This window comes from Geotrypetes seraphini, chromosome 9 (assembly GCF_902459505.1).
Source record: "Geotrypetes seraphini chromosome 9, aGeoSer1.1, whole genome shotgun sequence".
Lineage (NCBI taxonomy): Eukaryota > Metazoa > Chordata > Amphibia > Gymnophiona > Dermophiidae > Geotrypetes > Geotrypetes seraphini.
This window is the reverse complement of record NC_047092.1, coordinates 179,909,288-180,197,645: the sequence shown is the minus strand read 5'-3', so window position 1 is coordinate 180,197,645 and position 288,358 is coordinate 179,909,288. Positions and strand designations below refer to the sequence as shown.

General features: G+C 42.9%; 2 protein-coding genes and 1 long non-coding RNA gene across 6 annotated transcripts; 1 reads left to right on the top strand and 2 right to left on the bottom strand.

Moving 5' to 3' along the window:
- Positions 1-47,003: 47,003 nt before the first annotated feature.
- On the bottom strand, positions 47,004-211,201 carry ATP13A3 (ATPase 13A3). Of its 3 annotated transcripts, none has more exons than XM_033958170.1 (33): positions 210,886-211,200; positions 197,104-197,201; positions 194,293-194,466; positions 191,215-191,400; positions 188,002-188,072; positions 180,358-180,438; positions 179,746-179,815; positions 178,082-178,216; positions 173,654-173,726; positions 168,418-168,549; positions 165,364-165,540; positions 158,513-158,670; positions 154,845-155,033; positions 153,727-153,788; positions 147,369-147,519; positions 144,519-144,635; positions 141,945-141,962; positions 138,117-138,270; positions 136,512-136,632; positions 131,511-131,635; positions 124,622-124,797; positions 118,174-118,293; positions 117,993-118,072; positions 112,561-112,603; positions 106,534-106,643; positions 105,125-105,221; positions 97,815-97,887; positions 81,719-81,896; positions 70,458-70,645; positions 66,971-67,059; positions 60,319-60,399; positions 55,671-55,760; positions 47,004-47,833 (listed from the first exon to the last, which is right to left on the bottom strand). In XM_033958170.1, the coding sequence occupies exons 2-33, from the start codon at positions 197,149-197,151 to the stop codon at positions 47,636-47,638; spliced, it is 3,765 nt and encodes a 1,254-aa protein (XP_033814061.1). In that variant the 5' UTR covers positions 197,152-197,201; positions 210,886-211,200; the 3' UTR covers positions 47,004-47,635. The 3 variants fall into 3 exon arrangements, with proteins under 3 accessions (XP_033814061.1, XP_033814060.1, XP_033814062.1); XM_033958169.1 differs by lacking the exon at positions 210,886-211,200 and adding an exon at positions 210,678-210,802 and having other exon boundaries at positions 47,636-47,833; XM_033958171.1 differs by lacking the exon at positions 55,671-55,760 and having other exon boundaries at positions 47,636-47,833; positions 210,886-211,201.
- A 3-nt stretch (positions 211,202-211,204) lies between these two features.
- On the top strand, positions 211,205-226,470 carry LOC117366609. The gene is made up of 3 exons (XR_004540618.1): positions 211,205-211,316; positions 211,898-211,987; positions 226,002-226,470. It is a non-coding gene; the product is annotated as an uncharacterized LOC117366609 (long non-coding RNA).
- A 20,110-nt stretch (positions 226,471-246,580) lies between these two features.
- TMEM44 (transmembrane protein 44) lies at positions 246,581-287,987 on the bottom strand. Of its 2 annotated transcripts, XR_004540566.1 has the most exons (11): positions 286,398-287,987; positions 285,786-285,912; positions 279,001-279,094; positions 275,927-276,093; positions 270,211-270,297; positions 268,195-268,365; positions 264,733-264,888; positions 262,894-262,992; positions 259,261-259,425; positions 250,644-250,803; positions 248,162-248,291 (listed from the first exon to the last, which is right to left on the bottom strand). XR_004540566.1 is itself a non-coding variant. In XM_033957637.1 (10 exons), the coding sequence occupies exons 1-10, from the start codon at positions 286,520-286,522 to the stop codon at positions 248,148-248,150; spliced, it is 1,335 nt and encodes a 444-aa protein (XP_033813528.1). In that variant the 5' UTR covers positions 286,523-287,987; the 3' UTR covers positions 246,581-248,147. The 2 variants fall into 2 exon arrangements, 1 of the variants encoding a protein (XP_033813528.1); XM_033957637.1 differs by lacking the exon at positions 250,644-250,803 and having other exon boundaries at positions 246,581-248,291.
- Between the last annotated feature and the right edge of the window lie 371 nt (positions 287,988-288,358).

Here is a 288,358-nt window from a genome sequence, read left to right as displayed (position 1 = left end):
ACGAGCAGCAGACATAGAAACTGCTCGTGCTGGTAAAGATTTAGAGGGATGGGTGTGGGAAGTATGGTGTGGGGGCGGAGAGGAAGGTGTAGGTGGTGCCATCACCCCAGGCACCTCCCACCCATGCTATGCCACTGTTTGGAGTCTCTCTCTCAGTGCATGTTCAAGAAGAACCAAGGCCTAGTCAATGTGGACATATGCTGAATGCACCGGGACATTAACCTTTGTATGCCAACCTGGTTTCTGGAGGTCAAAGGCTCAGAATGACATATGTTGATAACATATGGGAAGGGCCTGATGTCCTGTGCTGAGCTGGACCAATGAGATACCAAGAATTAGGGGGGTGCAGGGACAGAACCAGGCCTAAGCCAATGGAAAGGGCCAAGTGTGAAGATTCTTTTCCCACACACACCCAGAAGACTACGACATCAGATGACTTAGGACACCAGAAAATGACATTTTGGAGACTTTCCATTCAAATTGGCCTGTGATTGGGATACAAAAGCCCCTATGTTATGGGATACAAGGAGGCGGTTTTTCCCCTCCGTCTTGTGAGCAGGTTCTGTGGAGCTTGTAAGCCAATGAGAGCAAGAGACTTCTTTTGAATTCATTTAAAAGCTTTGCTGTTAAAGTACAGTGAATAAAATCCGAGGAACTGGTGCACTTTTTAAAGTAAGGTAGAGGAGCTGGTGGGCTTAGAAACGTTTGATTAGGTTTAATGAGAATGAGGTGGATCTGTTTGCCTCCAGTTATATATTAACCAGCTGTACCAAATTCTTTACTTTGTAATTATATTGAATTGATTTTCTCTAATAAACCAGTTTAATTATTTCAAGCTATCCTTCAGGTTTGGTTTCCACTGTCACCTTTAAGGGAACATGGCTTGCAAAGGGTGATGAAAGGGATTCTGGGGACAGTTTTCCTGGTAATATAAACAGACCTCTGGGCAAAAAAAGCATAGCTTGGGAGATTAAAGTTGGCTAAAAGCCTTATAACAAATGGAAAGGAAATGTTAGCTACAAATAAACTTCTGGAATACTGATAATGGCACAAACTGTCCAGTCCGTTTCAAAGGAGCTGAATCAGCACATTCCATTTCCTGAGCTTCATCACGCTCCACGCAGTGTTGGGACTGTTAAAAGTTCAAGTGCAGAGGCTGACTGCAGAAATTTAATTTAATTTAAATTTATTTAATTTAATTTAATTCTTATATACCGCTAATAACCGTGAGGTTTCTAAGCGGTTTACAAAAATGATGCATTACAAAGATACAATAGATAAAAATAAATAAGAAAGGTACTTGGAAAAATGCTCCTCTGTCTTCCAGATTAGAAAATAACATGGGGACATCCCCGCAGGAACTCAATTTCCCCCGTCCCCACGAGTTTTATCGCTGTCCCTGCCCCACCCCTGCAAGCTCTGCCTTTATCGCACAAATTTCAAACACTTATGATTTTTAAAATGTTTGAGGCTTGTGCAGATGAGGACGGAGCTTAGGCATTGGTGGAATGAGGCATTATGACATCACAATCGGAGCTCTAGAATGTTGCTACTTAGGATTTTCAAGCGTTTGAGGCTTGTGCAGATGAGGACGGAGCTCAGGCATTGGTGGAATGAGGCATTATGACATCACAATCTGAGCTCTAGAATGTTGCTACTTAGGATTTTAAAGCGTTTGAGGCTTGTGCGGATGAGGACAGAGCTTAGGCATTGGTGGAATGAGGCATTATGACATCACAATCTGAGCTCTAGAATATTGCTACTTAGGATTTGAAAGCGTTTGAGACTTGTGCAGAAGAGGACGGAGCTTAGGCATTGGTGGAATGAGGCATTATGACATCACAATCTGAGCTCTAGAATGTTCCTACTTAGGATTTTAAAGCGTTTGAAGCTTGTGCGGATGAGGACGGAGCTTAGGCATTGGTGGAATGAGGCATTATGACATCACAATCTGAGTTCTAGAATGTTGCTACTTAGGATTTGAAAGTGTTTGAGGCTTGTGCAAATGAGGACGGAGCTTACAGGGATGGGGCAGAGGCAGGAAAAGAACTCATGAGGACGGGAAAATGAGTTCCCCGCAGGGACAGGTAAAAATTTGGCCCTCTGTCATTCTCTATTCCAGATGTACCTGCAATCAGAAGGCCTCAGTCTTCTTCACTTTTGCCAATAGTAGGGTTACCAGACATCTGGATTCCCCCAGATATGTCCTCCTTTTGAGGACATGTCTGGGGGTCCTGACGCCTTTTCAACACCCAGCACTTTATCCGGGTTTTGAAAAGCTGTGTCGGGCAAGGAGGAAGTCCGCACATGCGTGGACTTCCTCCTGCCCGATAAGAGCAGCCAGTGGGGGTGGGGCAAGGGCAGGCTTGGGGCCGGGGGTGGGCATAACTAGGCAGGCCTGGGGGCGGGGCTAAGGGTCTGGATTTTCCAAAAGGAAAATCTGGTGACCTTAGCCAATAGAGGGTTAAAATTAGATGAAATCAGGTGGTCAGGTTTCCCGTTCCCTGTTTCTTCTTTGGTACTTAGCGGTTGATTCATGTTTTACTGTGTTTTAAGGCAGTGTTCATCAATCACTGGTCCATGGACCAGTGCTGGTCCACAGAAATTTCCTGTTGGTCCACAGGGCCAGCATGTGCATCAGGCCCAAAACAGTGTTCTCCACCACCAGTCCACGGTGTGATCGATACCTTCGAGCCAGCTCCCTCTTCCTAACTGATTCAGTGCACAAAACCACGGGCAATGGCTCCTACGGGCATCCTGCGCCTGAACCGGAAGCCTTCTCTCTGACGTTGCAACGTCAGAAGGAAGGCTTCCAGATGAGGCACGGGACGTGCAAGGTGGAATTAGTACTATTATGGGGGCGGGGTCTGGGGTGGAGATTGGGTAGAGATGGGCGGGGTCTGGCCCACGACTTATCCCAGTGTTCTTCAACTGCCGGTCCACAGAATAATTCTTTTATTTCTGCCGGTCCATAGGTGTAAAAAGGTTGAAAAACACTTTTTTAAGGTATCATTTTTATTTTGCTTTTCTGTACATCACTTTCAGACTGTTTAGCATCTGTGGATCAAAAACTGAAATAAACCCCACTTAACTCCAAATTCTGTTGTCTGGCAAATTTCTAATCCAGTTCACTCCCCACATTCTCCCTCCCCCAAATCCACATTCATGTTGTTCCATTAATTAATGAACCTCCTCTCTGGGACACTATCACAAGCTTTGCTGATGTCCAAATACATCACAATTAGTGCATGGGCCTCTTAATTTTCTGGATGCTCCCTCTGGTAAAACAATGCTGCCTTCCCGCCTCTGAATCTTCAACTTATTGAATCAGATGCCCCTGTAAAGTTACTATTCTCACAACCAATGGAGCAGAATTTAACATTTCTAATAAAATTTGTTGTCACATAGGCATATACGAGGGGGGGTCGCTGAAACGTTCTCAGCCCAAGGAAGAAGAGAATGATGCGGAGCCACGGTTTTCTTGACACTTAGTTTCAATGAGGCAAACGCATCCTGTAAATGGGCACAAGTAGAGGGAAACCAAGCCACTGTGACATCACCGATGAGGTCGGCTCTTAGGCACTGGTGGAATGAGGCATTATGACATCACAATACGAGGGGCCGCTGAAAAGTTCTCAGCCCAACCAAGAAAAGAATGATGTGAAGCCATGAGACTTAGGAGTTTATTCCACATTTTTTCTTTCATTTCATATCACTGAAACAAAAAAAGTGTCGACCTCTAATATGGCATCCTGGCCTTGCCCAGTGCATTCTAGAATGCACTTTGTAGGTAGGACACCACCATTTTGAAGATGACGGCGCCAAGCCAGGAGTAAGTGAGCATCGTTCCTTCCTCATTAATATGGATATGGAGAGGAACGTGAGCAAGGGGTCGGGGGGGTCTCCATTAGACACCAGGGACTTCAAAAAACAAAAGAAATCAGGTCAGGTGGTGAGCGGGAAGGATGCCGCTAGACAATGGCAAATTTGTTTTTCTGGGTGGTTTTTTTTTTAATTCAGGGGAAGGAGGGTAATGGGTGGGGGCAATTTTAAAGTCAGGAGGAGGGGGGGTGTTCCTGTTGTGAGGGTCCAGTTAGGTCTTGTCAGAAATGGGGAATAGGGTCAGGTCAACTCAACTGGGAGGGGAAGAGGAATTGGACCAATGCCAACGACCAGCAACTTATCTAAAAAACGTCACCCTTGTTGTACAACGTTGCATATGCCTATCGGCACTATAGAAATGTTAAGGAAGAGGAGGCAAAGTCTGAGCCCCACAACAATGATACGGTTCATAGACAACTCGGCGAAAGACAAAGGCGCGCGCCGACAACTGAGCGCAAGACGGAGGCGCGCACCGAAGAAAATTACAGTTTTTAGGGGCTCCGACGGGGGGTTTTGTTGGGGATCCCCCCCAGTTTACTTAATAGAGATCGCGCCGGCGATGTGGGAGGTTTGGGGGGTTGTAACCCTCCACATTTTACTGTAAACTTAACTTTTTCCCTAAAAACAGGGGAAAAGTGAAGTTTTCAGTAAAATGTGGGGGGTTACAACCCTCCACACCTCCCACAACGCCCCCACAACGCGGCGCGATCTCTATTAAGTAAAGTGGGGAGTGTTCCCCCCCTCACGCCCCCCCCCCCGTCGGAGCCGTAAAAACTGTCATTTTGTGCGGCGCGCGCCTCCGCGCTGCGCTCAATTGTCTGCGTGCGCCTTTGTCCCGGCGCGCTTTTGACCTGACACCCAATGATACCGTACTCCAGTTGTACAACCAAATGCTCCCCAGATCACTGCACTTCAATGCGGTTGAGAATATTTGGTAACACAACGCGGTTTCACCCAAGGCTGAATCTTTCGTGTCTTATTGCCTACGTCAAAACATTCAGGCTCATCTTAGCAAGCCAATTTTGTTCAGATGGCCTGTATATATATATATATGGCTTAACCTCATAGCGTACATAAAAATTCCTCTGATCTCAGGAAGCAAGTCTGCATTTCTGCAACTTAGCACACCCCACAGCAAAGAGTCAAGAGTTGTCTGCTCCAGATGGAGATCCAATTTCTGAGGTGGCTTTTATTTATTCAACAGCTGACTCTGTCTCTGCTTTCTATATCTTTCCCAGAAAGTACACATTCCATGCGTGTTCTCAGCTGACCAGCTGCCATATGGGAAAGTCAGATTTCAAACAGTTTAAAACCAATGTATTCACTGTGGGCTCCGATGTCAGCCGATGATATGTATCATGCTAGCTTTGTGTTTCTACATAGAGACCCCCCCCCCTATTTTGGGAACGGATAGCACAGGTTTGCGCGCCGGCAGCGGCGGTAACTGATCCGGCGCTTGTAGAATTCCTATGAGCGTCGGCGCAGTGACTGCCGTTGCCGGCGCTAAAACCCACGCTCTGTGTTCATAAAAGAGGGGGGGGGGGGAGTTAGCAGGAAAACTGTGGCTTTGGAGCTCATGTTTAGATCCTCCAGGATGCATTGCTTTGTCTTTTTTTAAACGCACAAAATTTTGTCAAGTAGAAAGAGGTTACTAATATCCACCGGCCTGCTACTATCTCACTGCGGTGGCATTCTCAGACGAGGCCGCCGACAGACTGACTAGTGAAATGTAATGCCGGTGTTCCCGCTACAGAGGAATTGCAAGGTTATATCAGCCTTTGAGGTTTGTCTGGATCGTCTGTAGCACGAGGAGATGTGGGGGCAGTGGGGGAGGCAGGAATGAAGCACTGCTGAGCTTGCCAACATATGAGATCAAAGGAACAGCACCTTTTATCCGTCCCATCTTTGAAAGTGATTAATACTTGACGGAATAGTATTTTTTCAGTTACAGACCCCAGAGGCTCCCCCCCCCAAAAACAACAACAACAAAAAAACTTTGGAACACCTTTCCAGATCATCTAAGGGAGGATACAGTTCTGGAGAGATTTAAAGTAGAGAATGACACGGTGACAAAATTCATCACCGTTCCCGTCCCTGCGGATAACCGCGGGAAACCATCTTCATGTCATTCTTTAAGGAGAGAGGGAAGAATCAGAGTATGAATGGCCACAACCACTGACCCGCAAGCTTTGCTTTGAAGAATGCTGGTGTAGAAGGACTGAGGTTGAAACAGACACTACAGAATGACAGTCTCTGGTATCCAGAGCAGATATTGTGATGTCATAATGCCTCATTCCACCAGTGCCTAAGAGCCAATCACATCAGTGATGTCACAATGGCTTCATTATCCTTGGCTCACATAAGAATCAGAGTATGAATGGCCACAACCACTGACCCACAAGCTTTGCTTTGAAGAATGCTGGTGTAGAAGGACTGAGGTTGAAATAAACACTAGAAAATGACATGGGATTATTTCCCGCGGTTATCCGCGGGGACGGGAATGGTGATGAATTTTGTCACCGTGTCATTCTCTAATTTAAAAGGTTGCTAAAAAAGCTCTCTCTTGAAAGACGCTTTTGAAATTTAAGAAATTAAGCATGAATTCTGTAGGAAACTTTTCTCCTCATATCTAGGAATATCTTTTATTCTCGTCGCACAGTTCTGCTTTCAATCAATCCCCCCTCCCTGTTTGTTCTTCCCTTACAGGTCTGATTGTATTTGTTCATGGTTCTTAATTCCCCCTTTTAAATATTCTATATCGCTTAGATCAGTGTTCTTCAAACTTTTTACACCTATGGACCGGCGGAAATAAAAGAATTATTTTGTGGACCAGCGGTTGAAGAACACTGGGCCAAGTCGTAGGCCAGACCCCACCCCATAATAATACTAATTATAACACAATTTTTCCATTCATTTTTCACATATACACACACACACAATATAATCTTATTAACACATAATGGTTAACCACAAAATTAAACTACACAAAGCTATATTCCTAAATTTGCCATTGGTAATTATGGTGATGGGATAATCGCGCGCCAGCGCGCCGACAATTTGGCGGAAGACAGAAGCGCGCGGGGGAAAATTTTTTTTTAAAGAGCTCTGACTGGGGGTTTGGGGTGATAACCCCCCCGCACTTTATTGGTTAGTGTTCGCGCTGCCCTTGCAGGGGGGAGTGTGGGGGGGTGAAACCCCCCACATTATAGAGAAAACTGAACTTTTCCTGAAAAAATCAGAAAAAGTTCTGTGTTCGCTATAATGGAGGTTTCCAACCCCCCGAACCCCCGTCCAACAGCAGCGCGAACACTAACCAATAAAGTGGGTGGATTGCCACCCCAAACCTCCCGTTGGAGCTCTTTAAAAATTACTTTTTCTCCCGCTGCTTCTGTCTTGCGCCGAATTGTCGGCGCACAAAGCCACGGGCAGCGGCTCCTTACACGTACCGCGCCTCATCTGGAAGCCTTCCTTCCGACGTTGCGACATCAGAGAGAAGGCTTCCAGTTCAGGCCTAGGAGCCGCTGCCCAAGGCTTTGTGCAATGCGGCAGTGAGGAAGAGGGAGCCGGCCTGAAGATAAGGTCCCATCGATCGCACCGCGGACCAGCAGTTGAAGAACACTGTTTCGGGCCCAATGCACGTGCAGGCCCTGTGGACCGGCACCAGTCCACAGACCAGTGGTTGAAGACCACTGGCTTATTTAACTGATAAGCGTTTATATCAAATTTTAAATAAAACTTGAAACTTGAAATAATTATAATTCAGGTCCTGGGATCCCAAAATGTTTTCACAATGTATTTATTGTATCACTAGTATTTTAGCCCGTTACATTAATGGGTGCTAGCTGTCTGTCTTTCTTCCCCCCCCCCCCCCACTTCGCTGTGCACCAGCCACAGCAGCATTCCCTCCCCCTCCATGGCCCTGTGCAGCAGCATTTCCCCCCACCCTACTTCCCTGTACAGCAGCATTTCGATCTCCCCCCCACTTCCCTGTGCAGCAGCCACAGCAGCAGCATTCCCTCCCCCCACACCACTTCCCTGTGCAGCAGTAGCATTTCCCTTACCCCCCTTCCCTTCTTGCGGTCCCGACAAAGCTACTGATTCCAGCAGCATGTGCAGCACTCTACACACGCTGCTTCGGGCCTTCTACTGCCCTGATTTACTCTGGCACATCCCTGATGACATCATCAGAGATGCAGCAGAGCAAATCAGGGCAGTAGAAGGCCCCGAAGCAGCGTGTGTAGAGTGCTGCACACGCTGCTGGAGTCGGGACCGCGAAGAACGTAGCGGTTGGAGTGGTTTTTCGGCGCTTCCCTTCCCGCCCTGCGAGGTGTCGCCGCGGCTCCTCTCGATCCCCGCCAGCGTCGGAAGTCTTCCAGCAACTCTCAAAGTCTTGCATCTGTGTCAAACTGGATTCTGCCCAGACCACAACACAAAGACTATTTTAAGCACATTATTACAGGAACTTCTTCAATATCCCTTGGCCCACCAGGACATCCAACCTAGTTGTTCACAGTTTGTTACTCGGGGCTGTTGTCCTGCGATGGTTCCAGTCTTTCCTTGCTAACCGTCAGATGTCAATACTGTTATCAGGATCTGCATTCCCTTCTCTCCTGCAGGGTCCCCTAGGGGTCTGTCTCCCTCCATTACTGTTTAAGGTTTTCTGCTCTTTTGAACGCTCACTTGTTTGTTGGGTTAAGATATCCAGATATCTTAACCCAACCCTTCCCCCTCCTCCTAGATAAATTCTCCCCCAAAACCTCCACTGAAATAATCTCTTCCTCCCCAAAACACCAACCAAGTATTCAGATCCCTGAAATGTAACGTCATCTTATTTGTACTCTAACTGTAATCTATTTGTTATATCACACAGTAACGGACAGTCAATTTAATATCCAATTTGCAAGTTCTTCCGGAATTAATCCAGGTACCTCTCCTCCCTTGTAACCAAAAAAAAAACAAACAAAACCCAAAACTGTTGCAACTTCACTGGAAATGTCCAGTTAGCTCTTTTGTAATCCGCCTTGAACTGCGAGGTATAGGCGGAATAGAAGTCCCTAATGTCATGTAATTTTCCTTGGATGTCTAGGCTCCTTGGGTCATTCCAATAGCTACAGCGCACATGGGGGGGGGGAGGGAGTTTCCTCTCACTTTACTACCCTATTTGAATGGAGTTATTTTCTGCTTCCTAATAAGTGTGAACCTCTTTACTGGTTTGTTCTGAATGGCGGTATATGAACATATTTCTCAGTCCTTTGGCTTTAATCTTACAGGATTATAGCAGGAACACTTATTAAGAACTTAAGAATAGCCTTACTGGGTCAGACCAATGGTCATTCAAGCCCAGTAGCCCGTTCTCAAGGTGGCAAATCCAGGCCACTAGTACCTGGCCAAAACCCAAAGAGTAGCAACATTCCATACAGAATCTCAAAGGATAGCAAGATTCCGGAATCCCAGAGAGTAACAAGATTCCGGAATCTCAAAGAATAGCAAGATTCCGGAATCCCAAAGAGTAGCAACATTCCATACAGAATCTCAAAGAATAGCAAGATTCCGGAATCCCAAAGAGTAGCAACATTCCATACAGAATCTCAAAGGATAGCAAGATTCCGGAATCCCAGAGAGTAACAAGATTCCGGAATCTCAAAGAATAGCAAGATTCCGGAATCCCAAAGAGTAGCAACATTCCATACAGAATCTCAAAGAATAGCAAGATTCCGGAATCCCAGAGAGTAACAAGATTCCGGAATCTCAAAGAATAGCAAGATTCCAGAATCCCAAAGAGTAGCAACATTCCATACAGAATCTCAAAGAATAGCAAGATTCCAGAATCCCAAAGAGTAGCAACATTCCATACAGAATCTCAAAGGATAGCAAGATTCCGGAATCCCAGAGAGTAACAAGATTCTAGAATCCCAAAGAGTAGCAACATTCCAAGCTACCGATCCAGGGCAAGCAGTGGCTTCCCATGTCTTTCTCAATAACAGACTAAGGACTTTTCCTCCAGGAACTTGTCCAAAGCTTCTTAAAACCAGCTACGCTATCTGCTCTTACCACATCCTCTGGCAACACGTTCCAGAGCTTAACTATTTTCTGAGTGAAAAAAAATTTCCTCCTATGTAGAGATATTTCATAGAAAATGACCCGGGGGGGGGGGCAAATTTGTCCCTTTCCCTATCCCAGCCCCTTCCCTGCAAGCTCTGTCTTCATCTGCACAAGCCTTGAATACTTATAAGGACAGAACTTATGGGGCTGGAGATGGATCCCGCGGGATGGGGGTCAAATTTGTCACCGGGTTATTCTCTAAATTTCACTTCTTTACTATGCCGATTCACTTAGCCCCGGCAACTTGCCTCCAACTTTGGATGCTACCGCTAAATGATTATTTGATCAGCGCCTTGTCTCAACCCATCAAAATCTGTGGCTTCCTGGCTCAATGGCTGACACTCATGTCCCTTTTGTAAGGGTCTCCTATTCACTTGGTTGATCATTTCAAAGATTTGAGTGTGATCCTGAATCAGCAACTTGCTTTTTGCATGTCACGTTTCCTCTTTCTTAAAGGCAAGGTTTGGGGCCCTGTAGCAATTTTAAGCTATGCATAGATGAACACACTCGGGTCACTTTGCTCCATGCGTTGGTGCTTTCAGGACTTGATTACTGAACTAGTGTGTATTTAGGTATCATCCACACTCTTCTAAATCATTGCCAGATATTCCAGAACACAACTGTTAGGATTCTTAATCAGGCAAAAAAAACCCTGAGCATTCTCCATTCTTTCATTTACACATGTGGAAACAGCTTACGCCTTTGATTCCAGCCAAGTATTTTAGATCTGTTATTCATAGCCTTGTCATGATGAGGATAACATTAGACTATTGTAATGCTTTATCTTTATTTAATTCAGTTTATATCCTGTTCAACGAGCTCAGAATGGGTTACCATAATTACAGTACAATAGAGTGTATTCATTCTAACTTGACATACAGTGGATCTAATTTGATTTATATTTATAGTGTACATTTCCCATTTTTTTATATTTATTTAGATGTGCATTTAGGCTTTACAACCCGTTCAAAATGCTGCCACTTGATTGGCTGCCAGAATACTCTGTTGTTGTATATTACACTTTAGGTAAAATCTTTACATTAGCTACTTATATAAATTTATTTAATATTTTATATTTCTGGGCTACGTCTAGGACAGGTCTAACGTAGAGATTGAATAATAGGGAGGGATAGCAGAGCCCCCTGTGGAACACCATATTTGATAGGTTTCGGTTTTGATAGCAGGTCGATCAGAACACTTTGGGATCTGTTATTCAGAAAAGAGGAGAACCATTGTAGTGCAATGCCTTGGATTCCAATTTCAGAGAGCCGATCAATGAGGAGAGGATGGTCAATAGTGTCGAACGCCATGCTGAGATCTAGCAGCACCAAAAAGACATCATTACCCTTGTCCATGAGTTTCCAGTAGTCATCAATGATGTCGAGAAGGACAGTTTCAGTCCTGTGGAATTTCCTGAATCCAGATTGGAAGGCGGATAGGGCTCCTTGGTCATCGATGAAGGAGAGTAATTGGTTTAACACTGGTTTTTCCAGGATCTTGAAGACAAAGGTAGGTTGGAGACAGGTCTAAAGTTCCTGGGCACATTAAGGTCAAGTGTGGTTTTTTTCAAGATCGGCCTGATGACCACTGACTTCCTGTTTGCAGGTACTATGTCTGTTTGAAGAGGGGTGTCGATGAGAGGAAGGATGGAAACTACAAAGGCGTCTTTCACCGCCATTAGGAGGTGTGGCGGACAGGGGTCCAGGTTGGGTCCTAGCCATAGCCTGCACATATCGAATACAGATTCACTCCTTCGTAGATGACATCCAACTGTACCTACTGCTAGGAGAAGCCCATGACGCCCAGATTGTGAAACTCCTGAACTGCATTTCGGAAATCAAAAACTGGAACTAAACTACAACTAAACGATGGAACTGCTTTGGATCTGCAAAGAATGCTGTGACCTTCCCTTACTGCGCTGGGATTCGACTATTATAACTGCGAAAGACTGAGTGTGCAGCCTAGGAATACTCCTGTTGCTTTCCACCATATCTTTCAGGTAGTATCTTCCTCATTTTACTACCTGCGACAACTCTGAAAAATAAGGAACTACTTTTCAGAGCCTGATTTTGCCCAACTACTCTATGCCTTAGTACTCTCCCACATGGATTACTGCAATGCGTTATTCATTGGTCTCATGGCGAAGAATGTATGATGGCTCCAGTGTGTTCAGAACGTGACGATCAGACTTTGAAATAAACCTTAGTGGCCCTGACCCTGTCTCCCAGGCTCTAGCGTCGGCTCATTGGCTGCCTGTAGCCAAACATTGTGTCTTCAAGGGCCTGATGCTAGCGTTCAAATCCTTCCACAACATGTCGCTGGGCTATGTGACAGCTAAACTTCCTCCATATGTGCCTAACTAGTTGCTCCCAGGATGAAATACGCCTCAAAACGCCCACTGGTCGTGCCCGTCAACTGCAAACCACTAAATGACGTTCCTACTCCCACTTCATACTGAGCCACTGGAATCGACTGCCCCCGCAGATCAGACCCCTTGAAGGACTCCTCAATTTTAGGAAAGCAATAAAAATAGACTTCTTTACCTAAACTCCTGCCCTTGACCCATTGACTACAAAGAAATGTATATTGGTACCAGAACCAGTATGTGTCATGTAAGGAAAACTTTACATTGTAAAATCTTGCACTGTACGTATGGCAAATCTAACCGGTAACCTGTATATTAGTATTAGACCCTAATATGTGCCAAGTTAGGATAAAAACTTGTATTGTAATCTTGTACTGAAATTATGTATGTTTAACCTTTAACATTAGCTCTGAAAATGAATTAAATAAATAAATTTCTATAAATTTAAGCTCTTAACACTGATTCATGGCACACTTCATTATGGTGCTCCACCCTATGCGAATACAGTGCTAAAGATTTACCAACCAACCCATTCTTTGAGATCAGATGGGGCACGCCAGCTCTTAAGTCTATCTTTAACCAAGATCTTTAACCAAGTCCTCAAAATTTTCTTCACACTTCTACCTCTAACCCTCTGTTGTAGTTCCTTCCTATTTCTCCTACTGTAAACCGCGTCGAGCTCTACGAACGTGGAGATAATGCGGTATGCAAACCTAAGGATTAGATTAGATTAGATAGCGGATGCTGCGGATGGGCAGACTGGATAGGCCATTTGTCCTTTATCTGCCATCATGTTTCTCTTTTTCTATAACCATAAAGCTCTATGACATCACAATGCAGGTGGAAAGAGCCTTAGCCTATGGGAAGAGGAGATGCAAATGTTAAGAGCCTTAGCCAATAGGGAGAGGAGGAGATAGCACTTCTACCTCTAACCCTCTGTTGTAGTTCCTTCCTATTTCTCCTACTGTAAACCGCGTCGAGCTCTACGAACGTGGAGATGATGCGGTATACAAACCTAAGGATTAGATTAGATTAGATTAGATCTACTTTGCAGAGACCATAGAGTATTGCAATTGAACGACCATTCGAACAGACCCTCATGACTGGTTGACAACAAACATGACAAATTGTTTGTCACAGTTGCATTTCAGAACATGCGAACAGGACCGAAAAAAAACCTCTGAATCATATATGCAACCAGTCCTATGGTGGACCATGATAATCAGCGGTAGCTTTCTCAAACGAGCAAAGCGTAATACTCTGAGCAAGTGATTATGACAGGGTAGTCTACAAGTTTGGGAGAAGGTCAGGTAAGGTGAGGTCTGTAAGATGTTTTCAACTTGTAGTAGAAATAGGAAGCCTTGAATAAATCATAGATCAAAGTGGGAGGCTGCTCTGTGAAGTTCAATTTGATAGCATCCAACAGTAAGAGCTGTAAATATTGTCAGCAAATGTCGGCTCTGCGGAACTCATTACCTTCCTCTCAAGATCAGCCTCGGGTTTCTGTGCTACTGACCCTTTGGTAACTATTTATAAAAAGAAAGTGACTAAGCTCTTGGCTGTCTATAGCTCACTGGGAATTGCACTGTTATGAAAAGCTTTAAATCTTCTGGTTTCCTTTGAAGAAACCCTCGAACAGAATTATGAAATGGAACTTTTAACTACCCAGCAGCAGGCCAGGGCCCTTCGCCGGTCAGACTGTTCAAATATTCTCACTGGAAGGAATGAAGAGATCCTTGGCAAGCCCTATCATACAGATAAGCAGAAAGACCACATCTGGAATACTGTGTTCAATTCTGGAGGCCGCATTACCGTAAGGATGTGCTCAGAGTTGAATCGGTTCAGCGGATGGCTACCAGGATGGTCTCGGGGCTAAAGGGTCTCCCGTACGAAGAAAGACTGAGTAAATTGCAGCTCTACACTCTCGAGGAGCGTAGGGAGAGGGGAGACATGATTGAGACATTTAAGTACATCACGGGACGGGTCGAGGTGGAAGATGATATCTTTCTTCTCAAGGGACCCTCGACCACAAGAGGACATCCGCTCAAGCTCAGGGGAGGGAAGTTCCGTGGAGACACCAGGAAGTACTTCTTCACGGAGAGAGTGATTGAGCATTGGAACGAGCTTCCAGTGCAGGTGGTCGAGGCACGCAGCATCTCAGACTTCAAGAACAAATGGGATACCTATGTGGGATCCCTACGAGGTCATGCCAAGGGATAGGGTCACTAGGACTGAATGAGCGGGTAAGTAGAGTGACAGTATAATTACAATTATTCTTTAGGGGGTCAGTAGATTTAAGAGGGTGGGTAAATAGTGTGGGCAGACTTGATGGGCTATGGCCCTTATCTGCCGTCATCTTTCTATGTTTCTATGTTTCTATGTAACCAAATCTCTTTCTCTCCCCACTCCACCCCCTTCCTGCTTGTCACATCAGTGAGGGGGTATGCTGCAGGACTCAACCGATTCACAGGGCTGGTACAACTGAGTGTGGAAGCTATGTATAGTAGCAGGACCACAGTGGCTGGATGGGAGACAGTCCTGCCACTTCTCCTGCCTCTTCCTCACACGGCAGAAGGAGCACAGGACAATTTTTCTCCAGGGACAAGCATCTGATGCTCCCAATTTGGATTCGCTCTCCCAGACCTCAGAGGAAGGCTTTAGGCTCTGGTTTCTTTCTCTCTGGTCTCATCTGGTCATCACCGGTCACTTCCGATCATTCAGGTCTCTTCCACTCACCACCAGTCATGGGTTCCTAAGCACCTATCAGAAGGGGTTACACTAGATGGACCCTAGGGTAGGGTGGAGTCCCTGCTGCTGTAGGCCCTCAGGCACTACCCTATTATCTCAATGGTCAGTCTGCCCCTGGGTAGACTACTCAAGCAGGGATGCAGAATCTACTTCCTGTTACTGCAGGAAAAGGCACTTCTACATGGCGGCTGGAGAAACAGAACCCTTTAGTTAGGTTCAAATACTTTGTAATTGTTTCAACACTGATTATGTGTGTGGGAGGGGGGATGTTTCGTAGTTAATTCATAATTTGTGTTCAATGTATCCTACTTTATGGTGATACTCGAGAGGGTTCAGAGGAGAGCGACACGTTTGATAAAGGTATGGAAAACCCTTTCATACACTGAGAGACTGAAGAAACTGGGGCTATTTTCCCTGGAGAAGAGGAGAATTAGAGGGGATATGATAGAGACTTACAAGGTCATGAATGGCATAGAGGAAGTGGAGAGGGACAGATTCTTCAAACTTTTGTAAACTACAAGAACGAGAGGGCATTCGGAAAAGCTGAAAGGGGACAGATTCAAAACCAATGCTAGGAAGTTTTTCTTCACCCAGCGGGTGGTGGACACCTGGAATGAGCTTCTGGAGGACATGTTAGGACAGAGTACGATATTAGGGTTTAAGAAGGAATTTGATAATTTTCTGAAGGAAAAGGTGATAGAAGGGTATAGATAGAGGACTACTACACAGGTCCTGGATCTGTTGGGCCACCGCGTGAACAGACTGCTGGGCACGATGGACCTCTGGTCTGACCCAGCAGAGGCACTTCTTATGTTCAACCTTAACGCGTTCATGAAGGCTTCAATGTCATTGAGCTGTTAACTCATTGAATTCTGGGGTTTTGTTAACTAAGAGCTCAACTGTCTTGCTAGCTCCATCGTGTTGAAAAATAAAGAGCTTAGAAACGTCTTGTAACCGGCACTAGAGCCTAGCAACGGAACTCCTCAGTGCCCCTAGTGGTTACAATGAAAACTGCACCAGCGTGTGACCCAGTGTGGAGTCACCCTGCATACACTAAATTATATGAGTAAAATAAAGAAAACCAGAACCAATACACACAGTTCCAGGATTGGTTCTACAAAAGAAAATTTAATTATCGGAATGGCAAAATTCACAAATCAATATAACTTTCAAAACTGAAAGAAAACCCCCCAAAAGGAAACCTCTGGGAAAGTTTGTATTGGAAAACTCTGTTCCAATACAAACAATCTTCTCTGTGGCTTTATTCTCCACAAAGCTTCTTGCAACAACGCTTCCAAAGCCTGATCCTTAGCAGGTTTTCAAAAGAGTTCAGTTCCCTGCCATGTTTCACCAATATGCAACCAGTCTTAAATAATAAAGCCTCCAGTCTTAAATAATAAAGCCTCCAGCCTCCAGCAGTCCCCTAGACTCCTGCTGAGTCTAGGGGAGTGCCTCAAGTTTGCCTTCAAAAGCACAAAAACAGCTTTCAATATCCCTCCCTGGTGGTGGCAAACTTCTCCCTACAAAAAGTATTCCCAGCTTCTTAACAAAAGATGCAGAGAATCAAAACAGAAAAACAAACAATCTCACAGTTCAGGTAGTCCATGAAACTGGCTGGAAAACAAAACCACCTCAGCCAAATATAGCAATCAGAAAAAAAACCTCACAGTTTGCAGCTCAGGCTTTGAAAATGGCTGCCAAGCTTACTTCCATCGGCTCAGGCGCCCCCTCCAAGCCCTCAGGAATCAGCTCTCCTTGCAGCTCCATTGGCATTTCCTGATCTGCTTCTAGCAACTCTGAAGTGGGTCCAGCCTCTTCCACTTCCATGGGGTCACAAGTGTTACCCGTGCTTGAGCTGGGAAGCTCTTCTTTAGAGAGGGACCTGAGCTTCCTCCCTAACCTGCTTAGTAGCTTGCTAACATCTATTGGCTTTTCAAGAGGGGAGCCACGCCCTGCTCTAGCTGAACTTGCTCTCACCTGGGCTTTTCTCTGGCTCCCCCGGTGGACACTAGAGCAATAGGCTTCCTCTCTATTCCTAAGACTAGGTTTAAAATCTATGTTCCTAGCCCTGCTGCGTGGATGGTAATGATTATGCAGAGTTTCCTGTTCCCCCCATTCTGGGTCAGTGGCATCCTCAAGCGGGGCAGAATTGTACTGGGAGCTGGCCTTGGCAATCCCTTTTTGGGCTTGGCAAACCCCGGAGCCTGACTGGTCACAGTCTCAATTTTCAGGCAGAACTTTCGGCTGAAGTATGACAGTTTGGGGTGTTGGGGGGTGTCCCTTTTTTCCCAGATACCATGTACAAATTATTTTATATAAGATTTTCATCAATTAAGCACGCAAGATGATTGCATACAGTCCCAAATGCAGCAGCTTGGGTAGTTGCGGGTCTAGGATGAAGCAAGAGCGTTCTGCGACTGCTCATGAGAGCTGCTCTGGTTTCCAGTGGGAAGCGGGTGCAGATCGAGCTGATGTCATTGTTCTTTAAAGTCCTTTATACGGGAAAACGTTTGCTTCCTAGGGGAAGAATACAATGGCACAAAGTCTGCTAGACTGCTGAGATCAAGTCAGGGCAGTCTGCTGGATATTTTGTACTCGATAGTACTCCATGGACAGCAGGATGGCCAATGGGAGCTTTGGGGACATCACCCCTAGGTGGTTGTCTGAGCAGGTTTGTTTGGAACGCTGGAGGTCCCCTGTGTTCAGCATAACAGAGGAGGCGTGAGGATACGATGTCAATGATTCAGCCACGGGTGTAAAATTCAAGATGCACTTTATTGATTGTAGCGCTGCGGAGACTCGAAGGCTCGACAGTGTTTCGGCATCTATGCCTTTGTCAAGGGTCTCAAAGGCTTATTACTCTATCACATGAACAGAGCACTCGACGCAGGTCAATGTTAGGAGTGAACAGTGCAGTAACTGATGTCCAAAACAAAGCTGAGAGTCACAAGTAAGAAGAAGCCAGTCGCAGGGTGAAAGCGAAGTTCTGTAACGTCGTCGTTCAAATAGGAAAACTTTATTTGTCTTGAACAACGTCACCGAACTTCTATTTTAAGTGCTTTCACCCTGTGACTGGCTTCTTCAAGTTTCAAGTTTATTTAAAATTTATTATACCGCCCACTCGAGCCTTCTAGGCGGTGTACAAAAATGCCATAACAATATACCAATTAAAATGCAATTTAATCAATAACAAACCAAGGGAAAAGACAATTTAAGGACAAAGACGAACGGGAACAATTAATAGAAAGAAAAATAAAAGAAAACACTTAAGGGGAAGAAGAAAAGGTTGGGGAACTGAAAGTAGAAATATTTCTTAAATCTAAGTCGTCCTTAAAAGGACAGTTTAGGTTACAAAGGCATCGCGGAAAAGGAATGTCTTTAACTTCACCTTAAAATTGATAAGTGTTGTATTTTCCTGCAAGTAGTATGATTCTTAATACTTTACATTGAAGCTATGTAAATGTTCTATGCATTTTTATACTTGATATTTGATGTCACCTTTCATTCTAGGGTAGGGGGAAATAGGAGGGATGATATTAATATGTGTGAAATTAATTGAACTGTATTTTTGTTTAATTCATTTATTATAATGTAATAAAATTAAAACAATAGGGGGAAAAGAGGGGGTTGAAAACTAAGGGAATGTATTGAGAGATGTAACAGGTAATTTGAAAATTGTATTTTGAAGGAATGATAGACATTTGTTGGAAGTTGATATGATAAATTTAAATGTAATGATTTTTTTATTTTATTATATATTTATTGCATTTCTTCAATAAAAAGTTATATATAAAATAATGGGGGGAAGGGGGAATGTATTTATAGTTGTAATAAGTAATTTGAAAATTTATTTTGAAGAAATGAATGACGTGATGAAATGTTAATATGGTAAATTTATTATGTAATGATTATTTTATTGTATTATATTATTATATATTTATTGGATTTCTTCAATAAAATGTTATAACATAAAAGGAGCATTAATGGAAAAAATTGTGGTCCTCATTGTACTGATATGTTTCAATGAGGGAACAGTAAGGAGATTATGAGCAGTAGATCGTGACCCTCAGCTTTGCTTTGGACATTAATTACTGCGCTGTTCGCTCCTAACACTGACCTGCGTCGAATGCTCTATTCATGTGATAGAGTAATAATCCTTTGAGACCCTTGACAAAGGCATAGATGCCGAAACACTGTCGGTGTCGAGCCTTCGAGTCTCCGCAGCGCTACAATCAATAAAGTGCATCTTGAATTTTACACCCGTGGCTGAATCATTGACATCTTATCCTCACGACTCTTCTGCTGTGCTGTGTTCTTCTCGTCGGTGAGCAGGGCTGCCATCAGGGCAGTACTACCAGTCCTGCATTCAGGGGCCCGGAGCTGACAGAGGGCCCGGGCCAGTAGCGTACCTAGGGGGGGCGGTGCGCCCAGGGTGCACACCCCAAGGGGGTGCACAGGAGAGAGAGCTGAATGGGGACGATGGGAGACCCACGGGGATAAATATAACTCGAGCCACGAGGCTCGTCTTGTACTCCGACTGCCCTGCTGCTCACACAGCCGATCGGAAGCCTTCCCCGACATCAGCGCTGACGTCGGAGGGAGGGCTTAAGCAAAGCCCGCCCTCCGACATCAGCGCTGAAGTCAGAGAAGACTTCTGGTCGGCTATGTGTGCGCGGCGGGACAGGCAGGAAATAGAAGACAAGCCTACGCGGCTCGAGCTACATTTTGTTGAGAAAGTTGCTAAGATGGGCTGGGAGACAAACGGGAAACACAAAAGGGGGAGGGAGTGCGTTTTGGACACAAGGCATCAACTTGGGAGAGAGGAAGGGAGGGAAAGAGATGCTGAGGTGGGGGAGGGAATGCATTTTTGGACTCAGAAGGCATGGATTTGGGAGAGAGGAAGGGAGGGAAAGAGATGCTGAGGTGGGGGAGGGAATGCATTTTTGGACTCAGAAGGCAAGGACTTGGGAGAGAGGAAGGGAGGGAAAGAGATGGTTGTGTACACGGGGAATAGAAGAAAGGAGAATTTTTGGTCATAGGGAGGGAGTGAGGTACAGACAGTGGCATACCAAGGTGGGGGTGGAGGCGGTCTGCCCCGGGTTTACGCTCCAGGGGGGTCAACAGCTGGCCACCCTCCAGTGTTCTCCCTAGGCTGGCAAACTGTGTCTCTTTAGCCACTTGAGTGCCACCGCCGCCATTGTGAACAGGCCGGTGCCAAGTTCTCCCTGCTTTTTCCTGTGGGGTCGACCAAATCGCCCCGCGGGGAAGAGAAGCAGGGCGAACTCGGCGCCGGCCTGTTCCCGATAGCGGCAGTGGCAGCCTATTCCCCAGTGGCGGTGGCAGCATTTTACCAATGGTGGTGGCATAGGGGAGGGCAAGGAGAAAGAAAGAAAGGGGGGGGGACAGGGAGCCAGAAAAAAAAAAAAAAAAGGGGGCTGGGTGAAACAAAGAAAAATGGGGCACGGAGAGAGAGAGAAAGACAGACATACAGAATGAAAGGGGGTATGGAGAGAGAGAAAAAGAAAGAAGGGGGCAGGGTGAAACAAAGAAAAAGTTTGGGGAGGGAATGAGGTCTGGAGGAGAGGAAGCATACAGGAGGCTGAAAAAAGGGAAGAAATATTGGATGCACAGTCAGAAGAATAAAATGCAACCAGAGACTGATGAAATTACCAAAGGTAGGAAAATGATTTTATTTTCAATTTAGTGATCAAAATGTGTCCGTTTTGAGAATTTATATATGCTGTCTATATTTTGCACTATGGCCCCCTTTTACTAAACCGCAATAGCGTTTTTTAGCGCAGGGAGCCTATGAGCTTCAAAAGCAGCGTGGGGCATTCAGCGCAGGTCCCTGCGCTAAAAACCGCTATCGCGGTTTAGTAAAAAGGGAGGGGGAATATTTGTCTATTTGTGTATAGTTGTTACTGAGGTGACATTGCATAAAGTCATCTGCCTTGACCTCTTTGAAAACCCGCGGAATATAAATGATAATTAACATTTTCTCTGCGTACAGCGTGCTTTGTGTTTTTAAAATTTTATTGTTGGTAGATCATTTTGACTTGGCCACAAAGGTAAGGGGGAGGGAGGGGAGCTGCTGAAAGAGTCTACCTTGACGTGGTTGCAGGCTTACCAATCTTTTGGTCAAAGAGTGCGGCGACAGAGAAAAGTATGTGTGTATTCGCCCATGGAAGAGGGGGGGTCAGGGGGTGGAAGGGGTGCGTGGGGGGCCCAATAGGATTGCTCAGTAAGGGGGCCCAGAAATTTCTGATGGCGGCCCTGTCGGTGAGGCCTCCTTGGGCTTTTTTACTTCAGGGTCCCCTGTGTTCTCCATGATCTTAGCAACTTCTGCTCACTGTTAGGGCACGAATAATCCCCAGCATTCCGTAAAAAACAAAAAGCTTTCCTGCTTCTCAGGAAAAGCAGGGTAGGTCTTTCCTCTCTGTGTTGACAGCGCAAAAGGGACAGACGCTTGTTTGTATTATGATGTTTTTGTGTATGGCATTGTGTATTTTTACAGACATGCAGTCTAAAAGTTTTGTTTAAAAAAACAAGCTGGAGGTGGTGTTTGGACAGAGAGAGAGAGGCTGTGTGAGACAGTGCCAGATGTACTAATGGTAAGGTTATCTTTTGACTCCAGGAAAAGGAGGACAGATCGAGACATCCGGGTTTTACTTCCATTATGAAAGTAAAACCCGGATGTCTCAATCCATCCTCCTTTTACTGGAGCCATATGAACAGAGTTTAGGCCAGGTGCTAGTGACCAATCTATCTAATGTACCTGGGGCAATGAGGGCATTAAGTGACTTGTCCGGGATCATAAGGAGCAGTGTGGGATTGAACCCACAACCTCAGGGTGCTGAGGCTGTAGCTTTAACCATTGCGCCACTCTAGAAATCAAAATCTATTAGAAGAGACCCAAGTAAAGGACAATCAAGCCATTGTGACATCACTGATGAGGGTTGGCTCTTATTGGTGGAATGAGGCATTATGACATCACAGGATCAGCTCTGGTTACCAGAAACTTTTCATTTTCTATACTGTTCTCCCAGGGGAGCTCAGTATGGTTTACATGAATTTATTCAGGTACTCAAGTAGTTTTCCCTGTCTGTCTCGGTGGGTTCACAATCTATCTAATGGACCTGGGGCAGTGGTGGGGATTAAGTGACTTGGCCAGGGTCACAAGGAGTAGCGTGGGTTTGAACCCACAACCTCAGGCTGCTGAGGCTGTAGCTTTAATCACTGTGCTTGCCATTGGTGAGGAATATCCTTCAAAGAATGCAATCTTGCATCAGACTTCACTGTGGAATGACTTTGTTGTGTTTTGGCAGCCACAGTTCTTGTATCTTTTTTTTTTTAATTACAGCACTCTGAATGCAGCTAGCTTTCTTTCCAGTTTGGATAATGGCCTTCCTCATCATCCCAAGCAAACGAATTTGCTGCTCCCTGGTTAAACTTCAGATTTTCCCTCTCTTTGGACATCAGAACTGCCACAACCAAAACACAGCACAAACGATCATGCCATTTATATAGCTCCTATGGTAGAATATTAACAGGCTGTGATTGGCTGTCAACTCCGCATTTTCATGGGTCAGAATTATGTAACTGATTGAATTTGGAGCCACTTTTGCTGCAGGATCCAAATTCTGCTTAAATTTTATGATTTGCTAAAGTGGCAGAAAACTTGACGGCAGAACCAAAATTAGCTGCATATGAAAGAGGAGTGGACACTGAAACAGAAAATATAGGATTCTCCACCATAACATCTACAATTATGTGGAAAAATTGCATACTGAAGCTTCAAAACAACAGGAAGAACCACAGCACTGTACAAAGGTGGAACATTTGCTTGGATTCAGTCTCTCTCTCCCTCTTTGTTTCCAAGCTCTCCTCACTTACCCAAATGAGGTCAGGCTCAGTCCAGATTTTGGCTTTGTATGAAAAAAAAAAAAAAATTACTGGATGATTAAAGGCAGAACTACACATGGTTTTCTTCACAAACAAAACAAAAGGATAAAAATATAAAGGTCTGGAACTACCCTGTTTCCCCGATGGTAAGACACTGTCTTATTTTTTTTGGAAGGCCAAAATATGCTCTAGGGCTTATTTTTGGGGGGATGCCTTATTTACATTTTTTTCTAAAAAGGGGGGGCTGTCTTATTTGACGGCTGAAAAATCGGTCGGCCGAAAAATCGTACCGTGTATGGCCAGCTTTATCCATCATACCATATATTGTACCATTTAATGTCCCCAATGTTCTCCATCAGGGAAACACAGTAAAGAGATTATTCTGTAGTGCAGCATCAGAGGGGACTTGACAATGTGAAACCATTGTTTATATACCGTATACAGTAAGTGGTATTGCTCACAGCAAAAGAAACCTGTCTGCGTGTCTCACTTTTGGATGTTCTGGCCGTGAACAAACTCCTGCAGTCTCCGTTAGGGAGGGATGAGGGAAGCTGCCTGTGTTTCCTTGTGCGGAGTCACGTGCGCGCGCTGCAGTCCTGTCACTTCCTCCTCTTCACTTCATGACAAGGCGCGGCACGCAGCCATGGAGGCAAATACGGTAGACGGAGGGACCACACGGAGTCACCCACCGTACCACCCGATTCGGGTAAGCGCAGGTATCGGTGGGTGGCTTATTTGCGGGGGGGTGCCTTATTTTACATTTTTTTCTAAAAAGTGGGGGCTGTTTTATTTGATGGCCCTGCCTTATCATCGGGGAAACAGGGTACATTCTTTTTCTTCATTACCAGTTTCTGGCGATGTTTCTGATCAACTTTCAGTCAGAACTCGCTCTTCTTTGACAGCAACACACCTAGAGCATCCACTTGCTCCAAATGTCTCACACAACCAGTTCTTAGAACCTACGAAAACATCTTCTATTTGTCTTCTCTGTTCTGTCTCGGGCACAATAGGGTCTCATCCAGTATCTTCAGCCTTACCAGGTGATCCCTAACGACAAGACCCTGCTAAGTAGTCTAATCAGTCTGACACCTGAGAACTGGTTCACAGAAGGGTTATTCCTTGCTAGAGAACTCAATTTTCCCGCCCCATTCCCGTGAGTTTTGTCACTGTCCTTGTCTATGCCCCATTCCTATAAGCTCTGCCTTAACCGCAGAAGCCTCGAACACTTATGATTTTAAATTGTTTGAGGCTTGGGCGGATGTGGAAGGAGCTCAGGCATTGGTGGAATGAGGCATTATGACATCACAATCTGAGCTCCAGAATGTTGCTATTTACGATTTCAAAGTGTTTGAGGCTTGTGCAGATGAGGACGGAGCTCAGGCATTGGTGGAATGAGGCATTATGACATCACAATCTGAGCTCTAGAATGTTGCTACTTAGGATTTCAAAGCGTTTGAGACTTGTGCAGATGAGGACAGAGCTTGCAGGAATGGGACAGGAAAAGAACTCGCCGGGACAGGAAAATGAGTTCCCGCAGAGATCGGGAAAAATTTTGTTCCCGTGCAGTGTTCCCTCTAAGCGGGCGGGTGTTGTGAGCAAACTTTTTTCACTGTGAGCTAAAAATATCGGGCGCCAGCAAGTTATGAGCCAAATAAATATGTTGCTTTCTACCACAGAACTTCCTTACGTTTGTATGGAATCTATCCCCTTTCAACTTTAGAGAGTGCCCTCTCGTTCTCCCTGCCTTAGCTACTAAGTCTATTCCCTTCAGTACCTTGAATGTTTCTATCATGTCCCCTCTCAATCTCCTCTGCTCAAGGGAGAAGAGGCCCAGTTTCTCTAATCTTTCGCTGTACGGCAACTCCTCCAGCCCCTTAACCATTTTAGTTGCTCTTCTCTGGATCCTTTCGAGTAGTACCGTGTCCTTCTTAAAGTACCAGTGCTGGACGCAGTACTCCAGGTGAGGGCGTACCATGGCCCGGTACAGCAGCATGATAACCTTCTCTGTCTCTTCAGTCCAGCATCTGCCCCTTCCATTCACTGTCTGTCTTTCCCTGCCATCTCTCCTCCTGCCCCCCCCCACCCCCCAATTTGGTCTAGCATCCATCATCTTCCTTCTGTTCCCCTCATGGTCTGGCATCTCTATCCTTCCCTCCCCCCTGTGGTTTTTAGCATATCTCTCTTCTCATTTCCTCCACTCAGATCTGATCATTCTCTGCTCTCTCTTCCCTTTTCTTCTCTGGTCTTCCTTCTCTATTTTCTGCCTCCATCTAAATTAAATTCTTTCTTACTATTTAGTCCCGTTTCCCTCTTTTCACTGTGTCTACACACAGCTTGTCACCCCTTTCCCTCACCCCTCCATTATCTTACTATTTTCTTCCCCCTTTATTTATCTCCTCCTTCCATCCAGTATGTGTTCTTTCCCCACTTCCATTCAGCATCTGCTCTCCCTTCTCAACTGACATCCATCTGCCTTCTGCTCTCTCTCCCTTCTTCTCACTTCCATCATCTGTCCCCTTCTCTCTCTCTCTCATCTCCTCCATTCCATCATCTGCCCCTTCTCTCTCTCTCTCTCTCTCTCCCCCCCCCCAACTTCCATCATCTGCCCCCCTTCCCCTCACCTTTGTGGGTCACTTTCTTTCCCCTGAGGGTGGCTCATGTCACAGGGGAAGCTTTGGCCGAGCAGAACCGCTTGATTGACAGTGGAACTTACTTGATTGATGTCGATGCTGGGGCCCGTTGCCGTTTGAAGGAAAAAAAAAAAGGTGGAAAAAAGGAACCTGTAAAGGCGAGAGGAAGGGAAACCTCCAGGACAGTTGCTTTTTGCCCTCCTTCAGCGGCCCAAGAGTTCAGACCAGCAGCGGCAGCTCTGTATGCTTTTAACTTCGGCACAGAGCTGCCCCTAATCAATAGTTTAGCGCGGTTTCATGAGGCAGCCTCGGGGCCTTTGATAGCCGGCCCGCTTCGATGATGCGATGTGGGCCGGCCTAGCAAAGGCCCCGAGGCTGCCTTATGAAACCGCGCTAAACTATTGATTAGGGGCAGCTCTGTGCCGAAGTTAAAAGCATACAGAGCTGCCGCTGCTGGTCTGGAGGTGCGGAGACAAGGCAGGAGGCAAACGCGGTGGAAGGCAGGAGTCCCGGCGAAGGCAGGAGTCCCGGCACAGCGACTGCAACAGGAAGTTGCAAGTCAGCTGACGCCGGCCTTTCGTTGCGGCGGGGACCGAATCCTTCGCGGACCGGCAAGATTTTGTTTGCGGACCGGCGGTTAAAGAACTGTGCTCTACACTGTGTGCGCTGTGACGAGAAACTTGTGCGCTGCGAGGTAATATTTTGTGCGTCAGCGCACCCCAGCGCAGCTTAGCGGGAACAATCCCGTGTCATTCTCTACTCCCAAATTCCAAGGACTTCTTCCCTCTAGGCCCGTCCCAGTCATGAATGATAAAACACAGTCTGCTTCCTCTTCCTCAAATGTACTTTTCCCAATAGAGGTCTCAGGAATTTGGACATCACCTCAGGTTTCTTCTGGGAAAAAAAAAGATAAAATATGCAACTCCTCAACTCTTTCCTTTTTGAAGGAACTAGGACCCCATCTCTCAGGAGTTCTTTACTCTCTCTTGAGCATGTGGCAGAAAAGAAGGCAAACGACTGATGAATCCTCCCTTTTTCCTTCAGCTAACCAGCTTGGAAGTTCTGGGCCTAATCCTCTCAAGACTGTAGACTGCTGAGCTTTCAGCTTGCTTCTGGATGGAAGAAAGAATGGATAAGACCTTCCCAAACAAGGTTTTGACCACCTTTATCACATTTCCATGTTCACTTCTCACATGTTACCTTTCCTCAATGAAGAACACTGGCTTCCAGTCTCTGCGCAGATTACCTTTAAAATCTTAATTATGGTTTCTCAATCACAGCTTAGTTTTGCTCCATCCTATTTTAGTAGTATTTTAGTATTATTCCTTATGTTCCTCCTCTTCCTCTTCATTCTGCAGATAACAAGTGACTGTCCCTTCCACCGCTCTCTGAAATTAGGCTTTCACATTCTAGACTAGGAGGGGCCTTAAGCATCTGGGCCAATCAGCGCCTTAGGACCCTCCCCAGTGCATCCCAGGATTTACCGGGAAGGGAAAGGTCCACCATTTTGAAGAGTAAGCATCCCTCCGGCCGGATGTTGACTGAAAGGTATGGGGGTGTCAGGGGTGGAGTGGGCATCCCTCCTGCTGTCCTTCAATTTGGGGATTTGTTTTCATTGGGTTGGGGGGGGGGGGGTGTCTGAGGCCCTGGGTGTCAGGCCCTGACCGGAAAGTAAGGCTACAACAGCTCAGACCCTGACACAAAATTTTGCCCGCAAATGTAGGACAATGAGGTCAGGGAATTACTTGATGGTGATAGAGAATCGCCTGGAGTACTTGTTTAAATATTAATGGTCTCATCATAATGCATTTGCAGGGCGGAGTCGGAGTCTACCAGGAAACTCAGAAAAGACCACGGTAGGCCCTTTTGATAATTGGCTGGTAGAATACTTCTATGCTGGAACCGGTTTAGCGACCATCAGTAAATGCACGAACAAGGCATTGATACAGGTGCGGTAGGTTTTGAGAATCTTCCCCTGTGTTTTTTGCACACAATGTTCCCACTAAGCAGTTTTGATGTAGATGGGAGGAGTCCACCAGTGTTCCTACCAGTAGGGGGCAAAGCTTGTGGCCCCACCTTTCAGTCCTACTTATGCCAATGAGCCTCTACAGAGTCTGCACATTCTCCCACATGCCTCTGCATCTCCCTTGGGCTGCTCCAGGAAGAAAGCCATATACTCTTTTCTTTTAAAACTCCTCTCGCTGAAGCAGAGGCCGCAAAATTATTTCTCACTAGCAAATAGTTGATTACTCTCTACCCTACCCTTCTGCTCCATATCACAATTACTCATAAATTCCATGGCAAAAAAAGAATGTAAAGTATCACCATTAGGAATAAATTATCTAAGTTCAAGTTATGCTTTCTTTCCTCAGACTCACACTAGTCTTAAGGCTGATTAATAAGCTTGTAAAGAGAAGCTAAGTGGACAATCCATGCATTTTTTAGCACAGATAATGTGTTTTTGCTATAGTGGGCCAAGGTCCCAAGGGATGCAGAAACTATTTGAAGAGCTTGAGAAAGTTGGTATTAAGGAAGAAGCGAGTTGCTTATTTCCCAAACAGCCTTGAGTGATTTATCAGTCACATCCCTGGCCTCTCTTTAATTATGCAGTGGGACATAGCAGCAGAGCTTCTGTTCTCAAGAAAATGGTTTGTGATCCATCCAGCTTGATAGCTTGAGTACAAGTCTGAGGCCCAGAACTGGGATGAGGGTTATTCACCCAGGTCTAAGGCATCGACAATCAATATTCTGTCCAGAAGAGATAACCCCCCTATTGCCTTCTAAAATGTATGTTTTCATATCCCTAAATGATTTTTTTACAAAATATTTAAACAGAAAAATAGAATGCATGAATTTTGTGTTGAGTTAAATTTGTGAAACAATAGATATAACCTAATCAATTTGGTGAGCACTCTTCATTCTTTCATTTACACATGTGATCACATTGATTTATGGTCTAGTATGAGTTATCTAAAAAACAAACAAAAACCCAATAATTCGTAATGAGCTACATTATGCAACCATTTTACAATATTGTTGCAACCAACATATTCCCAGGGATCTTTGGATTATGAAAGAACCAAGTTCTTTTTGGATTGTTGGTGTGCAATCTTAATTAAGTGTTCATTAGACCTCATGATTTTGATAGTGGAGACTTCCAAAGAGAGAAACGAGGCATTAAAAATATATTTAGAAAATTACATTAAGGAAGAAGATGACAACTTTGAACAGTGTTTGCAGATGTAGAAAAGAAGCGTCAGATGAATGTTAATATCATCTTGGTTGCTAATAAAATCCATTTGGTTTGAAGTCCTGGACGTTTCTGCTCTTTCGATTGCATTGCTTACGTGTGTGCAGAGATTGATACCCTCCGTTCACTGGTGGCCATAATATGACCTACCTAAGAACCTGACCTCCTGGACTCAAGAATCTTATTCAAGAAATCAGAGACTAGTTTTATTATGGATGGTTTTATTGCAAATTACTAAGAGAAAGGTTTACCTGGATGAACAAGTTTTCATGAAATATATACCAGTGTTTCAAGGATTTCAAAAATAAATGGACAACAATGTGTAATGTCCGAGGATTCTAATGAGGATTTTCAGTCAAGTTCAAGTTTATTAAAAATGTGTTATCCCGCCTTTTTAAATTACAAAGTGGCTTTACAATAAATCAAAACAAAAAGCAGGGTAGTTCAGACACATTTAAAATTAGTAACTAATTTTTATCCAATAAAGACATCTACAAAGTCTCACAAATCAAACTCACAATAGAGGAAAAAGGGTAGGTCTACAATAAACAGGAAGAAAAGAACGGTTAAGGAAAAAACGGAAGGGAAGGGGTAAAAGTTTAACCTGTATTGCCATAATTACCACAGAAGCTGAGCTAAAAATCAATTTAGATGTCCTTAAAAGGACAGTCATACTGCAAACGCAGCAAACTATGGTCTGTTTGCAACAGCTAGAGAAACAGCCAGATACTAAACCGGATGTCATCATTGCCAATGTAATTAGATACAGGCCCAGAGCTGGATTCTTAATCCATTCAGCTGGCAGTGCATCAGTTGACGAAATGGTCGACTTCAGGGAAGTGGTGATTTTTTCCAAGTCCATGAAGGTTGAATAAATCCCATGAATTTCTAAGATTTCTACTATATAAAGGCTCAGGCATGGGCCTAATCCCCATAGTATTAAAGAAAGGAATCAGTTTCTGCATCTGCATTATGGGTAATGTTGGCAGGTGATCAGGTCACCTGGCCGCATAGGTGATATCTTCAGTGGAGCTAATGTTACAGGTTCCATCCATATAAAAAATTGAGTCTGCAGAATTATCAGGAGAATGAGAGCAATATGCCTCTAACCTTGTGTTGGTCAAGGGGACCAGAATATATAGAAACATTACATTATTAATAACAACTTTATTTTTCTATACCGCCATAGTCAAACTGACTTCTAGGCGGTTCACATAGAAAGAAGGCTGGACAATCAGCGAATTACAAAATGCAAGAAGAAGGAGGTTACATCATGAATTGGAGAAGCATGGGCAAAGAATACATAGAGAAGAAAGATGTTACATAATACAATGGGGTTGAAAGGGGAAAAAATACCTGAGAGAGGTCATCTGATTAAGCAAGGAATTTGTCAAATAGAGCAGTTTCAATTGATTTTCGGAATGTGTTGTAGGTCTATCTGGCTTTATTTATGTGGTTTCCCAGCCAGGATTGCTGTCTGTTTGCTTGGAACATGAAGGTTCTGTCTAGGAAGGATTTGTATTTTCAGCCTGTGATCTTTGGGTATGCAAAGATGTTTTTGTTTCTGGTTGTACGTGTGGGGTTGTGTAGAGTGAAGCGTGTTTGCAGGTAGGAAGGTGCTAGGCCCCAGACTTGTTTGTAACAGATACATGCAAATTTGAACAGTATTCGCGCCTCCACAGGTAGCCAGTGTAACTTCTTGTAATAGGGGCTAATGTGGTCTTTTTTTCTCAGTCCGAAGATCAAGCGAACTGCAGTGTTTTGCACTAATCTTAATTTTTGTACTGTTTTTTTTGGGATACCCAGGTAGGCGATGTTGCAGTAATCTAGGGTAGATAGGATCAGCGACTGCACCAGTAATCTGAAGGATGTTGTGTCAAAGTATTTTTTAATAGTCCTTAGCTTCCATGACATGTAAAAGCATTTCTTCACCAGTAGGTTTGTGTGGTCAGCCATGGTTAAGTGAGTATCTAGAGTGATGCCCAGTATTTTTATGGTTTTGGCGATTGGATATTCATGGCCGTTTATTTTTAACGATGTTTTCGTTATTTTGTCGTTGGGGCATGCCAAAAAGACTTTTGTTTTTTCTGTGTTTAGTTTTAGTTTGAAGCTGGTGGTCCATTTTTCGATTTCTATCATTGTGTGTGAGAGGTTATCTATAGTTTCATTTGTGATGTCATTTAAGGGGATTAGGATGGATATATCGTCTGCATATATAGTGTTTTAAGTTTAATTTTTGTAGTAGGTGACCTAAGGATGCAAGGTAGACGTTGAATAATGTGGGTGATAGAGGAGAGCCTTGGGGCACCCCTGATGGATTTTTCCATGGGTTGGAGTAATTTCCGTTGCTGGTTACTCGGTAGGATCTGTTTGTTAGGAATTCTTGGAACCATTTCATTACCTTTCCTGAGATTCCTATTGCGTCAATGCATAGTAGCATGATTTCGTGGTCTATTAGGTTGAACGCACTGCTGAGGTCAAGTTGCAGAATCAATGCGCTTTTGTCTTTGCTGAAAAGATCATAGAGGTGGTTTAGTATGGAAGCTATGACTGTTTCTGTGCTGTATCCTTTCCTGAAGCCTGATTGGTGTTCACTGAGGGTGTTAAATTTGTCTAGGTAGTCTGTTAGTTGTAGGTTGACCAATCCTTCCTGTAGCTTTGTGAAAAGGGGAATGCTTGCTATGGGTCTGTAATTGGATGTTAGTGCTGTTGAGGTTTTTTGATCTTTGCGTATCGGAGTAATTAGTATGTGTCCCATATCCTTGTTTAATGTTCCGTTTGTAAGGGCAGTTGTTAACCACGTGAATAGTTCCATTTTGAAGTTAGGGGGGGCAACTATCATGATTTTAGGGGAGCATTCGTCGAGAAGGCAGTTAGATTTGGAGTAGTTGTTGAATAAACTTAGGAACTAGTGCCAGTTTGGGAATTTGAAGTGATCCCAATTCATGTCTGCTCTGGGAATCTGATCATGGGGTTCAAGGTATTGAAGTGTATGTTAGTTCTTTGGTCAGTGATTTTATTTTTTTAAAAAATTAGCTAGGGTTTGAGCGGATGGAGTGCTCTCATTGTCCTTTTTCAGGATTCGTGTTGTGTCTGTTAATGTTTTTACTAGTTTGAATAATTCTTTACTGTTTATTTTTGTTGAACCAATTTTTTGTGCGTAGTGCTTTGTGCATTTTTCTTTGATCAGATTTTTGTATATTTTCATTTTTTGTTTCCAGTTTGTCTTGTCTATTTCTTTGTTTTTTGCCAGATTCTTTCCAAATTTCTTAGTTCCTGTTTGTTGGTTAGTAGTTCTGAGTCGAACCATTCATTTGGTAGTCTATCTTTCTTTTTGTATGTTTGGTATGGGGCTATTTGCTCTAAGAGGTCTTTACTGAACTTTTCCCATCTTGTTGGGAACTCCTGTATTTCGTTGGTTGTGGGACGTAGCTCATAGTGAGCCCAGGATTCTGTTGGGTTTATGGTACCACAACTGGTTATTTTTTTGTGTTTTTACTTTTGTATTTCGGTTGAGAGCTCTTTTTTTGCCAATGTAGGTTGAAATTGCCAATATAGTGGTCTGACCAGAAGCATTTTTTCCAGGTCCCTGTGTAGTATTGTATTCTTGGATCAAAGGTTTCTTTCTGAGAGAAAGTAACTATGTCTAGTTTGGATCCTTTTTCATGGGTTATCTCTGTGTCTGGAATTGGAAAATTGAGGGACATTAGGAAGTTGGCAATTTCGGTTACTTCTGGCTTTCCCTTTTGTTCTAGGTGTATGTTTATGTCCCCCAGAAGTAGATTGTATGATCCTTTTAGTGTATTTACGGTTAGGAATTCAAAGAATTCATCTCTGGCGTTTGACCATTTTTTGGGTGGGATATAAAATAGAGTAGTAGTCAGTGATTCTTCTAATTTGGCGTTACTGATTTTGCAAGTTAGTATTTCTAGGTTTTCTGATGTTTTGGAGTCTGTCTTAGAGTAGTTAAAGGGTTCTTTTAGTATAATCACTAGGCCGGCTCCTTTTTTCCAGCTTCTTGATAGTGGGAGTATTTTGTATCCCTGTGGATACAAAATAGAGATTTCTATTCCGCCATTACCTTGCGGTTCAAGGCGGATTACAAAAAGAGTTATAGATGGAGGGTTACAAAGTAAGATCACATGTCATTTCCAAGACTGGGTCAGGGAGAAGATGGGAAGAAAGAAGGTACTCGTGGTATTAAGCCTTTTTCCAAATTTAGGGTCCTTGGCAGGGCATACACTCTTTCCTTATAAGCATGACTCAAGGAATTCTTTCCAGGCCCTCTGTGCGTACGTATATGACTGTGTCTATATCTGTGTAGTCTCTGGGTTGGTCTTTGACCTGAGAGGGATCTTTGCATGTGTGGATGCAATGCGATGACATCATCTGGGGCGGGGCTGGGGGCATGGCCATGGGTCCGGATTTTCCTTCAGGAAAATCTGGTAACCCTAATATAGTCTGAACCTCCGATTGATTGGCGTTCACCCTATAGTCAGCAAAATTCACTTAAAAGCATAACTAGTATTGCGATCTTAAGGGACCAAGGTAAAAACATTACTCCATTTGGAGGGGTTACAGCATTCGGTTTCCTGTTCATTTGGACTTCCAGCTCAATCACTAATTGTACTAATACTCTAACACCATGAGCCTTCATTTGCATCTAGCTAAGGATTCACTACCCCCCTCCCTTTAGCCCAATCATTGTAACCAAGGCAGAATGAATTGAAATCATCTAATCTAATCCTTAGGTTTGTATACTGCATCATCACGTTCGTAGAGCTCGACGCGGTTTACAGTAGGAGAAATAGGAAGGAACTACAACAGAGGGTTAGAGGTAGAAGTGTGAAGAAAATTTAGAGGACTTGGGATGCCAAGATATAAGAGTTTCCTTGATTCCTAAGTTGGAGGGAGACTTACATTTTTTGAGAAAAGCCAGGTTTTCAGATGTTTGCGGAAAACTTGGAGAGAGCTCAAGTTCCGAAGAGGGGAGGTAAGGTTGTTCCAGAGCTCAGTGATTTTGAAATGGAGGGAGGTCCCTAGCTTTCCTGTGTGGGAAATGCCTTTTAGCGAGGGGAAGGATAGTTTTAATTTGTAGGAGGATCTGGTGGTATTAGGGTTTGAGGAATTCCAAGAAAGAGGGATAAAGGGAGGGAAGATACCGTGTAGGATTTTTAACAGGCGCATTTATAGTGGACCCTGGCGATTATCGGAAGCCAGTGGAGCTTGGCCAGGAGCGGGGAGACATGGTCAAATTTACTTTTAGCGAAGATGAGCTTGGCCGCGGCATTCTGAATCCGTTGGAGTCTGTGGAGCATCTTCAAAGACTTTATTTTATTCTACGCTCTCCTTGCCTTTTTATTTAATTTATATGGAATTGCATCTAGTACAGTGGTCTCAAACTCAAACCCTTTGCAGGGCCACCTTTTGGATTTGTAGGTACTTGGAGGGCCTCAGAAAAAAAAAATAGTTAATGTCTTAATGAAATGACAAATCTGCATGAGGTAAAACTCTTTATAGTTTATAAATCTTTCCTTTTGGCTATCCTATATAATAAAACCCTAGCCGCGCATGCGCACTTACCTGTGTGCTTCTGTGATCTCTGATCTGTGATCAGTAGGTCCGTGGCAAGCAGGAGTGCGGATGCGGCGGCCAGACAACTCGGAGAAACAGCACAGCCGCCGACTCTCCCCTCCCGCCCTCACTCACTGCCCAAACCACCACCGCCAAAGCCTCCTCCTTCTGGCCGGCTCACCCGCCTTTAAATTAAGAGAAAAGCGCTGCACCGCACTAACGCTGGCCTCGCTGTCTTCTGTCCACTGTGGCCCGCCCTCTCTGACTATTTCCTGTTTCCGCTAGGGTTGGCCGCTGTGGATAGAAGATGCCGAAGCCAGCGGTAGCGCGGGTCAGCACTTTTCTATTAATTTCAACGCGGCGGCTGGGAAGGGGGCAGCGGAAAATGCTGATGCTGCACAGGAAAGGCCGGGAAATACTGCTGCTTCACAGGCAAGTGTGAGACACCCATTAATGTAACGGGCTAAAATACTAGTGTCTTAATAATAATATTGTCATTTATAGCTAAAGAGACGCATGATCAAGAAACTGTTTTATTTTACTTTTGGGATTATGATAAACATACTGAGGGCCTCAAAATAGGACCTGGCGGGCCGCAAGTTTGAGACCACTGATCTAGTACATAGTTACAGCTAATGGGTCTGGCCTGAGCCACTTATGATATACAGTGCTCCCCCGCGAATTTGCGGTCCACGATTTGCGGTCCCGGTCATTCGTGGTATTTTCTGACACGCAGCTCCCGATTGGTGAGGCCCGACTTTAGTACAGGAAGAGGCAGTCGGAGCATACCGCAAATGATTTCCTTCACTCACCAGTGCTCCAGCTGCCCTCTCCTGTCTCCCCTGCTAAAAAACATATTCACGGTTTTTCAACATTCGTGGGGGTTCCTGGAACGCAACCCCCATAAATATCGGGGGAGCACTGTATACATATCCTATCTCTAGCTTTCCTCACTAATGGAGTTCCTTTCCTAACTTATCTGTGTTGTATTGTAAACCCTTAGATCGGTAGTATGCTTGAGCGATATAACAAATGTTAATAAAAAACATAACAAGGCCTGTTTTGGAAGCTTGAACGCAGGGGCCCACAGCTTCCCAGCCTTGGCCAACCTATGCAAAGGATCAAATGTGACTTGAGTCTCTCTTTGCTGACCACAAAGGAAGTGCTTGGTTGGGACCCGACCTAAAATATTTTCAATTGCCTGTAAAGAAACATTCCTGAAGGGCAATGGAATGTCAACTAGAAGTTGGAATTTTTCACTTCTCTTGGGTTATCTTTAAGCCATTATTTAAAGCTCTTTATCTCACAGCTTGTATGGAGGACATTTTGCAGGCTTAGTAAAGAATTGAAGAGATCTCCAGGAAAGTTCCCTGGTATAGCATTTAGGTAACTCATTTTATAACTTATAAGATTAAGAGAAAGATTTGCTAAGAGAACCTTGAAATGTTAGAGAAGGAAATGAACCACAAAGGTGCAGCTCCTGAAAAAACTTACGATAGAGCAGTGTTTCTCAACTTTTTCATGCCAAGTACCCCCTAAGTCTAGCAAATACCAACAGAGTACCCCCGCCCAAGACCTCACCTCCATATTAATAGTACTAATTGTAATGCAATTTCTTCCATTTATTTTTCATAAACACACAATATAATCTTAATACATAATGGTAACCACAAAATTTAAAAACACAAAGCATACTTTCTCCCAAGTTAGTGCCCCCTTCGTCCCTTGTGTCTCAAGTTCATGCTCCTCTCCATTCCTTTTGTATCTCGAATTCGTACCCCCCTCCCTGACTTCCAGCCTTTGTCCCAAAATTGTGCCCCTCCCATGTCCCAATATGCTTCTTTCTCCCAGATCATGTCGTCTCTCTCCCTATTTGCTCACTCCAGGGCCACACTCACTTCCTTCAGGGCCATCCAGCTGGGCTGCGCCTTTCTACCTTCAGCAGCACTTGTTGCAGGGATGCGGGCAGACACTGCATGTGGCTGATCCACAAGCCTTTCTCTGATATCAGTTCTGACATCGTAGGGAAGCCTGGGTCAGTTTCAGTAGAGGGGAGCAGGCAGGAAGACAGGCATGGGATCCCCAGTGGTGGCTTTGGCAGAGGCCAGTGGGCAGGAAAGAGGACATGGGATCCATGGCGGCCATTACACAGAAAGGGGAGGGGGGGTGGGAGACCCATACAGTGTATACCCCCAACAAGCAGCTCACATACCCCCAGGAGAATTTCTAAAGTATAATTTACATAATGTATGAAACATATTGATTTGATAGCACTGCTGAATAAGAAATGAAGTACAGCATATCATTTTTAAAAACCATTAAAAAAGTATACTGAAAAGCATGATGCTAGAATCACTGTTAAAAAAAAAAAAAAAAAAAAGGCAGATTCCACAAGATAATCTTATTAGATGTCCTCATGGGGAAGCCAGTCTCTCATTCCCATGTACAGCTGTCTATTTCTCCACAGTGAAGCTTCCTATTCAACCACTGCTGTCCAGCATGACTTCCAAACTACAGTCAGCCTGATCTCTGACCTAGCCCAGTAATTAAACCTCCGCACTGCACAGATTCTCATGACCTTGAGTAGGAATGCTGTAACATCTCATCCTTGCTATAGAATTTACTTCCTTTGAAGTCATGCTTTCTTTTACAACTTTTTCCCTGAATTAGTTTGAATGCTTCTTGGGACTTCCAAGTTCAATCCTTGTTGCGACTTTTCCTTTATTCTATATCTTGTTTCCAACTCAGGGTAATCATTGAAGCAGCAGGCCTCTTGTCCAGGGCCAAGCACAATTACTGCAACTGGGAGTTCAAATTCCAGACACTAGGTGGTGCCATTGCAAAATAGCTGGGATTCTCCACCTCTCACCCAGAGCCAACATAACCATCAGGCAGTCTACAGTATTATTTATTCAATTTTCTAGCCCATCCTCCCGAAAGAGCCCAGAACAGGTTACAATTGTACATACATCGTATTGGACAAACAAGGTACAGACAGACAGATTCTCATGCACAAGTTATTCAATAACAGGATACATAGATAGACGATGGTCTTGCACAGGTTGAAGTAAGTTTTATGGTTTCAGTAACTCGGCAAGGTGAACACTAAAGTAAGGTGTTGAGGGTTAGAAGTCATACACTGAGGGTGTTTTAGATAAAATTTTTATAGCTTTTCAGAATGTCAGTAGCCCCTCTAGAGAACTAATAGATGATGGGGTAGATTCCATAGTGTACGCAATAAATGTGTTTAGCTTAGTTTGCAGGTAGTTTCAAGGTGAAGGAATCATCCTGGGGATGAGTGTATAGCAGTCTCTTATTTGGGGAATGTAGGATTTGACCAGGAACATAGGGTGGTAATTTCATTAACATGTAAGTTGGAACCATCAGGTTTCAGGTTTATTTAAAAATTTGATATACCGCCTTATCAAATTTCAAAGCGGTTTTACATAATATAAAACTAAAGTATAAAAAGAGCGTACGTTAAAAACAAATTACAAATAATGCTACAATCAAACACACTGACAAACATTGACTTACCGAAACAGGATGGAAAAGGGCAGAAATACAATTTGTAAAAAGAGAAAGTGGGGGAGAAGGACCAGAACAAAAGGAAGGGGAACAATAAAATAGTCTAGTTTTTGTAAAATAGGCTAAAATGATTAAAAAATGGCATGGAACAGGTTTCCATTACCGTCCTTAGAAGGACTATTATACACCAAAAGCATCTTTAAAAAGAAAGGCCTTCAAGTTACTTTTAAAGAACATAAGAAGTGCCTTCACCGAATCAGACCTTAGGTCCATCAAGTCCGGCGACCCGCACACGCGGAGGCTAAGCTAGGTGTTCCCTGATGAAGACCCTGTTTTCCCGTATCCCTCAATGTGATTTGCAAGAAGGTGTGCATCCAACTTGCCCTTGAATCCCAGAATGGTGGTCTCCATCACAACCTCCTCCGGGATGTAATTTCTCTTATATAATTTGGTGCTGAATTCCAGATAGTAGGGGCCGTAACAGAAAAAATGCTAGTACGCATAGTGTTAATGTATCTTAAAGAAGGGATGGATAGCAAGTTTTGATTAGATGAGCGTAATGTACGATGGGGGGTATGGGGGATAAGTAGCCTGTTAATAAAATCAGGTTGGCCAGAGGTTATGGTCTTCTATGTCAGTAACATTATTTTATAGGAAATTAGATGATCTATAGGCAGCCAGTGAGCATTGATCAAAAGAGATGTGACATATTGTGAAAGGTTTTGTCAGTCAGAACCAGGGTCTTAAATGTACATTTCCTAACAAGGCAGCCAATGCTGATGAGACATTGTCACGAAATCTAAGGTTTTATAGCAGGTGGACTACATAGTTCTGGATTTGTTGTAACTGCAGCAATTTTTTTGTAGACAATCCTACAAATAGTGCATTGAGCTAGTCCATTTGAGATAGTATGAAGGCATAAAGGTGTTGGGCAAAGTCAGCTTCAGAGTAGTAGTTCCAGATTTTTCAGTTGGCATAGGTAGGAGTAAAAAGCAGCTACCACTTGGGATATATGGTTTGTGAGCATTAGTCCGACGTCAAGTAATACTCAATTGTGAACTTGGTCTTTAGTGGCCAAGGTAGTGTCTCAGGAGGTCTAGGGTACGGGCAGGTGTCCCTGTGTATCTAGAGATGTTTGGTTTTAGATTAATTTAGTTGGAAGCTTGTTGATGATCATCCAATTTTTGATTTTGGACAGATTTGTAGTGCTTGTATTCGTGTCATGATCTAAGCCCACTGGGAGGTATAACTGTATGTCATCTGTGAATGAATGGATCCAGATCTGATGTTTTGAGTCAATATCTATCACTGGTCTAATGTAGAGACTAACAAGTAGGGGAGAGAATAAGGCACCCTGAGGTAAACTCTACTTGAGTTTTGTATGTTGAGACAGTTCAAGCCCTAGTAGCACTTTGTATTCTGTGGTCCAGGAATGAAGACACACTTTAGGGCCACATCACTAATACTAATCCCAGTCCTTGGGAGTCACATAAGGTCAGGTTTTTTAAATGATCCTAATAAATATGCATGAGACACAATGGAGGTGAAAGGCAAACAGAGCACATTTTTGCAACATTATTACATTGAGATAAATTAGTCCAGACAAAAAATAATCTTTGTATTTAAAATGTGCCAGGTTTTTCTGGTGAAAGGGGTATACAAACATCACATTATAACTGTACACCTCATTCTCATGGGCCACTTTTACAAAGCCGCAGGAGCAAGTCCCAGCACGGAAAATGCAACACAGCCCATAGGAATTGAATGGCCTGCGCTATTGCTGCATAAGACTCACTACTGCAGCTTTGAAAAGGGGGCCCTATGAGACCCAATGGATGGAGAAACTGGATGCAAAACACATCCAAAAATGATGAAAACAAGGACTGTTGTTCATGTTTTATTTCAAATAGCATCAATCACAAAAAATGATTTTTGCAAGACTTTACTAAGTTAAACTTACCATAATATATTTTATGCTTTTCATCAGGGCTCCTTCCTTCCTACAGCTGCAGCACTTTATTCAATGGAATAAGCAGTTTAACCAGATTAAAATGGAAAGTGTAATACCAAGGAATTTAAAAAAAAAAAAAAAAATTCTGACATATTGATTCTTATTTACAAATATTCTGAACTGTAGAAAGCACAAAATAACATGCATGCACAATCATAACAAGATTTTAAAATGACCGATTCTGACTAAAATTCAGAGGGGGAAAATTATAACTTTGAACTTGCAACTTCCACTTCAAATTCATCAAAATAGAAAAATGAGTCATGTTGCTCAAAACTGTTTCTGCATCTGTTCGATTACCTGTCTGCCCTCTATTAAGCCACACAAGGGGATTTTTACTGCACCATATTAAGCATTAATGTGCATTTAATATGAGCAAAATGGTCTAATACAGGTTGTATTAAAAGCATTTGAGTTAGCTTTGCTATTTGGGCATGCCAATCATATAGTACAGTAAAATCTTGGATTGTGAGTAACTTGGTGTGCAAATGTTGTGCAAAACATTTTATTACATTTTAACCTAATTGAGTGAGGTCTTATGAGTACGTACAGTATATGTGCATGACAACTGAGCTAATGGTTCTCTCTCTGATGCTACGGGAGTGCAGTGACTGTACATGGGGGAAGCCTCTGCTTGTCCTGGATCGGTAGCATGGAATATTGCTACTCCTTGGGTTTTGGTCTTATACTAGTGACCTGGCATGGCCACCATGAGAAGGGGCTACTGGGCTTGATGGACCATTGGTCTGACCCAGTAAGGCTATTCTTATGTTCTTATATTTATTCTATATCTGATATGTTGAGTAGCAGAATTTTCACAGCAAAAAGGAAATGTAATAAATAGAATAAATCAAATAAGTAGAATTTGAAAATATCCCGACTTCTATAAAAAGAATTAAAAATTGCACATGTAAATTTGGGCGGATTAGGAGTGTTTCTGCAATTTACACTTGAAGTTACAGAATAAGAGGGATCTGTGCCTAATTTTAAACATGAGGATTTACACGACATTTCACTTGACGTAAGTGGCCATGGTTTGTTCTATAAATAGCATCTAACTTTGGTCTCCTTTTACAAAGCCGCTATAAATGCACTCAAGTCCACAGCCTTTTAAAAGGGGCCCTTTGAATGCTATTTATAGAATAACACTCGGTGTTATTTTTTTTAGGTGCATTTATAGAAACTAGTCCTATATGTGCAAAATTAACATCTCCAATTTAAAGTTGCCCCAAAATAGCAAATCCATTTTGGCATTGTCTTGAACGGTACTCTTCAAGCAATTTGGCAAGACTATCAAGTTAAGTTAATGATTTTCTCTAATATGTTGAGGGATCTGCATATATCATCTCCATGTGTTATCTGGCTAATCCAGCCTGTCCATTTCTGTACTAATATTTAATAAGTAATATTTAAGAACTTTAACATACCACAATAACACAAATGGCAGAAGCAAAGGTTTAAGTTTGGATTAGAGAATGACACGGTGACAAAATTCATCACCGTTCCCGTCCCCGCGGATAACCACGGGAAATAATCCCTGTCTATTTCAACCTCAGTCCTTCTACACCAGCATTCTTCAAAGCAAAGCTTGCGGGTCAGTGGTTCTGGCCATTCGTACTCTGATTCTTATGTGAGCCAAGGATAATGAAGCCATTGTGACATCACTGATGTGATTGGTTCTTAGGCACTGGTGGAATGAGGCATTATGACATCACAATATCTGCTCTGGATACCAGAGACTGTCTTTCTGTAGTGTCTGTTTCAACCTCAGTCCTTCTACACCAGCATTCTTCAGAGCAAAGCTTGCGGGTCAGTGGTTGTGGCCATTCATACTCTGATTCTTATGTGAGCCAAGGATAATGAAGCCATTGTGACATCACTGATGTGATTGTCTCTTAGGCACTGGTGGAATGAGGCATTATGACATCACAATATCTGCTCTGGATACCAGAGACTGTCTTTCTGTAGTGTCTATTTCAACCTCAGTCCTTCTACACCAGCATTCTTCAAAGCAAAGCTTGCGGGTCAGTGGTTGTGGCCATTCATACTCTGATTCTTATGTGAGCCAAGGATAATGAAGCCATTGTGACATCACTGATGTGATTGGTTCTTAGGCACTGGTGGAATGAGGCATTATGACATCACAATATCTGCTCTGGATACCAGAGACTGTCATTCTGTAGTGTCTGTTTCAACCTCGGTCCTTCTACACCAGCATTCTTCAAAGCAAAGCTTGCGTGTCAGTGGTTGTGGCCATTCATACTCTGATTCTTATGTGAGCCAAGGATAATGAAGCCATTGTGATATCACTGATGTGATTGGCTCTTAGGCTCTGGTGGAATGAGGCATTATGACATCACAATATCTGCTCTGGAATGTTGCTGCTCAATCTTAGCATTCTTCAAAGCAAAGCTTGCGGGTCAGTGGTTGTGGCCATTCATACTCTGATTCTTATGTGAGCCAAGGATAATGAAGCCATTGTGATATCACTGATGTGATTGGCTCTTAGGCTCTGGTGGAATGAGGCATTATGACATCACAATATCTGCTCTGGAATGTTGCTGCTCAATCTTAGCATTCTTCAAAGCAAAGCTTGCGGGTCAGTGGTTGTGGCCATTCATATTCTGATTCTTCCCTCTCTCCTTAAAGAATGACATGAAGATGGTTTCACGGGAACAGTGATGAATTTTGTCACCGTGTCATTCTCTAGTTTGGATAACAAGCAGTTTACTTTAGAACTGGAGCTGGTGTTACTGATATTTATAGCAGAAATAAGAAATACTATTTAATAGGGACACACAGTCAATTTGCATTCGGTCTTATGACTAGCTTGAAGATACTTGTAAAATGGTTGAAAGCTCAGCTCAGCACAGCAGAGGGTGCTTGAGACTATTAAGAGTATTTATATTATGAGGTGCTCACTGTTAAAAGGCCAGAAAAAATGGCTACTTCGAGCATGATGTCAAACAATTTAATGGATGCTGACCACAAACCACACTAGGGGAAATGGAGTGATTTTGGCAGTAGCAAAAGACATAGGCTCTCTTGTGCTGGTGAACCTCACAGTTTCCCCTCTAAAACTGCCTACACAGTTTGCATTTGTTTGGTTTTTTTTGGGGGGGTATTTTAATTTTTCTCCCCAACACCACCTTGCAACATGTCAAAGCATGATTTGGAGAGGGGTGGGGGTGAAATTTCAGCCAGGGTAATGGATCCAGCTAGTCTAACTAAAGACTCATTTACCTGGCTAGATGCCTTTGAAAACAGCTACTTTTGTAACTGTATAATTTAATTTCTTTCATGGAAAAACAAAGGGCTGTTTTGGAAGGTAATGTGAATATAAATTCTGTCTGTACAACTTTCTCCGATACACTCACACGGTTAGAAAAAAAGGCAAATTCCAAACAGATTTTAAAACTACTTCTGTTACAATTGTATACTCAATCAGAATTTTTTTTTCTTTTCAAGTGTGTATTTCTGAAGTTTAGTAAAGTCAGCTGTGCAATATCTAGCATGTGCTAATATCCATTAGTGCATGCTAAGCTTCAGCAAACACAACCCAAAATGTAATGTTAAGCCGTTAACAACATATGGGAAAACCCATCTCTAAATCATTTACACAAAAAGTAATTTTGAATGCAACAGCTACAATATTAGGAAACCATATCAAATACTTCCAAAATGTATACATATTTGAGTATATGTATACCTGCAGATTTGCACTTGTTAACACAAAACAATTAGGAAAATAATTTAACATACCCCCCCCTAAAATAACAGATATTCTTACCAAAGGAAACAAGTTTGATTACATGTATAAAGCTACATGTGGATCAGCAAAGTATTTTCCTCATCCACACAGGTGAGACAAACCAAATACGTACATTTCTATGCTCATCAGTAGTACCATCTTGGCAGGGGTACCACTCAGCAGCAATATGGCTGCTGAGAAACCCAAATCCCCACCAGCTGGACTCCAGGCATCTCTCCTCTCTCCCCCTACCCCCCATCACAACAGAGGGGTCTCTTAATTGCCTCCCTTCCACCAGTACCTCTTAAATCCTTCTATTCTTTCTTTGCTGGCAGCAAGCAGGGATTCCTAATTGCTGCTCATGCCAGCCCCCAGCCATCTCTCTGACATAACTTCCTGTTTACAGGACCAGGAAGTTACATCAGAGAAGGCTCAAGCAGGCATGAGCAGCAGGTAGAAGTCCCTGCTCATTGCTGGAATAGGATAAGAGGTACTGGGGGGGAGGAGGTACAGTTGAGATCCCCCAATCATTAGGGGGAGAAAGGGGGAAGCACCCTCCACTCCGGGCACTGTCCTACTTTACACTGCTCCAGCACCATTCCAAAAAGGCACAAGAAAATGGAGATGATGTATGGTAGAGGCTAGAGGGTAGTTTTCTCCCAAGTTGAATTTTCCATTAGTGTTTTTTTTTACAAAAAAAAAGAAATAAACCAAAGAACCTCATAGGTCACATAAAACCCAAAAAACAATGGGAATAATCTGGCCTGTATTATTTGGTGGGTCAGTTTGTGTTTGCTTCATTTGGGCATTCAACTCAAAATGTTAATCGTTTGCTTTTCCTTCTCTAAGAGGTAGGCATATTCTTTTCATTCCAAGCAGTGTGACTATGGGGGTGAATTTTCTGGGTGGGTTTTGGGGGGGTTGCATTCTATTTTATATGTGAATTTTAGGCAACACATGAAAACTAATTTATTTTCTAAATCTGTAGTACAAACTGCTCAGTGATTGCTTTGATTCTGCTAATTGATATATTTTCATTGTATATTTCTAGTTATTATCAGCCTCTTTGAATGTTTTCCAAACTGAACTGGAAGGCTGTTACAGAATATAATTATCATGGTGATCAAACAAGACAAAGTGGGTAATCCAGCATTAAAGTACGCTAATGTAATAAAGTATATCAATCTTAAATAGACAAAACCAGATCCTACATGGATTTGCACTTTGTAATCAGTTTTTATGGGAGCCTGAAGCAGCCTGTGTTGAGTCCAGATATAGTTAACCATTGATGATTGCTGGGCTGTACTGAAGACTTGTCGTTTAAAACGGTGGTTCCCAACCCTGTCCTGGAGGACAACCAGCCAGTCAGGTTTTCAGGACAGCCCTAATGAAGATGCATGAAAGAGATTTGTATGTAATGAAGGTGATAGCAGTGCAGATCTGCCCCATGTATATGCATTGGGGCTATCCCAAAAGCCCGACTGGCTAGTGGTGCTCCAGGACAGGGTTGGGGACCACTGGTTAAAAATACTTCAATTTTACCTTACAAGATCAAATAAATTATGTTTGGGGGGGGGAGGGGTAGTAATATAGATATATTTATTTAAGTATTTATATATCACTCATAACCTAACTGGTTTACATTCAGGTACTCAAGCATTTTTCCCTATCTATCCCGGTGGGCTCACACTCTAATGTACCTCGGGCAAGGGGGATTAAGTGACTTGCCTAGGGTCACAAGGAGCAGCCTGGGATTTGAACTTGTCCTAGACAAAATTTAGAATAATTTTATGAAAGTTTTTTCTGCCTGTGACTTCTTTGGAGCACTTGCACTACTGGTGTGTGGGAGAAGCTTATTTGCTTTGAATTTACCAAAATGCTTTCACAGCATGATGCCAGCAACCCCATTTGGGCTCAACATAGGCTTTTGGACAGGATTTGGATCTTCAGGCTCTGAGAGTCTAGAAGGTAGAATCAAGGTCCCTCAGTGGTCCTGTTTTTCTTCAGGGAATTAGTCCCCCTTTGAGACCTTAGTTTTCTAATAGAATGGACCGATGGCCTTCTTTTTGGACTTATCACAAAGGGTGTCTTTGGAGGGCCTCGTCTGTTCAGCCTAGTGCAATTTGGAGTTAAACCAGAAAGTTGGGGCAATTACAGATTCCATTTTATTTTCCTTTTGCCCGGCATCATTCTGACTTAGGGGGTGGTCTCACTATTCCATTTAAATTGGATTCTCTCCTAACCTTTTCTAAGGAAAAAGGTTGTGGGCTTAGGGTAAGTAACTCATCAACAGGTACTAAACTGCTAAAGATGCTCCGTATACTGGAATATTTCTAAAAGCTGTACAGGCATATTGTTCATCTCATTCTTTCTGGTCTGAACGCGAGTCCTATTTGTTCATACCTTCCTCAAAATTCACTGTTTGCTGGAGACATCCTCCAGAGCATTTTCAAATCATTAGTCTGGCGCTCTGGAATGAACTATTATATCTTCTGTGTCTTGAGCCCTACTATCTAACCCAGTGGTTCCCAACCCTGTCCTGGAGGACCCCCAAGCCAGTTGGGTTTTCAGGACAGCCTTAATGAATATGCAAAGAGCAGATTTGCATGCCTGGCACCTCCATTATATGCAGATCTCTCTCATGCATATTCATTAGGGCTATCCTGAAAACCCAAATGGCATGGGGGGGTCCTCCAGGACAGGGTTGGGAACTACTGATCTAACCCTTTATTTTTTATGGAAGGTCTACTTTTTTGAAGGAAAAAACCCATTTGGATTTGTTTAAATCTGTGAGAATTCATGAAGTTTTTTAGTTTCTTTGTGCATTTTGTATGTTATTTTGTTTTAGAGGTTATTATGATTATATTATTGATAATATTCTATACTTTGCAACAAGCTGAGAACCTATCTAGCTTAGAATTAATTTTAAGTGCTGATATACTCTAAAAATTAGCTCTGCAAAGCTAAAAATAAAAAATAAAAATTAAGATCATGAAATAGCTCCTTTTACTGCAAACATGACAAAGCCCAGCCTAATAGTTCCACAGAAAATGTATTATATAAACATTTTGTTAAGACATATTACCGCCATGTCCTACTCTCCTTCTTGAATAAAAAAAACAAAAAACTTCAATCCCCTTTTTCCTTCCAGGAACAGCAGTCACTTTAATGAACAGGTGAACGTCAAAGGAATTTTGATACGTGATGTCACAGTTATAAACAAGATAAGAACACGCAGCACAAGCAAGCCAACATTAAGATCCTGTTCTAAAAATGTATTTTTGCTGATGTTTATAACAAATGGTAGGGGAAATTAAAAATTCAATATTACAAAGATAAAATGTATTCCTGAGTCAGTGGCTGTTAAAAATAATCACAACCAATAGCACAAAATAAATACAGATAAATAGAAAAATCTTTTCAAGGGATTAATTTTTTTTTCTATTTTTACAAAAACATAAAATGCATAACAGTGACGAGCAATGTCCTTGGCTTTGTTCGTGAGCTTCCAATACTGTGTCTTCTGTAGCCTGTGCCACTCAGAATACCACACTGCTGGAAACAAACACTATTCCTAAAAACATGGGCACATGTATTCACCCTGTACTGGTTCGATCTGACCATTGTACCCAGGTTGAAAATGTTTAGATAAATTAAATGTTTCTGTTTCAAATACTGTACAACATGTGTGTTCTATATGCTTCTTTCAAAACTTGGCATTCAAAAGGTTAAAGTCAGATATTACATTTACAAACATTGTACAGTTCAATGTGTCTGTACTGGAATTCCAAATGTAAAATGTTTATGTTGAAGTAGTATCAAATAAGGACAAGATTCACTTTTCCCCTGAATACCTAAGTTAAAAAAACCCCCACTTGGTTTGGATTAATTGCTACGTAACAGTGATGATCTGATACAAGCCATTTTGCTGGGATATCATCTTGGCTTCTGTAGTAGTTCTGGGTTTAGGTGGCCACTCAGGATCAAATAGCAGCTCTTGGGCCAGGTGCATATACCTGGCTTTTGGTGTCTTCTTTGTACAAGTGAAAAGGCAGGACAAGAGCGAGCCTCCCCATCGGTCAACAGTCTCCTATAAGAAATGTGAAAAATAAATGCATAGTTATAACATTCAACAGTTAAGAGCAGCAAATCTATTTACAGAAATGCCGATACCACTCCTGAAATAACTTTTTTGGGGGGTGAGGAGATAAAATGGGCAATTATGCAGCAAACTGTCAAAACAAAAATAAAACAGATAATTCTGTCCTATCCCAATGAGATTGCAGATTGGGAGACAAATAATCAATCTTCACTGGGCAAAGCACCTTTTCCGAAGGTGCGCTAAGGGTTTTAGTGCATGCACCAGATTAGCTCAAAAGGAGGTGGTAGCGGCTAGCACGCGCTATTCTGCGCTTTAAGGCCCTTCATAAAAGGAGCCCACAGTGTACCAAAAAACAAAGATGTACAGTGGTACCTTGGATTACGAGCATAATCCGTTCCAGGAGCATGCTCGTAATCCAAAATGCTCGTATATCAAGGCAAGTTTCCCCATAGGAAGTAAGGGAAACTTGCTTTGATATGTTTCCACCCCCCACCTTCCCCCCCCTCGAGGCCAGCAGCGCTGCTCCCTCCCCCCCCCCACGAGAACCGCCATTGCTCCGCCCGAAGGCCCCCCCGCGAACCGGCACCCCCCCCTGCCATCCGGCACCCCCCCGCTGGGGTTCGGGTGGGTTGGGGGGACCTCAGGTTGCGGCGGGGGGGGGGGGGTTGCCCGATGGCAGCGGGGGGCCCAATGGCGGCGGGGGGGGAGGGTGCCGGTTTGCAGGAGGGGCACTCGCAAATCGAAGCACGCTCGGTTTCCGAGGCGCCGATTTTGCGAATGTTTTGCTCGTCTTGCAAAACACTCGTAAACCGAGGTACCACTGTATTGATAGAAACAACTTAAATCCTACTTTTAATCACTGCAACCTCATTCTGTATATGTACAAGCTAAATCCAATATGCAGTTATATTGTCTGGAGCATAAAGCACTCATAAACTAGAAAGGACTTACTTCACTTGTAATATTCAGAATGTTGAGTTACTTACCTGTAACAGCAGTTCTCTGTAGACAGGAGAATGCAGCCACACTTGCAGGTGAAGTCTCTGAATGATCCTATATACTGGTGTTTTCCTCTTGGTAAGCCTCTTGTCTTACTGGGCATGTATGCGAGTTCCCCCTTCTCATCAGTTTTTGTCTTCAAGCTGTTTGAGTAGGTTTTGTAAATGATTGTGGGAATGGGGGGCAGGTAACTGTGGCTGCATCCTCCTGCTGTCTACAGAGAACTATTACAGGTAACAATTCCACTTTCTTTGGAGACAAGCAGGTGAGATGCAGGCACACTTTCTGGTGAGTTTGAAGCTGCAGTGGATGGTTGGTAGCTGGACATTATCTCAGCAGGAACCTTTCAATCTTCATACCTTGTGCTGATGTGGCAAGCGAGGTCACTGCTTGTCTGGATCCTTTTCTCTAAATTAGATTCCTAAAATAAGGGCTTTATTTTGTTGTTTTCAAATGCAAAGAGCTACAAAATTTTGAATTAAGAGTGATGAGACTAGGGGCAGCAGAGAAAAAAAAATGACGAGACAGGGGAAGCTGCAGAAAGTGCAGGAACTCCTATATATGCCCAGTAAACAAAGGGCTTATTTAACTAGAGGATGGCACTGGCATGCATCAGTTAGAGCTTGCATCTCCCCTGCTGGCATCCAGAGAACATTCAAGACAACAGCTTATTTTGCAAATGATACCATGAAAAACACTACACATAACAGAAAACACTCCACATTATTATATATAGGGGACTATTTGTTAAATTATGTTAGGTGTATAAAATGGATTTTAACAGACACTTACGGCTAACATGCCACATAACGCATGTCTGAAACAGAAAGCATGCTAGTATATATCTGACAGGGCAGGTTGTTAAGACTACCACTTCTGTTTACAAGAAAGAAGATTAACAAAATAAGAACCTAACCTTTTCTTCTTGTGCAATAGACTGGTAGTCTTGACCAGCGAGACATATCAAAGCAGTACTACCAGCCTGCTACCAGTACTGAGGACCCAAAAGTGGCATCCCTACCCTGTAAAACTTAGTGAATGTGTGGAGACTGAACAAAGTGGCAAATGTCCGCACAAGAGACTGCTCTAGACTCTGCCCGAGTTGATGCGGTGCTGTGAGTGGAGTGCCACTGGAGATTGCTTTCCATTTCCAATATAGCCAGAAGATATAGCCATTCTAATCTATCTGGATATGGTCGCTTTAGATGCCAGTCTATTCTGATGTGCTCTAATCGTAAGCATGAACAGGTGATCAGACAGGCGGAACTTGTTATTTACCTCCAAGTAATGAACCAAAATTCTTCACACATCCAGAACTTTCATCACTATAGGCCTTCTTTACTCCCTTAGGTGTGAAGGCTGGGAGTCGCACCTCTTGGTTTACGTGAAAACTTGACATGACCTTTGGTAGGAAGGAACCATTCAAATCGAGACACTAGCCTCCGAGATTCGAAAAAAGGGTTCCCTGCAGGACAGAGCCTGCAGCTCAAGACACTTTTTTACCAACATCACAGCCACTAAGAAAACTTTAACCGTCAGATCTTTCAGGGATACCTCCCCAAAGGCTCATTCGGGACCTTCACAAGGGCCCACAGGACCAAATTAAGATTCCAAGATGGAAAAGGCTGGCACACTGGAGGGCAAAGACATAAGGCTCCTTTCAAACATCTGGAAACATCCAGATGGGATGTCTGTGTGTACTTGCTGAACTATGCTCTGAAGCAGGAAAGTCCAACTATCTGTACCTTGGGAGAGCCAACTGCTAGAAGTCCAGCTCCACCAAAAACAGTACGGTCACCAGGTCTGATCATTTTTGGTCACATCAATTCCAGAAACACTTCCAGGCTTTCATGTAGGCCACTAATGTGGACTGCTTCTTAGACCTCATGAGCATAGCAATAACATCAGGTGAATAGCCTTTGCATCCTAAGGCTGAAGAGCCATGCAATATAAGATGTCGCCACTGTCACTTTCAATCCCAGTGCAGCAGCCTCGAATTGTCTTTTGATTACAAAGTCTATTCTGTGGTCCTGTGTGTTATTTGAGGACTACTCCCCCTGTACTAGGCAGTGAAGTTCATTTCATAACCTGCGCCACAAGTGAATCCACTTTAGCCGTGGATGTAGCTACCCCAAAGGGCCCCCTTGGGAACATCCTAGTGATCTGTTTAACATTGTAGTGATCTCTGGATGCGAGGGAAAACGGGTATTCTGTTCCTTAGTGCTGTTCATGAGTGAGCACTGAGCCATGGAAGCTTAAGGCAGCTCCAACTTTAATTCCTGGACAGTCTCCACAATTAAAACTTGTAAGCCAGAGCATAAGCATTGGAACGGGGTGGGGGGAGTGGGAGCCACAGAGGCCGTGGCCTCTCCAAAAATTGCCTGGGATTAGGGGGGAGCAAACAGGGCAGCTGCCCTATCTCCCGCAGTAGCCTATAAGTGACTTCGCCCATGCTCCGGGGCTCTAACGCTGTGCTTGCCAGCTTCCCAATTCTTCTCCGACAAAACCGGAAGTTATGTCATGAGGAGAGAGGGAGGAGAAACAAAGCCAGCAAGCACAGTGTTAGAGCCCTGGAGCATGGGCGAAGTTGCTTGCTGGCTAGGGCGTCGTCGGTGGGAGATAGGGCAGGGAGGGAGGCTTCAACTCGCTGCTCCTGCTTGTTTTGGGCTTGGGTGGCGGCGGCAGGAGATAGGACAGGGAGGGAGGTATTTAACTTGCTGCTCCTGCTTGCTTCGGCCCTTCATCGCTGCTGGGTCCTGACATCATGGAAACAGAAAATAGGTAGGACCCAGTAGTGAGGAAGGCCTGAAGCAAGCAGGAGCAGCGAGTTGTGAATGCTGCGCTGCAATAGGGACGGAGGAAGGAGGGAGGAGGGATGGAAGAGAAATGCTGCTGCTGCTGCATCCAATTGGGGAGAGAGGGAAAGAGGGAGAAAGAAGACCAGGGAAGGGAGAGGTGAGGAACGAGAAAAGCCAAGTCCATAGGAGGGAGGGAAAGGAAAGTAGATACCAGACCATGGAGGAGAAGGGAGGGATGGGAAGGAGACAGATACCAGACCAGGGGAAAGGAAGGAAGGAGGGAGAGAGAGAAAGGAAGGAGAGGAGATGCCAGATAATGGAGGGGGAGATGGAAGGAGAAAGATGCCAGGGCATGGGGGGAGGGAAGGGAAACTAAGGAGACAAATGCCAGACCAGAGGAAAAGGAAGGAGAGGATGTGCCATAGCATGGAGGGAGAGATAGGAGAGAAGAGAGAAGCCAGGGCATGGGAGGAGGGAAGAAGATAGAGATGACAGACCATGGGGTGGCGTGGGAAGGAAAGAAGGAAAGGAGAAGAGAGAGATGCCAGAGGATAGGGGAGGGGGTGGAAACAGAAAAATGGAGAGGGGGTGAGCTGAAATGAATCATGTACAAAGGAGAGAAGGAGCACAGGATATACAGTTTATTGAAGGGACATAGAAAGAGGGAAATGCCGTATGGAAGAGAGAGGGCGGACACTAGATGGGGTAGAGAGGGCAGAGGCTGAGTGGAATGGGCAAAGACAGAGGGGAGATGTTGCATGGAAGGGAGAGAGGACAAACGCTGCATAGAAAGAAGAGCGAAGAGAAGATGATTAAAGAAGAAACAACAAAAGGTAGAAAGAAATTTTTTTGTTGCTTTTTGTAGAATCAAGAAGTCTTGTAACTGTATTGATAAAAATTTATAAATAGGAAATGGAAATAAAGCAATTGGGCGGGGGGACTAAACCCTTTTGTTCAGGTCAGAGCAAGATACCATAACAGCAGTATACTGTACTGTCCTGAAGAAAGATTTGGCCTCTGAAAGCTAATTGAAAAATGGATTAGTCCAATAAAATGGTATTTTCTTATTTCTCATTATTTGTTTTATTTCTATTTGTTAATTTGTAAAGTGGTGATTGTTATGTATCAGTTTTTTCAAATTTACATCTACTGTCTTCATATTTTGCACAGTATTAGGAGATGTGTCACTGTTTCTGTGGTGTTGCATTGTATGCAGAGTTTTGCATCTTAGGGTTTCATTTTTATATATTAGTACTTTTAGTTTGTGGTCCAATATTTGCTTAGGAGTTATCTGTGTTCTGGTAGGAATGAATGTTTAGAAACATACAGTGTGCTTTGTGTAGTTTAATTTTGTGGTTAACCATTATGTGTTGTTAATAAGATTATAGTGTATGAAAAATGAATGGAAAAAATTGTATTATGATTAGTACTATTATAGGAGCAGAGTCTGGGGTGGAGATTGGGCGGGCGGAGATGGAGATAGAGCAGGGTCAGGGGCGGAGCTCAGGAATCATGCAGCATCAAAAGCCTCTGACCAGATAATAAACCCCCACCAAAAATATTAAAAAATTAAACTCAAGCAGAACAGCCAGGCCCCCTATTTCTTGCTTGTGATGAAGCTCATACCAGAGTTATAGGAAGTGCAGCTTGAAAACAAAATAGTGGGCTCTACAACCCTGATGTCTAATCAGGGTTTAACCCATTAGTCAAGACTACCAGTACTGTTGCACAAGAATTCTGGGAAAGCCTTAACAATTACTGAGATGGTTTTGAAGTCACTGCAGGTTATTGTTTGAAGTTAACAGGCAGTAGGTGCAAAACGTTAACCAGTTTAGCAAATAAGCTCCATAAAGCCTTAAGCTGTACAAAACTGCAATGTTACCTAGAGCAGTACAGCACAGGAAGATTCATCTAATGATTTTGGCCAACAAAAAAAAAAACCTGAGGAGAGCCATTGCAATATGAAATATACTATGATTGAGCAGAGAAAGGATTTAGCCCTTTCTAGAAACTTTAGAGACTGTATTTGGCATCTTGTGTGTGACTATTGCACATCTTCAGAACAGGAGGTGGAAGGCTGGGAATGCCTGTAGCTAGTAAATCTTCATTGGGAACCCAGTGAAAATCTCTGCGACATGGCGTTGCATACGGTTGAACTGTTTTTGCATACAGTCGAATGCCATAAGCCATGAAAATTAGAGCAACTAGAACCCCTGGAGGGTCTGGATCTACTATCAGGTAGTGTCTTAGGGTGACGGTCCCATCACAGAATCCCTAAGGTCGTCCAGACTTTTGCCAAACAATAACTGCCCTTTAAAAGGCAGCCTAGCCAAAGTAGCCTTGGAAGTGGAATCATCAGCCCTGAGCATTCGGTAGGCAGAGAGAGTACACTGCCACCTTCACCAACACTCTCATGAGGTCACACATTCTGTCCCGGCCATCAGAAGCTGAGGAGGGGGATCCACTGCCTCAATCTCCAGGGTATGCAGTAGAGAGGGAGAGAGAGAGAGAGAAAGAGGAGAAAGAGAGGGCAGAGGAGAGAGAGAGAGGAAAGAGAGAGAGAAAGAGGAGAGAGAGGAGAGAGAGAGATGGGAGAGGAGAAAGAGAAAGGAGAGAGAGAGATGAGAGAGGGGAGAGGAGAAAGGAGAGAGGAGAGAGAGAGACAGGTGTGTGCCACAAAGGATGTCGCCGAAGCAGCCTTGATACCAAAAAAGTTTCCCGAGAACCACATCCACCCGGCAGTCCTGCTTGGCTTTTAACACAACCACCACCCTCACTGGATAGAGGTGCATTTAATCATCTGCACTATCAAAGAATCTACCCTGGGCTGACCCAAAAGCTGCCGACACTCCTGTGCCACAGGATACAAGCGGGGTATAGCTCTAGTAATTTTGAGAAAGCCCTCTAGAGAGTCAAACTGCTCCAAGACCAGAACACTCATATCAGGGTGCCAGGGAAATGTAGCTGACTGAGAGCGCATACCACATAGCCAGGAGGAAGAAGTGGAAGGAGCCAGCTGAAGGACTAAATTCAATTCCTGCAACCACTCAGCAATAAGGTCCGGCACATCCACAAACTTAAATAACCATAGGTATCATCCATAGAATACAAGATCCCAGAGGGATCCGCAGATCTAGCACACAGCTCCTGATTTCCTGCTCTGAGACGCACTGTACCTGCTAACAAGGGATCAGTAAGGGAAACATCAGCATCCGGGTCCTTCAGATCAGGATCAGGTAATGCAAACGCCGCAGCGGGTTGAGGCAAGGATGTGCTAAAAGGCATCATGACACTAAGAGGCTGCAGAGGCGGATTGAGACTGCTCAGCTCTTGGGGAGAACACTTGTTCTGAAACTCTGACCACAAAAATGACATAAATTTAGAAAAAGTATCCAGCCCCTGGGGCGGAAAGTCACCCTTAGATGACTTGCATTTGCGTTTCTTAGGCTGTGAAAGGTCCACAGCCTGGCTGACAGAAATACCAGCCATGCCGAGCCCTGAAAGCAATAACGGCCACCCCACCGGGCTAGCTGAGCGGTTTTGCCACCTGGTTCAGCTGGGGAGAAGCTAAGTTGGATGCTGTAGTGTCCCCCCCCCCCAAGTTGCGTCACAAGAACGTGCTAAAGGCGTTAAATTTGCACAATCCTGGCAAGAATCCACATGAGAAGGCCCACGTAAGTTAACTTAATATAAATATAGGCATATATTAAATCTTAAATGTGGTAGTGGAGCCTACATATTTAAACCTGTTGTCCAACAACAAACAAGCAAGCATGTAAACCATCCAACTATCAACTAAAGCTAAAGATTCAAAGTGCCTCCAGAAAATTCAACTTCTCTCTCAATATATGCCTCAAAGGCATTATTACTCATTTTAGTAGATGCTGAAGTTAGGAGTATTGTTAAAGAAATACAAGTAGGCTATTAAGAATTTGGTTTATAACGTAAGTTTTTTCTTAATAGGAAAACCACTGTGTTTATTTTTCCTTCATGCAACAATAATTTACAGTAAATCTGTCAATTCCAACCTGTTGCGGCTGTGAGATGGGATGGCGATACTCTCCTTGCTTGTCTCGGTTGAACACAAGCTTCCAAATGACCATATCAAGGAACCAGTTCTGTGAGGCATTGCAGTGGGTGGAAGGAATTAAGAGAAGTACTAATAATTCATCTTTAACAAGCAAATCAATTTTTAAGCAGTGATTACGCTACTGAAAAAAAAATGAGACAACTGGGTTCCACATGCAGCTGCCATATTGATTTAAGGCAATCATCTAATTAGAAATTAACTGATCTCTCTAGTTATTACATTAGATAACTAGCTGCTCATAGTCAGATTACCTTAGAGAGGAGAATAAATATCTGAATTTCTTCATCTATTTTCATATTAAATATACAGTATAAGTGGAACCCACACATCTCATTTTTACAAAGTGACCTAAAGCAGAATGCAATCACTCTAAATCTGAAGTTATACAGCAAAAATTGAGAACACAAAGTTGATGTCCATTCATTAGGAAAGGCTCTATTATAGTGATAATGTGAATATTCATCTTATTCAGAAAGCTTAAATAAAGGATTGTTTAGTGTACATGAACACATTGAACATCTGTACTTCAAGGTCTTATAACATGCCCAAAAGGATAATCATCCAGGTCTTATGGACAAACTATTTCTTTGTAACAAAAAAATCCTTTGTAAGCATGATATTTTTTAAGATTCAGGAGATTTTTAATCATCATTTCAAAAAGTGCTTTTTGAATTATTTTGACTAGGTAGGATAATTTGATGTGTTCATTAACAGTGCTGATAAAAGCAATTTAAAATGAGGGTGGGGGATCTAAAGGATTATTGCAGATTTTCAACAATCACATCAAGAGATTACTTGAAAACAGGATGAAGGTTTCTCATGTATTTTATTAATTCATGTTTCATTTCTTTTATGACAACCAAAGATGAGCCATTGCTTTATTTCATTTGACATTGCTGCATAAAAGATAAACGATCTAAAGTATAAAGACCATAGTAAACATAAGTATAGACCTGCACAAGAGCAGTTTTACATTTGTACTGCTAATGTATACTTGGTTGAACTTATTGACTTTTCTTCTTTACAGTGCAGCAAAATCTCTGCATTTTTTTGTTTAAAAGAAGCCTACAGTAAAAATGGGAACTTTATAAGAACTGATCGGAGGGTGAAGGGGCTTTTTCTCTCACTTGCTTTGAATGGGGCAGAAAAGGAATTTGAAATATGAACAGCTAACAGCCTTCTGTTCAGAATAGCTTGCCTAAAATCCCTTCCTCACCCTCCCCACCCATTTCAGTATTTTTCAAGCACAGTCCTGACATCTTGTGGTTTTACCCCATTAGATTATGTGGTCCTTTTCTCAAAAGCAGGCATCTTGATCCATTAGCTAAATACCTTATTTGTAATTTTATCTCTCTTGACTAGATTTTAAGTTCCAACCAGTGGTGTAGCAAGGAGGGCGACAGAGGGTGTGGACCGCCTCAGGAGCCATCTTGGCGGGGGTGCTGTTATCTCTCCTCTTCTTCACCCACCCACCTCTTCCAAAATCTTCAGCAACAGCGACTCCTACATGCTGCTCGCGCCAGCCTCATCTCTCCCCTTCTGACATTATTTCCTGGTTGAAGGACCAGGAAGTGACATCAGAGGGAGAGCTGAGGCTGACACAAGCAACATGTAGGAGATTATGATGAGGTATACGGGAGGGGAGATGGGGTGGGTAACCAGTATGTACGCAAGATGGTGGAGAGGTTTTTTTTTTTGGGGGGGGGTGCATGGCATGGTGATAATGGATGCCACCGCCCCAGGTGCCTCCTTCCCTCTCTATGCCACTGGCTCCAAGTGATACAACTGTCCATTTTATTCTCTGTTCAGCTATTTATACATCTGCCGTACATGACAGGAATCTTAATTGGGGGGCCAATGTACTGAAGTACATTAAACCTTAGTCATGAACATTCATTAAATTAGCATGTTAATGGCCCAGGTTAAGACATGAAAACGAGTTGTGTGTTAATTTACAAGCATTAAACTTAGGACATTAATGCCAACGTTAAATTTAAATCACACCCCACCCCCAGGTTGATACCTATGCTGACATACTCTGAGCCTTAGAGTTTGCCATGTCTCTTCTTACATGTGCAAGATGACTTCTAAAGAAGCTCACTGAGACCAGCAGCAGTATCGGGAGCCCCTCTCCAGCAGGGCACCTGATCACAGTTACACCCCTCCCCCGATCCAGCAGGGGAGAATACTTTAAATATATATTTTTTTATTTCTCTTGATACTTATTTTTTATCTCTATTTTTTATTTATTTATTTTTAATTCTAGCTTTAAATTTATTTATTTATTACTTGGTGAAATATTCATTCCTATCTCTACATCTATCTCTGTCTTTATATTTTAGCTTTATTTTTCATAAATTGTCTCTTCAGGCACTTTAGTTAGATTGTGAGCCTTTGGGTCAGTTAGGGAATTTCCAAGTACCTATCTTATTTATTTTTATTTATTGTATCTTTTAATGCATTCATTTTTGTAAACCGCTTAGAAACCTCACGGTTATTAGCGGTATATAAGAATTAAATTAAATTAAAATTAAATTCTACTTCTGGTCCGTTTAAAATTATGCTACTGTACTACATTCATTCTTCCTCAAAAATCTTACGCAAAGTTAGAGCTACAACAAGCTCAGGACTAGGTTCACTAAAATGTGCTGCATAGTTAGTACACACAACTATATATTGTAGTGACAGGAAAATCCCTAAAATTTCAAGGAAGGGGGTAGGAATCCTATGTCAACAATATACTATTGACAATGTCCCAAATCAGGGGGAAAAAAAGAAAGCCAATAAATAACACAGGAAACAAAATGAATATTTTTGGCTTAAACACCTCTAGTAATTAGGTATCCACAGTAAATTATGTGAGGTAGTGCTTTTCAGAAAGCCTACCAATTTAGTGTAAAATATTTAGCTATTTGACTCAAGTGGTAATACTTGTTCTTTCTCAATGCTGTACTAATGTCACACATTGCAACATGAAGAGAGTGGAAAAGCAGATTAATTACACCATTCTGAATCATGTTTGTACATTATTAAGTACCATGGGGGGGAGGGTACCTCTACATAACAGCATAAGAACTGTCATACTGGGACAGACCGATAGTCCATCAAGCCCAGTATCCTGTTCCAACAGTAGCCAACCCAGATCCTAAGTACCTAGCTAGATCCCAAGTACTAAAACAGATTTCGGGAAATCTACTGCTTATCCTAGGAATAAGCAGTGGATTACCCCAAGCCATCTCAATAATGGCCTATGGAGTTCTCTTTTAGGAAATTACCCAAACATTTTTTAAACCCTGCTAAGCTAACTGATTTCACCACATTCTCCAGCAACAAATTCCAGAGTTTAATTACAAGCTGTGTGAAGAAATATTTTCTCTGGTTTGTTTTAAATCTACTACTTAGTAGCTTCATTGCATGCCCCCTAGTCCTAGTATTTTTGGAAAGAATGAACAAGTAATTCACATCCACCCTTTATACTCCATTCAATATTTTATAGACCTCTGTCATATCACCCCTGAGCCATCTCTTCTCCAAGCAGAAGATCCCTAAATGCTGTAACCGAGGTAACCTTCCCTCCCCCCCCCAAAAGGAAGAAAAAAGACGACTAAAAATTAACCAGGGGGGGAGGAGAGTTTATATTAAAGTCCCCTTCCAGACTCTGTACCCAGCCCCCCTCCCTCCCTGCCCAACTCTGTACCCTGTCTCCCTCCTTCCAGATGCACTGCAGTCCTCCACCAGGCCTGCTGTTAAGACCAGGTGGTCCAGCAGTGGGCTGGGACAGGAGGGATCCCTCTCGCCTCTTGTCCCAGCCGACTAACAATTTTCATCTCTCTCCTGCCTCCCCAATTAGGATAAATACAACCTTTAAAATCCCTGAATTCTCGCAACAACCTTGCGAGTTCCCGCGGTCTCATGGTAGCCTCAAGAACTCATGGCAGCCATTCAGATAGCGGCTCTGCAAAGGGCAGGAGTGCAGGAAGATTGCTCCTGCCCTGGTTCACTGCTGGACCACCAGGGATTTTAAAGGTACTATTTATCCTAATTGGGGGGCTGGAGGGATGTGAAAATGGTTGAGTCAGTCAGGACAGGAAGCAGGAGGGATCCGTCTTGTCCCAGCTCACCACTGGAGCACCAGGTCTTATGGCAGGCCCAGTGGAGGCCTATAACAGGTCCAAGATGGGGGTGGGCACTGACTTGAACATAAACTGAGACCCCATTTTTTGGTCCAAAAATCTCGGTTTATATTCGAGTATATAAAGTTGATATTCGAGCATATAAAGCCATCCATCGATAAAGCAAAACAGTAAAAATGTAAACATGAAAACCTGATTAAATCCAATTTTATACCGACATGAAGTCTAAAGGCAAAGACCTGAGACATGACAGTCACCTTTGTTGGCAGACTACACAAATCTCAACCTTCCCGACAGACTGAGCTCACTCTAGATATTTTTGTATTTGGAGATAATCTGTTATTGCAAAACTATTACACCAGAATCTGAATTTAAAAATGAGATGCATTCCATTCAGTCCAAGAAAATGAAATGTTGAACATGGAAGATCAAAGGTTAATTTGAATTACTTACCTCCACTAATAAGGAAACCACCGAATTAACAATGATAAGGATCAACATTCTGATACGCCACTCATAAGGTACACAAACCAGCTTTAAAGAAAAGTTGTTAAACGGTGTGAATTTATAGGAATGAAAATGATACACATTTCACTACACAAATTGCTTAATACAACAGGGTGAATCTAAAGACAACACACTAAAAATAAATTTGTTGCTTCGATGTTAACATAGAATTAGATTTTCAATAGGCTGAATGCAAGAAAGGTGCTAGAAATTTGGTTTAACTTGGCTATTTTATTCTGTTATGTTGCCATGTAAAAAAAGCACCTATATTACTAAATTCCTCATTTTTGCTGTTTTTCTCCCTCTGGCTTGTATAAGTAGCATAGAACCACTCAGTTGTCTGTTGAATAAGAATTACTTTGGCCTTTAGATCACTCAGCTCCAGTTGGTTTGTGCAGAAGTCTTTTGCTGATGACCAGTTACATTGAGTACGATACACTCAGATAAGCTCCCCAGTTCTTGTTGCAGTATGTGAATCAAACCCAAATCTGGCTCCGAGGATGAAAAAAGGGACGGCCTTTGGTCAAAGAAGCAGAAAAATATTGTGGCAGATAAAGACAGCATCCCACTTGCCTGTCCCACGCTTTCTCTACTGGGAGATTATTCCACACATCTACCAACCTTTCTGTAAAAAAGAAGTTCCTTAGATCAGTGATTCCCAACCCTGTCCTGGAGGAACACCAGGCCAATCGGGTTTTCAGGCTAGCCCTAATGAATATGCATGAGAGAGATTTGCATATGATGGAAGTGATAGGCATGCAAATTTGCTTCATGCATATTCATTAGGGCTAGCCTGAAAACCCGATTGGCCTGGTGTTCCTCCAGGACAGGGTTGGGAACCACTGCCTTAGATTACTTCTGAGCCTATCACCTCTTAACTTCATTCCATGCCCTCTCATTCAGGAGTTTCCTTTCACATGAAAGAGACTCACCTCATGTGTATTTATGCTATGTAGATATTTAAACATCTCTCATATCTCACCTCTCCTGCATTTTCGCCAAATTATACATATTCAGATCTTTGAGTCTGTTCCCATACACCCTATGAAATAGACAACTTAACATTTTAGTAGCCTTCCTCTGCTTGGGACTACTGTTGTGTACCTTGATTCAACAGAAATTTTTATTCCCACCAGGGTTTGCATGTGTAGATGAGGAAATAGCATTGCATGAGTTTGACTCACAGCACCAAGACAACACAAGCAGAGGCGTCTACTCTTCTACTGCTGAAGATATGTATTGGACAGTACCTATTAAACTGACCTGCCCTATCTAGTCAGAAAAACCTGACTCTTAATTGTATTTGATAAGGCTTTTGAGAAAAAAAAATGTCTGGGATGGTGGAAGACGGCTTTTGGTAACTGGTGAGAAATCTCACAATTCTAAAAAGCTAATTGTTACCTGAATAGACTGCAATGACCTTGAGACACAAGGTCCTTGTTATTGGCCAGTCATTCAAGTAAGGAAAAACAATCTTACTGCTGCAAATCAAGTCAAACTACCATTATGCACTCAGCAAACACTCCTGAAGCTGCAAACAGTAGTATACTATATTGGAAATAGCCAATATGAAAGCATACGTTCATGGAATCTTTTGAATTTACAACCCTTCACTGATAAACAAAAATTAAATCAGGGGAACCCCCCCCCCCCAGAGGTCCCATGGGACTCCCTGCCACAGCAGGGGAAAGGTCACCCAAGGTTGCAGACAAGATGGAGGAGCCTGCCGTCAAAAATGGCGAAGATACCACCAAAAATAACCCCTTCCAGGGCCTGTAGCGGCTGGGAAGCCTGAACTGCCCCAGCTGCTAAAAAAAAAACAGCTGAGAGGGAGTCCCTGGCCAAACCAGCAGTAAGGGAATCCTTTCTACCCTCACAGTCGGCGGCTGAGGAAATCCCTCCGTGGGCGGTGGGGGGGAAGACCGGGCTTCCCCAATGCTCCCTACCGACTCGCGAGGCACTAGTGGCGGGGAGCCCTGGACAACGGCACCTGCTGTTGACGAGGCTCCTCCACCGAACTAGCCTGTACACCGCTTGTACAGGCCGGCCGCGAGTGCCTCGTTTCTGGAGCACAATGAGCACTTTTTCCCTTGTAAAGTGCTCATTGCTCCATACGTGACCTAGCAAAGAAAAAAGTGCCGGTTAATTGATAAATACAGTAAAATACAGCAAATTTAAAGGGAAACCAACCCTTCAGACCGGCACTACCTGAGGATTTTTTTTTCTTCACAGAACAGCCTCCATTTGGCTCTCAAAGCAGTATGCCTTACCTGAACTAGGGACAAGGCTTACTGCTAAGGCACCTCTACAAAAATGTTGGGGAGGTGAAGGAAAAGGGGGGAGGGATCCAGCACGAGACCCATCGAGTATGACACCCCCAAGGTCAGATGGACCCCAAAACAGGGCCCACCCAAGCTCAATCCTGCACAAAAACAGGGACTAGGATTCCTAAACAAATTCCAACAGCCCTACCAAGGGAGAAGGGTATAGCTCACTTACACCTACTAGAGATTGAAAGAAGACTGATAGGAATAGGGAGAGACACCTATTATGTACTATTCCAAAGTTCTGTTTCAGTCTCCACCTGCTGGTCATGATGAGATATAATCCGCTTGTACGATAACTTATGCCAGTCTGGAGAGTTGCTAAAGAAGGCACTGCTTGACATTTCTTTGGCTGAAGAGATTTACAAAGCTTTGCAGCCCCTAAAAAAGCAGAGGCTATAGGAGTAGATAAAGATGAGAAGTCATGCTCTAAAGATGATTTCAAGGAAGCCAGAACCTCTGCTATACTATTCCAGCTTTTTCCAACTCTTAAGGAAATTGTCAGTTGTTGCAGCATCATGTGAGGTTTCAAAACAGAGTATTCGTACCTCCTACGAATCCAAAAGGCCCATTTTGGTGTCATAGGTTAGACACTTCATGAACCCTGGTGTAATCACTAGTCATGGAGTTAAGAAAAATAGAGATTTTTGAAGTGTAGGAAATAAAAGCTTAAACTTTTTTTTTTTAATTCTTTATTCATTTTAAATCTTATAACAAGTGCACAACATTATATCATTCAAAACTTTTACAGAACACTTGAAATTCTTTCTATTATCATCATAAATACATAAAATTTATTCCCTTCCCACCCACCCTTCCTCAATTATTTCAATCAAACATAAACTATAAATATAATAATCTTAATTATTTAATAAAATTTCATACCAACCCCCTCCCCCTATGTATAAATATACTATCAATGGAAAATGATGTCTACTCATTAAAATAATTTGCCAATGGCCCCCAGATCTTTATAAAATTATTATAATTCCCTTTCTGCAAAGCAATTACTCTTTCCATCTTATAAATGTGACACAACAAATTCCACCAGAATGAATAACTAAGATTAGTATAATTTTTCCAATTATTGGTAATATGTTGCATGGTGACTCCTGTCATAATCAATAAAAGTTTGTTATTGCTTGATGAAATTTGACTTTTTGTTCTCATTGACATACTGAACAGAATAGTATCATATGATAGTGCTACATGGTTTTCTAATAGACAATTTATTAGAGATCAAATTGATTTCCAAAAGGTCATAATACAGGGACAATAAAATATTAAATGATCCAATGTCCCCACTTCCAGATTACAGTGCCAGCATCTATTAGACTTAGAGCTATCTAACTTCTGTAAACGAACTGGGGTCCAAAAAGCTCTATGTAACAAAAAGAACCAAGTTTGCCTCATAGATGCGGGTAACCGCGGGAACGGAGCTTTTCCCCAAAAATCGTAGCTTGAGTCTTGTAACGGTTTCCCGTAGAACAGTTTTTTTGACTCTGCCATAGACAGATGAGTCTCTTGTATATAGTAGATATCAGCATTCTGTTTTTTCAAGTAAGCTAGTGTTTTTTTTCTTTTGATCTGGTGATTGAGGCCATTAACATTCAGTGAGAAAATTTTGAACGCCATCATAAACTTTATAATCAAGACAATTAATCAAAATCAAGTAACTAAAATTATTCCGAATCTCATTAACAGACACCATTTTCCTTAATTTAAATTTTTGAGCCTGAACCTTACCCCTTTTTAACTCACCCGAACCCCCCCTTCCACCCACTCTATCCCCCCATAATAATGGTAAAAGTGAAAACTTGAAAACACACATATTAGATCAGGTAAAGAGAATTCCCCCAATAGACAAATCATTAACTTTGTTCCACAATAATAAGTTACATTAATAATATGTATATAAATAAATTAATCCCTTAGAAATATATCCCCAGTAAACAAATCAATTCCTCCTATAAATAAATATGATAGTTACTTATGCCTCATACTTATTTATATAAATAACATCAAAAACTTTTCATCATTATATTATATCAGTATGAACGCTCATACTGAATAAATATTAAACAAATAATGAATGAGTGAAGAAATTAATATCTTGCTCGAATATTACCTTGTAAGACAGTAATAAACTGATCAGTAATATTACCAATAAAATAAACTTCTAAACTAAAAAAGATTCTAATATTAATTGTTAAATCACTTTTATACAATGTTATACCAATATCTATTATAATAATTATCCATCTTGAAAAGTTGTAATTAATACAAAATAAAATGTAAGTTAATGTGGGAAGATATATAATTGACCATATCATTCAGAAGTGATAAAAATAGGGCAATCGATTCAAAGCAGAAAATGTCATGAACTTTGATTGTACCTCCACTTTTCATGCCTTGAAGCCCATGAATCATATCTATTATCAGATACATTAGTAATAAATACATTTTCATATATTTATTTCCACATTAATATTAACAAAATAAAATAATCAATCATGTGGTTACATTTATAACAACTTTTCATTGCTTTTGTTTTGAAATCTGTTGTCATGGTAACAATTCCTTACACCCACAGATGTCAACGTTCTAACTTCAACGTTTTCTTCTATGAGCCGTTAAACTTTAAAATTAACTGTGCTAAATTACATATCAAGTTTATATTATTGACACCTTACTATTGACACCTTAAATAAGTTATATGATTTAACTCATTTCCTGGAAAAAATATAACAAAATAAGGGTATTTATAAATTCATAGGTTCTTCCAGTTGTTGTAAAAATTCTTGCAGATCTCCCGGTTCCTTGAAATTAGATGTTTTATTTCTGTAGGTCACCCTCATAATCGCCGGGTAGATCAAACCATATTTTGTACCGATGCTTCTCAGCTGTGGTCTTAAGTCAAGAAAACTCTTCCTCTTAGCTGCAGTGGCCGGCACAAAGTCAGGCACAACGTGGATATGAGAGTCCTGAAATTTTAGATTTTTATTCTCTTTGGCAAGGCGACATAACTCCAATACTTGCTGGTGCCTTAAGAAGTCAGGCACAACGTGGATATGAGAGTCCTGAAATTTTAGATTTTTATTCTCTTTGGCAAGGCGACATAACTCCAATACTTGCTGGTGCCTTAAGAGTTTAAAGATTACTGGACGTGGCCCCTTTTGATTGTCAATCCTCTTTGAAGGTATCATATGGGCTCTTTCAATTTCTAGAGGATACTTCATTTTAATTGGCAGGATTTTAGGGAGGAGGTTCTCTAAGAAGGAAGTCATATTGTTTTTCTCTGCCCCTTCTGGAAGCCCTAATAACCTCAAGTTACTCCTTCTCTCCCTATTACAGCAATCCTCCAGCATCTGAGTAAGTACCTCAATCTTCTTATGATCAGGCTTCATTTGAATTACCTCTGTTTCAACCGTCACCATTCTATGTTCCAGGTTCACCATTTTGTTTTCAGCTATCTTCATTTTTTTGTTAAGGATAGCGATCTCTTCTTTCACTTCCTGTATCTTCTTAGAATTATCCGATACAATTTCTCTGATTGCATGCAGCTCAAGAAGTATTTCATTATTGTCCAGGTTGTCTTTCGATGTTAGGTTTTTCGAGGGGGTCGCTGGCTCGGGTTTCACTCTTTTAGCGCTTCCCGTTGCAATAAAAGTTGAATCAGCCTTAATTTGCTTACCGGACGCCATAGGTTAACAAATCCTCCTTTTTTAGTTGGATAAAATCAAATTTTTGTAACCTATTAATCTTTAAAAAATCTATCAGGACGGAGCTCACTGTTTACCCGACCGTGCTCATGTGCTTCCAAGCTATGCCCCCAATAAAAGCTTAAACGTAAGAAAAAAGATTTGAGAAAAAAAAAAAAACATGTTAGAGACTGAGACCAGGCTACTTATGTCCAAACAGTATGAGAAAAAAAATACTGAGAAGCTCCTGCAGAAACGCCTGTGAATGCTCAGAAAACTTTGACAGTTTGTTTAGAGATCCAAAGAGAGTTACTTTATTTTGTAAATAGCAGACAACATCACCCATTTGTGTGGCTGATTTAACTGCTTATAATAACTTTTAAAAATACAAAACAAAACAAAAATAAATTACCAACAAAAAACACTTTAAGTTGAGCTTTTAAGCAAATATTTGTAAGCACAATTCCAACCAAACTATTTCCAAAAGCCACTACTGATGATTAAGTCTAGCAAGCAGAAATTACATACAGTTGCCCTCTCTAAATTTGTGGATAGAAAATGAATATTTCTTACCTCCAGAAAGCTGTCAATTGATGCAACTGGATGCAACATAATGGACAGGATCAAGGTATAAAGAGCAATCACAGATATTACAAAGAAAACTGTTAAAACAAACAAAAAAGGTATATTACAAATATCAGGCCACATACCTGAAAGACTTATGAATAACAAATCTCCCAAAATATATCACTCTCTGCATTAGAATTAACAAAATAAAAAAAGATTAAATGATATGTTGCGTAATGCTGCAGCCCAGTTGATCAAGTTCACAAGCGTTCATGTCTATATTTACCCAGTACTTTTATATGTTATGTTGACCTCCCATTATTCAGATATCTGTGTTCAAAGTTTGCCTTTTAATCTTTCAAACTCTTCATGGAATGGTGCCTTATGTTCCTAATTAAAATTCTTGCTATCAAAATGCTAGTCTACCTGGCAACAATGAGGACTGCTTTGGTAAAGTGTTGTAAAACTCAAGGCTTCAAGGTTTATTAAAGATTTCTTATACCACTTAATCCAAAATTCAAAGCGGTGTACAATAAAATCCATTATCAGCATACAATGGAACAAAAACAGAAGATTAAAAACAAAACATATCACTACTGGGGATTGGTTAGTAAAAACAAAAACACATACACCAGACAAACAGAAGTAAAACAAGAGGGAAAAGGGAGGAACTACAATAAGTAAAGAAAAGAACAAATAAGGAAAAAACAATAAGGAGAGGGTTAACCTGAAAACCAACAAGTAGCATTGAGGAAGGAGAAAGGGATTTAATACTGTAGCTTTTGAGAAACAAGTTAGGATTAGATGCACTAAAGTCCACAAACATTGCTATAAACCTGTTTTCATAGCTTTAGCAATGATAGCTTTTACAGACTCGATGCACAAAATGGCTCACTGCGTGTTTTTCCCCTCGATCGTCCATTTGCTGATCCAGCTATGCAAATTAGCTAAAACCCCCACGCAAAGTAGCCAAGTGATTGATGCACTAACATCGCTTGGCTATGCAAAAAAATTAAAATTGGGGGGGGAGGGGGGGTTTAACTATCGGAAAAGAACAACTGATTAGATCTGTCAGTAACTGTGTTACCAAATTGTGAAACACTGGCCATCGTTGGTGCACCAATCCTCTGCACAAGACAAGATAAGTAGTTTTTGCACTATTATCCAATTTTCATTCATTGCATTGCACAGAAACATTTTGAATTTGGCAAAAAGGAGTTTTTTTTATTTCCATGAGGTTTGTTGGGGCAGGCCTTAAGCTTCTGTAGTGGCTGATTTGTGCTATATTTCCGGAGGCTTTTTCCCCTTTTTTTGCATTTAAATTAACTTGTACAAGCTAAATTGGGTTGGTTTGTGTTTGCTGGTTTTTGGTAAAGTCTCCATTTATTGCACCATATTTGGTGAAAGTGTTGGGTTGTGATTACTAACCATACTGTGGTTTATTGGGTAAAGTTTGCCTGGGTTTTTTTTTCTTTTTTTTTGAATGGCAGAGATATTTTGTGTGTGTTACACTGGCAAAATATCTGTCCCATAAAAAACAAATGAAAAAAATAAGTTCCACACCGCCGATAAAGACTCTCCCCAAACCGCCGATGACGACCCCCAACAAACGTGGCACCGGGTCCTCCTCCCTCCCTCCCGAGAGAAAATTGGCAGAAGGGTTACCTACTTCCTTCTGCCATGCCATCCCCATCACCCAACCCGAGAGAAAATTGGCAGGAGGGATTGTACTGGAAAAAAAGGCAGGAGGGATGCCCCCTCAAACGCTCCCCCATCTTTGGTAGACATTGGGAACTGGAGGGCCTTCCCCTCCCCAGTGCACCATGTTATGCATGGGGATTAGCCTAAGACTCTGATTGGCTCAGACGCCTAATACCCCTTCCCTTGGGAGGTACCTCCTTTTAGGCATCTGAGCCAATCAGGGCTTTAGGCTTCTTCCTCTGAATCACATGTGATGCACAAGGAGGGGCCTAAGGTCTGATGTTTGAGCTAGAGAATAGCATGGGGACAATTTTTTTCCTGTCCCCACAGGAACTCAATTTCCCCGTCCCGTCCCTGCAAGTTTTGCCACTGTCCCTGTTCCATTCCTGTAAGCTCTGCCTTAACTGCACAAGCCTCAACCACTTATGATTTGAAAATGTTTGCAGCTTGTGCAGATGAGGACAGAAATTGCAGGAATAGGTCAGAGACAGGAAAAAAACTCACCGGGATGGGACAATTCCTGTGGGGATAGGGAAAAATTTGTCCCCGTGTCATTATCTAGTCTGAGCAAGAGAGAACCTTAGGCCTCTCCCCATGCATCACAAGGGATAGAGGGATGAGCCTAAGCCCAAGGGGAGAGGTCTTAGACTCCTCCCTGTGCATCACATGGTGCACCAGGGAAGGGAAGGCCCATTATATTCGACGGGCTGGCCTTAGAGCTGGAGGGACCATGTTTTCCTCTAGCTTCCAACTTCTACCAAAGGTACCAGGGGTGGGGGGGCTCAGGGAGTGGAGGTGGGGTTCGGGGGAGTATCTGATGGCAGGAGGGAGTGGGCATCCTTCCTGCCTTTTTTTTAGGAGAAAGGTGAGAGAGGGAGGTCAGTGGTGCGGGGGGTGGGCAGGACTGGGGGGGGGGGGCATGGCGCAGGGTTATTCGGCCAGACAGGAGGGAATAGGCATGTCATATTTGCTGCCTTGGGGGGGGGGGTCATTGGAGAGGACCATCAGCATGGGTTGTTTTGTTTTTTTAATGGGGCAGATTGTGAGTGTGTAACACACAAACGACATCTGTGCTATTAAAGAAGCCCAAACCGCAGTGACAGGAGGCTGCTTCTCCTGTCACTGCTGTTAGGGCTCTACGCATGTGTCATTCGTTCACTGAGCAATTGATCTGTTGGGTTTGCGTGCAAATCATTTGCATGCAAACTTGGTAGCACATCGATCACTGGTCCACAATCGGCCAACAGTGATCCAGTTGGAATCTTTAGTGCATCAAGGCCTTAGTTGGAAGGATGGGCAAGCAAGGCTTATAAATTCACACTTTGGGGGGGTTGCAAATGAAGGAAGCATCAGCAGAAACAGCTTGCCCATGTTCTTAACCATTGAAGAAGTGGAGGCAACTACCATGGCTTAAAGCAGATTGTGGCATTTCACACAATTCACACATAGTTAACATGCTGTTTTTGTATTCAAAACAGTTCATTAATTTGCTACAAGCTGTGCTTGATTTTTTGTAGTAGATACAGAATTTCAAACAGGACACTGTTAGGGGAGGTCTTTTGAGAAGCCAAATCTTTTAAAACAATTTGGGCAACATGGATTACTCAAGTTCACATTATACAACCAGACTGAGAATTTCTAGTCAACAGAGCTCTAGGCAGTACACGGCAATTAAAACCAGTGCTGAATGCATGTACTAATCCAGGTTTGTTAGGCATTTGTATTTCTGACTAAATATGCACTGAAAAGTGAAATGATAAAGAGTAAATGGTATAGCCAGATACAAACTTACAGTTTTTGTAACAGGGCTGTCTAAAGGGTTTCCCTTTGGAAAATACAACTGCCACTATGAGGTACTGAAAACAGGAGATAAAAAAGAGAGTTGTATTTTCATAATTCTGGATGTTGTGCTCATCGATGTGCGTATTATTCATATCATGTGAAGAATTGGTGAGGGAGCTGCTTGATAGATTACAGGCACTGGAAAAGAAAAGCAAATAGTACATCAGTTAATATATTGGTGTTCTTATTTTATCCTGTTCAATATTACAAACCAATTTCATACCCAAACACAAGAAAAGAACTACTACACAATCTGTAAAAGCACTTGGGGGGGAGATAAATCTGCAAGTTTAATGGGGAAACATTTGATTTCTAGCTTGTGCTATGGATTTGAAAACCTCCCCCTTCTGATGAACTTAGATCCAGGATTATTTGCATGAGGGAAGGATTTTTGGAAAGGAAAAGTAGCCCAATGATTATAGTGGGCTGAGCCAGGAAAGGAGAAACTAGACCTTATCTGCTAATTTGTTTTCCTTTAATCCCTCCAGATGACACAAGATGGGCCTGCTAAAACCAGAGCTGTTGATGCCACCTCCTGCTTGCCCAAGCTGCTGGCCTCAGACACGACCCCATGCATCTCCAACTCCTTTCTGTGCCAGATCATTTGCAGGACTAATTGAACTCCCCATATGAGAAAAAAAATTTGCAGACTCCTGCTGAGTCCACCCTATAGTAGGAACAGGCAAAGCACATTCTGTGTTCATCATGCCTACTGTCCAGGGGGGAAAAAGGAAAACCATCTATGCTGGTCTGGAGAGATGCTAAGGAAGTCAGAATTCAAACCCCACTGCTGCCCCTTGTGACTTTGGGTAAGTCATTTAACCTTCTGCTGCCTCAAATACAAACTAGTGTACCTGACTGTAACTTGCCTTGAACTACAAGATAAAAAGACCTGAGCCAAGTCCAACTAAATAGGAACATCTATCCTGAAAATAAAATTGCCTTAGGTTGAATGCTTCCACTTCAACTGACGACACCAAATTATTTAGTGGAGTTAGGACTAAAGAGGACTGTGAAGATTTACAAAGGGACCTGAACAAACTAGGAGAGTGGGCAAAAACATGGCAGATGAAGTTTAATGTAGAGAAATGTAAAGTCTTGCATGGAGGAAACAGGAACCCAAAGTATAGCTATACGATGGGAGGGCTGGTAATGGGTGAAAGTAGCCTAAAAAAGGACTTGGGGGTACTAGTGGACAAGACAATGAAGCTGTCAGCACAGTGCGCAGCGGCCTCTAAGAAGGTGAACAGAATGCTAGGTATTATCAAGAAAGGTATTACAACCAGAACGAAAGAAGTTATCCTGCAGTTGTATCAGGCAATGGTGTGCCCGCATCTGGAGTACTGCATCCAATATTGGTCTCCGTACCTTAGGAAGGATATGGAGATACTCAAGAGGGTTCAGAGGAGATCGACGCGACTGATAAAAGGTATAGAAAGCCTTTCATATTCTGAAAGATTAAAGAAACTGGGGCTTTTTTCCCTGGAAAAGCGGAGACTTAGAGGGGACTTGACAGAGACCTATAAGATCATGAAGGGCATAGAGAAAGTGGAGAGGGACAGATTCTTCACACTTTCAAAAACTACAACAACGAGAAGGCATTTGGAAAAATTAAAAGGGGGCAGATTCAGAACCAATGCTGGGAAGTTCTTCTTCACCCAAAGGGTGGTGGACACCTGGAATGCGCTTCCAGAGGGTGTGATAGGACAGAGTACAGTATTGGGGTTCAAGAAAAGATTAGATAATTTCCTGAAGGAAAAGGGGATAGAAGGGTATAGATAGAGGATTACTATACAGGTCTGGACCTGATGAGCCGCCCCGTGAGCGGACAGCTGAGCATGATGGACCTCTGGTCTGACCCAGCAGAGGCACTGCTTATGTTCTTATGAACATTGGAAAGAAATTATACATAAGGATTCAAAAAAGAATCTAGGGGCAAGATAATCCTTCAAAACTTTAAGGGAACAGGATCAATTTTAGCATGGAGGTAAAACCAGTGAAAAGACAGCAAGTTTGAAAACGAATCAAGTTAAAACTGGAGGTTCCAGAAAAATTAAAACCTCAAAAAATAGTCCACTGCTAATTATGGGAGAAGCAGTTCTGAAAGACGCAGTATAAACTCAGCTGCACTAGCTAGAGAACTGTGCTATTCAAAGTGTCTATACCTTATACTCTCTGCCAGAGACACAGAGGGCCAATACAATATCTATACTTATTCGTTTACTAAAATGGACAAAAGGGTCAGAAATAGTTCCCGAGGCATGCTCTGCATTCTTTCTGCTGCAATACCCCTATCGCTGCTGGGCTGACCCAAAGTGATCCAGATGTGTATTTAATTATCTCTCTTGTAAATTCTACTATGAAGCCTAGTGAATGAACTTGATAGCTTTCTTAACGATTGCTATGTACTGTGACACCTGGTAATTATACCCTGTACACTTTACCACTAGCTGCTGTGTGCCATTATGAAGCACAATGATATTTATTGCCTTAGGACAGTGGTGCCCTATAATGAAAATGTAAAAACCATCCTTTGAATCTGTTTGGTCTGTTTTGTTTCATTTTATTTTTCTTTCCAAAACAGAATCGTGTGAACCACTTCATTTAAAATCACTCCTCCCCTCTCTTTTCCAGGTAAGAGGGACGGACAACAAAGACAAGCATATGTTAATTTTATGTATGTTCTAATGTTACCAACTCAAAACAGTGATTGATGGAGGATATAAATATTTTTAAAGGAAAAACATGCTAATATAGCACATCACCCTAATGAAACAGCTATACTGCCATTCTACTTTTGGCAAAAAAAAATACAAAAACTGCAGGCAATGTACAAGATGCAGGCACTGTTTATTGCAACATCAATGATACATAGCCTTATTACCAACCAGAGGACTCGACACGGTGTTTCGGACAATACACCTTCCTCAGGGGTCTGTGGTAAATAAGGTATTGAGACTAACAACAGTAAACAGGAGAAACAAGTGCCGATATGTCTACGGTACTGAGTCCAGAAGTACGTCTTGGAAATTTTACATAAGTACACTTCTCCCTCCGTATTCGCGGAGGATGCGGGCGGACCCTAGGTGCGAATACGGAAAAACCGCAAATAACTTTTTAAATGTTATTCTCATTTTTTAGAAAAAGCCTTCCATTTTTATTATTGGAACCACAAATAACTTTTCTACAGCGATTTCTGGGCAGGCAAGCAGCGATTTCTGGGCAGGCATGCTGGGAAGAAGCCTTTCTCTCTATGGATGCTGGGAAGCAGCATTTTTCTCAGTCACACTGGGAAGCACGGAAGCAGCAAATTTGTGGGAGAAAGCATAGTAGCAGCAATTTTCAGAGTGAATGGTAAGCGATACACTTTATCGGTACAGTAAAAGGAAAAAAAAACTCTAATGATGATGTAATTTGGGGGGGTGGAGTCAGCTTCCGAAAAATCACGAATAAGCGAATCCACATATACGGAAACCGCGGATACGGAGGGAGAAGGGTACCTTGTTATTGTTTTTAATATATTGCAAAAGCCTTTCGATTCTAGGCCATTTACAAAAGAGGTGAACTGATCATTCTCAGTCAGTGAGCTACAACAGACAGAACATATGCATCAAAAATTGAGCAGTAGTTTTGCATCAATATGCTACTTTGGAGGGGTTATATGAATTTTGAGAACAGGTGGGTTTTTAATAGCTTTCAAAAATGCATATATGGCGGTTGATATTCTAACCATTTGGTCCAGTTTGGGATCTCTGATAGCGGCTTGGTATGATAAGAGTTGGTTAATAAATCTTTTCTGAGTGCAGCCTTTGACTGAAGGGAAGGTAAAAAATGATGGATAATGTGTGGAACAACTTGGAGACAGAACTGAGCAGTTAGGTAATTAGGCAGTAGGCCATGTAGTGCTTTGTAGAAGAGGCATCAAAACTTGAAAAGAAGCCAATGTGGTTTTTGGTAGAATGGAGTAGATGTCAGTGTGTCTTCTCTTGCAGTTTACAGCACCACAGTATTGGGAGGAAGAAGGAAAGCACAGTTACTTACCGTAACAGGTGTTATCCAGGGACAGCAGGCAGATATTCTTGACTGATGGGTGACGGCACCGACGGAGCCCCGGTACGGACAATTTTAGAGTGATTGCACTCTAAGAACTTTTTAGAAAGTTCTAGCTCGGCCGCACCGCGCACGCGCGAGTGCCTTCCCGCCCGACAGAGGCGCGCGGTCCCTCAGTTAGTATAAGCCAGCTAAGAAGCCAACCCGGGGAGGTGGGTGGGACGCAAGAATATCTGCCTGCTGTCCCTGGATAACACCTGTTACGGTAAGTAACTGTGCTTTATCCCAGGACAAGCAGGCAGCATATTCTTGACTGATGGGTGACCTCTAAGCTAACAAAAAGAGGGATGGAGGGAAGGTTGGCCATTAAGAAAACAAATTTTGTAAAACAGATTGGCCGAAGTGACCATCCCTTCTGGAGAATGCATCCAGACAATAATGAGATGTAAAAGTGTGAACTGAGGACCAAGTAGCAGCTTTGCAGATTTCCTCAATAGGAGTGGAACGGAGGAAAGCTACAGATGCTGCCATTGCTCTGACTCTATGGGCCGTGACAGAACCTTCCAGTGTCAGTCCGGTCTGAGCATAACAGAATGAAATGCACGCTGCTAGCCAATTAGACAACGTACGTTTAGAAACAGGACGTCCCAATTTATTCGGATCAAAGGACAGAAAAAGCTGGGGAACTGATCTGTGGGGTTTCGTACGCTCCAGATAGTAAGCAAGAGCCCTTTTACAATCCAAAGTATGCAGAGCTTGTTCCCCAGAGTGAGAATGAGGTTTTGGAAAGAAAACCGGTAGAACAATGGATTGGTTGAGATGAAATTCAGAAACAACCTTGGGAAGAAACTTTGGATGTGTACGCAGAACCACCTTGTCATGATGAAAGACCGTAAAAGGTGGATCCGCAACCAGTGCATGAAGCTCACTGACTCTCCTGGCAGAGGTAAGTGCAATAAGGAAAAGTACCTTCCAAGTGAGAAATTTGAAAGGAGAAGTAGCTAAAGGTTCAAATGGAGGCTTCATTAAAGCTGAAAGAACCACATTGAGATCCCAGATAACAGGAGGGGCTTTAAGAGGTGGTTTCACATTGAAAAGCCCACGCATGAACCTGGACACCAGGGGATGAGCTGAAAGAAGTTTACCATGGACTGGCTCATGAAAAGCTGCAATGGCACTGAGGTGGACCCTGATGGAAGAGGACTTCAGGCCAGAGTCAGACAAAGAAAGAAGATAATCCAACAACGTCTCCACCGCTAGGGAAGTGGGATCAAGATGATGAAGAAGACACCAGGAAGAAAATCTCGTCCACTTTTGATGGTAACATTGTAGAGTGGCTGGTTTCCTGGAGGCCTCCAGAATGGAACGAACAGGCTGAGATAAAAGTGTATCATGAGAAGTCAGCCCGAGAGATACCAAGCCATCAGGTGCAGAGACTGGAGGTTGGGATGCAGAAGGGTTCCCTGCTGTTGCGTAAGCAGAGAAGGAAATAGAGGAAGAAGAAAAGGTTCCCTGGAACTGAGTTGAAGTAGAAGGGAGAACCAATGTTGCCTGGGCCACCTCGGAGCAATCAGAATCATGGTGGCTCGTTCCCTCTTGAGCTTGAACAAGGTTCTCAACATGAGAGGCAGAGGAGGGAAGGCATACAGGAACTGATTCGACCAGTTGAGGAGAAAAGCATCTGCTGCTAGACGGTGTGGAGAGTAAAGTCTGGAGCAGAACAGGGGCAGCTGATGATTGTGAGGAGCTGCAAAGAGGTCTATCTGAGGAGTGCCCCACTGATCGAAGATAGACTGCAGAGTCCCGGAATCGAGTGTCCACTCGTGAGGTTGGAGAATTCTGCTGAGTTTGTCCGCTAAGGAATTCTGTTTCCCCTGAATGTATATAGCTTTCAGGAAGAGATGGTGATCTATGGCCCAAGTCCAGATCTTCTGGGCTTCCTGGCATAAAAGGCGAGAACCTGTCCCACCCTGTTTGTTGATGTAGTACATCGCAACCTGATTGTCTGTGCACAACAGAAGGACCTGAGGAAAGAGAAGGTGTTGGAAGGCCTTGAGGGCGTAAAACATCGCTCTGAGTTCCAGGAAATTGATTTGATGCTTCCTTTCCTGGGCTGACCAAAGACCTTGAGTCTGGAACTCGTTCAAGTGAGCTCCCCATGCGTACAGAGAGGCGTCGGTGGTGATGACTAGTTGATGAGGAGGCTGATGGAACAGAAGACCTCTGGATAGATTTGAGGATACCAACCACCATTGAAGAGACTGACGAAGAGATGATGTCACAGATATGTGTCGTGAGCAAGGATCCGATGCTTGGGACCACTGGGTAGCAAGGGTCCATTGAGGAGTGCGCAGGTGAAGACGGGCATGAGGTGTGACGTGAACTGTGGATGCCATGTGACCCAAGAGTACCATCATTTGTCTTGCTGAGATGGACGGCAGAGGAAGTACCTGGTGACATAGAAACTGAAGAGTCTGGAGACGATTGGATGGTAGGAAAGCTCTCATGAGGAGTGTATCCAGGATCGCTCCAATGAATTGAAGTCTCTGAGTGGGAATGATATGAGATTTGGGTAGATTGATCTCGAATCCCAGAAGTTGCAGAAACTGGATGGTTTGGTTGGTTGCCAGAAGGACTGTTTGAGCGGAAGTGTCGTTGATCAACCAATCGTCCAGGTAAGGAAATACCTGCAGGTGGTGAGAGCGTAGGAATGCCGCTACCACAATGAGACATTTGGTGAATACCCTTGGAGATGAGGCAAGACCGAAGGGCAGCACCTTGTACTGGTAATGACAATGATTGATCATGAATCGGAGATATGGTCTTGAGGTTACATTGATCGGTATGTGAGTGTAAGCCTCTTTGAGATCGAGGGAGCATAGCCAGTCGTTTTGATTTAGAAGGGGATAAAGGATGGCTAAAGAAAGCATCTTGAATTTTTCTTTTACTAGATGAATGTTGAGATCGCGAAGATCCAGAATGGGTCTGAGATCTCCTGTCTTCTTGGGAACTAGAAAGTAACGGGAGTAGAATCCCTGCCCCTTTTGATCTAGAGGAACTTCCTCTATAGCGTTCAGAAGGAGGAGGGATTGGACCTCCTGAATAAGGAGGGCCGATTGAGGACTGTTCAAAGCAGACTCTTTTGGTAGGCTTTGAGGTGGAAGAGTCTGAAAGTTGAGAGAGTAGCCGTGGCGGATGATGTTGAGGACCCATTGGTCCGATGTGATTGCTTCCCACCGGCTGAGGAACAGAGAAAGTCGACCTCCTATAGGCTGAGGCAGGAGAGTAGGAATAGGGATACTGGCTATACTGCGGAGAATGAAGTCAAAAGGGTTGTGACTTCTGCTGAGGAGGTTGTTTTACAGCTTGTTGCTGCTGTTGCTGTCTGGGAGGCTGACGTTGTTGTTGCCTCTGACGCCTAGGTTGCTGAGCAGTGGTAGTCAATGGACGAGCTGTGAAGCGGCGTTGATAGGCCGATTGCTGCCTGTATGGTCGTGGCGGAGGAGGCTTCTTTTTATTCTTGAGCAGGGTATCCCAGCGCGTCTCATGAGCAGAGAGCTTTTGCGTGGTTGAGTCCATGGAATCCCCAAAGAGCTCATCCCCTAGGCATGGGGCGTTGGCTAACCGATCTTGATGGTTAACATCAAGCTCGGATACTCGAAGCCAGGCCAAACGGCGCATAGCCACCGACATAGCTGTCGCTCTGGATGTAAGTTCAAAGGTGTCATATATGGACCTAACCATAAACTTACGAAGTTGGAATAGAGACGACAAGCAGGAGTGAAAAGATTGTTGTTTTCTGGAAGGAAGATACTTTTCGAAGGAAGCCATGGTGGTAAGGAGATGCTTTAAATAAAAAGAAAAATGAAAAGCATAATTACTAGCTCTATTTGCTAACATAGCGTTTTGGTAGAGCCTCTTACCGAATTTATCCATGGCCCTTCCTTCTCTGCCAGGAGGGACAGAGGCATATACACTGGCTCCTGAAGTCTTTTTAAGGGTGGATTCGACAAATAAGGATTCGTGTGGAAGTTGAGGTTTGTCGAACCCAGGAATGGGAATTACTTTGTATAGAGAATCCAGTTTACGTGGGGCCCCTGGGACAGTTAAAGGAGTCTCTAAATTTTTATAGAAAGTTTCCCTCAAGATGTCATGAAGGGGAAGCTTCAAAAATTCCTTTGGAGGCTGATCAAAATCAAGGGCATCCAAAAAAGCTTTAGACTTTTTGGATTCAGCCTCCAAAGGAATGGACAAAGACTCACACATCTCTTTCAAGAAATTGGAGAAAGAGGAAGTGGCCTGTTTGGAGGATGGGTCAGGGACAGCCGAATCCTCCTCCTCTGAGGAACATTCTCCTTCAGAAAGAAAGGGTTCCTCTGAGTCTCCCCACAGATCAGGGTCTCTGACATGGGAAGAATGGTCCCGAGACTCAGGTGTCGATGTTTGCATGTGTCGGGTTTTGCGTACCGACTTACCCGACCTCATCGATACCGAGTCAGGCGAAGTTATCGGTCGCACCGGTGCCGAAGTCTGTACCGATTGATGGTGAGCTGTCGGCTCCGGTGCAAGTACTGGCATCGATACCGATGAGGTTAGGTGAAGCGGTACCGAGACAGTGGAAGCAGGTAAGACAGGTTCCACAACCGGTACCGATACGGGTTGATGTACAACCGGTACCGATGGTTCGGTGCGGACTGGCACCGGAAGGTTCGGTGTCATTATAGCAGGAAGGAGTCGTTCTAATTGCTCCTTAAGCTGCACCTGAAGGATGGCCGTAATGCGGTCATCGAGGGATGGCACCGGTACCGCTTTTTTCTTCTGCGGTACCTGCGGTGCCGCTCTACGCCCCGGAGATGAGGAGCCCGATGTCGAGGGACTCACCTCTATAGGGGCGGAGCGCTTCCGCTGGCGTCTAACCGGCGGCAGGATTGGGCTCACTGCACTCGAGGCCGGAAGACGTTCCAGCGGGGAAGGCTTCTTAGCCGGCTTACCTGACTGTTGGGATGCCGGTGTGGAATCACGCGGCGTCGAAGACGAGGGTGCCGACTGAAGCGGTGCCGAAGCCGGAGTCGAAGGAACGGGGTCGGACATCTCGGCACCGAATAACAAACGCTGTTGAATTAAGCGATTTTTTAATGTTCTTTTCTTTAAAGTAGCACAGCGGGTGCAAGAAGAGGCCTGATGCTCAGGACCCAAACACTGCAAGCACCAGTTGTGTGGGTCCGTGAGAGATATAGGCCTAGCACACCGCTGGCACTTTTTAAAACCCGGTTGAGGGGGCATGAAAGGGAAAACGGCTTCCGCCAAATCGAAGGCCGAGGCTTCGATGGTGGCAGAAGGCCCCGCCGGGGAAAAACCGAAATTGAAGAAAAAATGAAATTTTTTATTTTTATTTTTTAACAAAATAAAAGAAAGGTAAAGAAATCAAACGTTTACGCGAGCGGGAAGGCAAGTTATGAAAAAATTTCAACAGCCGTTGAAAACGCGTCTTCTTAGCTCCGCGGAAACTAAGAAACTGAGGGACCGCGCGCCTCTGTCGGGCGGGAAGGCACTCGCGCGTGCGCGGTGCGGCCGAGCTAGAACTTTCTAAAAAGTTCTTAGAGTGCAATCACTCTAAAATTGTCCGTACCGGGGCTCCGTCGGTGCCGTCACCCATCAGTCAAGAATATGCTGCCTGCTTGTCCTGGGATAAAAGAGTTTTTATACTATGTACAGATGCAAAATTCATAAGTAAATATTAGGCATAAAGGAAGACAATATGATCCTGTCACCCCTCTCTTAAAAAAGGCACACTGGCTGCCCATCACCCACCGGTTTACATTTAAAATTGTGTTCATTACCTTTAAAGTAAAAACAGTGCATTCACCAGCTTTTCTAGATAGACTTCTGATCCCTTATACAACCTCCAGATTGCTCTGATAAACACAGTAACAGCTATTACCAGATATTTTATGATTCAACTCGCAAGACAATTTTTTCAGTCATGGCTCCTACACTGTGGAACTCTCTCTCCTTGAATATAAAGCAAAAATTGTGTGCCTCCAAATTTAAATCTGGCCTAAAAACCTTCTTCTTTTTTTTAAGATACCTTTGACTTATATATTCAGATTTTGATATCAGCTTACTATAAGGAGCCTACCTGTAGTCCCTTATGCTTTTTCCTTCCCCCGCCCATTTTTTTATTTTATGAAATTATATAACCCGTCACTGTTTTCCTTTTGTCTCCTGTGAAGGTTCTTTTATGATTTTAAAGAGTCTGTTAACTTCCCTTTATAGGTATAGTTTTTAGCTATGATTTTATGCAGACCACTTAGGCTGTACAATAAGCGGTATTTCAAGACGTAATAAACTTGAAACTTGTACATCACCTTGATATCTGTTGAAAGGCCCGGTAACAAAATGTGTTTGTTGAGGAGCCTGACTTTTTCAAAACACCTCAACTCATTCCTAGTTTTTAAATACAGTGGTGCCTCACACAACGAACTTAATTCGTTCCAGGAGCAAGTTTGTTATGCGAAAAGTTCGTTATGTGAAACGCGTTTTCCCATAACAATACATGTTAAAAAAAATAATTCGTTCTGCAGCATAAAATATGCTAAGATGACATAAAAAAAGATAAATTTGTCAAAATGGTGAAAATGGTGGTCTTGCTGAGGCCAAACTCTTTGACGAGGTCACACTGTTTTACCCCACATTCACTCCTTCTAATTATTTCCCGTTTCATTTCAACAGAAATCACCTTCCTGCTTTTTTTAGAAGCCATGATATATAAAAAATATTGAGTTTATCTTAAAAGGACGACTGTATACAGTGAGAGAGGGCAGTTAAGCGCAGTGACTAACGACTGCCTGCAGTGCCTGCGCGGAAGGATGCAATACATCGGCAGCTCGGGCGACTTCGTTGTGTGAAACGAAGTTCGTTGTGTGAAACGAAGTTCGTTGTGTGAAGTTCGTTGTGTGAAACGAAGTTCGTTGTGTGAATCAAGACATGAAGTTCGTTGTGTGCAGCGTTCGTTGTGCGAGGCGTTCGTTATGCGAGGCACCACTGTATATAATATCCTCTATCAGAAAAGGCTGCATGGAAATAATAGCTTCTCTCCTATAAAAACATTAGAATTGAAGATTAACAGTGTTTCTGTTTCTCTTTGTGAAAGTTACTTACTCCGAGTCTGGTGTCCATGTTTCATACCAAGGTTGCTCTTTCACCCACAGGAAAGCTATTGTCTGGAAGCCAATGCAGCTGATAATTTGACAGAGAACTGAAAGGAGCAGTGGACCTGAGATGAGACCTGATGGAGGCCTTTGTGCAACCAGCTCCTGCCAGGCTGAATTTAAACTCACTGCAATGAGATTCAAATTCATAAATAAAAGATAGAATTGCACTGGGATTCTAACATTTGATTTCTGTTCAAATATACTTACTCCTGAATGTTTTCCTAAACTACAAAAATGTCAAAGTGCAATATAGCAACATAACTCAGTTAAAATTTACATCTGTGTTTATATACTGTATTTAGTGGACCAGATGTATGAAGCATTCTTCCAGCAGGCAACGTAAGGGAAACGCCTTAGTACATCTGGCCTTGAATGATCCCCAACATGGTATGAATCCAGAAAGTATATAACGCATAACCAGAAATATGTAAGTATTAGTAATCTAATTGTTATTTGAAACCCAGCCTCACAACAATTTCCAGAATAAAAGGAAATATTCCAGTTTATAAACCACTGCAACATCAGATAAATACATTTTTTGAAGAGGAACCTGGCATTAAACAGTATAAGAGTAATTATTTCATAGAAATACTGTTTACTGTGCTGGAAATGCAAAGTTATCAATTTCATTCTTTTTAGGGGGAGGGTCAGTTTCATTATACTTCTTTAGACTTTAAGTTCAGTTGGAACCAGGGCCGGGTTTCAGAACCAATTGCAATTCCCATGAGTTTTCTCCTATATTTTACATTTACCCCCCAGCTCCTGTAGCCCAGTCATTACCAATGCCTATGAACTAAAACACTTTTCAGAATCCATTTTTTAATACATGGAATATATCTGGGCTTCCAGGATGGTATTTTTGAATAACATCCCTGCCTGATGTAAATTTTTGACCTTTGCAGCTGCTCCTCTTAAGTTGGTTGTATGTTTTTTTTAAACATTCTCCATATAGGTCTTATTTTTCTGTTTCCCAAGCAGGGTGTTATTGTCCCTGTAACATCCCCTCTCCCAGCCTGCTTGGGAAACAGAAAAATAAGACCTATATGGAGAATGTTTAAAAAAAACATACAACCAACTTAAGAGGAGCAGCTGCAAAGGTCAAAAATTTACATCAGGCAGGGATGTTATTCAAAAATACCATCCTGGAAGCCCAGATATATTCCATGTATTAAAAAAGGAGGAAGACCAAATGGCGTAAGAACATAAGAATTGCGATACTAAGACAGACCGAAGGTCCATCAAGACCAGTATCCTGTTTCCAACAGTAGCCAGTTCCAAAAGTAGCCAACCCAGGTATAAAGTACCTAAGTAGATCCCAAATAGTAAAACATATTTTATGTTGCTTATGTTAGGAATAAGCGGTGGATTTCCATAAGCCATCTCAATAATAGCCTATGGACTTCTCTTTTAGGAAATTAGCCAAGCGGTTTTTAAACCCTGCTAAGCTGATTTCACCAAATTCTCCAGCAATGAATTCCAGAGTTTAATTATACGTTGTGTGAAGAAATATTTTCTCCAGCAGCTGGCGTGGTTAACATGTGAGGTAAAGGAAGCTATTAGAGCTAAAAGAGAATTCTTCAGAAAGTGGAAGAAGGATCCGACTGAAAATAATTGAAACAGCACAAGGAATGTCAATTCAAATGCATGGTGCTAATAAGGAAGACAAAGAGAGACAATGAAAAGAAGATTGCGCTGGAAGCAAAAAAAAAAACAACACACAGTATACTAAAAGCAAGAAACCTGGAAGGGAATCAGTTGGACCGCTAGACAACTGAGGGATAAAAAAGGGCTCTCAGGGAAGAAAAGGCCATAGCGGAGAGATTAAATGAATTCTTTGCTTCTGTCTTTACCAAGGAAAATGTGGGGGAGCTACCAGTACAATAATTCTGATGAATCAAAGAAACAAACAAATCTCTGTTAACACGGGAAGATGATAATGGGTCAATTTGGCAAATTGAACTGTAGTAAATTGCCTGGACTGGATGGTATACATCCCAGTGTGTGACAGAATTGAAAAATGACCTTGAAAAGCTATTTTAGACATCTGTAATTTTTCTTTAAAATTCAATATAGTACCAGAAGACTGGAGGGTGGCCAATGTGACGGTGATTTTTAAAGCTTCCAGGAAATTATAGACCAGAGAATCTGACATTGGTGCCAGGCAAAATAGTAGAGACTATTATAAAGAACAAAATGACAGAACATATAGATAAACATAGATTAATGAAAGAAAGCCAACATGGATTTAGTCAAAGGAAATCTTGCGTCACCAATCTACTGCATTTCTCTGAAGGTGAGCCGGCTGATATTATTTGGATTTTCAAAAGGTATTTGACAAAATGTCATTTTCGCTCATTCAGAGGAAACTGTACACACACTTGTGGCAATCTTCTTTGTCAGTATAGCTGTGAAGATTCTCTGAGCCTTTTTTCTTGTTTTTTTACACAAACAAAGTGACTGTATAACTATTTGACTACAGTCTCCTGAGGCATGCCCTCTTGGGCTGAAACACGATTGTGTCGAGTCTTGTGATATAATAAAAGGGATTGAACACCAAGAGTCTACTTCACTATTTTTCCGCTTTTCAAGTTTTGGGAAGTTGGCTTCTCCTGTTTTCCTGGGACCATTTGACAAAGTACCTCAGGAAAGACTGCTGAGGAAATGAGAAAGCCACCTATTTTACATATAATAATAATAACTTTATTCTTGTATACCGCCCATCTATAAGGTTCCGGGCGGTTCACAAAGAAGGACTGTACAATCAGTGAAGTATACACGAAATTCTGTAAAACATAATTATGAAATAAAAAGTAAAATTATCAAACAGATATGTTTTTTAAAACTTCTAAAAACATTAATAGGAATACATTTGGGAAATCAAAGGGCTTAACCAAAAGTTCATTTTTCCTAATTGGAGGGCAAATGTCCTGTAACGACAAGCCTTAACAGAAGGGTACATAAACATAAAATCATTACGGGTATTTTTTGATGATCTGTAAAAGTTAAATTGGGAGGATAAGTACCAAAAAGAGCTTTAAAGCAAAAACAGCCAAATTTAACACAGACTGGGATAAAAAATTGACTCAGCACCCGGGGCCAATTGGGCATTCACTTCCTGCCTACTGTCCTAACCTTGAATGTAAGGAGAAATTAGGTTCTTACCTGCTAATTTACTTTCTTTTAGCTTCTCCAGACCAGTAGAGGTTAATCTTTACGAATGGGTATATATCCAATCATGACCAGCAGGTGGAGACTGAAAACAAAACTTTGGGACAGTATATACTATCCTCCCTTCTCTATTTCCCTCAGTCTGCCGAATAGCCAAGCAGAACCAAGAACTGGAAAACAGAAAGAAAACAATACTCCGAACAGGAGTAACAAATAACATACCCAAATGCTGTTGGAAAATGCAGAGGAGAAATACCCGAAGGAAAATGTCCCCACAGCTCGTCAGCTAAGCCAGCCGAGCCACAGCCGCTGTTCTTTAATTCTCCCCGGCCCTAGAAAAATACTAGAACCTGCAGCAAAAAACAAAAACTGCCCGCGAAACAGCCCCAACAACAATAACAACAGACAGGGTGGGGACCTCTACTGGTCTGGAGAAGCTAAAAGAAAGTAAATTAGCAGGTAAGAACCTAATTTCTCCTTCTTTAGCACTCTCCAGACCAGTAGAGGTTAATCTTTACGAATGGGACGTACCAAAGCAGTCCCTCTCACGGGCGGGACCCCCGAAGGGCCGATACCAGAACACGCTCACCGAACACCGCGTCCCGACGCGCCTGAACATCTACCCGATAATGCCTAACAAATGAATGCAAGGAGGACCAAACCGCAGCCTTACAAATATCCACCGGAGGCACGAGCGACGACTCAGCCCAAGAAGCCGCCTGACCCCGAGTGGGATGAGCCTTGAGAAACTCCGGAACCGACTTCTGACTCAGAAGATAAGCGGAAGCAATCGTCTCCTTGATCCAGCGCGCAATAGTAGCCTTAGAAGCTCCAGCCCCCCGACGAGGACCCGCCAGAAGGACAAAGAGATGATCGGAGCTCCGAAAATCCCGGGTCCGCTGCACATAAGCGCGGAGGACCCGACCGACATCCAACTTTCGCAGCTGCAGTTGCTCAGAAGAACCCTCCCGACCACCCAAGACCGGGAGGACCACCGATTGATTGACATGAAAAGGAGAAACTACCTTCGGCAGAAAGGAAGGAACAGGCCGCAAAACAACCCGCTCCCTCGAAAATTCCAGGAAGGGAGCCCTACAAGAGAAAGCCTGTAGCTCAGAAACCCTCCTAGCAGAAGTAATGGCCACCAAAAAGACCGACTTCAGCGTAAGGTCCTTCAAAGAACAGCCATCCAACGGCTCGAAAGGCGGGCGCACCAGAACCGAGAGAACCAGATTGAGATCCCAAGAGGGAAACGAGGGCCTTATGGGAGGCCTGAGCAACTTGGCCGCCCGAAGAAAGCGAATCACATCAGGAATGGCCGACAAACGCTGACCTGTCACCAGCCCCCGAAAAGCCGACAGGGCCGCCAGTTGAACCCGGAGAGAAGACCAAGCCAGGCCTCTATCCAGGCCATCCTGCAAGAACTCTAGAATGTTAGGCAGGGAAGCGCGAAAAGAGACCACTCCCCGCGCCCGGCACCATTCCTCAAAAAGACGCCAAACCCGCACATAAGCCCGAGAGGTAGAAAGCCTCCGGGATCCCAAAAGTGTAGAGACCACCTTATCTGAATATCCCTTCTTACTCAGGCGGCCCCTTTCAAGAGCCAAGCCGTAAGACAAAAGGGAGACGGGTCGAACATGGGAATGGGACCCTGCGTCAGCAGATCGCACACGAGAGGCAGAGGAAGAGGATCCGCCACCAGATGCCTCACCAGATCCGCATACCACGGACGACGAGGCCAATCCGGAGCCACCAAAACCACCAGCCCCGGGTGGCGAACAATGCGAAGCAGTACTCTGCCCACTAATGGCCAAGGAGGGAACACATACAACAGCCCCTCCGTTGGCCACGGTTGGACCAGAGCATCCAGACCCTCGGCCAGACCGTCCCTGCGACGACTGAAGAAGCGGTGTACTTTGGCGCTGCCACTTGTGGCCATCAGATCCATCAGGGGCTGCCCCCAAGCCCGCACTATCAACTGAAACGCCACGGCGCCGAGACACCACTCTCCCGGATCCAAGAAGTGACGACTGAGGAAGTCCGCCTGAACGTTCTCTACCCCGGCAATGTGAGAGGCCGAGAGGTCCAGAAGATGCGACTCCGCCCAAACCATGAGCCGAGCCGCCTCCTGCGCCACCTGAGTGCTCTTGGTGCCCCCCTGACGATAGACATAAGCCACCGCCGTGGCATTGTCCGACAGGACTCTGACAGACTTGCCCAACAAAAGGGAGTGGAAAGCCAACAGCGCCAGCCGGACCGCTCTGGTCTCCAACACGTTGATCGACCAGGAGGCCTCCTCCACGGACCAGGTACCCTGAGCTGAGTGACCCAGACACTGAGCCCCCCAACCCAGGAGACTCGCATCCGTAAGGAGCACCGTCCACTGCGGAAGATCCAGACCCACCCCCTGAACTAGGTGAGGGGTCTGGAGCCACCAACGCAGACTGCAGCGCGCCAAGCCTCGCAGGGGAACCGGAACATCCATCCCGTGCCTCTGGGGAGACCACCTCCGGAGCAGAGCATACTGGAGAGGACGCATGTGGGCCCGCGCCCACCTCACCACGTCCAGGGACGCCGCCATCGACCCCAAGACCTGGAGGAAATCTCGCGCCCGAGGACACCGGGACGCCAAAAGTAGGCGAATCTGAGATTGCAATTTGCTCACCCGGGCCTCTGGGAGGAAGACCTTCCCCAAGGAGGTGTCGAACAGCACCCCTAGGTACTCCAGATGCTGAGCCGGGACCAACCGGCTCTTGGAAAGGTTGACCACCCAGCCCAGCGACCGGAGAAAACTCCACCACCCGAGCCGTAACCCGGGAGCTTTCCTGCAACGACTTTGCCCGAATTAACCAGTCGTCCAGGTAGGGGTGTACCAGGATGCCCTCCGACCGCAAGGCTGCCGCGACGACCACCATCACCTTGGTGAACGTCCGGGGAGCCGTGGCCAGCCCAAAGGGAAGCGCACAGAACTGATAGTGCCGACCCAAGATCGCAAAGCGCAGGAAACGCTGATGAGAGGCCCGAATGGGAACATGCAAGTAGGCCTCCGTCAGATCGAGAGAAGTGAGAAACTCCCCCGGCTGAACCGCCAGAATGACCGACCGCAGAGTTTCCATACGGAAAGAGGGAATCTTGAGAGCCCTGTTTACCCCTTTCAAATCGAGGATGGGCCGAAAAGTCCCCTCCTTCTTGGGCACCACAAAGTAAATGGAGTACCTGCCCGTGCCCCACTCCGGAGGGGGCACTGGAACAACTGCCCTGAGATCTAGCAAGCGCTGAAGGGTCTGGCAAAAAGCCTGCGTCTTCCCAGGAGTCTGACAAGGAGAAGCGAGGAAAAAGTCCGGCAGAGAGCGGGCGAACTCCAGGGCATAACCGTCCCACACCACCTCCAGGACCCACTGATCGGACGTGATCTCGGCCCATTTGGGGAAAAAATCGCGCAGCCGGGCCCCCACCGGAACCAAAGGGGGCGCCGGCAAGGCGTCATTGTGCAGGACGGGAAGCGGGGGAACCGGCGGAGGGATTCCCTGCCCCCCGACGGGCCCCCCCGAAAGGGCTGCATGCGCTGGAAGAACCGACCCCGGGAAAACCCCGGAGACTGGAAAGAAGCAGCCCCACGCCCAGGGAGATACTTGCGAAATTCCAGCAAACGCCCCCGGGCCGCACCACCCCGAGACGCAGGGCGGGCACGGTCCTCCGGCAAACGGGGAACTTTCGAGTCCGACAGAGTCTGAATCAACTTATCCAAGTCCTCTCCAAATAAAAACGACCCCCGAAAGGGAAATTTAGTAAGCTTAGCTTTGGACGCAGCATCTGCCGCCCAAGCGCGCAGCCACAACACACGCCTTGCGGCCACGCCAAAAGCCATAGACTTAGCCGAGATCCGCACCAAGTCATATAGAGCATCTGAGAGGAAGGAGGCAGCCATCTCAATCTTCGCTACCTCCTGATCCACCAGAGACCAGTCATCAGACTCTCGATCCAAGACACGCTCCGCCCACCGAAACACGGCGCGAGCGACCAGTCCCCCACAAATAGCCGCCTGGACCCCAAAGGCAGAGACCTGAAAATTTTGCTTAAGGATGTTCTCCAACTTGCGCTCCTCAGAGTCCCGCAAGGCAGAACCGCCCTCAACAGGCACGGTATGCCGCTTGGAAATTGCCGAGACCACCGCATCCACGACTGGCGAAGCTAACGTAGCCCGATCCCCTTCAGGAATGGGATACAGGCGAGCCATGCTGCGCGCCAGCCGAAACGGCGTCTCTGGCGTTTTCCACTGCTCCAGAATAATATCCCGAATATCCTGATGCATAGGAAAAGAGCGGGAAACGGAACGGATCCCCCGTAAAAGAGGGTCCCCCACAAGCGGAGTCTCCGGCGGCGCGTCCTCAAAACGCAAAACCGAAGAAACCTGTTGAATAAGGTCAGGCCGCTCATCTCTCTGAAAAAGGCGCACCACGGACGCCTCGTCACTGGAGAACGGGAAACCCGACAACCCGCCGCCAGCTTCCGTCCCCTCCAGAGGGTCCTGGAATTCCTCAGAAGGGTCCAGGTCCTCCTCCAGACCGACACGTTCCTCCGACCACAAATCCTCGTCCCACGACACCCGCGGACGCTTGGACAAGGGAGGCGGCAGAGGGGACGTCACGCCAGACGAGAGAGGCAAAGCCGCAGGGAGCGCGGAGGAAACCCCACCCCCCGAAACCCCCTGGGCGCAACTGGGACCCCCAGCCGCCTGAAAATAGGCTCTGCATAAAGAAAAAAAGAAATCAGGAGAAAAAACCCCCGAGGGTCCCAAGGGACTCCCTGCCACAGCAGGGGACCCAGCAGAAACCTGCCCCTGCATAGCCAAAACAGGGGGAAGGTCACCTGAGGTGGAAGACAAAATGGAGGGGCCAGACAGAGAAGATGGCGGTTTTCCCGCCAAAAAAGCTCCCTCCATAGCCTGTAGCGGCTGAGAAACCTGAACGGTCTCAGCCGCTAAAGCAGGCAAGCCGGCATCAGCTGTCAAAAAATCAGCTGAGAGGGAATCCTTCGGGGAATCCCTCCGTGGGCGGTTGTGGAAGACCGGGCTTCCCCACTGCTCCAAGCCGACTCGCGAGGCACCATCGGCGGGGAGCTCTGGGCGCCTGCAGCCGCTGCCGACGGAGCTCCACCACCTCACCGACCCAAACCGCCGAGTTCAGGCCGGCCGCAAGTGCCTCGCGGCTGGACTTAATTGTGTCCCACTCCCCCGGAGAAGGGCACAATTGCTCCATACGCGACCTAGCTAGAAACAAAGTGCCGGTTAGAAGAAAAAATACAGTAAAAAACAGTAACCTGACAGGGAAGCAACCCTGCAGACCGGCACTACCTCAGGATTTTTTTTTTTTTTTTACAGAACAGACTCCACAGGCTCTCGAAGCAATATGCCTTGCTTGATTTAGGGGGCAAGGCTTACTGCTGAGGCTCCTCTAAAAAAATATGGGGAGGTGGAGGAAGTGGGGGGAGGGACCCCGCTCGTGACCCGCCGGGTTTGACACCCCCGAGGTCGGACGAACCCCCAAACAGGGCCCGCCCAAGCTCCGTCCGGCTAAAAACAGGGACAACAAACCCCTTAAACAAATTCCAACAGCCCTACCAAGGGAGATGGGCACAGATCCTTCACACCTGCTGGAGACTGAAAGAAGACTGAGGGAAATAGAGAAGGGAGGATAGTATATACTGTCCCAAAGTTTTGTTTTCAGTCTCCACCTGCTGGTCATGATTGGATATATACCCATTCTTAAAGATTAACCTCTACTGGTCTGGAGAGTGCTAAAGAATACTTATTTTTGGGCTCCTTTTACTAAGGTGCACTACCATTTTTAGCGTGCGCTAAACACGTGCTAAATGAAAAATACTAATGCAAGCTCTATGGAGGCGTTAGCGTTTAGCGTGTGCGGTATTGTAGGGCCCGTTAAAACTGCTAGCACACCTTAGTAAAAGGAGCCCTTAGTTTCAAACGGTTCCCTTCCTGCTCCCCATCTTCCTCGATATATTCTGGGTCTCTCTCCGTCTGCCTTTACTTCTCTTGTTTTTATAATTCTAAACTGCTTTGGTTTTTGGGGGAGGGGGGTTAAGACATGAGGTATATCAAGTTAATAAAACAAACATAAGAAAATCATTTCACTAGTTACCACTGACAACATGCGTCTGTGGCTACAAATACATACAGTACATAATATAACTAAGACAATACCTGATTAGTCACAGTAATGAATCATATGACCTGCCATATGCGACTAATCAGGATGATTCTTTGAAGAAAGAGTATTTTGTTCCCTAAAAAAAAGGCAAAGAAAGTAGGAAGTGGAGGGGTTAAAGCTACTGACTTGCTTCCCCAGCCATAGGAAACAAAGCGGTATTCCCTCAAGACTCAGTGGAGTCAAAAATGTATTTATCCAGTTGCAAAGATCCTTCACTTGGTTAGAAAATAAAAGTTTGCTTTCATAAACCCACAGACGTTCTCCTTTACACAAAAGAGTTGTCTGCCTTATTTCTGCAATGCAGTACATGTCACTATTTCTACTTATTGCCAAAACAACCTTCTGCATTGCCTCTTTTCAAGGAGGGAAGATAACCACAACAGATGCTCAAGTCCCTCTCAAGTGAGGCTTTTTATTACCTGAAGTTAAACCTTTGTCAATTCACAACATAATGGACTACATTATCAGTTATTTTCAGTAGCTACTGTATATTTTGAATATGTGCTGTGCTGGGAGGAATTCATGATTTTTTTTAACCTGCAATCAAATAACAATGTGTGGATACACATGTCATAGCATTAAGGAGAAATTAGGTTCTTACCTGCTAATTTACTTTCTTTTAGCTTCTCCAGACCAGTAGAGGTTAATCTTTACAAATGGGTATATATCCAATCATGACCAGCAGGTGGAGACTGAAAACAAAACTGTGGGACAGTATATAATATACTCCCTTCTCTATTTACATCAGTCTGCCGAATAGCCAAGCAGAACTAAGAACTGGAAAACAGAAAGAAAACAATTCTCCGAACAGGAGTAACAAATAACATACCCAAATGCTGTTGGAAAATGCAGAGGAGAAATACCAGAAGGCAAATGTCCCCACAGCTCGCCAGCTAAGCCAGCCGAGCCACAGCCGCTGTTCTTCAATTCTCCCCGGCCCTAGAAAAATACTAGAACCCGCAGCAAAAAAACAAAAACTGCCCGCGAAACAGCCCCAACAACAACAACAGACAGGGTGGGGACCTCTACTGGTCTGGAGAAGCTAAAAGAAAGTAAATTAGCAGGTAAGAACTTAATTTCTCCTTCTTTAGCACTCTCCAGACCAGTAGAGGTTAATCTTTACAAATGGGACGTACCAAAGCAGTCCCTCTCACGGGCGGGACCCCCGAAGGGCCAATACCAAAACACGCTCACCGAACACCGCGTCCCGACGCGCCTGAACATCTACCCGATAATGTCTAACAAAGGAATGCAAGGAAGACCAAACCGCAGCCTTACAAATATCCACTGGAGGCACGAGCGACGACTCAGCCCAAGAAGCTGCCTGACCCCGAGTGGAATGAGCCTTGAGAAACTCCGGAACAGGCTTCTGTCTCAGAAGATAAGCGGAAGCAATCGTCTCCTTGATCCAGCGCGCAATAGTAGCGTTAGAAGCGCCAGCCTCCCGACGAGGACCCGCCAGAAGGACAAAGAGATGATCGGATTTCCGGACTTCCCGGGTCCGCTGCACATAAGAGCGAAGGACCCGACCGACATCCAACTTGCGCAGCTGCCGTTGCTCAGAAGAGCCCTCCCGACTACCCAAGACTGGGAGGACCACCGATTGATTGACATGAAAAGGAGAAACTACTTTCGGCAGAAAGGAAGGAACAGGCCGCAACACAACCCGCTCCCTAGAAAACTCCAAGAAGGGAGCCCTACACGAGAAAGCCTGTAGCTCAGAAACACGCCTAGCAGAAGTAATGGCCACCAAAAAGACCGCCTTCAGAGTAAGGTCCTTCAAAGAACAGCCATCCAACGGCTCGAAAGGCGGGCGCACCAAAACAGAGAGAATCAGATTGAGATCCCAAGAGGGAACAGAGGGCCGTAGGGGAGGCCTGAGCAACTTGGCCGCCCGCAAAAAGCGAATCACATCAGGAATAGCCGACAAACGCTGACCAGTCACCAACCCTCGAAAAGCCGACAGGGCCGCAAGTTGAACCCGGAGAGAAGACCAAGCCAGGCCTCTATCCAGGCCATCCTGCAAGAACTCTAGAATGTTAGGCAGGGAAGCGCGAAAAGAGACCACTCCCCGCACCACCCCTCAAAGAGACGCCAAACCCGCACATAAGCCCGAGAGGTAGAAAGCCTCCGGGACCCCAAGAGTGTAGAGATCACCTTATCTGAATATCCCTTCTTACTAAGGCGACCCCTTTCAAGAGCCAAGCCGTAAGACAGAAGGGAGACGGATCGAACATGGGAATGGGACCCTGCGTCAGAAGATCGTCCAAGAGAGGCAGAGGAAGAGGATCCGCCACCAGATGCCTCACCAGATCCGCATATCACGGCCGACGAGGCCAATCCGGAGCCACCAGAACCACCAGACCCGGATGGTGAACAATGCGAAGAAGTACTCTGCCCACTAGGAACACTTACAACAGCCCCTCCGTTGGCCACGGTTGGACCAGAGCATCCAAACCCTCGGCCAGACAGTCCCTGCGACGACTGAAGAAGCGGGGCACTTTGGCGTTGCCACTCGTGGCCATCAGGTCCATCAGGGGCTGCCCCCAAGCCTGCACTATCAACTGAAACGCCACGGAGCCGAGACACCACTCTCCTGGATCCAAGAAGTGACGACTGAGGAAGTCCGCCTGAACATTTTCTACCCCGGCTATGTGAGAGGCCGAGAGGTGCAGAAGATGGGACTCCGCCCAAACCATGAGCTGAGCCACCTCCTGCGCCACCTGAGTGCTCTTGGTGCCCCCCTGACGATTGACATAAGCCACCGCCATGGCATTGTCCGACAGGACTCTGACTGACTTGCCCAACAAAAGGGAGCGGAAAGCTACCAGCGCCAGACGGACCGCTCTGGTCTCCAACACGTTGATCGACCAGGAGGCCTCCTCCGTGGACCAGGTGCCCTGAGCTGAGTGACCCAAACACTGAGCCCCCCAACCGAGGAGACTTGCATCCGTAAGGAGCACCGTCCACTGCGGGAGATCCAGACCTACCTCCTGAACCAGGTGAGGGGTCCGGAGCCACAAACGCAGACTGCAGCGCACCATGCCTCGCAGGGGGACAGGAACATCCAAACCGTGCCATGTGGTGACCACCTCCGGAGCAGAGCATACTGAAGAGGACGCATGTGGGCCCGCGCCCACCTCACCACGTCCAGGGACGCCGCCATCGACCCCAAGACTTGGAGGAAATCTCGCGCCCGAGGACACCGGGACGCCAAAAGCAGGCGAATTTGAGATTGCAATTTGCTCACCCGGGCCTCCAGAAGGAAGACCTTCCCCAAGGAGGTGTCGAACAGAACCCCAAGGTACTCCAGACGCTGAGCCGGGACCAACCGACTCTTGGAAAGGTTGACCACCCAGCCCAGCGACCGGAAAAACTCCACCACCCGAGCCGTAACCCGGGAGCTCTCCTGCAACGACTTTGCCCGAATCAACCAGTCGTCCAGGTAGGGGTGCACCAGAATGCCCTCCGACCGCAAGGCCGCCGCGACGACCACCATCACCTTGGTGAACGTCCGGGGAGCCGTGGCCGGACCAAAGGGAAGCGCACAGAACTGATAGTGCCGACCCAAGATCGCAAAGCGAAGGAAGCGCTGATGAGAGGCCTCCGTCAGATCGAGAGAAGTGAGAAACTCCTCCGGCTGAACCGCCAGAATGACCGACCGCAGCGTTTCCATGCGAAAAGAGGTAATCTTGAGAGCCCTGTTGACCCCCTTCAAATCCAGGATGGGCCGAAAGGTCCCCTCCTTCTTGGGCACCACAAAGTAAATGGAGTACCTGCCGGTGCCCCACTCCGGCGGGGGCACTGGAACAACTGCCTTGAGATCTAGCAAGCGCTGAAGGGTCTGGCGAAAAGCCTGCGTCTTCCAAGGAGTCTGATATGGAGAGGCTAGGAAAAAGTCCGGCAGAGAGCGGGCGAACTCCAGGGCATAACCGTCCCGCACCACCTCCAGGACCCACTGATCGGACGTGATCTCGGCCCATTTGGGGAAAAATTCGCGCAGCCGGGCCCCCACCGGAACCAAAGGGGGCGCCGGCAAGGAGTCATTGTGCAGGACGGGAAGCGGGGGAACCGGCGGAGGGATTCCTTGCCCCCCGACAGGCCCCCCGAAAGGGCTGCATGCGCTGGAAGAACCAACCCCGGGAAAACCCCGGAGCCGGGAAAGAAGCAGCCCCACGCCCAGGGCGATACTTGCGAAACTCCCGCAACGCCCCCGGGCAGCGCCACCCCGAGACGCAGGGCGGGCACGGTCCTCAGGCAAACGGGGCACCTTTGAGTCCGTCAGAGTCTGAAGCAACTTATCTAATTCCTCCCCAAACAAAAAAGACCCCCGGAAGGGAAATTTAATCAGCTTAGCTTTGGACGCAGCATCCGCCGACCAAGCGCGCGGCCATGCCAAAGGCCATAGACTTAGCCGAGCTCCGCACCAAGTCATAAAGAGCATCTGAGAGGAACGAGTCAGCCATCTCAATCTTCGCCACCTCCTGATCCACCAAAGACCAGTCATCAGACTCCCGATCCAGGACACACTCAGCCCACCGAAACACGGCGCGAGCCACCAGTCCCCCACAAATAGCCGCCTGGACCCCCAAGGCCGAGACCTGAAAATTTTGCTTAAGAATGTTCTCCAACTTGCGCTCCTCAGAGTCCCGCAAGGCAGAACCGCCCTCAACAGGCACGGTATGCCGCTTAGAAATCGCCGAGACCACCGCGTCTACAACTGGCGATGTTAAAGTAGCCCGATCCCCCTCTGGGATGGGATACAAACGAGCCATGACGCGCGCCAAACGAAACGGCGCCTCCGGCGTTTTCCACTGTTCCAGTACAATATCCCGAATATCCTGATACATGGGAAAAGAGCGGGAAACGGAACGGATCCCCCGAAGCAGAGGGTCCCCCACACGCGGAGTCTCCGGCGGCGCATCCTCAAAACGCAACATCGAAGAAACCTGTTGAATCAGGTCCGGCAGCTCATCTCTCTGAAAAAGGCGCACCACGGACGCCTCTTCGCCGGAGGACGGAAAACCCGACAACCCGCCGCCAGCGGCCGTCCCCTCGAGAGGGTCCTGGAAATCCTCAAAAGGGTCCAGGTCCTCATCCAGACCAACACGCTCCTCAGACCATAAATCCTCGTCCCACAACAACCGCGGACACTTGGACGAGGGAGGAGGAGGAGGGGACGCCACAATAGACGAGAGAGACAAAGCCGCAGGGAGCGCGGAGGAAACCCCACTCCCCGAAACCCCCTGAGCGCATCCGGGACCCCCAGCCGCCTGAAAATAGGCTCGGCACAAAGAAAAAAAAGAAATCAGGGGAAAAACCCCCCGAGGGTCCCAAGGGACTCCCTACCACAGCAGGGGACCCAGCAGAAACCTGCCCCTGTTTTTCCAATACAGGGGGAAGGTCACCTGAGGTGGAAGACAAAATGGAGGGGCCAGACTGAGAAGATGGCGACTTTCCCGCCAAAAATGCTCCCTCCATAGCCTGTAGCGGCTGAGAAGCCTGAACAGTCCCAGCCGCTAAAACAGGCAAGTCGGCATCAGCTGTCAAAATATCAGCTGAGAGGGAATCCCCAACAACCCGACCGTCGGCGGCTTGGGGAATCCCTCCGTGGGCGGTTGGGGAAGACCGGGCTTCCCCACTGCTCCCAGCCGACTTGCGAGGCACCATCGGCACCGCACCGGCCTGAACATCGCTTGCACAGGCTGGCTGCGAGTGCCTCGCGCCTGGAGCACAATGAGCACTTTTTCCCTTTAGAAGTGCTCATTGCTCCATACGCGACCTAGCTATAAAAAAGTGCCGGTTAGATGAAAAAATACAGTTTACAGTTTTCTTAAAGGGAAACAACCCTCCAGACCAGCACTACCTCAGGATTTTTTTTTTTTTTTTTACAGAACAGACTCCACAGGCTCTCGAAGCAATATGCCTTTCTTGATTTAGGGGGCAAGGCTTACTGCTGAGGCTCCTCTAGAAAAATGTGGGGAGGTGGAGGAAGTGGGGGGAGGGACCCCGCTCGAGAACCGCCGGGTTTGACACCCCCGAGGTCGGACGGACCCCCAAACAGGGCCCGCCCAAGCTCCGTCCGGCCAAAAACAGGGACTATAAACCCCCTAAACAAATTCCAACAGCCCTACCAAGGGAGATGGGTACAGATCACTCAACACCTGCTGGAGACTGAAAGAAGACTGAGGTAAATAGAGAAGGGAGTATATTATATACTGTCCCACAGTTTTGTTTTCAGTCTCCACCTGCTGGTCATGATTGGATATATACCCATTTGTAAAGATTAACCTCTACTGGTCTGGAGAGTGCTAAAGAATATCTATTTTCTTGCCATGTATAGGTAATAGCAAATAAGGGAGCCTGATCTTTTGCTTCCATCTGCTGCCTGTGGAATACTGCTTCTTCCCTAAGAACATAAGAATTGCCGCTGCTGGGTCAGACCAGTGGTCATCTTCCCTTCTTGGTACTCAACCATCTTTGGCAATATCCAGGCCTCCTCCCACAACCATGCATCTTACCTAACCTCTCTATATGGTTTTCCCTACTGTTTTTTCCATGTGGTCCAAGCATGCTTAAATTTTCCTGGTAGGCTATTCCAAGTATTCACTATCATAGCTTACAACAGGTTACTTTAGCAATACTCACTAGTAAAGACGATCACAAGGATAATTGCCAGGTCAATGAAGAGGAACTGGAAGTCTCCTAAATTGCTGAGAATCTATAAGACGACAAACAAAAGCTCAAATTTATAAAAGATACAAGGTAGCTGATGTGCTTACAGTTAACAAAAAGAGTATCTATCACATGTGACAAAAATTCATTTTAAACCAAGATGTATATCATCTTTTTCTAACCCAGCAGTTCTGTCTTATCCCCTTGTACTTAACAGCTCAGTCATGCTAGGATCTAGCGTCATGAGCTTTCACATGCAACTATCTGGGATTTTTCAGTTTCCGTTTTTATTTTATATAAAGTACTCCCCCGATATTCACGGGGGGTTCCATTCCAGGACCCCCCCTCCCCCCCGCAAATCTTGAAAAACTGCGAATACGGTTTTTCGTGGGGGAGTCTCAGGAGAGATGCAGGAGAGCAGTCGGAGCGCCGGTGAGTGAAGGAAATCACTCGCTGTATGCTCTGACCGCCTCTTCCTGTACTAAAGTCACCAATCAGGAGCTGCATGTCAAAGCAGCTCCTGATTGGTGAAGCCTGACTTTAGTACAGGAAGAGGCGGTCGGAGCATACAGCGAATGATTTCCTTCACTCGCCGGCACTCCAGTTAGTGTCGGCAGCACAGCAGGAGAGTGGGCATCTCTCCTACTGAACTTCAATTTGGAATTTTGTATTATTATTTTAATTTGCATTGGGGAGGGGTCTGAGCTGTCAAGGCTTACTTTCCTGTCAGTGCCTGAGCCAATCAGCGCTCAGGCACTGATCAGAATGGAAGGCAACGAAAAAACTCAGACCTGTTGGTAAATTTTATATGCAAATGTCATACAACCAGGCTAGAGAATCACTTGGTGATTATAGAGAGAATCACTCTGAGTGATTATTTCAATATTAATGACCTGATTGTACGACATTTGCATAGCAGTATCGGAGACTGCTAGAAAACTCGACCTCCTTAAGCAGTTTTGATAATCCACTGCTAAAATATGTGTTCGCTAAATCAGCTGGAGCCTATTTAGTGAGCATGTTAAAGGCAGATTTTTGTTTTGAGAATCAGGCCCTTAGTCATGGCTAAACAAGAATAGGCTTGTTGTAAATATCAATAAAAGCTATTCTTGTTGGTTAACTGGACATAACTTTAGATCTGATAAAGGGGTATCTTTGAATGATTCAACTATTCCCCTGGTTCAAGTTCAAATATCTTGGAATCATTGTTGACTCAACTTTCTCAGATCAAGTTTGAGAAGCTGTAAAGAAAGTCTTCTACATCCTTACAGTAGATCTTTTAAAGAGCTATAAGACATCTATTCGACAATAAAGCACAGGTGTTATCCAGGGACAGCAGGCAGATATTCTCTACGTTTTCGCAAGCAGACTTGCTTGAAGACCTTCAGGCTTGCGATTGGCCCGCGCATGCGCGCGTGCCCCTCCCGCCCTGCCTAGGGCATGCGTATCCGCAGCATGTTCTCAATTCAGATAGCAAGCAAAGAAGCCAACCACGGGGAGGTGGGTGGGTTGCGAGAATATCTGCCTGTTGTCCCTGGATAACACCTGTTACGGTAAGTAACTGTGCTTTATCCCAGGACAAGCAGGCAGCATATTCTCTACATGTGGGAGACCTCCAAGCTAACTAAAAAGGGGATGGAGGGAGAGTTGGCAATTCAGGAGAATAGATGTTGCAAAACAGATTGGCCAAAACGGCTATCACGCCTGGAGAAAGCATCCAGATAGTAATGCGAGGTGAACGTATGAACCGAGGACCAAGTGGCAGCCTTACAGATTTCCTCAATGGGAGTGGAGCCACCCTTCGACGAAGAGCCCGCAGTTGCAAAGTCGCACAACAGGGACACGACTCAGCGCGGTGCTCTGCACCTAGGCACTCCGCACACGATGAGGATCGGTGATGGAGATAACCCGGTTGCACTTAGTACAGTTTTTAAAGCCGGAACGAGGCCGGGACATAAGAAAAAGAAAGCCGGCCCCATGCGGCCTGAGGAAGACCGGGAACCCGGTCAAAATTATACGAACGGAAAAAAATGAAAATAAAGAAAATAAAAGACGCAAGCACAGCAACTCAAAGGAAACAAACAAAATAAGCCGCGGTGCAAGAGGGACAAAGAACGCGCGAAATAAGGGAGCAGTGCTTCTGGCTCCGCGGAAAACACTGAACTGAGAACATGCTGAGGAGACGCATGCCCTAGGCAGGGCAGGAGGGGCACACGCACATGCGCGGGCCAATCGCAAGCCTGAAGGTCTTCGAGCAAGTCTGCTTGCGAAAACGTCCACTAGGGGGCTCTGTCGGTGACGTCACCCACATGTAGAGAATATGCTGCCTGCTTGTCCTGGGATAAGAATGTTCATACTCTGATTCATGCATTCCTCACAACAAAAACTGATGTAACATTGATTATGCTGGAATCTTAACCTTTTAACAACAGACAATTTCAAACCTTGCAAAATACAGCTATCAAATTACTAGGACATAAAGTAAATTTGATCATGTTATGCCACTTTTTCTACAGTATCACTGGTTACCAGTTTCATATTGCATTCAGTTTAAAAATTTGATGTTAACTCACAAGTCATTGCATACTTTAGAACCCAGTTATCTGAATTCGCTAACTATTCCTTACATTCTTACGTGTTCTTAGGTCCCTTCAAGACAACAGATAGTACTGCCAGCAGCCAACAGAATCAATCGAGAATCCACTTGACGCACAGCTTTCTATTATTTGGCACCCAGTTTTTGGAACAAACTTCCAAGTTATACGTGTCTTGAATTTTAAAGCTTTAAAGACTTTTTTTCATAGTCTTTGGTATGGATATTCCCCAAAATGATCATATCTATTAAATATGGTATACAGGCAACCTTCGTGCAATGGGTTGGGTTTTTTTTTTGTAATTTTGCTTACAGATTGCTCATCCTCTCCAAGGTAGGGAGAACGAGAAGGCACTCTAAAGTTAAAAGGGGACAGATTCCGTACAAATGGAAGGAAGTTCTTCTTCACCCAGAGAGTAGTAGAAAACTGGAATGCTCTTCCGGAGGCTGTTATAGGGGAAAACACCCTCCAGGGATTCAAGACAAAGTTGGACAAGTTCCTGCTAAACTGGAACGTACGCAGGTGAGACTGGACTCATTTAGAGCACTGGTCTTTGACCTGGGGGCCACCGTATGTGTGGACTGCTGCAGCGGCAGTTATGTTCACTGTTGTGTGGTTGATTAGTTCTTCCCTGTTCATTGAGGTGTTCCTTTCTTTTTCTATTTATATTTCCTTTTAATGTTAGCCGTTGAGACCTGTCGTAAGCTTCAGCAAAATATCAAATTTTAACAAACAGAGGGAATAGGACAGAGAAATAGGAACAATATGAGCTCTGGAAAAGGGGTGAGAGATGGAAAGCTAGGAGAGTGTAGGGTGGAAATGAGAATGAAAACAAAAATAAATAAATAAAGAGAAAGTAGATATGAGTGAGTAGAAAGACAAAAGAGAAAAAAAGGAATCATCAATGTCAGATGCAAGGGGTGCTGAAAAGTTCTTGGCCCAATCAAGAAGCAAATGATGTGGAGCCATACAACTTACAAGTTATTACACATATTCACCACTAAATTAAACACACTTGGCACATCTTGTCTGAAGTTTCTGTAATCCTTCCCAAAAATACTCTATAGTCACTGAAATGCTTCAATCACCTCTGAATCACTCGGAAATTGTCAACCTTTCAAAACACTTTTTAAGGTTTGGAAACAGAAAATAGTCAGATGGAGCAAGATCTGGTGAATAGGGTAGATGATCTATGCACTGAAACTCCAACTGCATCAAAACAGCCATCGTTTGCCCAGCTTTGAGCATTGTCTTGCAAAAAGAGAATTGCTTTCTGTAGCTTCCCTTCTCCTTTTTTCTTTCAATGCCTCTTTTAGTTGACACAGAAATTTATAGAAGTATTCTGCATTAACCGTTTGGTCCCTTGGAAGATTGTCATTACAGCACCTTCCTGATCCTAAAACACTGTGACCATGACCTTTCCTGCTGATTTTTTGGTCTTGAATTTCTTTGGCCTTGGAGAACCTGAGTGCTGCCATTACATGGACTGTTGTTTTGTCTCAGGATCATAGTGGTGTAATCATGTTTCATCAACAGTAACTAGTCGTTCCAAAAGGTTGGCACCAACTTGCTGAAAATGCACCAAAATCAACTTGGAAGTGTCTATTCAATATTGTTTCTCATCAGCATTCAAACATTTTAGTATCCACTTGGCTGATAGCCTCTGCATACCCAGTTGCTTGTGAATTATACACTCAACATGTTCCCTAGATATCTGTGGTGTCTCAGCAATTGTTTTAGTCAATATTCGCCGATCTGCCAAAATCAGGTCATGGATGTGGTCAACAACACTGTTTGAGGCCTCCTAGACCTCGCTGCAACTTTGGTCTCAAAATCTCCACACGGAAAGTTTGCACACCACTTCTTCACTGTAGAGTATGATAAGCATTTGTCACTCAATGTTTGCATCATACATTCATGGATTTCCTTTAAAGTTTTCTTCTGCCGGAATAGGAGCTTCATGATAGCTCGAAGTTTCATATTTGAAAATTCCACATTTTTCATTGATATAGTTCAATCAATGATCTGAAACAATGTCATAACATAGCATTATAGACTTTGCAAAATAAATGACACTTAACGCTCAGAATTTAGGAAGTTGGTTGGGCTAAGGACTTTTCAGCACCCCTTTGTATATGTAGAAAAGGAATGGAAGAGAGAATAAAAGGACATCCTGACAAAGAAATTAGAAGGCTGAAAAGAAAAATGGAGAGCACAAGGATAAAATGAAACAACAAAGATAGAAAAGAAAACATTTTCCATTTTTAGGGACTGTCAACTTGGGATTTGTGCACATCTGTTTTTTTATGCATTTGCAAGATACAGGATTAAATGCATTTCAATTTTTCTTTTTCCAGTACTAAACTTCTCAGTCTAGCTTTTGGGGGAATTTCTATTTCAGGTTTTGTCTGCAATTTCTGTTTCTAAGTTGTGATCTCTTATTCTGTATTAGATGAGGGTAGATCCATATTCTACACATGTGCCTGAGATGAAGGTATTTGAGCTCACACTCGTAGTTTTTGTGTAGGAATCTCTAGCAGTTTGATTTGTTGAGTTTCTCCTGTAGGGCAGTGGTTCCCAACCCTGTCCAGGAGGACCACCAGGCCAATCGGGTTTTCAGGCTAGACCTAATAAATATGCATGAGAGAGATTTGCATATAATGGAAGTGACAGGCATGCAAATCTTCATGCATATTCATTAGGACTATCCTGAAAACCCGATTGGCCTGGTAGTCCTCCAGGACAAGGTTGGGAACCACTGCTGTAGGTGTAGTATTGTTTTTTCTAGGGCCTAGTGCAGGGGTAGGCAATGCCGGTCCTCGAGAGCCAGAGCCAGAGCCAGGTCAGGTTTTCAGGATATCCACAATAAATATGCATGAGATAGATTTGCGTCTCAAGGAGGCAGTGCAGGCAAATCCATCTCATACCTATTCATTGTGGATATCCTGAAAACCTGACCTGGCTCCTGCTCTCGAGGACCGGAATTGCCTACCCCTGGCCTAGTGCAATATTCGCAGTGCTGTCTTTTCACAGGTAGAGTTGTTGCAGTTTGAATCATGACATTTGCTCGGTTCCGAGTGTTTTTCTTTGTGGGATTTTGTGCCACTTCACAAAGGGCTCTTTTTACTAAGGTGCGCTAGCGTTTTTAGTGCACGCAAGAAATTACCACACGTTATGCTTCTAGACCTAACGCCAGCTCAATGCTGGCGTTAAGTTCTAGCGCGCTAATCTGTGTGTTAAAGCTCTAGCGCATCTTAGTAAAAGGAGCCCAAAGTGTTTCGAGTGGAAGATGAAGTGTTCCTAGGATGCTACAGTTTTAATATTTATATATTTTTGTATGCTAAATTATGTTCTAGCTTCATTAGTGGGGAATCTAATGAAAGTGATGGGTTTATACTGAGTTTCCATTCCACCCTCTAGTAGTGCTTCTCATCCTAATCCTCAAGGCGCATCCACCTAGCAGATTTTCAGTATATCCTTAATTAATATGCATGAGATTATTAGCATAACAAGGGGGTAGTGCATGCAAATCTGTCCCATGTATATTCAACTGTGAATATCCTGAAGACCAGATTGGGTTGAGAACCACTGCTCTAAAATCTCCAGACTTCGTTCCCATATTCATTGAATGGTGCTATGAAACAATACTTGTTCTCTGTGTCGCTGAAACTGGATAAAAGGCTTTCTAAGGCCTTTGGGACACATAGCATCTTTTATAGCTGACTTAGGGCTAGATTTACTAAGCAAACCAATCGTGCGACCCGATTTTACTCCGGCCCAATTCACTTACCTCTCCTCTGATCCGATTCCAATCCTTGCATGCAAATGAGGAAAATGGCAGGGACACGATTCACTACAGAAATCTTGCAAACCGACTGGGCTGGCTGATCAACACAAGAAGAGACTGCTGAGGACCAGTCGCTGAGGTCCTTTCTGACTGCCCTGCCTTCTGTCGCCCTGCTCTCTACCCCAATCTGATGCCCTGTCTCAGCCCCGATCTGCTTTCTGCCCCGATCTCCTGTCCTGTCTCAGCCCCAATCTCCTGCTGTCTCCTGCCTGCCCCGACCTCGTGCTCTGCTCCAAATCTCTCCTGCCTGCTGCCCTGACTCGCCGCCTTGCTCTTGCCCCGAATCTCTCCTACCACCTTGATTTTCCTGCCCTTCCCCGCACTGCGAGCCCATGGTTTTAACCCATGGGTTTAAAGCAGGTTAAAAACACGGGCTCGCTGGGCTATTAAGTTTTGTTGTTTTTTTTAAAGTCACGGCTCTAAATGGCTCTTAGACGTATGTTCAGACCATCTATAGATGGTCTGCGCATGCATCAGGATCACACACTAGTGATCTGTGCGGTAGGAGGGGGGTGTTCCTCCAATCGCCCTCATTTAAATTTTTTTGTTTTGTAAATTCGTCAGGTCTGCACGGATCAGCCACAGATCGGGAACGCAATGGAGGTTAGTGAATCTAGCGCTTAAATAGGGTAAGGGGGATAAGAGGGATGTGATGTACACAAATGTCACTTTGACTTGCCATCCCCAAATATATGGGCTGCCTCTTCTGTGCCCCCCCCCCCAAAAAAAAATGCTTTTTGTCTAGTAACGCCACTGATGAAAAAATTGAAATGATCACAAGACTCAGGACATATATGATAAACATGTTAACAAGTTCAATGTCTGCAGATAGATATACTCACAGAATACAGAAGAGTAACACTGAAATACTGGATAATGCTGTAGAGAGCCATGTATTTAAACACACAGAAGGAAGTTATTAAAGCAGCACGTCCTTCCCTGTGAAAACAAATACTTACAGATCACTCTAAATATTCAGACCCATAATTATATCCAGCTTAGCCAACAAAATTATACAGCACAATGAAATATTTTCTTAAAAGAGTCTAGTCTCATTTAGGAACAGAAAGGGCATACCAAATTATTCATAACTGTCATAAAATGTGTTTTTCTATCGTTCCATTTTCTAAGCTGGACCCCTGCATACATTGGCACAAAGGACTTCAAACTATTTTGTCATTTCAGAATAGGGGTACAATTTTCAATAGGTTTAGATGCCCAAATTAGGCATCTAAGTTATTCCCTTTAAAAATGGACTACGGCTAATTCCCAAAATTTCAGAAGCTATAAAGTCGTTAACTACCTAGCACCGATTTTCAGTACTAGGCACCTAACCTAAGGTTCTATTTACTACTGGGTACTAACTGGTTAACATACATTAATGCAATTTAATCCATGTTAACACCAGCCCCACTGTTCTCAATAAGATACTAACTATGCCCTTAACTTGCATTAATACATATTTAAACGGTTAGTTCACATTAGAGCTCTTATGTTCCTAATAAAGCAAATCAATTAACAGGCCTAAATTTAGGTGAATTCTCTACCCAAAACCTAGGCTCCTAAATTATAGAGGATAGTTTCAGATGCCATTGTTTCCCATGTCATTCTCCTTCCAAATTATTATTATTTTTTTAAATACAGCTGCTGCTGGAAGGTACAGCAGACATATAAATCCAAAAAAAACCCACCTGATTTTGATTAGTACCTTTAAGTGGGAAAATGGATGTTTCTGTGCATCATACAGCTTGATGCATTGTGTTCCCCCACCCCTACCTTACATGTGGGTAAAAGCATGTGTGTTGTTTCTCAGAGAATGTACATTTGCTCACAGGGAATAAAGGGTGGGGTTAGGCCATGGCAGTGATTTCATTTTCAAGTCGTATGCATTTTGCACCTACTCTTAGGTATAAAGGATGCAGGTACAAGAGTACCCAGAATATGCAAACCACCCAAATTTTCAAAGGAACTCCGTAGCAAGCTCCCTTTGAAAATTTGTATGCCCAGACTTGCAAGCAATATATTTGCAGTCCTGCAAGCTGCCATCAGGGTTTTATTATTGTACTCTATATATGTATTGCTATAAATGAAAGCAAACAAAACAAAATAACAAGGAGAGAGGGATGCTTTGAACTTAAAGGTTTATTTTCAGATTTCTAACTTACAAATCCATTCATTATAAAGCCTGTGGGAATAGTATAAGCAGTGGGAAATATGTAGAAGAAAAAAAAGATTCTTATTGACACATTACCTAATAAGGTTTGGCACACATGATATACTGGGAGTCCTGGAGGTGAAAGGTGATGCCACAGAAGCTTCAAGTTCAGACAGTGATATGCCACTGTGTGCCCTCTTCAGTGCCTACCAGTTCAAAAATGGTAAAAGAAGAATGTCTGCTGAGTAGACACCCCATTTTTGATGTTTCAAAAGAGGATTTGCAAAGTAGGAATCAAAATTCACGTGAAATACTACCAAAAGATGTACTTTTAAATATAAAGTTATTTTTCCCACGTATTCTGGGGCTTGCTTTTAGGTTGCCTAATACTGAACTGGCCCTCCAGGAGCACACTGCTCCCTTATACAGGGGCTCTGAATGCTTTAGAGAAGAAGTACACGCTGTCATGGCATGCGACCAGCAGAATTATTCAAACGTCATTTTCTCCTCTCGTAATGTACAGTACAGGATTATAGTTAACATGATACACCTTCCAGGTCATCTAATCATAAGATCACTATTCAGCAGTTTGTTGTCTGGAAGTTTTATTTGGTTATCTGAACAGATTTTTAGTAGACCGGCATGTGGTCTAACCATCCCACCAAATGTGATCCTAAACTAACTGGATAAGCTAACTATTTAAAGACAGCTTTAAATATAAGGTCCAACCTGACTGCTGAAAGTTAACCCCAACCCCAAAATGCCCCATAGCTTTCCTCCTCCTAACCTGGCAACATTTGGCTAGACATCTTGATGTCCAACTAAAAGTTAAGAGGAAAGCAGCTTCAAATTTTCAACCCAAGCCATTTTTTTTGCTCTTAACTCTAAAGTTAACTAGCTATATAAATGATTTTGAATATCAGCCCCGATATATAAAAGTTTTGTACAGAAAGTGCCTGGGGAATAAACAATCTCATCATACTAGAAAACTGGGGAGTGCAGATATAAATCATTTTTTTTATTCAATTTTCTATACCGTTCTCTCAGGGGAGCTCAGAGCAGGATATATAAATTTATTCAGATACTCAAGCATTTCCCCTGTCTGTCCTGGAGGGTTCACAATCTATCTAATGTGCCTGGGGCAATGGTGGGATTAAGTGACTTGCCCAGGGTCACAAGGAGCAGCGTGGGTTTGAACCCACAACCTCAGTCCTAGGTAGAACCAAATATGAAAATGAATACACTATTCACTGAAGCATTACCACATATCTAATATTTTAGAATCACAGTTCTCAAAGAGATTAAAGAATTTCATAAAGTCACAAATTACAGCAATAACACTTAATAAAATGCTGGCATTGAAAATACATCACTAAGCAAAAACCTTAGTACACTGGCAAAATACGCCAACCATTTTACCATCATTTTCGTTCAAGCTAGCAGTAGCTAAATACTCTGATTTCCAGATTAAAAATAGAAAATGCAGTTTAATTTTAACCGGGTGTTTCATGAGGTGTCAAACAGTGCCACCTACTGGCTGCAGTAAGTAGACCGAGGGCCATGTAATATTTAAAAATATTTCTCCCAATACATTTGTTGTAAAGAGGCTTTACTAGTACAGCACCCTCCTCTTGCCCCCACCCCCTTGATCCAGCACCTGTATCAGGTTAATTCTGCTGTCTTGTCTACAGAAAACATCAGGCACACAAATGGATTCATTAGTAATAGTGATGCCACTGCACAGCTGTTCTCCCAGAACTCGGAACTAGTATAGAGCTGAGCATGCTTGGCCTTTTCAAGTTCCCTCTTTCCCCTCATATAATTCCATAGCTCGAGAAGTTAATACAGCTCTCAGGATCATCTGAAGGACTGTGTGCCTGATTCATCTCGCTGAAACTGTCCACTACAGGTAAGCAACTTTGCTTATTCTGCTAACATGATGCAATCAGGTTTACACTGTGGCAACTTACACGCTCAGTCTTGCTCAGCTATTTAAATAATTTTGTTCATTATTCATGTGTGGCTCAGATGAAGCAAGAATTGTACAGATCACTAAATGCATCGTCTCTAATGAATGATTGGTCCGAGTTGTAGCATAAAGTGTGAAGCAAAGACCAAGTAGGTGCTTTGCTTATGCAAAGAAGCTACCATCAAGATGCCTTAAATCTGACACAACAAATACATACAGCAGTATAACCCTCAATGTTAACAACCTAAAACAAAGTCTAAATGTAGCAACTTGATTTTCTGTCTAGATTCGAACTTATTGATCCTGGAAGATATAGGCAAACACAGAGGGAGTAAAAGATCACTAGCAATTTCAGATAATTGATTTGGAAGAGTCTTTGGACTTTCAACCAGGCTCACTCAAGATGAACTCCTCAGCTGAGAGAAGCAACTCTTAGGACTCAATGTTCCAGTGGTGCAAAAGAGATACCTTCCATCTGACCAATTTCAGACATGAAGCAATGCAACACATAAATGGGCTTTTGCTGTAGTATTTCCATTGTTATGGAACTCTTTTCCCTAGGAGATTAGCTTGATTATAGATAGCTTTACTTTTCATAAGCAGGTGTTTTTTTCATTAAGGTTTTTAATGAAGATTTATAAAAGGGAAGGATCTCTATACAGGAATGGTGGAAGACTGTTTTATTTCAGTTAAGAACAGATGATTTAATGTGGATGTGGGATTGTGGGTGTGCTGAGGGGAGGTGATAGGAGAAATTTTGTACCGATATAATATATATAATATTCAATAAAAATTTAAGTCACTGTGACCTTATAAGAAGCATCTGCAAAATTTGATAAATGAAATGAAAATAAAATGCACTTGATACCTGCAATCTTGAATGAATGGTGTTCAGACAATACAGTCCAAAAGGAAGGTGCCTACTTGGGTTAAACAGTAACAATTTACTTTGGTTGCCATCTCGCTCTTTTGACCAGACCTGGCATAAGGTTGACACTGAGCTTGAATCTAGCGTGCGTGGGAGTGCCAGCGTCGGCAGCTAAAGCATTCTGTTGACTTTCTTGGTGCTCAGGCAGCATGGAGCTGGGGATTCAGGAAGACCGCTTCAGCTGGCAGGGCTTAGGCATCCCCTCCAGCCATTCCATGCGTATCACAATTTTGTAGGGAGCAGGCCACTCCTCCCCTCACATCCTGCTTGTCCACAGAAAACTAAGCTACTATTGAAAATGGGTAAGATACCAGATGGAGGCTACCTCAGAAGCATAGAAACATAGAAAGATGACGGCAGAAAAGGGCCACTGCCCATCAAGTCTGCCCACTCCATTTACCCACCCTATTAAGTCTGAGTGCTAATGACTAGATAAAGCACTAGATTTAGGATGCCTTGGGCAGATCAGTCCTCTTACTTTCATTAGCCTTGACCTTAATCCCAACCTGTATGTTCTCTCATTTAGTCTTGTGCCCCAGTTAATTGCCCCATCCATAGCAGTACCATGCCACAACTTAATGTAATGTAATGTAATGTAATTTATTTCTTATATACCGCTACATCCGTTAGGTTCTAAGCGGTTTACAGAAAATATACATTAAGATTAGAAATAAAAATAAAAACTTAATCTGCCCCTTTATGCAAGCTAAATTCCTATTAATTGTAACAATTCTTTAATTACAATAATTCTATTCAGTTTATCTTTAAGAATTATACTGTACTGTTACTATTTGTATTTTGTACTTCAATGACTGTCCAGTCTCTCTTTGATGTAAATCGACGAGAAGTTGTCAGATTGCAGCGGTATATAAGAATTATTGTTCTTGTTACAAGTGCTCTAAGAGAAGATGGACATAAAATCATAAAAATAACAACAAAAAAAAACCAACCCCCACAAAGGGCCTCAATGAACAAGGACTTGTCTTTATTGACCCAACATGAGTTGTGTTTCGGCGTCAGGGGTCAGCCAAAGAGCAAAATGCAATTAACTCAGGAATCAGAATCAGTCCTTAAGCCAGAGCACAGAAAGAAATCAAAACGTCCTGAAGCAAGAACAGGACATTGAGACTGCTTTCTTTGCTCTGGCTTAAGGACAGATTCTGATTCGTGTTGTGTCAATCAAGACAAATCCTTGTTCACTTAGGCTCTTTGTGCTTTTTTTTTTGTTGTTGTTATATTGTGTTTGCTGTGCTCTGTCCCTCTCTGTGCTGCCCATAAAATCATAAATAGTCAGGTCTAGACAAATCAAGGTCCATCAAGCATCTCATCTCTAACAGTGGCCAGTCTAGGTCTCAAGTACCCAGCAGATCCCAAAAAGTACATCTATTTAATGTACAGCATTGTGTACATCTAGCAGTGCTATAGAAATGATTAGTAGTAGTATTTCTGAGAGCTCCGGTCCATGTATGAGCAGCAACTCTCCTAAGTCTACCTGGCTAATAATTTTTTATGGCATTTCTCTCTAAGGAATTTGTTCCAAACTCTTAAATCTTGCAATGTTAGCTGCCTTGAAGACATCCTCTAACAGAGGCCACAGCTTAAAAACATTGTATGACAATACATTTTTCTTCAATTTGTTTTCTATCTGCCAGTCATTAGTTTCATGGCATGTCCTATTTTCTATGTTATTTTAAAGATTAAATAATTTTTCCCTATTTAAATGATCCACCCCCAAGCATGAGTCTATGAATTTTTTAAACTATTTATTCTCCAAAGAACCCTAATCTTTTTAGCCTTTCGTCACATATCCTTGTTGAAACGGGATGGCCAGAACCAGGATCAGAACTTCACAAAGTACTCAAGGTGCAGCTGCATGAGGTATAACAATACGCTCATTTTTGCTCTCCATTCTTGTTTGGAAAATCTCTAACTTTCTGTTTATTTAGCACTCGTGGCAAATGGGCTGAAAATTTCAAAATGACTCAAAGTCTTTATCTTGGGTAATGTAGTTGGAATTATTTTTCCCCGTGTTATTTTGCATACAGCCATATTAAATTTCATCTACCATTGAGATGCCCAGTCTCACCAGAACCCTCTGCAAATACTCACAATCCTATGCCATTTTAAAGACTGAAGAGCAGCAAATTTGATCTCACTCATCACTTATGGTAAACAGCAAAGGGCCCAGTGTAGAGACCCTTGGGGCATCCAGACCCATTTCCCATGTTGATAACTGACCATCCTAATCCTACTCTATTTCCTGTACTAAAGCCAATTTGCCATTCGCAAAAGGAACAGCTTCCTATCCCATGATTAATATTCTACAGAAACTCTCATAATCTAAATATATCATACTATATCAACTAGCTTACCATTATTCAGAAAAATCTAACAAATTTGCAAGGGAAAATTTGCCTTTGCTGAATCCATACTATTTCACTCCTATTAAGCTGTGTCTTTCTCCATGGTCAGTATTTTTTTAAATTCATAAGCTCAAATTTTTTTAGACATTCTTTGGCACCCAGCCAATGAGGTTTTCAAGATATCTCTAATGAATATGCATGAGGCAGATTTGCATGCCTGTCATCTCTATTATATGCAAATCTGCCTTATGCTTATTCATTAGGGATATCTTGAAAACCTGACTAGCTGGGGGTCCCCCAGGACAGGTTTAAGAACCACTGGGCTAGATGACTTGCAGATGCGAATTAGGACATTAGGGCAATTTTCAAAAGCCGTTTACCCAGGCAAGTTGGCTGTCTGAAAATTGCCCACTTTTTCCTGGATGCATGCACGCAGGTTTTGAGGTATGGTTAGGCTGAGGTAGGCAACAATGTTCTTATTTTGAATTTTCAAATCTGTGCTTTTTAAGGGAAAAAAAATGTACGAATATGTACAGGTACCTTGCAGGCAATTTTCAATGGGAAAGTATGCTGGATCCTTTCCCTCTGAAAACTGGTAAAAAGCCTACAAGAAATACCAGAGCACTGTATAACGCAGACTAAAAATTGCCCTAAATATGTAAAATTACACTAATAGCAGGGACCTATCAGGAAGTGGGAGAAGAGATGCAGAAGCACAGATTGCACTTGTGAAAGTGGCATAGGCTGGGAAGCAGTGGTAATAGGTGAACGGGAGGGAGGAGAGATGTGCTGCTTCAGTACAGGGTGCCAAACTCTCCCTGTATAGTGATAACAGATTCTCAGAAAAGAAATGAAAAACTTACCCCACAATCATTTGCACCATCTCCACACATGCCAACATAATAACTATAAAACATAAAAAGATGATTCAACAATTTTCATTGCTCAAATGTTTTGTCATACATTCCATGGATTCTGTTCCATTCATAACTATCTTTGTATAAAACTCAATATGCAACCGATCTATAGCAGTTTGACAATGCAATTTTATAGCTGTCTTGAAATAAATTAATCCCAAGATGATAAAATTAGAAAATTAGAAAAAGCATAAGACATACAAATAACTTATCTTACATAATTAAGTATTTAAAACTTGTTAGCAGAAAATTACAATGGCTAAACAAAAGTCACAGACTTCTAAAATCCCATCAACACTAACAAAAAGTTAATAGGTAGAGTATAAATTGATAAAACTGTAAAAACTATACTTAAACCACTGGTGATTACAATAAATCTCTCCTTGCGGAGGAGGGGGGAGGAGGAAGAGGTTAGACCCTGTGTTTTTGAAAAAGGCAATAGAGGAGAACTGGACTCAAACACTAGCGCATCTTATCATCCAGTCTCCAACCTTTTACTGTCAAATGTATATTGAAAAAGCATGCTATTTCTAGATGTCCTTATTTTTGGAGCAATATCAGATCCTTCATACCAATTTATCAGGTTTCAGGGCAAGATACAGTGCCAAGACATTATTAAGTATCATGGTCAGTTCTAGACTTCTTTTTGGTCTTACTGGATAAATAAGTGGAGAAAGCAAGCTGATCTCAAGTGGGCTATCAAAGCAGCCATGGCTTTGTACACCACATAGAAACACTTTAGTGCAGTGGTCTCAAACTCGCGGCCTGCCAGGTACTATTTTGTAGCCCACAGTCTGTACTAGTGCTTCCCGCTCTTTGCAGCATCCTCTGGCTTCCCCCCTGGCCTCCCGGTTCTTACCTTCAGATAATTACCACAGCCTGCAGAGAGGATTGTCGGTGCTGTAGCGATTCTTAAAGGCTGCTGTCGTCCTCAGCAGCACATTCCTTCTGCCGCGATCCCGCCCCTGATGACAAGAGGAGGGATGGGACTGCAGCAGAGGGAATGTGCTGCGGAGGCCAATGGCAGCCTGCAAGGAACGCTACAGCACCAGTGATCCCCTCTGCATGCTGCGGTAATTAGCTGAAACTAAGACTGGGAGGCCAGGGGGGGAAGCTGGAGGACGCTGCAAAGAAGGGGGGGGGGGGAACATGCAGGCCTTTATAAACTATAAAGAGTTATACCTCATGCAAAATTGTCATTTCTTTAATAAGACATTAACTATTTTTTTCTGCAGCCCTCCAAGTACCTACAAATCCAAAATGTGGTCCTGCAAAGGGTTTGCGTTTGAGACCACTGCTTTAGTGATATCTTGCAGTATATCAAACTAATAAGTGATGATGATGTTGATGAGCTCTTTCATGACCCTTAAGTGTCAGCCTGCTATCCAATCTGAAAGTGTGTGTTTGCCATTAGCCGCCCTCATCCTTTATGGGTATGTAGTTTTGGGACAAAGGTTAGTACAATAATTGACTGGTTAACATGGAACTCTGACACTATCTTTGGATGTGTGCTTAAGACCACACTATTCTTGAAAATCTCTGTTAGGTGAATGGACTACTAAGACCTGGAGCTCACTGACTCTTTAGGCTGAAGTGACCACCACCAAAAACAAGACCATCCAGGTTAGATACTACAGGTTACAGGTATCCAGTGGCACAGAAGGAGCTTTCATCATTTGGATTAATAGCATCCCATAACACTGCAGAAGCTTTAATGATGGAAGGCTTCAACAGAAGCAAGTCCCACGTGAACAGAGATGGGTTTGACCATAATTTTACACAGCTCCAACTGCACTAATGAAACCCTAACAGAGTTGGTCTTGAAACCCAACTCTAAAACGTACAGATATTGTTTAGAGTATGAAAGTAGATCTAAGACACTGCCCTCAAATCAAATAGTAAACCTCTTCATCTTAAAACCATAAGATATTCTAGTGGAGTATTTTCTGGAAGCCAGCAAGACCTGTAAGATACTCTCCAGTAAGTTCAGTGAATTACTACCCTCTCAACATCCAAGCTGTGAGGACAGGGACTAATGAGAGTTGGGAACACTCCAGTTTTCAATAATTTTTTGGAGGTGAACGCCAGAAGTAGGAACCAGATCTGTCTTAGCCAATATGGCACAATTAATGGAATCACGATACTTCAATCCTACTCGAAGTTTCAGTAGAGTTTTTATTATGAACATGTAGGAGGCTATGCATAAAGAAGGAGGAGACAGGCATCCAATATTAGTCTGCTGTGTGAACCTACCTAGTCTAGAGAACTGAAAAACTTTCTTGTTGGAGTGAGTGGCGAAATAGTCTATTGAGGGGGTGCCCCACAAAATATCTTCTGGACTATGCCCATGTCCAGAGACAACTTATGTAGTTGCAGGACCCCAAGTCAGCCTGTCTGCCAGACAGTTATTCTTCCCTGTCAGGTAAGAGGCCCTAGGCCACATCACACGGATATGGCCCACTTCCACATCCCGACTACTTCCTGACACAAGAGACTTAATTTTGCGCCTCCCTGTAGTATACTCCAACCTGATTTCCCAATGGATCACTGAAACCCTTTAGAATATTCCAGACTACTCTTGGGTCCAGGAGGTTTATCAGATATAGGTTCTCTTGACCAGACCACATATCCTAAGCATGGAACCCATCTACAAATGCTCTCCAACTCAGATTGGATGCATCTGGCATCTGTCACCAAAGTCTTTTGACCTGGAGGAATTTGGAAGCAATTCCTTTTGCCATATTTGGCATGAATCATCCAACATGACAGAAACTCTGAGAGGAGGTTGTTTTTAAAATGTCTAGCCATCTGATTGCAGCTCATCCTCTTCACCTAGTTCCTTTGATCTTCCCAAATATAATGTCCTTTTCCAAAGATCTTTCTCTACTGACAGTGAGACCAAAATAAGACAGTCATAACTTCATCATTTGGGCTTTGAGTGACAGCTTGATCTCTTTCAGAATCAATTTGTTAGTTCTTCTGAGAAAGTAAGTGTGTGGACAAGTCTGATCTTCATTTGGAGTGTTATTTCCTTGCCTTTGAATACTTTGTCAAGAGTCTTCATTGAAGAGCGACCCAATGCTATTCTGTGCAGTATTTCTTTCCTGCTATTGCTTCTTTTTTAAGAAAAAAGCCCAGGAAATATAGAAGTTGTAAAGGATTTCAAATCGTCTTCAAGCTCAAAATCTTCATCATTTTCTGTATTCATGATCTTTGCCTTGTTTACACTCAGTTCTAATTCCATGTTATGACTTTCAATTTTGACTTTTCTCAGTACATATAGCATGTCTTCTTTTCTGCTGGTGATGAACATTGGGGGGAATACTTTTGCTTACTGTCAAGTCAAACATTATATTCTCTCTCTCTCTCACACAAGATCAGATTGGCTGACATTTGGGGAAAAGTCTCCGGGATTTTTTTGAGGGGATAGAGAGCTTTTAGCACCTTAGTATCGGCATTGCATAAGGTCTTCTCTCAATTTGAAAGCACTAAGGATACTCAATTGATACAATGGGGCTGGGAACAGGAGCTACATAAGGACTTGGGTTCATGGGATACTCTGAGTGCCATAAAGGGGATACCTAAGCTGGTTACTGGAGAAATATTAAGGGAGTGCTATGGTTGTGTGCTCTATTGAGCCTATTATACGCAAGTGCAGTTGCATAAAATCGGGGGCATTGATTATCTTCTCTGTCCCAAGTGTGGTAGAGAACCTAATATTTTTGCTCATTCCTTCTGGGATTGCTGGTCTGTTCAATCCTTTTGGACCTCTACAGTACAATATCTGCAGGGATTACTGTGATGCACGATTACAGGTACTGTAGAACAATTAGTACTCGATATGCCTAAGACTTTTCAAGGGGGCCTAGTGTGTGTCTTAAGGTGTGCCTCCTGGCTCGCAGATGTATTGTGCTCTCTTGGACTTCTTCAGACTCTCTATCATTCTGGAGGTGCCGAATGAAGGTCCACACCTTAGCTGCTTGGGAGACCCGGGAAGCAGCGGGACATGCAAATAGGCTTTTTTTGCTTGTTTTGGGGGGACCTATTTGGCTTCCTTGTCTCCAAGAGGGTGTAGTTTGATTCTGAATACCATCTCATAGTGTGCTGCTTCAGCAACGGGTTGTTTGTAGTAACCAAATACTACTACATTACATTAGCTTGGAGAGTGGGTTGATATTGCCCGAGGGCCAGCTACATCCTTTAGGCTGCTTTACTCACATTCTCTCATCCCCTGATCCTAATTTTTTTTTTTTTTTGGGGGGGGGGTAGGTGAGAAGGGATAGCATTAGGGTGAGAACTGTATGAGAAGAGTGCTTTTGCTAAGCCTGAATTTATTGCTTCTATAATTTGTATAAGATACACTAAATTGTGGTACCAACACCTACTTTCTGGTTGGGTTTCCATACTTGATTGAATTATCCTGGAAGAATAGCTCCAATCAGACTGATGCACTTTTTTCTCACCGGGGGGTCGGGTGGGAATTGGGCAGCAGGCAGAGGGATTTTAGGGGGGAACGGTAAACAACTGTTTTTGTTGAACCATTATTTGGATGGAATCTGTTCCATAATGTACTATTTCTTTGTTCAACAATAAAACAGATTTGAACATAAACATCTGCTGAGTTAATGTCTGCTGATTCTGTCACACTTACTGTGTTGACCCACTACTGAGGGATAAATGCGCAAACCTGAGCTTTGCGTAGCATGGCTCCTACGACCTCCAATCATTGTGAAGGGCTTAGTTGGGACTTGAAATAATTTATGACAAACTAATAGCTCCCGCACTCAAATGGTCATGCATATTCTTTTACCCCTTCTTCTAATGTGCTCTTGACTAGCCACCATCTAAACAGGGGAACATATGCACCCCCAGTCTACTTAGAGATGTTGCAATGACAGCTAAGCACTTTGTGAAAACTCTAAATGCTGATACAAGGCCAAACGGCAGTACACAATACTGGAAGTGGTGTTTCTCCACAAGAGACAAGCAGGGGAAATGTAGCCACACTTGCTGGTGAAGTGCTTGACTGAGCCTGTGTGCCGGTGCTCTCCCCTAGAATCAGAAGATTTTTTTTCCCCTCCTGAACATATGCGGACAATCTTGCCTCTGGGACTTCGTCTCTCAGCTGTCAGTTATGTCACAAGCTTATAGAATCATCTGGTAAGAGGGGATGGTGGGCGGGCAAGTGTGGCCGCATTCCCCTGCTGTCTACGGAGAACCCCTGTTACAGGTAAGCAATTTCACTTTCTTTCCACTAATGGAAAAAAAATTTAAAAAAGAGAGTTCTGCAACATTTTTAGACAATGCACATCAGTAAGTTTATTTGCCCTATACACTTTGAAAGGATGACTGAAAATTTCAAGTAATAAAATACTTACTCCACAGTTTGCAAAGCTTCAACAAGTTGAGTTTTCTGATCAGGTGCCATGCGGGCAAAAACAGTGCCATGCAACATCAGCTAGAAAGACAGCACATTTCTTAGCAACAGCATTCACAATGTCAAATACTTAAGAATCAGCAACTTAATTATCAATATGCGTATTGGACAAGATTACAAACCTTGGGCACCAGGTCTGGAAAATGTTCCAAGATCACAGCAAAGGACTTGCCATTCATTGCAAAATGATACTCCATCTGATGATTTTCTAAACTTTCATTCACTAATTTGGATGGAATATCCTATATAATTAAATATTTTCAAAAACATTAGGGAATTATGTGCCAAAATTATGCAAAAGCAATCAGTTTTTTTAAACATAAAATATTAAATAACAATATTTCAACATCTATAGAAATATAACTAAATACTTTAACATATTACAACAATGCAAGATGACTTACATCATTTCAAATGAAAAAGAACTATTTCTGGAAGCAAATACCTACCACATACCCTAACACTTCTCTATATGCGCTCTCAATACAAACATACACACGTGGTTGAAATGAAAATTCTGCATTCAACATGGTGTCTCATCACAACAGCATAACAATAAATCTTGTGCTGGAGTGAGTAGCAAACCAATTTTAAATAGCATAAAATAAAGACTCGTAGAATAAAGTCTCTCTTTAATACAGTATAATTTTTAAGTGGGGGAGGGTTTCAGCAGTTGCCCCTTTCTCTTTCCCCATCAGTTTGCTGCCTCTCTCTGGTTTGTATATGTAGCTGTTTCCCTCTCTTCAACAGCTCATTCCCCTCACAGACTGTCTCAGCTCATCTCCCCAGCAAATGCATCCTTTGCAACTGAACTACAAGAAACCTAAACTTGAAGCTGGAATCAAAGCACAGCCAAGAACAAAAATGCAAATGAATCACAATCTATGTATGCATACCATGTTCATGGATTACGAATGGCAGTATATTCAATTTTGAAATAAGTAGTTATAAACTTGCCCACACAGAGTAGTCACCCAGTCCAAGTTCATTTTACATAGGCAGCTCTGTGAACACTCAAAATTTAAGCTTATAGCATGTCATCAGAATTTTAAAAAAATAGTAATAATGCTAATAAATACTGCAGAGTCTGCAGGGCAGAGCTAGCTCTTAATGGGACATAAATCGGTCACCATCTTCCTGCTATCCACTACTACTACTTAGTTCTATAGCGCTACCATGCATACGAAGTGCTATACACCAAACATGGAAGAGAGAGTCCCAGTCCAAAAGAGTTTACAATCTAGTTATGACAGAGGGAATGATAAGACAGATATGGATGCTTAGCAGCTGGGTTGGGGTTAGGGATTGAAAGCAGCTTCAAAAGAGTGGGCTTTGAGCATGGATTTGAATTCTTCCAGAGATGGAGCTCGATATACAAGCACCCTTTTCTCCAGCCACGGTTGAACTAACTCATCCAATGCCACACTTCCAGGCTCGTATTTTCAGATGTAAAAGTGATCCGTCTCTGGTTTTGTGTCATTATAAAATTGGCAAAAAAAATATAGGTGCCTTCCTGCCAATTAACCTAAATTACCCTCCACACGCCTTTGTGGAGGGTAATTGCTGGGATTTCTGAACCCTAACTAGAATAAAACTGCCACAACCCATGATTGGATTTTAAGAAATTATTGAAAACTCGTTTGTTTGTTGACGCATTTATGTAATGGAGTGCAAATGTGATCAAGATATGAAGCTGTGTGCATACTTAAGGAAAGGATTTGATTTATGCCTTTTGATGTTATTTTATGATAGTAGGATTTGTTTTAATAATAATGTTGTTGTATTGTCAAATTTTTATGTATGTTACTTTATAGGTTATATGCAGTGTTCCCTCTAAGCGGGCGGGTGTTGTGAGCAAACTTTTTTCACCGTGAGCCAAAAATATCGGGCGCCAGCAAGTTATGAGCCAACTCGCCCGATTCTCCTCTCGCCGCCCTGCCATCTGCCGTACGCCTCTTCCGATCGTGCGCTGTGACGAGAAACGTGTGCGCTGCGATGTAATATTTTGTGCGCCAGCGCACGCCAGCGCAGCTTAGCGGGAACACTGGTTCAAATGGTTTTATTTATTTCCCCAAATTTATTTTTGTTATACGCATTGAAAATATTTGATATTGCGTTTAAATCAAAATCTCAATAAACTTGAAACGAGTGCCCGTGAGATTGTGGGAGGGTTAAATACTCAAAACTTAGAAGTTTTTGCTACGCCAGCTTTCTGGTATCTTTACATACAGTGGCGTACCTAGCATATGTAACATCCGGGGCCCATCATTTTTTGGCACCCCCCCCCATCTGTAAGAAAAACATGATTTTTAGTAACAAACCACACGTCACACATGAGTACCTAGGAAAAGGCAGCATCTTACATATTGCAGTGAGCAGTACATCAATACACCCATTGTAAAACTAAACAAGCCAGACCAGCACAGATCAATCCTACACCGTCAATCCTAACAGAAAACCATGTCTTTCGAACACACAGAACACAGAAAACACCTTCGCCTAGTAAGGAATATGTAATCAAGTTTCAAGTTCAAGTTTCAAGTTTACCTTTATTTGATGAATCGCTTATCAAGATATCTAAGCGATGTACAGTTAAAAAACCATCAGAGTGTGGTAATACAATTTAGGTTACAAGGTCACTTAAAAGACAGACATACATTTAATTTACTAAATTCATTTTTAAGACAAACGAAGATTGACGAACAAGAAAGGGTGGGAAGGGAGGGGAGAAATTACAATCTTATTATTTGTTAGAGTTTGACATCAAAGGATAAAAACAAATTAGGTAATAATGGGTTAAGAGAAAAAGGAAGAAGAATACAGAAATCTAGAAGGACAGTGTTTTATAGGTCAAAAGCGTCCTGGAATAAGTATGTTTTCAAGTTTTTCTTAAATACTACAAGGTCGGTTTCATTTTTAATAAAATTTGGGAGGGCATTCCATAGTGTGGGAGCTTTTACTGAAAAAATGTCATTGCGTCTAGTACCTATGATTCTTAGCGATGGGACTGAAAGCAAATTAGATGAAGAAGATCTTAGCGAACGAGCAGAATTATGTGGGACAATCATTTTTGAGATAAATTGAGGTTCATTGGTGCTTAATGTTTTATAGACTAAAAATAATATTTTAAAGGTAATTCGATGGGTTATGGGCAGCCAGTGTAATTTAATTAGTAAAGGTGAAACGTGGTCAAATTTCTTTGCATTAAATATTAATTTAACTGCTGTATTTTGGATAATTTGGAGACGTCTATTTTCTTTTTGGGTTATGTTAATAAGAAGCGCGTTACAATAGTCCAGTTTAGAAATGATGAGAGAGTGAATTAAGATATTGAGAGATTTAGTTTCCAAGAAAGTAGAGATCGAGCGTAGAAGCCGTAATCTGTAAAAACAGGTTTTAACTATTGTGCTGATATGGTCATGAAAGGATAAATCAACATCGATTATTACACCGAGGATTTTCAATTTGGATACTGATTCTAATGGAATATTGTCAAGTTTGAATGGTATTTTTTGGAGTATGTCTCCCTTCCAAGTAAAAAGCATGGTTTTTGTTTTTTGAGTGTTTAAAGCTAATTTGTTATTGTTTAACCATGTTTTCATTTTTTCTAATTTGTTAGTAATCGTATTTATTTCTTCAATGTTTTCTGGGTTAAGAGGATGCAGTAGTTGAATATCGTCTGCATATGAAAAGGTTGTAAATCCTAATGACTGAGACATGGTGATAAATGGGGATAAGAAGATATTAAATAGCAGAGGGGATAATATAGATCCTTGTGGAACACCAGAAGATAAGGAAAAATTATCGGAGTAGGACTCATTAAATTTAACTCTCATGGTTCGGTTTGAAAGGAAGGATGTTAGCCATTGTAAGATTTGGCCGTCAATCCCTAATGATTGCAGACGGTAGAGAAGAATTTCGTGGTCTATGGTGTCGAATGCTGCAGATAAGTCCAAGGAAAAGAGTGCTACGGATTTGTGATGGTCCAGAAAGTAGTGAATATTTGTAACAAGGCCAATCATGGAATATTCGGTGTTATGATATTTTCGAAAACCTGTTTGGTTGGGGTGTAATGCGTTAGTGGATTCGATGAATTCTGAAAGCTGTTCGAAAACTAGTTTTTCCGTCAATTTCATTAGAAATGGTAGATTTGATATGGGACGGTAGTTCGATGGGTCATCTAGACTAGATTTAAAGTCCTTAACAATTGGAGAAACAGTAGAGGATTTCCAAGTACTGGGTACAGTTGCAGTAGAAAAACTTTTTAGTATAAGTGATAGGATAAATGGACCAAAATTAGAAAAAAATTTTTTTAAGTAAAATGGTGGGATTAATTCCATAGGAGAACCTTTTAGGTTAATTGACTTAAGATGTCTTTCTATATCGTTTATGGTTGGAGTTCTGAAATTTAAGCATTTGGATGTTGGAATAAGATTTTCTGTAGATAAGTTTTCACAATTAGCAAAGGGTGATATGTTAGTCGAGAATGTTTGTCTTATTTTCAATATCTTTTGGCAGAAATGGTCTGCAAGTTCTTGTGATGTTAATATTGATTTTTGCATTGATGTTTTTTTATTTCTTTGTTCCGGATTAACAGATTTTAGAATGTTAAAGAGGACAGAAGAATTTTTGGCCTTTTGAATTTTATTATTATAGTAAGACTTTTTTTCTTGATTGATTTCGCTTTTATAATACAGAGAGGTGTCCCTAAATTTTTGAAGATTGAAAGAAGTTTTGGCAGAACGCCATTTCCTTTCTGCAGCCCGAAGTTGTTTTTTTATTAAAGATAGCTTTTTAGAGTACCATGGATTTTTTATTTTTCTATTGACTATTGTTTTCGTTATTATTGGTGTTTTAATATTTAATATAGATTCTAGGTTAGAGTTCCAATAATGGAGTTGATCTTCAATAGTTTCAAATGATGGAATAGTGATAGAGGGACTGAATATAGAAGATATGTCAGAGCTTTCTAATTGGGAAAAATCCCTCCCTCCCTCTTTTACAAAACTGTAGTGTGGATTTTAGCTACGGAGGTAACAGCTCTGATGCTCATAAAATTCTGAGCATCAGAGCTGCTACCACCAAGGCTGGTGCTAAAAACGCTTCACAGTTTTGTAAAAGGGGGGATAAAATAAAAATACATAGACAAAGGTTAAATTGAACCAGCAAGAAGCTGGACTCTGCATACAATGCTTCACAGAAACAGTGACACATGTCTCCTAAAGCAATAAATAAATAGAAATTTTTTTCTACCTTTGTCTTCTGTGGTTTCTCCTTTCCTCATCTTCTTGTAACTCTCTTCCTTCCATCCACTGTCTGCCGTCTCTCTTCCCCTATATGGCATCTTCTCTCCTTCTATGCCCCTTCCAGAAACTGTATGCCTCCCCCTTCCATCTCTCCTTTCACCCCATTGGTCTGGCATCTCTCTCCTCGCCTTCCCTCTCCCACACCTCTCCTCATAGTCTGGTATCTCCCCTTCCCTGATTCTCTGGCATCTCTCTCCTTTCCTTTTCTTCCATCTTTCGCTCCCCCTCCATGCTCTCACATCTCCCCCTTCCTTTTCCCTTAGACTGGCATACCTTCCTCCTACGCTCCAAGCCCTGGCATCTCCTTTAATTCCCTCCCTCATCTTCCTTCTCCCTCCAGCTGGGTACCGCAACACTCTTCCCTGCAGCTCTGCACTTCCCCACAATTGCCATGCTTCGGTTCCTCTTCTTCCTTCCTTCCTCCCCCCCCCCCCGCGGGACCCTGCGGCACCATCAACTCTTACTCCCTCTAATGTCGGCCCTGCAGCTCCAGACTTCCTCGCACCTTCTCCCCTCCCCCTTTGGATCGCTATTATTTTAAATGTTATAGCCGCGGAGCTGTATCCATCAGTGGAGATGTCTAACCTCGGCCTGCCCCGGAACTCTTACTGCAGCAGACGCCCGTCTAGGCAGGAACAGGAAGTCACTGTTGCAGTAAGAGTTCCGGGGCAGGCCGAGGTTAGACATCTCCACTGATGGATACAGCTCCGCGGCTATAACATTTAAAATAATAGCGATCCAAAGGGGGAGGGGAGAAGGTGCGAGGAAGTCTGGAGCTGCAGGGCCGACATTAGAGGGAGTAAGAGTTGATGGTGCCGCAGGGTCCTGCGGGGGGGGGGGGGGAGGAAGGAAGGAAGAAGAGGAACCGAAGCATGGCAATTGTGGGGAAGTGCAATCCCCCCAATGCGTCCCCTTACCTTACCGACGCGTGTGTGCGCTGTGAAGAGAAACTTTGCGCTGCGATGTAATATTTTGTGCGCGAGCGCAGGCCAACGCAGCTTAGCGGGAACACTGGTTATATGTGGTATATAAATTTCTTAAATAAATAAATAACCACAAAAATGTAAGGAGGACGCATTCATTGGTCAGCACACACACATCCTCCATGAATCCTCTAATCCATTTTCATTACTCTTACAATACATAAAAGTCTGAAAGGACTTTTTGCCCCTAAGTCAAGGCAGTTTCTGCTGCCTGCCATGAGGAAAGAAATTTTTAGGAGGATTTCCAATAATAAAAACTTCCCGAACAGGTAAAGAAATACCTCTGAATGGATGGAAGGTAAATTGTTGTGTCTGGTAAGTGGATCAGCATAATGCCAGTTTATTTTGGCAGCATGCCCGTCCTTAGGAGGTAGAGCTTCTGCAATGATGACCTTGTGCTGAGGTAGAATCATTCCACAGTCTCGAGCCACAGAGATAGCAGTTAACATATTATCACCTATTAAAACAGAAGAAAAAGTGAGTTAAACAAATTAAAGCAAAAAAAAAAAAATAATTATACAGTATTAGCATGAATGAAGTGACAATTGAGAAAGTATGTGTGCTTTGGGGTTTTTTTTAATACAAGAGGCTGCTGAAAAATTATCTGCCCAACCAAGAAGAAAATGATGTGGAGCCATGAAACCTGCAAGTTTCTCTTCATACATGCATAATTGAAAGCACCATTCTTGGGTTAAAAAAAAAAAAAAAAATAGAAACATGGGACAGTGTTTTCTTTGAATTAAATCTATTCTGTAAAATGTGACATTGATGGACTCTGAAGAGTGAAAAGAAAGGAGATGGGGCTTAACATACCTTCTTTCTATGGTTATAATTAAAGCAGTTAATATATATTTATTTGTTTAAGCTTATATAATAAGAAAGCATTTAAATTTGAGACAGAAAAATAGAACTTGCTTGCAAGGCAAACCACTCAAACATACGAATAAATGCAATCTTCATTAAACCCCAATCTAAAAGGAGAAGAAAGGCAAAAAAAAAAACCAGAAAAAACAGGGGCAGTTTATATATTATATACAGGTACTAATTTTGTACTAGTGCAATGGAGGGTCAAGTGATGCACAGAGTCACAAGCTGCTGCAGTGGGAATCCAACCTGGGTCCCCTGGTTCTCAGTCCACTGCACTAACCATTATATTTCTCCACAGAGGATATAAAAATAAGAACATAAGAATAGCCTTCCTGGGTCAAACCAATGGTCAAGCCCAGTAGCCCGTTCTCATGGTGGCCAATCCAGGTCACTAGTACCTGGCCAAAACCCAAGGTGTAGCAATATTCCATGCTACCGATCCAGGGCAAGCAGTGGCTTCCCCCATATCTTTCTCAATAACAGACTATGGACTTTTCCTCCAGGAAATTGCCAACCTTTCTTAAAACCAGCTACGCTATCCGCTCTTACCACATCCTCTGGCAACGCGTTCCAGAGCTTAACTATTCTCTTGAGTGAAAAAAAATTTCCTCTTATTGGGTTTAAAAGTATTTCCCTGTAACAAAATTACTCTGGCTCGGCCCAAAATTAGCCCACCTGCCCGCCCTCTTCACCCTACCCACAGGCCCTGCTCTACACCTTGAATTCTCAAGCAAGGTCCTTGGCATCACTATCGACTCCTCCCTTTCCCTCAACGATCACCTGAATTCCCTGGCAAAATCTTGTTTTTTCAGCCTCCACATGCTGAGGAAAGTTAGATCCTATTTTCACCAAAAGCATTTCACCGTCCTTGTACAATCCATCATCCTATCCAAACTCGATTATTGTAACGCCATCTACATAGGCCTAACGAAAAAAAGTCTTTGCAGACTCCAGCTTATCCAGAACACTGCGGCTAAGCTGATTTTTGCTAAACGCAAATATGACGACGTCTCCCCTCTACTTACCAATCTTCACTGGCTCCCAGTACTTTCCAGAATTCATTTCAAATGCTCCTGCCTGGCTTTCAAGATCATTCAAGGCATCCTTCCGCCCCTAATCCCTCTATCCTTCCTCGCCCCGACACCAACTACCACCAGATCTGCCCACAGACATAAACTATCCTTCCCCTCTCTACACGGCATCCTCCACGCAGGTAAACTGGGTAGATCCGTCCTCTCCAAAATCACCAGCCTCTGGAACGACCTCACTGTCCCGCTGCGGAACCTTGACTCCCTCCAACTATTCCGAAAAGAACTGAAAACCTGGCTTTTCTCTAGCATATAATAATCTCTTCTCCTGATTACATCCCCTCTTTTTATGCTTTGTAAACTCTTTCTCTTCTTTCTTCCCATATTTTTTAAACTCTGTAAACCGTGTCGAGCTCCACTTCAGTGGAGAAGATGCGGTATATAAACCTAAGGCTTAGTTTAGTTTAGTTTAGTAACTACATCGAGTGTCCTCTAGTCTTTGTCAATGCCTACAGATGGGTTGTGCGAGTGAATTGCTGGGGATTCTAGGCTGGTGGCACACCACTGGAATATTGAGGCAGATGTGCAAGAAAAGTATTTCCCCCTAAGAGTGAAAAATCGATCCACTTGTACCTGTTCTACTCCACTCAGGATTTTGTAGACTTCAATCCTATTTCCCCTCAGCCGTCTCTTTTCCAAGCTGAAGAGCCCTAACCGTTTTAGTCTTTCCTCAGCCGAGAGGAGTCCCATCCCCTTTTCCATCTTGGTCACTCTTCTTTGAACCTTTTCTAGCGCCAACGCAGCATTTTGGGCAAGTAATTTTCAGGCAAGAGGAGGCACAGTTATGGGATAACTGTTAATTGTTAAAATTATTTTAAACATTCAGATAAAGGGAGTTGGCCCTTGGAATAAATACAATTTTTTTTTTTTAATATAAATTTTCAAATATTACAGTCAAGTATAAACTTGTACAGAAAGCAAGATTCAAGAAATACAGAAACAACGCGAAACATAATATATAAACATTCAAGAAATAAATTCTATCTTAAGTCTCGCTCAAGTCCTCATATATGATCCAAGATTAAATTAAAATGGAATTTAAGCAATTCATTAAAGAAGAAAAGAACAGTTATAGGTTAAACTGTGCTAAGGCAGTCATCTATCCATCATGAGCTTTCTCTAGCCTTGACAGCGATAGGAATGTTGTCAGTTGTGAGGGTTCAAAGAAAACAAATTTATGCAATTTGTAGCATTTACAAGGATACCGAAGAAAAAAGGTAGCACCCAGGGCAGTAATTGCTGGTCTTAATAACAGAAATTCTTTTCTCCGCCTCTGTGTGTCCCTGGCCAAATCAGGAAACATTTGAACTTTTAGTCCCAGAAATTCTTTATGTTTATTTTTAAAGTATAATTTCAGTAGCCATGTTTTATCCAATGTAAGAGCAACTGAAAGAAGCAAAATAGCCGGAGTGGCTACTTCCCTATCTGAGGACTCTAATAAAGCTGATATGTCCAATGGTTCTTGAATTGCTTCTTGTGAGTTCTTTTGATCTTTAGTGTCTTTAACAGGAAGATAATAAACCTGAGTAAAAGGTGGAATAGAAGATTCAGGAATTTCCAGTATTTCCATTAAATAACGATTAACCATTTCTCTAGGAGTTATTGTTGTAATCTTAGGAAAATTAATTAATCTAAGATTGTTACTTCTTGAAAAGTTCTCAAGTGATTCAAGTTTTCTTCTTAGATTTGTATTATCCTTAATTAGTGCCTCCTGTACTACTTTAGAAGAATTAATATTTTGTTGTTGATTTTCTAATTGTAATTTAATGTCAGTAGTAATTTTCTGTAGTCCTGAAATATCCTTATCATGCTCTTTAAACCGTTCTTCTACTTGACTTAATTGAGAAGCTATAGTTTTGGGAATAGTAGCAACCAAGTCCCACAGTGCATCCAATGTTACTTCCTGGGGTTTATTTAGTTGAGGAAACTGAAAATGTATGTTTTTGTGCTCACCCACTGGCAAGTCTTCCGATTGCTGTTCAGATTGGACCAATCCCAACTCCCGCAGCTGTTGAAGCCTCCAACTCCATGTTCAGGCTCCCCGAAGAAAACTGGGAGCCCGAATCTCCGTCCCCCGAACTGATCTCCACTGCCTCCGGGGAAGGAAGCATTCCGACTCCCGGAAGCTCCCCCTCCCTCGGGGAACTGGCCGTTCGAGGATGCGGGGGCGGTGCTCGCATGTCAGGGCTGAAGGTAGTCTCAAGCCCCATAGAAGACTGCGTGCCGTTCCCCTGCAGCGTCTCCAGCGGGGGTAGCCCTGACTGTCGACGTGCCCTGCATGCGCCGAATAAGCTTCTCTATGTTGCCGACTACGGAAGTCCCAGAGCACCGCGAGGCCCCAGCGACGCTTCTCCCTCTTCGCTTTGGCATCTCCGAAGTAGGTAATTGTGCTCAGATTCGAAATTGATAACCACTCCGAGGAGGTTGTCGGGAGCAAACGCACAGCCAATCTATGCCGTCGCCATCTTGGATCCCAGCTTGTTCCGAATAAATACAATTTTTCAGGTCAAATAGAGTAAATAGTGGAGTGAAGGGGTGGCCTAGTGGTTACAGTAACTGCCTCATCATCCTGAGGTTGTGAGTTCCATCCCAGTCTGCCCCTTGTGACTCTGGGCAAACCACTTAACACTCAATTACCCCAAATACCACAGTTACATTGTAAGGACAGATTGTGGGGTTGTGTAAATCAGGTCTTTCTTCTCCTTCCTTCCTTCCTTATTTTTGCTCCTTGCCTTTCTTATCCTCACTCTCCTTTCATGCTGTCCTTTTCTCCCCCCACCCACTGCCTGGTCTTCAAGTCAGGTCAGGGTCATTTTGGTTCAGCTTATGCTCGTGGGGCTGCGTCTCTGCTGAAACTAAATTCTGTCTACTTTAAGTGGGGCAACAGGGTTATTTTATTTATTTACTAGTCTTTAAGCCTGTTACATTAACAGGTGCTAGAATAGATGTGTGTCTGTCTTTCTTTCTTTCTGTCTCTCTCTTTCCTCTGCTGTCCACCACCACCCCTTGCCTGCTCCCCCTGTCTAGCAGCAGCCCTTCTCCCTTCCTTTTACCTCCCCCCCTGTCCAGCAGCACCTCTTCCCTGCTCCCCCTGTCCAGCAGTAGGCCTTCTCCCTTCCTATTACCTCCCCCCCCCGTCCAGCAGCACCTCTTACCTGATCCCCCTGTCCAGTAGTACCCCTTCTTCTTTACCTGCTCCCCCTGTCCAGCATCCGCTAGCCCAGGTAGCCTCGGGGCTTTTGCTAGGCTGGCCCACCTCGCATTATTGAAGTGGACCGGCCTAGCAAATGCTCTGCAGCTGCTGCGTTTGCTGGTCCGGGGGTGAGAAGAGGCGTCCCGGCAGTGCAGGAGTTAAACCGACACTGCCGCTCGAGCCACCCCACAAGTCGTCGCAAGCCACCCCACGCACCTCCAATTGAATTCGGCATGGAGGCACACAGCACGGTGGCAGGGCTTAGGGTTTTATTATAGAGGATTAACTGCCTTTTTCATGGAGAGATTTACCCAAAATGGTTTACAATGCATTGAATAGTGATCAGTTACTCTTAGGGGGAAATACTTTTCTTGCACATCTGCCTCAATATTCCAGTGGTGTGCCACCAGCCTAGAATCCCCAGCAATTCACTCGCACAACCCATCTGTAGGCTTGCCAAATATCTATGCAATCACACACTCAGCAAGATCCTCTCACTCATTTCAAACATGCCTCTTTGCAATGCTTACAGCATACAGTTTTCAACCTGTTTGATTTTAAAATTTCCTTCAGTCCACTCAGCGATATCAGGGCCAGCAACCACAGACAAATAAGCTACTGTGTTTCCCCGAAAATCAGACAGTTGTCTTATATTAATTTTGGGCCCAAAAAATGCACTAGGGCATATTTTCAGGGTAAGTCATTTTTTTCATGTACATGATCATCTCTCCTTTCCTCTCCTTCACCCCAATTCTTCCTCTTTCCTTTCTTTCCCCCACATGCGCAGCATCTTTCCTCCCCTCTCACCCATCCCCTTGTGCCTTCTCTCTGCAGTATCTTTCTATCCCTCTCTCCCTCTCATTCCTCGTGCAGAACCCTTGCATAGCTTCTATCCCTCCCTTCCGTTCAGCACCTTTCTATCCTTCCCTCCCATCCCCATCCCTCGTGCAGCAGAAACCTTGCACAGCTTCTATCCCTCCCTTCCATGGAGAACCCTTGAGGGCAGGGGTCTCCAAAGTCCCTTCTCGAGTGCCAAATCCAGTCAGGTTTTTGGGATTTCCCCAAATAATATGTATTGAAAGCAGTACATGCACATAGATCTCATGCATATTCATTGGGGAAATCCTGAAAACCTAACTGGATTCGGCCCTTGAGGAGGGACTTTGGAGACCCCTGCTTGAGTAGCTCCCCCACCACGCAGCCGAACCCCCACTGATCCTCCCATCCTTCCATCTCTCCCTCCCATCCGAACCCTGCTGACAGCGAGACCTACATACCTCCCTCCAAAAAGCAGTGTCGGCAGCACTCTAAACAGGCTGCTTCACGGCCTTCTCCGGCCAGGGCCTTCTGTGCGCCACGTTACTGATGACATCATCAGTGATGCGTCAGAGAGAATGCCCCGGCGGGAGAAGGCCACGAAGCAGCCTATTTAGAGTGCTGCTGACGCTGCTCTTTGTAGGTCTCGCAGTCGGAGGGCCGGCAGGATTCGTATGGGAAGGAGAGATGGAAAGATGTGGGTCAGGGGAGTGGGGGGGGAAGTGTTGCTGCAGGCGAATCCAGGAACATTCGGGTTAGGCTACCGGGGACTAGGGCTTACTTCTGGGGTAGGGCTTATATTAAGACCTACCCCTAAAATCATGCTAGAGCTTATTTTCAGAGTAGGTCTTATTTTCAGGGAAACATGGTAGTAGTAGCCACTATAAGCAGAGACTTAGACCCCCAAAGACTCCCTCACAGCATGAACAGCAGCGGTGCTGCACTTTAAAAGAAAACCATATTTGATCTATAACAATGAACCTGTGAAACATTCAGAGAAAAAAATTCCAAGTTCTTCTTACCTAGAAAATGAAAACTGAGGGATGGAAGTGGAAGTATGTGTTTTAGCATGATAAAATAGGAAATGCATTTATAAGTCATTTTTGGAGTGGTTTGAATAAACTGAGGAAAGAAAGGAGAGGTAAAAGTCAAGGTAGCAAAAGAAAGAACATATGCATTTATAATTTGGAAGATACACATTCTAACCTGTAACCATCACAGTGCGAATATTAGCTCTACTTAAATCTTCAAGGACAGCAGGAGTTTCTTGCTTCAATTTATTTTGCATTACGATTAAGCCCAAAAAGTCCATATTATTTTCAACAACATCTCTGTAGCAAAAAAAAAAAGAAAAGAAAAGGAGGTTATTTCTAGGTTAATAGCTTTAAAGAAAAAGTTACTTTGCTTTGAAAAGGTGTCAGCTAAGGCACTGTTGGGAACACAAAATAGCTGACTGACACTGTAATCTGTGAGAGTGACTCTGAGAAATGTGTTAGAAGGAATTTCCCTCAAAATAGAGCAAAACAGTTCAATTACCCTCTATTCTGAGGGAGTTCTAAGACCACCGTTCCACCTCTCATCTTATCCACTATGTTTTCCAAGTAGGTCAATGAGGCCATCTCTTCCTAAAGGGCGAAAAGGGCAAACAGAATGCTAGGAATGATTAAGAAGGAGATCACAAACAGATCTGAAAAGGTTATCATGCCGGTGTACTGGGCCATGGTAAGCCCCCACCTGGAATACTGCGTCCAACACTGGTCGCCGTACATGAAGAAGGACACGGTACTACTCGAAAGGGTCCAGAGAAGAGCATCAAAAATGATTAAGGGACTGGAGGAGTTGCCGTACAATGAGACATTGGAGAAACTGGGCCTCTTCTCCCTTGAGAAGAGGAGACTGAGAGGGGACATGATTGAAACATTCAAGATATTGAAGGGAATTGATTTAGTAGGGAATTGATTTAGTAGAGAGAGAGAGAGATTGTTCACCCTCTCCGAGGTGAAAAGAACCAGAGGACACTCGCTAAAGTTAAAAGGGGATAGATTCCGTACAAACGTAAGGAAGTTCTTCTTCACCCAGAGTGGTGGAGGTCTGGAATGTTCTTTCAGAGGCTGTTATAGGGGAAAGCACCCTTCAGGGATTCAAGAAAAGGTTGGATAAGTTGCTGCTGGAACAGAACATACGCATGTAATGCTAGACTCAAATAGAGCACTGGTCTTTGAACTAAGGGCCGCCACGTGAGCGGAAAGGACTACTGGGCACGATGGACCACTGGTCTGACCCAGCAGTGGCAAATCTTATGTTCTTAAAATACTACTCTTCCCTTTCACATCCAAGCTACTTGAATGTGCCGTCTTGACTTTTTCATCTCAAGCTATTCTTGATCCATTACAACCTGGCAATCGCCCTCTCCATTTTACAGAAAACAGCCCATGCAAAGTCTCTAGTGAATTGTTCCTAGCCAGATCCAGGGACATTTACTCAATTTGCATTCTTCTTAACCTATCTGCTGCTTCCAACACTACTGACCTCTACCTATTACTTCTTTTTTAAGTTTATTGGGTTTTTATATACCGCCTATCAAGATTATCTAAGCAGTTTTACAATCAGGTACTCAAGCATTTTCCCTTGATCTACTGTCCTCAACTGGATTTTAAAGCTCTATTGTGTTTTCGTTTTCTTCTCTCTCCCATCAAACTTTTCGTGTATGCTCTGGTAGATCCTCCTTTACTTCTAGCCCACCTCTTCTTTTCTTTCTCTATACGTCTTCTCTTTGTGTTCAATCTCCTCCCATGAGTTTCGTTACCATCTCCCAAACCTGCTTCTCTACATCAGAAATTTCACCAGGAATCCAAGCACATCCTTCAAAGATAAAGGAAGCCCAACCAACTGAAGATGCATCAAAAAAATAAAACTGATTAAAGAATAAAAAGTTTTAGTTGGTTTCCCGCAAAATTTATAATAGAATCCAGAATATTTTACTCATAATCTAATTTTGGAAGATGGGATGGAATTTGATATATCACCTTTCTATGGTTACAGTCAAAGGGTTTACAGAGTCACAAGTGGGATTTGAATTCTGTTCCTCAGGCCATTGCACAAACCATTAGGCTACTGTTGTCTTTGAAGCTAAAGAAGGGTCTTTTTGATCTATTATTGCTAAGGCATGTCTTGAGAAATTTCCAATAAAGTTCCTTGAGGACTAGATGTGGCAGGAATACAGCGATTTGGACCTCCTGATTCTTGAATGAGTAAAAATTGGAGGAGATGGTATCAATTCAATAATATTAAATGTTGTCACACTTATGATGTGCTGAATTCTTACTCTGCAATAGCCGATTATATGCTTTCCCTGCTATGTTTGGAGCTAACTGCCGTTGATCCTGCCAGGGCCACTTCATAGGGGTGTAGAGAGGATCACTGGCATCAGACTCTGCCTCCTCAGAGCTATACTGAATCCAATTTGGCGACGGATCTCTGCACAGTGCTTTAATGCGAGGAAATCCCATTCCTTATAAGGGTACCATGCAGGGTTTAATTTGCACAGAAGGGGTGGAACTGCATGCAGGACACTCCCCCACAAATTAAGCCCTGGTACCAAGACATTTTCAGGGCAGAGTCTGTAGCTCCAGAGGCAGGCCTCTGCCACTTAAACACTGCAAGCACTCCTGTGTGCTCCAAATGCTTCAAAGCTTTGTGCATCTATACCGAGTTATGTTTAGAGGATTTAGGAAGCTACTTTTTTTTTTTTTTTTTTTGCAGAACTGCTAGAAAATTAATCTTCAGCTTTTGGGGAGCTGTGTTGTTTGCTCAAATATTCCTTTAATTATAATCCATGGATTTTCCTGGCTCTAGGAGATATCTAGGTACAGCTTGAACAACCCTGTACTTGACTCTCCGATACAGCAGACACACTGCTCATGGATGTCCATGACTCGCATCTTAAGATCACATAAAAAGGACATCTTTTAAAACCAGGCATCCTGTCTGACATGTCATCAGCCACAAACTGAAAAAGAAACTAAAATAGACTGGAGAGGAAAATGACATTTTTGCTGACAAGTCAAACCCATCTGATCACTATCACAGAAGAGAGGAAACGACTACCATTAACAGACAATGACATCAGTGTGGAACACTCATGCAGGCTCAGAAAACTTTTTAAGAGCACTCTGGGCTTTGGAAGCTTAACCCACTCTTGTGCACTCATTCAGTGACGTCACCAACTATGTGGCTGTGGAAATCCTTGCTGTTCACCAAAAATAAACATTACAAAAACATGACCTGGTCTGGTTAGAGATACGATATGAAGCACTTTTTGAATATACAGAACAAACAAACAAACAAAAAAAAGGATTGTGAGCTGCCTAGGATGCATGATTTATACTCGAACCATGATTAAGTCCTACCAAAATTTGGTAAGAGAAATATAAACTCTAATGAATAAAAAACTCAGATAAAAGGCTATTTATTCATTCATTCAACTTAGATTCAACAGTAAGAAACACTTTGTGAAAAGGTATGTAAAATCTTCATTCAGTAGCTGGTGGCACCTCCTTGAGCAACAATAACTTAACATTTCCTGTTTTGGTGGATCAGTGTCTTACATTTTTCCTAAAACATTCATTCATTCAATTTTCTATACCATTCTCCCAGGGGAGCTCAAAATGATTTACATGAATTTATTCAGGTACTTAAACATTTTTCTCTGTCTGTCCCAGTGGGCTCACAATCTGTCTAATGTACCTGGGGTAATGGGGGGGATTAAGTGACTTGCCCAGGGTCACAAGGAGCAGTGTGGGTTTGGACCCACAACCTCAGGATGCTGAGGCTGTAGCTTTAACCACTGCGCCACAACATTTTGGCCAGTTCCTCCACATAGACCTACGTGAGCTCTGTGACACGTAAGGGTTTGTATGGATGAATGAATTAATTAATTAAATTAATATAAATCCTTTTGTCCTAGTTATTTAGCCAATGGAATTATCCTTCTCTTATCAGCTTTTAGATTAAGATTTAATCATAATACAAGCATAAAGCAGTGCTAAAATACAAACCATTTTAGGGCATTCAGGTGCATTAGATAGATTGTGAGCCCACCGGGACAAAGGGAAAAATGCTTGAGTACCTAAATAAACAGTATTTTTTTAAATAGCTTTTTAACTGTTCCCTTCAGGAAGTCTGATCTGGAAAAGATAACACAACTGGTTTTTATGTATAACTGACTACCGTATTTTCACGCATATAACGCGCGCGTTATACACAATTTTACAAACCGTGCATAACCATGCGCGTTATACATGTGAGCGCATTGTACAAATTTTTTTCTTCATTCTGATCCGGCATTCCCCCTGTGAACCGGCATCCTTCCCCCCCCCCCACTCGCGTCACCCCCCCTCCCCTGCGATCCTACATCCCCCCCAGCACCGCAAAGACAACTCTTACCCAATTGGGCACCGGCACCAGCACCAATGCACAGGATGTGCCAGTGCCAGTGCCTGAAGATCCTCCCTCATTGGGTTGGGCTGGGCTGGGCGGTGCGAGAGAGATCCTCCTTCTTTCTGTGCCGAGCTGGACTAGGCTTTGAGCATTTGCGCATGCTCAAAGCCTTCTGGTCTCGCTCTCTCCGAGATAATCTCGGAGAAAGCGAGACCAGAAGGCTTTGAGCATGCGCAAATGCTCAAAGCCCAGTCCAGCCCGGCACAGGAAGAAGGAGGATCTCTCTTGCACCGCCCAGCACAGCCCAGCCCAACGAGGGAGGATCTTCGGGCACTGGCAATCCTGTGCATTGGTGCCGGTGCCCAATCGGGTAAGAGTTGTCTTTGCGGTGCTGGGGGGGATGTAGGATCGCAGGGGAGGGGGGGTGACGCGAGCGGGGAGGAGGTTTTAGCATGGGCGGTATACGCGTGTGCGCACTATATTAAAATTTTATTACATAAATTTCTGTTCCCCGCGCGCTATACCTGTGTGCGCGTTTTACACGGGTGCGCAGTATATGAGTGAAAATACGTTATTTGTATTTGTGTATGATTGGTCACCTGTATGAAAGTAGACCTTACTATAATTTTATGGCGTTCCTTTCCTCTTTTCTTTGTTTTTGAATTGTAAGCCGCCTAGACTTTTGCATTGGTGGGATATCAAATGAACAATAAACAAAGGTCAATGCTACTAAACAGAAGGGAAAAAAAATCAAAACTATACTCTTACCTATTAATATTTTGAACTTTGTGCCAAGAAATCTTTGATTCCAGTCGTCTGTGTGCAAGCGCAATCACTCGAAAACCTTGTTTAGTGTATTCCTCCAAGACTTCCACAAAATCAATAGGAACTAAAATAAAGGACAATTGGTATTACACTTTTTTTATTATTGAAAAATAATGCAATTAAAAACAATCTAAGTTATACAGTTGTGTACAAAACAATACATTGACTCTTTTTATATCTTATTTCATAACAAATGCTAAAAATTTTAAATAATCTATGATACCTAATAAATCTGATCCCTCCCATCCCTACCCCTACCCCCTCCCATCCCTACCCCTACCCCCCCCTATTCCCCCCCCCCACGTGAGAAGAAGTGTGCAGATTTATTCAAAAGGTCTTAGGGATCGGAATGCCTAATACTTCCTCAATGAAGGAAATTACTTTATCCCAATAAATCTGTGCTTTAGTACAATGCCACCAAATATGTTCAAAAGTGCCTACTTCCATGCATCCTCTCCAACATTTATCCGATCCATTCCCAATCGTGCTGGTGTATAGTACCAACAGAAAAACATCTTGTATCCATTCTCTATCATATTGCTGGTTATCTAATATAATAAAATGGTAAGCCGCGCATGCGCACTTCCTAAGTGTGTGCCGGTTTTCCGTGAGCTGTAGCGACACATAGGAAGTGCGCATGTGCGGCTTACGATTCTATGAAAGACGCGGCGGTGGCTACTCTCACGATCCCCGCCTGCGTCGGACTTCCGACGCAGGCGGGGATCATGAGAAGAGCCACCGCCGCGTCTTTCTACTAAAAAACAAAACAAAACAAGGCGGATGTTGGCCCAATGGCTGGAGTTCACCGCTGAGTCCGGTGAGGAGTGCTTCCCTCAACAGGAACCGTCGGGTCTAATTCAAATACTCCTGGCAGGTCGGGAGGGGGCGGAGCAGGCTCGCACGCCTGGCGGGGACCGGACAGGAACTAGACTCCCTGCAGGAGCCAGCCTGATGGCTGGAGATCACTGGACTGGACAGGGGGAGCAGGTAAGGGGGTGCTGCAGTACAGGAGGAGCAGGGAAGAGGTGATTCTGGACAGGGGGGAGGTAACAGGAAGGGAGGCCTACTGCTGGATAGGGGAAGCAGGGAAGAGGTGCTGCTAGACGGGGGGGGGGGGGGTAAAAGGAAGGGAGAAGGGCTCCTCCAAAGGAGAAGAGCTACTGCTGGATATGGGGAGCTGGAAATGGGGTGATGCTGAACAGGGGGAGATAAAAGGAGAAGGGCTACTGCTATATAGGGAGAGCAGGGAATGGGTGGGGGTGCTGCTGGACAGGGAGGAGGTAAAAGTAAGGGAGAAGGGCTGCTTGCACCCGTTAATGTAACGGGCTAAACAACTAGTATTACCATATAAAAGAGAATGCAAAATTTTAAACCATTCCTTATCAGAACAAGTTTTACCTATAATCTTTTCCCAGCGACGTCTATATGTCAAAGGGGGGTGGAGATGCTCCAATTGTGCATTATATAATCTAGTGAAACTTCCTCGCCCTGTTTTACACTATTTCTTAAGTATTTTATTGCTTCTAAATGCGTACTAATTTTCTTTACCTGTTGCTGGCTTGCACAAGCTGGCAACTACCTCAGGTGCTCCTTTCACATACGCATCCATCTTTTTCTCCCCTAGAACTTTTGCTACAACACCCATCCGTTGTAATGCTGAAGAGAAGGGAAACTGACGCACGATTCCAATTTCATATGTGGCCTGTTAAAAAGTAGAAAGAATGAAAGCAATAATCTCCTAGTTTCATTTGACAAACCCCCTTATCACATTGTCTCCCAAAAAGCAGCAAATGTGAAGAATGTAAAATAATATTTTAATCATGGATTTTTAGAACATTGTCAATGTGCAAGTAAAATACTTATATAGCCTGTGTAGGCAAGTAACAAAAAGCAAGGCGAGGTGGCTTTCCTGAGGGAGTGGGGGGTTTGGCAGAGGGTTTTTCAACTATACATAGTTCTGAATTTTCAGTATGAGGATATTTTATCTCCTAAAAACTTATGAGTTGTAAAGTTTCAAGTTTCAAGTTTATTATATTATTTGATTAAACGCTTTTCAGGATACAAAGCGTTTTACAAAAAAATAAAATTGGATTTCTTAAATCACAAATACATCGTAAATAAAAATAATTACTTTAAAATTAAAAAAACGAACTGGGGTAACAAACACATGAAACAGTAGGAAAGGAGGAAAAAAGAAAAAATACAATAAAAAAAAAAAAAAATGTGTTAATCAGATTAGGTTAGAACATAAGGATGGTGTGAGGAAAAGAATTTGAAAACAGGAAAATCTAAAGAGAGGGGGTAGATAATCTGAATTTAATACAAGACGATGAAATTAGGAATCAACCGGAAAATAAACTTTTAGTTAAAGGCTTCTTTAAAAAGAAAACACTTTAAGCTATTTTTGAATTTTTTCAAATCTTGTTCAAGTCGTAAATATAGAGGGAGTGAGTTCCAAATAGTTGGGGCTGTAACCGAGAAGATCAGGTCACGGCGAGTACCAATGATTTTTAAAGAGGGGACATATAGGGAAGCTTGTGAGCAAGTTTAAATGTACAAGTAGAGCTTTCCTGGGGCCATTATCAAAAGAACCATCAAATGTAGTTGAATACCTATAACGGGTATTCAGTGGACAGCAGGATCCTATAACCACACTAATATCATCAATCATGACGAAGCTGAGATGGATTAGCTCAAAAAACCTCAGAATGTTTTCAGAGTTACGTGGATATTCCTGAACTCTAGTGTGCAACAGTTTCAACTCTGGCCAGAGCAGACTAGATGGATCCTGCAGGTCTTTATCTGCGCTACTATGTATGTTTGGTATGTAAAAGGCAGCAAATGTGAGGACCAAAAGACATTGAGCCCACATATTGTGGCAGGGAGTAGGGAGCTGGCCCTAATCCTCAGCACTACACCCAGCCGGTGTGGTTTACCGGAGGTAGCCAAGGGGATTGCAAACTCAAAAAGGAAAAACCAAAGCACACATGTGCAAAAATTAAAGACTTATTTTCCCCATACGCTGGGGTGTTGGAGCAAGTGCAACCAAGTTTAGTCCAGTGCTTCCACCATGCACTGATTTATTCAAATAACGGTCTCAAAAGAAAACAAACGTTCTTGTCACAAATGAAAAGCAAGTTGCTACAAACACAGTCTATAATGCAGACACAGGATTTCTTTCCTACTGACTTGACCACAACTCCCATGAGGTCTGTCAAATATGGTGGCTTTCTGCCAAACTTTATGCACTGGTGCTGTTCAGACAGTTCATTATAAGCTTTGCTAATTATGCTTGAATCCTGCTTACAGCATTTTGCCTTTGTACTAAAGCTTTCCTAATATAGGAAAATAATTGCCTGGGCTTAGAGGGCAAACCTGCCTGACTGTATCCCTCACGCTTGACAAAATCCCTTGGTGAGCTTCAGTTAAGATTAATGCTTTATGTTTAGGCTTTAGTACTGCTGCAGCCGTGCTTGTCAAATAGAGAGGGACAGAGTTAAGAATGCCCTTCCCCTACAGTAAATCTTATGGGAACTGAAATGCGTCAGTTTTACTCTCCAGTGTTTCTCACTGTAGTACACATTCAAATTAATACCACACTCATTCCTTATGTTTTACTCCCCTGGCTCCCACTGCATTTCTTCATCTCCCAAACAGGCTTATTGTATCATATTCCCCTTCACTCATGCACACGTCATACTCTGGCTGAATATCACTTTCCCCAGATAAAGAAACTAGGTCTATATCTTGTCCACCTGCTGCTTGGGTTAAATCCTAACCAGACCTTTCTATAGAGCTGGGTTTGGAAAGTTCCCTTGCCAGATTAGCTTTGGTTTCACCAGTAGCTTGACATCCTGAGGATAATAGACTTCTGCCCTGTGACTTCTGTGCTGTATCCAGAATGAAGCTTTGGTTGGGAATGGAGCCGTTCTTCCTTAGCTTTAGCTCTCTCGTCTATTTACACCTGCAGGGACAGCTAGGGCTCTCCCTGGCTGTTCCTTAACTAGCCTGACTATTTTAAGTAAAGCTTTTGCCAGTGTGTTCTTAGGTATAATTGTTTCCAACCCACCCCCTTTCTGGACTTTCCCTTTACCAGGAGAAATGGGCTTTGGAATAAACTGCTGACTCAGACTTTTGACCTGAAGGCAAATAAGCTTTTGTTACAGGGACGTCTCTGACTTTTGAAGCCTCATGTTCAACCTGAGTGACACACCTGCTGGGCTTCTCCTTAGTGACAGAGCTTGGCACAGCCTACACATTGGACACTTTGCAGGCTGCATGCTTTTCCCTGTCACTATATGATTATTCCCAAACAAGCTCCATTGATAATTACTAATAATGTATTTATTGACCTTTCCATCACCTTAATACCCTCAAATTCATGTAAGTCCTTGTCATTGTCTTTTAATGTTCACTCCTCCCCATATATATACAATTATTATTTTACTTTTTATCTTTTCTTTTTAGCATTGTAAACTGGCCAGGTACATGTTGATGGTCGGTATATTAACACAATAAAACTTGAAACTTGAACTTGAAACTAGGAATGGGCACCCTGGAAAACTGTGTTTTTATTTTGAATCTTTTTATTTCCAAAGAATGTCATTATAGTGCACATGTGCTATGTTTTGCACATGCACCCCCAGGAGAAAACAGTGCACACTAACTATATGTAAAGAAGGCACACCATTACTAGATGGCAATTCATTTAAAACAACAGCTTATCTCTAATAATCATTCCATAGAGCACTTAGGTTAGCTCTGATATTCAACCCACACAATATGACACTTGGTTTCCTTTTTTTCTTCTAGCTCAGGTGGAACCATAGCTGAGACCCTAGCACCTTGAACCTTCATTTGTTAACTACTGGGGAGAGACCCTATTTTTAATAGATCTTCCTTCTCACTGTTGAACTAATGGCTACGTGGTCTATAAATACAATGTAATGTGATCATTGTAGAAACAGCCCTAAAGTCAGTGGTTGTGCACCAGAGCTCCTTCCAGAACTTAGTATTATGGGTTCTAAATTCAGACACCAGTTATTCTTGTTTCATTCCTGAAGGTCCATGAACACCTTTTGCAGAATCCCTAGCAAACATGGGCTGACCAGCATATGGATTAAAATAAAATTTCAAACACATTCTTGTCAAGAAAGAACAGTAGCACCTAGTAAGGGAGAAGGGATCTAACAAAACTAGCAAAGTGACAAGACACAGGTAAATGTAAACCAGGATACCCTTATAAAAACCCAATTCCAAAATACTACCAAGTTAAAAAAATATATATAATAATAATAAACATATGAAACAAAGCACAAATGTTATGCAGGATACCAGACAGGTCATTAACTAAGGCAGGCATAATTTTTAACTTACCGAGAGTTCAAACAATTCCTGAAAAAGAAACATTGAGAAAATGTCTTCAAAATTTCACAAAACATTGAGCGTATTAGCAAGAATCAAATACATATTTCTCTGAACATACATAAAATATGGAGGACAATTCTACTTAGCTTCTGAAAATGTCTAGCCCTTACCCAGGATAAATTACATGCTAAGATCAATAATGTGCTTATTTTTACTTTTAGTATAATGGGGAGGGAGATATTTTGAAGAAAAAAAAAAAAAGCCTAAATTACTTTTTCAAAACTATGCAGATTTTCAAAGAAAAAAAAAGTACCCACAAAATAGTAAGTAGGTGCAAATCTTGTGTACTTTTTCTTAGGACATTTTTCAAAGGGGAAAGTATGGCGAAATTAGATCTTACCTGCTAAATTTCTTTCCATTAGTCCCACTAGATCAATCCAGAAACTAGTGGGTTATGTCCATCAACTGGTTGGCTTTTTGGCTGGCACTGTGGAGCAAGAACCAGAAACTCGGTTCCTCCAGTTCCCAGAGAATTTTTGTCTGGAACCTTGATAAGTTCTCTGGTTAGAGGATCCTGTGGAGTACTGGAGAGAGCGTCAAGAGCCACGAAAGGACCTACGGCTATAGCCTCTGGCTGCTCGGGGTCTGCTGTCTGGTAAAGATCTTAGTCGGCAAAACAGAGGGATTCTCTCCTTGGTCCAAAGCCGATATCGCCACCTGGTCCTTCATATGGAGATATTGCCTCTCCCACAAAGGAAGCCTCACTTTGGCAAAAATAAAGGAATTAAATCTGATCCCTCATCCTTCGAGTCCCTGTCCATCGGGGAAGAAGTGCTCCGAGCATCCAGAGGAGCCTGTGCACTGGTTCGCTTACCAGAGAACCTAACAGATGGAGTTCTGCCTTATGCATAAGCTTGCCAAAGGAGATTAATGAACTCTGGGGTAAAAACCTGAGTAAGCAACTCTCCTTCCCCCTTAGGATGGAGCAAATATCTTTTCTTAGACTGCGAAGAATCTATGCCCTTACAGTGCACACAGGGAGGCTATCTTGGGGCTCCAGAAGGTATTTTGTTCCTACAGATCGGACCATCTGCTTTCTCCAGGTCTAGAGGACTATGGAGGGGCTAACCCGAAGCTCCTGCCTCTCCATCCTGTGTCACATGGCATATGGCGCAAAGGCTCTCTTCAGTCACTCATCTGCACAAATGAGGCAAGAAATAGGGGTATTAAGGTTTGAGGACGCCATCCTTGGTAGCTGGAGAAATCCAAAATGGTCACCGTGACTTAAAAAAAAAAAAAAATAATCAAATAATTTTAAAGGAGGGGGGCCAAAGATCTAACTGCAGAAACAGTCAAAACACACTTTAAGATTTCCCTAATTTTCCCCATAGGCTGTCACAGCCTATACTCACAGACCATGTGCTGGTGAAATGGTGTTGCAGTTTTCAAAGTGTAACTGGATCAGGAGAGGCTTTCTCCCTCAAACTGTCAGTCAACTTTCATGCTGAGATCTTTGGGCTGCCAGTTGGACCTTAGCCGGACTGATCCTCTACCCCCGAGGACCACAATACACAACGAGGAAAGGAGGGTAGGCAAAGTTGCAGCCGGCACACTGATTGCCTTTGAAAGACCACTATTGATGCCTAACAGCCTGGGCTCAAGCTCCTGACTAAGTCAGGAAGTGAGCAAGTGTTGAGGGCTCGGAACCTTGAGCTCCACAAATCTTCAAGCAAGCTGGCTGTACAGGTTCCCAAAGGATATACTTGCCAGCTATAAGCTAAAATGTCTGCTCCTCTCCAAACAGGCAGAGCAGTCCCTGTGGAACTGGGAGCTTTGACAGCACAGGAAAAAAAAAATTTGCGAAGCTGCTGAAAAACCAGTAAACAAACAGAGCAGATCAGAAAGACACCTTCATGCTCACTTGCAAAAGAAAAAACTTGAAGGGGTCAGTAGAGATCATGAAGGAGGAGGAGTTGAAAAGCTGCGATTGACATTTTTTGCAATATTTTGTGAGCACAGATGGATAACCCCTTTGGTTCAGCATACCATCTCTAATGCACTGGAAAAAGGAATTTAGGCCTATATATCAGATGTGGTGAAGGGATGTGATCACCAGCACTGTAGTGGGTTTGCAGGGGGGTAGGTTATCCCTTTAAAATTGTTTTTGAATGTATGTTATTTATGGCTAATTTCATCATCTTTGAAGTATATTGTTGTCTTTTTGCTAACTAATGTCTTCAATAAAATATTAAACTATAAAGATAACACAAAGATGAAAAATTTAGTTTTTGAACTTTAAAACAATCTGAATACTTGTTTGTTAAATGCTAAAATATATATCCTTAAACCAATGGTGTGCCTTACAATTTTTGTGCCTTGTCAGTGTGCCGAGATGAAAAAGTTTGAAAATCAATGCACTATAGCCCCTGAGAGCAGCCAAGTTTTGATGCCCTTACTCAAACTTAGGTGATCTGCAAATAAACATCTGACATTTAATTTGCTTGAATTTTGTTGATAACATGCATACTTAAAAAGTGGCAACTCAGTTTGCTATGAAAGAAATCATCATTTTTTAAAGCTCACCATTTCTTCGGTTTCAGTAAGTTTGGGCTCAGAAAATAGCTGCTTTGGTGGTTTTACAACAGTAGGCATGATTTGATTATGAAGAGCCGTTTCTTCCTCTGTTGCCTCCTCAAGAATCTAGAAGGAACACAGCACATTAATGGGGCAATTTTCAAGAAGATTTGCAAATGTAACTGGGTATTTACCCCAAAAAAAGGCCTTTTGAAGAAGTCATCCAGGACCCTAAGTGGAGGGAAATCTGTGCATTACTGATAGCATGCTTGAAAGAAAAGTAGTGCTGAGGGTGGGGCCAAACCAAACTTGCAGTACACACAGATTTCATTTTGAAATGTGCCTTTCCTTCATACTTTACATTCAATAGTGAATTTCCCTTGCAGGCTCCCCTGCAAGCCTAGGAGAGCTGAAATTAAAGAAAATCATTAATGGAAGACTAAGTTGAGCCTATGCAAGAATCCCACTAAGTTTCTTTATTGACCAGAATACTACAGAATGGTTTCCAACCTTCAGAAAACCATATATATTCGAATATAAGTCGATCCAAATATAAGTCAAGACCCTCTTTTCCCCCCATAAAGGAGGAAAAATGGTTGACTCTAACATAAGTCGGGCGGCTTAATATTCGACTGTCTTGCCCGGCTCTGCACCCAGCCCCCTCCTTGGCAAGCTCTGCACCCAGCCCCCTTCCTTCCTTCTCTCCCTCCCTCCCCTGTCAGGCTCTGCACCCTTCCTTCCCTCCCTCGTCAGGTTCTGCACCCTCCCTCTCTCCCAGGCTCTGTGCTGCCACGAGTTTCTTCGGCCGTTGAACAGGAGCGCAATTTGGCGGCTTACTTACTGGCTCCCGCTATGTTTACACAAGATTACAGTTAACCATTCTAAGTATGCTATATTTACACCCTCCTAAATAGGTTAACCATTACAACTAACTAATCTATATTTACATGCATCCTAAATAGCTCTAGCAATGTGTACTATATTCGTTCTATTTACTCTCATCCACGATAATTCTAGTTACACGCATCCTAATTTATTTTAGTTCCGTTTACTATATTAGAAACATTGAAACATGAAGGCAGATAAAGGCCAAATGGCCCTTCCAGTCTGCCCATCCACAGCATCCACTATGTCCTCCTCTCCCTAAGAGATCCCGTATGCTTGTCCCACGCTTTCTTGAACTCAGTCAGTCTTTGTCTCCACCACCTCTACCAGAAGATTATCCCACGCATCTACAGCCCTTGCTGTAAAATTCATTACCTTAGATTACTCCTCAGCCTATGACCTCTTAACTTCATCCTATGGCCTCTAATTTTGGAGCTTCCTTGCAAATGATATATCTTAAACATTTCTGGAAAGATCTACTATGTGCATACATGTCACGTCATGTCTTCCTATTGTGTTCCTAGTAGTGGGGGAAAGGTTATCTCCTTTGCTATCTTCTGCATGATCCTCAAATGAAAGATGCCTTCATGTGAGGATTTGTTTCTGATGGTGTTCTTATAGGATCCTTTACACCAAATGATGGAGGAGAAGCTTCTGAGAGATCTAACAGTCCTAAGTGAAAAGCAATAGAGTCTGGAGAGGACGGTGGTAGCAAACATGTGGCTCGTGTTCTGAATCATACACAGATTTTTTTTTCCTTTTTTAATACAATAGGCTTCTTGAGAAGAAAACAGAATACAGCACAAAACCTTTTTAAAAACAGCAGTTTTGACTTGTCTATTCACTAGAGCAGAAGAAATGAAATTAAAAACGGAGGAAACAACTGCAAACAGGAAGGACCATGCAAGCTCAGGAACTGTCGAAAAGAATTTCTGTCCCTGTGCCATAGGACGCCACCGCTCACGAGTGCCTGACTCAATCCTGTTTGCTTACTGGGACTTCAAATTGAATCAACTAGCTATGTTAAAACCACACACAGAAGATTAACAATGGCATTTTCATGTCTACAAATTACTACTTTCAACTTCTGGTATGAACTTTGCAGTAGACATTCTGATTAGCTACAACCCATGCCAACTTATTTTTATAGCATCTCAAAAGTGAGACTTTCAGCTAAAAGTCTTGATTTCTTAGACATACACAGAAAAATCTTCAACTGACTGGGATGAGCTGATGGATTTACGCTGGATAGTTCTTTGTCTACAAAGAAATAAGTCTCTGCCATGGTTAGAAGCTATTTCATGAGCCTTCATGAAGTGTAGAGCCTCAGCTTTTTAGGACAGGTTCATCAGTTACTTCATGCTGCAGTAACTAGTCAATTGGACTACTATAATTCTCCTGAACAAGGCTTCTGCTATAGGGCCCAAAAAGACTACAGATAAGAACTGGAAGATGTATTTTGGACTATTATGAATAATATAATCTGTCTATTCCACCCCTGTGTTGTGTATATGAGGGTTGTATAATTCTTAATCCAGCAGCAACCAGATATTACAAATTTTTAACAGGTTTTAACATATGATGCCAACATATATTAGTCTTGGGTCTTCACAGAAAGCTGTGTTGTCTACGAATTTTCAGGGATAGTCAAAGTTAAATTATATACAGAAGGCATTCAGGATGGTTAGCCCAGCAATGTGGAATGCCCTGCTACCAGATATCCACTAAGACATGACTTGCATACACTTTACAAAACTGGCCCAAGACATGGCTGTTTACACAAGGCTTTGGCTGAATTGTTATTGCTTAATTAGTCGTTATTTGTATTGGTACATATTTTTTATTGTGCATTGCTATGAGTTTTTCTCTGAAAGATGGTAATCAAATTCAAGGAAATAACTCTTGCTCTGTGAAAGCTTCGGTAACTTCAGGAACCATAATTCAAATCAAAAGCAAAACTAAAAAGTACCTTACCCATCCTATGGCTTCAAACATTTTTAAATCAAGTGGATCTCCTGAAAGCACCCCTTCAATTTTTGTAAGTGAATGACAAGTTGCCATGCAGGCAACAAACTGAGACCTCATCAGGCTCTCGCTGCAAGCCTTCTCTTCAGGCACAAGGAAACTAAAAGAATAAGAATATGTTAATTAGTTCTGATCTCATTACATCTTAAAAAATAAACTTAAGTGCTCGACAGATAAATGAAAAGTAGTAATATCAATATACTCAAAAGAATACACTAGACAGACCTGATGAAAAACCTTCAATAAGGCTCACAAAAACTAGCAAATAGTGTATTCATTTTAATCTTGGGAAAATATGATGGTAAATCCCAAAAAACACTGGTGGTGGTTTTCTTTACTGACCTCCTTCCTGCAGGGGACTTTAAATATTTTGTTATGGGTAAGTGTTATTGCAGTAACTCAGTGGTTAGAGCAGCAGGTGATCCTGAATTACTTAACTACTGCCTCAGGCATAACCTTCAATTGTTAGGCCTGTGGGGATAGGAAATAGCTAGTGTACCTGAACATAAATTCACCTTGAGCCACTTCTGAGCCAGCTGTCAGAGATCAGAATTGGCTTATCGGATTGGTTTCAGCTGGTTTCAACTCCAATACCAAAGAGAACAGTCAGCTGATCTTAGAGAGTGTGCTTGTCTTGAACCAGGTATAGGTAAATGAAGAAGTGTTGTAGAAAGAATCCTCAATTAAATTTAAGAACATCCGATAAGCTACTTTAAAACTGGAATACATGACTATCTTCTAGCCTAATCAATACCTTTTCTTTTTTTTTTTTACTTCCTTTCAAATGCAGGTTCAAATTTCAGAGGACCAATTTAAATCTTTAGGACCTGAGGAGGTAGATATTTCTCTCTCCAAAATGTGAACAGGATGAAACAATAAAAGTGAATGAAAATTTTTTTTATTACACAGGTAACAAATATGTGAGCAATGGAATCCTTTACATCTTTTTTGGTGGGGGAAGAGTCCAAACTATTAAAATGATGATATTGCCTGTGGTTTGTTATCAAATGGGAATGTTACCAGTTTTTTTTCAGGGATCCTTCTATAAAAAGTTAAATAGTATCCATCGGGCGGGAAGGCACTGGCGCATGCGCGGTGCGTGCATCTCGAAACTTCTGAGTTTCTTCAAGCAAGACATGCTTGTGAGACGTCCGTATCGGGGCTCTGTCGGATGACATCACCCACTAGTGAGAATACCTGCCTGCTTGTCCTGGGATAACATTACATTACATTACATTAATGACTTCTATTCCGCCTGTACCTTGCAGTTCTAAGCGGATTACAACAAAAAGATAACTGGACATTTCCAGGAAGAGGAATACAATTAAAGACGTTGGGCCTAATACATCAAAACGATAGCTGGACGTTTTCAGGAAGAGGAATACAGTTAAAGGCGTTAGGTCTAAATCACATTTTGAAGGGAGGATCCTAAGAGGGGGAGAGAGGGGAGAAGAGTGGGGTTAGGAAATTAGGATGATTTCTTGAATAGTATGGTTTTGATTTCTTTTCGAAAAGCTTTGAGGTCAGTTGAAGCTGTCAGTAGGTTGGTGATGGAGGGGTCCAATTTAGCTGCATGTGTTGCTAGTAGGTTGTCGTACATCTTTTTGCGCTTAGTTCCTTTATAAGGGGGGTAGGAGAAAGGGGACTGGGTTCTCCTTTGTCTGGAAGAGAGGTTCCTATTTAGGCGGTTGTTTAAGTGGGAGGGTACCGTTCCGTTTAATGTTTTGAATAATATGCAATATAGCTTGAATTGGATGCGGGCTTGTATTGGAAGCCAGTGTGAATCTAGGAAGGCGTTGGTGATGTAGTCAAATTTTCGAAGGGAATAGATCATTCTGAGGGCAGTGTTCTGGACGGTCTGTAGTTGTTTTATTAAGTAGGTGGGACAGGAAGGTAGAGGATATTGCAATAGTCCAGTAGACTTAGGACTAGGGATTGAACTATGAGTCTGTATTATTCTTTGCCGAAGAATTTTCTAATTTTGCGAAGGTTGCGCATGGTAAAGAACCAATTACAGAGGAAGGGGTAAATTTTCCTAATTTTTATAGGTATCATCAAGCCTATATTTTGCGCCAAGGTATGCATTGGGTCCTCCCAGAGCCCACTGAAAATATCCCAGATTGGTTATGGTTGGAATGGGGACTCATTTTTCCTCTGCGATTATGCCATGTTCTCAGTATCAAAATGCCTAGATTATTTAAAGAAAACAGAATACTAGTAGATACGTGGAAAACATTACAATATGTCAATAATTTAATACCTATTCCAATTCACAAATCAACAAATTAAACTATATGGCTAAACTCCAAGATTCAAATTGGCGGATTTAAGATCATCTGGAAGCATTGGATGATAGCAGGAAAGTTATATCTAATGGTAAGCTGCTTGACTTTTCACAGTTGCAACATAAATTTGGACTTAATAAATCACAAAGTTTTAGATGGTTGCAACTGAAGCAGGCTATTCAGGTGGGGTTCCCTGAATGGAAAAATTTATTACATAAGAATATATTCAGTGGGGGGGGGATGGGGATGTATGCTATATGTTTTAATTAGTTTATTCCTAATGGATGGGATGGGGAGGGGGGGTTTATATGCTTTTGGCAATAATAATTGAGAATGTCAAGTGATTTGTACGAATTATTTGATTGAATATTGTACACTTGTTGAAAGATATGAAAATGAATAAAGATTAAAATATATATATATATATATATATATATATATATATATATATATATATATGTATATATATAGTTTGGTATTCTTGTGCTTTCAGATGGACTTCCTGGGACACCAGGCCGCACAGTGATATAAATTGTTATTTGGATTGATAAATAAGAAACCAAAAACTGGTCTTAGGGACATTTGGAGTATTGAGATTAAGCACCAAATTTCTGCATCTCAATGGCCACGAATCTGGACTTGGAGGTTGAGATGTACAATGACAGCATCTATGAGACAAACTTGGTTTTTTCTGTTACATAGAGCATTATGGACCCCTGTTCGGTTACAAAAGTTAGATAGCTCTAAGTCAAATAAATGTTGGCATTGTCATCTCGAAGTAGGGACCTTTAGATCATTTATTGTTCTATTGTCCACTTATTTTGGCGTTTTGGAATTCAGTATGGAGCCAAATAAATTCTTTATTGGAAAATCCAGGGCATTGTCTTATGATACTGTGTTATTTGGCATGTCAATGAAAGCTAAAAGTCAAATATCATCTAAGAACAACAGACTTTTATTAATAATGACAGGAGTCGCCATACAACAAATTACAAGCAATTGGAAGGGGCTTAACTATAGTTTTTGGTGGAATTCATTGTGTCATATGTATGAAATGGAAAGAACATTAGCCATTCAGAAAGGGAATTTTAAGAAATTTCAGATTTGGGAGCCATTAGCAAAATATTGTAACATCTAATAATCGTTTTCCCCTATAAACATGCACATTCAGGAGGGGGGAGGTTTGATAGGCTAATAAATTTAGATATATTGAATTGAGGGTCATTATAGAACTTATATATGTTAGTCATTGTGATTGTTTAGGAGGGAGGGGGGAAATAATTTTGAAATAGATATTAATAAGAATATTAAGCGTGATATTGAAGTAAAAAATGTTGTATTTATTGTTACACTTATTGTAAGATTTGAAAAATAATAAAGAATTGGAAAAAAAAACAACAAAATGTGAACAGGGCTACAACTAAAGATTATATAGTAATGTAGTAAATGACAGCAGATAAAGACCCAAACGGTCCATCCAGTCTGCCCTATAATTACATGCTTTACAATTTCTTTTTTTTTTTTTTTTTTTTTTAAGATTCTTTATTCATTTTTAAAACTTGAATTGTGCACAAAAGATGATGCATTTACATAAAATATTATCATTACAAGCTTTACAATTTCATGATTAAATTAAAATGTCATAGACTTTAGAAGTCCACCCAGGTCTGTCCTTAGATTCCAATTATTGGAGTTGCTGTTGAAGCTCACTCCAGCCTATCCAAGCCATCTTATTTGCAGGATTCAGACTGTGAAAGTCTGCCCATTCATATTCTAATTAACAATCCTCTGTGTTCATCCCACGTTTTTTTGAATTCTGTCACCACTTTCCTCTCCACCACCTTCCTCAGAAAGGCATTCCAGGCATCCATCACCCTCTCCATGAAAAATAATTTCCTAACATTACTCTTAAGTCTACCACCCTTAATCTCAATTTATGTCTTCTAGTTTTACCAAATTTCCCTTCTCTGGAAAAAAAAATTGATTCTATATTAAATACTTTTCAAATATTTAAATTTCTGAATCATATGTAATGTAATGTAATGTAATTTATTTCTTATATACCGCTACATTCGTTAGGTTCTAAGCGGTTTACAGAAAATATACATTAAGATTAGAAATAAGAAAGGTACTTGAAAAATTCCCTTACTGTCCCGAAGGCTCACAATCTAACTAAAGTACCTGGAGGGTAATAGAGAAGTGAAAAGTAGAGTTAGAGGAAAAATAAAATAAACATTTTAACAAGACAGCATTGATCTAAATACTTTGGAAGGTAGAAGAGAGGAGAGAAAGGAATAGAAGCATGATGAAGCATATCACCTCTGTCCCTCCTCTCCTCCAAAGTATACTTGTTGAGGTCTTCTAGTCTCTTCTCATACTTCTTTTGGCGCAAACCCCCTACCATTTTCATCACTTCCTCTGGACTGCTTCAAGTCGACTTATATCCTTGGCCAGATATGGCATCCAAAACTGAACACAATATTCCAAGTGAGGCCTCACAAACACCTCCTTTCTTCTGCTGGTTATACTTCTCTCTATACAGCTTAGCATCTTTCTGGCTACAGCCACCACCTTGTTGCACTGTTTTGTTGCCTTCAAATCCTCAGACACTATCATCCCAAGGTCCCTCTTCCCATTCGCACATATCAGCCTCTCGTCTCCCAGCAAATATATCTCCTTCAGATGTCTACTCCCCAAATTCATATCTCTGCAACTTAGCCAGACATAACACCAGTCTTCCAAATTTACAGATCCTTTTTCATGTTTTGCACTCCCTACGAGGTGTCCACTGTTACAAATCTTGGTATCATCTTCAAAAAGGCAAACCTTACCTTCTAATCCATTGGCAATATGACTCAAACATATTAAACAGAATCGGTCCATGTAACAATTCTTGAGGCACTCCATTACTTGCTTTTCCTTCCCTCCAACAAATTTCATTAACCACCACTCTGACGTCTGTCCATTAACCAGTTTCTAATCCAATTCACCACTCTGGGTCCTAACTTCAGCCCGTCAAGTTTGTTCAAGAGCCTCCTATAAGAACTGTGTCAAAGGCTTTACTGAAATCTAAGTAAATCTAATTCTCTGGTTACCCAGTCAAAGAATTCAATCAGATTCATTTGACATGATTTACCTTTAGTGTTGTCTTGGATCTGGTAATCCATTAGATTCTAGGAATTTCACTATTATTTCCATCAGCAATGCTTCCATTATTTTTCCAATAATCGAAGTCAGGCTTATCGGTCTGTAGTTTCCTGCTTCATCTCTATGACCACTTGTGTGACGAGGAACCACATCTGCTCTTCTCCAATCCCACAAATCACTCCAGTCTCCAGGGATTTATTGATCAAATCTTTAAGTGGATGCACCAGAATCTCTCTGAGCTCCCTCAATATCCTCAGACGGATCCTGTCTAGTCCCATGGCTTTGTCCACTTTCAATTTTTCAAGTTATTCATAAACACTTTCTTCTGTGAATGGTATGGCATCCACTCCATTCTCTTGTGTAACATTGCCAGCCAATCATGGCCCTTCTCCAGGATTTTCTTCCAAGAACACAGAAGTATTTGTTTAGCACTCAATAAGAAATTTCCTAATCCCTTATTGGTCCCATTTGTCTTGAATAGATTGTAAGCTGTCATACAGACTGTCTCATATATGTTTGATGGACAGAGCTACGTGTGTCTCGTAGCACTATAGAAATAAGTAGCAGTAGATTTATGACTCGATACAAATCCTTTAAGTTTTCAACTTGGTAACTCGAGGAGTTTGTTAACTTACTCCAATGGCTTACTCTGTATGTTAGAATGTAATTTATATTATTTAATACTTGTGATTTCAGGATCATGTAAGTGATCTTCTGCCTTATAGTTAAGACTGTTCATGTAAGCAAGCTCAATTGATTTCAGAAAGATGGCATATGAATCCCTTTAAATAAAGTGCTCAGTTTTGTTTGAAAGAAGAGTAGTAAACATTACTTTTCTTCATCAAAGTCCTGCATATTAAAAACAGTTTCCTTACCAGGCATGTTCTACTCTTTGGATGCCCCAGAGGTCCAAACCATCTTCTGTTAGAGTTCCAGTCTAGGAATAAATTAAATCAGAGGATGAGAGTCTGTGCTACTTATTCTCCAAAACCAACATTAAGGGAAGTATATGCAATCTGTTAGCCACATGGATAGTTAGTGCATGCTTGGCAGTTCCTGGCACACTGTGGACAAACCTTGTTCAAAGGCCTAATAAATCAATTTTACCATGTAGCTTTAAGAATATTCACTTATATAGTAAACACTGTCTCATATGTGTTTGGTGGACTGAGCTCAGAACTTTTCTCCTTATTAGCATATTAGACATTCAAATAATAACAAGCTTTTATTAATTATGACAGGAGTCGCCATACAACATATTACCAACAATTGGAAAAATTACAATAGGCTTAGCTATACATTTTGGTGGAATTCATTATGCCATATTTATAAAATGGAAAGATCAATTGCCATTCAAAAAGGGAATTATAATAATTTTAAAAAGATTTGGGGGCCATTAACAAATTATTGCAATGAATAGACATCATTTTCCTAATGAAAGTACATTTACATGTAGGGGGAGGGGGGAGGGTAAATAGTTCTTTTAAAGGTCTGATTAATAGATTGAAATATAATATATAAATGATATTTTGAATTAAATTACTTGTGGGAAGTGTGGATGGGGGGAATAAATTCATGTATGTAAAATCATAATTGTATGAATATCAAGTGATATGTAAAAGTTAATATGATGTAGTATTGTGCACTTGTTGTAAGATGGAAAAATGAATAAAGAATTAAAAAAAAAAAAAAAGACATTCTAAAAAGCCCTTTCACTGAAGCTTGGCTCCCACTGTCAGGCTTTAGGCTCCATGGCACTTAACGTTCATGCTAAGCTTTAGTAAAAGGGCCACTTCATTTTTTGGGACATGAGAATACAATGCAGGTTTATATACCACTGCAGAGAAAACCATATACATACAATATAAAAATTTACAACTACAGTACTTACATATTGCTACATTATTTCTTACTCTTAAAATTCTTCCCAATTTTTTTTAAATGTATGTTACCACCTATTCATAAGCTGAAAAAAAATTTAAAAACTGATCACCTTATCAAAACAAACAAGATTTAGTTGCCCACAAATATTGATCCTCTGAGGACTGATGCAGAAGATGCCAATTTTCTTTAGACGTCTCTGTGCATATACAATCCCAGCAGTCATCGCAGCAGGGAGTGCCGGAGGTACAGTAATGGTAATGATGTCGAGAGATTCAATAATGATTATGCTAGCCGAAACCTAAATTTACAAAGGTTAAAAAAAAAAAATTTACTTAGTCATGAAACAAGACTGTTCTAATTTTAATTGATAACGCAAAGGATTATTACGTGATTGCTAAGAACATTAAACAAGCAGTAGTCCAGGCTAAAGAATCTGGCAAAAAAATAAACTGTTACAAGACAGACAATCCATTCAAACAAATGAAGCCGTCAACTTTTGGGCAACTGAAGTTAGGGGATACAGATACAAGATTTTGTTTTAAGTAAGGCAACCTGGACACAAGAAAAGAAATGGGCCCTGTGGGACAGGTCTGTATTCTAAACTGCACCTCAAGAATCCCTTTACCATCAATAATGAGATGTGAAAGTATGGATCAAATTTCCAAAAAAGGCCAATCAAGTCAGTTGCTGATGCAGCCATGGGTTGGCCATTATAATATCTGACTGGACATTAAGGGAAGTATATGCAATCTGTTAGCCAAATGGATAGTTAGTGCATGCTTGGCAGTTCCTGGCACATTGGAAAGAAAAAAAAAAAAAAAAGCTAAGTAGACTTTTGTTCCACGTAGAAGGTTAAAATCCAAAGTGTGTAAGATACATTTACAGGCCCCACTCGCACCCCGACAGGCCCCACAAAAGGACAGCATGCTCTGGAAGAACCTGTCTCTTGAGAGCCCAGGAGACTGAAAAGCAGCCGCCCTTCAACCGGAGCAGAAATGGCGGAAATCACGCCCATGCCCACAAGCAGCGCCGCCTCAAGCCAGCGGCCTAGGCCTATCCTCAGGCAAACAAGGCACTTTAGAATCAGTGAGAGTCTGAACCAACTTGTCCAGGTCCTCACCAAACAAGAAAGATCCTTTAAAAGGAAACTTCGTCAACTTAGCTTTGGACACCAAATCCACCAACCAGGCGCGAAGCCGCGAGGTATGGCGTGCTGCCACTCCTAAGGCCAGAGACATGGCAGAAGCTGGCAAGGTCATACATGGCATCCGAGACATAAGAAGCACCCAATTCAATTTTGGCTACTGCTTGCCTTAGCAAATCCCAATTCTCAGATTTATCATCAAGTACATGCTGGGCCCAACGAAAACACGCCTGAGCCACCAGCCTGCCACACATAGCTGCCTGGACTGACAGAGCTGTTTAAGAAGGGACTCCAACTTACGCTCCTCCGGGTCCTTCAAGGCTGCACCGCCCTCAACATGCACGGTATATGCCTTTTAGAGATGGCCGAGACCACCGCATCCACTATAGACAACTTCAGAGTATCCCTATCCCCTTCTGGAATGGGATACCGGCGGGCCATGGAGCGTGCAAAGCGAAAAGGGGCTTCCGGCACCTGCCACTGTGCGAGCATGATGTCCCGAATATCCTGATGCATAGGAAAAGAGCGGGAAGCAGAGCGAATCCCCTTAAGCAAGGGGTCCACCTTACGTGGGGGCTCCGACATGGGGTCCTCATTAACTCATGGAGCTCTTCCCACTGAAAAATGCGCACAATAGACCCATCTTCACCGGCTGGGGGGTGCTCAAACCCCTCACTGGCGGAATCCAGCCCCCCAAGAGGATCCTGGAATTCTCCCCAAGGGTCCAGGTCCTCATTAACCACCTTGTACTCCTTTGGGAAAAAATCCTCATCCCAAGAGACCATCGGGCGTTTTGATGAGAGAGGAGTAGAAGGGGGCAAAACCACCGCTGTGTGGGGCCGCACTGGGGAAGACGTCGAGGGTACCCCCCCCCCCTCGGGGTGGACACTGAACCTCCTGCTGCTAGCACATAAGCTTTACAAAGTGCTAACATAAATTCAGGGGGAAAGACCCCCAGCAGCCCCAAGGGACTCCCTGCCCCAGCATACCTGACATACCTTGCCCCTGTATTTCCAGATCAGGGGGAAGGTCACCTGAGGTAACTGAAATGAATGAGGAGGATCCCGCTGAAACTGGACCTGAAACCGCCAAAATCAGAGCTCCTGCGGCCTGTCGTGTCTGAAAAGCCTGGGACTTTCCTGATGCTGAGGCCAAGGAACCGACTGACGCAAAAAGGGAATCCCCAGCCGAACCGGCAGTAAGGGAGTCCTGTGCTCCCTGTCGGCGGTTGGGGAACCCACCACATGGCTTCGAGGAAAGCCCGGGCTTCCCCATGATCCGAAGCCGAATCGCTCTGCTTGCACAGGCCGACCACGAGTACCTCACGCCTGGAGCACAAAGAGCACTTTTTCCCTTTAAAAGAGTTCATTGTGCTGAAAACCGCCCTAGCTGTAAAGAAAGTGCTGATTTGTTGAGAAAAAAAAAACCCACAGAAAAAAGGCAGTTATAAAGGGAAATGAGCCCTTTAGACTGGCCAACCCCAGGATTTTTTTATTTCTTTTTACTTAGTCAGAACAGACTCCACGGCTCTCAAAGCTGGTGGTCTGACCAACCAAGGGGCCAGGCCGCCTGCTGAGGCCCACTACAAAAATATGGGGCGGTGGAGGTAGGTGGGGGGAGGGACCCAGCACAAGACCCGCCAGGTTTAACACCCCAGAGGTCGGACAGATCCCCAAACAGAACCCGCCCAAGCTCTATCCTGCACAAAAAGGGGAACCAGGAGTCTACAAAGTTCCAAAAGTACTAAGAGGGGAGATGAAAAGCCTTACCACCTGCTACTGGAGACTGAGGAAAACTGGAGTAGCAAGAGCGGCATGCTATACTAATATACAAGTTTGATCTCAGTCTCCACCTGCTGGTAGCAGAGAGGCATATTACCCATTCGTAAGGACTATACCAGTCTACCAAGTTATACAGAAATGTGTGTCGCAGCCTTTCAAAAGCTTCCAGAATTTTTCTAAGCTATAAAGGCTTTTTCTCAAGTGAGCTCTGAAATCTACGTTAAAGGCTCTACATCCTCTGTCATTACAAAAATAAATTGCATAGTTCTCTGCATTGCAAGCATTTTTTTTTTTTTTTTTTGGCAATAGAGACAAGTAAAGGTGTGTCATTGCCACACCATTTTGGTGCATGGTCACATTTTGGTTTTAATGTGAAAGTAATCCCAAATAGAAACATCTAGGTTACAATAAATATAAAACATACTCTTGAAACTCATAATAGGGCCTCTTTCTTTTAAAGGAAACACTGGAAAACATTCAAAGCTGTGCCATTCGCTATGAGCTGACAAGTGGCATGGAGTCAGATTTCTGCATGCTATTGCACCCTAGTAAAAGAGGCCTTTTGTTTGTAAAACTTAGTGGGCATTAATAGATATTCTCACACACTAAATGCTGCGCATTCCATTTTATACCTATGGGCCCACGTGGCACACGGTGCATGCTGACGTCCATTAGCACATGCAAAGCTTTAGTACCAGTTGCTAGGTCTGAAGCTGCCAAATAAACTGAACAGACCAATTTAGGGCCAAACAATGACGGAAGAATTCAGAGTGACCTAATAGTGCTCTATGGACAACTTTAAAAAAACAAAACACAAACAACCCACTTGCCATAGACTCTGAAAACACTTACCTTATTTATTATGCTGTTGACAACTGTGTAAAGAAATCCGATGCCTGCCACTACTACAAGACAAAGCAGAAAAAGGTAGGCATCTCTGTAGAGCTTAAAGTCAGTTGGTTTTGGATACAGTATGGAACGGACAAGCTGCCCTTTCGAAGTACTGAATCCTATAAAACATTATAAAATAGATTAATGTTCTATGTCAGGAACAATAACAGTGAAATCTCCAGTGATCTCCTTCTAAACATCTGAAAATGGGAGGTACCAAGTCATGTTATTAGCAAAAGACTAATAATGTCAGTGAAAACGTGTGATCTTTGTTCACCACTAAGGGCCCGATCACTAACCTGCCTGATCGTGACCAATCCGTGTCCGATCCGGGCAGGGCCGATCGATTCTGCAAATAAGAATATTCTAATGGGAGCGATCAGAGGCACGCCCCGCACCAACCGCACAGATCCTTGAGCATGCGCCGACTATCTTCCTTGACTGCAGATGGTCTGCGCATGCGCTGGTCCTTCGTGCCCATCAGAATTTTTTTCTTTTTTACTTTTAACTTTACGTTGGTTTTTTTTTTTACTTGGCGAGCCCGTGGTTTTAACCCGTGGGTTAAAACCATGGTCTCGCACTGCAGGGAAGGGCAGGTGAGTCAGGGTTGAGCAAGGAGCAAGGTAACCAGAGAATTGAGGCAGAGAGCAGGGCAGCCAGAGCAGGAGAATCAGGGCAGAGAAGAGAGCAGAGCGACCAGAGCAGGAGAATCAGAGCAGAGAGCAGGATGGCCAGAGCAGGAGAATCAGGGCAGAGAAGAGAGCAGAGCGACCAGAGCAGGAGAATCAGAGCAGAGAGCAGGATGGCCAGAGCAGGAGAAGCAGGGCAGAGAAGAGAGCAGGGTGGCCAGAGCAGGAGAAGCAGGGCAAAGAAGAGAGCAGGGCGGCCAGAGCAGGAGAAGCAGGGCAGAGAGCAGGGGGGTCAGAGCAGGAGAAGCAGGGCAGAGAAGAGAGCAGAGCGACCAGAGCAGGAGAATCAGAGCAGAGAGCAGGATGGCCAGAGCAGGAGAAGCAGGGCAGAGAAGAGAGCAGGACGGCCAGAGCAGGAGAAGCAGGGCAAAGAAGAGAGCAGGGAGCAGGGCAGCCAGAGCAGGAGAATTGGAGCAGAGAGCAGGGTTTTAGCACAAGTGACTGGTCCTCACCAGTTTTTTTGATCGGCCAGCCAGTCGGTATGCCAGAAGTTTTGTGAATCGCGTCCTTCCTGCTTTGCATGCTGAATCCCCTCATTTGCATGCACAGATTGGGATCGGATCGGTACACAGGTTAGTGAATCGGGTCGGAGGGAAATCGGGTCACAAAGGGCTCGCAAACACAATTAGTTTGCTTAGTGAATCTAGCCCTAAAAGTATTAAAGCAGGCTGATTTTTTACATAAAACTTCATTAAGGCAGTTTCTAAACTGATAAAAATATTTCCTTTGTCTCAATCACTGAAAGCCTTTTGATTTTAATGGTTAAGTAGACTCTGTTAACCGGAACTCAAGCAACCAGAAGAAAAAAAAAAATCAAGAAATACTGTAATACTTTAAATAAAAATGAACAAAAAATCAATTTCTGGCAGAAATTTAAGTGTAAACTTAGCACGCCACACCTGAGTACGCCCACGCTTTGCCTACCACATGTCCAGTAGTTTGTCTGGAACAGTTTATGATATGGGGGATAGTATTAGTTAGGCCTACTTTTAATAGTAACTCTCAAGCAAGCAGAAACTACATTTATCTGGCATCTACCAATCCACATGGATGCCGGTTAACAGAGAGTCCACTAAATTTTATTTCTTTCCCACCCACCCCCACCCGACACAAGCAAGCAAATTAAGGAGTAGACAAGAACCCTACAAAGGTGATATATCAAGTTTAATAAACAATAAATGATAAACCCTGTCTTGACTCAACTACTTTTTAACATTAGACTTTCAGAAAGTCCAACAAAATTGTGCTTGTGGAATTCTGAGAACCGTACCAAATAGTATATTTTACAGTTTACATGAATTTATTGAGGTACTCAAGCAATTTTCCCTGTCAATTCCGGTGGGCTCACAATCTATCTAATGTACAAGGGGCAATGGGGGGGTTAAGTGAGTACCTGATTGTAAAACTGCTTAGATAATCTCAGTAGGCAGTATATAAAAATCTAATAAACTTGATCACAAGGAGCAAGCAGTAAGGGTTTGAACCCACAACCTCAGGGTGCTAAGGTTGGACATGACAATGAAGCCGACGGCACAGTGCACAGCAGCCGCTAAGAAAGCGAATAGAATGCTAGGTATAATCAAGAAAGGTATTACAACCAGGACAAAAGAAGTTATCCTGCCGTTGTATCGGGCAATGGTGCGCCCGCATCTGGAAAACTGCGTCCAATATTGGTCGCCGTACCTTAAGAAGGATATGGTGTTACTCGAGAGGGTTCAGAGGAGAGCGACACGTCTGATAAAAGGGATGGAAAACCTTTCATACGCTGAGAGATTGGAGAAATTGGGACTGTTTTCCCTGGAGAAGAGGAGACTTAGAGGGGATATGATAGAGACTTACGAGATCATGAAGGGCATAGAGAGAGTAGAGAGGGACAGAAAGAGAGAGAAAGGGAGAGAGAGAAAGAGAGAGAGAGAGAGAGATAGAGAACGATTGGAGAAACTGGGTCTCTTTTCCCTGGAGAAGAGGAGACTTAGAGAGGATATGATAGAGACTTATAAGATCATGAAGGGCATAGAAAGAGTAGAAAAGGAAAGATTCTTCAAACTTTCAAATAATAAAAGAACAAGAGGGCATTCGGAAAAGTTGAAAGGGGACAGATTCAAAACAAATGCTAGGAAGTTCTTCTTTACCCAACGTGTGGTGGACATCTGGAATGAGCTTCCAGAGGACGTAAAAGGGCAGAGTACGGTACTGGGGTTTAAGAAAGGATTGGGCAGTTTCCTCCTGGAAAAGGGGATAGAAGGGTATAAATAGAGGATTACTGCACAGGTCCTGGACCTTTTGGGCCGCCACGTGAGCGGACTGCTGGGCACGATGGACCTCGGGTCTGACCCAGCGGAGGCATTGCTTATGTTCTTATGTTTAACCACTGCGCCACACTATTCGGGGCCAAATCAAACTAAATATTCAGTAAAGCTCTAATTTTGAACAAATTGTACAGAGAAAGCTCCGAAAACCCAGTGGATTCACCAGAACATGTGTGATAATAGTGCTATGGGCCTGAAGTGATCTGGAGTTGTTATGCAAGGTACTCAATAGGTAATATGTGAGATCATGAGGACAATTCAGTCATGTGAAGAGAAAAAGTCCTGGAAAAATTACTGAGAGCTTGACCATTCAGATGGTCAAAAATTAAACATTAGAAACATACTTATTAATGTGGCAGTAGTATTAGGCAATGGCAAACGACTCCTGTAGTCTGCCTTGAAACATCATAGGGAGGATTCCTCACTGTGCATGCTGCCATGGGTCAGTAGTCGACTCAAAGGCATACACACACACACACACACACACACACACACACACACATACTATTGGGATAGGATTCTTCTGGAACTAATAAGATCATGAACTACACTGTGTATGACCCCTTTGCTGAATGTGCATCTCACTGCTCACTTGTAAAAGAAAAACATTATAAGACACTTGTATCTTGGTTTGTGATGAGAGTATCATGGAAGACTAAACTAACTGAGGCACCTACAATAATGAAATTTATTTATATGCATTCCTGTGATCCCTATATAAGAGGCTGGCTTCTGACCAGAATTTAGAACATATTTTGACTGCATTTTAAGACTTGTATGTTCCCATATTTTGATATATTAACAAACAATTGTTTGATCTGCTGCCTATATAAACTATTCATGAATACTTAAATAAAAAGAAAAAAATACATTAAATTTTGAGTTTTTCTAAATTTTTGAGGGGGAGAAGCATGATCAAATGGAGGATGGATCCCTACCTATAGCAAACACACGTTCCTTGCTATACTAAAGGTGAACTTGCAATGCCAAGGTATCAAACACGGTAACTGTTAAGTTAGTTTGAGATCTTGATGTACCACCTTTCAACATCCATCAGAGCGCATCAAAGTGGTTTAGAATTCAAAAGTGGTTGAAAAGGGAAAAAAGTTACAATGCATTAAAAGTGTAAAAGGAAAGAGTGCAGCGTTGCTGATGTAACTCTGGATCCCACCACTTCGCTCACCAAAATCAATCTCCAATGCTTCCCCAAACACTAGGATGAACAGATGGGTTCTGGGTTTTTTAAAGGCTGCTTTAAAGTGTCCATGGTTTAATCTCCCCCTTGAGTGGGCAGCAAGATCCAATCTAGAGAATGACACGGTGGCGGTTTACCCGCGGCCACCGCATTTTAGCCGCGGGTCATCCGCCGAAAACGGGGAAGAAAACTAGCAGTCGCTGCGGCGACGGGGACAAGGCCATTCACCGCCCGCGGGGCGGTGAATGGTCTTGTCTCCGCAGTGAGGTATCAAGGATCGCGCGGTCCCCGCAGCCACCGCCCGCCCGCCCGTAGCATTTAGCCAGCTCCCTCCCTCCACCTCACCTTAAATTTCGAGTTTTCCGGCTTCCTTTTTTCCGAGCCGCACGTGTTCAAAAATCCGTGCACGCGTGGCTGCGCGAGTCAATCAATCTTCTCCTCTGACGCAACCGGAAACAGGAAGTTGCAGGAGAGGAGAAGTTTGATTGATTCGCGCAGCCGCGCGTGCACGGATTTTTGAACGCGTGCGGCTAGGGAAAAAGGAAGCCAGCAAACTCGGAACGAATATAAGGTGAGGTGGAGGGAGGGTGGGGGCTGCTGGACCATTCTTCATTACTTTGCCATACTAATTCCATTCTATGTTAGGTGCCACGGACTCAGATTCGAGTCCTAGCGATGATGAGTTAAAGATCCCAAAAGAAGCCAACTTCTAAATCCAGTGGTTAGAGCTACACTACACTCCTTGTGACCCTGGGCAAGTCACTTAATCCCTATTGCTTCTGACACAATGGGCAGTTCCAAAGACCAAGACTGGCCAGTGTCAAAGACAGGATGCTGAGCTTGATAGACCCTTAGTCTCCACTGTTTTTAGTGATCAACAAAGTTCTATGTTTCTATAATCACCCTAATTCTGTTATCATTGGACTAGATATTCAAAATGATTTAAATGGCCAGGACAGGCTCCTGGCTGTTCAAATCATCTGTCCAGGGCTAACCAGGCATTTTCAATCTTCATGTTCAGCCCAAATGGTGTCACACAATTCAGCAAAAATACCCAATGTTGTTCCTCATAATTTAAATATTGCTCATAGAAGGAACAACATTGGGTATTTTTGCAAATGGAAATTGGAGGGTTAATTCCCTTGAAACAGCCAATTGAGTGAAACATGAATTCATGCTGGGACACAAGATAGGTTGAATTTGTTTTGAATTTAAAAAGAAAAATGATCAATGAAGAATACTATAATGGCAAGAAAATATAATGATAAAACAGCAACTAATTTTGCCTATTTTTATATATTAAAAAAGTACTACATAAGGTGAATGTCCATATTGCTGTCTGTTGTTCTGCTGAGCACTGGCATTGAAACAGCAAAATGCATTTATTGCATACTTGTCCTCTGTCGGAAACATTATGGTGGTATATTAGTTGTGTTAATAAAAATTTATAAACAAAGCCCTGCCAGCTGAACATCTCTTTCTCTAGTTCAGCAGCAGGAACTTTGATTTATAAGAATGGAATACGCTAAATATTAGAGTACTAAGGCTTATATGGATGCTGCGGGGACGGTGACGGGGCGGTGAATGGGATGGCAGTGGCGGTGACGGGGCGGTGAAAGGGATGGCAGTGACGGTGACGGGGCGGTGAATGGAATGGCGGTGACGGGGCGGTGCAGAGGATGGTGGGCCGGGGACGGGGCGGTGACGGGGACAGATTTTTTCCCCGTGTCATTCTCTAATCCAATCTAAGAGGGCAGAGTGTCTCGTCATATCTAAGCCATTAAAACAGTAGTAAGCAAATTTCCTTCTTCAGGGAGTATCTGTCCAGGAACACTAAGGCAATAGATTTAGCCAGTTACACGTTTTCTCCAGAAGCCAAAGAGATGTAGTGAAACCTGACAAATACTTATACTTACTTAACAATAAAGTTATCCCTTTAATTGGCAGATGGTGAAACAGATGCTTTATGCAACCTGATGTTGAACAAGGGTAACAGTGCCAAATAACAAGCATTTGGAGATGCAGATCTCCCATAAGAGCCATAAAAACACGTTGCTTCTGAGCAACAATGCCAAATAAAGGGGTAATTGTATTGTTTCCACTGGCTTATTAGCTGCAAGCATTCTGATGATGAGGACCTGCTGATGATTCAGAAAACTTTTCAGAGAGAGAGAAAAACACAATTTCGTTCTGGTATTTCATTCTGAGATTATCTTTAAGGTGCATTCACTCTTGAGTTTTATAAGCCAAACTATAACTTTAGGCAACCAATTTCTGCTCAAGTCCCTCACAGTATCAAGCTTTGCAAAGCAACTTCAAAGATCTGTGTTTTTCATTCTAAACCACCTCATTTCATCAAAATCCCAAGCTTCACCTACAATACTATCTACTCCTTAGCAAACCTAAAATGTTCAAACTAACCCTTATGTATTTCCTAATATCACGACAATTCTTATGTAATCCGCCTTGAACCACCAAGGTAAAGGTGGAATAGAAATCACTAATGTAATGTAAAATACAGATGTATTGAAATCTAAAGGTGAGACAACAGTGGTCTTTAAAAACATGAAACTAACACAAATGCCAAAATAGATTTGCAAATCATTGAAAACTCTCTACCTGTTCTTACTACTATGGCTTTGACAAATTCTCCAGTATAAAAGCGAGTCTGGATGACATTGGTTCCACAGAACAAAGTATGCCGCTTGTGTGTTTCTGGGCAGTATATTTCTTCTGTCCCCATTGAGTCCAGCATAGGGTTTGGTAAATTGGTCTTTGTTACTGGAACACTCTCACCTGAGGGGGAGGGAAAAAGAAAATTATTACTAATTAAGACCCTTAGGTAACTCTCCAGCATCAAGAATTAAACTATACACTGACAAGTGGATTTGGCTGCTAATTGGCAACTTCATGAAGATCAATAATTGACAGCAATCCCACGCGTCAGAAAATATTTAAGTATGATTTTTCATACTGGGAGGACAAACACTATAAATTATTTCTTCTACAGATACAAAAGTAGCTAAGTAATACATCTGAGCTTTTAATACATAAATTTCTTTTGTTTAAGGAATATACAAGGTATATACAGTGCGATTAAAAAACATTTTTTCAAGTTATAAATGTTGAGTAGATTGAAAATTTGCATTCCATCCAATGACTTTAGATATGTTGAACACAAGTATAGACCAATGTTCCCCTCTAAAGATTGGCCAGGTGTGTGCAAATTTTCTCTCATGTGAGCGACAAGTTCTAAAAAAACATTTTGTGTGAGCAATAAATTATAAAAACAATTTTCCGTATTTGAAAGTATTTTTGTGAGTGACCATGTAAAATCAGTGAGCGACGCTCCTATAATGTATAAACGATTGCTCATGTGCTCAGCTTTAGAGGAAACAGATCTAGACCAGTGGTTCCCAACCCTGTCCTGGAGGAACACCAGGCCAATTGGGTTTTCAGGCTAGCCCTAATGAATATGCATGAAGCAAATTTGCATGCCTATCACTTCCATCATATGCAAATCTCTCTCATGCATATTCATTAGGGCTAGCCTGAAAACCCGATTGGCCTGGTGTTCCTCCAGGACAGGGTTGGGAATCACTGATCTAGACCACTATAAAGCACAGTTACTTAACCCAATGGTTCCCAACCGTGTCCTGGAGGACCACCAGGCCAATCGGGTTTTCAGGCTAGCCCTAATGAATATGCATGAGAGAAATTTGCATATGCTGGAAGTGGCAGGCATGCAAATCTGCTCCATGCATATTCATTAGGGCTAGCCTGAAAACCCGATTGGCCTGGTGGTCCTCCAGGATAGGGTTGGGAACCACTGACTTAACCTATAACAGGTGTTATCCAGGGACAGCAGGCAGATATTCTCATAACCTGCCCACCTCCTCTAGTTGGTTTCTTAGCTTTTTTACTGAACTGATGGTCCTATGAGCTGACGGATGGGAAGGCACTGCTACATGTGCAGTACGGGCAGTCTCAAGACTTTAAAAATGTTTAAAGTGACCGTACACTTTTAACACTGCCTGTATTGGGCTCCTTGGATGACATCACCCACATGTGAGAATATCTGCCTGCTGCCCCTGGATAACACCTGTTTCAGGTAAGTGTGTTATTCTGGTCAGTCCCCATTCTTTTCTAATCTAATCCCTTGCTTACTTTCCAGAGCTCTTCTTACAGTAAACCCTGAGAGGGCCTAAGGGAGATTGGGTGGGATGTGTGTTTGGGGAGGGGAAAGCAGGTAGTTTTGCTGTCTAACAAAACCAAGTAGCCAATTTCAGTCACCGATCTGGTTTCAGTTGGGCTCTAAAATAAAGATGATACACTGGTACCTTGGTTTACGAGCATAATTCGTTCCAGAAGCATGCTCGTAATCCAAAGCACTCGTATATCAAAGCAACTTTTCCCATAAGAGTTAAGGTAAACTTGAACAATTCGTTCCACATCCCCAAAAACTTAATTACCATTAGCGATGCCTCCACCGCTGCCTCTGCCACAGACCTATCCACGTGGCTCCTCCAGTTCTCCTCCTCTGCTGCTGTTCGCTGCCTCTCACTGCGAGTTGTGCGGGTGGTGATAGTGCACCCCGGCTTCAGGGTGCTAGCTTTAATCAAACCGCCGCAGCCACCGAGCCCGGATAGGCACCGTTGGCCCCGCCACTCCCGGACGCTGCCCTCCCGCCGGATGCCACTACCCCTCCCCCGGGACTCTCAGGTGCTGGCCCACTCCTGCTGGACTCCCCCCGACTCCCCCCGAGGCCACGGGAACTGCTATCGCCTCCTTTCCCCCCCCACCCACCCCCGACCGGCCCTGTCCTTACCCATGCGCCGCCAATGTTATAAAGTGCCTGCTGCCAGTCTGCTGCTGAGCCTTAAGCATCTGCGCATGCTCAAGGCCTTCTGGATCTCACCTCACCGAGATTCTCATGATATCTCGAGTCTCAGTGGGGGTGGGGTGGGGGAGGCGATCACAAAGGGAGGGAGCAGTGGCTTGGGGGAAGCAATATTGCCGGTTCCCGGGGTCGGGTCGGGTGGAGGCTCGCAAATCGAGTCAATGCTCGATTTGCGAGTCACAGTTTGCTCGAGTATTTTGCTCGTCTTGCAAAACACTCGCAAACCACTCGCAAACTGAGGTTTGACTGTACTTCAGTTCATTACTCTGTCTAAGTATGTGCTACATTGATTTAATACGTTAAAATGTTGACTAGAGCATATTACAATTTTAATGAAACTGAGAACAGATCAAAGGGCTCAGGCCACCAGTATTCTTTGAGGTGACGTGCTGCACTTCACTTCAGATGACTCCTTTGTTCCTATGCTGTATCTTTACATTGCTCCCAAGCTAGCATAATACTGTATGCAGTGTTAAGTGAACAGTAAAAAACTATGCTGAAGTTTAAGCAGTTTTCTCTGCATTATAGGCAATTACTAATTCACCCACTTTGCATGCCCACTGTGCTATCCGTTGACACAATGCAAAAACTTTTCCCATGCTAGAAAACATTCTGCATTTGGGAGTAAGACTAGCATGAGAAAAAATTTGAGTAAAGCACTGTGAAGCATGCTGGGATTTATTGCATCAGCACCATAGATATCAAATTGAAAATCATTCAAAGTTAAATGTGAACGATGTCATCAATATGCAGTCTTGTAGACAACTGAATACCTGTTAACATGCTTTCATTTACAATGCAAGTACCACTGACAAGAACTGCATCGCAAGGCATGACCATTCCATTAGAAGGGATCACAATGACGTCTCCAGGCACTAGGTCTGTGGAAAGTATCTCTTCAATTTCTACAAGACAAAGAAAAATGTGGCTACATTAGTGAATCTGATTAGACTATTATTAGAGAGCAGGACTCCAAAGAAGCATGTAGCAGGTTGCAAATGGTGACAATAAAACCCTCTTAACACAATGCACAGCAAACAGCATGCACCATAAGGACACAACGAACACTTATTCCTGCAGTGATCCTATTCAGGGCCAGTTCTGGAGCGGATGGTGCCGCAGGCAGGTAGGGGGCTTCTCCCCAAGCCCTGCCACCACCCAGCTACAATCTCCTAAGACTGAAAGAGCAGGCTTGTGACTGCTGGAAAAGCTGTATTCAAAGCAGTCATAAGCCTCACCAAATTCCGCAGCTCACAGACCAGGCAAAGTTGTTGTGTATATATTCTCTGCCACCATTATATGGATCTATGATGAAGACGTGTTGATCGAAACACGGACCATGTTGGGTCCATTTATCTGCCTTAGGTGGTCTATTTGTGCGCAACAAATTGTTTATTGCAATAAACATTGCTTGTATCTTGTACAGTGCTCTGCAGTCTTTTCTTATTCACAGGCTCCATGCCAGCTTTTGGAACCATAACCAAAAGGAAAGGAGGCAACAGGACTGCTACATAAAACAGCATATTCTCTTAGCTCTGCATTCTATAACTCATGGCCAACTAGTTCAATGGAGGAAGTCAGAGAGATGCAGAAAAAGGGATGAATAAAACGATGAAGAGCGGCTTAAAGAGGAAGGTACAAGGCGTAACATACAGTTGAGTGCCAGAAAAAGGGAAAATGAAAGAATTTCTTGAAGTAAAACAGGGAGAATTGGGAAGGCCAATACATTACAAAACAGAAACTGAAGGAGGAAGATAGTCAAAAAAGGACAATACAGCACAGTTACTTACCGTAACAGGTGTTATCCAGGGACAGCAGGCAGATATTCTTAACGTATGGGTGACGTCACCAACGGAGCCCCGGTACAGACACTTTTAACTAGAAAGTTCTAGTTGACCGCACCGCGCATGCGCGGGTGCCTTCCCGCTCGACGGAGGAGAGCGTGGTCCCCAGTTAAGAACCACCTCTGAAGCCTCCTCCAGTCGTCTGGGACCTGAATGTGGTTTTATCCACCCTCATGAAACCTCCTTTTGAGCCTCTTGCCACAACTTCGCTCAAATTTCTCACATGGAAGGTGCTTTTCCTCATTGCCATCACCTCTGCCAGGAGGGTTAGTGAGCTGCATGCACTGGTTGCCGACCCACCTTTCACTGTTTTTCACCATGACAAGGTGGTTCTGCGCACCCATCCTAAGTTCCTTCCCAAGGTGGTCTCGGACTTTCACCTCAACCAGTCCATTGTTTTGCCTGTCTTTTTTCCCAAACCCCACTCTCATCCTGGGGAACAGGCGCTGCATACGCTGGACTGTAAGCGTGCCCTTGCTTACTATCTTGATCGCACCAGGGCTCACCGCTCATCCCCTCAGCTCTTTCTCTCTTTCGACCCTAACCGTTTAGGTCGTCCTGTCTCTAAACGGACGCTTTCCAACTGGCTTGCTGCCTGCATTGCCTTCTGTTATGCTCGGGCCGGTCTCTCACTGGAAGGTGCCGTCACGGCCCACAGGGTCAGAGCTATGGCTGCTTCTGTGGCTTTCCTCCGTTCCACGCCCATCGAGGAAATCTGCAAGGCTGCCACTTGGTCCTCAGTTCACATGTTCACTACTCACTACTATCTGGATGCCTTCTCCAGACGGGATGGACTCTTCGGCCGATCTGTGTTACAAAATTTATTTTCCTAATGGCCAACCATCCCTCCTCCCCCTCTGTTAGCTTGGAGGTCACCCATACGTTAAGAATATGCTGACTGCTTGTCCTGGGATAAAACCAGATATGCAAGATAGGGATACACACAGATGTGTTGGAGAGCAGCAAAATGAGAAGGCAGTGAAATAATGGTAAATGTATGGAAGGAGAAGGAGAGAGAGAGAGAGAAAAAAAAAAAGAGAAAACATGGAAAAGTAAAGAAAAGGATTCATAAAACAGACAAGAAAAGTTACAAGCCTTATAAAAAAAGCAGCCAGCAACTTCACCCTTCAAATCAAAATGATATTTCTTTTATTAATCAAAAGCTATCCACTATTCACGATTGGCTAAATATTAATATGCTCTCATTAAGCATTACTAAAACTAATATCATGTTATTTTCATGGAAGGAAGGGTTACATTTAACTGCTCCAATCTCAATTGATAACATTCCACTTAAACCAACTACTTTATCTGACCATTTGATTCAAGTCCAGCAACTTTTAACCTTTCCTCATCCTAATGTACTTCCCTTTTATGTACCTTTTCTCGATAAATATTGTAGTTCTCCCCCTTTCCTATTGTACCTCCATGGTTTTTATAATTAAGTACGTTAAAAAATTGTCTGTCTTTTGTACCCCTGTAAATGTTTTAATTATTATTGTACAACACTTAGTATCTTAGGATAAGCGTTTAATCAAATACATGAAAACATGAAAAAAAAACACCTTATTTTTTAGTCTTGTAATATTTATTTATGCTTTATTTATACATATTTCCTTGTCCTAAGCCCTGTAATTTTTTTTCTTTTTATCATATAGGCACTGTATTTTGTATTTTAATTTGCAATTCATCAAGAGCAAGTAAATTCAGACTGATGGTCTATAAAAGAATGACAATGGAATAAAATAATGGAAACTTTCTGTACAATATTTACAATTATCAGCATAATAATTGACAAGTACTCTTCTTTACAGCTGAAGTAAGACATTTTTGATAAGGCATTTTAGCCATCTACTAAATTTATTTTTAATTTCTTAATTTTTGCATTCTTACTCTTTGTGACTCTCTACAGCGCTGCATGTGTCTGGTAGCGCTATAGAAATAATTAGTAGTAGTAGTCATTTTTGGAGCCCTGCTTAAGATCTACCACAGTTCCTATTATCAATACCACCCTTAAAGAGCAGAGCGTTGGCAGTACATTAGGTTTGACAAAAGAACCCAGAGGAAAAATATTCAGACTGAGAACCTGGTGCTTTTGTGGTTATTTGTCTTAGAAACTGAAAACAAATAAGACAAGTTTTATGGTTTCATAATCAGTTATCATTGGTTCCTTCATCTATTACTTTACAAACTGGTATTTATCTTAAAACAGAAAAAGCAACCAAACTTTTAGGTGTTTTATTGGATCCCAGGAAAGAGACTTGGGAGTTCCGATCGACAAGTCGATGAAGCCGTCCACGCAATGTGCGGCGGACGCGAAAAGGGCAAACAGAATGATAGGAATGATAAAGAAGAGGATCACGAACAGATCGGAGAAGGTTATCATGCCGCTGTTCCAGGCTATGGTACGCTCTCACCTGGATACTGCATCCAGCACTGGTCGCCATACATGAAGGAGGACAAGGTACTACTCGAAAGGGTCCAGAGAAGAACAACTAAGATGGTTAAAGGGCTGGAGGAGTTACCGTACAGCAAAAGATTAGAGAAACTGGGCCTCTTCTACCTTGAACAGAAGAGATTGAGAGGAGACATGATCAAAACATTCAAGGTACTGAAGGGGATAGACTTAGTATATAAGGACAGGTTGTTCACCCTCTCCAAGGTAGGGAGAACAAGAGGGCACTCTCTAAAGTTGAAAGGGGATAGATTCTGTACAAACGTAAGGAAGTTCTTCTTCACCCCAGAGAGTGGTGGAAAACTGGAACGCTCTTCTGGAGACTGTTATAGGGGAAAACACCCTCCAAGGATTCAAGACAAAGTTAGACAAGTTCCTGTTGAAACCAGAACGTACGCAGGTAAGCCTAGTCTCCGTTAGGGCGCTGGTCTTTGACCAGAGTGCCGCCGCGTGAGCTGACTGCTGGGCACGATGGACCACTGGTCTGACCCAGCAGCGGCAATTCTTATGGAGATCAAATTGCTAATCTCTGGAGGAAGACTTTGTAAATTATGAGACAGCTGAGATGACTGAAATCCTACTTTTTTAAATCATTTTGCACTGCTAGTGCTAACAACTTGATTATTGTAACTCTTTGTATTTGAACTTAAATTTGAAGTTGGTTAAAAAGCCAGAGTTGATTCAAAATACTGCTGTGAAGTTGATAGATGGATTGAAGAGATACGACAGCATTTCTGCAGCATACAAGACTTGATTGTTACCTACTAAGAAACGTATTGAGTTCAAAACTGCTTGTTCGATTCATCATATTTTACAGGCTATGGCTTCTGATTATTTTGTTTTGGTTTTCTCTCATTTACATTATTCATCTAATAGGTTAAGTTGTACACTCTTATTGCATTTTACACTTTCCACAATCTAGAGGAATACGATTTAAAATGTCAGTTTAACTCCTCTTTTGCAAATGCTGATATTGTTATCTGGGATAATTTAACAGTGCAAATAAGAACGGAAGTTAGTTATTTAAAGTTCCATAAAATGCTGAAAACTTTTTTTTATATGATACTGTTTAATTTTTATTTTAAATTTAAGGTTTTTAGATTGAGTTTTGGATCTTCCTTATGGCTTCTTTTGATGTAAATCACCTTCAACTATCTGGTATTAGTGCAATTCATAAATCTTGTGTTAGATTAGATTAGTTCTTAATTCCTTTGTTCAATTCAGAGGCATTAACACCACCACTAAAGGACATTTGTTTATCCCAACTGCCTAGAGGAAAAATCCACAGTGGTCAAAAAGAGAACAGAAAGAAAAGACCAATACATAATGGGCACAAGGGCAAAGTGTCCAAAAATAGTAGTAGAAAGGAACACAAGACTCAAGAATTTGGTACTTTCAAGAGCACTTGTTAAATCCAATACTGGAAAATGCTTTTCATATCATAATAGAGTTCCAGAAGTTACTTTGATCCAGTTGTGCAAAACTTTCAAATATGATTACGCCAAGTCTTTAAAATGTGAGCAGAATTTTGCTTAAATAAGTAAATAGCAAACCAGTGTTTATGCATTTTCTGGCTCAGGTAAAATAATGAGCTAAAACAAAGGAAGAACAGAAACCCAGAAGATGAGGAAAAAAGCTAGAGAATAGAGTCTCTTTAAAATTAGTTTAGACGTTTAGAACTCTGAAGAAATAACACTTTCTGCATCTTACCTTCATTGGCTCGGCAAACAGAAACTCTGACAATGCTGTGAGCTGCTACCATATCATGTAACATAACATATTGCTTGAAGAGAAAAAAATGTATATATTAACAATACTACCAATAAGCTATATAAGTCATACACACAACACATTTTCCACCTTAATATGGCTGTTATCCTAATGATGTATGTGGAATATATCATCATACAAAATCTATAAAAATGCATTAATGTACATTGTTAGTAAGTAGGCCCCATTAATCTCAGCACGTTAGTGTACATAGCACATTTTTATAATGTTCCTCACTGAAAAGATACACATTTCCATTTCAATATGGATTTTTCCCATTTTGCTTAATGTACCTGTAGTAACTCATTTGACTAATTTGAAATTACCAGTTTTGTCTTTAAAAGGATGAAATTTAAAAGCATCTAGTTAAAACTTTATCATAGCAGTTTAAAAGGCATGATATGTCTACCCAGATGGTAGTTCTAATACTAGCAGGGATAATCCTCTCTCTAAGAGTTCCCACCTGCCTATCCTCAGTAAAGCAAGGAACTGCTAAAAATAAGGAATGAAAAACGGTTAGAAACTCTGTAGGACCCAAGTATTGGGAACTGTCATAGTTAGACCCAGTGTTATGAATCTACTGCCACCTCTGTGTGGATGGAGAAAACCTGAAAAAAATTGTGTCAGAAAAATTAGTTCAATGACTTGCATCTTCCTTTCTGAAAGAATTTTTCTAGTAGTATCAAAATTTAGGTCACTTTGTACTTGCACAGCAAAAAATCTCAGTGGCAGCAGGAGGAAAAGACAACAATTCCGACATATAGAATTTTTCAATACAAAATTGGTATCATCCATTTCATCTTATAAAACAATGGGTCAGACTGAATCCAGAAAAAGCTTCATTATACAAATATTTCTTCCAGATCTCTTTTTTTGTTGTTGTTTTCAATGGAAGTAAATTTGGTCACTTATTTAAAATATTACCCATGAAGATCTTACGAATGAGAAGCAAATGCATTAATTTATAAATCTACAAAGGGTACCCACAGATAAAACTTGTGCTCCAAATGACGCATCTTGTCAAGCTTAGACAAAGGATCAGAAAGTTGCCCTACAAATTTCCAGAGGAAGAACCAGCTAGCTCTCTGCCCACAAGGCCACCTGATCTATGGGACTGGCCAAGCCTTCAAAATAAAGGCTGAAATAATAGTGGCCTTGGACAGCACCTCACTTTTCTTGCACCCTCCAATTAAAACAAAAAGATAATCTGAACACCCGAGTTCTATACAAATACACCTTCAACGCTCACCTAACATCCAGCCAATGGAATAGTTTTTGTTCCTCTGATCCTCTGGCCTCTCCTGACACAGGCAAACCTATAGATTGGTTGAGATGAAAGAACCTTAGGGATGAAACTACCTTAGGGATGAAAGAACTAGCTGAAGAACCACTGTGTTTGAAAAACATCATGAAGGACCCCCTGCATGATAACACCTGTGATTCCAAAATCCTACAAGCCTACAAGATAGTGACTAGAAATACTATACTGTCTTCAAGATAACATCCTTAAGTGTACTCCCCACCAAGGGTTCAAAGGGTGCCTTAACCAAGATCTGCAACACAAGATTGAGATCCCACAGAGGAACTACCAGATGAGTTTGATTTTTTTTTTTATTATTATCTCCTGCCTATACCAAGACAAATATAATTCAGACACACAGATGGTCTAATGAGCTTTACTCCTCTCATGAATTTGACCATGACTGGATGAGAAGCTAAAGGCATCAAACTCAGAAAATGATTGGTTGGATGAAATTTCAACTTGCCAATCTGTCAGACACATCTAGAATCAAATAGACACGCAACCTATTATTTCTTAGCGCCTTATCTTTGGAATTCCCTCTCTGACTACATAAGATCCAAGCAATCATTTTCCCACTTCTAGGTTTTGCTTAAGATGCATATCTTATCTCTCTCTTTACCTGGTGCTGGCGAGTGAGGCAGGCAGTTGGATCAGCTGGAACAAAGACGGACCAAAATTTTCTGTTAGATTAAGTATGTATGATCTTGGATATATGGTGTTTCTTTCCTGTTATTAATTGTGCTCTTTTCCTTGTAATAATTTATTTTTATTTATACCACTTCAATCCTTGAATGGTATAAGCAGTATATCAAGTCAATAAATAACAATACTCTGTACCACAGCTTCTTGGCTAATCCAAAGAGTTACCAGTCCTCTGTGGAAGCAGCCACTATGGGAAGATAGGAGTCTGGAGATCAGCCATAACTGAACCAGAGCATCGATAACCTCCCATCTTGTGATGACTTTTTGCAACTGAGAAACTTTCCACCTTGCCATTGAGGATCGTCGCCATCAAATCACAGAAAAATCTCACTCAATGACTAAGGCATCCCAACTCAGACACCATTTCCCAAGATCCAGAACATTTCTGCTCAAAGAGTCCACTTGAACATTGTCTCCTTCAGCCACTTGAGCCATCCACTTATCTGACAGACTGCTTTCTGCCCAGGCCAACAGAAGAGCTGCTTTTTCTAACACCTGTCAATTCATGCACAAGAAGCCCATGGAATTGTCAGCGAGCACTCTTACCAATTTGCCCTGGAGAAGATGAAGAAATGACTACAATGCTAAATGTGTCACCCTGGTCTCTAACCGGTTGATCAACCACCAAGACCCCTTGCATGGACCAATGTCCCTGAGCCACCTTAACCTGGCAATGGGCACCCAAACCTATGAGACTGACATCCATAATGACGCTGTCTTTTCTGGAGATTCCAAGCTTATTCCTTTTGTTCAAGCTGGGAGTTTGAAGCTGCCACTTCAAACTGGACAGTACTGTACCTCGGAGGTATCAAGGTTTCTCTATCCTGTTCAGGGATCAGATACAGTCTAATCATGGAGCATTTTACGCTAAAAAGCGCATCCAAGGAATTACACTGCATCTGAATCATGTCCCTGATACACTAAAGTATTGGAAAGGATCTGGAGGGCTTGCAAATGACTTAAAGTATATATTTGTGGGGTTTGACCATGGTGAAATCGTCCTCAAAATTCCAAAACTGAACACACCTGTGTTATAAGTTCATCTCTGTCAAAAATACAGACTACCACTGAGCCCTCGCCTGGAGGAGGTCCTCCATCCAAGCCTTCTTCCTCAGAAAAAGAAAAATAACCCAACTCTAAGATCTTGAGAATTCTAATCCAGAGCTTGTTCCCTTCTCCAACTGAAAAAAAAAAGTCAAAATCTAGAAACTCTTCCTCTCACTATTCCAAACGCTGCTATATGGTTGCAAGTGTATTTGTATATCCCATGCTTGTTGATGGAGAACTTTTTCAAGCAGTAAATTTGGTAAAAGAGTCAATAACCATAATCTGCAGTCCTCAAATATTTTCTTTTTTCTCTAGCTTGTGCTTTTATGCTAATAGTTTAAGGCAGTGGTCTCAAACTCGCAGCCTGCTAGGTACTATTTTGAGGCCCTCGGTATGTTTATCATAATCACAAAAGTTGAATAAAACAGTTTCTTGATCATATGTCTCTTTAGCTATAAATTACAATATTATGATTAAGACTTAGCCAAAAGGAAAGATTTATAAACTATAAAGAGTTTTATCTCATGCAAAATTGTCATTTCTTTAATGACATTAACTTTTTTTTTTTTTTCCGAGGCCCTCCAAGTACCTACAAATCCAAAATGTGACCCTGCAAAGGGTTTGAGTTGGAGACCACTGGTTTAAGGCAAGTTACACTTAAGTAGTATAAGTATTTCCTTATCCCTGAAGGGCTTCAATCTATAAATTAAGCTTCCACTGTCTCAGGTACAACTAATTTGCCTAAGGTCACAAAGAGCATCAGTGGGATTTGAACCCTAGCTTTTCTGGGTTTCAGCTTGCTATTCTAACCAGGCTACTCTTCCACTCCAACTTTTGGGCATTACTAAGAGCCAACAGTTCATGCAGAACCTTGACAACCCTTCCTTTTGCTTTATGGGTAAGGATTCCAGAACACACAAAGGCAGACTAGCAATCTGGTAGGGAAAAAAACTGTAAGTTTTAGTTGGGGAGCAAATTTGACTTAGAGATTCTCTTCTCATGCTGGCAATGTCTGAAGCAATTCTGCTGATTGCCAAGGTGAAGCCAAGCGTAAGTGTCATTTTTGCTACAAAAAGCTTCTCTTGAGCTTGGTATTACTTGAATGAAGCAGCAACAGAAAAAAGGCCCTGAAGCCTGATAACATGGTCTTCAAAGGGTCCTTGGTCTTCCAGACTGCAGCTATACAAGCAGTATGAAAACTATCCCCTTTAAACCTTATAGCAATTTAACAACTAAATTTATTTAAGCAGTTTGGCACAAGTCAAAGGCATTTTATCAAGAGTTCTAACAAATATATACAAACAAATAACACTTACCTTTTTGATGGTGTACAATGAGCTACCAATGGAGATCAGAGACATGATCACAATGGCTAATGCATAGTAATAATATTCATCTGTGGTCCACAAAATAACACTGAACAGTTGAAAAATATAGAAAGGATTGAGAACCTGAAGACAAATGAACAAAGGTCAACTTAAAATGGAACTTACCAATTTCTGCAGCAAAGCATTCACTATCTGTAACCGATCATCAACATGAATAAAAGTACCGTATTTGCCGGCGTATAAGACGACCCCCCAACTTTTACAGTTAAAATATAGAGTTTGTTATATACTCGCCATATAAGACTACCCCTTCTTCCGCACACCTTCTGCACAACAAATAAAACTTAAAAGAACATCAGAATTTATTTCAACAATTTTAATTAATTCACTAAAGCTGAATAGAACAATAAACCCATGGGAGCTGCCATGCTATTTGTTTTCTAAACTGTTAACCAAACTGAAACTGTCAATGATAGAAGGAAGATAACACATAGAGGGAGAGAGCAAGTGCCGGGCAAGTCCCTAGCAAGTTTGCTGGCATGACAGTTTCCCTTTAAAAGCCTTCAAAAGCCTCCTGTTCGCCCCCGCAACTTCCTTAAGGGCTAGACTCCACACACGGCCGCATGTGCGAGAGACGTAGTAAAGAGAAAAGGGGTGGGGCCAGAGCGCCGCTGCTTCCCGCTGCGCAGGATGAAGGAGATGGCACCCTTGTCACACTGATGTCCCGCCATGGCCCCGCTGATGTCCCGGCAGGTTTACTAGTTCCGTAAGCACCGTAAGGAGGTAAGGAAGGAGATGTTAGGGCATGTAAAGTAAGGACATGTAAACAGTACCCGGCGTATAAGACGACCCCCGACTTTGGGGAGGATTTTAAGGTACTGAAAAGTCGTCTTATACGCCGGCAAATACGGTACATAGTGAATTAATTCCAGCTTATTTTAGAGAATAGGAGATGAGGATATAGATGACTCAACAGAAAAGTTACAAGGAAATAGACCTTTGCCCTGTTTAAATGCAGCAATACCTGACTGATTTAGGTCAGACCTGAAGTCACTGATCAATTCATATAAAACCTGTTATGTGGTCACTGTGTAATTCAAAGAACTATCATGCTAATACCAAAAATATCGTCGTAGCACAACCAGGCACAGAGTAAGGCTCTCCAAAAAAAAATCTTAAACGTTGTACTGCTGATTTTGGTTCTTTTGACTAATGAGTTTGCCTATCACTGTCCTAGGATAACTAAAGATTCCAATTACATTTAGGGCCCCTTTAACAAAGCCCTAGTAGCAATTCCCACACGACAAATGCGACAAAGCTCATTCAGTTCCTATGGGCTGTGTTGCATTTGCCACACCAGGACTTACTTAATCTAGAAGATGGATTGCTCTAATGAAAGCATGGATCTCAGTATTTCACACTACAAATGATATTTATTATATTAATGTTTTGGTTTATTTTTGTCTTATGAATCTGAAAAGTTATTTTTTGGCCTGGTTATTATATTTACAGACTTTAAATGTTCAATAAGCTGGTTAAGAGCCACAAGACAGTTTAATTCCATACTTCTCTTCTACAAACATGAAAATACTATGAATTTGCATGCAGTCATATGAATAAAACTATTAAAGCTTTAATTATGTAAAGTTTACCTCCTTGACAAGAAGCTTAAAAATTGAAGGCACTTTCACATCAATTTCATTTATGCCAAAGAATAATTTTCTGCATTGAGGATGACAAAAACAATAAGGTTAATTCTTGATCTCAAATTAGATATACTGCTTAGCACTACAAGGTTTTAAAACAGTTTACACAAAATTATTCTACAAAGAAATCACTTATTTTCAAGCCAGATATTGCTACTGTAAATAGTAAAATTTTATTTTAAAACAGTAAAACTACCAGCTTGATAAAAACAGCAGAACCTGAAGATCTGACTTGAAACAGACAATTTATAGCCAAACATCAAGATGTGCTTTTTTCCCCCCGACATCACAGAGCAACTTAAGCAACATGCATTTAAAAGTATAAGGTAGTCAAAATGTCCTATACAAGTTAGAAATTCTAATCATACTTTTTCACTTGGTGTACAGGAGTCAGCAAAACTTCTTTGTGAAACTCTTCTTGGAATATCAACATGATGAAATTACTGACCTTTGAATCTGTGATGTCACCAGAATGCCTAGATAGATTTAAAGTTTTAATTCTATTTACATACTTAAAGATCAATACTTTGTGAAATGCCAGTAGAACATACACATTACCTGTAGTCATGTACCTCTCTGCTTAGTCCTCTACTGAGCTCATCATGTACTGAACAGCAAGGGAGTCCTTCATCCAGTCCCCTAAAAGAAAACAGATTAACTACTTGTAGTCTCAAAATATTTCTCCTATGTTTTACATCCTGCCACAAGAATCCAAGGAACCAGCACTATGAGTAATGGGATTAAGAAAAATACAGGCTTCATATTAAATGTATTGTTCGCCATAGCTAGGTACTTGCTATGGACTCAGACTGCTGGTTACCATCCCAAATCATCTATGGTATTCAACAAACTAGAAATCTGCCTCAACTACAAACTCTCCATCCCACATGAAAGCCAAGTGTTACTAAATTTCAAGTGGAACACACCAGAAAGCATAGTTACTTACCGTAACAGGTGTTATCCAGGGACAGCAGGCAGATATTCTCACGAATGGGTGACATCACTGACGGACCACTTTAAAAATGCATCACCACTTTAAGTGTTTAAAAAGTTTGCGATAGTCCGAACCGCGCATGCGTGAGTGCCTTCCTGCTCGACATAGGGCACGCGGTCCCTCAGTTAAGATAAGCCAGCTAAGAAGCCAACCCGGGGAGGTGGGTGGGATGTGAGAATATCTGCCTGCTGTCCCTGGATAACACCTGTTATGGTAAGTAACTGCGCTTTATCCCAGGACAAGCAGGCAGCATATTCTCACGAATGGGTGACCTCCAAGCTAACAGAGATGGGATGGTGGGAGTGTTGGCCTAAGAAAATAAATGTTGCAATACAGAGTGGCCGAAGTGCCCATCCTGTCTGAAGAAGAACTCCAGACAGTAGTGAGATGTGAATGTATGAACTGAGGACCAGGTGGCAGCTTTACAGATTTCTTCAATGGGCGTAGATCTAAGGAAAGCAACAAAAGCTGCAATAGCTCTAACCTTGTGTGCTATGACACGACTCTCCAGTGCCAGACCAGTCTGAGCATAGCAGAATGAGATGCAGCAGCCAACCTGTTGGAAATCATTCTCTTGGATACAGGATGCCCCAACTTGTTTGGATCAAAAGAGATGAAAAGTTGGGGAGATGTTCGTTGTGGCTTTATCCAGTCATTGTGGTAGGCCAAAGCCCGCTTACAGTCCAAAGTATATAGGGCAGTTTCTCCAGCATGAGAATGAGGTTTAGGAAAAAACACTGGTAGAACAATGGACTGATTGAGATGAAATTCAGTGACAACTTTCGGAAGACACTTTGGATGTGTACGCAGAACCACCTTGTCATGATAAAAAACTGTGAAGGGTGGATCTGCTATTAATGCTTATAATTCACTGACCCTCCTGGCAGAAGTGAGAGCAAGGAAGACCACTTTCCAGGTGAGAAACTTGAAATGAATTGTGGCCATTGGTTCAAATGGTGGCTTCATCAAACTGGAAAGAACTACATTAAGGTCCCAGACTACAGGTGGAGGCTTGAAAGGTGGTTTCACTTTGAAAAGTCCTTTCGTAAACCTGGAGACCAAAGGATGAGCAGTCAGAGGTTTTCCCTCGACTGGCATGTGAAAAGCTGTAATAGCACTGAGATGGACTCTGATAGATGTAGACTTGAGACCAGAGTCAGACAGATGAAGTAGATAATTCAACACCAATTCCACTGCCAAGGATGTTGGATCGTGGTGATGAAGAAGACACCAGGAAGAAAACCTGTTGGTAACATTGCTGAGTGGCTGGTTTCCTGGATGGATCCAGAATTTGATGAACAGTCTGAGAAAGATGTAAAAGAGATGGATTTAGCCTGAGAGAAACCAAGCTGTCAGGTGTAGATATTGCAGGTTGGGATGTAGAAGCGATTCCTGATTCTGAGTGAGCAGAGTAGGAAATACTGGAAGAGGTATGAGTTCCCTGGAGCTGAGTTAAAGTAGAAGGGAGAACCAATGTTGCCTGGGCCACCGTGGAGCAATGAAAATCATGTTGGCTGCTTCTCTCTTGAGTTTGAACAAAGTTCTCAACATGAGAGGAAGTGGAGGGAATGCATATAGAAATAGACCCGTCCAATCCAGAAAGGAAAGCATCCGCTGCCAGACAGAGAGGAGAGTAAAGTATGGAGCAAAACTGGGGCAACTTGTGATTGTGAGGAGCTGCAAACAAGTCCACTTGAGGAGTGCCCCATTGAGCAAAGATGGAATGCAGAGTTGAGAGTCCATTCGTTTGGCTGAAGAATTCTGCTGAGGTTGTCTGCCAGGGAATTCTGCTCTCCCTGAATGTAGACAGCCTTCAAGAAGAGGTTGTGAGCAATCGCCCAAGTCCAGATTCTTTGGGCCTCTTGACACAACAGGAGAGAGCCCGTGCCTCCTTGCTTGTTTATATAGTACATTGCTACTTGATTGTCCATGCAAAAGAGGAGGATTTGAGGGCAAAGAAGATGATGAAAAGTCTTGAGGGCATAAAACATCGCTCTGAGTTCTAGGAAATTGATGTGAAATTTCCATTCCCTGGCGGTCCAAAGACCCTGAATCTGCAGATCATCCATATGAGCCCCCCAGGTATAAGGGGATGCATCTGTCGTGATGACCTTGTGATGAGGGGGTAAATGGAAAAGAAGACCTCTGGATAGATTGGAGGAGGTCATCCACCTTTGAAGCGACTGCATAAGAGATAATATTTTGTGAGAGATGATCCGTTGCCTGAGACCACTGTGAAGCAAGGGTCCACTGAGGGGTGTGAAGATGTAATCTTGCCAGTGGTGTGAAATGAACAGTTGAAGCCATGTGACCTAGAAGAACCATCATGTGTCTGGCAGAGATGGTTTCAAGAGGAAGCAATTGTTGACACAAACGGATGAGAGCCTGAAGGTGATCTGGCAGAACAAATGCTTTCATGAGAATGGTGTCTAGGATTGCCCCAATGAATTGCAGCCGTTGAGTCGGAATGAGATGTGATTTGGGGAAGTTGACTTCAAATCCTAGAACCTGAAGAAAAGAGATGGTCTGAGATGTGGCTTGGACCACTTCCTGAGATGAGACAGCCTTGATCAACCAGTCGTCCAGATAAGGAAAGACTTGAAGGCCGTGTGATCAGAGAGATGCGGCCACCACAATCAGGCACTTCGTGAAGACTCTGGGATAAGATGCAAGGACGAAGGGAAGAACCTTGTAATGACAGCAATTGATTTGAAAACGGAGATACTTCCTGGAAGCCGGATGAATTGGAATGTGTGTGTAGGCTTCCTTGAGATCCAGGGAGCTTAGCCAGTCGTTCTGATTTAGGAGAGGATAAAGCAGGGCGAGGGATAGCATCCTGAATTTGTCCTTGCCTAGAAATTTGTTGAGAGCTCCAAAATCCAGGATGGGTCTCAGTCCTCCGGTCTTCTTGGGAACTAAGAAGTAACTTGAGTAAAATCCCTGCTTCTGCTGATTGAGAGGAACTTCCTTGATGGCATCCAGCAGAAGAAACTGAACCTCCTGCAGAAGAAGGGAGGGCTGTGCAGGGTGCAAAGAAGACTCTCTTGGAGGATTGTCCGGTGGAAGAGTCTGAAAATTGAGAGAGTAACCCTGACGAATGATGTTGAGGACCCAGAGGTCCGATGTTATGAGTTCCCAACAACTGATGAAAAACTGAAGATGACCTCTGATGGGCTGAGGCAAAGTTTGGGAAATGGTGAAATTGACTATGCTCCTGAAAAACAGGTCAAAAAGATTTAGGAGGCACAGCTTGTTGTTTTTGCTGTTGTTGGCGAGGCTGCTGTTGTTGTTGTCTCTGCCTCCTAGGTCGAGACTGAGGTGGAGGCATGGGTTTTGCGGTGCAATAACATTGGTATGAAGATTGCTGCCGGAAAGGGAAAGCTGGTGGAGGTTTCTTCATGGTCTTCACTAGAGTATCCCACCTGGTCTCATGGACTAATAACTTTTGGGTGGTTGTATCTAAAGAAGCCCCAAAAAGTTCATCGCCCAAACAAGGAGCATTAGCAAGCCGAGCCTGATGGTTTACATCAAGCTCCAATACCCTAAGCCAGGCTAGGCGTCACATAGCTACAGACATAGTCACAGCACGTGAGGTTAGCTCAAAAGTATTATATATAGAGCAAACCATATATTTGCGCAGCTGGAGCAAGTCAGAGATGTAACTTGATTAACTAAGTGCTTTAAGTAGAATGAAAAATGAAAAGCATAGTTGACAAACCGGTTGGCAAGCATGGCATTTTGATACAGTCGTTTGCCAAAGCGGTCCATTGCCTTACCCTCTCTGCCAGGAGGCACGGAAGCATATACACTGGCTCATGTAGATTTTTTAAGGGTTGACTCCACCAAAAGAGACTAATGGGGTAAAGACTTGTCAAAGCCTGGTATGGAAACTACCCTGTAGAGCGAATCAAGTTTGTAAAGAGCCACAGGGATGGTCAAAGGAGTTTCTAAATTTTTGTAAAAAGGTCTCCCTCAATATGTCATGGATGGGGAGTTTGAGAAACTCCTTAGGTGGCTGCTCATAATCTAATGCAGTGGTTCCCAACCATGTCCTGGAGGACTACCAGGCCAATTGGGTTTTCAGGCTAGCCCTAATGAATATGCATGAGAGAAATTTGCATATAATGGAAGTGATAGGCATTAATTAGGGCTAGCCTGAAAACCCGATTGGCCTGGTGGTCCTCCAGGGAACCACTGATCTAAAAATTGTTTAGATTTTTTGGAGTCAGCTTCCAGGGGTATAGAAAGAGTTTCAGCCATGTCTTTCAAAAACTTAGAAAAATAAGACGTCTGTTTTTTGAATGGGGTCTTGAGAAGATGGTAATTGAGACTCTTCATCTGAAGAGATGTCATCATCAGAAAGAAGAGGCTCCTCAGAATCACACCAGAGATCAGAATCTCATGTTGGTGGAAGGCGATGTCGAGCACTGGGTGTCGATGGTTCAAGATGTTTCATCTTCTTCAAGGCCTTACCCGATTTGACTGACACCATCTCTGGAGATGTTTGCGAAGAATGATGCCGTGCTGTCTCCGACATCAAGCCTCTAACCAACCCAGGTGGCACCAATGAAAATTTTTGTAATGTCGGTGCCGAGTCTGGAAATGTCAGTGCCGATATCGAAGACGCAGACCTGACTGTGACTGGCACCGGAGGAGCCGGCGTCGCCATAACAGGGAGTAAGGGCTGTAACTGCTCCTTTAACTCTTCCCTCAGCAGTTCTTGGATTTGCTGCTTGAGAGAGTGCAGCGGTACCACTGGCCTTTTTGCCGGTACCGTCATTGCGGTTCTGCGCTCCGGCGATGAGGAGGCTGATGTCGAGGCACTCACCGAAATAGGAGCAGAGCGCTTCTTGGGTCTCCTCGAGATCTGCAGAACTTGGCTCACTGCTGAAGTGACCTGAGGACCCGAAGGGGTGGGGGAATGCTTCTTAGCCAGCTTACCCACTGCATGCGACACCGAAGGTGATTCCATTGACGTCAGATGTTGCTGTGTCAATTTCGGTGCGGACCCCGATGCAAGTGTTGGTGTCGAATCACCCTCCATAACGGGACCGAAAAGGCGACGCTGCTGAATCTGATGATTTTTAAGGTTCCTCTTCTGGAGGGAGGAACAGCGAGTGCATGATTAAGCCCTGTGCTCTGGCCCCAGACACTGGAGACACCAGCGATGCGGATCTGTGATGGAAATAGGGCGAGCACACCGTCTGCACTTCTTAAAACTCTTTTGAGCATGGGACATTGAGGGAAAAATGGCCTCGGCAAAATCAAAGGTCAAGGCTTGAGGAGTGGAATAGGCCCCGCTGGACTGAACCCGCAAAAACGAGAAAGTAAAAAAATTTTTTTTACTATAAAAAGGAAAGAAAGAAAATAAACACTGACAAAAAAGTCAGAAAATAAGCTGCGTGAGCGGGAAAGCAATGAAAAATTATCAACGGCTGTTGATGAGCGACTTCTTAGCTCCGCAGAACCTAAGGAACCGCGCGCCCTACGTCGGGCAGGAAGGCACTCGCGCATGCGCGGTTCAGGCTATCGCAAACTTTCTAAACACTTAAAGTGATGATGCACTTTTAAAGTGGTCCGTACCAGGGCTCCGTCGGTGACGTCACCCATTTGTGAGAATATGCTGCCTGTTTGTCCTGGGATAAAACCAAGAACTGACAAAAGTGAACATGCTGAACCATTAACTGAGTCTCTTCTATTTTGTGGGCAACTATAAAGCAGGAATTTTAGTTAAAACTTCAATTTAGATTAGATGCATCATTTATGGTCTCTAGCTCCTGAGCAATGAATCAACACCAGCATCATCTACACAAAAGGAACCTGCCAGCATACAAGTTTCCTATAGGGATTTAACTATTGTCCTTCTTACTTTTGGGGAGTAAGAAGAATTTTGCCTCAGAAATAGCATAAACGTACAATGGAAAGAGGCAAATGAGATGTCAGATATTCAACCAGTTACATGCCGAAACTGGGATCCTAGTTGGAACACCCTAGGCATTCATAGACCTGACCCACTTGTACATCATAGACCTCGGATCTCTTCACGAGATCTTATACTCAAGATGGACATTAAATATAGACTTTGTTTATAGTATATGATCTGCAAAATAAAGTAACTGTTTGGTTGAATATCTGACATCTCATTTGCCTCTTTCCATTGTACGTCCTTCCTACTTTTTAAAATCTTCTGCTGCTACTGGGTGAAGCTGGTGAAAGGTTTAATCCAGCTGATATCCATGTTGGTGTGGGCCCCAAAGCGTAATCAAACTGGGGCCCCTCTTCAGCAACTAGGTTTCAGTAGTTTATAAATAGCTTATAAACTATAGTACAGTTTAACTATGGAAACAGGATAGGTTCCATATAGCACCAGTCCACAAGATGGAGACAAAGAAATGGAAACTACAGAACTTTTAATCTGACTTCAGCATTAGACAAAACCAAGGAAAAGTACTGAAAAAGAGAAGCGTGCAATTCTGAGGCCAAAGGATAATAAGATCTTAGGCAATATGGATTCCAAAAGGGAAAACCCTGCCAAAAAGCCTTAATTGAGCTCTAATAAGGCAACTGGCTACTGCAGCAGATTAGGGTAGTGGTTTCCAAATCTGTTAATTCAATCAGGTTTTCATAATATCCACAATACATATGCACAAAATATGTAGGCAATGGAGGCAACACATGAAAGTCTCTCTCATGTATATTCATAATGGATATCACAGAAATGTCACTGAAGCTTGCAGTAGGTGTGGCTTCCCTGGTTCTCTGGACAACCTTAAGACACTGCTCCACACTTCCAGAATAAATAGAGATCAAAACTGACAGAATTTAAGCAGGTTTTAGATAAACACAAACTGACCTCAGGGGCAGTGAGGGGACAGGGGGTAGGGAGGGATGGAATCTGAGGAAGCATAGTGGGCATAAACAAATGGAAAGAATTGAGTGGAGAAACTGAACATTATCCTCTGGCATCTCCTAAGTTTCTGCATCATGTTAGCGCCTTGTGGCTTCCATTTGAGTTTAAAAAAAAGTTTTGATAAGGGAAAAAAAATGAAAGCCCAAGCCACAGAACTATAACCAACTACAGTTAAATTCAACTTGAGAACTTCAACAATACACTGGAGCTGAACTGACAATTAGGAAAAGTAATGCCAAAATAATTTACTTTGCCAACAAAATACTCAGATGGAAAGCAACAACAACAAAAAACTTACTTTAAAAAGGCAAATGTTTGGCTCAAGTCATTCCAGAAGTATTTCAAACTGTGATGTGTGAAATAGCGAATCTGTAAAGCAAGGATTGACAAGATTTAACTGAATGACACCAGGGATTCCAAAGAATTCCTAATTATAAAGGAGGAGAAGTTCAACATGTGCTCAATTTTCAACCCTCTTCCTGGCTGCACTGCAACTTGCAACAGTATCAATGGAGAACAGATTGAGCTGAAACAGAGAACTTTCCAAAAGAGATGTATAGGGAAGAATAAAGTAATAACTGGAAATGTAAATGTGCCTGTTAATTTCCTTTCATTGACTCTTGCTGAGAAATTGATCTTTGGGAAATGTAAATGTGATCACGTGACTGTTGCTCCAGAGTCTCCATTGGCTCCCGGTTTATTTTAGAGTTCAATTTAAATGTGCTTGTGTTGTTTTTAAAATCCTATATGGTATCTTTACTCCTCTCCTTCCTTTATCTTGGAATGCTTACAGACTTTCTTTTGCAAGAGGTAACCAGCAATTTAAATGATCTCTTCCTTCCAAAAAAGGGATTTTTAGTCAATCTCTGATCTTTAAGTTTTCTCAACTTTGGAATGATCTTCCATTCCTTTTAAGGAGTTCCGGCTCACTTCAATTTTTTTTGCAAATCTTTAAAAACTACTTTATTTGCTAAACACTTTGAAAATTAATTTCCTGAAATTTAGTCTTATTTTTTATGGTTTTTATTTGTTAAGTTTAATTATTGTAAACCGAGTCGAGCTTTCTTAGAATGATGACTCGGTATATAAAGCCAAGCCTTAGATTAGATTAGACTAATCCAAATGATCTGATGCTGCTTTCAGCTCTTCAGTAGTCTAAGTTAAGACTACTGATGGTAATTAGCTACATTTTAGATTTCCAATTCACTCCCAAAGCCAAGTCATTCATGCAGTCATCAGTTTATAGTCACTAAACCAGGAATGAGAATTTCATAACCCAAGAAAACAAACTACGTCCACAGTAGGGTGTAACATACTTACTGTTAGCTTTCTGAATTTACCTCCCCAAGAACCTCCCAACTGCCATGGGCAGGCTCTAGACTGCTCTAGGAGGACTCAAGGAAGGAACCTTTTAACAGGTAAGCCTAAAATTTCACTTTCCTTATTATCCCTGTTAGATCAGCCCAGAATATCGGTGAGAGGGAGAATTAGAAGGCCTTGAGCATGCACAGATGCATGCTCAAGGCCCGGCAGAGGCAGGGAGTTCTTCAAGCGGCACCGGCATGTCCTGTGGGCTGCATGCCGGTGCCAGATGGGGGGGGTTTCAAGTTGTTCGCACGGGGGGAAGGGGGGCCTTTTTGGGTGGGGGAGGAACAGCGCCGCTGGCCTCGGGGGGGGGGGGGCTTGGGGGAGTGGGAATGTATCAAGCGAGTTTCCATTATTTCCTATGGGGAAATTCGCTTTGATATACGAGTATTTTGGTTTACGAGCATGCTTCTGGAACGAATTATGCTCGTAAACCAAGGTTCCACTGTACTTGCTTTTCAGAAGACTGTCACATGCAGAAGTTCCAATAAACACTTGCCTCATTTCACTCTCCAAAGTCACCTCAGGAATGGGCTGGAAGGGGGAGTGGCCCAAGCTGAGGGATGAAGGACCCAGAACTAGAGAATGACACAGTGAAAAATTAGTGGCCGCTGCGGGGACGGGGACAAGGCCATTCACCGCCCCGTGGAGCGGTGAATGGTCTTGTCTCCGCAGTGAAGCCAGCACAGATCGCGCGGTCCAGCATCCCCACCCTATCACCACATTCCACGTCCTGCCATCTCACGCCCTCCACCTCACCTTAGGTGCCGACTTTAATTCTTCTTTTCCCAGCCGCACACTTTCAATAAGCCGCGCATGGGCGGCTGCTTGAATTGTTGAATCTCCTCCTCTGATGCAACCGGAAACAGAAAGCTGGGTCAGAGGAGAAGATTCAACAGCTCAAACAGCCATGCGCGTGGCTTATGGAAAGCGTGCGGCTGGGAGAAGAAGAATTAAAGTCGATCTCGGCACCTAAGGTGAGGTGGAGGGAGGGAGATGGCAGGACACGGCGATCGGTCGGGATGGGGCTTCTGGACCACGCGATCCATGATCGTGCATGTTCCCTTACACTAGGAAGGAGGGAGTGGACAGTAGTCGCGGGGACGGGACAGGGACAGGGATAGTGGTTGCAGGGACAGGACAGGGACAGTGGCCGCGGGGACAGGGATAGTGGTCGCATGGACGAGGCAGTGATGGGGACAAATTTTTTCCCCATGTCATTCTCTACCCAGAACCTCTGGGTGTCATCCAAGCTCAATGAGAAAGTAAAGATTATAAACCGAGCAAAGATCACCAGCAAAAACCCCTTACTCAATTGTCACCTGGAATTAACCAGACCAGGAGCTACCAGACAAGCACCAAGGAGCTGCATGATCGATCCATCCATCCATCTATCTGCTTGGAGATAGGGAAAATTACTGAACACTCCAGGTTGCTTAAAAGGCAAAGCTCCTGGATTATTTTTCTCTCTGTCTCCATTTGCTGGTTAGATGAACATAACTAATTCATTCTGGACTGGTCTGGCATAGATGTAATAGACCACAAAATCAAAAGGAGGAGAGGGGGTGAAAAACCAATACTACTAACCCAAAAAAACTCCCCAAAACTGTCAAAGCAAATGAAAGAAAAAGCCTCAGTCATACGGTGAGGGAAACGCGCTCTACCAGCCACACATCACAGACATAAAAAACTTTTGTTGCTGAAATACTTTTTTACAGAAAGGGTGGTAGATGTGTGGAACAGTCTCCCGGAAGAAGTGATGGAGACAGAGACTGTATCTGAATTCAAGAGGGCCTGGGATAGGCACTAGGGATCTCTCAGAGAGAGAAAGAGATAATGGTTACTGCAAATTTGGCCTTTATCTGACATCATGTTTCATTTATACTTTAATAAAAAAGTTTACAAGTAACTATAAAATCGTATGCGTTTGAGATTTGTGCAAATAAGGACAAAACCCACGGGGACAAACTTTGTTCCCATGTCATTCTCTATTTTGAATCTCAATTGCAGTCATGTGACACTAGCCCAGTGCAGGACTCCTGATGAATTAGCTAGCAGCCTGAAGAAAGAGTTAGGGAATACAAATTCAGAACAAAATTCACCTCATAGATTAAGCAATAATCTGGAAGCAGAAAGCACAGTCTACCTCTTGCAATGGAACTTGTGAACACATCTGCAGCTGGTCTTCATTCTCCTGAATGGGGCTCTCAGGCAAGTGAACAGCATTACCATTTGCCACCTTGACAACTGAAGATTCTGGATCCTGAAATGGGTTGTTTCCTGGGGAAAGTAGAACACGAACCTTCGCACAAAACCATATCCTGAATTCATCCTAAACACATTAAAAAAAACATTTTTTAAAACATCTTTGAGTGGCTTATTTCTTATCTAACACTCAGTTGCATTTTCATTGCTCAAAGACGCTTAATTGCCCAAGCCTGAATGTGCTGAAAGACTACTTTCATTTAAAAATCTAAGTCACTGCTGTGCATGAATAAAAATTCTGAACAAACAGAGAAAATAAATTAATAGTTTACATAAAGAGTGAAAAGCTGTGTCAGGTCTCTACAGCCAGGGCCTGATTCTCTATAGAACGCCCGGTCTCAGCAGCCACCTAAGCGGCTTTTGAGAATCGCACACGGGTGTCCTATATGGAATCACATCTATCCCATATAACCATCCCAATTCTCTAACCAGCATCCATGTCACAGGTACTGGTTAGAGAATTGCATTTCCACTGAGCTAATCATGGCAAGGGAATCTCCCTGCCACGATCAGTTTGCCAGGAGAGGTGGGGGGGGGGGGAACGACAACAGACTGGTTCCCTGCTGTGGCCACTAAAGTTGGCAAGCAAAAGGGATGCCCACACCCTCCTGCTGGAACCCCTGAAGACCCCCCCCACACCGAACGTCCGCAGCAGGAGGAGTGCCCAATTCCTCCTGCCACAACGGCAAACCCTCCTGACAAAGTCCAAGGCAAGAGAGATGGCCACTCCCTCCTGCTGCCTGCCCCATCATCCCCCAAACCCCACCAAACACTCCCCGACTCCACCCCTGACACCCCTAAGATCCTCCTGACACTCCCCAACTCCACCCTGATACCTCCAAGATCCCTCTGACACTCCCCGACACCCCCAAAATCCCCCTGCCACTCCCTGAACCTCCCCGGAACGTCCCCATACCTATATCTGATGGCTGGCAAGAGAGATGTCCATTCCCTCCTGATGGCGGGCCCGCCACTGCAAAATGGCAGGCCTTCCCCTTCCAGGTGCACCAGGAAAAGCTGACAAACCTTACAATCCTCATCTGAAATATTCTAGGCATCTTCCACAACAAACACTTAACTGCTTCTAAAGGCTGTTTGCTTTGACAGAGAATTAATCAACAGGCTTTCCAGCTCACTATAACTGAAGAGCTGCCCCCTATGCCTGGAATAAAAGGTTTACCTGAGTTTGTCCACCCAGCCTCTTCTCTTACCTCATTTAAAAGCAGACTGGAAACCCACCTTTTTTTATATAGCCTTCAATCTAAACCCTACTCCCCACTGCCCACCAACCCAGCCAACAGATTAACCGCTCCCCTTAACTGTATCCATGACATCCTGTTTGTCTGTCTTGTCTGTTTAGATTATAAGCTCTTTCAAGTAACGCTATATGGGGAATTTAGGAAACGCCTAAAAACATATCTGTTCCTGAAGTATCTAGAAAACTAACCCATACAACTCTTTCATTTCAAGAATGGTTCCCTTGAATTGTTAACCTCTATCTTTCACCTCTGTTAAGTTCATTCAACTTGTACCACTTTTTAATCTTTGTAAACCGCATAGAACTTCACAGTCCTGCGGTATATAAGCTGTTATTATTATTATTATAGAAATAATTAATAGTAGTAGTACAAAACTAACAGCAGGAAATTACTCAAGTTCATTTTCTTCTAATACATCTTGCTGGCTGGGATCTCTGGGACATTCTAAATTCACTTTATAATTGAGCCTAGCAGACAAGCATGAACATTGGTCAAAAATATTTTACCAATAGCTTTTACATCAGTGGCTCCCAAACCTGTCCTGGAGGACCACCAGACAGTCAGGTTTTCAGGATAGCCATAATGAATATGCATGGAGAAGATTTGCATGCTTGTCACCTTTATATGCAAATGTATCTCAAGCATTTTCATTACGGCTAGCCCAAAAACTCGACTGACGAGGACAGGGTTAGGAACCACTACTTTACATAGTGTAAGAAAACAAGTCAACGTGTGCCCATTTGCCAGATGGCCACCTTTTCATCTGCTATTCTTACTGCAGATCTATTCTTGCACAGTGTGTTTGTTGTAGATCAGTGGTTCTCAAACCTGTTTTCAAAATATCCATAAGTAGCTGGGGATCCCCCAGGGCAGGTTTGAGAACCATTGCTCTAGACCAGCATTTCATTTATTCTGCAACCAACATAAAAACAGCGGAAAGCTTTTTTTCTTTCCTATCTGCACATGAATTAGGGAACTTTATAAGCACTGCAAAATATATACAACATGGAAATGCAATGGTAACACAAACAACTTCGTATTAGAGGGAAGAAAAAGCTCATCCTCATCTATGTACAATATTAATTACTATGGCCATTACAAAGGTATTTTCCTCTAAGCAGACTTTGCCAAATTTTTGCTCTTCAGTCTGTTCATGTTTTCTGGGTTAGTTTACATCCACGTATAATTTCACATAAGTGACCAGCCCAACCTAAATCCATCACAATGGGTAAAATCAAATGCGTGTACTTTCACCTGCTTAACAGCAAACATTTCACAGAAACACATTTCTGAGAGTAAAATTCTTCTTTGAATTATAGTTACTATTAGAATTATTACACCCCCCCCCCTCTCTTTTACGAAGCCATGTTAGGCTTTTTTTATCACCAGCCGTGGCAGTATTAGCTCCGACACTTATAGGAATTCTATAAGCGTCGGAGCTAATACTGCCACAGTCAGTGATAAAAAAGTCTAACGTGGCTTTGAAAAAAAATGGGGGGGAGTGATAGTTACTATTAGAATTATTACTAAGTAATTTCCTTCCTTTTCTTTTCTTATTAGTCTGTGGCTTCATTATTTAAACATCTTTTTAACTTATGGTAAAGAAACATTTGATTTTATCTTATTATTATTGCCTCTGTTTTTCGGATTTTCTACCAGTCCAACATGTATAACACATTCAGTCTATAGTAAAGACTTACAGTTGTTCTCAGCAGCACCACATCACAGTCTTTCAGGGTAGCTCTAACACAAGTTGCTTTCACACGCCATTTAGGCATCCAGTAAAGGAGGAGGAGGAGGAAACCACCGGTAAAAAACACCCCTACGGCAACTAAAGCCAGCTTCCAGTGGCACAGATTATAACCATAAATCTCCTGCAGGGAAACAGGAAAATAAATAATGAACAATGATATCCTTAATTGCTTTGGTTAAGGAAAGCAGTGAAATTAACATAAAATGACGGGAAGCCTGCTTGTTACACTTCACAGGCATTTCTTAAAAAAAAAAAAAAAAAAAAGTAGGTCTTATTCTTGAACGCACCTAAAATATTTTTTAAAAGAAATACTTGTAAAGTAGTATAACAAGGTACCGCAAGGTAATGGCAGAATAGAAATCATTAATGTAATGTAATGTAATTGCAAATAGATCTCATGCATAGTCATTGTGGAACACTTGAAAACCCAACTTGGTTGTGGCTTTCAAGGACCATGGTAACCCACCCCTGGTCTAAGGAAATTTTGGCACAAAATTTGTGATTATTTAACTGGAATCAAAATTATTTATTTAAAAAATTTATAAAACCACTTAAAGTCTACGCGGTGAACACAAGAAACATACGAAATATTAAAGCAAACAATTCACAAAGACTAACAAAATCTGGCTTCAGAACCAACTTCAGCACAGAGACACTACTAGGCTCCCTTGTTGACACAGCTAGACAACACCTCAGCACAGGCAAAAAAATGCTGCTCATACACTGGATCTGACCGCAGCATTTGATCTAGTAGACCATAACATCCTACTGCAAATCTTGGACACAACAGGTATCACTGATAAGGTATACTCATGGTTTGAAGGATTCCTCAAATCCAGAACCTACAGAGTAAAGTCGAACTAAGAAAAATCAGAACCTTGGTCCAACCCCTGTGACGTACCTCAAGGATCCCCGCTATCCCCCACTCTCTTCAATCTCTATACTACCTCATTCAGCACCTGCCTGGACAAACTAGGCCTAACCTCATATAGCTATGCTGATGACATCACCATTCTCATACTTTTTGATCAACCAAAGCCCTCTATGAGAGACACACTACACTGAACACTAGAAATGATAGTAACATGGATGAGAAATAATAAACTGAAGCTGAACCCAGACAAAACAAAATTCATCCTCCTCAAAAATAACAAAGTCCCAACCATAACCAATATAGAAATTAACTCAATCAACTACCCCATTCAACCCACCCTAAAACTACTAGGAATAACGATAGATAGATGTTGCACCATGCAACCACAAATCAATAAAACAATATAGAAATCATTCGCAGTTATGAGAAACTTAAGACAAGTTTGAAAATTCTTTGATAAAACACAATTCCAGCTCTTGGTACAATCACTAGTCCTAGGTCTACCTCCCCTGCCCAGCAACAATGATAAAACAACTACAAACAATTCAAAACACAGCACTGAGACTTGTCTATTCATTGAGGAAACATGACCACATCACAGAGGCATACCTCAACTCACACTGGCTTCCAATTCCAGCAAGAATACTATTCAAATTCTACTGTCTACTATTTAAAACAGTGGTCTCAAACTCAAACCCTTTGCAGGGCCACATTTTGGATTTGTAGGTACTTGGAGGGCCGCAGAAAAAATAGTTAATGTTTTATTAAAGAAATGACAATTTTGTATGAGGTAAAACTCTTTATAGTTCATAAATATTTCCTTTTGGCTAAGTCTTAATAATAATATTGTAATTTATAGCTAAAAAGACATATGATGAAGATACTGTTTTATTTTACTTTTGTGATTATGATAAACATACCGAGGGCCTCAAAATAGTACCTGGCGGGCCGCATGTTTGAGACCACTGATTTAAAACCATAAATAGCGACAGCCCAATCTACCTGAACAACCGTCTCATCCAAACTACATCAACTAGACATAGGAAAACCCACACTCCATTCACGTACCCTCCAATCAAAGAAGTCAAATGAAAAAACAATATGATGGCCTCCTAGCCACACAAGCAGCAAAACTCGACAACCAAATTTCCAATCTACTAATTATGACCCCAGAATACAAAACATTCAGAAAAGAAATAAAGACTCTACTCTTCAAGAAATTCCTGCAAACGACTTAATACCGCTAGTTCCTTCCCACTTCCCAATACCACTCCCTAATACCTTCCCGATTCCCCAAAGCAACCTCATATACTCTGTATCTCCTCTAGAAATTACCAGATCTCTTCTTCATGTAATACCTTTTTTGTAATTCTTTTGTAATCCGCCTTGAACCGCAAGGCAATGGCAGAATAGAAAAAAATCTCTAATGTAATGTAATTATTACATTGAACACAGTACTCTTGAAATTTTCAGTGTCTCTCAACCCTAGAGGAAGTAACGTAACCTCAGAAATAACAATGACCTCCCTTTAAACATCATATGAAGGCATCTACAAACAATTGTGTTTTTAGCTTTTTCTTTGAGGACGAAGTCTTCCTCAAGAAGCATATACCCAGCTGTTAAGGGGAATCTCCTACTCTATCAGTAGTTAGATCGCAATTTGCTAATCAGACTATTTTCTAAAAGATGGAAGTGTTGCTCCCCCCAAGTGAGTCAAGCTCATCTGTTTCATCTGGGCAGAAAGACATTAATGAGATCAACTTCCTCCTAACATAAAAGTTATAATCAACTGAGCTGGTTAATTTCCCAAACCGATATGTAAGCTTCTAACAGCAAACTGTTTGTTCTTCGAGATACTATTAGAGCAGAAAACAGGTTGCCTACCATCTCATCCTCCTCATCTTTGTTGATCTTCTTTTCATCCTTCTCCATATTTACTGAGATCTGAAACTTCTGCCAAACCTCAAGACACTGGGAGACTCCTAAAAGAAAAAACAAACAAACAGCTGCTGAAGCAGTTTATAACTGGAATGCTTCAAGTAATCTCTTGTATAGCTACAGTCTTTCAGCATTAGAAGAAATAACTAGCACTTCATTTAATATTATACCTAGAAAAAGCATGGATAACCGATGGCACATAAACAAGGGACATTAAATGTGAACTTAAGACAGCTCTAGAAGGATAAACAAACATAATCACCATTATCAAGACATATCTTTGGCTGTTCTTTACACTACCATAACCCTTACCATTTAGACAGGAATTCTGCAATAGATTAAAAGGATGGCAGGAATTTACAACTAGGGCACAGTAGCAAAGATGTGCAACTGATGCCAAAGACTCCGCAGTGGCTGAGTTGCACCTCTTATAATAAATAAAGCAGACCAATCTTGGTACTTCAACCTTTTCTTCTTTTTTTTTTTTTTTTTTGGGGGGGGGGGGTATATTGCTACACCAAAGATGTAAATAAAATACCTGCACTTTTCAAAATCAAAATAAAGTTGTCTTGATGCACGCTGGAAGAAAATTACCTCACAAAGCAAAGCCCTCCAGAACTTTCATGGATTCACATATAAAGCTGTGTAATACTAGCAAAAATTGCTCCAAACAAAATTGTCCTCTCTTAGCTGCAGTTTCTTCCTTGCCCAAGTATGCTTTATTCCTTCTACATTTATTTTCAATAGGTTACAGCCATTCTGTCTTCTCAGATATCTTTTTAAGTCCACTCTTCAGCTGCTCATACTATATTCAGCTTTCCATTGTGTGAATGCCATCTTCCAGATGTGTAATAGTGCCTCACATACTCTGTAAAGGCAGGAGAGGCTAAGCAGCTTTAAAAGAATCATGCCGCAATGTGTCACAAGAAAGAAGTAATAACCAGAACAAAGATTATTAAAGATTTGCGCAGTTCTTCAGGCAAGAGAAAGGGGGTTATTTTTGCATGACCTTGTTGGTTAAGATAAAATCACTTCAGCTCATGGGCTAACCTTACTAATACTTACTGTGCCCACATTTAAGTTTCTTTGTAGCTAAGATCAGTTGAGATTGAGAACTTGCATAACTTCACTGAAGACACATTATTTAGACCAGCGTTTTATCAAGCTTTCTGTGGCTCAACCCAATTATTGCAGCTACAGAAAGACTGCAATCCCCAAATGTGTAGCCCAACCTGTCCAGCTGAGCTAACACCCCTAAATGTGGGTTTTACAACTCAATTTGGGGCTGTGTGCACAGTTTGGGAAGCCCTAGTTTAAACTCCAGCCAAACCAGGAAGAGGATTTGAACCTCTCATTATATTAAAAGTAAAGAAATATTACTAAGGCCGTGCAGGCAGAAAAACGGTTTCATTTCATTTTGCTTTGTATTGTTCCCTTTTATTTTGTAACTCTTAACAGCACAGGTTAATCAAGCATAGCTTGAGTTACTTAGCATGCACTAAATGAAATTATCTGATATACAAAAATGCACATCCCTATTCATCAGAACCTACATGTAAAGCATATTCTTAATGTTAAGTATGTAGGTCCAGGATGGTAAGAGGTGAATACAATGGCAATTCACTACAGCTGCCCTGAAAAAAACCAAAAAAACATGAGAGCTGCTAGGGAAACGTTCAGTATTACAACTGAAACAGCAAACTGTTCTAAACCATAACCAAGACAAAGGCTATTCATTCAACAATGCACAACAGGAATCTGGACCCCTTCCAGGCTGAGAATACTGGAGCATTCAGCTAAAAATGTGTACGACTTATGTATTACATAATTACTGAATACCACTGCAAATAGAATGGCTTACACTACTATTGCATTATTTCATCTGTTCAGAGATCTAGCATTTGCTATCCTATGTTTTGCTTACTTTCACAACAAACTGAATGTCACTAGAAATTCTACAGCTCAAACTGTCAGCAATTATTGTATGGAAAGGCAGACAAAAGCTAAGAGGACCACGCAGTGCTTCATTCTGAAGCATATCTAGAGCTTCTATGGTATCATTTCAGCATGTTTAAAATAACAGCACTACATGAACAAACATTTTTACCTGTGCAAAAAGTGCATGCAAAGGGAAAGACAAAGCAATTTTGGCATTGCAATGCAATGGATAAGCCTCCCAAACACATATTCCAAGGATTAAATGTCTGGATTGCAGTCATGGGGGGGGAAAAAAAATCTGTGTTTTCTGGAAAACTTATAAATGTATTTCTACGTTATTCCACAACACACAGATCCCCTCTTTCATCAAGCTGCACTGTTGAGCAGCGCAAGCTAAATGCCATAAGAATAGAATGGGCGGCTCAGCATTTTTGGCAGCTCAGCTTGATAGAGGAGGGGAGAATTTGTAAATAGTACTGCAAGAAAAGAATGTAGTCTTTTTCATTTTATTCATCTCTCCGACCAATGTCCCCATTGAAGAAAAATAAATGTACCCCTGTACAAGACCATCCGGAGAGAGAAATGCGAATGTCTCATCACAATGTCCATATTTAAGGACTTGACCCCCAAAGAGTGTTAAAAAGAATGGCAAAATAAATACTGGATATTTATATATCTGAATGCATTTTTATACTGTGTTCAAAATAAATATAGTCTAAGTAACAATCCAAGATAATTATTTAATTATTAGTGTTTTCAGATATAAGTCCCCAACCAAAACAGTTCACTAATTACAAGGAATTGAAGGCAAAACCATTCTTCCATCTTTCCATAGAAATTATCTAAGATGTATCAGGCAAAAACCTCCAACAGATAAATGCCTCCTTCAAAAAGTCTCACACACTGCAGTCCCAGGGTATTAAACTGTGCAGAAAATCTCTCTCTTAACTTCAACATGACATGCACAAATGATGAAGTAGGAAATTTTATAGAACTTGAACAGTTATTTTCTGCTATCACATTTTCCAGCCTAAAAACAAGACTCTTCCCTAATTTCTGTAGACATTGTCATTATTGCTGCCACATTTTCCATTCTAAATTCAATTCATCACAATTGAAGCATTGTTTCTTTTTATTTTTAAAAAGCTAAAGTTTTATAATGATAAAGGAACAGGACCAAAAAGACTCACCAGCAGAAGCCTATCAAGAGGACACTCCAATTCTTTTTGTTATCAATGGTTAAGTGAAGTGGTTCTTAATAACAGAAGCCCTATCAGCAGGGGGAAGTCCTGCTAATGAACTATTTTGTCTAAAAATCTCTGGAACAAAAAAGGAGGTCTCTGGAGGGCTCTGCAGACTTTCTTTATCAAAAGATTAAGATATCAAAGTAATTTGGCACTGTTTACTTTGGAACAATTGTAAACTCCAATTGGACCTTCATAGAGGATGTGCCCTCCAGCCACTAGACTAGTGGCATATGGGCGTATGGCTCATTCTATTCAACACACACAAAACAGCTCACTGGGGTCTTAGGATACCAACCTTTGTACATGCAGAAGTCCTGATGTTATCAACATGGCAAAAACTATAGAATATTATGCTTCTGACCAAACCCTTCCTCCTATTTATAATCTTAAAACAGGGCACTTCTTTAAACTATGTTAGAATGATAAGAAAATCAAAGGCAGACTAAGCTGGCCATCACATCTATTAAGCCCTAAATTTCACTAATTTGAAGAATAAAATTAGATATCAATTTAATATTTTAGCATCTCTGAATTTTAAGCTTAAAATTGGTGAATAAGAAGTGAACACGCATTATTTTAACCCCATGGATCTCCTGCTATGCAACATGAGAAAAACCTTATTCATTCCTCAACAAAAAAGAGTTATGTGTCATTTCAAACTAGTTTATGGTGCTATAACTGGATTTAGGTTCTATCTTTCTTAAAAACTTATTTTACAAAATATTAGCATTCCATAACAATGCTAAGTGACTGCAAAGGAAAATAATGAAAAATGCTCAAACAAAACAAAAAAAAAAGCAGCAGCACTTCCTCCCCAATTCCAGCGAATCTGACCCTCTTCTGTCCAGTACTGTCTGGTCTTTCCTGGCCTGCTCTCCCAGACCCCAGCACCCAATGGTCTTACAAAGTTGGGATTTTCCCAGCAATGATTCATCCAGTCTTCTTCTGGTCACCTTGGGTGCCTTGCCCCTATGCATCTCCCCCACATGGTAACAGAAAGTTGCAAAAGAGGTCCCCGAGCTGGCTAGCAAAGACCAGGATGAATTGTTGTCAGACCGTTTGTAAGTCTGCTGGGTGCTTTGAATAGCAGGCAGGCCCACTGAAGATGGAGGAGACCAAGAAAGATCAGACAATACCAGACAGAAAAGGAGCAGTCGTCGAAATCAGGGAGGAAAAGTGAACGATCGAGATCATGATTGGGGGAAGAAGGGAAAAATACCGGACTTGTGAAGGGGGAAGGAGGACCAGGAAAGCGACTAGAACAGGCCAAACAGAAGAGAGTCAGACTCGAGGAACAAGGCCCACGGCGAGTGATGCCAACCTGCCGGAGATCAGAGATGAGATGTGCAGGAGGAAAAAAAACCCACAAAAACACGGAGAAGCTGGACATGGGGAAGGAAAGACACAGCAAAGAAATGCTGAAGGAAAAGGTAGGATAGGGACAAGGACATGGGGTAATGCTGGAAAGGAAGAGAACTAGAGATATAGAGATGTGATGCTAGATGCAATGGAAGAGAAAAGAGAGGGAGGAGATGGTACACATGGATGGAGAGAAAGAAAGACTAGATTTTGCACATAGATGGAAAACAGGGAATGAAGAAAGAGCTGGAGATGTACACATAGATGGAGGGCAGGGCATTAGGAGGGGATGAGAGTTGAATGAGATGGTACACATGGATGGAGGGAAAAGAAAAGAACAGAAGATGGTGCATATGGATGAAGGGCAGGGGAAGAGGAGAGAGCAGGAAGAGATGGTGCACATGGATGGAGAGCAAGGGAGGGGAAATGAGAATAAGAGATGGTGCACATGGATGGATGGCAGAAGGGAAGAAAATGGGAGAAGATGGAGAAGTAGATAGATTTTGAGGAGGTAGCCTCTCTGGACCCTGGTTTTCAAGGGTGAAGATGCAGAGGAACTGAAAGAAATCTCAGTGAGCATGCTACTGGGCATGATGGACCACTGGTCTGACCCAGTAAGGCTATTCTTATGTTCTTATGACTAGCCACAACCCTTGTTCACTCATTAGTCATTTCTCATTTAGACTATTGCAATTCTCTATATAATGGAATTCCTCATAAAGAATTGTCATCTGCAGCTCATCCAAAATACAGCAATTAAACTTATTCATAAGGTAGGTAAATATGATCATGTTACTCCTCTTCTGAAAGAAGCCCACTGGCTACCCATTACATACCGTATCACTTATAAAATCTTAATGCTGGTCTTTAAAATCAAACTTTCTCGTCTTCCATCTTTTCTCGATAAAGTTATCATTCCTCTTTGCCCTTCTCGGACACTTAAGATAAACAGATCAGAATCTATTGACCATCCCTTCCATCAAAGAATTCTACTACACCAGGAAAACTAACTTCTCCATAGTTGCTCCAACTTTATGGAACGCTATGCCACCTCAACTCCGTCTCGAAAATTTTGACAAATTTAAAACTAAACTAAAAACGTTCTTATTTCAAGATGCATATCACAGCCCTTAAATATTTCCTCTCCAACAGCTAGTAAAACTTATCAACCGCTTTAAAGAAGCAACCCCCATTCCTGATGTCATATCCCCCCCTTTCCTGTTCTTTTATTTTGTTTTTAATGATGTATTTATTGACTCCCCCTTCCCCTCTTTACCCTCAAGTCCAAGTTTGTATTTGTAAATTGTCCTTAATGTTCACTCTTCCCCCTCTTATAATCATTATATATATTTTTTTTTTTAACCTTTAAATTTTTTAGCATTGTAAACCGGCTAGATGCACATCGATGGTCGGTATATTAAAACTAATAAACCTTGATCTGTTTAGGAATGCCTTAAAAACCTTTTTGTTTTAAGCTGTTAATGCACTAAATACAGAATTAAGTGTATTAAGTGTGCATCTCCTCATATTAAAGATCTCAAATTCTAATCCACATAGAATCTATATAGAAATTTACAAAATATAAGAACCAAATTAGTACAGTTAGAAGTAATTTAGATGACATAAAAGATTTTTAAAAGAGCAGATATCTTCAGTTATCAGAGCATTATAACAATTTTTGAAAATGTTTTTTGATAGTTTTCTTACGTAATGTCTCTATGGCAGACAAGTAACCTTTTTATTGTACAATGTGTCTATATTATCCAAAATGCTGATAACAGATTGTATGCAACTACAAAGCAAGCTCAAAAACTTGGTTGACTAACCAACCATTAACAATAAGCATAGAAGCCAGCTCTGTGGGTGTTGAGCACCCTCAAAATTGAAGCAAGCTCCTTCATTTGTGTTACGGGAGGGGTAATTTTATTGTGTACAGCTCCCCCAATCATTTTGAAACACTGGCACCTATGACAAGTATGACATAATAGTTTCATGAATACATGGAAATTTTACAAGTACAATAGCAAAATTTAACAAAGCACTCTACTCAATACCCATTTTATCATTTCCCTTCTTGAGCTTTCTATTAGAATACAGGCTTTTGTTTCCGAGTTTAGGCTTAAGAAAGACCATTGTTTGCAATATGCACCAAACCAAAAATGTATTTACATGTATCAAATATAAATACTATTTTATATTTTTCAATGCAGAATGTTTACAGTAAGTTACAAGTGGTAACAGAAGCCCACTGTATTATATGTACATATATAAATACACACATACTGTATATGTATATAAATTTGATATCTATATCTTCAAGTTAGTGGCTTTTACAGTACATTTTTGCAATGCATTTACAGTGCTTAATCTTCAATTATATGTTGTCCAAAATAGATATGCAGCTTCTAACACCAAATAGAAGGCAACAGTAAGTGGCGCAGTGGTTGGATCTACAGCCTCAGCACCCTGGGGTTGTGGGTTCAAACCCCGCGCTGCTCCTTGTGACCCTGGGCAAGTCACTTAATCCTCCATAGCTCCAGGTATGTTAGATAGATTGTGAGCCCACCGGGACAGAGAGGGAAAAATGCTTGAGTACCTGATTGTAAAAACCGCTTAGATAACCTTGATAGGCGGTATATAAAATCCTAATAAACTTGAAACTTGAAAACACTTTCACTAAGAAAGATGCACTATGTCAAATGATATATTAATAACACAGTTCAGGCTAAGTAACAATCTAAAAATGGAGGAAAAAGCCTGAGACAAAGGCCCTCCAACCACCACAATGGTGGAATAACGGTGGTTAAGTATTCACCTTATTGGTATTTTTAAAAAAAAACCTCCTTGATATAAAACAAGCACTGTACTTTGTTATTTTTTTACTTGTAGAAGATATTGAAAGATAGATGAAAATGTTTATCAACTTATCTTCTGTAGATGAAAATGTTTATCAACTTATCTTCTGTTGATCGGTACACCAACGGTGGCCAGCGTTTCACAAATCTGCTGCCTCAGGGTGTAACGTATCCGATCAAACTGGAACCAAAACAAAACCTTAAAGTTAAAATTGAACCAGTATATATCTTCACAAAACTCCAATAAAAATCAGCGAGACATACCTTTTTTGCCAATGAGGTGAACGTTTAACCACTGTTATTCCATCATTGTTGTGGTGGGAAGGCCCTTGTCTGAGGCTTTTTCCTCCATTTTTAGATTGCTATTTAGCCTGAACTGTGTTATTAATAGTAATATCATTTGACATAGTGCATCTTTCTTAGTGAAAGTGATTTGTTAATATTGCTGACTTTTTACAATATCCGAGTCATTTTTGGCTTGTACATAGCAATGTGAAACATTCCAGTCCAAATCAGGTCTTATGCTTCCCAAGGTTGGATAGGGATACTCACAGGGCAGGAGTCAAATCTGTCTGGGATAGGGGAGGGAGTTAACAGACTTTTGGCCCATGATGGCAGGTTTCCACAAGAGACACCTCGTACAAGGCCCTTACCCTGGATTATCTCTGGGTGAAATATAAGGAGAAAATCCTATCCCAGTCTCAATCAAAGTGAGATTTAAGTACCATGGAACAGAAAAACTAGTATTAAAAAAAGAAAAGAGCAAGACTAGTGGGGTGTGGCACTGTCACAATTTGGAAAACCTGTCATATATTGTTAGTAATAGTGTCATGGATACATGGTAAACATCGCATTTCTGCTTCTACCACTATGGGCTCCTTTTACAAAGGTGTGCTAGTGTTTTTAGCACATGCATCGGATTAACGCGCGCTAGCTGAAAAACTACCACCTGCTCACACAACGCAAGAAAATGTTTGACAACCTTCTAGCAACACAAGCAGCAAAAATCAACCATTCCATCTCCAATCTTGACAATATCAGACAACTTCAAAACATTCAGAAAAGAAATCAAAACCCTGCTTTTCAAAAAATTCATCCAAATATCTTAGCCCCTCCTCTTTTACCTCCAGAAGATTCACCTACCTTCAGATAACCTTCCCCCAAATTACCCACCTTAACACCTTCCAATTAAACAAATACCATAAATAGATTGTAATACTGAATTCCATATGTATTTTTCATACAGTTCTTCACTGTCAGTTTAATTTCCATCCTATAAATTCACATAGAATTTTTCTTTTTTCAACCATCTTTATTTTCTCTTCTTTATTAATTTCCAGGTACTTTAGTTAGATTGTGAGCCTTCGGGACAGTAAGGGAATTTTTTAAGTACCTTCTTACTTCTCATTTATAATCTTAATGTATATTTTCTTCAAACCGCTTAGAACCTAACGGATGTAGCGGTATATAAGAAATAAATTACATTACATTACATTAAGGCCCTAAAGCGCCTTCGTAAAAGGAGCCCCATGGCCTCAATTCACTAAACTCACCAGTCTGGATCGTTGTTGAGCGATTCGTAGCCGAGTTCTGCCAGGTGACCGATTCACTAGAGTCCTCATGCAAATTATCTGATCGGACACACGGCCCACCGTGATCCCACGGATCGCTGCAGAGCGACTGCGATGCATGTGCAGACCATCCTGGGTTGGCTGTAGATGCGATCCACGCATGCGCTTGCTCTCCGCACAAGCGAGGTCAAAACAAAGGGGGAGGGGTAGCTGCAGTATACTCGCTGGCCCCACAAGTAGACATTTCAGGAATCATTTCAATTTGTGCAGCCAGAATGTAACAAAACATGCTTTAGTTTACATCCAGACTATAGAACAGAACAAGAACAGAACACACATTGTGCAGCTCCACTTTAAACACACAGGTTAAAACCATGGGCTCGCTTTTTGCACAATATATAAAAAGAGAGATGCATATGTACAGTTTTATTTTGATTCTGGGATTTCAGGGCGGCAGAGAGCAGGAGAGTTGGCAAAAACAGTAGCAACTGGTCCTCAGCAGTCGCTTCATTTCGGATCAGCAAACCCAATCAATGTTTCTTCTTCTGCTTAGTGAATCGCTGCCTTCCTACTTATGCATGCCATTTCCCCTCATTTGCATGGGCGGATCAGATTGGGTGGGAGATTGATCGGCCAGAAGGTTAGTGAATCGGCTCGCAAACTGGTCGGGACACAATCAGTGAGTTTAGTGAATCTAGCCCAAAGTGTGAGACAAAGGGATAAAATATCCTATAACAATAAATGGGAACAAGTAGTTCCTGCAAACAGTACTGAAGCAGTAAGATTTCTGATAAAGCAAATTAAAAGAAAATGCCAAATGAGACAAAGAGACAGTAATGATGTAAAAAGCAGTCATTTCTGAAATGCATTCTGGCTAATTTACTGATTCTACACAGTTAAAAGTACACTTAAAAACTGGGAATGTTGCCTACAATTAGCAGGTAGCCTACAGCACTTCCATAGAGCAGCAGCATGTGTTACTAAAGCATGCATTAGAAGGATATGGGCTATGAATGCCCTTTTATGCCACGGGAACTTTAAATTCCACTCCTAGGGCATGTCACATTTTAAGGCTAGCCAGTAGGCGGATTGAAGCAGGGGCCATCACGTTGTGATGCTTAGAGTTCATTAAGCTTACAGATACTTGTTTTTGTTTGTTGAGTTCATAGTTCACCATAGCCACTCAGGATGCTGACAATTACCTTAACATTGCATCTCTCTTCTGAATGGCAAAGTCCATAGTCTGTTATTGAGAAAGACATGGGGGAAGCCACTGCTTGCCCTGGATCTGTAGCATGGAATGTTGTTACTCTTTGGGATTTAGCCAGGTACTAGGGACCTGGATTGGCCACCATGAGAATGGGCTACTGGGCTTGATGGGCCATTGGTCTGACCCAGTAAGGCTATTCTTATGTTTTTATGTTAATGTGGTAACTGCAAATTGTGCCAGCATATAACCACATAACCCTACAGTTATCACTTGGGAAAAACATTCAGCATAAAGCTATTCTTCATATTCTTTTTCTCAAATGTATATACTACATTATTCAATGCAGAAAAAAAGGATGCTATATTGGTGGAAAGAGGCAGATGCTAAAGACAAGAATCAACTCGAACAATTACCACACCTCAAACACAACAAAGCAGGAAAAAGTGACATCTTTGGGTGAACCTTTTTCACAACTCAGGCATTGTATCAATGACCTTATGGTCAGAATTCTAAGGTGGCTTCAAAACAATCCAGGTACGTTAAGAATTTTGAAATTAAAATGATGAAATATTGTTTATTGTTAGTTTCTATACTACTACTACTGACTGGGATGTCAATTCAGAGCAGTTTGTATGAGCTTCTGTAAAAGGTGTTACAATACTTAAGCGTCTGTGAAGGTGTTATAATACAGAGTTGCAAAGAGCTTCTGTGAGGTGTTACAATACATGGGCTCTATACAGATTTATAGGGGCTTCTGTAGCAGTGTTACAATACAGAGTTATTAATACCAGCATAAAATAGCATAATCAATCAATGATCCTACTTATGTTACCAGTACATCGATCGTCCTACTTAGATGTATATGTTCATATGTATATTGAGGCATTCACAATAGAATCTGGGGGTTTTATTAGTGAAATAGCTACAGGGGCCCACCTAAAAACTGGCATGCTCTAGATATGGCTGGCAGGGATCCCCAAGACCCACCATCTAAGATTTCCTTCTCTGAGGATCATAGAGTACAGTAATGGAGAACAGAAGAGTCACAGTGAGTATGTCTAATCAGTTTTCTATCCTCTTTGGAATGATTGTAGGTTTTCTATTATTTTATGACATTTTTTTTCCATTTTATCAGTTTTTTTATATATTGTAAACCGCTTTGATTTGTTTTATCAATTAAGTGATATATCAAATTAAAAACAAACAATAAACTCTGCACAAATTCTGCATTCAACAACAGTATTATTGGGTCAACATTGGCCCACCACATATGCAAGAAATGAGCTCTAGTGGCAACCCAACAACACTGCCACTGACTGCCAAACTTCAGAGATGCTCTGACTGCTGGAGGAGAAAGTCTTCAGCTAGCATTTAGTCCCACCAGCAAAAGTATTAATATTTTGACTAAGTGGGGGAGCAGAGGCCTAAGAGAACATTGTGTGCCCAACTTTTCGACACCTAGCTACACTACTGTTTCACATTATAAACTACTGTATATAGAAACAACAATTAAAACACAAACTATTATCTCAAAAACATAGCATCTGAAAAAAAGGGGGAAAGGGACTTATATACCCCTATCTGTCCCAGTGGGCTCACAATCTATCTAATAATGTACCTGGGGAAGTGGAGGATTAAGGCCCAAATTCTGTAACCAGCGCCTAAAGTTAGGCACCTATTTTGGAGGCACCCATCTAGATAGGCACCTATCCAAATTGAATAACAAGCTCAATTAAGCTTTTTAATCAGCACTAATTGAAACATAGGCGCCTATCAAGAAGGTGCGATTCTGAAACAAGGCGCCTCTAAAAATTTAGGTGGCCTTCAAAAAAAAAAAAATAGGCGGTATGCATGTTAGGTATGGGCGTGGCTACATGTTAGGCGCCTTCTTACAGAATCACTGCTTTTAAACGTGCTTAAGCGCTCAGCTAGGCGCCTAGCTTTTAGTTGTGCCTAGAGCTGGCCCCCTTCTTGGGCGCGATTCATTAAACAGCACCCAATTTTACTTGAATCGCGCTGAACAGTGCCTAATTAGGAGCCTAACGTTTGGGCGCGCCTTATAGAATTTGCCCTTCAGTGACTTACCCAGGGTCACGGGGGAGCACTGGATGTTTTCGGTTAGATACCTTTTCTTGTATGTTTTGAGCAATTGTGAGGAAAATGCACTACAAAGCAAGTTTGACGCAAAGGAAAAAGCAACTACAAGAAACAGATGTACTTGCACACTATAGTAGACCTTTTCTCCTTCACAACCAACAGACACAAATGAACTTTGTCTCTCCACCGGTCAGAGGTTGTAAATTTAAAAGTCATTACCAACATCTTCTGGCATATCAAGCAGCTTTATGGGGTAAAGACCTGGGACAATTGCTTGTGCCCACTACCTATGGGGAATTCAGGAAACGCCTAAAAAACACATCTGTTCCTGAAATACTTAGGAAACCAACCTATACAATCTCAATCCTCAACAAATGATCGCTAGAACTACCAATAATTAAGTCTGTACTTTGTTTATTCCATTTAATCTGTAACATTTAATTCTAAACAAAATCTATGAATAAGTCCTGTTTAAAAAATTTATTTTGAAGGAATGATAAACATTTATTAGAAGTTAATATGGTCAATTTAAATGTAATGACTATTTTACTGTGTTATAGTATTGTGTATTTACTGCATTTCTTCAATAAAATGTTATAAAGTAATCTGTAACATTTCTAAAAATTGTAAACCGCATAGAACTTTACAGTCCTGCGGTATATAAACTGTTATTATTTATTATTATTATTATTAGACCCTTAATCAAGCTCTTAGCCCTTTCAGGACCATAAGGATCGTAGGCCAATTTTTGTGGTTTTGACGACATTTTTATGGTAAAAAGGGCTTGCAGATGCCAAAAAATTGATTTTTTTTGTGAAATATCATTATTTTTTTTTTTTTAAATCAAACTTCTGGCTTATGGACAGTGTGGCAAGTGAATCTTCTCGTCAATCTAGCAACGACGCTAATGAATGAATGTCGGAACCAGTTTGTTTACATAAAGGCAGTATCATATGGAATCCATACATATCAAATTTAGAACTGTAGACTATCCCAATCAAAATTTATAGGATTTTAAAGTTATGGGACAAATATGTCCCTTGGTCCTGAAAGGGTTATTAAAGCAAAAGCCATCCTAAAATATTCCTTGCAGTCCAGAGAGCAAAGTCAGTGGAAACCCCAGACGGAGGTGACTACCCAAACCTATTTTTGTCAGAATATCCGGCACTACTGTCCATGGGGGGAGGGGGGCAACCCCTTATAGGCACCCTATCCCACTCTTCAGGAAGCATCGAGCCCGCACCTGAAGGGCAGAGCAGGGAGAGAGGCTCGACGACGTGTCACTGCGGGGCACCAGCATCCTCCAATCGCCCTTCAGAAAGGATGTCGGGGAGGGGGGGTGCAACCTTCGAATGCGCGAACAAAGCGAATTCAGCGCCGCCCCCCCCCCCCCCGAGGGCAAAAGCCGAAGGTAACGGGGAAGCCCCTTCCTTTCCGCAGCGCGCACTCACCCGCCACGCACGTGTCTAGGCGGCGGCCGCAGCCGCCTCGACATCACCTGCGCGCCATGCCCGGGACCCGCTCGCTCGCTCGATCCGCTTGACGCCGGCGGCGAGCTCGAGGACGGAGGAGGAGAAGAGCGCTGGGTCCCGCCGCCGGCCACCGAGGGACAGTGCGCACGCGACAGCCGGGCTTCAGGCGCTCACTCACACGCGCAGAGCAAGGGGCAGGATGTGACGTCACTCGCCCAACGAGTCCCTCGTCTCGGGGCGCGAGCTGCGCTGGGGTCGGGATGACGTCGGACAGATGCGCTTTCTCGCGCGCGCTCTCTCTCTCTCTCTCACCTGTTCGTATTGGCGCGGACTGGCCGCGAGGCGCCGGCTCCGCCCTCGGCGCGCGTCCCGCCGTCGCTAGGGTGACAGTTGCGGCAGACAGCTTTTGTGTAAGGGGATGTTGCTGCCGTAACTGATTTAGTTGCTCCCCCCCCCTCACTTCTCTTTCAACCGTCCCTAACTGCCTCTTCCCTTGTGACACTGTCTGAACGAGCTTGAGGTTTTCCCGACCGTTCCCCTTCGTAGACACACATTTCCCGCCATCTCAAAGCCCGGGTTGGAGAAAGGGGGAGGGGGAGGGCCTTTACCTCAGATAAAATTCATCATGTAAACCCAGTTGGGCCCCTGGTATTGGAGATGACCCGGTATATATTTGGACTTTTTGTAAACGAAAGTAAAAGGAATTATTTCTAAAGCCCAAACTGTACATTTTAACATGCAATAGACGGTCCCTGCTCAGAAGAGCTTACAATCTAATTTAGACAGGACATTGACCATCCTACTCCATTAGAAAACTTTTCCGCTTAAAATTCCCAGCATGCAACAATACAAGGTCTACCAGGCAGTGGCCTAGCAAGGGTGCCGCACGTGCATGCCCCTTCCCTTTCCCCATACCTCTTTAACGTTCAACCAGCAACCCCAGCCTGCTGCTCACACCAGTGTCTGCTCTTTCTCTTTTGTCACTTCCCAGGTACGGGTCCAGGAAGTGACGTCTGAAGAAGAGCCGACGCCAGCGCGAGCTGCAGGTTGGGGTTCCACTCACGCTGTGAATGTTAAAAAGGTACGGGGGAAGGGAAGTGGTGCGCACGCGTGATAGTGGAGGGGAAAGAGGAGAACGGATGCTGGCACCTGGGGCAGACCGCCCCCCCCCCCTTAATATACCGCTGCTACCGGGCAAATTACCTTATGCATCCAATATCAATTAGCAAAATGCTGGAACCAGCTACCACTTACACTATGAGCTTGTGACCACTATCTTAGTTTAAAAGCATTTCTCTACCAAGACAAGGAGCCAACCCTGAAGTAACTGAATGGCAATTGTAAAAGTCCATTTCTATACTGTCTAATGCAGTGTCCCTTCAGCCGTGACCCTGAGCCTGCAACTAGAGAATGACATGGTGGTTGTTACCCACGGGTAACCTGCCAAAACGGTGACCAAAAAAAAGAGGTCACCGCGAGATCGGGTACAAAGCCATTCACCGCCCCATGGAGCAGTGAATGGTTAGCATGCGTGGTGAAGAGCGTTCGATCCGGCAGCTCACTCACGCCAGCCATCTGGCCATGCATCTCCCTCCCTCCTTTTCCCTTACCTTCTCTTTTTGAAACTGGCAATTTCTATAAGGCTATGTGCTGTATTACAGCCGGAGCCTTGAAGTTGCGTCGCATTGCCTGCTGGAAAAGTCTCCTCCGACGCAACTTCCTGTTTCCGGTTGCATGGGAGGAGACTTTTCTAGCAGGCAACTCAACACGACTTCAAGGCTCCGGCTGTAATACAGCACATAGCCTTATAGAAATCGCCAGTTTCAACAAGAGAAAGGGAGGGAGGGAAATCCACGGCTGGCCGGCAGGAGGGAGCTGCTGGACCGCGTGAAGGGTGCTGGGGGTGGGAGGATGGGGAGTTGAAGACGGGGTGGTGAAAGGGACAGCGGGGACGGGGCGGTGAAGAGGACGGCAGAAACAGGGTGGTGAAGGGGACAGGGCGGTGAAGAGGATGGTGGTCCGGGGACGGGGCAGTGACGGGGACAGAATTTTTCCCCGTGTCATTCTCTACCTGCAACTACCACGCCATTGGGGGGTACAGTAGGAGGAGAGGTGCCAGCTGACTACCTATAAGACGTGCCTCTCACCGCGATAGGCACGTCCTGTAAGCAGTGAACTGGTGCTGGCACTTCCTCGCCGGTGTCTCGCAGCACACCTGTAATCTTGCTACAGCACACACACATTTTACGATACACTGGTCTAATACAACTCCTGGGACAAAACAAAGAGCCATTGATGTCCTTCCTACTTCTACTGTAACTATGACCTAACTGCATTAATAGTTGTACTGATATACCTGTACTAGCTACCATATTGAATGTCCGTGTCAAACTGTCCATATAATTTCCTGACTAACTGACCCAACCTCTTGTAATGTAATCCAACCTTCAACTGACTAGGTAAAGGCGAAATAGAAAACCTGATTAGCATAACATCTCTCAAAAGTATATCTACCCCCCCAAAAAAATAGCAATTAAAATTGATTGTTGCAGTTGTCTGCAGACACCTTTGAGAAAGCTTACATTTTATAGAATTGTTGCCCATATCAGTGCTAACAGGAAAATTAGTGTGTGGCCATTAATACAGAAAATATGATTTTTGACCATTTTACTTCTGTGGGAAAAATAGCCTCAATGTATGGGAAAGTCCTGCTAAGGACGTGCCAAGATCACCTTTTACTACAGTTTGGTAAAATGGCCTCTTAATTTGTACTGGTTCGTCATGTGTTTGTTTTTAAGAACACTTAAATATGTTGGACTCTTTTTTAACTGTAAATATTGCGATTGAATCAAAATTTTTATAAAACTTTATAATAAAAACAATCTAAATTACTATAAGGGGGATATAGGGGAAAATAGATTAGATATTTAAAATATATTTTGGAGGAACGATAAAATATGTATTCATATGGGTTTTTTTAATGAATTTTATTGTAATGAATATCTCTTTGTATCATTTTATTGTATATCTATTTGATTCCTTCAATAAAATGTTATAATATAAAACTTTAAACTTGATTAACTGGACATGGCCCTCTATATCTAAAGGATCATTTATCATTTTATACAACTCCAAAATACTGAGCTCTGGTCAAACATGAGAGAGGGCTTTTACTAGTGTTGCTTTGCCATTGCAGAATTTACCTTAAAGGTGATTCATTTGAACAGAGAGAATGATGTTTTTATATATTGATTACAATGATTTGTGACTCACTCCACTACTAGGACATTCAGAGGAAGGTACAGAGTAATTAACCAGTATAACAGCTACACGTCAATAGGGTATTTATATCAAAGGGAAAGAAAGCTTAACAGTTATCAAAACTGTGCGTTCATAGTAAAGCGAGAAGGGGACCAAACAGAATGAAGAATTGAGAATGCAATAAAAACACATTGATAGGAGCAGAGAAAGAAGGAGTTCCAATGACAGTTGTACACCGAGGATCAGTTTGAGATAATGCAGTGTGTCCTAATTTCCCAAAGTCTCCATGGAAATTGTTCTGTAGTCATGTCAGGTACAATAAGCTTGATGGAAGAGCCAGCTCTTTGGTAAGTGAGAAAATACCAAATTGACAGCAGCAAGTTTGGCCTCTCTCAGGAGAGTGCCAGAGCCTGGAGATATAGAAGAAAGTTTGCCTATAGGTTCTTGTCAGCTTGGAGTCTTCGACTACATGGGGCAGCTGAAGTGTTTCAGTTTCAGATCTTAATCTGTGAAGTTTGTAAAAGGGCAGGTCTTGGTCATTTAAAGATTTGAAGGCAACGCAGAGGGCTTTCAACTGAGTTTGGAAGAAGACTGGGAGCATATGCAGCACTGTTTCCCAAACCTTTAGCCAATGACCCCAGTTTAACATTTAAAAATTCATATGATCCTAATAACAAAACAAAATAGCAGACTTCCACTCCCTTCATCTCTCTCATTCACTTCCTTCCCCCCCTCCCCCAGGGTACGATTAAGGCATAGGCAAAACAGGACATGTGTCTAGAGCCCAAATGTTAAGGAGGGACTGCTTCACATGCACAATTCAATACTCAATAGCTCCTAAGGCAGATTTTTCAGCTCCTAACAAAAAAAAGATGGTGGGAGAAGAACTACCATTGCCTGCAGATGTCTCTTCCACCCATTTCCCTCTCCCTAGTGCATTGTTCTCCAGTTGTTACTAGGATTAAATGTTAGATGTACCAATATCAGGTTATGCTAGTATTGTACAGCCCAACACACACAAATCTAAATGAGACAAAAATACATATATTGTGAAAATTATCATGAGGTAGGAAAAAGCCTCATATCCCCTCCTCCAACCCAACAATATATTGAAATTGTAGATAAATAGGAGGCTTTATAGGGGTAAATGTAATCACTGGCATTAAAAAAAACCTCCTCATATTTCACTAAACAAAAGCCTTGTGCAATGCAATAAAATCCCTGAGTTGTTTACAAATGCATTGAGAGACTAGAAAGCAATTTATCAACTAGTGCTTAAATATTCTCATCAGGACAATGCTGGTTATGTCGAGAAGTATGTCAGGACGTACAGGTAATAAATCTCTTAGTGAAGCTCCGAGTCAGAAAACATGGCGGCTTCTCGTGATAATTTTCACAATATTAAGCCTGTTTACCAGTTGCCAGCTAATCCCTGCTTTGTTTCCATTCAGTGTTTTGGGAGATTATTTGTGAATTACTCCTTAGTACTTACATGTTATGTGTGTTTGCTGTGCTGCAAAACGTTTTGAGAGTGTGGTTGTGTAGTATTGTACAGTATAACAGAGCCTGGGTACCCATGTGAATTGTACTACAGACTCCTTGGGCAAATAAGTGGAGGTGCCCAGTTGTACAAGTGCCTCCTTAAACTGTGAGCCCTCTGACATGGAAATGCCTACTGTACTTGAATGTAAAAGGCATTCTTATGAAGAAAGGCTAAACAGGTGAGGATTTCCACCTTGATGAATGAGAAGGGACATGATTGACGTTTTCAGAGTCATGCATGGTCTGGAACAACTGAATAGGGAACAATTATTTATGTCAGGGCATTCCGTGGAGCTAACCAGTAGCAGATTTAAAATAAATTGATGAAGTAATAGTTATGGAATTTTTTTACTGTCAAATATGGTCAACATTAGTACTATAGCTCAGTTTTTTTAACGTTTTGGATAAGTTCTTGGCAGACAGGTCAATTCATAATTATTTGCCAGAGAGACTTGGAACACCAGATTGGAAAAGATGTTCAAATTCCACTAGTACTTTAGAACAGGATCTGTGAGAATAGATAGCCTGTTCGGAAATACATAACAGAAATGGACATTCGTGTCCTGGTTATAGCAAAGGCATCCATTTTAGAAAAACAGACATCAAAAATATCAACGGGGTGAAACAGGTACATGGGCATCTATGTGGGAGCACATGAACATCTGTGTTATGCAGCGACATATAGATCTGTCAGCCATTTTGAAACACAAGTGTCCATTTTACCTGAAGCTGTCACAGAGCCTGGTATTCTGTGCCAATTTCACTATCAGGATACATCGATCATTTGGAGATTAGGGGGGCTGAACTCCCTTAATCCCTCCAGTGGAGTTTTTCTAACACCTAGACAGCCCAGTTAGCAGGTCTAAATCTAGGTATCCATCTTTTTGGATATATTGTAGATGTCCATTCCCCGTCGGAAATGGAAAATAGACATCTAGATTTTGGGCCTTTCCTAGTTCCTCCCAAAACAAGACCAGACCACACCCCCTTGTCATATGGATATTCTTCAGGTTTAGACACCCATACCCTGGCTTAGTAAAATCAGGCTTTAGATGTCCATGCAATATGTAAAGTAAAGTAATGTAATGTATTGTAAGGTCATCGCCTGGAAATGTCCAGCTATCTTCTAATGTAATCCGCTTAGAACCGCAAGGTGCAAGCGGAATAGAAATCACTTATGTAATATGTCATGTAATGGATGTCTAAATGCTGGTGTATGGATGCTTAAAACCCCAAAACAGCATTTCTAAGATAAGCATAAGATCATAAGAATTGCTGCTGCTGGGTCAGACCTGTGGTCCATCGTGCCAAGCAGTCCGCTCATGTGGCGGCCCTCTGGTCAAAGACCAGCACCCTAACTGAGACTAGCCCTACCTGAGTATGTTCCGGTTCAGCAGGAACTTGTCTAACTTTGTCTTGAATCCCTGGAGGGTGTTTTCCCCTATGACAGACTTCGGAAGAGCGTTCCAGTTTTCTTCCACTCTCTGGGTGAAGAAGAACTTCCTTATGTTCATACGGAATCTATCCCCTTTTAACTTTAGAGAGTGTCCTCTCGTTCTCCCTACCTTGGAGATGGTGAACAGCCTGTCCTTATCTATTCCCTTAAGTACCTTGAATGTTTCGATCATGTCCCCTCTCAATCTCCTCTGTTCAAGGGAGAAGAGGCCCAGTTTCTCTAATCTTTCGCTGTACGGCAGCTCCTCCAACCCCTTGACCTGTTATTTGTACCACCTATACCAAAATACAAGAATCTAGATGGTTTCCATATTAAAAACATTGTGAACACTTCTAGAAAAGATCAACACACATACAAATATATATTAAAAATCAGTATGCTGCGTCCCGGGTCAGTGCTGCTCATACCAGTGTCGGCTCTTCCTCTGATGTCACTTCCTGGACTCGTGCCTAGGAAGTGACATCAGAGGAAGAGCTGACATGGCACCAGGAACATTAAAGAGGCAGCATCCTGGGGGTCGTGGGTTCAAACCCACGCTGCTCCTTGTGACCCTGGGCAAGTCGCTTAATCCCGCCATTGCCCCAGGTACATTAGATAGATTGTGAGCCCTCTGGGACAGACAGGGAAAAATGCTTGAGTACCTGAATAAATTAATGTAAACCATTCTCAGGTCCCCTGGGACAATGGTATAGAAAATTGAATGAATAATTAATAAATAAGCATTGCTATACTGGGACAGACTAAAAGCCCATCAAGTCCAGCATCCTGTGGCCAATCCAGGTCACTGACTAGTGCTGCTTATCCTAGAAATAAGCAGTGCACTATGAGAGTAATGAGCTAGAAGGTGCCAGTGAGGTTATAACAAAGGAGATAGACCTTGAAACAGCACTTCAGCAAAATTTGAGCCATGTCAGTTGTTGAATCCCCTGCCTGACTTTGATTCATAATTGAACTGTATGTATGTTTAATTCATTTATTATAATGTTGTAATAAAATTAAAACAACAAGGGGAAATTAAAGGGAAAAAGAGGGTAAGAGGGGTTGGAAACTAAGGGAATGGATTGAGAGATATAATTGGTAATTTGAAAAATTTATTTTGAAGGAATGATAGATATATGTTGGAAGTTGATATGATAAATTTAAATGTAATGATTATTTTATTATATTATTATATATTTATTGCATTTCTTCAATAAAAAGTTATATATAAAATAATGGGGGGGAGAGGGGGGAAGGGAAGGGTGGAAGGTAAAAGGGGGTATATATTGATAGTTGTAATAGGTAATTTAAAAATTTATTTTGAAGAAATGAATGACGTGATGAGATGGTAAAATGGTAAATTTATTATGTAATGATTATTTTATTGCATTATATTATTGGATATTTATTGGATTTCTTCAATAAAATGTTATAAAGTAAAAAGATAAGTAAATATTTTTATTATTGAAAATGTTTTTTTTAATATATTGGAAGGGAATGGGAACTTATATACTGCCTGTTTATTGCTTTGGCATTTCAAAGCTGGCATTCAAAGTTCCGAAAAGAAATCAAAACACTACTATCCAAAAAACACATCCCATCAACTTAATTATCCCCTTTTTCCTATCCCTTCTGTATATTCTTCGCGAACTTACCACCCTTCTGGTAACATCTATTCAATGTCTCTATACTGAATCCTCAATACATAACCGGATTCCAGCTTCTTTTAAAGTATTGTAACCTACTAGATAGGTCTCCTCAATGTTTCAAAACGTCCGAAACCTCAATATGCAACCTAAAACCAGCTGTGTTCAATGTAATGTAATCTCCTGGAAATGTCCAGCTATCTTCTAATGTAATCCGCTCAGAACCGCAAGGCGGAATAGAAATCGCTTATGTAATTTAATGTAAAGTGGTGGGCATAGAGGATTAAGTGACTTGCCCAGGGTCGCAAAGAGCAGCATCGGGATTTGATCTCACAACCTCTGGGTGCAGAGGCAGCAACTCAACCAGTGAGCCACAGCCCTTATGAAAATGTTATGAGAAGAATTATGGGAGCCAATGACAAGCTGATGTCTTTGATCCTATTGGTGAAGACTTTTTAAACCAGTATGGTGGGCATCGCTGAGGTCCCGATAGAAGAAAATAAGCTAGATGTGTATAATTAAATATACAGTATGAAGCAGTGAATATTGTCTAGTGGTCTGTGGAAAGCTATGAAACAGATCATACCTGAAAATAGTGGTTCTCAGACCATGAGTCATAATTGGCTTTGAAGTGGGTCCAAAACCCAGCTCCATTAGGAAATTCAAGATCGAAGATCAAGACAAAAGAACAGTTTGTTCACTATTATTAACTTGGAAGCAAACAAACTAGGTATGGATTCCATCATGGCTGTGCATGACCTCCTGCACAAGGCTCTGAGACAGACCATGTTAATCGCAATAACTTCAAGTTATTGCGATTCATCTGAGTTTCCATTATTTCCTATGGAGAAATTCACTTTGATACACAAGTGCTTTGGATTACAAGCATGCTTCTGGAACGAATTATGCTCGCAAACCAAGGTTTGACTGTATATAATAGCTCAACACCTATAAAAAGTGATGGGCCCATAAAGGCCCCCCAAAATGTAGCTTAAGTTTAGTGACTGGAATATGCTAGCTTTGGGAGTGTGAACGTGCTGCAAAGTATAGGAGGAAATGTATTTTTATCTCTCCAGTGTTGTACTGCAGGTAAAGTCCAGCTTCTCCGGACTTCCAGTTCAGTTCTTGTCCGCATATTTTTATTTCTAATATGTGCTCATTTAAGGCTCTAGCTCTGCTTATCAAACATTCTGTGGCTGTGACCTCATGATCTCCTTAAATTCTGCATTTCTACATAGCCAGCCAGAGTACGCTACGCTGTAAACATCATAGCTATCAGTTATATCAGGTTTGGAGACAAATTAAGCATTTTTCCAAACCGCAATGCAATCACTTCAAATCAGTACTTGCGATTTAAACTTCCTGCCTATTGTGAAGCTGTAATTCCTCTAATTTATGGAGGCTTTCTTACTGCACCATATTGTGGCAGCACCGGTGCAGTGAGATGGTTTTAATACAAATGGAAGTTATTATTGCTTCTGAAGGTACTGCTTATCCTAGGGGGACACTGCCTGGCTGTGCAACTGGAGTACAAAGTCTAGGCCTTTTTATTAATATATTGTTACTATAGGTCAGTGTTAGAAGGAAATGAGAAAATGCTGCTTCTTAGTACTAGCTACCCCTATAAAAAGTCATGACTGACATTCTGAGCCCCTTATGTATAATTTCCAACATCTATTGGATTAAGAAATAAGAACATCAGCAAATGGATTTTTATAAAACCTACCTAATTAAGATTTAATTTAACTAGTCAGTGCCCTGGCCAGAGGATGCCGTCAGAAGTGGGACTGATTCAAAATGCAGGTCTGATCAACTGTGCTTCTTGATCAAGACTGAAGATTTTCTAGTACATTCTAAGCCCATCTCTTCTCAAGCTGAGTCTGTGAAACCCAAATTAGAACCTGGGACACTGGTCTACTAACCAACGGTACAAAAGAATATCACTTTGACTCTTTGGGAGAACATAACATAACATAAAAATCGACTTCTAGACCTCATAACCTTGCAGATCTGCGCGGTTTACAAAAGATTACATCTACTTAACAACTGAACAATCATCATGAAATTTAATTACTCCAAAATCTAGAGAATAAGTAAGTTTTCAAACGTTTTCTAAATTCCAGCTATGAAGATGACATAAGAGATAGTTGTTTGAATTCTTTGTCCCAACTGGCAGCCTGATATGAAAGTATACATTCATGAAATCTACAACCCTTCACCGATGGAAAAACAAAAAAAGCATGAGTTTTACGTGAATGTTTTTGAGTAGCAAAAGAAAATTAATTAATCAGATAAGCTGGAGATTGACCCAACAAGAGAACGTGGAACCTGAGCCCCATTTTGAATTATGGCAGCAGGATTAACTTTTTCTGCTGTTTCCATAACCTGCAACACATTGGAAGGGTATCACCTACAAGTTGCTTGAGAGAAGGGATTGCAAGAGGCACATAGATTTCCTAAGGGGAGATATGATAAAGGTCTATAAAATACTGAGTGAAGTGGAATGGGTAGATAGGAACCACTTGTTTGCTCTTTCCAAAAATATAAGGACTACGAGACATGTAATTAAACTCTGAAATCCATTGCCAGAAAATGTGTTAAAAGTTCTTAGCATAGCAGGGTTTAAAAAAGGTTTGCCCAAATCCCCCCCCCCAAAAAAAAAGCCCTTAAGCCATTATTAAGATGGGAAAATTCAAGTTTCAAGTTTAATAAAATTTTGATTAATCGCTTTATCTGGATTCAAAGCGATATACATCATGATAAAATTACATTATTAAAATTATTACTACAATAGATAAAACAAACTCAACTTTAGACAAATGCGACAAACTGGAAACATAAGGAATTAAGGGGGGAATTTACATTGGTGAGGCCCCACTTGGAGTATTGTGTTCAGTTTTGGAGACCGTATCTGGCGAAAGACGTAAGAAGACTTGAGGCGGTCCAGAGGAGGGCGACGAAAATGATAGGAGGCTTGCGCCAGAAGACGTATGAGGAGAGACTGGAAGACCTGAATATGTATACCCTAGAGGAAAGGAGAGACAGGGGAGATATGATTCAGACGTTCAAATACTTAAAGGGTATTAACGTAGAACAAAATCTTTTCCAGAGAAAGGAAAATGGTAAAACCAGAGGACATAATTTGAGGTTGAGGGGTGGTAGATTCAGGGGCAATGTTAGGAAATTCTACTTTACGGAGAGGGTGGTGGATGCCTGGAATGCGCTCCCGAGAGAGGTGGTGGAGAGTAAAACTGTGACTGAGTTCAAAGAAGCGTGGGATGAACACAGAGGATTTAGAATCAGAAAATAATATTAAATATTGAACTAGGCCAGTAACTGGGCAGACTTGCACGGTCTGTGTCTGTGTATGGCCGTTTGGTGGAGGATGGGCTGGGGAGGGCTTCAATGGCTGGGAGGGTGTAGATGGGCTGGAGTGGGTCTTGACGGAGATTTTGGCAGTTGGAACTCAGGCACAGTACCGGGTAGAGCTTTGGATTCTCGCCCAGAAATAGCTAAGAAGGAAAAAAAAAAAAAAAATTTAAATTGAATCAGGTTGGGCAGACTGGATGGACCATTCGGGTCTTTATCTGCCGTCATCTACTATGTTACTATGTTACATTGTATTAAAAGTCTGGAGAGACATATAGGGAAAGAACATGAGGAAGGGTAGGGTGATTGAAAAAAGAGAAAAAAATGATTTCTGATTTTTTAAAAATCAAATTATAATTAATTTATAAATGCATCATTGAAAAGAAAAGTTTTCAATTTACTTTTGAATTTTTCTATATTCACTGCTTATTTCTGGAATAAGCAGCATAAAATCTGTTTTTCTCTTTTGAGATATTGCCATGCAATCTGGATTAGTTACTGTTGGAAAAAGGATACTGGGCATGAATGACCTTCAGTCTTTCCCAATATGGCACAACTTATGTTGTTCATAAACCAATCAGATTTCATTTGAGATAAAGTGCTTTCTAAATGTGAGTGTCCTCCCATGTAGCTTCCCTTTCCCTCTTCTGGGTTCAAAGGGTAATTGTGGAGATGCTTTACTTAATATGCTAATAACTGTTGATAGGTGTTATATTTGCATATTTTGCTCTGTGTGGATATAGCTTTCTTTAAAAACTCGTGGTCATCTGAGTTTGTGGTTTTTAGTCTTGGGACAGGGGTGACATTCTTATTCACACCAGTCCTGTCTGTGTAGCAACCCTATAAATTGAGTTAATTCACTGACATGTCAGAACTGTTGTAGTATGTATACATTTAAAATGTTTCCAAGAACTGAAAACACTTGGCAGTGTGAGCGGAAAGACCGATTGGGATGAGAGTCTGTTTATTGCTTTGAAACCTCAGTTGGCTGTGATGTACAAGTGGGGCTGAAAGGATGGCTTCCGATCTGATTTGATAAATTATTTGCCAAAGAGTTTGGTGAGTGTTATTTAAAGCAGCCTCTTCACTTTAAGAAATAAGGTAGTATTTTTTAAAAGTATTGTAAGCAGAAAAAATTGGATTTTCTCCCTGAAGGATTTCTACTGTTTTCAGGTTTCCAACTCAAGCTACTTCAAAAGACTGAGGACTAGATGCACTAAACACAGTCAAGTTTTTGGCCAATTCCAAAACAGCGATCGATACTAAATGTACATGCAGATGTTTTGCGCTGAGGTTTGCCGTAATCCCTGTCCGATCGCTGTGAGAGTGATTCTCAAACATGCGCAGAATAGTCCAGTTGATATAGCGATAATGTACGCGTGCGTCAGATTTACTGCATCAGTCATAGGCGCCATCATCAGTTCCTCTTCCAGGAAAAGGGCAGCCTGCATAACGTGGAGCCTACAACCGCCATCCATAATGTTGACCGTTGGAGCACAAAGCACATGCAGTTAACAAATACTGGTATTTCACACAATTTTAAATAGTACACGAGGGCAATCCCTTGATGCAGTATGGAGGGGTGGAGAGGTAGCAGCAGACTACGCAAATGTGGGGCATAAATGAGAGTAGTGCTATATAAAATTCTGGCCCAGCTCCTACATATTTTAATCATGAGGGACAAAAATTTTCGCTTTCTCGCGGCATCCATATTTTCACAGCCCTCTATTTTATATTTTACGCTGTTGACAGAAATGCATAACATACGCCTTCAACATACATAGAAACATAGAAGATGACGGCAGATAAGGGCCATAGCCCATCAGGTCTGCCCACTCTACTGACCCACCCCCAAGTCTACTATCCTAGGGATCCCACTCCCGGTGACAGGTTCCCTTGGCTTAACCCTCTAAGGGATCCCACATGGGCATCCCATTTGCTCTTAAATTCTTGCACGCTGTTTGCCTCGATCACCTGCACCGGGAGCTCGTTCCAAGAATCAACCACTCTCTCGGTGAAGAAATATTTCCTGGTGTCGCCAGGAAATGTCCCGCCTCTGAGTTTGAGCAGATGCCCTCTTGTGGCTGAGGGTCCTTTGAGAAAGAGAATCTCTTCTTCCATCTCGATACGGCCGGTAATATACTTAAACGTCTCGATCATGTCTCCTCTCTCCCTACGTTCCTCAAGTGAGTACAGCCGCAAATTTTTCAGCCTTTCCTCGTACGATAGATCCTTGAGCCCCGAGACCATCCTGGTGGCCATCCGTTGCACCGACTCTACTCTCAGCACATCTTTTCGGTAGTGTGGCCTCCAGAATTGCACACAGTATTCCAAATGAGGTTTCACCATGGTTCTGTATAAAGGCATTATGACTTCAGGCTTCCGGCTGACGAAACTCTTGCGGATACAACCTAACAACTGTCTTGCCTTAGATGAAGCCTTCTCCACATGATCAGCAGTTTTCATGTCTGCGCTGATGATCACTCCCAAGTCTCGTTCTGTTGAAGTTCTAGCTAAGGTCTCACCATTCAAGGTGTAAGTTCTGCACGGATTTCTGCTGCCGAGGTGCATGATCTTGCTCACAATGCGTATATAACACGTATAAGTCCCTACTGCATTGTAAAAATTGTATTTATGGTATAAATGTTATAAAAACTATTATTATCAGGGCTGAACATTTGGTAGGACACGTAAGCAACTGGTCTTGATTTTTCGCTTTTTTCGGATCGCTACAGGTGATCGCTATTTTTGTGCATGGTGAAATGATGTTAGAGCATCGATCGGTCAGCTTCTTTGCATGGCATTTTAATATTAACAACCTAATTTGCTTTGCCGGATCGGTAAATGAGCGCTCATAGAAACATAGAAATAGACGGCTCGCTTCCCTACAGCTTAGATTGCGCTAAACGCTATGCATCCTATTTTATACCTACTGTATGGGCCACTTGGCACTTAGCACACACCAAACTTTAGCAAAAGGCCCCCTGAATATGTTGAAAATGGATGCAAACCCTGTAGAGAGGTTTCTTTTGTACTCCTAAGGTATTCTGGGTAGGAGACAGGTTTACCAAACATTGACATGTCAGATCTACAGTGTTCAGCGTCACCTTCTGTCCCCTGAAAAGTTGGCAAATAGCACCATGAGTAGCTGAATTCATGTCACTGTAACATCTTTATGACTCTGTACTCTCACCATTGGTGTGGCTCCAGTTTTGCAAGGCAGCGTGTACGGTGCTATCTTTTGTACATGGGACATGGAAACCTGGCAAGGCTCAGAGGAAGTGGGAAGTTACTCCATGGAACATTCTGACCTTTCATGCTGGATTTAAAGTTATTTAGCACAGGTGTTACAATAAATGATCCAAAACATTCACATCTACCCTGAGTTCCAACTAACCTTAGTTATGGAGATGTTTGTTTAAAAAAATATTCTACAAAAATCTCCACAAACTATAAAGAGTAAAAGTTGTTTATTGCCAGTAAAGGGTATTATATTCCCTTCTTTTAAAAGTGTAGCTTATGCATATTACAATATTGGTTACAAAAAGATCCTCCAAATTATTGGCATTGGAGGAATCAATTTCATTGTTTAATTTTATTTGAGGTTTTTGAGGTTCGTAAATTTCCTAAAAGAACACGATTATTTTTAAAAATCTGGGATCCTTATATACAAAAATTATCCTCGAAAGCAAGAAGTATGATTCTTAATACTTTATATTAGATTTAAATAAATGTGGGGGTTTTTTTTGTTTGTCTTTAAAAGGTACAAGTCTCCCTAGAGCTGCTTATAACACATTAGTCTGTTAAGTGAAGCATGTAATGTATCTCTTCTCTGCTTACAGGGAATGTTAGAAATCAGTGGCATAAGTTCAAATTCAAAGGCCTCAAGCAAAGCTTCCCACTCAAAGAAGAGCCAAGGGGATCCCCCTCGGAGGAGCAGTCTACTCTTCAGATCTTCCAACCTTTCCTGCTTCCTCCTCCCACCCCACTCCAGGGAGAGGCTGAGGAGCACAAAGGTTGAGAAGGAAATAAAGAGACTTTGTGATCATGTTTGAATCTTGCCTCTGCCAAAGGTACTGTAATTACTGTTCCTGTAAATTTCTTAAAGAAACTTTAAAGTCCATTTGTTGGTTCAGAACACCAAACTTGGAGTGCTTTGCCTGACTAGCTACAAGGAATGTGGTGAACCTGCCTGTGGCCTCCTGGCTTTTTAGTCACTCCAGGCAGCAAGTAATCATAAGAACATAAGCAGTGCCTCTGCTGGGTCAGACCAGAGGTCCATCATGCCAGGACCTGTATAGTAACCCTCTATCTATACCTTTCTATCCCCTTTTCCTTCAGAAAGTTGTCCAATCCCTTCTTGAACTCCAATACCGTACCCTGTCCTATCACTCCCTCTGGAAGCGTGTTCCAGGTGTCCACCACCCGTTGGGTGAAGAAGAACTTCCTAGCATTGGTTCTGAATCTGTCTCCTTTTAATTTTTCCGAATGCCCTCTCATTCTTGTAGTTGTCGAAAGTTTGAAGAATCTGTCCCTCTCCACTTTCTCTATGCCCTTCATGATTTTATAAGTCTTCAATCCTTTATGTGAATTGTTCCCCTCAAACACCAGGGCCACTCATTACATTAACAATAAAATAAACAGCATTTTAAAGATCCCTTAGGCATCTGATATGTATCCCCTAAAGCAGGGGTGTGTGAAAGTCCCTCCTCGAGGGCCACAATCCAGTCAGGTTTTTAGGATTTCCCCAATGAATATGCATGAGATCTATTTGCATGCACTGCTTTCATTGTATGCTAATAGATCTCATGCATATTCATTGAGGAAATCCTGAAAACCTGACTGGATTGCGGCCCTTGAGGAGGGACTTTGACACCCCTGCCCTAAAGGGAGACTTTGTGGTAGTTCATAGCAATGTATACAGTTATTGATACAGGAACTTTCCCTACTAGTCTCTTCCCTTGTCTATTTTGAATCTGTTCCATGCTGACAACTCCACAACTGTAGCAGGGGCTTAGCCAAGGGGGAGCCTTGAGGGCCTGGCACAACCCACTTTGAGCTAGGCCCCCTCCAGAACTCCAGTTCCCTCTTTTACCTTTCTGGTGGGGATACTGAGCCCCACCAGTCAAATAATTACAAGGTCGCTGCTCCCCGCTGTTTTCTTTCCTGCTCCAAGGCAGCTACTCGGTTTTCCCTTTGTGCCTTCAGTGCCCACTACTGATTGGACCAGACTTCAGCACAGGACAGCGCCTTCGGTCAAGTAGTGCTGGCCAAACTGCCTTTTACCTAAAAGCTCTCACTTTTGACTGTGCATTCTGCTTTAAGGACTAAAACAATATATGAGTGAACATCCCTAAGCTTCAGAGTCACCTACTTGGGTGTCTTACCTGTTGATGAAAACGTAATGTTGCTCAACGGTGAAAACAGAAACAGATGTTTTCTGTAGACAGCAGGACTGTTAAGTCACTCAGTACCTTCCAGCTCACCAAGAATTGTTTAACTACCTTGAACTTTGGAACCAAGGAGTTGATTAGACTGCTGTGCACAAAAACCAGCATGCTTAGAACATTACACTAAAGTTCTGAACTATGAGAAATCAGTTCTGTCTTGTTATTGTCAGATGATATCACCCACTAGTGACAATAATAAGACAGAACTGTTTTCTCATAGTTCAGAACTTTAGTGTAATGTTCTAAGCATGCTGGTTTTTGTGTACAGCAGTCTAATCAACTCCTTGGTTCTAAAGTTCAAGGGCGAACAGAATGATAAATGATAAAGAATGATAAAGAAATGGATCACGAACAGATCGGAGAAGGTTATCATGCTGCTGTACCGGGCCATGGTGTGCCCTCAACTGTAGTACTGCGTCCAGCACTGGTCACCATACATGAAGAAGGACACGGTACTACTCGAAAGGGTCCAGAGAAGAGCGACTAAGATGGTTAAGGGGATGGAGGAGCTGCCGTACAGCGAAAGATTAGAGAAACTAGGCCTTTTTTCCCTCGAACAGAGGAGATTGAGAGGGGACATGATTGAAACATTCAAGGTACTGAAGGGAATAGACTTAGTAGATAAGGGCAGGTTGGGAGAACGAGAGGGCACTCTCTAAAGTTAAAAGGGGATAGATTCGGTACGAAAATAAGGAAGTTCTTCTTCACCCCAGAGAGTGGTGGAAAACTGGAACGCTCTTCCAGAGTCTGTCGTAGGGGCAAACACCCTCCAGGGATTCAAGACAAAGTTAGATAAGTTCCTGCTGAACCAGAACGTATGCATGTAGGGCTAGTCTCAGTTAGGGCGCTGGTCTTTGACCAGAGTGCCGCCGCGTGAGCTGACTGCTGGGCACAATGGACCACTGGCAGTAGCAATTCTTATGTTCTTATTCAGGCACTAGTGTGCAACAGTCTCAAACTCGCAGCTCGCCAGTTACTATTTTGAGGCCCTCCACAAGTGTCCGGCAGCCTCTGTAACCTCACGCAAGCGCTTTCCTGCGTCAGTATGCAATTGTGAGGTGGAATCCAATCGCGTGCAGATGCAGGAGAGCGCTTGCGTGAGGTTACAGCAGGGAGGCGGGCAACGTTCCAGAATGCGCAGCTTGGAGCAATGGTTGGAGGCAGCGCAGCTTGTGCTGGAGGAGGTGAGAGCTGTTGATACTTTTTCACTTTCTACATGTTGCACTGCTTTCAGCTGTGCATCGCTGAAATGATCAGAAGCAATTAAGGAAAGATTTATAAACTATAATATAGTTTATAAATCTTTTCTTAATCGCTTCGGATAATCCACATTTTGGATTTGTAGGTACTTGGAGGGCCGCAGAAAAAATAGTTAAATTTTAGCACACCTTAGTCAAAGGACCCCTTACTATTTTTTTCTGCGGCCCTCCAAGTACCCACAAATCCAAAATGTGGCCCTGCAATGGGTTTGAGTTGGAGACCACTGCACTAGTGGGTCGTATCAAACCTGCTGTCTAAAGAAAACATCTGCCCCAAGTGAGCAGCATTACTTGTTACTGAATGATTATGTTAACAGAGCCAATTCCGATAATTGTAGAGTCTGAGCGAGCCACGCAGAAAATAAAATTGTGTTCCATGGTGATGATGCCTGTGCTCTTGCCTAATCTTCTGTAATGCTATATTTATAGTCTGACTTCCATTAGGGAATTCAATCCAAAGGTGATCTCACTTTTGAATAATTCAAACATGCATAACAATTTTGGAATGTATTCTGGGTTTAAGACCGACCACACACAGGCTGAGTCACTAACATCTATAAAAATGTGTTTTTAACAAGCATGCAAGAGAACGGTCAGTATCCCAGTCACAAAATTAAAGATATATACAATAAACACAAGCTAAAACCAGCACAAATTCACTGTGCACAACATATTAGAGTGTTGATATCATGGGCCCAGTTCAGGGATCACTGGACATGGGAACTGCGAGACATGGAGGCTGATCATGCCTTTGGGAACTGAGGATAAAGGTCTGGACTGTTGGGAGAGTGATGGCATTGCTCAGGCAGGGAATAGGCGGATATTTGCTGGTTCACATTAACGTGGAAAAAAAGACAACAGAAAGGACCCACGCCTAGGAAGGGACGGCAGAGGAAGAGCTGAAGCTGGTGTGACAGCAGGTTGGGGGTTGCTGCTCACGCCAGGAACATTACAGAGGTGCGGGGGAAGGGAAGCGGCATGCGGGCGGCAGGAGGGGGCGGGGAAGGAGCGGGTGGAGTGGTGGAGAAGAGGGCGGAGGAGGGATGCCACTGCCCTGGGCACCTCGCTATGCCACTGGCTCCTTTTACAAAGCCGTGGTAGCTGCTGCCGCAGTGATCACTCCAACGCCCATAGAGATTTTATGGGCGTTGGAGCGTTTGCTGCATGGCAGCTGCTACCACGGCTTTGTAAAAGGGGGAGAGGGGTGTACAAGGGGCCCCTGAAAGGTTCTGAGCCCAGCCAACATACAAGTTATTGCACACTTTTCGTTTTAGTGAGGCGAATGCATCTAATAAATGGGCACAAATATAGGGATACCAAGCCATTGTGACATCACCAATGAGGTTGGCTCTTAGGCAATTGGTGGAATGAGGCATTATGACATCACAATAGGAGTGGCTGCTGAAAAGTTCTCAGCCCAGCCAAGAAGAGAATGATGTGGAGCCATGAAGCTTACAAGATATTCCACACTTTTCATTTCATAAATGGGCACAAGTATAGGGAAACCAAGTCATTGTGACATCACCAATGAGGTTGGCTCTTAGGCATTGGTGGAATGAGGCATTATGACATCACAAAACAAGGGGCCACTGAAAAGTTCTCAGCCCAGCCAAGAAGAGAATGATGTGGAGCCATGAAACTTACAAGTGATTCCACACTTTTCATTTCAATGAGGCAGATGCATTTAGTAAATGGGTACAAGTATAGGGAAACCAAGCCATTGTGACATCACCAATGAGGGTGGCTCTTAGCATTGGTGGAATGAGGCATTATGACATCACAATAGGAGGGGCCGGTGAAGTTCTCAGCCCAACAAAAATGAGAATGATATGGAGCCATGAAACGTACAAGCTATTCCACACTTTTCTTGACACTTTTCGTTTCATATCATTCAAACGAAAAGTATCAAGAAAAGTGTGGAATAGCTTGTAAGTTTCATGGCTCCACATCATTCTCTTCTTGGTTGGGCTGAGAACTTTCCAGCAGCCCCCGCGTTCTATTGTTATTTCTAGAGCGCTACCAGACGTATGCAATGCTGTACAAAAGTCACAAAGGAGACAGTCGCTGCTCGCATGAGCTCACAATCTAATCAAGACAGACAAACACGTAGCTCAGCAGCTGTAGTGCAGTGGCATTGTTTCACCTATGTTTCCAAATCTTTTCTTTTTAATAGCATTGTTGCGGACCATCCTCTTCTATGCTTGACAATAACAGATAAGAAACACCTCAGCATTATAAACCCATGGAAAGCATTTTAACTTTGTTGACTTTAATTTGGCAAGAGTAAAAAGCCTCTTCAGAAGTAAACAAATATTAGATGCATGATGCAACAAGATAACTTTCCTCCAGTTTGCTTACTGAGGGCTCCTGGGGGAGGGGTGGGGGATGAGGGGGAATCACAAGTTTATTTCCATCAGAAGACTACACTTTGAATACTGTGTGCAATTCTGGTCACCCTATCTCAAAAAAGATAGAGTGGAATTAGAAAAGGTACAGAGAAGGGTGATGAAAATGATAAAAGGGATGTGAGGAAAGGCTAAAGCGGCTGGGGCTCTTCAGCTTGGAGAAGCGATCGCTCAGGGTTGATATGATAGAGGTCTATAAAATACTGAGTGGAGTAGAAAGGGTAGATGTAAATCGCTTGTGTACTCTTTCCAAAAATACTAGGACTTGGAGGCATGAGATAAAGCTACAGTACTAAGTAGTAGATTTAAAACAAACCAGAGAAAATATATCTTCACACAACATGTAATTAAACTCTGGGATTTGTTGCTGGAGAATGTGGTGAAATCAGTTAGCTTAGCAGGGTTTAAAAAAAAAAGCTTGGATAATTTCCTAAAAGAGAAGTCCATAGGCCATTATTAAGATGGGTTGGGGAAATCCACTGCTTATTCCTAGAATGAGCAGCATAGAATCTGTTTTACTACTTGAGTTCTTGCTAAGTACAGTAAAACCTTGGATTGCAAGTAACTTGGTTTGCAAGTGTTTTGCAAGACAAGCAAAACATTTTATTAAATTTTAACTTGATATACAAGCAATGTCTTGCAATACAAGTACATACAGTATACACACATCACAACTGGGCCGATGGTTCTTCTCTCTCTGATGCTGCAGAAGTGTAGTGACTGTTCTAAATGAATGAGGTCTTGCAATACAAGTACATATAGTATTTTGTATTAATGTTTTGGGGTTGTAGAACAAATCGTGAGTTTCCATTATTTCCTATGGGGGAAATTTGCTTTGATATACAAGTGCTTTGGATTACAAGCATGCTTCTGGAACGAATTATGCTCGCAAATCAAGGTTTGACTGTACTTGGGACCGGGGTTGGCCACCCTTGGAAACAGGATGCTGAGCTTGATGGACCTTCGGTCTGTCCCAGTATATGGCAATTCATATGTTCTTGAATGTTTATTTGTTGAGGTTGAAAGAACCTTCTTGGGAAAGGCAAACTTCCCAATTCAATTGCTGACACTCACTTGTGCTCAAGCATCCCCAATACTGAACAAACTCCTTGATTGTGTTCAGGGAGAGGTCATTTCCCCTGGGTTTAGCATCCCCAATAATTTTGAAAAGTTGGCTCTTATGAGGACAAATGTGTTTCATTCTTAAAACTTCAGCTTCCTAAGCCTAATGGTTAGTGCAGTGGCCTGAGAACCAGGGGAACTGGGCTCAATTCCTACTGGTGATTCTTGGCAGGTCATTTAACCCTTAAAAATTAATTAGAAAAGGGGGGGAAGGATCCACTACAAAGTGGACCTGTGGTGACCCAAACAGTCTCATTGGTCAATAATCTATATATATATAAAATCGGAGGTATGTATGTGTGTGTTTATGTGCCGCGATCACGCAAAAACGGCTTGACCGATTTGAACGAAACTTGGTATGCAGATCCCTCACTACCTGGGGTGATATGTTCTGGGGGTCTCGCGGCCCACCTGCACACGTGGGCGGAGCTACAAACAGAAAATCAGATTTCACCCATTCATGTCAATGGAAAAAATGTAAAAAGCTGCCATTCTCACAGTAATTCAAAAACGGCTTGACCGATTTGAACGAACCTTGGTATGCAGATCCCTCACTACCTGGGGTGATATGTTCTGGGGGTCTCTCGGCCCACAACTCTATGTTGCTTGCTCAAGGGTGGGTTCACCCAACAATTTATATGTTCTTGCTCCTGGAGGTGAAACTAAAAATGTTGTTTATAATCACGTTTTGCGTTAGTTGTATTGTATTCATTTTGTCAAATATTTCACATTATAATTTGAATATTGTACTTTTTATTAAGCTGTAAAAAAATAATTTCATTCACCACTATAAAGTATCTTTATTTGAATCCATTTACAGTGTTATTGCTATAATTAAATACCCGTGCAACGCCGGGGCATCAGCTAGTAGGCAATAAATATACATTATGGAGGTAAAAAGGCCTCAGTGAAAGGGACAGAGCGCAGTACAAACGTTCAGCGGTGTTACTGACCCACATCCAATCTCAATCATGGATAAATCTTTGTACCACTTATAAGTATGAGAGAATGAATGCGAAATGCTTAGGGTTTAGTAATACATTTGGTTGGGTGTGGAGCCCATTGACTGAATTTGTTGCATCTCTCTTTTTATTAGATTTCCTTACACATCCCGGGGGGGGGGGGGGGAGAGGGAGGGAGGGAATTGTAATGTGATTATTAAAACTTACTTAATTAAAATATGTCTTTGTATTAATAATTGGGAGGAGGGGGGAGAAAATAATTGTTTTATGTGTTACTTGTGTATTTAATAGTGCGTTTTATGCAGGGCAGGATTAATTCGTAGAGGACCCCTAGGCACACAAATACACTGGGCCCCCCCTGCCCTGCCCCACCCCAACATGCGCCCAGGTGGAAACAGGAAGCTGCATCAGAGGGAAGCTTTGGGCAAGCAGCACCGCTTGCAAAATTACAGTTCCCGTTGCCTTTCTTACCCGCGTTGCTTGCTTGTCTTATTTTCCGTTGAGGGGGGGGAGCTGCGTTGCCAATAGGGGTGGGGCCTGCATTGCTGATAGGGGGGGCTCGCGTTGCCGATCAATGCTGGAGGGGCCCATCATTGTTTCGAAAAAACAGTGTGGATGCCCTCCTTCATCGGGTGCCCCTGACCATTTCGGGCCCTAGGCACGTGCCTACTTGGCCTATTGATTAATCCAGGTTTTATGGAGTGTTTAGGATAAATTAATTGTATTGCACTGTCAAAGTTTGAAAACCAATAAAGATTTATTAAAAAAAACAACAAAAAAAACTTAGGCCAAAAACACCTTCGATATTATTTATTATAACATAAACTGCACAAAAAGCCAGCACTTATCTTAGTACGCCAACGAAGTGTCTCCGTTTCACCAACGGATTCATCAGGGGATTTCGATGGCTATCAGCATAACTTGTTGCGCAGCTGAAGGTTCTGGAACAACAGCAAAGTAAAACAATGAAAAGCAAGACACAAGGTCATTTTGCTAAATACAACCATGGCATATGAGATAATAAAAATCTCACATATCGATGTGCTTCACACAGGTAAGAATTTCCCCGTGCTGCGTTGAAAAATGGCTGCCAGCCAATTTAAATTGCCAAGTTAAGCTTAGCCAGAGCTTAACTTGGCTAGATGTTATGCTGAAAGCCATTGAAACCCCCTGATGAAGCCTTTGGTGAAACAGAGACACTCCGTTGGGATATTGGTTTTATCCGAGGACCAATAGGCAGTATATTATCTCATGTGGGTGATGTCATCCATGGACCTCTAGCATGGATGAGACAGTATATTTATTGCCTATTATTGACCAACAAGACTGTTTGGGTCACCATGGTTCAACTTTGTAGTGTGTAGATCTTTTAACCCTCCACTGTCCCAGGTACAAAACAGGACCTAGAAATTGTAATATGTAAGCTGCTTTTGTTGTACCATAGAAAAGTGGTGTATCAGATTACATTGCCCTTCAGTCACATTTTCTCCACTACTGTTTTCACATGTTTTAAAATGTTGAACTACAGGCTCGTGGGCAATAGTCCAACCAAACGCCTGCTGTCACTTAGCCAAGAGCATGTGTGTGCCTGAGTTCTAACCCTACAACCCATCAGAGTTCATTTCCAGTGTCAGAGGTGACTGATTGAATCTCCTGTTGCCAAAGGGTTGAGCCTGTCTCATGCAGATGATGTCATCTTATCAGGGGTGAAAGGTTAGTGATTACAGATCAAGCAAAAGGAACGCCCAGCCCATCCTCCCTAAGGATGATGAGTGCAAAGACAATGTAGACAAAAGTAGCCAAGGAAAAAGTAATTCCTTCTCTAAATGAACACGCCCTTCAACCTTGAAAGAGGTTCCAGGTTCCCTTGGCCTCCTGGCTTGTTAAATCTTCTGGAAGAAAGCAACAAGAGGCAATGTGCTATTTGAAGCTATTGTGGACAATTACTGAAAATCATATGCTTATCTTAACTAAACAAAATGAATCATTTATTTCCCTCTGATAAGATAGTCCCCTGGTGTACAATGATCCTTCCTGGACAGAAGAAGCAAATGAATGTACATTTACCCCTGAGTGCTCAAGGTCCAGACAACTTCCATTCCACCATAGAGCCTTGCAAGAAAAATGTATAATATGTTGAAGAAAGCAAAATATTCATACCAGGTAAACTGGATTTGAGATTCAGCACTCGGAGACATTTCCAGGCACAAGGGGCAGGCAGTCATTAGGTGAGTTTCCCCCAGGCAGCGGACACACACCTCGTGGGGGGTCCATGGAGTTCATTTTCCTCTTGCATTCCGGGCACTTTTTAAAACTCAGTTTTGCTGCGGTTTTTTCAGTCTCAGGCATTCTTATCCTTTTGTTCTTCCTGGTATGTTTCTTTTCTTCTTCTGGATTTTTTTTTTTGGAGTGATTTTGTGATCCAACCGTTGGGAAGGGCGGATGAACTAAACTGGATTAGTGAGGGCCAGCACAGGTATATATAGAGCTACCTGCACATGCTCAGATGAGGCTCCCAAAAGCCTCACCTGAGCTCTGAGAGAGCAATTCCAAATTGGGAACATAGATGACGTCACCAAAAGTGGGGCTGACTTATACTGCTTGTCCATGGAGAATGATCCTTCCTTGACAGACGAAGCAAATGAATGTACATTTACCCCCGAGTGCTCAAGGTCCAGACAACTTCCATTCCACCATAGAGCGTTGCAAGAAAAATGTATAATATGTTGAAGAAAGCAAAATATTCGTACCAGCCAGGTAAACTGGATTTGAGATTCTTAAGAAGCTGATGGTATACTTTGATGCACTTAGTGCAAATCTTAATGGTGCCTAATTTTGGGCGCCATTTTCTGAATCTGGTTCTAGATGTGTTGCATATGCAGCATACAAATTTTGAATAAAGATTAAAAAAAAAAAAAAAAAAGACTAACCCATGAACTAGCGAGAAAAAAGAAAGGAATGTTTTACTGTATCCTGGCGTTGTATTAAAGATATTATGTTATCTGTACTTCCCATAACGGGCACTGTATATGTATACATGGAGATAGTGCTATGGATCTGAAGTGGTGGAAATCTATTCTAGAAAGACATGATCAGTAAATCCGCTCAGCCCCAAAAACAGATGGTTTCTAAGACACATTAAATATAGAACTGTAATTCATATTTTATGGAAAGCATGGTCCCATTCTCTTTATTGTGGTAGTACTCGGATGGAGTCGGTTAGATATTTTCAACCAATAAACCATAAAGATCCCAGTTGATCCATCTCTACTGGTGTTTATTTCATTTGGAATTTCGCAGAGGTTTGTTTTCCGGTTCTGCGTTTCTCTTAGCATTCATATTCTCCCCATATTCCTGCACATTTTTCTAATAACTGAGTCCTTTGTAAACAGCTTTCTCCATCTGCCCATTCCTAGAAAGATGTCACAAGCCAGTGCCCATCGTAATGTGAGTCACCAGGAAGGAGAGGGCATGATGGTGCAATTGAGGGGTCAGGACACTGTTCAGGTCAGTTAGTATGGGAACATCTGGGTGTGGAAACAGGATGAACATGCATTAATAAGCAGAGACAGGAACTACTGGTAAATGATAAAATACATTACAGTGCAAAATAAGTCTAATACCATCATTATAACCCAGTGTCTCTCAAACTGTGTGCCAAATCACAGTGGTGTGTCCCAAAGAGATTCCGGGTGTGCCATTAGAGATTCCAGAATTTTACTTTGTTTTTAAAAATTCCCTTCATAAGTATACACTAGAATAGATGGCATCTACCTCAGGTACGCAAGAGTCTGTCAATGTTATGAGCGTCTGTGTGCGTAAGGATACAACTGCCGACAAGCATCATTCTGTGACGTGATTGGTTCTTGAAAACTAACGGTAAGTAATTTTATTTTTTAAGCAGTAGTTATCCTAACTTGAATAACAAAGCAATCAAGGCTTTGTTACTATTTGGACTTTCTTATCTTTGCAGACTTGGATTTTCAGCTCTGACAGAAATTAAATCGGGAAAAAAAAAGAGAACGACGGCAGATGGTGGATAATAAAATGTGTGTTTCCTTGTTGACTAACGAGCCGCATTTTGAATTAATTTGCACTCAAAACCAAGCACATCCATCGCATTGATTAGCACTTCTATCTAGTTTCGCCAATGTTATAATTACTCATATGTAGCTTAACGAACTTTAAATAAACAACTCTCAAATTTAATTTCTTGTTGGTTTTGCAATTATAATGTGCTGTGAAGAACATTTGCTCCATTTAGTGTGCCAGAGCTAAAAAAAAGTTTGAGAAACACTGTTCTAACCATTTCAATTATTCATTCTAAGTCAAATGTAGAAATAAATGAGCAATCTACCAATAAAACTCTCCGAATATCATCAAAAAGAAAAGGCCTATTCATTTACCCACATTGACTGTTTTCAATACCACAATGCAGAGACAGATCTAAAGTGAGACGTAAATAATCAAATACAGATAGGTTATATGATAAGGCTCACTGAACAGCAGCCCTAAAATGTGAGGGATGTACCGAAAGTAATGCCAAACGGGGGCATTTGAATTAGAAACATAGAAAAATAGAAAATGATGGCAGAAAAGGGCCTTAGCCCATCAAGTCTGCCCACTCTATTAACCCTCCCTAACTACCCTCCTAGAGATCACACTCAGGTAGCGATACCTTTACACTGCCCTCGTAAAGATCCGACGTAGGCATCCCACTTATTCTTGAAATCAGGCACGCTGTTGGCCATGATCACCTGCTCTGGGAGCTTGTTCCAATGGTCAACCATTCTCTCTGTGAAGAAATACTTCCTGGTGTCGCCATGAAATTTCCCGCCCCTGAGTTTCAGCGGATGCCCTCTTGTGGCCGAGGTTCCTTAAGAAAGAAAATATCATCTTCCACCTCTACATGACCAGTGATATACTTAAATGTCTCGATCATGTCTCCCTGCGTTCTTCGAGAGAGTATAGCCGCAATCTGTTCAGCCTTTCCTCGTATGCGAGATCCTTGAGCCCCAAGACCATCCTGGTGGCCATTCGCTGAACCGACTCAATTCTCAGCACATCCTTACGGTAATGTGGCCTCCAGAATTGTACACAGTACTCCAGATGAGGTCTCATGTTGCACATGTTGGTAGAGTAACTCTTCCTCTGCACAGGTGTTTCAGAATCTTTTTCTTCGCTGTAGGTGAATAATGGATTCCAAGCAGAAACAACGTGTCGTCATTGAGTTCTTGATGAAGGCTGTCCGACATCCACAGAAGGCTACACAGGGTCATCATCATTTTAATCTTGATCAGTACCACTCGTATTATTTTATCTCTATAAGCTCCAAATTTCTCTTCTTTTTTTTTTTTTTTTATCATGTTTATTAAGACAGAAGGTAACCAAGTACTTACAAAGCCAAAACACAAAGGCAACCAGGGCATCAAACAATACAGCAGAGACAACACAAGGATAAGAGCCCAGTTCTAAGCATAGCAGTCATGGCGTGGAACGACAGGGTCATAGAGAAAAGAACTGCAGACCAGCCACCCCGTCCATGTTTTTAGACAAAAAAAGTTCACAGAATCCTGTCATCCTAAACATACACGCATATCACCACTCAACACCACACTCTCCATGTAGTCAGAACTTCAACCACTGGAACACCAGAATAACAAGCAGCAGGTTGGGTTTGCTGTTCATGCGAATTTTACATCTGCAACCTGCCCCAGTCCCCAACGTACCCCCTTTTCCCTGCCTCCAACATTTTTTTACTCCGCCGCTATATCCCTTACCAAAATCTCCAGTATAATGTAAATGTAAAGAACATAAGAAGTTGCTTCCGCTGGGTCCAGACCAGGGGTCCATTGCGCCCAGCAGTCCGCTCACACGGAGGCCCAACAGATCCATGACCTGTAAGTGATCCTTTGTCTAAAAGCCTTTCAATCCCCGTTGTTCCTTTTTCTATACCCTTTCATAATCCTATCTCTACTTCTATCCTAATCCTATCTCTACCTCTATCTATATCCCTCAATCTGCGTATCCTTCAGGAACTTGTCCAATCCCTCTTTGAATCCTCTTAATGTATTCTGTCCTATTACATCCTCCAGAAGCGCATTCTAGGTATCCACCACCCTCTGAGTGAAGAAAAATGTCCTAGCATTGGTTCTAAACTGGTCCCCTTTCACTTTCTCTGAGTGCCCCCTTGTTCTTGTAGTTCCCAATAGGCTGAAGAATCTGTCCCTTTCCACCTTCTCTATGCCCTTCATGATCTTGTAAGTCTCTATCATGTCTCCTCTGAGTCTCCGCTTCTCTAGGGTGAAGAGCCCCAGCCTTTCTAGCCTGTCTGTGTATGAAAGGTTTTCCATACCTTTTATCATTCTTGTTGCTCTTCTCTGAACCCTCTCAAGTATCTCCATGTCCTTCTTTAGGTACGGCGACCAATATTGGACACAGTATTCCAGATGGGCACACCATCGCGCGATACAGCGGCATGATGACTTCCTTTGTTCTGGTTGTAATACCCTTCTTAATAATACCCAACATTCTGTTTGCTTTCTTTGAGGCTGCTGCGCATTATTCGTACGCCTGCTTAACATTGTGAATGTATCGCTGTAACCCGTTCTGGGCTCCTGGGGAGGATGGGCTAAAAAACAAAGGGCCTAATTCAGTAACCTGCCCGATGGTGCCCAATCCGGGGCCGATTTGCGGCAGGCCGACCGATCCACAACGGGTCAGCACGCTAATGGGGGCGATTGGAGGAACGTCTCCCACTGACTACAGATTGCGAGTGATCCTGATGCATGCACAAACCATCTTCTGTGCCTGTAGATGGTCAGCGCATGCGGGGGGGGGGGGGGGGTTTGTCCATGAACTGCTTTATTGTTGTAGTTTTTTTTTCTCGCAAGCCCGTGGTTATAACCATGGGCTCTCGCTGCAGGGCGGCCAGCATTATTTTTCGGGGCAGAGAAGAGGGCAGAGGGGGCGGCAAGCAGGAGAAAATAAATTAAATAAAATATGATGGGCGGGGGAAGAAGAAACTCCTCATTACTTTGAAACTCATAACTTTTTGAATAGTAGCACATGATAGGGTCAAACCACCAATTTTAAGCAATCTATCCTCTGGTTTCCAATATTAATCAGGGCAGAGAGCAGGGTTTTTGCTCAAGCTTGTTTTTGGATCGGCCAGCCCACTCGGTGTGCCTTCTTTAGTTTAGTGAATTGTGTCCTTCCTACATTTGCAAGCCATTTCTCTCATTTGCATGCACAGATTGGCTCGGGTCGGAGGAAAATCGGGTTGCAAAAGTGGTCGGCACACCATCGGTGTCCTTAGTGAATCTAGCCCTAAATAAATAAGTTCCTTAGCTTCCCGCTCCCCACACCAGAAATTTCAACGCCCAGTCAAGATTACAAATGACCGCCGCTTTTGAACTTCTGATTGTGACTGATCTTAGTGCTCTGGAGAACACAGTCTGTTATCTTATCATGTAAAAATAGAAATCCCATACTCTCTTATCTGAAGAGGAAAAAGCAATATAGTGAAAGAATTGCCTCTCTATTGTGCTAGCAATCTTTCATTGTCTGCTTGTCCAGATTTTATAGCTAAGGACAAGCAATTAATTTTGTGACTGTCTGCTAGAAATATGAACTCTCAGACTGATGTGATTGATCTTTCAGAACAGAACTGCAGCCTAAGATGCATCCATACAAAGAAAGATCTTCAGAGCACTTTTTTTTCGCATAAACCTTCTTCCAAATACCTAAAAACAAGTTGCAATGCTCAAAAGATAGTTTACCCTTGTGTTAATGAAGTGTATTTTTTGTTTTCTTTTTAAAAACTACGTTTTATTGAATCTACACAGTGCTCTTCCAACGGATGTTCAGTTTCAGCGCTAGGCAGCTGTAAATCCTTTTACTTCTCAATCGGAAACCCAGGATTAATCCTCCTGTGGACAGGAAAGTGAGGAAAGAGGACATGCAGATTGGGCAGTGGACAATGGACATCCACTACCCTCTCTGTAAAGTAGAATTTCCTAACATTGCCCCTGAATCTACCACCCCTCAACATCAAATTATAACCAGAGGACATAATTTGAGGTTGAGGGGTGGTAGATTCAGGGGCAATGTTAGGAAATTCTACTTTACGGAGAGGGTGGTGGATGCCTGGAATGCGCTCCCGAGAGAGGTGGTGGAGAGTAAAACTGTGACTGAGTTCAGAGAAGCGTGGGATGAACACAGAGGATTTAGAATCAGAAAATAATATTAAAGATTGAATTAGGCCAGTTACTGGGCAGACTTGTACGGTCTGTGTCTGTGTATGGCCGTTTGGTGGAGGATGGGCAGGGGAAGGCTTCAATGGCTGGGAGGGTATAGATGGGCTGGAGTAAGTCTTAACAGAGATTTCGGCAGTTGGAACCCAAGCACAGTATCGGGTAAAGCTTTGGACTCTTGCCCAGAAATAGCTAAGAAGAAAAAAAAAAAAAATTTAAATTGAATCAGGTTGGGCAGACTGGATGGACCATTCGGGTCTTTATCTGCCGTCATCTACTATGTTACTATGGCAGCTATCCAAGTAAGGCTATTTAAGTTAGGGATGTCATATGCTAGCATTTAGTTTAATAATAAGTGCCAGAAGTGGAAAGAGTGAATCTGCTGGCAAATCACTTCAGCACCACTCCAATGTCTCACGCCGATGCTAGTGTTATTAACCCAAGTGCTAACGTAGCAGATAACACGAACAGTTAACTAGACCTCCAGAGGTATTCCACTTTGCTATCTACTTTGCACATGGGAAGGGGTAGATTCTGGGAGGCCGCACCTTCAAAAAGATATAAAAAGGATGGAGTCGGGCCAGAGGAAGGCTACTAAAATGGTGCGTGGTCTTCGTCATAAGGCGTATGGGGACAGACTTAAAAGATCTCAATTTGTATACTTTGGAGGAAAGGCGGGAGAGGGGAAATATGATAGAGACGTATAAATACCTTCGTGGCGTAAATGCGCATGAGTTGAAAGGAAACTCTGTAATGAGAGGGCATAGGATGAAGTTAAGAGGTGATAGGCTGCGGAGTAATTTAAGGAAATGCTTTTTTATAGAAAGGGTGGTAGATGCGTGGAACAGTCTCCCGGAAGAGGCGGTGGAGACAGAGGCTATGTCTGATTTCAAGAAAGCCTGGGATAGGCACGTGGGATCTCTTAGAGAGAGGAAGAGATAATGGTTACTGCGGATGGGCAGACTGGATGGGCCATTTGGCGTTTATTTGCCATCATGTTTCTATGTATCTAATAAAGAGTGGCACACTCTAGACACTGGGAAGATGCATGCTAAGCGTGAATTCTACATTGGAAATTTCACACAAAACTAGCTAAGTCTGCAAGTAATCCAGCGTGGCTTGGTGGTAAGAGCTTGATTCCACAGACTGACTATAAGTAGAGGAGGTTCAAGAGGAGGGTTTTATTAGTCCATTGCATTCCTCCCTATCTCCTTCAGGCAACCTATGCATTTGCTTTGCCTCCAGCTTGCTCTTACCATGTCATGTAAACCGAATCGAGATGATTTGATATATAAGACTAAGGCCTCCTTTTACGAAACTGCAATAGCAGTTTCTAGTGCGGGGAATCACGCTGAATGGCCCGTGCTGCTCCCGATGCTCATTGAGTTCCTATGAGCGTCAGGAGCAGCGCAGGCCATTCAGCGCGGCTCTCCGCGCTAGAAATTGCTATCGCAGTTTTGTACAAGAGGCGGTAAAAATTAGATTAGATGTAGCTGGACTCTTACAGTGTTTTGTTTGATTTGTCCATTAATTGTGTTTGCCAACATTTTGGTTAAAAGATTCTACATAGAGAATGACACGGTGGCAGTTACCCATGGCTAGCCGCGGGTAACCCGTCGAAACAGTAGGGGGGGGGAAGTGCTCACTGCAGGCACGGGGACAAGGCCATCCACCGCCCCGTGGAGAGGTGAATGGCCTTGTCCCTGCACTTAAGGGAGGGAAAGCACGCAGTCCCCTCCCTCCCTCCTGCCAAATCTATCTCCCTCCCTCCCCCTTACCTTTATGGCGCTTTAGTAAAGAAACGTACTGAAGCCGGCGAAGCCTGCCTGCCTGCAGTCGTGTGTGTGTGGGCGGAAGCTTCTCCTCTGACGCAACTTCCGGTTGCATCAGAGGAGAAGCTTCCGCCCACACACACGCAAATGCAGGCAGTCTCCGCCAGCTTCAGTAAGTTTCTTTACTAATGCGCCGTGAAGGTAAGGGAGAGGGAGGGAGATTCTTGGGCCGCTGAAGGGCGGATGCTGCGGGAACAGAGCGGTGAAGGGGACGGCGGGGACAGGGATAGGGTGGTGAAGGGGATGGTGGTCCGGTGACGGGGCAGTGATGGGGACAGATTTTTTTCCCTGTGTCACTCTCTAATTCTACACAAGTTAAATAAAAAAAATGAAGTGTACTTATAAAAAAGAATGCCTGAGAACCATCTGACTTTTATTATTTCATTACATTTGTTTTTACATGTGATTAAACAAAGAAAAACTCAAAGTAACATCCAAAATAAACAAACAACAATGGACTGAGGAAGCTCTTCCAGCCAGGCACCAGCTTAACCTGTCATGGTTTAAACGTTCCAGTCTTCTCCTACCCTCCTAATATCACTATTTTTTCTTCGATGGCCAGCAGGACTTCACGTTTTTTGAGGGGTCGTTAACTTGAAAATAATAGTAAACGAACTCCCATTAACTAGGCCAATTACTGGGCAGACTTGTACGGTCTGTGTCTGCATGGCCGTTTGGAGGAGGATGGGCAGGGGAGGGCTTCAATGGCTGGGAGGGTGTAGATGGGCTGGAGTAAGTCTTAACAGAGATTTCGGCAGTTGGAACCCAAGCACAGTACCGGGTAAAGCTTTGGATTCTCGCCCAGAAATAGCTAAGAAGAAAAAAATTTAAATTGAATCAGGTTGGGCAGACTGGATGGACCATTCGGGTCTTTATCTGCCGTCATCTACTATGTTACTATGTTTTTACGAACGCATAGTGCGTGTTTTAGCGCCGGCAGCGGCGGTAACTGCTCCGACGCTCATAGGAATTCCACGAGTGTCGGAGCAGTTACCGCCGTTGCCGGCGCTTAAACACACGCTATGCGTTCGTAAAAGAAGGGGTCATTTTTGATGTTATTGTTGCTGGGTCTATAATACAACATATGGTGCATATGTTTAATGAGATGTATTTTTCCTTTATTAGTCTGCTGGAACCACGTGCGGATTGTCCCTCTTTCCCCTCCCCCCCTTTCACCTCTGGTATGGTCAACAAATTTTCAAGGAAATCTGCGGCTTTTGTCCAGTCTGTGATGCAGACGTGATACAATGAAATAAGACAGGGGTGTCCAATGTCGGTCTTCGAGGGCCGCAGTCCAGTCGGGTTTCCAGGATTTCCCCAATGAATATGCATTGAAAGCAGTGCATGCAAATAGATCTCATGCATATTCATTGAGGAAATCCTGAAAACCCGACTGGACTGCGGCCCTCGAGGACCGACATTGGACACCCCTGAAATAAGAGGTACCAAGAAGGGACCGTTTAGAGGATACTATTTGCCCTGTGGCCCAAATTAGACGTCAGTCAGGTTGCCCAGTGTGTTAACACTTGAGCATTAATCCAATCTAGGGCCTCATTTTACTGTATTTTCATAGTCCTAGAGACACTGTAGAACAGTGGTTCCCAAACCTGTCCTGGGGGACCCCCATCCAGTCAGGTTTTCAAGATATCCCTAATGAATATGCATGAGAGAGATTTGCATACCTGTCACTTCCATTATATGCAAATCTCTCTCATGCATATTCATTAGGGATATCTTGAAAACCTGACTGGCTGGGGATCCCCCAGGACAAGTTTGGGAACCACTGCTGTAGAACGTTAAATAAGCACTTCTACACTTACCCTCTCCTTTACAAAGCCGCGCTAGTGTTTTTAGCGTCGGCCGCCATGGTAACAGCTCTGACGCTCATAGAATTCCTATGAACGTCCGAGCTGTTACTGCCACGGCCGGTGCTAAAAATGCTAGAGGTGCTTTGTAAAGGAGGGGATTAATGAAGACGTGGCCTTAATATACATATTTCAAGCACATGGTATGATTATTTCTGCACTAGAAGCTCCCAAAGAGACCAGAGTCGATGTACATATACTTTATAGGAGGGGAGAGACAAACCGAATGCTTGCACAATAGAGGCATTCAAATGGCAAGCATTTTAGAAACTCTAGAATATGTCATGATTTGAGGATGAAAAGAGGGTAAATTCAAGCACGACTTAAGAAATGATTTCTTTACAGACAAGATGGTTGGGAGGGTGATTATTAGCGAAGACATGAAGACTGCCAATCAAGTGGAGAAAGCTTCATCCAGGGCTAGACAAATCATGGGCTGTATTCGTAGAAGTTTCGTCAGCCGTAAGCCCGAGGTCATAATGCCGTTGTACAGATCCATGGTGAGACCCCCATCTGGAATACTGTGTACAATTCTGGAGGCCGCATGATCAAAAAGATGTGCGGAGAGTTGAGTCGGTTCAGCGAATGGCCACCAGGATGGTCTCAGGACTCAAGGATCTCCCGTTTGAGGAACGACTGGGTAAGTTGCAGCTGTACTCACTCGAGGAACGCAGAGAGAGGGGAGACATGATCGAGACGTTCAAATATGTCACAGGCCGTATCGAGGTGGAAGAGGATCTCTTTTTCCTTAAAGGACCCACGGCAACAAGAGGGCATCCGTTGAAAATCAGGGGTGGGAAATTCCATGGCGACACCAGAAAATATTTCTTCACCGAAAGGGTGGTTGACCGCTGGAATAATCTTCCACAACAGGTAATTGAGGCCAGCAGCGTGCCAGATTTTAAGAAAAGATGGGATTGGCATGTGGGAGCTCTTCATGGAGGTAGTTAGGGGGTGGGCCATTAGTGTGGGCAGACTGGATGGGCCGTGGCCCTTTTCTGCCGTCATGTTCTATGTTTCTAATCTATAGGACACTGGCAGGTCCCCTTAATGACACTCCTTTACAGTGTCAGAAGCTTAAAACTTAAGGTCCTGCCTAGGGAGGAAGTGGCATGGGAGCAGGGTTACTGGATTTTCTCAAAGGAAAATCCGGATCCATGGCCATGCCCACAGGCCCGCTCAGTTCCACCTGTGTCACGCCCCGTTCCGCTCCCCCAGCCCCACCCCGCGACATCTGCGTTTGCGTGGACGTGACGCAATGACATCACGCACACTGCATGCCATCCGCGCAAGCACAGATGCCCCCTCCTGACCCGATTTTTACAGGAAGCTTTTCAAAACCCGGAGTAAGTGCCGGGTTTTGAAAAGTCGTCCGGGCCCCTGGACATGTCCTCGAAAAGCAGGACATGTCTGGGGAAAGCCAGGAGTGCTTGGCTCAGGAAGAATAAAAGCTGAGGGCACAGCTGGGTTGAGGAGACTCCGAAGGAAGCAGCAGCATCTTCACCACGTATCTGGGAACTGTCAGGGAGGCCAAGTTCAACTTGGGACCTTGCAGACTTGTATCTTTGGCCTGGTCGGATGCAGGCTGGCCTTAGTTATTTGCTAAAAACTGTACTGGTAACACTGGGGATCCAGACCAGAGTCAAGCAGAGTATGCTGCCCTACAGAGAGACTGTAATGCCTGCCAAGGCTCTGCTAGAGCAGGCCACGAGAGGACACGTTTACATCTAATAACTGGAAAGGTTTGGACAATTTCCTGGAGGAAAAGTCCATAGTTTGTTATTGAGATAGACATGGGGGGAAGCCACTACTTGCTCATGGAATCTTGCTACTCTTTGGGGTTCCAGAATGTTGCTACTCTTTGGGTTTTGGCCAGGTACTAGGGACCTGGATTGGCCACCGTGAGAACGGGCTACTGGGCTTGATGGACCATTGGTCTGACCCAGGAAGGCTATTCTTAGGTTCTTACTTTCTCTCCCACCTGTGCATTGAACAGGATCCCCACTAGACACCTTTAATAAATATTATTTCTATTCACCTTAACTCACTGTGTGGCTCCATTTTATCCAGGCATCGGGCCCGCCCTCATTCACATTATCACAGTAGCAAATGCAAAGAACAGACTGCCAGGGAAGGCAAAGCTGGTAACACAATAAAACTAAAGCATGGAACGAGCGCCGAGAAGTCTTGGTGATGAAGATGCTGAGGAAAAGCAAGAGACCATAGAAGATCTACAGTACACCATCAGTAAGGGAAAATGAACACATTGAATGGACCATAGCTGCCGTCAGGTTGGAAGCTTTTCAGTTATTTTCATATCAGAATTAGGCTGGTATTTCTGCAGCTTCTGGTGGTATTCTAGACTTACAAGCGAGCCTTAAGAAGAAATGAGCTATCTGGGCCCAGGAGGACAAGAAAGTGAAATGTTCTGTCTAAAATCTGAGACATTACGAGCAACACTCAATCTAACAGTTGTTATGCATGATTATACTCTTTAACAGCCACTGGTGTGGGGCTCCAGAATGAGAGCATGGACTATAAAACCACCACTGATTCCTTCAAAATCTGGCTGGCAGTGAAAACAGAGCTTATGAAAATTGTGCAAAGATAGTCTTAGTTCACCAGAACAGATGAGAAACCTTTCTTCACAACATTTTGTTATGTCGCCTTTGGTTTAGAAATCACACCATATCTACTTCTACTGAAGTATAAACCCAAGGGTAAGACGCTGCAAACCTTATTTGCACAAAGAAGCCAAGTCAGTTCTCTACAGAATGTCTCTGCTTTGTGCTTCTGGGATCACCTTCTGTCGAGGTATGGCCTGCTGAGGAGGGGTCTTTATGAATCCAAGTAAGCTGGAAGTTCTGCGGTATTAGTATCGGGCATTGAGGTTGCACTGAGCACTGAGCTGTCCTTCGGGTGGATGCTTGACATTTCAGCTCTGTCCTCCAACAAAGGGGGATCCAAGTCTTGAAAGTTCCACTGTGAACAAAAATGAATTTCTTGTAATACAAATGAATGTTACTCAACCCAAGCTCATGGGAGGCTCTTCAGAGCCTTCTGTTTCAGTCCAACAAGACCACAAGTAATGATATAAGTACAATTTACTAGTGCCAAAGACCAAGTAACATGTATGGATCAGTCTTCTTATGGTGCTCCCTTAAAATTATCCCCATTAAAGGGATACTTTTATAAGAAAACACCTAAGTGTTTGTAAAGGTAACAAAAAAAACACCAAAATATCTGTCACTATACCTGTCAAAAATATTTATTGACCATCATTTATGAAATCCTGCTTAATTATTTATAGAAAAATTTGGAATCATAGGTCCTCCAAGGTGAGTGAAAAGATATTCTGAATATGTGAATGCCACAAAATTGTTCTCTTTTCAATTGTCGACTTAATTCCACATCTAAGTGTTCAAATCAAGTGAAATTAGATACATCCTATCTTAAACAATGAAATCCAATGAATAGTCGGCGTTCACAGACAGCATCTTCCTGGTCAGCGTAAAGGAACACCAGAACCAAACCCACAGGTGCTTCTGCTTGTCATATTGGGGAGCATATTTTTTTAACCCCCAAATTTTGTATATGGAGCTTAAAGTTGTGCGTGTACATCAGTGTGTGCATAGCCGATATAAATGCACAACTTAATCAATTGACCTAAATGGCATTGATAACTGGCAATTAACACCTTAGAACTGATGCTAATCGAGACTAATTAAAAGTTGCGTGCACAACTCGGAAAGCATGATTCTATAAAATGTATATGCCAGTGCATGAATTTGAAAAGAGGTCGTGGTCAAGGTCAGATTGTGAGTGTTCCTAAAGGTTATGCAAAACTTGAATACTGTGTGCAGTTCTGGTTGTCGTATCTCAAAAATGATATAGCAGAATTAGAAAACGTACAGTGAAGGGTGACAAAAATGATAAAAGGGATGGAATGACTTCCCTATGAGGAAAGACTAATGCAGCTAGAGCTCTTCAGCTTGGAGAAGAGACGGCTCAGGGGGGCTATGATAGAGGTCTATAAAATACTGAGTGGAGTGGAAAGGGTAGATTTGAATTGCTTGTTCACTCTTTCCAAAAACACTAGGACTAGGGGACATGCGATGAAGCTACTAAGTAGTAGATTTAAAACACTGGAGAAAATATTTCTTCATACAACGTGTAATTAATCTCTGGAATTTGTTGCTGGAGAATGTGATGAAATCAGCTTAGCAGGGTATTAAAAAAGGCTTGGATAATTTCCTAAAAGAGAAGTCCGTAGGCCATTATTGAGACGGCTTGGGGAAATCCACTGCTTATTCCTAGGATAAGCTGCATAAAATCTATTTTGGTACTTGGGACCTGGATTGGCCATTGTTGGATACAGGATACTGGACTTGATGGACCTTTGGTCTGTCCCAGTATGGCAATTCTTATGTTCTTATGTGAGCCAAGCATAGGACAATCAAGCCATTCTGACATCACTGATGAGGTTGGCTCTTAGGCATTGGTGGAATGAGGCATTATGATGTCACAATACTAGCTCTGGAATGTTGCTACTCTTTGGGCTTCTGCCAGGTACTTGGGACCTGGATTGGCCATTGTTGGAATCAGGATACTGGGCTTGATTGACCTTCGCTCTGTTCCAGTATGGCGGTTCTTACGTTATAGAAGATCTGCGGACACAGTTTAGGTGTAGGCATTTAGGCCTGGTTTTAGCTGGGAGTGCCTAAGTTATGTGTTGCACACAGGTGCTGAGTGCAATTCTATAAAAGGTATGTACATCTTGTAGATTTTCACTAAGCTCCATTCTAGTCAGCACAGAATACGGTCCAAAGTGCTTAACTGTATGCAACCTGTACAGAAGTAGCCCTTTATATACTATAGCAGGGGTAAGGAACGCCGGTCCTCGAGAGCCGTATTCCAGTCGGGTTTTCAGGATTTCGCCAATGAATTTGCATTGAAAGCAGTGCATGCAAATAGATCTCATGTGTATTCATTGGGAAAATCCTGAAAACCCGACTGGAATACGGCTCTCGAGGACCGGAGTTCCCTACCCCTGGACTAGAGAATGCCATCAGATATATTTTTTAAAAAGTGCTTTTTGATTCTTGAGCTCAGGCCTCCTCCCCCGGGGACAACGGTTGGAAGTACCCAAACAAGTCAATCTCCAGCACCATCCCAGGCTTTCTTATGCTGGCAATCTGTCGGGTCATAGCCCCAGTGGTCCACCCCATTTCACAGCCTGTGGTCCATCCAGTTACTTAACATGACTAAACTGGAGACCCTGGATACAGTTATAAACAGTGCTTCATAAACACCCTGCTTGATGAGCTCACTCACCAGATTCAGCGATTCTAGTCTCAGCTCCCGGGAGCCCAATTTGGCTGAGAAAGACCAGGCTTTTGTTTCTCCTTTAGTAATCAATGACCAGCAGTAAATACCTTCTCCAGTTACAGGGGAAGGAGAACTACATCTGAAATCTTTTTGAGTCCGGTTGGCTCTGTAGTAAGGAAACCAGTAGGATCTATGTTAAAAAGCTGCCTTTCAAGTGCATTTCCATTGGACCAGACAGCAAACTCTTGAAAGGGGGGGGGGGGAGGGGGTCTATCATCCCTTATTAGGTGCTCAGCGTTATTTCTTAATTTTGATAAAGCTGAAACAACATCAACAATCTCGAGAATATAAAGTCAAAATACTACACTGGCTTCTTTCAAGACTCTGCAGCAGCTGAATAAAAGTGGAATGAGGACCTTTAGAAATGGATGCAGCAGACAAAGGGGTCTGGGAATCCTCTTTCTGTCTCACGTGCATTGCCCCACCTAAAAAATGTCAGATCTATGGAAGTAGTTCTGGACAGAGATGTGAAATAGAACATAAGAACATAAGCAATGCCTCTGCTGGGTCAGACCTGAGGTCCATCGCGCCCAGCAGTCCGCTCACGCGGCGGCCCAACAGGTCCAGGACCTGTGCAGTAAACCTCTATCTATACCCTTCTATCCCCTTTTCCAGAAGGAAATTGTCCAGTCCCTTCTTAAACCCCAAAACTGTTCTCTGCCCTATAACGTCCTCTGGAAGCGCGTTCCAGGTGTCGACCACACGTTGGGTAAAGAAGAACTTCCTAGCATTCGTTTTGAATCTGTCCCCTTTCAACTTTTCCAAATGCCCTCTTGTTTTTTTATTTTCTGAAAGTTTGAAGAATCTGTCCCTCTCTACTCTCTCTATGCCTTTCATGATCTTGTAAGTCTCTATCATATCCCCTCTAAGTCTCCTCTTCTCCAGGGAAAAGAGACCCAGGTTCTCCAATCTCTCAGCGTATGAAATACTTTTGCTAAGAGTCATAACTCATCTCCATCTACAGAAAGCACCATAAAACACAGGCCAACAAAAAACATTTTTTTTTCTTGGTGCCTTAGTTTTTTTTAACCTGTTCGTGGGGTTATTTGGGGCGCTGATTCAGAAAATTGCATTGGATAGATCGCATCTGCTCTAGTTTCTTAGATATGGTTCTATTCCAATCGTCACTCCACCGGGATGAAAGAAGAGTACAATGCCATCTTGGAAAAGATAAATTGCCATGAACATCAATGGGTGATTAGTGTAGACTCGAAGAGGGTTAATTTTCTTCTCGGTCAACAAAGTGGCTACACAAAGTATCCTTGCTTTTTATGCCTTTGGGATAGCAGAGTCAAACATGAACATCGGGCAAAAATAGATTGGCCTCTGAGGGAATATATGGTGGTCGGAGGACAAAATGTAATCAATGAACCTTTGGTAGCACGCAGTGGCGTACCTATCATATGTTGGGATGAACACTTTCAAAAAGAGTATGGTAAAGCCAAGTAAAGTAAATCAGGCAGACACAGCATAGACCAGATTACTACAAAATGAAGGAAAAAGCCTCAGAAAAGGCCCTCCCACCTCACCAAAACGGCTTAAAGAGGTGGTCGAGCGGTCACCTCACTGGCAAAAAACCTTCAATTTAAGTGCACGTCTTATGCTGTGCTGTATAATGCCAATAAACATTAAAGATAGAGGAATAAAATCCACTTATCCTGCAATGGTGGCCAGCGTTTCACATTCTCATGCTGCCTCAGGGTGTATCCCGACCAATCAGACTCTATTCAAAACGGACGTCTCCACGTCTCAAAATGAAATGACAGTCACAGGGGGAAACCGCTGTGCCTGCTAACCCGATATCATCCTCAAATGACTGCTAATGCATGCACCAACACAACAACTACTTCACCTTCTAATCCAACATCATTTTTAAAGCAGTGTCCATGTGTCCACCAACCCAACATAATATGTAAGGTAGTACTTTGAATGCTGGAGGTAAGAGCTACAATGTAGAAGATGATGATGTACTGATGGACACAGTGGTACATAGAAACATAGAAATAGACGGCAGATAAGGGCCACAGCCCATCTAGTCTGCCCACCCTAATGACCCTCCCCTAACTTTCTCTGTGAATGGGATAGACACGTGGGATCTATTCACAGAGAAAGTTAGGGGAGGGTCATTAGGGTGGGCAGACTAGATGGGCTGTGGCCCTTATCTGCCGTCTATTTCTATGTTTCTATGTACCACTGTGTCCATCAGTACATCATCATCTTCTACATTGTAGCTCTTACCTCCAGCATTCAAAGTAAATTTGACCTCAGCTTAGCTGACCCTGATGTACATAAAGTTTGCTTAGAACAGGAGCCAACACATGCAGGTGGGACATCCAGCTCCATTATGGGGATGTGGCAGAGGCAGTATCCACTGCCTCTTGGGGGGGGGGTGGGGTGAATGAAGCATCCATCACTCAATAGTACACAATAGATGCCAAATCTAGGGACACATATGTGTCATGGTCTGTAGCTGCTGTCCACCAAGAAATGTTGTGGCCATAATAATAATAACAACAGTTTATATACCGCAGGACCGTGAAGTTCTATGCGGTTTACAATGCTTAGAAATGTTACAGATTGAGTGAATAAACAGAGTTACAGATTGAATGAACAAACAAAGTACAGATTTAGCGACAGACGATTCTTGCGCTCGGTTGTTAAGGACTAAGATTGAATGGGTTGGTCTCCTAAGTATAACTGAGTGGGAGAATATAAATGGGAGAACTCCCTTCCCCAGTAGCTGGGAGGGAAAAATCCTGCAGCTGTAGCCTCAGTTAAGGCCAGTTCTGGGTTGCAAATTAAAAAAAAAAAAAAGAGTAGGAGACACCAGTAGCACAAAATCAGAATTCCATGTATAGAATTTGGGAGTGTCGGAATACAGGGGCAAAAATGGGAAAACCCTGAAAAATCTGAGATAGCTGAGAGATATACTCAAACTGTGCACAGAGACACTATTTCATTTATTTTACAGATCGATATCCTACGCTGTTGTAGTTCTGGACACTTCTCTAAAACTAATTCCTGAGAATTATATGTGCCCAGAGGATGGAGTTAACACTATAGCTGGTCATTAAGGGCTGTGACTTGGTCTGATTGCCCTCTAGTGGTGGTTTCCACCTCCTGCAGGGCAGTGCATTTGCTACTCTCTCACTTAGATCAATGAGCTTTAACTTACAAGACGGTGAAAGGAGAGACATGTTGGAATTCTAGACACTGAATTGTTACTTTGACTTCCAAAACTGTGAATTTGCTTCCAGTTTTTAAAGTTTTGTTTTACATTTAACTGACGTAGATGACATTTTTTTAATTGACAACCTCTGACTGAAGGAAAGATAAATACAGCATGCGTGCGTTGACAGCGCTTTGAACTAACAAATGTGAACGAATCCACAAGATAATTAGGTGCAAGGCCGAGCAATACCTTATAACGAATGCAACCAAATTTAAATTTTACACGAGCCTCGACTGGCAACCAATGCAATGCGTGGAAAAAAGGGGTGACATGATCAAACTTTTTCAGATTTAAAGATCAGTCGAACGGCAGCATTGCTGGGACTTTATTGCATGCTGGGGGCATTATTGGGAGACAGCAGTCTTGAGAGAGACTTGGGTGTGCTGGTGGATGCACCACTGAAGCCATCTGCACAGTGCGCAGCAGCCTCGAAAAAAGCCAACAGGATGCTGGGCATCATAAAGAGGGGCATAACAACCAGGACGCAGGAAGTCATCATGCCATTGTATCGAGCTATGGTGCGTCCACATCTGGAATACTGCGTTCAATATTGGTCGCCGTACCTCAAGAAGGACATGGCAGTGCTTGAGAGAGTCCAAAGGAGAGCAACGAAACTGGTAAGAGGGCTGGAACACTGCCCATACGCCGAGAGGTTGGATAGGCTGGGGCTCTTCTCTCTGGAAAAAAGGAGGCTCAGGGGAGATATGATAGAGACCTTCAAGATCATGAGGGGCATAGAGAGGGTGGATAGGGACAGATTCTTCAGGCTGAAGGGGACAACAGGTACGAGGGGGCATTCGGAAAAACTGAAGGGAGATAGGTTCAGAACAAATGCAAGGAAGTTTTTCTTCACCCAAAGGGTCGTGGACACTTGGAATGCGCTACCGGAGGAAGTGATCAGGCAGAGTACGGTACAGGGATTCAAACAGGGATTGGACGGATTCCTGAGGGATAGGGGGATCGTGGGATACTGAGAGAGGTGCTGGGATGTAACACAGGTATAGAAAGCAAACCAAGTAATAAGTATAGAAATCCAACCAGGTCGTGCATGTGCAAGACCGGAGGGTTAGGACTTTGATGGGAAGATAAGACTCAATGGGAAACCAAGGTGGCAAGGGGGCCCCTTCTGGTGACTCAGACAGGCCGTGACCTGTTCGGGCCGCCGCGGGAGCGGACTGCTGGGCAGGATGGACCTGTGGTCTGACCCAGCGGAGGCACTGCTTATGTTCTTATGAGCTTCCAGTGAGCCTTTAATTGAAGAATAATGATCTGGAAGAACCTCCTCAATATGAACCTGCTTATAAGAAGTTTTCCTCCTTGGGATAACATTTGGCTTTTCCATTGAATTCATTTTTATGAGCTTGTTAAGCTGAGCCACTCGATTTAAAGGAAAACATCACCCACATCTGAGGGAGAGGGCTGGAAGATCTCTATGGCTCTTTCTCATATTCCCTTTGTTATTGTCCTCAATGTATTTTAGCATAATAATAATAATAATAACAACTTTATTTTTGTATACCGCAATACCACAAAACAATTCAGAGCGGTTTACAGGGGAAGAGACTGTACATATACAGAGAAGTTACAGAATATCAGAAAACAGTTCAGAGTAGTTTACAGGAGATGAGAACTGTACATATGCAATGAAGGTACAGAGAATTAGTTATCAAGTGTATGGTATAAACCAGTGGCAATTACAAATTGACTTCTCCATAAGTCTTGAGAAAACACACAATTCTCCTGCTGTCTGTAGATTATAGGAACTCAGGAGGGTCTGATATTGTAAAATGCGATCAATATTTCTACACACCACAGGTTTCCCAGAAAGTCAGACTGAACCCATAAGGACACAGTACAGAGGTTTCCCTAACCCGCTGTGCGAGAAAGAAACTCTATGTTGCTTGTTGCAGACAAGAGTGGGAGGGGAGAAAGAGCGTTGACTGCTTGAGAGAGATAAGAAGGTAATCCACTGGGGGTGGGAGAGAGAATGTAGGTAAAGAGATAGACCATATAAGGTGAAAGAAAATAAGAGACAGGGTCATTCTGGGAGGTGAAGAATTAAGAGTAGTGGGAGATGTAAATAAGGGAGGAGAGAACAGAAGAAGTTTAGAAGAAAGATGATACCAGAGAATGACACGGGGACAAATTTTTCTCATCCCCATAGGAAATCATTTTCCCATCCCATCCCTGTGAGTTCTTTTCCTGTCCCTGCACCATTCCTGCAAGCCTCAAACACTTTAAAATCCTAAGTAGCAACATTCTAGAGCTCAGATTGTGATGTCATAATGCCTCATTCCACCAATGCCTAAGCTCCGTCCTCATCTGCCCAAGCCTCAAACCCTTAAAAATCCTAAGTAGTAACATTCTAGAGCTCAGATTGTGATGTCATAATGCCTCATTCCACCAATGCCTGAGCTCCGTCCTCATCTGCACAAGCCTCAAACACTTCACAATCCTAAGTAGCAACATTCTAGAGCTCAGATTGTGATGTCATAATGCCTCATTCCACCAATGCCTAAGCTCCGTCCTCATCTGCCCAAGCCTCAAACCCTTAAAAATCCTAAGTAGCAACATTCTAGAGCTCAGATTGTGATGTCATAATGCCTCATTCTACCAATGCCTAAGATCCGTCCTCATCTGCCCAAGCCTCAAACCCTTAAAAATCCTAAGTAGTAACATTCTAGAGCTCATATTTTGATGTCATAATGCCTCATTCCACCAATGCCTAAGCTCCGTCCTCATCTGCCCAAGCCTCAAACCCTTAAAAATCCTAAGTAGTAACATTCTAGAGCTCAGATTGTGATGTCATAATGCCTCATTCCACCAATGCCTAAGCTCTATCCTCATCTGCACAAGCCTCAAACACTTCACAATCCTAAGTAGCAACATTCTAGAGCTCAGACTGTGATGTCATAATGCCTCAGTCCACCAATGCCTAAGCTCCGTCCTCATCTGCACAAGCCTCAAACACTTTAAAATCCTACGTAGCAACATTCTAGAGCTCAGATTGTGATGTCATAATGCCTCATTCCACCAATGCCTAAGCTCCGTCCTCATCCGCACAAGCCTCAAACACTTTAAAATCATAAGTGTTCGAGGTTTGTGAGGTTAAGGCAGAGCTTACAGGAATGGGACAGCGAGAAAACTCATGGGGACAGGACGGGGATAAATTTGTCCCCGTGTCATTCTCTAACCTCTACCCTAACCAATGGGCACATGGACCGAAGGGGTTAGAGTGGGCATCTCTTCTGCCGAGCTTCGATTTGGGGTTTGTATTTATATGGAGGGTCTAAGCTGTCAAGCCTTACGTTTCTGTCAGGCACTGATAAGAAAGTAAGGCAATAACAGCCCAGACCTGGGAATTAGATCTAAAGCAGTGGCCTCCAACTCCAACCCTTTGTAGGTACTTGGAGGGCCTCAGAAAAATAGTTAAATGTCTTATTAAAGAAATGACAGTTTTGCAGGAGGTAAAACTCTTTATAGTTTATAAATCTTTCCTTTTGGCTAAGTCTTAATAATAATATTGTCATTTATAGCTAAAGAGACATATGATCAAGAAACTGATTTATTTTACTTTTGGGATTATGATAAACATACCCAGGGCCTCAAAATAGGACCTGGTGGGCCGCATGTGGCTCCCAGTCCGCGAGTTTGAGACCACTGGTATGGAGCATCAGTACTGAAGTGCGGAGGAGGAGGGGGAAGTAGAAAGAAGGAGCCAGAGATGGGAAGGGCATTGTATACTGCCTTTGGCCAGTGGCATAGTGAGGGTAAGTGGCACTATTTTGATCATTTTAGTGTCTCTAATTATTGGCTTTTAACTTTTTTAGTTCTATTCAACTTCTTTTATTGTTTTGTTTTTTAAACTATTGTAAAACACATAGAACTTTACGGCCATGTGGTATATAAACTGATTATTATTATTCCCCCGCCCTCTTCACGCTTGGGATTGCTGCTCATGCCGGGAATGTTAAAGAGGAATGGGGGAAGGGAAAGGATGTGCGGTTGTGTGGGGGTGGGGAAGGAGAGGAGAAGAGGATGGGTGCCCCCATCAAGATGGCGCCCGGGGTGGCCCCCCCTTACGCCCCTGGTAAACCCCAACAATAAAAAAGAGAAAATACAAGACAATGTCATGGAAGACCGTCATTGGGGAATTCATTTTCTCCTGCATGCATTTTCCTAGGGCCCCGCAGGGGGCTTTGTTAAGTTCAAACGGACTAGCCACTGAAAACCACAGGAAGACGTGAACTGCAATTAACCTCCCCTCCCCCCTTCATGACCTGGAGCGCTAAATGTTCCAACGCTCCTAGAATTCCTATGAGCATCAGAGCATTTAGTGCTCCGGACTAGGGTAGAAACTTCGACCGTGGCTTAGTAAAAGGGGGCTTCAGTTATCTCCTGCAACACTCGATTGTTTATTCTTTCAAAAAGTACAAAGAGGTGACACTCCAGGAAGTTGCATGATAATATTTTTTAAAACAAATAGAAGAAAATATTTTTTTAATTCAATGAATAGCTGAGGATGTGGTAAAGGCAGTTAGCACATCTGGGTTTAAAAAAAAAAGGTTTGGACAAGTTACTGGAAGAGAAGTTCATAAACTGCTCTCCTTGGGATCAGTAGCATGGAATTTTGCTACTCTTTGGGATTCTGGAATCTTTCTGTTCTTTGAGATTCTGCCAGGTACTTGTGACCTGGTTGGTCAGTAACGAAAATGCATTCACTTGACTTATATTGAAAACGCAAAGAGTCAAGGGAATCATACTGAACACGCGTTGACGTGATCACGTGTAACATGACGTGTTAACGTGCTGTACGTGCGCGTGTCCTTCAATCGGCAAGCGGCCTCTAGTGGCGCGCTGAATTGTCATTGCGCTGAGTTATCTTGCGCTAAATTGTCTTGCGCCGAGTTGTCGCTGCGCTCAATTGTCTTGCGCGGAGATATCGTGGCGCGCAATTGTCTTTAGCGCAATTGTCTGTGAGCGCCATTGTCTTAGCGCTGATTTGTCTGCGCGATTTTGTCCGCGCGCGATTGTCTTGCGCGCTTTTGACCTGTCACCGTTGAAATCAGGATACTGGGCTAGATGGACCATCGGTCTGTTCCAGTATGGCTATGAGGGGATGCAGAAAAGTTCTCGGACAAACCAACTTCGTAAACCTAACGTTATTTTGCCACTTTAGCTGAAAAGAGTGCCAATTTGCAGACTCGTGCTGAGCTAAGCTCTTTTTACCCCCAGATACACAAAGATAGAAACCCATTAGTACATTTGACCCATAACGTCACTGAAACAATTCCTGCCAAGGTGAAATAAGAGAAAACAAGCAACACGTACCTCAAGTTCAGAGTCTATGGAAGAGGCTTCAGAGGAGCTGGTTGAGGAGAAGCTGGCGTCTATGAGCTGGATGGAAGAGTCCGGAAGCGTGGGAGGCTCCCTTTGTAACATCCCTCCAGCTTCAGTCTGCCCATCTCCGGGCAGTCGTACTTTGCACACTCCTGCCTAAACACGTTAGCAACATCTCAGCAGGGAAGGACCGAACACAAGCTCAACACTTCTTCCTCCATTCAAATAATACTGTTACATACTGATCGGTCCTTAAGGCTGGGCACTGAACTAATATTTTTGAAATAGTTTCTAATAATAAATACTGAAAATAAGCCCTAGCATGATTTTTAAAGGTGCTCCTAATATAAGCCCTACCTCAAAAATAAGCCCTAGTTAAGATTGACCCCATGAAGCCCCTCCCAAATGTCCCCATCACTCACACTAGTGCTGCCTGATTCGATGACAAAATTGGACTCGTGAGACCTGACATACCTCCGCTCTGAGGCCTCCAAAAACAGCAGTGGTGGTAGCGTAGTGGCGGTAGCCCCCACCGGGGCTTTCCTTCTGCCACATCACTGATGTTTTTGGAGGCCTCGGAGCGGCGGTATGTCGGTCTTGAGACTACGAGAACTCACGGCAGCCATTTTGATGACGGCTCTGCACAGGGCAGGAGTATAGGACGATCGATCCTGCCCCGCGTTACCGCTAGACCACCAGGTAAGGTCTGTGGAAAATCCGATGCAGAGTTTTGTTTAAAAAAAAAAAATTGCGAATAACCGAATCCGCGGGTACTGAAATTGCGGATTCGGAGGGGGAACTGTATCTCACTGCTGCCACCCATCCTTTCAATCGGTTGTTCTATATATCTGCTATGTATGAATTTGTAACTTTGTTGCTATCCTTCCACTGTGTATGCAAAATTGTAACCCGTTCTGGGGGGCTAGAAAATCGACTAAATAAATATATTAACACGGAGGCTGCTCAACACCCACAGAGCTGACGTCTATAGTAAGATTAACCAGTTGGGACATTTATAACCTTCTCTATGTGAAGTAGGGAAATAGAGAATATATTTGGTTTATAACATGATCTCATTTGACTCCAAACATAAGAACTTAAGAATTGCCGCTGCTGGGTCAGACCAATGGTCCATCCTGCCCAGCAATCCGCTCACATGGCGGCCCCAAGGTCAAGACCAGTGCTCCAAATGAGTCCAGTCTCACCAGTTTAGCATGAACTTGTCCAACTTTGTCTTGAAATCCTGGAGGGTGTTTTCCCCTATAACAGCCTCCGAAAGAGCGTTCCAGTTCTCTACTACTCTCTGGGTGAAGAAGAACTTCCTTACGTTTGTACGGAATCTATGCCCTTTCAACTTTAGAGAGTGTCCTCTTGTTCTCCCTACCTTGGAGAGGGTGAACAACCTGTCTTTATCTACTAAGTCTATCCCCTTAAGTACCTTGAATGTTTTGATCATGTCCCTCTCAATCTTCTCTGTTCGAGAGAGAAGAGGCCCAGTTTCTCCAATCTTTCATTGTACGGCAGCTCCTCCAACCCCTTAACCATCTTGGTTGCTCTTCTCTGGACCCTCTTGAGTAGTACCATGTCCTTCTTCATGTACAGCGACCTTGGAGAGGATGAACAGTCTGTCTTTCTCTACTAAGTCTATTCCCTTCAGTATTTTGAATGTTTCAATCATGTCCCCTCGCAGTCTCCTCTTTTCAAGTGAAAAGAGGCCCAGTTTCTCTAATCTCTCGCTGACACTAAATGAAGTAAATCCTTGGATTGCAAATAACTTGGTTTGCAAGTGTTTTGCAAGACAAGCAAAACATTTAATTAAATTTTAACTTGATATACAAGCAAGGTCTTGAAAAACAAGTACATACAGTATATACGGTTCACAGTCATTTGCGCGCGGGACAAAGCCGTGCCGACATTTGAGGCCAGACAATTGGGCGCAAGACTCCACTGTGCCGGAGGGTGGAACCCTCCAATTTACTTAATAGTGTTTGCGCTGACGTGGGGAGGGGGGTTGGAACCCCCCCCTTATAGAGGAAACTTAACTTTTTCCTGACCTTTTAGGAAAAAGTTAAGTTTTCTGTATAATGTGGGGGGTTGCACCCCACCCACCCCCAAATGGCAGCCAACGGTAGCGCAAACAGCATTAAGTAAACTGGGGGGTCCCCCCCCTCATCGGAGCTCTTTAAAATTAACTTTTACAGTGGCACGCTGGAGTCTTGCACGCAATTGTCTGGGCTGAAATGTTGGCGTGGCTTTGTCCGGCACGCTTTTGTCCCGTCACCGTATACACACATCAAAACTGAGCCGATGGTTCTCCTCTCTCTGACACTACGGGAGTGTAGTGACTGTTTTAAACGAGCGAGGTCTTGCAATATGTTCTTATGCTCGTAAACCAAAGTTTTACTTCTCAAGAAACTGCAAGGCCATGGAATAGAAGGAGATATACTAAGATGGATATGCAAATGGCTGGAGAACAGAAGGCAGAAAGTGGGCATAAATGGGAAGTTCTCAGACTGGGAGAATGTGACTAGTGGTGTGCCCCAGGGCTCAATACTTGGGCCCATCTTATTTAATATTTTCATCAACGACCTAGAGGATGGAACATCCAGTGAGATCCTCAAGTTTGCAGATGACACCAAGCTATGCCGGGCAATCAAATCACAGGACAGTGAGGAACTCCAGAGCGACTTGAGACGATTGGAGAAATGGGCAAATAAATGGCAGTTGAAGTTTAATGTGGAAAACTGCAATGTGATGCACTTAGGCAGAAAGAATAAGGAACACAAGTATAGTATGTCAGGTGCAACTCTGGGAAAAACCAAACAGGAAAAGGACTTGGGTGTATTAATTGATAGGACCCTGAAGTCATTGGCGCAATGCATGGCGGCAGTGAAGAACGCAAATAGAATGCTAGGCATGATAAAGAAGGGAATCACGAGTAGATCGGAGAAAGTAATAATGCTGCTTTATACAGCGATGGTCAGGCCACACTTGGAATATTGCGTCCAGCACTGGTCTCCATACCTAAAGAAGGATATAAAAATGCTGGAGAGGGTGCAGAGACAAGCAACGAAGCTAATAAAGGGTATGAAGAACTTGGAATACGAGGAACGACTTAAGAGACTGGGATTGTTCTCCCTTGAGAAGGAGACTGCGAGGGGATATGATCGAGACTTTCAAAATACTGAAAGGAATCGACAAAAATAGAGCAGGAAAAAAAATTATTTACAATGTCCAATGTGATGCGGACAAGAGGACATGGACTGAAGCTAAGGGGGGACAAGTCCAGGACAAATATCAGGAAGTTCTGCTACACACAACGAGTGGTGGACATCTGGAATGCTCTCCCGGAGGAGGTTATTGAGGAATCCACCGTCCTAGGATTCAAAAGCAAACTAGACGCACATCTCCTTGCGAGAGGCATAGAGGGATATGGGTGACTAAAATTACGTCAGGTGTACACCTGGCTGGGCCTCCTTGTGTGCGGATCGCCGGACTTGATGGACCGAAGGTCTGATCCGGACATGGCGCTTCTTATGTTTTTATGTACTGTATATGATGTGTCATTTTCTGGACCACATATATCCCATCGCCCTCTCCAAGCCCCCACAACTGCTGAATTACCTCCTGCACTTGCTCAATGCTCAGCTCCATGTAGTGACCGATGTCTGCAGTTTTGTGAAGGCTGCGAGGGTGCGAGACCATGTTAAGGGGTGTCCAGCTCTAAAGGAAGAGAAAGAGAGAGAGGGGATGCGTTGAAGGAACTCGCCAACAGGAAATGTCATAATCACCATTTTGAAAAGTAGAAAAGATGCCCCAGCTTCTTTTTTTACAGTAAAGTTTTAGGTTCATTTGTTAAGTTCTCCTGAGGAAGGATGTGCTACAGAAGAGTTTTAGGACAGTACTTTCTTCTAATGCCACAGAATTGTAATTACAAAAGGGAACCTCCCACATACAAACACCTGGACAGTTTTTTTTTTTTTTGTTTTAATCAATTTTTATTAAAGTTTTATAACCATGTGAATCAATACAAACACCATTTGTATACCAATTCGTAATGTTACAATCGTTCAGCAAAGCATAAAAATAATACAAATAAACAAAAGAAAAATAAGGGGAAAACCCCCAAACATAAATATATCTCAATCCCACCACCCTACATGAAGCAAACCAATATAATCAATACCATCCCCCATCGAATAACCACCATGCGGAAGTCCTTTCGTGGTTCCTTCAAAAAGACTCCCAATGAAACCTGGACAGTTTTAAGGCATGAAAAACTGAATCACCAGGGTGATCTCGCTTTATAGTTACTTGGGAAATAAAACAAGTCTTCTAGGGATACTGTCTGCTGACCCTGTAGAGGCAGCCACGACGGACAGCAAGAAGGGGCTCAGCTTAGAGGACAGGTGTCTCTTTTCCTTTCAGCTTTGCCAGAACCAGTACTGGGATTCTGGTACCGTAACCCTTCATTCTCAAGCCTATATGGATTCCCCACCTCACATTCACTTATTTTTCCTAGCGTAGGAACTGCAGCCATACACAGAAACATAATGGCAGATAAAGGCTAAATGGCCCATCCAGTCTGCCCATCCGCAGTAACCATTATCTCTTCCTCTCTCCAAGAGATCCCACGTGCCTATCCCAGGCTCTCTTGAATTCAGACACAGTATCTGTCTCCACCACCTCTTCTGGGAGACTGTTCCACGCATCTACCACCCTTTCTGTAAAAAAGTATTTCCTTAGATTACTCCTGAGCCTATCACCTCTTAACTTCATCCTGTGCCCTCTCATTCCAGAGCTTCCTTTCAAATGAGACTCGACTCATGCGCATTTACGCCATGTAAATTTAAACGTCTCTATCATATCTTCCCTCTCCCGCCTTTTCTCCAAAGTACACAGTATCTTTAAGACTTTCCCCATACACCTTATGAAGAAGACCACACACCATTTTAGTAGCCTTCCTCTGGACCAACTCCATCCTTTTTATATCTTTTTGAAGGTGCGGCCTCCAGAATTGTACAGAATATTCTAAATGAGGTCTCACCAGAGTCTTATACAGAGGCATCAATACCTCCTTTTTCCTACTGGTCAGACTTCTCCCTATGCACTCTAGCATCCTTCTAGCTTTTGCCGTCACCTTTTCAACCTGTTTGGCCACCTTAAGATCATCACATACAAATCACACCAAGTCCTGCGCTCCCGTTCACATAAGTTCTTCATCCCCTAAACTGTACCGTTCCCTCGGGTTTTTGCAGCCCAAATGCATGACCTTGTATTTCTTAGCATTAAAATTTAGTCCCATGGGCTGCAAACACTGCCACTGCAGCTTCCCCCTCCCCCCCCACCAACCAACTCTGGGTGCAGAAGACCTGATCTAGGAATCCTAGCACTGTCACTGAGGCAGCAAATCTGTCCCAACATGGCATGAAGCTCGTCTTTCCCCAGCCAGAGGAACCATACCTTTTCCTTTTCTGTGTCTTTGCACTTGTCGCCATCATCTTCTTCTTCCTCTTCCTGTGCCAGGAGAATCTGTGCATCGGGGACATCAGACGCATTCACCAGAAGCCCCAGCTGCTGCATCAGCATGTTTTTCATCAAACAGGACAGGAAGATAATCTGAAGAGTGTGAGTTAAAGGTAATGACCCCTAGCTAGAGCTTCTCGGTGTCAGGTCAAAAGCGCGCCGGGACAAAGGCGCGCCCAGACAATTGAGCGCAGCGCGGAGGCGCACGCCGCTCAAAATTACTGTTTTTAGGGCTCCGACGGGGGGGGGGGCGTGGCGGGGGAGCCCCCCACTTTACTTAATAGACATCATGCCGCGTTGTGGGGGCGTTGTGGGGGGGTTGTAACCCCCCCCACATTTTACTGAAAACTTCACTTTTTCCCTGTTTTTAGGTAAAAAGTTAAGTTTACAGTAAAATGTGGAGGGTTACAACCCCCCAAACCCCCCATAACGCCGGCGCGATGTCTATTAATTAGAGTGGGGGGGTTCCCCAACAAAACCCCCTGTCGGAGCCCCTAAAAACAGTACTTTTGAGCGGCGCGCGCCTCCGCGCTGCGCTCAATTGTCTGGGCGCGCCTTTGTCTTTCGCGCTGTTGTCTATGAACCGAGGTTCTCAGAGGCCAGGTCAGGAAACACACCTTAGTTCAGGCAATATTTTTACAATTGTTAGATCCGGCAAAATTAGCCGTATCATGCTACACTTCAACAATGAAGGCAATTCTTGCAAATGGTACACTGAAGACTCCCGAGCAGCACTTCCGGCTCAAACAAAGATGAGCTCACTCGAGAGCGGGTAAACGTTTCGAGGCTGTTCAGTTGTGGATGACTGACACCCAACTCAATGTGAGATTCTTTAAACGAGTCAGTCTGTTTTACTGGGACGCCGTCGAAAGCGTGGAGGACAGTGGCGCTTCAACAATGCCACCCCGACATGTACGCTGCCGTGTTTCCTTCGGTTTGGGGCCAAATTGTAAGTGGAGTGGGGGGTGTTTGAGGCAATGGTGTGCGTCGGCATCCCCCCCACTCCCCCTGACAGCGGAAAATTTGAAGTTTATAGTTCGTGCGAGGAGACCAGGAGTTTAAAGAGTAGTGGGGGGGGGGTTTTCCCCCCCACACCCTCCTCAACGAAAGCGGGAGTGTATTGGAAGGGTTCCTCCCCAAATCCCCCCTCAGAGTGCACACGGGAAGGCCGAACAGAAGAAAATACAGTGGTGCGCATTTCTCCTGCGTGCAAATGTCGGGGAGGGTTTGTCGGCGTGCCAATGTCCTGCAAACTTTCGACGGGTCACCGTTTTACACACTTATTTGATGACTACCCTTCAGGTGGGAAATATACCAAACCCTGTTTCTCTTATTTTTAACTTATGCACATTTTTATAATGCAATATCCAGCAAAAAAATATAGGACATGGAAAATTCCAGGAAATTAAATGCATTCAAGAAAAACCAAATTAACCACATCACAGGAGGGTGATACTCAAGTTACAAAATAAGATAAACTAACACCCCCCTCCCCCCCCTTTACGAAGCCGTGTTAGCATTTTTTAAGTGCCAGACGTGTTGGTAAAAGTTCTGAGGCTTATAGGAATTCCATGAGCATTGGAGCTTTTACCACCGTAGCCGGCAATAAAAAAGAACGCTAACTTGACTTCTTAAAAGGGGGGTAAATTAGGAAAATAAGGATAACAAATCCATCATTTAAGGCAGAAACTACTTAAACATTTCTCAAATCAAATCACTTTTTCCCTTTTCATGCAGATTAAGAAACTGTTCTACACTTCTCCCTCGTTATTCGTGGGGGATAGGGGCAGAGCTGGACCGCGAATGGCAAAAAACCGCGAATATCCAGCTCTGACCCACCCCCGCCTCCCTTCCGCCTTCCCCTGGCATCCCGGCCTTACCTGGTGGTCTAGCTGGTTTTCGGGGCAGGAGCGATCTTCCTAGGAAATGGCTGTGGGGAGTTCTCGTAGTCTCTCGAGAGACTACGGGAACTCCCCACAGCCATTTCCTAATGGCTATCTGCACGGGGCAGGAGCGTAGGAAGATCGCTCCTGCCCCGAAAACCAGCTAGACCACCAGGTAAGGCCAGGATGCCGGGGGGAAGACAAAAATATGGGGGGGGGGGTTCCCTCCTCCCCCCCTAAAAAAAAAAATTGTGATTATGTGAAATCGTGAGTAGGGAAACCGCGAATGGGGAGGGGGAAGTGTAGTTGAAATGGGTTCCAAGAAACAAAATTCTTCTTTTGAAAATTCAGCAAGCATTTACACGAAGATTTCAGAAAATATATCGCTCCCTTCCCCACCTCAATACCACAACTCCAGATTTCAGTGCGTCCACATTTTCTAATTTCTCAACAACTTCTTGTGAAAAAGTTTGATTCTGAATTGTAACGGATTTCAACAGCCCCTCCCTGCCAAACGTCTTTCAAGCTAATTTCCTGTGGGAATCCCACCTAGCCCGGTTCCTCAATCTTACTTTTTTGAAGAGTATATACAGTACTCCCTCAGTATTTGCGAGGGTTGTGTTCCAGGAACCCCCGTGAATTTCAAAGGCAGGAGAGGACAGCTGGAGCGCCGCGGAGTGAAGAAAATCACTCGCGGTCTGCTCCAACCGCCTCTTCCTGTAGTAAAGTTGGGCTACACCAATCAGGAGCTGCTTCGACACGCAGCTCCTGATTGGTGTAGCCAGACATTAGTACAGGAAGAGGCGGTCGGAGAATACCGCGAATTAGTGAGTCCACAAACCGCAAATTTGCAGGGGAACACTGTATATGCCTGTGGCAATTTCCAAAAAGGAAATCTTTAACGTAGCTTGAGTGAACGCCCCTGCTCTCCCAGTCCAGAAAGCTCTTATTGTCAGTAGCATAGTAAGGGGTGGGGGCACCCATCCTCCTCTCTGCCTCCCCCCCTGCTCCTTACTTCCATTGCTTTCAGTGCAAGTAAAACCCAGATGACCTCCTTTTTCTGGACCTTTTTATTAATAGGAGTTTAATATATAAATTACTGGTGTATTCATATATCAAAAATCAAATTACCAGCTTTCTATTTGTTAATTAGTATATTTTTTTATATATATTTTATTCCTCCCAATAAATATTTTAATATTAATAAGTGCTCAGTCTTGTATTTCCTGCATGGAGACCATGGCAAGAATGTTCCAGGACCATTATCGCGCTTATAAGTCCTGTATATTGAACATTATTCTTTCTCATAACAAAATCCTCTCATCCATTTCTACATATATGCTGTTTGCTTTCTGTTTCTAAAAATAAAATTTATAGGTGTCTGGAGCCATATGGCAACCCAACCCTGGCTTTCAGCATTGCTGTCAAGGGAGGAACTTCCTGTTGCAAGACAGAGGGTTGTCCTACAAAAAACTCAAGCATGCCCATATTTCTTGTCCAGATAAGGAAAGGATACAGCGACATCAAGGGCCGCAGAGCCCAGAGCGAAGAGGAACCATGGTGCAGCCCTGACAAAGTACTCAGTCTGGTGGTCATGGGCCATCACAGCAGCAGCGTAGAGGACGCTGGCCAGGACAGAGAAGAAGTATGCCCACAACTGCATCACTGGAAATGCCTTTCCCCGCCACTGATCAATCAAGGAGAGAGAAGCTGAGCTATTACATTTTCTTTATGTTACCAATACCAAGACAGCGTTATCGTACATTTTATATGTCGTCATATCAGCACACTCTTGTCTTCGCCTCTGCCCCAAAACTGATTAAGGAGAGGCTCAAAATTCTTAAATATTATATCTTATTTATTTGTTAAATTCATTCCTGTTCTCCCCAACGAGCTCAGAACTTTGCCTCACCCCACTCCCACCTTTCAGCTAACGTAAGACCCAGCATTTAGGTCAGTTAAAAGAGGTTATGCCTCACACACCTCAAAAGAAACCAAGCATTCTTATGTGTTACCCACTGTCCTTTGGCAGCCACAAAATCCAATGAAAAAGCGCAGAGCGAGCCTGGTCGTCAAAACCCACTTTTAATAGCAACCAATCATTAAAACTATGCATAAAACAGTCTTGTCATTCATAAGAACATCTGGGAAATTGTGGACTCGACACGGGCCGTGTTTCGCCTGCATCAGGAGTCCCAAATAGGTAAGTAACAAGCCATAAATGACAGTCAAAATCCGTGAGGGCACAAGCTAGAGGAAGAATATCACACAGCGAGTCTTCACGGATGCCGAAGAGAGACCCAATCTTATCCTGCTAAGCCCAGGTTTTCTGGTTCCCTGCATGCTCCAGATATAGATGAACGGGGGAATCTGTCGCTTTCCTGATCTAGTGAAATGTTCATGCAAAAGTTTACTTTAAGAAAAAAACCCCAGTCTACCAACCCTGTTAGGTTAGCCACAGCATAAGTGTAGTTTGGGTGGGACATGAGGAGCACTGCCCTCCCTCCACACCAAATGGCGATGAACTGCCCCTCCTCCCTACTGATGGAACAGCTATAGCATACCAACACATACAAAGAACCCAACAAACTGTGAGAGTAACCAACCCTCCCCTCCTCCACACCAGATGGTTCCAGATGTTTGTAACACTTAGAAGAAATTAATGTACAGTGGTACCTCGGTTTACGAGTGCACCGGTTTGCGAGTGTTTTGCAAGACGAGCAAAACATTTGCAAAATCGGTGCCTCGGAAACCGAGCATGGCTCGACTTACGAGCACCCCCCCGCAATCCGGCATCCCCCCCTGCAATCTGGCACCCCCCCCTGCCTCGAACCGGCATCCCCCGCCACGATCCGACCCCCCCCCCGCCACGATTGGGCACCCCCCCCGCCATGATCCGACCCCCCCGACACGATTGGGCACCCCCCCTACACGATCCGACCCCCCCCCCCCGACACAATTGGGCACCCCCCGCTGCTTCTTACCCTCATCTGGGCACTCTTGAAGATCAGCCCTCGTCTGCTGGGCCTTGAGCATCTGAGCATGCTCAAAGCCTGCGAGCTCACGTTCTGAACGTGAACGTGAACTCGCAGGCCTTGAGCATGCTCAGATGCTCAGGGCCCAGCAGACGAGGAGTCCGATCTTCTAGAGTGCCCAGATGAGGGTAAGAAGCGGCGGGGGTGTGCCCAATTGTGTCGGGGGGGGGGGGGGGATGTCGGATCGTGTCGGGGGGGGGGTGCCCAATCGTGTCGGGGGGGGGGGGGTCGGATCGTGGCGGGGGGGGTGTGCCGGTTCGAGGCAGGGGGGGTGCCGGATCGCAGGGGGGGCCTTCGAGGGGAGCAAAGCCGGTTCTCGGGGGGGGAACGCATCAAAGCGAGTTTCCATTATTTCCTATGGGGAAACTCGCTTTGATAAACGAGCATTTTGGATTACGAGCATGTGCCTGGAACGGATTATACTCGTAATCCAAGGTACTACTGTAAATCCATACTATTCTGTTTTCTGAAAGTGGCAGAATTCTGTGTGAACTTACCACTTTCTTGATCAGGGGGCACCTGGCTGTCCATGAGATAACTACTGCGACCATTCCCAGGGAGAAACCCCAGATCTCAGCACTCTCCTAAACAGAGGAGAAAGGTGTAAGACTGAAGCATTCAGGGTATAAGTGGATCAATTTTTTACTGCATCAAGATTTACAAAGACTAGGGGAGCCTCGATGAAGATACAGAGTAATAGAAAAAAATATTTTTTCACTCAGAGAATAGTTAAGCTCTAGAATGTGTTGCCGGAGGATGTGAGAGTGGTTAATGTAGCTAATTTCAAAAAAGGTTTGGACAAGTTGCTGGAGGAAAAGTCCATAAACTGCTGTTGAGACAGACATGGGAGAAGCCACTGCTTGCCCTGAATCGGTGGCATGGAATGCCGCTACTCTTTGGGTTTTTGCCAGGTACTTGTGACTTGTATTGGCCTCCATGAAGACGGGATTCTGGGCTAGATTGAACATTGGTCTGACCCTGTAAGGCAATGTTCTTATGTATTTGGAGTGGAGAAGGAGCCTAATGGTTAGTGTTGTGGGCTGAGAACCAGGTTCATTTCCCACCACAGCTCCTTCTGACCCTGGGCAAGTCACTTAACAATCCACTGCCCCGGGCACAATATTTAGATTGTGAGCACATTAGAGACAGAAAAAGTATCTGTACTATAAACGAAAACCGCTTTGGTTCTACCCAGACAGCCAATTTGGGGCAGGCCTGAGCCCAAAGTGGGTGGGCCTCTCTCTTTCCCTCTCTCCCTTACTACTAATCTAATCTTTGATATTTTATCCCAATTCATCCCAACAGGAGGGCTCGACTCGGTTAACAAAATATTAATAAAATTATACAGAAGATTAGAACAGGAATTTAGGCCAGAATTTTATCTGATTATTTGAAAAAGAAGGATCATTAGTAAATTTCTGAAATAAATATGTCTTCAGTACTTTACGAAAAGTGGGTGGATGAGCGAGAACTCTAATTATAGAAGGAAGTTTCAAGTTTCAAGTTTATTTAATTTTTGATGAATCGCCTATTACAATTTCTAGGCGATGTACATATTATAATTTAGATAGAAGAAACTTACAAAATAAATTCAAATTTCAAATTTAAAACAATTCGGACATGAGTTTGAGGAATAGGGTTAAAAGTTACAATATTTGGGATTGGTTAGAAAAAAAGGAAAAAACACAAGGAAGGGATTTATAAAACCAAAGCACAATGTAATGAAATAATCAAATTTTTAATTAGTTAAAATAAACTAATATTAAGAATCATAGGCATCTTTAAATAAGTGGGTTTTTAACAGTATTTTAAATTTTACAATATCTTGTTCAGATCGAATATACTGAGGCAGAGTATTCCACCATTGTGGGCCCATAACTTTTACAAATAAAAAAAGAAAATGATCGACAAAAATTGGCCATAGTTTTTATTCCTTCAATAGTGGGAAAGCCAAGTTTATATTTCTGAGAGCTCCTAGAATTCGAGATTTCTTGTGAAATAAATGAGACAGAAACCAAAGGAGAAAAAATAACAGTTAGGATTTTGAAAATGACAGTTGCACATTTAAATGGGATCCTCCAATAAACAGGAAGCCAGTGAAGGGATCTCAGTAAAGGTGTGACTTGATCATATATATGTTTACCGTATATCAATTTAGCCGCCGTATTCTGGATAAGTTGTAGCCTCCTCAAATTACATTTACTTAAACAAGTCCATAGTCCAACCGAGATAAAATAATGGCCTGAACCAAAACTGCAAAATGTTGCAGAAAAAAAGATGACGTACTCTTCCAAGCATCTTTAAACTGAGAAAGCATGTCAATTATGTAAACCGTTTCGTTTTAAACGGTATAGAAATTTTTTAAATAAATAAAATGATTAATTTGATTAGATAATGAGAGTGAAGAATCCAAAATAAAACCCAGTATTCTAGATGAAAAAATCAACTTTCAGTGGCCCAAACCATAATAATTTTGTCTGGGTAGTATTTCATTTCATGCACACTGAAAATGCCCAATCTTAGACTCTTAAGATGCAGGAATTAATGTCTGATTTCCAACAAAATAAAAATATCATCTGAATAATTATAAACTGTTTCGATTGGAAATAGTTTCAAAGATTGCAAAGTAGTCATATACTTATTATTTCTATAGAGCTGGTAGACGAATGCAGTGCTGTACGTTAAGGGGCTCATAATCAAACGTTTAAAACGTCAAAAAACCAGCCTAAGTCGGCACTTGGACGTCCAAGTGCCGATAATCAAAACCAACTTTCTGAATGTGCAGCAGGACTTCTAAGCTGCTGTGCGTCCAGGGATCAAAGGGGCATATTGGGATTTGTCTTTGGACGGTACGGAAGGTCCGTGGATATGGGAGAGGGGGGTCCAGAAGAGTTGGGGATGTGGGGGCATGTCAGGGGGAGGGGCACAGGGCTCTGCGGTTCAGCTGATCCTGGCAGAGGGAATCCTAATCAGCTCACCAGCGGGAATCCCCAAAACCGTCTCAGCTGATGAGAATTTCTCTGCCGCGATCAGACAAGATAGTTGGTGGCTAAGTCTACAAAAACTTGCTTTTGTGCATTTTTATTTTTGAAACTGGCCAAAAAAGACAGACGTCCTAAGGACAAAACTGGTTCATAGACAACGGCGCAAAAGACAAAAGCGCGCGCCGACAATTGAGCGCAGCGCGCGCCGCTCTAAATTACAGTTTTTAAGGGCTCCAACGGGGGGTTTTGTTGGGGAACCCCCACCAGTTTACTTAATAGACATCGTGTCGGCGTTATGGGGGGTTTGGGGGGTTGTAACCCTCCACATTTTACTGTAAACTGAACTTTTTCCCTAAAAACAGGGAAAAAGTGAAGTTTTCACTAAAATGTGGGGGGTTACAACCCCCCACACCCCCCACAACGCGGCGCGATGTCTATTAAGTAAAGTGGGGTGGTTCCACCCCCACGCCCCCCCCCTCGTCGGAGCGCTAAAAACAGTAATTTAGAGTGGTGCAGCGGCGCGCGCTGCACTCAATTGTCTGGGCGCGCCTTTGTCCCAGCGCGCTTTTGACCGGACACCGACAAAACTAGGTCATTTTCAAAAATAAAGGATAGACATCTGGCAGTTTTGAACATGGACGTTTTTTTCTGCTGGTTTTGTGGACGTCTTGCCCAAAACGTCCAACCTCAGACTTAGGGCTCCTTTTACTAAACTGCGTTAGCGTTTTTAGCGCACGCAGCATTTTAGCGCGTGCTAAACCCGCGTTTAGTTTCTAGAACTAACGCCAGCTCAATGCTGGCGTTAAGGTCTAGTGCGTGCAGCAATTTAACGTGTGCTATTCCTCGCGTTAATGCCCTAACATGGCTTAGTAAAAGGAGCCCTTAGAGGTCCTATCAAAAAGGCCCCTCCACGTTAGAGAGTTGCGCGGGGACAGAAATCCCACCCATCCCCGCCAGGATCCTCTCCGTCCCCGTCAGGATCCTTTCCGTTCCCACCCGTCCCCGCAAGGAATTACCTCCATCCCCGCCCGTCCCCATAAAAAGCAGCAATTACTTCTGACAGGATCATCAATTCCACAGTTTCTTTTGTGTTTGCGCTGCTGTTTTCCTTGTGGAATCGCTTTGGTGGAACCCTTTTCTTGTTTTCTGTTCAGGTAATTAACTTATAAACCCCCTCTTTCACTAAGGCTGACGTGTCCATTATATTATATGGCCGAACCCTGCTTCCAAAGCCTTCCATCCCCGTGGGAGTCCCGTTGGCTAGAGGGGGGTCCCCGTGGGAGTCCCGTGGGTTAGGGGGGGGATTCCCGTGGGACTCCCGCGATCCCCGTTCCAGTGCAGGCCTCTACTCCACGTGTATAGCCCTCAATGACAACTTTCCCAATTTTGTTGACTGGGCTGAGAACTTTTCAGCGGCTCCTGGTAGTCTAGCTCGCCTATAATTTATAGGCCTTCTGTTATAAACAAACTTCAGTCGACTGCTACAGAACACCAGAACATTCTATTAAGAACCTTGTCTGAGGACGCAAGGGAGGATAAGATTTCCAACATCGACTACAAGTTATCATTGGTAGGATCAAATTAGGCAAAATACTCAAACGCACTGCTTCATCCTATTAACAGATAGAACAGGAGCAATCTTTTTAACTTCATTTTTCTAATAGAATGAATAAAAACTCAAACTTCTAAACAAAAAACATGCTAAGAATTTCTTCCAGCATACGCAAAAAAGGAGACGTGAATTTCTTTTTTTAAAACCAGGAGTTACTGCTTTGGGGCGACCTTTTTTCCCCGACATCCTTGTAAATGTGTGATATAATATCGTATGAAAAAAATATGTTTTCTTTGATCCAAGCCAGCTGACAACATTCTTGTCTACAGTGTCTCAGGCTTAAGGGGAATTATGAGGGCGATATTGATTATTTGTTATCCTGTTTCAGTCTAAAGGGCCTGTTTTTCCTTCATATAGCAACTTAAGTGTTAAATCTCCTTTAATTTTTCGCTATGTATACCTTGGAACCCAATTGTGGACTTGAGCTGAAGTTAAGCTGTATTGATTTTCTTTTGATGTTTGAGATGTTAGATCGAATACTTTATTGGCTTATCTTTATCTTTCTGTACAAGTGGATACTTGATTTGTAATTTGAAAATGATAAATAAATTAAAAAAAAAAAAAAAATTTCTTCCAGCAAAGTCATACTATCAACATGAAAATACTATTTCAAACTTATGCACAAATTTTCACACAAAGGGGCTGGGTGTGGCCTTTTGCTACAACGCCCGAGAAAGTACGATCCTGTCTCTCCTCTGTAGAGAAAGCTTCATTGGCTTCCGATCCGTTTTAGAATCCTGCATCATTTTTAAGCTTCTCTATGGAATATTTGGCCCTTTGGTCCCTTTATACTGGAATGCCCTTAGATCAGGGGTCTCAAAGTCCATCCTTGAGGGCCGCAATCCAGTTGGGTTTTCAGGATTTCCCCAATGAATATGCATGAGATCTATGTGTATGCACTGCTTTCAATGCATATTCATTGGGGAAATCCTGAAAATCCGACTGGATTGCAGCCCTCAAGGAGGGACTTTGAGATCCCTGCCTTAGATCCTGCCATTCGAAGAATACACAGAGATATAAACTACTGTTCCCTTCCTTCAAAGGAATGAAATCGGCCAGGAAACTCAGTCAATCTTTCGCTTATAAACTGGTAGAAATGTGGAATGGGCTTCCTGACTCTGTCAGATTGATAGATCAGTTACAAGAATTTCGTAAAGTCCTAAAAACTTTATTATTTACTCAGTACTTGAACAGTTTACCTACAGATTCAACAAATTGATTGCTCTACAACACTTATTTTCTCTTTTGTTCGGTTATTTTGCTGGTCTTTAATTACTTGTGAACCAAGTTGAGCTCCGTTGGGAGATGACCCCGTATATAAATCAAAGACTAGATTAGATGATGCCACGGGAATGGCATTCTATTTAAAACAGCAAAGTAGATGCCGTTTAACCACCTACTGGAAGGGTGAAATAGCTGCAGCCAGCCTACGTTACAGAAACTCGCTTTCTTCGATTTGGAATGCAGGAAATGGCGAATGAGATGCGGAGGCTGTGAAGCTGGCCGTTTCAGCTGCATCTTAGCTGTAGCCAGCAGGCCCTGATCGAAGTCTGAGAAACTGGAGACCTGTGGGGCTAAAATACAGACCTGGAAGAGATATTTGCACGTGAAAATTACCTGAAGCACCGTCCCAAGAAGTCTTCTCTGTGGTCCACGATGGTCCTCAGAGACCCTTAATGGTAAAACGCCAACTGCCGTGAAATAAGCAGCCCCCAGAGAGAGAGGAACAGACATGGCAAAGAGGCTGGTCCTGTACATTCTCCTTTTTCTGGCTTGAGCACCACCTGTTGTAAACATCAACATGAGTCAACTTCTTCCTCTGGCCCTTTTGGTTCTCTGGCTTTATTAGAAAAGATCCACAAATATTTTCCCTTCTCAACTCTCTTAACACAGGGGATTCAGCAAAGGTCCTTGGGGGCGGGGAGCTTCTTCTTTAGGGTTACCATATGGCTCCAGAAAAAGGAGGACGGATTGAGACATCCGGGTTTTACTTCCTTTAAAAGCCGTGGAAGGAGGACAGATAGAGACATCTGGGTTTTACTTTCATTGAAAACAATGAAAGTAAAACCTGGATGTCTCAATCCATCCTCCTTTTTATGGAGCCACTTGCTAACCCTATTCTTCTTACTATTGTGGGCCTTAAGTGCTTCTCCTAGGTGCCATTACTGAGACCTCCTCTCTGTCCCCACCCAGTCACCAAGGCTTTGAATCCTAACCTCAGCTGCCCAAGGAAGGGAAGCCTGGACCTGGGAATCAAACCTGGATCCCGCCAGACAGCACAGCTGACCCTTACATTTTGACCGGGATTTTATGAGGGAGGCGACAATGTCTCTGTGAACATCAAGATTTTTCTATCCAGTCTTTTAACTAGTTAAGGAGAATTCTGTAATCAACGGCCCTCCATTCAAGGAGTAATTCCCAGGACCGTAGCTAGCTATGGGCAACCAGTACAGCTTGCTCAGGGCACATGGATGGCCAGTAACACGGTCTTATAGCCACAGTAACTGGCGTAAACCATGTCTTACCTCTTCTAGCCTAACAGTGAATAATATCTTCCTATGGCTTATATGAATTAGTGGATAATGATAATGCGCTTCATTCTGCCATTTAAAGGCTGTCGTTGACATCATGTTTTATCGTTCGTAAGCCAGCATTGCACTCCAGGAGTGGCTGCGTTCTCCCTGATATAGCTAACCAGATGAAAGAACTGTAATGTTATTATTTTCGCACAGGCATCCAAAGAGGCAGATCTCATCCTGCACAGAGTCACAGTACCTTGTTTTAGCGGGGCTCACAGGAACTAGGATCAAGAGCAGACTAAGGAGTATGGAACTTAAGTCTGATTTGTCCAACATTTTTCCTCAATGCTGAATATGAGACACCTTTACATAAGAACATAACATAAGAATAGCCTTACTGGGTCAGACCAATGGTTCATCAAGCCCAGTAGCCATTGTTATATCACTGATAAGGTTGGCAAAAACCTAAAGAGTAGCAAGATTTCAGAACCCAAACGAGTGCAACATTCCATGCGGAATCCCCAAAGAGTAGCAACATTCCGTGTGGAATCCCCAAAGAGTAGCAACATTCTGGAACCCCAAAGAGTGCAACATTCCATGCGGAATCCCCAAAGAGTAGCAACATTCCGTGTGGAATCCCCAAAGAGTAGCAACATTCTGGAACCCCAATGAGTGCAACATTCCATGCGGAATCCCCAAAGAGTAGCAACATTCCGTGTGGAATCCCCAAAGAGTAGCAACATTCTGGAACCCCAATGAGTGCAACATTCCATGCGGAATCCCCAAAGAGTAGCAACATTCCGTGTGGAATCCCCAAAGAGTAGCAACATTCTGGAACCCCAAAGAGTGCAACATTCCATGCGGAATCCCCAAAGAGTAGCAACATTCCGTGTGGAATCCCTAAAGAGTAGCAACATTCTGGAACCCCAAAGAGTGCAACATTCCATGCGGAATCCCCAAAGAGTAGCAACATTCCGTGTGGAATCTCCAAAGAGTTGCAACATTCCATGCTACTGATCCAGGGCAAGCAGTGGCTCCCCCATTTCTTTCTCAATAACAGACTATGGACTTTTCCTCCAGGAACATGTCCAAACCTTTTTTTAAACCAGCTACGCTATCCGCTCTTACCGCATTCCTAAGCTGCAATTTCTACATGCCTGAATTTGTTATTTATTTAGTTGGATTTATATCCCATCCTCCCAGAAGAGCTCAGAACGGGTTACAAGTTTACATACATAATCAAACATAACAGGGTAGAATAATGTAAAGCATGACAGTACATTTTAGATCATGACATGATAGGACAATATACAGTAAAACCTTGGTTTGTGAGCATAATTTGTTCTGGAAGCATGCTTATAATCTGTATATCAAAGCGAATTGCCCCATAAGAAATAATGGAAACTCAGAACCCAAAAACTTTAATACAAAATACTTTACGTACTTGTATTGCAAGACCTCGCTCATTTAGAACAGTCACTATAATTCCGCAGCGTCAGAGAGAGAAGAACCATCGGCTCAGTTGTGATGACGTGACGTGCATATAGGTACTCGTATTACAAGACCTTGCTCGTTTATCAAATTAAAATTTAATAAAACATTTTACTTGTCTTGCAAAACCCTTGCACGCCAAGTTTCTCGCAATCCAAGGTTTTACTGTAAAGGGGAGCATGATAGGTATCCAAGGATAAGATCCTGCTCAATTCTAAATAATAATATATACTCAGAGGCGGACTGCTACGGGTGCCATTTTGGTGAGGGTTTGTGTCCCCCTCCCCTCGTAACTCTTTAAATCGTCACGAGCGTGAGCAACTTTTCTGGCCTACTGCTCGCACTCACCTGGCTCCCCTCTGAAATCACTTCCTGGTTGCAGAGCCAGGAAGTGAGGAAGTGACATCAAAGGGAAAGACAACGCAGGCATGAGCAAGACAGAGAATCTGCTCACGCTGGCGAAGATTTGAACAGGCACAGGGAGGGGGGAAAGGAGCGCACAAGTGTGGCATTGGGGACAGAGAAGGAGCGGGAAGGTCCAGAGGAGGGTGCCTTTTAGCTTTGCTACGCCACTGAATATGCCCCACCACTCTGGCTATTAAATCTGGAAAAGTCTGCATTTTCTTTCTGCATTGCCCTCCCTGTCAGCAACTGCTGGAAATTTCTATTGCAGACACCTACCTGATTTAGATCTAAGTCGGAAACCACAGGCAGGGAAGAGAGTCAGTATAAAGTGAAGAACATCAATGAGCGCCATGTAGCCTCCGGTGAAGACCTGCAAAACAGCCCAGAGATGAACTGTGTGTTGGAGTTCATGCAAATGTAGGTACTACAAACAAAAGATTGACCCTTAATCCCACAGGAAACGCAAAATCCAGTGAAAACGAAGACACTGTGGAGATGGTGATGGTCAAGATGCAGGCTTTATTTTTTAAAAATGTGTTATTTGATAATCCACAATATATCTGGGACCTCAACTACTGAGAGGTGTGGACCCAACATGGTCTGTGCTTCGACAATGCTGTCTTCCTCAGGGGTCATTAAAAGTAATGTAATGTAATGTAATGTAATTTATTTCTTATATACCGCTACATCCGTTAGGTTCTAAGCGGTTTACAGAAAATATACATTAAGATTAGAAATAAGAAAGGTACTTGAAAAATTCCCTTACTGTCCCGAAGGCTCACAATCTAACTAAAGTACCTGGAGGGTAATAGAGAAGTGAAAAGTAGAGTTAGAGGAAAAATAAAAATAAAATAAACATTTTAACAAGACAGCATTGATCTAAATACTTTGGAAGGTAGAAGAGAGGAGAGAAAGGAATAGAAGCATGATGAAGTGATGAAGTGGAGCAAGTAAGTTTAGGAGGAGCGATTGACGTTTCCAGAAAGGGCTTCTTCAGGGAAGAGACTTGGCCGACAGTCCCAGGATGCCTATGTCTCCTCCCCTGAGATGTTCTCCCATCCATGCATTCCCTCCCAGACACACTGCCCGTGCCCCAGCCGCTCCAAGGAGGCTGCCCCAGATGAGGCCCACGGTGAATGCAGGATTCTCTCCTCTGCGGGAAAGCCGCCCGGAGCCAACAGTCGATCTTCTTAGCGGATTGCAGGGGGGGAAGAGTTAACACTCTTGGTAGGATTAAAACACTTGGATTAAACGCTGAAAGCGATCCTCATCCGAGCAGAGTTACGACTTAGTATCGCTTTCAGAGTTTAATCCACGTGTTTTCATATCAGGACTTTTAATGACCCCTGAGGAAGACAGCATTTTTGAAACATGGATCGTGTTGGATCCACACCTCTAGATATATTTTATGTGGATTATCAAATTGCACATTAAAAAAAAAATAAAGCCTGCATCTTGAACATCACCATCTCCAGTGTCTTCGTTTTCACTGAATGGAGATACTACATAAACGGAGCACGTTTGGGGTCATAGAGAAAAGGTTTTGCAGGTGGATGGGAGAACAGGGGAGCAGATGGGGAAGCTGTGGTAAGGGGGGATCGGGGAGGGACTGAACCAGGCGGAGATCAAATCAGTATGGAGAGTGCACATGTGATGGTGGAATAGAATAACGGGGATTAAGGTGATTGTAGAGGGGGGGGTTGGGAAGGACAGGAGACGGGAACAGCTCAGAAACCCAGCAGCTGTGACCTGGAAGTAATGTGAGCAGCAGAAAGCATTTAGCAGCAGAAGATGACATTGTTATCAGACAAGATGAAGAGCAAACTTTTGTTAAAATAGCCCATACCCACATAAGTGCTGGGTCCTCCCTGACTCCGCCCCCAGATTTTGACACAGGCGATTAGAATCAATAGAAACATAGAACATGATGGCAGAAAAGGGCCACGGCCCGTCTAGTCTGCCCACACTAATGGCCCACCCCCAATATTCAGTGGTACGACCTTGTCAAGTGAACTGAATATTGGCAGAAGCCTCTCCTGCACATTTACACATCGAATATTGACCCATATACAGGGTAAGAGTTTTTTGCTTCTGCTTGGAATTTCAATGTGAAATTTTACAGCTTTATTTGTTCTTACCATCTACATTTAAGAAACTCGAACAGATTCACCAGTGGCTTGACGCTAACAGATTAGCTCTTAATGTTAATAAATCAAATGTTATGCTCTTTCCCTGGAAAGATGGTTCTAAGCTCATTTTTCCAATCACTCTCAAGGGTACCACTTTATAGTCGATAAGTAGCGTTACGATCCGAGGGGTTCTCTTTGATTATAAATTAACCTATCATGATCACATTAGTAGTATTGTCAAATCAACTTTTTTCAGACTTCGTCAAATCCGTTCAGTTTCGAAATTTCTATGTCCAAAGTCACTTAACATAGTAATTCATTCCTTGGTAATTTCTAAAATTGATTATTGCAATGCTCTATTCAAGGGAATAGCCCAAAATGAAATCAGACGTTTACAGATTATCCAAAATGCTTCTGTTAAACTTATAATGAAAGCTAAGAAATTCGATCACGCGACGCCTCTCCTTAAGAAAGCGCATCGGCTCCCAGTAGCTCTCCGTATAGTGTATAAACTAAGTCTACTTACTTTCAGATCTTTGCTATACGAAACTCCTGCTTTTATTCATAAATTACCGATTCCCTACACCTCAACTAGATTATTGAGGTCAAACGATCAACATTTACTAATAATTCCCTCACTTAAAATGATTAATACACGGCTGCAATTCCTTTTTTCTGTCACAGTCCCTCAAACATGGAACTCACTCCCTTTCTATTTAAGGGAAGAACGCAACTTGGAGAGATTTAAGAGCAAATTATAAGCTTTCTGGTCTGCCATCCTATTATTTTTGGGGTCATTATGGAATTGTCAATTGGTTGAATCTCCAAAAGGTGTGTTGTTTGGTAGGGCAGCTGCTTGTGGGGTTTTTGGACATGAAAGATGTATTCTTTTTCAAAAAGCATGTATGATTGGTCATAAATGCATATTACAATATTGGTTACAAAAAGATCCTCCAAATTATTGGCATTGGAGGAATCAATTCCATGGTTTAATTTTATTTGAGGTTTTTGAGGTTCGTAAATTTCCTAAAAGAACACGATTATTTTTAAAAATCTGGGATCCTTATAAACAAAAATTATCCTCGAAAGCTAGAAGTATGATTCTTAATACTTTATATTAGATTTAAATAAAGGTGGGGTTTTTTTTAAAATTTATTTATTTTTATTTAAATATTTTTGTTTATTTGGTGTTTTGTGTCGCCTTTCATTCTGGGGTAGGGAGGGAAATTGGAATGATTTTAATATATATGTATGGAGTGGGGAGGGGGGATATAGGGGAAAAGTGGTTTAGATATATTAAAATATATTTTGGAGGAATGATAAAATGTTTCTACAAATGTTTTATTGTGAATTTGATTGTAAAGAATGTCTTTTTGTATCATATTGTTGTATATTTGTTTGATTCCTTCAATAAAATGTTATAACATAAGAGCAAATTAAAAAGCTTTCTTTTTAAGGATGCATTTGATAATTAGAAAGCCTGACGAGGAGCCTCATTTCAAAGTACCTGGTTCTCTCCCTTCCCATTGTTTTTTTACCATAAATGTCTTATTTACTATCAAACAACTTGTATTTCTCTTCCCTTTCCTTCCTTCTGTTTTAATACGTTTGTAAGATTAGTCTTTAATATGTCTTACAAAATGTAGTTTTTGTCGTCCCCTAAAAATCTGTAATTTTACTGACGTATACATCGCTTAGAATTTTGAATAAGCGATCAATCAAATTTATATTAAACTTGAAACTTTAAACAAGGCGAAACGATAGACTTTATAGGGTTAGGGTTTCCAGATTTTACATCAGATAAGTATCCTTACAGTCAGTGTTCCCTCTAAGCGGGCGGGTGTTGTGAGCAAACTTTTTTCACCGTGAGCCAAAAATATCGGGCGCCAGCAAGTTATGAGCCAACTCGCCCGATTCTCCTCTCGCCGCCCTGCCATCTGCCGTACGCCTCTTCCGATCGTGCGCTGTGACGAGAAACGTGTGCGCTGCGATGTAATATTTTGTGCGCCAGCGCACGCCAGCGCAGCTTAGCGGGAACACTGGTTCAAATGGTTTTATTTATTTCCCCAAATTTATTTTTGTTATACGCATTGAAAATATTTGATATTGCGTTTAAATCAAAATCTCAATAAACTTGAAACGAGTGCCCGTGAGATTGTGGGAGGGTTAAATACTCAAAACTTAGAAGTTTTTGCTACGCCAGCTTTCTGGTATCTTTACATACAGTGGCGTACCTAGCATATGTAACATCCGGGGCCCATCATTTTTTGGCACCCCCCCCCCATCTGTAAGAAAAACATGATTTTTAGTAACAAACCACACGTCACACATGAGTACCTAGGAAAAGGCAGCATCTTACATATTGCAGTGAGCAGTACATCAATACACCCATTGTAAAACTAAACAAGCCAGACCAGCACAGATCAATCCTACACCGTCAATCCTAACAGAAAACCATGTCTTTCGAACACACAGAACACAGAAAACACCTTCGCCTAGTAAGGAATATGTAATCACAAACTAACCCCTCCCTCTTTTACAAAACTGTAGTGTGGATTTTAGCTACGGAGGTAACAGCTCTGATGCTCATAAAATTCTGAGCATCAGAGCTGCTACCACCAAGGCTGGTGCTAAAAACGCTTCACAGTTTTGTAAAAGGGGGGATAAAATAAAAATACATAGACAAAGGTTAAATTGAACCAGCAAGAAGCTGGACTCTGCATACAATGCTTCACAGAAACAGTGACACATGTCTCCTAAAGCAATAAATAAATAGAAATTTTTTTCTACCTTTGTCTTCTGTGGTTTCTCCTTTCCTCATCTTCTTGTAACTCTCTTCCTTCCATCCACTGTCTGCCGTCTCTCTTCCCCTATATGGCATCTTCTCTCCTTCTATGCCCCTTCCAGAAACTGTATGCCTCCCCCTTCCATCTCTCCTTTCACCCCATTGGTCTGGCATCTCTCTCCTCGCCTTCCCTCTCCCACACCTCTCCTCATAGTCTGGTATCTCCCCTTCCCTGATTCTCTGGCATCTCTCTCCTTTCCTTTTCTTCCATCTTTCGCTCCCCCTCCATGCTCTCACATCTCCCCCTTCCTTTTCCCTTAGACTGGCATACCTTCCTCCTACGCTCCCAGCCCTGGCTTCTCCTTTAATTCCCTCCCTCATCTTCCTTCTCCCTCCAGCTGGGTACCGCAACACTCTTCCCTGCAGCTCTGCACTTCCCCACAATTGCCATGCTTCGGTTCCTCTTCTTCCTTCCTTCCTCCCCCCCCCCCGCGGGACCCTGCGGCACCATCAACTCTTACTCCCTCTAATGTCGGCCCTGCAGCTCCAGACTTCCTCGCACCTTCTCCCCTCCCCCTTTGGATCGCTATTATTTTAAATGTTATAGCCGCGGAGCTGTATCCATCAGTGGAGATGTCTAACCTCGGCCTGCCCCGGAACTCTTACTGCAACAGTGACTTCCTGTTCCTGCCTAGACGGGCGGCTGCTGCAGTAAGAGTTCCGGGGCAGGCCGAGGTTAGACATCTCCACTGATGGATACAGCTCCGCGGCTATAACATTTAAAATAATAGCGATCCAAAGGGGGAGGGGAGAAGGTGCGAGGAAGTCTGGAGCTGCAGGGCCGACATTAGAGGGAGTAAGAGTTGATGGTGCCGCAGGGTCCCGCGGGGGGGGGGGGGAGGAAGGAAGGAAGAAGAGGAACCGAAGCATGGCAATTGTGGGGAAGTGCAATCCCCCCAATGCGTCCCCTTACCTTACCGACGCGTGTGTGCGCTGTGAAGAGAAACTTTGCGCTGCGATGTAATATTTTGTGCGTGAGCGCAGGCCAACGCAGCTTAGCGGGAACACTGCTTACAGTAATACATTTTTATATTGGACTAACTTGTTGCATTCTTTGATTAGAAAGCTAATGAAAAAAAAAATGCATTGTTAGTTCAATGAAAAAGGTAGCACCTTATTTCCTTAAAGTTTTATTTCTATACTAGTCTTTAAGCCCGTTACATTAACGGGTGCTAGAATATATGTCTGTCTTTTTCTTTCTGTCTCTCTCTCTCTCCCGCTGTCTCTCTCTCTCTCTCTCCTTGGCTCCCTTTTTCTGTCTGTCTTTCTGTCCCTCTCCCTGCCCCTGTGTCTTTCTTCCTTTCTGTCTGTCTGTCTTCCTCCCTCCTGCTGTCTGTCTGTCATTCTTTCCCTCCATTTCCCTGTGCAGTAGTATTTCCACCCCACTTCCCTGTGGAGCAGCAACAGCAACAGCATTTCCCTCCCCCCCCCCCCGACTTCCCTGTGCAGCAGCAGTGGTATTTGTCTTCCCCTCCAGGTCCCTGTGCAGCAGTTGCAGCATTTCCCCCACCCCTTCCCTTCTCTTACCGCGATCTTGCCTGCTCCGTTCGGCCCCTCCCCCGCGTTCTGGCCTGCTGCGATCTGGCTGCTCCGTTCGGCTCCTCGCGGCTGGAGTCCTCTTCTTTGTCGGCCCCCCCTTCCCTTCCCACGGTCTTGAGCTTCGGTCTGGTCTAGCCTGCTCGCCTTGCCGTATTTTTTTTTTAGTTGAAAGACGCGGTGGTGGCTCCTCTCATGATCCCCACCTGCGTCGGAAGTCTGACGCAGGCGGGGATCGTGAGAGGAGCCACCGCTGCGTCTTTCAACTAAAAATGCAATACGGCAGGGAGCAGGCCAGACCGAAAAACAGAACCATAAGCCGCACATGCGCACTCCTACCTGCGGGTCACTACAGCTCACGGAAAACCGGCGCACGCATAGGAAGTGCGCATGCGCGGCTTACCGTTTTATTATATTAGATATTACCAAAATTAATTTAAGAAGATGGTTGTCTGCCCACTGTTTCTAAGGTCCCTTCGGGGACGGAAGGAAAGCTGCATAACCAACCGTGTCCCGGATAGCACAACGCACCTCTTTCCCCGCCTGCGTACCTGAATGGTGAGTTGCTTTGACAGAAGCGCCCCAATGGTATTGCACATGCTGCCCACAAAGCAATAGACGATCCACGACACCGATTCCGTCTGTCGCCATTTCATTCTGTACTGTAGGTAGAAGAGCCTGCAAGAGACAGAGATAGAACTTATTACTGTCTAACAAAGGGGCTTTGGGGATTAATATAACCAAGACCGTCCCCGCCAGTCGCTGTCCATGTCCCATTCCTGCAAGCTCTGCCTTAACCGCACAAGCCTCCAACACTTAGGATTTTAAAGTTTTGTGCAGATGAGGACGGAACTTTCCGGAATGGGGCAGGGACAGGAAAAGAAGTCACGGGGATGAGGGAAAATTTGTCCCCGTGTCATTCTCTAACCTAAAGTCAAGGGGTGGTAGGTGCCTCTTTACTGCCCCCCCCCCCTCCCACGAGATGGTTCTGCAAAGCCTGAAATGTCTAAAAGGACAAGAGCCTCAGTGAGTTACTGATTTCTCTGGTGCAAAACCCCTCAGGATGATCGGCATTAAACAGTTTGGGATGAATGACTTCCAAGGGGGGGGCTGTAACTTGCTCTACTGCCCCCAGCTATGACCGAGGTGAAACTTCCATTTACACTGCATGCGACGCGATCCAGAATAAAGCAGCGAAGATCCAGAGGCCGAAGGAAATGCAAACTTTGTGCTGGGCGAAACAGCTGATCAGGGAATCCCAGGACGTTCCATTGCCGGCCTCCCGCATGGCAGCTCCAAAGAGAGCGCACGTGCCGGCCGCCAGACTGCGGCTCGCGCCCCTCCTGCTGCTGCTGCTGCCGCCGCCTCAGCAGGGAAGTGGCCACAGGTTACGAGAACTGGCCCAACCACATTCTTGGGGGCGGCCCCGTTTTTGCAATGCGGAAAAGCAGGCGAGCCCCCGGATCCTCCGGGGTCTGCAGCGTCCCTGAATGTTTGCCTCCACCTCTGCCGCAGAGCCCCCCCCCTCCCCCCAGTGCCCGGGAGGGCGTGATGCCACCTTTTAACGCGATTTGCCACGCTTCCACTCTGTAAAGTAGCAAATAATGGGCGTCTCTTAAAAATGTAACGCATTGAGAAGAATCAAAGTGAAAAGTGGCTGGCAGAGAGCAAGGAGGTGGTGAGGGTCTCGGTCTCCTCCCTGGTGGTGTCTGCAGGTGCATGGGGATGACTTGATAGTGCAGATATGCAATTTGGAGTGGTCTTGCACCCCCGTTCTCAGCTTCCTTTTCTGGGAGGCCTGGTCTGCACATTTTCTCCTGGCACTGGCACAGGAGAAAATGGCATTGGCATTTCTCCTGGCATTGGCACAATTGGGGATTCGGTAAATGTACCAACCAAGAGGAGATCCACTTCCCTGCTGGACCGTCAAGCTACAGCTCTGCTAGCCCCACAATCAGATCCTCAAAAGCCACCAAGGTATCATCACACATATTTAAGGGGGAGCCTTTCAGATTTTAGGGGCAGAGTGCCAGTTTGTTCCTTTCTTGCATTCTCATATGGCAATCAGAAAAATGACAGCATGAGTGGCCATTCTTACTATTTTCCACTCCTGGTATAAGTTTACAAGCATCACATCAGGGCTAGGGATTCCTAAATCCCTTGAAGGCCCTGACCTCACACCACTGCATCTATGGGAGAACACTTCCTCATTTAAACATCAACCACCATGGGGTGGTGTTTTTTTTTTTTCTTTCATAGCTGGATTTCGGCCAGCACTGTATATTCACCGGTAGCCAGACAACTAACTAGATGATTTTAAGGCAATCTTTTTGTTGCTAAGCAAGTGATTAGAAACCCAGAAGTGTGCAGAGCTAGAGGGGAAAATGATTAACCTGAGCTGGAATGGGTGGAGTAGTTTCTACAATGATCTAATCACCTGTGTTTGTATATCAATAAAAGCAGGGAGAGTCTCTTCTTTGGTAAAGCGACAATGCCCAGACGACTTCCCCTCCCCCTAACCGTGGAAAAAATTTCAAATGCCTAGAATGCAGCTTCGATACAGGTAGTACAAGTGGGCTGTGGAATCCCATCTACAATCGGTCTGACCAATAGCCAAGCAAAACCAACTCTCACATGGAGAAGACAAATTAAGTGTCTGGATTGATCAGGACAAGAACCTTCAAAAAAATGTCCCTCCCAATTCACCAGATGAACCAAATGCCGCTGCTCTTATAATACGCCCCAACAACCAAGACAAAGAATACCGCAGGAAAAAAACCGCACTCTTTGCCAAAAAAACCCCACCGACTAAAATGACAGGGTGGGGTGTGTGCCGGGCTGGAGGGACTAAAAGAAAGAAAATTAGCAAGTAAGAACCTAATTTCTCCTTCTTCAGTGTCCCTCCAGACCGGCACAGAATGGATGGGATGTACCAAAGCAATACCCATCATGGGTGGGATCCCCAAAGGGCCGCCACAAGAACACGCTCACTGAACACGGCATATCGATGCGCCTGACCGTCCACACGAAAGTGGCGAACAAAAGAATGGAGAGAAGACCAAACTGCAGTTTTACAGATATCCACTGGAGGCACAAGAGAACTCTCAGCCCAAGAGGCCGCTTG

Coding starts and splice junctions, on each gene's coding strand:
- ATP13A3 (XM_033958170.1), bottom strand. CDS start 197,151: ATGGAGAAGGATGAAAAGAAGATCAACAAAGATGAGGAGGATGAGATG. Junction 191,401..194,292: donor TGGTGCTGCTGAGAACAACT/GTAAGTCTTTAC, acceptor TAATGTGTTTAG/GATGAATTCAGGATATGGTT. Junction 47,834..55,670: donor CCATCTCACAGCCGCAACAG/GTTGGAATTGAC, acceptor CATTTCTTATAG/GAGACTGTTGACCGATGGGG.
- TMEM44 (XM_033957637.1), bottom strand. CDS start 286,522: ATGCGGGAGGCCGGCAATGGAACGTCCTGGGATTCCCTGATCAGCTGT. Junction 264,889..268,194: donor CTGCGGCCCTTGATGTCGCT/GTATCCTTTCCT, acceptor CACACTCTTCAG/ATTATCTTCCTGTCCTGTTT. Junction 262,993..264,732: donor AAGACACAGAAAAGGAAAAG/GTATGGTTCCTC, acceptor CTCTTCCTTTAG/AGCTGGACACCCCTTAACAT.